The sequence below is a fragment of the Macaca mulatta genome, chromosome 14 (genome assembly GCF_049350105.2).
Source record: "Macaca mulatta isolate MMU2019108-1 chromosome 14, T2T-MMU8v2.0, whole genome shotgun sequence".
Taxonomy (NCBI): domain Eukaryota; kingdom Metazoa; phylum Chordata; class Mammalia; order Primates; family Cercopithecidae; genus Macaca; species Macaca mulatta.
This window is the reverse complement of record NC_133419.1, coordinates 77,473,792-77,737,700: the sequence shown is the minus strand read 5'-3', so window position 1 is coordinate 77,737,700 and position 263,909 is coordinate 77,473,792. Positions and strand designations below refer to the sequence as shown.

General features: G+C 48.7%; 3 protein-coding genes and 1 pseudogene across 21 annotated transcripts; 1 reads left to right on the top strand and 3 right to left on the bottom strand.

The window, feature by feature from the left end:
- Positions 1-3,841: 3,841 nt before the first annotated feature.
- LOC106993397 (mitochondrial import receptor subunit TOM20 homolog pseudogene) lies at positions 3,842-4,361 on the bottom strand (annotated as a pseudogene).
- A 17,801-nt stretch (positions 4,362-22,162) lies between these two features.
- Positions 22,163-107,596, top strand: GDPD4 (glycerophosphodiester phosphodiesterase domain containing 4). 2 transcript variants are annotated; one of them, XM_015115250.3, is made up of 17 exons: positions 22,163-22,248; positions 36,632-36,834; positions 39,194-39,297; positions 45,863-45,956; positions 48,820-48,879; positions 53,897-53,995; positions 54,067-54,160; positions 55,342-55,419; positions 56,235-56,380; positions 56,768-56,850; positions 67,366-67,522; positions 79,471-79,692; positions 80,740-80,894; positions 91,078-91,225; positions 95,083-95,165; positions 96,382-96,434; positions 106,852-107,596. In XM_015115250.3, exons 2-17 carry the CDS (start codon positions 36,646-36,648, stop codon positions 107,208-107,210), a joined length of 2,124 nt encoding a protein of 707 aa, XP_014970736.1. In that variant the 5' UTR covers positions 22,163-22,248; positions 36,632-36,645; the 3' UTR covers positions 107,211-107,596. The 2 variants fall into 2 exon arrangements, with proteins under 2 accessions (XP_014970736.1, XP_028689680.1); XM_028833847.2 differs by lacking the exon at positions 55,342-55,419 and having other exon boundaries at positions 22,164-22,248.
- A 1,285-nt stretch (positions 107,597-108,881) lies between these two features.
- Positions 108,882-194,804, bottom strand: MYO7A (myosin VIIA). Of its 13 annotated transcripts, none has more exons than XR_003722704.2 (49): positions 184,642-185,742; positions 180,231-180,344; positions 174,683-174,835; positions 168,307-168,324; positions 166,770-166,954; positions 166,083-166,204; positions 165,860-166,002; positions 165,493-165,606; positions 164,446-164,599; positions 163,358-163,434; positions 162,598-162,717; positions 161,765-161,907; positions 160,549-160,759; positions 159,891-160,026; positions 156,732-156,838; positions 151,603-151,740; positions 149,573-149,731; positions 149,025-149,117; positions 146,857-146,951; positions 144,951-145,035; positions 144,123-144,341; positions 143,572-143,679; positions 142,505-142,714; positions 141,976-142,179; positions 141,530-141,706; positions 140,976-141,065; positions 139,404-139,531; positions 134,276-134,402; positions 133,598-133,717; positions 132,846-133,019; positions 131,468-131,695; positions 129,340-129,510; positions 126,285-126,402; positions 125,467-125,593; positions 124,292-124,461; positions 122,462-122,652; positions 121,676-121,800; positions 120,884-121,041; positions 119,834-119,987; positions 118,454-118,609; positions 117,871-117,976; positions 116,679-116,792; positions 115,571-115,658; positions 115,274-115,380; positions 112,748-112,933; positions 112,068-112,296; positions 111,089-111,172; positions 110,138-110,257; positions 108,882-109,515 (listed from the first exon to the last, which is right to left on the bottom strand). XR_003722704.2 is itself a non-coding variant. In XM_077963951.1 (49 exons), exons 2-49 carry the CDS (start codon positions 192,387-192,389, stop codon positions 109,426-109,428), a joined length of 6,648 nt encoding a protein of 2,215 aa, XP_077820077.1. In that variant the 5' UTR covers positions 192,390-192,435; positions 194,526-194,804; the 3' UTR covers positions 108,882-109,425. The 13 variants fall into 13 exon arrangements, 11 of the variants coding, with proteins under 11 accessions (XP_077820077.1, XP_077820078.1, XP_028689675.2 ...); XR_013404196.1 differs by having other exon boundaries at positions 119,834-119,994; positions 120,894-121,041; XM_077963951.1 differs by lacking the exons at positions 168,307-168,324; positions 184,642-185,742 and adding exons at positions 192,372-192,435; positions 194,526-194,804 and having other exon boundaries at positions 112,180-112,296; positions 124,292-124,575.
- A 2,062-nt stretch (positions 194,805-196,866) lies between these two features.
- CAPN5 (calpain 5) lies at positions 196,867-253,806 on the bottom strand. Of its 6 annotated transcripts, XM_077963946.1 has the most exons (14): positions 253,683-253,806; positions 249,134-249,206; positions 236,019-236,218; positions 226,890-227,021; positions 210,387-210,595; positions 208,725-208,917; positions 207,455-207,648; positions 206,749-206,826; positions 204,787-204,982; positions 203,980-204,102; positions 202,239-202,435; positions 201,141-201,256; positions 200,479-200,615; positions 196,867-199,324 (listed from the first exon to the last, which is right to left on the bottom strand). In XM_077963946.1, exons 2-14 carry the CDS (start codon positions 249,204-249,206, stop codon positions 199,142-199,144), a joined length of 2,031 nt encoding a protein of 676 aa, XP_077820072.1. In that variant the 5' UTR covers positions 253,683-253,806; the 3' UTR covers positions 196,867-199,141. The 6 variants fall into 6 exon arrangements, with proteins under 6 accessions (XP_077820072.1, XP_077820073.1, XP_077820076.1 ...); XM_077963947.1 differs by lacking the exon at positions 249,134-249,206 and having other exon boundaries at positions 253,662-253,806; XM_077963950.1 differs by lacking the exon at positions 249,134-249,206 and having other exon boundaries at positions 196,867-199,358; positions 200,405-200,615.
- Positions 253,807-263,909: the final 10,103 nt, after the last annotated feature.

The following is a 263,909-nucleotide window of genomic DNA, read 5'->3' as shown; positions in this document are numbered from 1 at the left end:
AGCTGGACTACAGGCGCCTGTCACCACACCCAGCTAATTCTTTTGTATTTTTGGTAGAGACAGGGTTTCACCGTGTTAGCCAGGATGGTCTCAATCTCCTGACTTTGTGATCTGCCCGCCTCGGCCTCCCAAAGTGCTGGGATTACAGGCATGAGCCACTGCACTGGGCCCTAAAACTGCATTTTTTGCATTACAAGAAGATTGTGTATGCTATGTGCATGATATACCAATTTTCTAATCTCTTCTGCAATGACATTTCATTAACACTCTGGTCCACAGGTTGATTTCATAAAGTCAGAATGGCAGGCAGGAAGTTGGTAAAATAAACTTACTGAGAGGCAAAAGGAACCAAACATTTACTGACTGCCTACTATGCACGCTCCACTAGGTTTTACACATGTTACATAAATGTGAACCTAAATTCTAGTTATCAGTTAACAGGCCAGCATTGCTATGGCCAGTAAGTCTATGTTTTAAATGTTCTTTCACCTTAAGTACGAATTGTGGAACAAAACAATGGCTCTTTGCCCAAAGAAGCATGTCAACTGTTGCACTAATACATTATTCCCATTTCCAAAGTTTTTGTTTTTAGTAAGTGTGCAACATTAACACATGGAAACATTCAAGCTGTTTATTACTCCACTGAAATTTGGGATTTTTTCGTTCTCACCTGCTGAGCACCATTTGGCCAGCATCACTACAACGACCTGATTCTATCACCTTGTAAAACTTAAGATGGGAACGGATAGTGTTTGGTGATTCCATTTTTGGGAAAAAAAAGTGCTGATTTTTTCTTTAACTTGACACAGCTAGCTTTAAAAAGTAGTACCTCATTTTAAAGCACCAAAGTTGTCATTTAAATAAGAAAATGTACTTGGCTTAATGAGCTATAAAATGAAGATATCACTGCCTTTTCAAGCATTACAGGAAAGCCAGTATGTTCAGAGCCAAGTGATACTCAGCTCATACTGCACTCCAGTTCACAAGGAAATGGTGTTTCTACCCTCCCCAAATCTAAGCTGCTTCTCACTCCTCCAGCCAGCCCTCCTTTTTCTGAGCCTGTTTTTCCCATGCTGAGCTGTCTGCCCCTTGCTCCCTTTCCCACCCCTGTTCTCTCTCTAACTGCCCCTCTATATACATCTGGGTTGGTGCCTAAGATTTCTTAGCTGCCTGGTTAATCACTGACCAATCACCACTACGCTGCTTTGGATTTGGGATCCCACTAGTAAAACTAACTGGCATGTTTGTACTTGTCAATCCCCCACCCCGCCCCCGCCAAAAACATCCTGTGTCACCAAAACAGCACTGTTTAAGGGTTCAGGATCACAAACCCTCAAGATACCTGAGAAAGGTCCTGAAATGTGAGTCACCTAGTCTAATAGTAGAGGTTAAGTTCAGAGATGAAATGTGACTTGCTCAAGGCTCTGCAGCTAATCAGAGGCAGAAACTAGAACTGTTTCCCTTTCCACTACACCACAAAAACCCGAGGTTAATAAAGATTAAGAAGAGTTTGTAAGTAAACCAAAATAAAATGCCTAGAACATAGGAAAAGTCTTTGGGATCTTTCCACAGAAGTTTAGACAGAATAAAGGCAATCTTTACAATGAGAAATGCTACTCAGTTCAACAGATGCCGCCAAGTACCAAGGATCCTTACTCAATTCTGAAATGGAATCTGTGACTACGGAAAATATGTCACTATTTGAGAATAAGAGGTCCCACCTGCTCCATTCTTTTCAAGTTTTCAGTCACAAGGTTGTAACTTACTCTCATCGTTTAACAAGATAAATTAAGTTGAAGTAGGATTTGGTACATTGACGATAAAAGCAAAAGGCAACAAACATTTTTACAAGCAGATCATCCCAGTTACCTTAAAAGTTTCAGATTAATTTACAGAGAAGTGACAGAACCATATAATTTCAGTGAAAATCAACAAGATAGTTATACCATTAAAAAAAGATCAGGCCGGGCGCGGTGGCTCAAGCCTGTAATCCCAGCACTTTGGGAGGCCGAGACGGGCGGATCACGAGGTCAGGAGTTCGAGACCATCCTGGCTAATACGGTGAAACCCCGTCTCTACTAAAAAATACAAAAAACTAGCCGGGCGAGGTGGCGGGCGCCTGTAGTCCCGGCTACTCGGGAGGCTGAGGCAGGAGAATGGCGTAAAAACCCGGGAGGCAGAGCTTGCAGTGAGCTGAGATCCGGCCACTGCACTCCAGCCTGGGCGACACAGCGAGACTCCGTCTCAAAAAAAAAAAAAAAAAAAAAAAAAAAAAAGATCAATTTGGCCAGGCGCGGTGGCTCACGTCTATAATCCCAGCACTTTGGGAGGCCAAGGCTGGCAGATCACCTGAGGTCAGAAGTTCGAGACCAGCCTGACCAACATGGAGAAACCCTGTCTCTACTAAAAATACAAAAAAATTAGCCGGGCATGGTGGTGCATGCCTGTCATTCCAGCTATTCGGGAGGCTGAGGCAGGAGAATCGCTTGAACCTGGGAGGTGGAGGTTGCGGTGAGCCAAGACCATGCCATTGCACCCCAGCCTGGGCAACAAGAGCGAAACTCTGTCTCAAAAAAAAAAAAAAAGAAAAAAAAAATCAATTCGGAAATACTAAGACAAGCATGCAAAATTCAGAATATAAAAAAATGCAAGGCCTGGTTGCCCACATACATTCCTTAGGTTAAGGTGGATTTAAAGATGCTTATCAGAACCCAGTGAATCAGAAGCTGAAAGGAACACTTTGGTGATCAGCAGACACATTCTCTCACGTAAAAAATGGAGGGAAAGTGAGCACACAGGAACTGGTGAATCTCACAAGGCTAGATTAGGGGTGTACATAGCTCTAATTCCTGGTGCTATTTGCAACTACATATATTTAAAAATACAAGGAGGTAAATACCCAGAACACATTAAGCCCACTGATTTAAACAAAGCATTTCAAGACCGATATACAGAAAGGGAATGAAGTTGTTAACACAGGACAGCAGCACACCTCACATATTTATGTCTAAGCGATTAAATGGAAATAAATGATTGCTCAAAAACTTTAACGCTCAGTTTTCACAAACACAATCAAGTCTATCAAATTTCCGGATTTACAGCAAAATGTACAAGCTAAAAAAGTGTACATTCTTCAGTTTCTCCTATACTTTTTCTTTTTCCCCCTATTTTCAAAACTGAGCACTGGGTATTTTTAACATAAGCCATGTCATATGTACAGTTTAACTATGTTTCTAGAATAAACAAAATCCATAATATTTCAGTAATTCATAGTGTATTTATAAAATGAAAAGTTCTCTATCAAAATACACTTTTCACTGGGAAAAAAGATAGACAAATGGATCTACACAAAGTAAACATTAACTTTGGTAGATTTCAGTGTAGTTCATAACAAGCATATTTGCCCTTATTTCCCCAGAGCTGCTCAACTACCAAGAATTTTAAATATATATATATATATATATATATATATATATATATATACACACACACACACACACTTTTTTTTTTTTTTTGAGATGGAGCGCTCACCCTGTCGCCCAGGCTGAAGTGCAATGGCATGGTTTCAGCTCACTGCAACCTCCGCCTCCTGGGTTCTACCGATTATCCTGCCTCAGCCTCCCGAGTAGCTGGGCTTACACGTGCCTGCCAACACACCCGGCTAATTTTTTGTATGTTCAGTAGAGATGGGGTTTCACCATGTTGGCCAGGCTTGTCTCGAACTCCTGACCTCATGAGCCACCTGCCTCGGCCCCCCAAAGTGCTGGGATTACAGGCGTGAGCCACAGCGCCTGGCCTTAAATATTTTTAACTAAGATTTTATTATGTTGACATTTGTTTCTCATTCCACATCATCTTTAGCCAAGCTCTGAGCACTTATAATTCTCTAATTTTGGGGAGCTTAGTCAGAAGCATCTGGAACACTGGTGGTGGAAGAGTTTGCTGTAAGACCTGCAGTAACTGCTGTGGCTGTCCACACACAGCAATTGCATTTGTCAGATGGTCTACACCCTTCTCATATTCACCTTGAGCTAGTAACTCTTCACCAAGCTGTGTTTCTTCAAGGAAGAATTTCTGAACAGTTTCAGCATCTTTAAGGTTAGGTAAGTTGGAAAACCCAGCTCTCTGCTTGGGAAGCTTCTGTTTCTTCGTTCTCAAAGCCTGTTCTTGAAGCTGGGGTCACTTCGTCTTTTGTGGTCGAAGTAGATGCAGTACCCGATAAAAAGGGCCCAGCATACACTGACGGCGATGGCGCTCTTCCAACCCACAGTCTTCTCTACAATGCAGACCATGGACGGTGGCGGCAGGGACTGCGAAGGAGTGGTGGGCCACGAACCCTCAGGGCAGAGGTTGCCACTCATACCCAACGCCCGCGGGTCAGGGACTCGGAAAGCCTGAGAAAACTTTTAAAGGGCTCATGTGATTAGATCAGGCTTGCCTAGATAATCCCTATTTCTAGGTCAATTGATTGGGGAACTTAATTACATGTGCAAACCCCTTCACCACAGTACCTAGCCTGAATAACTGGGAGAAGGTATGTGGACAACAATGGCTGGGAATGTTGGTGGGTCATCTTAGAATTCCTCCCAGCTACCGGGCACGGTGGCTCATGCCTGTAATCCCAGCACTTTGGGAGGCTGAGGCAGGTGGATCACCTGAGGTCGGGAGTTCGAGACCAGCTTGACCAACATGGAGAAACCCTGTCTCTACTAAAAATACAAAATCAGCCAGGCATGGCTGTGCCTGTCGTCCCAGCTACTCGGGAGACTGAGGCAGGAGAATCGTTTGAACTTGGGAGGCAGAGGTTGCAGTGAGCTGAGATCACGCCACTACACTCCAGCCTGGGCAACAAGAGTGAAACTCCATCTCACACACACACACACACAAAAAAAGAATTATTTCCAGCACATCCTGTGAGGGTCCATCTGGACTCAGGAGTTAGGGATGAGAAAATAACTGGAGTAGTACAACTGCACTGCAGGGACCTGAACCTAGATACTCCTTTCCACACCTTTGCACTTTTTGTTTTCCTTACCTGATTCTCTTGGGTAGTTGGGAATTCTGCACAATGCCCTACACCAAGAGTGGGCAGACACCAACCTGAAGGCACTGCTGTCTCATGGCTATCTAGTGTAGCCCATCTATCTGAGGTCACACTTAACACCTTTATCCTGCATCTGATGGTATTATATACCTTGCCACATGGGCACTGGGCTAGCTTGTCCTCACCCTTGGGTGCAAGTAAATGCAGTTCAACCACTGTGGGGTCATATAAGAAGACTGGGGGTGATGGGGCTACTCCTGTTTTCCTGTTAAGGTGACTGTACTGGGCCAGATGTTATAGATTTTTTCAGAAGAAGCCCCTCACCAGAAATAAGGGAATACCTGAAATTGTAGGAGACAAGTGGAGGGAAGACATACCACCTTGTTCTCGGATCCCTCTGGGAGGACTGTCACTCAGCCATCCCAAATTCTTCCAGCCATCTCTGATTGGCTGCCAGTGGCTCCTTTGCTAATCTGTCACAATACTGGATCAGCCATCAGTTACTACATGCAGCAGAGGAGAGCTGGAAACAGTCTAGTGTTTCGTAACATTTTACTACTTCCAGCTTCCTCTCCTACTCTGTTGAATTACGCTAGACTAGCCACCTGCCTGTGAAACTGTCAACAATTGACTCAGGTCTCAGTGTCTAGCCTGTCCTCATACTCTTGGGATGACACAGAATTCCTGGTCATCGGGAAAGGCCTGAAAGCAATGCAACAGGCCTTGGTTAGCCTCTATCCAAGCCCTGTAACTGTGACTGTTGTCTTTACTCCACACAGTGCATGCATGCATGTGCACACACATAACTTTGGACTGGACCATGGGTCTCTCCTAGCTTCTTCCTGTGTGGTCAAATGGCCTTGTTTGCCTCCAGAGACCAAGACCTACAACCCTAGGTAAACACTCAGCTGTTTCATATTTTCTGGGATCTTCAGGCCCCCACAGCCACAATCTGGCCTAGATATGAAGGAGAAAACTTCCCAGTTGCCAGTCAGGGATCAGGACTAGGAGTCACAATGTAGTCATATTCCTGGCCAGGAGTAATTGAAACTAAAGACAGTAAGAGAAAATCTGCAGCTATTCTAGGCTAAATAGCTAATGGAACCCGTCTAGTCATCCAGTGGATTAGCCTGGACTTCTTAACCAGGGTGGTTTTATTTTTATTTATTATTGCTGTTGCTACTAATGTTATTATTTTAACCAAAGTGGATTTAGATCACAGAATTGATGTTTATAATCCAACAGCCAAAGGATGGTCTGTTTATGGATTGTGATTAGCAGTAAGTAAAATCATCAGTACTCCGCATATAAGAAAAGGCATATGGTTGTCTAATGGTTATCTAACTCCCATCAGAACTCTGGTACCTCTTCTCTTGGCTGAGCCTGGGCCCTCTTAGCCCTTGATTTAGGGTAGGACTATTCATGGCTTTCTCTATTCCAGTGATTTTCAAAGTGTGGTTTCTGGATCAGTAACATTAGCATCACCTGGGAACTCTTTAAAAATGCTAATTCTCAGGGCCCTCCGTGGATCTGCAATCTGTGTTTTAAGAGACCCTCCAGGTATTTCTGATATAGCTCAATTTTGAGAACCACTGCCATAGTTGCTGTATTAACCATTCTTCATAGTTGCCTATAGGTTGAAGTGGCATATATTCCTGATGGAACAGGGAATGATGCATAGAAGCCACATACAGATTGGAGGTGGAGAACTGCAGTGGTGGAGAAATACAGCTAACTTGGGCCTTCCCTACAGGCTGGCCTCCCAGAAAAGGAGTTGGCCTTCAAGCTCCATGGGAACTGGCTACAGCCAATGCTTAAGGCAATCAGTCCTACTAGATTGCTGACCAGGCCACTTGTCTGCCATAACAAGACATAGAGTTTTGCCCCTGTTATTGTCAGGAGAGAGCATGTGCACTCCTCACTGATAAATGAAGTGGTGAAACGGACCAGAAGCCACGGTTCTACCAGCCATGTCATGTATCTATTGGATTGCTGCCCTTGTCAGGCCAGCCATTCTTTGATGTTTCAGGCCTTTTACTCAAAAAGGTGAAGAAATCGCCTTCCTCACTGGCATTTAGGGGCTTAGTGGATTAGGAGACACTACACCATCATCATGCAAGGACTCAGCTCTCTTTTATTCCTATGTGCTGACTCCAAATGGAATGGGCTACAGCAGATCTCCACACCTACTACTGATCCAATAAACGCTGAAGGGAAGATATAATTCTTTTTTTGACCCATATAAATTCTTAATTGAGACACTCTTCTTTTTTTTTTTTTTTTTTTTTTTGAGACGGAGTCTCACGCTGTTGCCCAGGCTGGAGTGCAGTGGCGCGATCTCGGCTCACTGCAAGCTCCGCCTCCCAGGTTCCCGCCATTCTCCTGCCTCAGCCTCCTGAGTAGCTGGGACTACAGGCGCCCGCCACCGCGCCCGGCTAATTTTTTGTATTTTTAGTAGAGACGGGGTTTCACTGTGGTCTCGATCTCCTGACCTTGTGATCCGCCCGCCTCGGCCTCCCAAAGTGCTGGGATTACAGGCTTGAGCCACCGCGCCCGGCCCGAGACACTCTTCTTAAAACCAAAGTCAGGGCCAGGCATGGTGGCTCACGCCTGTAATCCCAACACTTTGGGAGGCCTAGGAGGGCAGATCACCTGAGGTTGGGAGTTTGAGACCAGCCTGACCAACATGGAGAAACCCCATCTCTATGAAAAATACAAAATTAGCCGGGTGTGGTGGCGCATGCCAGCTACTCGGTAAGTTGAGGCAGGAGAATCACTTCAACCCAGGAGGCGGAGGTTGTGGTGAGCCCAGATAGCGCCATTGCACTCCAGCCTGGGCAACAAGAGCAAAACTCCGTCTCAAAAAAACAAAAAATAAAAAATAAAAAACAAAACCAAAGTCAGATTTACAAAAGAAAAATCAGCAGAAGTTTGACATACGTTGACATCATATGGGAGAGGGCTCAGTTCAAAAGTATCTTTCTCAAAGTTGAGGCTTAGGAGCCTTGTTTAAATAGCATTTTAACAAAGAGTAATAAATCCCATAATGGCAAGACAGAGGAGAGCACAGATGTCTTTTAAGAGGTGTGAAAATGTGGGAAGGTAGTAAAATCTGTTCCCAGATTTCTCTGGTGCCTGCTAGCACCCTCTCTGGGTGGATAAGCAAGTGCTGTTTGTAGTAAGGAAGGATTCATGTTCTGCCATCAGGCGAGTAGAAGCTGAGACAGTGTTCCTCTGTGTTTTCAATGTCTTTGACTTAACAATTCTCAATATTTGGGGGAGAAATATGTTGGTTTCCCTCAATGCTATTCTAGAAAGCCTAGTATGTGTGCTGTCTCATCTTTTGGCTTTGTTTGCTCCATGTTATTCCATTATATGAATATGCTGATATTTTCCATTCTTCTGTTGATAAACATTTGGGTTGAGGCTATGACAAACAATGCTGCTATGAATGTTGTTGTATATTTATCCTGATGTATCATAAACACAAATTTATATCTAGGAGATTGCTATGGTTTGGATATTGTTTGTTTGGCCCCAACAAGTCTCATGTTGAAATGTGATCCCAGTGTTGGAGGTGGAGCCTGGTGGGAGGCGTTTCAATCGTGGGGGTGGATCCCTCATGAATGGCTTGGTCTCATTCTGGTGGGAGTAAATGAATTCTCACTTTTAGTTCCCGTGGGAACTGGTTGTTTAAAAAAGCCTGGCACTTTCCTTCTCTCTCTCTTGCTTTCTGACTGTCATCGCTTGATCTGTGTGTGCATTCTCTCCCTTTCCCCTTCCACTGTGAGTGGAGGCAGCCCGAAGCCCTCCACAGAAGCAGATGCTGGTGCCATGCTTCTGGTACAGCCTGCAGAACCAAGGGCCAAATACACTTTTTTTTTTCTTTAGAAATTACCCAGCCTCAGATATTCCTTGATAGCAACACAAAATCTGACTAAGACAGGTACCTTAGGTGTGGATTACTGCATCATCGCAGGGATATAGCTCTCCAACTTTTAAGATAATGCGTAAGGGTTTCCCAAAGGGGTTGTACCGATTTACAGGTGTCACTAGTATGGGAGGATACTTTGCTCAACATCCTTGCTAACGCTTGATACTGTTAAACTGTTTCATTATAACCAATCTAGTGTGTGTGTAATATTAATAATATTTCATTGTACTTTTACTCATTTGTGAAGTGTCATTTCAAGTCTTTTCCTCATTGTTTCCATTGTTACCTTTTTTGTGTATTTTTTTGTTAAAATTCCTTATATATTTTGGATAATTATCCTTTTTCACTTATGTGTCATAAAGTCTACTCTGTTGTTTGCCAAATTAAACTTTTTATTTTTCAGTAACTTGTAGATTCATATGCAGTTGTAAGAAATAACAGAGAGAGCTCCACCAGTGGTAGTTTCTCCAACGGTACCACTTTATCAGTTTCCTCCAATGGTAGGACCTTGCAAAACCATAGTAGAATATCTTAAGACATAGTCAAGATGCAGAACCTCTCCATCACCACGAGGATCCCTCATTTTCCCCTTTTATGGCCATACGCACTGCCCTTACTTGCCCCACTCCCTCCTTATTTCTTTCCTTCTACTTGCTTTAGCTTTATTCTGCTTTTCTTTTTCTAGGTTCTCAAGGTAGAAACATATTATTGATTTGAGATTTTCTTCTTTTCTAGTTTATGCATTTAATCCTATAAAATTCACTCTCAACATAGCCTTAGATGTGTCCCACAAATTTTATATGTTGTATTCACTTTCATTCAGTTCCATATATTTTTAAAGTTTACACTGAGACTTGTTCTTTGACCTCTGTATTATTGGAACTGTGTTTAGTTTCCTAATGTTTGTAGATTTTTCTATTATCTTTCTGTTATGATTTCTAGTTTGATTCTATGGTCAGAAAATACACTGTATGATTTAAATCCTTTAAATTTGTTGAAGTTCATTTGAAGGCCCAGATTATGATATACCTCATATATGTTCCATTAGCACTTAAAAAGAACCCACACTGATGTTGTTGCGAAGAATGTTCTATGGTTATTAATTAGATCTTGTTGGTTGATGTTCCGTTTTTCTATGTATTTCCTGATTTTCTGTTTCCTTGTTCTATCAATTGTTGAGAGATGAGTGTTGAAGACTTGAACTATTACTGTGGATTTGTCTATTTCTTCTTTCAGTCCCATAAGTTTTTTGTTCATATATTTTGCAATTTTGTTGTCCACTGCACACACATTTAGGGTTGCTGCGTCTTCTTGGTGGACTAACCTTTTTATCATTATATGATGTCCTTCTATGTTTCTTATAATTTTCTTTGCTCTGAAGCCCAATTTATCTGAGATTAATGTCACCTCTTCTGCTTTCCTTTGATTCATGTTTGCATGTATAACTTTCTTCATCCATTTAATTTCAACCTGCCTATATTGTTATCCATGAAGCAAATTTCTTATGGACAGCATATAGGTGGCTCATGAGTCCTAGTCTGTATCTTATACTAAGGAAGTCAAACAAAAATCAGACCATGTGTCCTGATTTTTATTTATTTATATAGATATTCTGCCTTTTCCCACAAAGGATCAGAGAAAATCTGTAACAAGAATATCTATAATGAAACAATAATAAGTAAATACAGGTAGAAAGTCAAGACCAAGAAAAAGATGGGCATGAATATTTTGATCACAAGGGTTAAGGTATTGCTATACTTAAGCTTAAATTTGAAATTGAACTTTCTGACAAAGTACCAAGGTAATTTGTGTTATTTGCATTATCAGGACAGAGAAAGAGAGAATATCCCAGTTATACTCTAGATACACTTTCTGCAATAATGGATTCTATATCTGCATTGTCCAGTATGGAAGCCACTAGCCACATGTGGCTATTAAGCACTTGAATTGTGGCTAGTCATTAAGGAACTGAATATTAAATTTCATTTACTTTGTATTAATTTACATTTAAATAGCTAGTAGCTACATTACTGGGCTAGCAGCTATATTACTGGTCCATTACGTGGCTGGTAGCTACATTACTGGACAGCAAAGGTCTAAAGGAAACAACGCTGTATAGTGTAATTGGAATCAAGTGTGCTGTGTTTAAATTTTGGCTCTGTCACAGTGTCTGTGACCTTGGAGAAGCTACTTAACCCTTCTGAGCTTCAGTTTCCAGATCTGTAAACTGAGTATAATAGTAGAACCAGGGTGAGACATGGTGACAAGCACCTGAATCCCAGCTACTGGGAGGCTGAGACAGGAGGATTGCTTGTGCTCAGGAGTTCAAGACCAGCCTAGGCCACATAGCAGGACCCTGTCTCAAAACAAAACAGTACCCACTTTTGTGCTTCTGAGGAAACAGTAATGTATGTAAAGCATTTAATACAATCCCTGGCACATGGCAAACACAGTTCTATTTTATAAATGCTTGAAATGACCTGGTTTGTTAGGAGACTACGACAACTCTCTTTCACTGGCACTAAAAGGGAGGTTTTACAGAAGAATTGATAACTGGGAGTCTGAGCTGTGCTTAAGCATCTTAGCCAATAACTAGTTTCTGGCCATAGAATCAAATGTCAATCAAACACCGATTTTTAAAAACTTGTATCCATTTGAAGTTGCTTGAGAGTACTTGTTAGAAAACCTGGGCCTCTTTTTGTTTTCCTGTCAAGCTGCTGAGGGATTAAGCACTTAATATTACTATGTAATATTCAACTTGTAGTTCAACTTTTCTTCATCATGAGTGTGTTAAAAGCAAATGTATTAATTTCAATGACCTTTCACTTAATAGGAGATTCATGAGGGAGGATGGCCTTCCAACAACAACTACAACATACATAACCAGCCAGTGGCTCGCGCCTGGAACCCCAGCACTTTGGGAGGCCAAGGCAGGTGGGTCATTTGAGGTCAGGAGTTCGAGACCAGCCTGGCCAACATGGTGAAACCCCATCTCCACAAAAAAAAAAAAAAATACAATTAGCCGGGCGTGGTGGTACACACCTGTAATCCCAACTACTAGGGAGGCTGAGGCAGGAGAACTGCTTGAACTCAGGAGGTGGAGGTTGCAATGAGCCGATATTACGCCGCTACACTCCAGCCTGGGAGACGGAGCGAGACTCCATCTCAAAAAATAAAAAGAAAAGGAAAAAGGAGATTCATTACTTTTACTAAAAGTGACACTCCTTGAAACAAGAATACATGCATTTAGCAAAGACAATGTCCAAACTTTGGGTTTGATACACTGCTGCTGCCCTGTTGACTAGGGTCTGGAAAGCTTCAACATGCTGCCAAGAAAGAGAAATCAGAAGCTGGCACTCAAGAGTGAGGTACCATATGCTTCCACAGGTCCTGAGTTTCTCTCTTTCTTTATGTCACTTTTACCATTGTGTAGATTTAGATAACTGCCTCTTAAAACAACTCTTGACTAGGCCGGGCATGTAATCCCAGCACTTTGGGAGGCTGAGGCGGGCAGATCACCTGAGTTCAGGAGTTCGAGACCAGCTGGCCAATATGATGAAACCACATCTCTACTAAACATACAAAAATTATCTGGGTGTGATGGTGGGTACCTGTAATTCCAACTATTTGGGAGGCTGAGGCAGGAGAATTGCTTGAACCCAGGAGGCAGAGGTTGCAGTGAGCTGAGATCATGCCATTGCATTCCAACATGGGTGACAGAGTGAGACTCTGTCTCAAAAACAAAAACAAAAACAAAACAACAACAACAACAACAACAGAAACCCTTGACTATCCATTCTTAATCCAAGGAGTGAGTGATAAAATTGCTCTTGTAATAATGAGAAAGCTACAAAGGGTTGGATAACTATTGCCTAGGCTTCAGGCAGCAGAGAAAGTTGGAAATTGGCTGTGTTTTTATAACATTACTAGCTGAGAAACCTTTGCTATACACAAAGGCCTAGATGAACATGCGCCATTTTAGATGTTTAAAGAAGGAATGGTAGCCTAACTGGGAGACATCCTCCACTAGGGGCAGACCCACACCCCACACCTCACACGGTGGAGTACACCCCTGAGAGGAAGCTTCCAAAGCAAGAATCAGACAGGTACACTTGCTGTTCAGCAGTATTCTATCTTCTGCAGCCTCTGCTGCTGACACCCAGGCAAACAGGGTCTGGAGTGGACCTCAAACAATCTCCAACAGACTTACAGCTGAGGGTCCTGACTGTTAGAAGGAAAACTAACAAACAGGAAGGACACCTACACCAAAACCCCATCAGTATGTCACCATCATCAAAGACCAGAGGCAGATAAAACCACAAAGATGGGGAAAAAGCAGGGTAGAAAAGTTGGAAATTCAAAAAATAAGAGCGCATCTCCCCCTCCAAAGGAACGCAGCTCATCACCAGCAACGGATCAAAGCTGGACGGAGAATGACTTTGACGAGATGAGAGAAGAAGGCTTCAGTCCATCAAACTTCTCAGAGCTAAAGGAGGAATTACGTATCCAGCGCAAAGAAACTAAAAATCTTGAAAAAAGAGTGGAAGAATTGATAGCTAGAGTAATTAATGCAGAGAAGGCCATAAACGAACGGTCAGAGATGAAAATCATGACACGAGAAATACATGACAAATGCACAAGCTTCAGTAACCGACTCGATCAACTGGAAGAAAGAGTATCAGCAATTGAGGATCAAATGAATGAAATGAAGCGAGAAGAGAAATCTAAAGAAAAAAGAAGAAAAAGAAATGAACAAAGCCTGCAAGAAGTATGGGATTATGTAAAAAAGACCAAATCTACATCTGATTGGGGTGCCTGAAAGTGAGGCGGAAAATGGAACCAAGTTGGAAAACACTCTTCAGGATATCATCCAGGAGAACTTCCCTAACCTAGTAGGGCAGGCCAACATTCAAATTCAGGAAATACAGAGAACGCCACAAAGATACTCCTTAAGAAGAGCAACTCCAAGACACATAATTGCCAGATTCACCAAAGTTGAAATGAAGGAAAAAATCTTAAGGGCAGCCAGAGAGAAGGGTCGGGTTACCCACAAAGGGAAGCCCATCAGACTAACAGCAGATCTCTCGGCAGAAGCTCTACAAGCCAGAAGAGAGTGGGGGCCAATATTCAGCATTCTTAAAGAAAAGAATTTTAAACCCAGAATTTCATATCCAGCCAAACTAAGTTTCATAAGTGAAGGAGAAATAAAATCCTTTACAGACAAGCAAATGCTTAGAGATTTTGTCACCACCAGGTCTGCCTTACAAGAGGCCATGAAGGAAGCACTAAACATGGAAAGGAGCAACTGGTACCAGCCATTGCAAAAACATGCCAAAATGTAAAGACCATCGAGGCTAGGAAGAACCTGCATCAACTAACGAGCAAAATAACCAGTTAATATCATAATGGCAGGATCAAGTTCACACATAACAATATTAACCTTAACTGTAAATGGACTAAATGCTCCAATTAAAAGACACAGACTGGCAAACTGGATAAAGAGTCAGGACCCATCAGTCTGCTATATTCAGGAGACTCATCTCACATGTAGAGACACACATAGGCTCAAAATAAAGGGATGGAGGAAGATCTACCAAGCAAATGGAGAACAAAAAAAAGCAGGGGCTGCAATACTAGTCTCTGATAAAACAGACTTTAAACCATCAAAGATCCAAAGAGACAAAGAAGGCCATTACATAATGGTAAAGGGATCAATTCAACAAGAAGAGCTAACTATCCTAAATATATATGCACCCAATACAGGAGCACCCAGATTCATAAAGCAAGTCCTTAGAGACTTACAAAGAGACTTAGACTCCCATACAATAATAATGGGAGACTTCAACACCCCACTGTCAACATTAGACAGATCTACGAGACAGAAGGTTAACAAGGATATCTAGGAATTGAACTCATCTCTGCAGCAAGCAGACCTAATAGACATCTACAGAACTCTCCACCCCAAATCAACAGAATATACATTCTTCTCAGCACCACATCGCACTTATTCCAAAATTGACCACATGATTGGAAGTAAAGCACTCCTCAGCAAATGTACAAGAACAGAAATTATAACAAACTGTCTCTCAGACCACAGTGCAATCAAACTAGAACTCATGACTAAGAAACTCAATCAAAACCGCTCAACTACATGGAAACTGAATAACCTGCTCCTGAATGACTACTGGGTACACAACGAAATGAAGGCAGAAATAAAGATGTTCTTTGAAACCAATGAGAACAAAGATACAACATACCAGAATCTCTGGGACACATTTAAAGCAGTGTGTAGAGGGAAATTTATAGCACTAAATGCCCACAAGAGAAAGCTGGAAAGATCTAAAACTGACACTCTAACATCACAATTAAAAGAACTAGAGAAGCAAGAGCAAACACATTCAAAAGCTAGCAGAAGGCAAGAAATAACTAAGATCAGAGCAGAACTGAAGGAGATAGAGACACAAAAAAAAACCCTTCAAAAAATCAGTGAATCCAGAGCTGGTTTTTTGAAAAGATCAACAAAATTGATAGACCGCTAGCAAGACTAATAAAGAAGAAAAGAGAGAAGAATCAAATAGACGCAATAAAAAATGATAAAGGGGATATCAACACCGACCCCACAGAAATACAAACTACCATCAGAGAATACTATAAACACCTCTATGCAAATAAACTAGAAAATCTAGAAGAAATGGATAATTTCCTGGACACTTACACTCTTCCAAGACTAAACCAGGAAGAAGTTGAATCCCTGAATAGACCAATAGCAGGCTCTGAAATTGAGGCAATAATTAATAGCCTACCAACCAAAAAAAATCCAGGACCAGACGGATTCACAGCTGAATTCTACCAGAGGTACAAGGAGGAGCTGGTACCATTCCTTCTGAAACTATTCCCATCAATAGAAAAAGAGGGAATCCTCCCTAACTCATTTTATGAGGCCAACATCATCCTGATACCAAAGCCTGGCAGAGACACAACAAAAAAAGAGAATTTTAGACCAATATCCCTGATGAACATCGATGCAAAAATCCTCAATAAAATACTGGCAAACCGGATCCAGCAGCACATCAAAAAGCTTTTCCACCATGATCAAGTTGGCTTCATTCCTGGGATGCAAGGCTGGTTCAACATATGCAAATCAATAAACATAATCCAGCATATAAACATAACCAAAGACAAAAACCACATGATTATCTCAATAGATGCAGAAAAGGCCTTTGACAAAATTCAACAGCCCTTCATGTTAAAAACTCTCAATAAATTCGGTATTGATGGAATATATCTCAAAATCATAAGAGCTATTTATGACAAACCCACAGCCAATATCATACTGAATGGGCAAAAACTGGAAAAATTCTCTTTGAAAACTGGCACAAGACAGGGATGCCCTCTCTCACCACTCCTATTCAACATAGTGTTGGAAGTTCTGGCTAGGGCAATCAGGCAAGAGAAAGAAATCAAGGGTATTCAGTTAGGAAAAGAAGAAGTCAAATTGTCCCTGTTTGCAGATGACATGATTGTATATTTAGAAAACCCCATTGTCTCAGCCCAAAATCTCCTTAAGCTGATAAGAAACTTCAGCAAAATCTCAGGATACAAAATTAATGTGCAAAAATCACAAGCATTCTTATACACCAGTAACAGACAAACAGAGAGCCAAATCATGAATGAACTTCCATTCACAATCGCTTCGAAGAGAATAAAATACCTAGGAATCCAACTTACAAGGGATGTAAAGGACCTCTTCAAGGAGAACTACAAACCACTGCTCAGTGAAATAAAAGAGGACATAAACAAATGGAAGAACATACCATGCTCATGGATAGGAAGAATCAATATCGTGAAAATGGCCATACTGCCCAAGGTTATTTATAGATTCAATGCCATCCTCATCAAGCTACCAATGAGTTTCTTCACAGAATTGGAAAAAACTGCTTTAAAGTTCACATGGAACCAAAAAAGAGCCCGCATTGCCAAGACAATCCTAAGTCAAAAGAACAAAGCTGGAGGCATCACGCTACCTGACTTCAAACTATACTACAAAGCTACAGTAACCAAAACAACATGGTACTGGTACCAAAACAGAGATATAGACCAATGGAACAGAACAGATCAGAGTCCTCAGAAATCATACCACACATCTACAGCCATCTGATCTTTGATAAACCTGAGAAAAACAAGAAATGGGGAAAGGATTCCCTATTTAATAAATGGTGCTGGGAAAATTGGCTAGCCATAAGTAGAAAGCTGAAACTGGATCCTTTCCTTACTCCTTATACGAAAATTAATTCAAGATGGATTAGAGACTTAAATGTTAGACCTAATACCATAAAAACCATAGAAGAAAACGTAGGTAATACCATTCAGGACATAGGCATGGGCAAGGACTTCATGTCTAAAACATCAAAAGCAACAGCAACAAAAGCCAAAATTGACAAATGGGATCTAATTAAACTAAAGAGCTTCTGCACAGCAAAAGAAACTACCATCAGAGTGAACAGGCAACCTACAGAATGGGAGAACACTTTAGCAATCTACTCATCTGACAAAGGGCTAATATCCAGAACCTACAAAGAACTCAGACAAATTTACAAGAAAAAAACAAACAACCCCATCAAAAAGTGGGCAAAGGATATGAACAGACATTTCTCAAAAGAGGACATTCATACAGCCAACAGACACATGAAAAACTGCTCATCATCACTGGCCATCAGAGAAATGCAAATCAAAACCACAATGAGATACCATCTCACACCAGTTAGAATGGCAATCATTAAAAAGTCAGGAAACAACAGGTGCTGGAGAGGATGTGGAGAAATAGGAACACTTTTACATTGTTGGTGGGATTGTAAACTAGTTCAACCATTATGGAAAACAGTATGGCGATTCCTCAAGGATCTAGAACTAGAAGTACCATATGACCCAGCCATCCCATTACTGGGTATATACCCAAAGGATTATAAATCATGCTGCTATAAAGACACATGCACACATATGTTTATTGCAGCACTATTCACAATAGCAAAGACTTGGAATCATCCCAAATGTCCATCAGTGACAGACTGGATTAAGAAAATGTGGCACATATACACCATGGAATACTATGCAGCCATAAAAAAGGATGAGTTTGTGTCCTTTGTAGGGACATGGATGCAGCTGGAAACCATCATTCTCAGCAAACTATCGCAAGAACAGAAAACCAAACACCGCATGTTCTCACTCATAGGTGGGAACGGAACAATGAGATCACTTGGACTCGGGAAGGGGAACATCACACACTGGGGCCTATCACGGGGAGGGGGGAGGGGGGAGGGATTGCACTGGGAGTTATACCTGATGTAAATGACAAGTTGATGGGTGCTGACGAGGTGATGGGTGCAGCACACCAACATGGCACAAGTATACATATGTAACAAACCTGCACATTATGCACATGTACCCTAGAACTTAAAGTATATATATAAAAAAAAAGAACAAATGGTGTGTGTGTGTGTGTGTGTGTGTGTGTGTGTATGAATACATGTTTGCAAAATATTTGAAATAGGCCTTATGAACTACAGCAAATTGTTATTTTTAGCAGAATTCTCCAACAGATGATAATGTAACAATGATTCCAAAAAAAAAAAAAACTTTATCTGAAGTTGGTTTGCTCCTCATGGAAACTATTAGACTAAGAGACTCTACTCTCCAGAATGAAGCCGTAGTTTTGTTTTTGTTTTTTTTTTTTTTTTTTGAGACGGAGTCTCGCGCTGTCACCCAGGCTGGAGTGCAGTGGCCGGATCTCAGCTCACTGCAAGCTCCGCCTCCCGGGTTCACGCCATTCTCCTGCCTCCGCCTCCCGAGTAGCTGGGACTACAGGCGTCCGCCACCTCGGCCGGCTAGTTTTTTGTATTTTTTAGTAGAGACGGGGTTTCACCGTGTTAACCAGGATGGTCTCGATCTCCTGACCTCGTGATCTGCCCGTCTCGGCCTCCCAAAGTGCTGGGATTACAGGCTTGAGCCACCGCGCCCGGCCGAAGCCGGAGTTTTGAAGAAATGACTAGCATACAGTTTGCAGTTTTGAAAGAGTTTTTTTTTTTTTTTTTTTAAACTGAGTCCTAACACAATCTTATTTGAGTTCATTATACGTTTTGCCTAGGATTAGACAAAACCCACCAGACTTTAAACAATATTTACTGGAAAAGGATCACTTAATTAGCTGAATAATGAGCCTACAAAATTGAGTCAGTTCTGTTGGCTGTTGAGACAATAAAGCTGAGGAGAAAATCTTTCCCAGATATTAGTGGGAACCTGTGGTTTTTAAGAAACCACATCAGGTCATCAAGTCTACCTTCATTACTGATTTTTAACAGCCAGGGTTGAAGCCTCCTGCAGAGATTAATTGAATATTTATATACTTTGAAATAAGAATGTTACAATTTGACTTATTTGATAAAGTCTTTAGTACCGTTTTTTATATTCTGTTTTACCTGCTTTAGTTTTGTTTGTCTTGCTTTTTGATATACCTTTAAAACCAGGAGTAACAGGATCAGGCCTGTATTTGCTCAAACTTGGGCCCAACCACCAGAGCTTATTTCATCGTCTGCTGATAAGAGATGAGGGAAACTCTCTCCAGAAGCAGTCAAAATGGAGTTTCAAAAAAATCTTCATATCACAAAGTGTTTCATCCCTCGATTGTCACCCACTGGGTGCCAACAGTTTAGTACTGTTATGTCAAGGGTTAAGCTAGGGTCCAGAATGGAAGTTAGGAGGGAGAGGGTCAATATCTCAAGTTTCAATCGACTTCTCTCCCTCTGTACTATCACCCACCCAACATCCAAGCTAACAATCTCTCTTCAGCATCCTGCCAGATCCTCCTAACTGGTTACTGGGAGGCATGCTCCAGAGAATTCAGCTGGGTCAGAAAAGATGCAGCCTAACTGCCTAATTCCCTTTAAGGGTTGATGGGTCTGTAGCTTCTGGCTATTTATGTAACGAACTAATTGACTGACATGTGCCAAGCACTGTAGTAGGCTTTGGGAATAAAGAGATTAGTTAGATATTGTCTGTCCCGCAGGTAGATTACAATTAGAAGGGGGAAGCAGAAACTAAAACATTAGCAAAACAAAATAGGTGATTATATTCAATGTGGCTAGGATAGTAATAAGAGGTTTATTTGGAGGGATATATAGAACACACAGGAGAAGGTAGTTAATCAAGTCTGGTGGCGAGAAATAGGGGTGAGGATGAACAAAGAAGGCTTCCTGAGTTGAGCCTCACACTAAGAGAAGGAGTGCTAGCCAGGTCAAAGTTGGGAGTGTATAAGCCTGGCAGTAGGGACAGCACGAATAAACAGGCAGAATGGTGTAGGGGAGTAGAACAAGAGGTTTGCTTTGCTGAAGCTTCAATGTAAGTGGGGGTGGTGGAGAGTTGGGGGCAAGTTGAGGCTGGAGAGAAAAGTGAGATCCAATTTAAGGAGCTTTAACTTTTGGAATGTGTTTTAGGCATAGTCAGATTTGCATTTTTAAAAGATCAACAGTTGGTCTTAGATTATGGGAGAGGTAAACTGGAAAGAGTGAGGCTCTTTGGGAATCTGCTGCAGTCTACTTTAACATAGCAGTATTAAGCTGGTTGGCATATACTGAGATGATTAGGGCCTAGTGGGCATTGAAATACAATAAGATAATGACTAGGAGAAATAGATAGGAATAAGCAGAATTTGGCCACTCTGTGTAAGGTGAAGGGCTGGGGGGTTGCAAAGGAATAGGAGGAGTTGAGGATGAGACATTTGTTTCAGATCTTGTCATTTAGTGATTTAGAGCCATAGAAGATGGAGTAGACATGAAGGGAAAGATAATAAATTTAAGTTAGGGTTTACTAAGTTTGAGGTGTCTGCAGCAGGACAGCCAGATTGAAGGCCAGTGGCTGCAGTTGGAGATAAAGGTCTAGAGCTCAGGAACAGGTCAGAGTTACAGAAATGGCCAGAGGAATCAAAGATTAAACAAACAAAGGTGAAAACAGGCCCATTTGTGGCCCTTTGAATGTTTGAAACTGGTTTAAAAAAGGTAAGGCAAAGTGGGGATGATTAATGTGTACAACAAATAAATAGAATAAATAGGATCTAGTATTTGACAGCACAACAGGGTGACTACAGTCAGCAATAATTTATTGTACATTTGAAAATAACAAAGAGTGTAATTGGAACGTTCATAACCCAAAGAAATGATAAATGCTTGAGGTGACAGATACTCAATTTACCCTGATGTGATTCTTTTTTTTTTTTTTGAGATGGAGTTTCACTCTTGTTGCCCAGGGTGGAGTACAGTGGTGCTATCTCGGCTCACTACAACCTCTGCCTTCCGGGTTCAAGTGATTCTCCTGCCTCAGACTCCTGATTAGCTGGGATTGCAGGCACCCACCACTGTGCCTGGCTAATTTTTTTTGTATTTTAGTAGAGACAGGATTTCATCATGTTGGCCTGGCTGGTCTCAAACTCCTGACTTCAGGCGATCCACCTGCCTCAGCCTCCCAAAGTGCTGGGATTACAGGCGTGAGCCACCGTGCCTGGCTTCCTGATGTAATACTTACACATCGTATACCTGTATCAGAATACCTCATGTATCCCTACTATCAGGTGTATAAATAATACACCTATTATGTACCCATAAAAATTAAAAATTTGTTTTAAAAAGGCAGAAACAATAGTTAAAATTAAAATAAAATAAAGAGGTAGCCTGAGCGTGGAGGGTGGGGGGCACAGGACTGTAGTCCCAGCTGCTCTTCAGGCTGAGGCAGGGGCTGCTTGAGCCCAAGTTTGAGGCCCAGACGGGGCGACAAGACCCTGTCTCTTAAAAAACATATAAATAAATATATACATAATATATATATAAATGTAGAGATATATATACACCATATATAGAGACGTATATATATGTGGCAATTTTATGAATAACTAGGATACAAAAAATAGGTAATGCCTGAACTAAGTTATTAACAAGGACTAAACTTACAGTTCTTTTTGTAAGAACCAACCAAACCAAAAACAAAGAGAGCATACCTTACCGTACATTTAAAATGTGGGGCTCAGAGCCAAGGTTGGGGATCTATCTGGCCTTAGCTTCAGCCTAGCTCTGGCACGGGGCGTCCTTGACCACGCCCACAGCCCCGCCAGGCCACGCCCCCCCGCCCCGCCTGCCCGGAGCTGCCCCTCCAGCCAGGCATCCATCTTAAGAGACGCTGGTCTCCTTAGGCGTGAAGCTTGGATTTGGGTTGGGACTTTGAAGTCTCGGTAAGTAAATGTGCCCAGTTCCGTGCTTCCTCCTTAAGCAGCACCAGAAACAGGAAGTTCTATTAGTATTATTAGTCGGCAGCCAAACCTGAGGCCCTTTGACGTCGCTCGCTCACTGTGTCGGGTCGTTTGTGTCCCCTCTCGAGGATTACGGGCTTGGACCTCCTGTTCAGTATCTGACAGTAGCGGCTTCGTGTATTGTCTAGTTTTCTAGTTGTTAATGGCGAACGGGATAAAAGTCTGCTTCAGCTGTCCCAATCCTGGCCGGCAACCCCAGGGTTTTGACCTCATGAGCTGGGGAATGGCGGTGTCCTCTACTGAGATGAGACAGATTGCAGGAGGAATCTATTTTAGAGGGAAAAACATCAAAGGTTCAGTTTTACTTTTGAGGTGCCTGTGAGAAATCCAAATGGAGATTTCAGTAGACTGTCGGATATATACGTGTAGAATTCAGAGAACGGGTCTGGAAAGGAAACAGTGTTTATTTATCTCCCCTTAAATATTAGGAATTTTCATGTAAACTTGGCTACCCTGGCTGGTGCTTAGACACAAAGTATCTGCAGGTGTGTGGACAATGGTGGTGGTAATTATTCTGGTTAAAAAGCTGCCTTTTATTCAATATCCGAGCAGCTTACCATCCTCCCATAGAGTTTTTTGTTCATAACGTCTGCCCTTGGACACCCCAGTATTTGCAATTAGTCACACCAAGTTCTATATATATGCAGTAGTTTCATCATTAACCAGTTGAAAGTTTTTTTTTTCTCATTTCCATTGTGATTTTTCTTTGACTCATGCATAGGTTTTTATAAATGTGTTTAATTCCCAAATGTGGAATTTGTTTTACTGATTTCTAGTTAAATTGCACTGTAGTCAGAAGATATATTCTTAAGATGTCAATTAGTTTATTAAAACCAATTGTGATCATTTTTGATAAATGTTCCATGTCCATTTGGAAAAAAGGTACACTCTGCATTTGTTGAGTACAGTGTTCCATAAATGTTAAGACTAGTTTGTTAATCAAGCTTTACAGTCGTCTATATCCTTACAGACTTTTTTTTCCTGCTTATTCTGCTCTTTAAGAGGTGTGCTAAATCTCCTACCATGATTATGCATTTGTCCATTTCTCCCTTAGAGACTAGGTGATTGGGTACTGTTACAGTTTTGGTGCTGCAAAAGAAATAGAACTCGAATATAAAATTTTATTTTTAATTCTCAGCAAGGCAATATACTTCTATAGAAGGGTGCACCCTTACAGATGAAGCAATGGTGAGTGCACACTTGGACAAGGGAGGGGAAGGGGTTCTTATTTCTGATGCAGGTGGCCCCTGCTGGAGTGGTGTTCCCCTATTGGCTACTGTTAGACCACACAGGCTAAACTAATTCTGATTGACTAATTTAGAGAGAGTGACGGGTTGAGTGGTTTGGAGAGAGTCAGGGTGGAGCAGGTAAAGGTGGAGCAGGTGATCAGGATGAGTCAGGGCAGAGCTGGTAATCAGAATGAGGGTGGAGCAGGTGATGGAAAAAAGTTGCTTTACGAGGAAGTTAAGAAGTAGAAGGCAAAGAATTGAACATACCGACATATTGCTTCTTTGAAGAGAAATTTAGAACTCCTATCTAATAGTACCTACAAATTGCAAATTAAAATTTTTTTTTTTCACATTATGAAATGTCCCTCTTTTTCTCTGGTATTGCTTTTATGCCTCAAAGTTTACTTTGCTGGTCATATAGAGAGGCAGATTGTATTATTTGACTCCAACTCTCCACCTTTCCCTTAGTTATGTTCTTTGTGTTCACACCTTTTTCCGTGTGACTACTGTGACCGACCACCATGAGGTGACCTGCCCTGATTGTTGACTTTGGGATCGGCTGTGTGAACAGACATCCCATGAGGCAGAGGTTTGAAATGGGCTTGTATTTGGGACTTACTCTCTTGGACAACTTCTAGCACCATGAGAACATACCCAGGTCAATCTGGTTGAGTGACACATGAAGCAAAGCCAAGTCATCCCAGTCATTCTAGCTGAGGTAGAACAGATCAGCAGAACAGATAGACCATTAACTCGGATGTGTGAGCAATAAACTCTTACTGTTAAATGTGGAACATACGCTCTAGGAGGTAAAGACAGACAATAAACAGTAAACATTCTAAATAAATACATTATATAGTATTTTATTTTCTATAGAAAAAAAGAGTGCAATAGAGGAGTTAGAAGGAGGGAGCAGGTTGCAGCATTAAATAGTGATTAGGGTTGACCTTGTTGAGAAGGGGCCATTTGAGCAAGGAATTGAAGAAGGTGAGGTAACTACTACTTTTGAGGGTGAGATAGTAATTTAGGATTTCTTCCTTCTTTGGGAAAATTAATTGGGACAGAATACCTAATTCTTATATTGGGGATGCTGATGGTATTCCATGGGGCTGGTGAGAAGCTGTGGAGTGGTTGGTGTTGCCTAGCAACTTCCATCTCCGGCCTCTGTCTCATAAAGAGGGTCCAGGATGGGAATGTGTGATATTCTGGGTGAGAGGGATTACCTGGTTTTCATATGAGGCCAGTGTAGGGACTAAATGCTGTTTTTTTTTTTTTTTTTTTTTTTTAATCTTGCCCAAATTCCTATCTAAGGGGTTTGGGGAGTCATGCCCTGCAAACCATAAATTCTCATCAGATGGGTTTTATTTAACCCTAGAGTCATGCCCTACAAACCATAAATTATCATCAGATGTGTTTTATTTAACCCTATATATCATGGTTTACTTTGCAACCTGACTCTGGCATAACAATACAAGACAAAAAAGAAAAAAATATTTACCCCAAAATATGTTTCTTTGCCATATTTTGAAATGGCCCTGCAAAGCTGTTTTGTGTATGGGGAGGGAGGGGGGGAGACGGGGGCAGGGGGAACATTTGCATCTGTAAAGAATCTCTGTTAACAAAGCTAGGTCTTTTTCTTCCAGACCCTTCCAATCCTAAAGAGATTAACTCTAAGATCTGAATAGGAAACATTTGTCACCTATGGTCTCTAAGGGCAGCCACTATAAGACTTCAAAATAAGTTTGATCTCCACAATCTTTATCTTAACCTGACCATTCCCTTTCTATCTAGCCCACGTCTTTTAGACAAACTCAACAAATGTCAACCAGAAAATGTTTAAATTTTTTTTTTTTTTTTTTTTTTTTTTTTGAGACTCTAGGCTGGAGTGCAGTGGCGCCATCTCTGGTCACTGCAACCTCCGCCTCCCAGGTTCAAGCAATTTTCATGCCTCAGCCTCGCAAGTAGCTGGTATTACAGGCGTATGCCACCACGCCTGGCTAATTTTTGTATTTTTAGTAGAAACTGGATTTCACCATGTTGGCCAGGCTGGTCTCAGACTCCTGACCTCAGGTGATCTGCCCGCCTTGGCCGCCCAACGTGCTGGGATTATAAGCGTGAGCCACCGCGCCTGGCCTGATTATACTTTTCTACTGTCACTTCAAGATGATTTGCAAGGAAATGGAAGGCAAATGTATGTGCCCAGTTCCTTTTCTTAAACTGAATCTCCAAGATCTTTTTATTTCAATCTGTTTTTTTAAAACAACAACAACAACAAAAAAAAAAAACAAAAAACTGTAGGTAGTCTTTATTTTCCCTTTTTCAGCTCCCTCCTGAATTTCCAAAATGTCTTCATTTATGCTCTGAGGCTGGGTTAATCACTCTATTCTCCATGCTGCCTAGTGTATTGTATAGATGTTTATTCTAGAAGTTATTACATTATGTTATACTCAATTGCTAATATACATCCCTTCCACTATATTTAAATCTTGTCAATGATAGGAGTTTTGACTTACTCATCCTTTTGCTCTTGACGCATAACCTAATGCTTGGTCATTTTAGTGCTCAAAGTGTGCTGAATGGATAACAATTATTGTATTGAAAGCCAACATTCAGTTTACAGTATTTCCAGAACTAAATTCTTCACATCTATTGATTCACTCAATAATCCCCACAAACTATATTGATAAGTACCATTATTATTCACATTTAAAGATGAGAAAACTGAGGTACAGAATACTTGCATAACTTGCCTAAAGTTGCACAGCTAAATATGGCAAAGGTGGGATATGAAACATAGGCAAGGAGCTCCAGAGCATCTACTTTTTAAATTATGAACTATTTAAAATATACAGAAAAATATAGCCCATATATTTATAATTGTTAACATCTTCCAATATTTGCTTTATCTTCTTTTAGATGAAGTACTTGAAAGTGAGTTGCAGACACCATACATTTTACCTGTAAATACTTTGTGTGAAACTCTAAAAAAGGAATTTTTTTTTTTTTTTTTTTTTGAGACAGTCTCTCTCTGTTGCCCAGGCTGGAGTGCAGTGGCGTGATGTTAGCTCACTGCAACCTCTGCCTCCTGGCTTCAAGCGATTCTTCTGCCTCAGCCTCCAGAATAGCTGGGACTACAGGAGCACACCACTATGCCTGGCTAATTTTTGTATTTTTAGTAGAGATAGGGTTTCACCATATTGGCCAGGCTGGCCTCGAACTCCTGACCTTGTGATCTGCCCGCCTCGGCCTCCCAAAGTGCTAGGACTACAGGCATGAGCCACCACACCTGGCCAAAAAAGGAATTTTTTTTTACACAATGATATCGTCATTTTCACACCTAAAATTAACAATAATTTACTAAACCAACTGAATGTAAATTAGTTAATATCCAAATTTCTACCAATTTCCTCCAAAAAGTCTTTTCACAGGTTCCAATCAAGATCTATACATCTGGCCGAGTGCAGTGGCTCAGGCCTGTAATACCAGCACTTTGGGAGGCCAAGGCGGGCAGATCAGTTGACGTTAGGAGTTCAAGACTGGCCTGGCTAACTTGGTGAAACCCCGTTTCTACTAAAAATACAAAAAATTATCCGGGCATGGTGATGTGTGCTTGTAATCCCAGCTACTCGGGAGGCTGAGCTAGGAGAATAGCTTGAACCTGGGAGGTGGAGGTTGCAGTGAGCCGAGATCGTGTCATTCCACTCCAGCTTGAGCAACAAGAGTAAAACTCTAAAAAAAAAAAATAATAATAATAATAATCCATACATCAATTCATATACTTATAAAAATTTTCTTTTTTTAAAAATTTTTATTTATTTATTTATTTATTTATTTATTTATTTATTTATTTTGAGACAGAGTCTCACTCTGTCCCCTAGGTTGGAGTGCAGTGGCGTGATCTCAGCTCACTGCAAGCTCCACCTCCCGAGTTCAAGCCATTCTCCTGCCTCAGCCTGCTGAGTAGCTGGGACTACAGGCACCCGCCACAATGCCCGGCTAAGTTTTTGTATTTTTAGTAGAGATGGGGTTTCACCATGTTAGCCGGGATGGTCTCGATCTCCTGGCCTTGTGATCTGCCCGCCTCAGCCTCCCAAAGTGCTGGATTACAGGCGTGAGCCACCGCACCCGGCCAAGAAATTTCTAATTAAGATAGAATTTGCATACACTAAAATTCACCATTATTTAGTGTATAATTCTGCAAGTTTTGACAAATGCATATAATTGTGTAAGCACTATCAAAATATAGGACAGTTTTTCTCCAAATCTGTGGCCTGCCTTTTTATGTCTTAAGAATGTCTTTTGAAGACTAGAAGTTATTAATATTGATGAAATACAACTTATCAGTTTTTTCTTTTATGGATCATGCTTTTGGTGTTATACCTAACAAATCTTTGCCTAAAGCAGGGACACAGATTTCATCTATGTTTTTTTCTATAAGTTTTATAGCTTTAGGTTTTATTTATTTATTCATTTAGAGACAAAGTCTCATTCTGTCACCCAGAATGGAGTATAGTGGCCCCATCATGGCTTGCTGCAGCCTCAACTTCCCCAGTTCAAGTGATCCTCTTGCCTCAGCCTCCTGAGTAGCTGGGACTACAGGTGTGTGCCATCACATCTGGCTAATTTTTGTATTTTATGTAGAGATGGGGTCCCACTGTGTTGCCCAGGCTAGTCTCAAACTCCTGGGCTCAAGTGATCCTCTAGCCTCAGCCTCCCAGAGTGCTGGGATTATAGGTATGACCTGCCGCACCTGGCCAGCTTTAGATTTATATTTCAGTCTGTGATCCATTTAATTTTTACAAAGAATGCAAAGTTGTGGGCCGGGCACAGTGGCTCATGCCTGTAATCCCAGCACTTTGGGAGGCTGAGGTGGGCAGATCTTTTGAGGTCAGGAGATCGAGACCAGCTTGGCTAACACAGTGAAACCCATCTCTACTAAACATACAAAAAAAAAAAAAAAAAATTAGCCGGACATGGTGACATGTGCCTGTAGTCCCAGCTACTCAGGAGGCTGAGGCAGGAGAATTGCTCCCAGGAGGCGGAGGTTGCAGTCAGCCAAGATCGCCTGCCACTGCACTCCAGCCTGGGCGACAGAGGCAGACTCTGTCTTAAAAAAAAAAAAAAAATGCAAAGTTGTAGATTGAGGTTCATTTGTTTTTGGATGAATATCCAGTTGTTCCAGAACCATTTGTCAAAGAAACTGTCCTTTCTCCATCCTTCATACTTCTGTCAAACATGAATTGACCATATATATATATGGGCCTTTTTCTGGAACCGGTATTCTGTTTCATTGATCTCTATGTCTGTCTGTCTGCTGATTCCAAACTGTCTTGGTAACTGTAGCTTTATATTAAGTCTTGAACTCAGGTAGTTTGAGTCAAAATACATTATTTTTCAAAATTGTTTTGGCTAGTCTATTTCCTTTGCTTTTCCATATAAATCTTAGATTTAGCTTATTGATTTCTACAAAAAAAGTCCTCAGAGATTTTGATTGGAATCATGTTGAAACTGTAGATCTGTTTGGGGAGAATTGAGATTATAACAATATTGAGTCTTCTAATCCGAGAAAGTGGTACTTAGATTAGAAGACTCAGTATTGTTATGAGTCTTTACTTGAGTCTTTGATTTCTTTCGTGTCTTGTAGTTTTCAGCATGCAGATCCTGCACATATTTTGTCAGATTTATACCTAAGTGTGTGTTTGTTACTATTGTAAATCATCATTTAAATTTAATTTTTAAATACATGTTTCATCTTGGAATAATTTTAGATTTACAGAAAAGTTACAAAGATAGTACAGACAGTTCTTGTATACTCTTACCCAGTTTCAGTTTCCCCCAGCATTATCCTTTTACTGTGGTTCATTTGTTAAAACTAAGATAACAGTACATTACTGGTAACTAAACTTCAGATATTATTCAGATTTCACCAGTTTTCCTATTCATGTTTTGCTGTTTCATGATGTAAATTGTGATTTAAAATTTTTACCTTCTATTTGTTCATTCCTAGTCTATAAAAATTTTTGATTTTTGCATCTGATTCTACCTTGCCAAACTCATTAATTCTAAGTTTTTTTTTTTTGTAGAATTTTGGAGATTTTCTACGTAGATAATTTTGTTGTCTGCAAATAGAGTTTTATTTATTTATTTCTATTCTTTATGCCTTTTATTTCTTTTTCTAGCCTATTGCACTGGCTAGGACTGCCAGTACAGTGTTGAACAGGATTGGTGTTAACAGACATCCTTGCTTTGTTTCCGATCTTAGAAAAAAACATTTAGTCTTTAGAAAGCAATCAGCCTTTCACCATTAAGTGTGAAGTTAGCTATTAGCTTTTAATATATTCTCCATATAAAGGCATAATATTTGCTATTCCTAGTGTGCTGAGGGTTTTTGTCAGGAATGGAGTTAGAATTTGCTCAGAAGTATTTTATGTATCTATTTAGATGGTCATATAGTTTGTCTTTAGTTTGATAATATGGTTAATTAAGTTTATTTATTTTTTCTGTTTTGTTTTTGAGACAAGGTCTCACTCTGTTGCCCAGGCTGGAGTGCAGTGGTGTGATCTTGGCTCACTGTAACCTCCATCTCCAGGCTCAAGCAATCCTCCTGCCTCAGCCTCCCGAGAAGCTGAGACTACAGCCATGTACCACTATACCCAGCTAATTTCTGTATTTTTTTGTGGATACAGGATTTGGCCATGTTGCCCATGCTGGTCTTGAACTTTTGGGCTTAAGCAGTCTGCCTGCCTCAGCCTCCCAAAGTTGTAGGATTACAGAATTGAGTCACCATGCCTGGCCCCAAGTTGATTGATTTTTGAATGTTAAATAATCTTTGCAGTCCTTAGGAAAACTACACTTGGTCAGTATGTACTGATGTATGTTAAGAATTTTTGCATTTGGATTCGTAAGGGATATTGGTTTGTACTTTTATTAGGATATCTTTGTCTGGTTTTGGTGTCAGGATATTGGTCACATAAAATGATTTGGAAAGTCTTCCCTTCTCTTCTGATGTAAGAGTTTCTATAGAATTGGTATTATTTCTTCTGTAGATGTTTGGTAGAATTCACCAGTGAATCCTTTTTTTTTTTTTTCTTTTTCTTGATGGGAAGGCTTTTTAACAACAAATTCAATTTACTTGATAGATAAAGGGCTATTCAAGTTTTCTATTTCTTCTGGAGTGAGCTTTAGTAGTTTTTGTCTTTCAGGGAATTCGCCCATTTCATGTATCTATAGAATTTATAGGAATGAAGTTGTACCAAATTCTTTGTTACTCTTTTGATGTCTCTAGGGTCTGTGGTGATGGTTCTCTTTTATTACTGATATTGATAATTTGTGATTTCTTTCTTTCTTTCTTTTTTTTTTTTTTGAGAGGGAGTCTGGCTTTGTCGCCCAGGCTGGAGTGCAGTGGCCGGATCTCAGCTCACTGCAAGCTCCGCCCCCCAGGTTCACGCCATTCTCCTGCCTCAGCCTCCTGAGTAGCTGGGACTACAGGCACCCGCCACCACGCCCGGCTAATTTTTTGCATTTTTTAGTAGAGACGAGGTTTCACCGTGTTAGCCAGGATGGTCTCGATCTCCTGACCTCGTGATCTGCCCGTCTCGGTCTCCCAAAGTGCAGGGATTACAGGCTTCAGCCACCGCGCCTGGCCTATTTCTTCCTTTTTAATCTCCTTAATGATCCTAGTCAGAAATTTATTAGTTTTGTTGGTCTTCTCAAAGAACCAGCTTTTGATTTCATTGATTTTTTTTCCCAATTTTTTCTATTTATCAATTGTTATTACTCCTAATCTTCTGTTAACTTTGTATTTAATTTGCTCCACTTTTACTGATTGTCTGAAGATGGAAACTGAGGTTATTGATTTTGAGATCTTGTTTTTTCTTTCTTTCTTTCTTTTTCTTTTTCTTTTTCTTTTTTTTTTTGATACGTAGTCTCCCTCTGTTGCCCAGGCTGGAGTGCAGTGACCTGATCTCGGTTCACTGCAAGCTCCGCCTCTTGGGTTCCCGCCATTCTTCTTCCTCCGCCTCCCCAGCAACTGGGACTACAGGCGCACGACGCCACGCCTGGCTAATTTTTGTATTTTTAGTAGAGACGGGGTTTCACCGTGTTAGCCAGGACAGTCTCGATCTCCTGACCTTGTAATCCACCCACCTCGGCCTCCCAAAGTGCTGGGATTACGGGCATGAGCCACCGCTCCCGGCCTTGTTCTTTTCTAGTATGGGCATTTAGCATTATAAATGTAAATCTAAGTATTGCTTTAACTATACCTTAGAAATGTTTCTATGTTGTATTTTCATTTCTATTCAGTTCAAAAGGTTTTAATTTCCCTTTTGATTTTTTTTTTAACTCAAGAGTTACTTAGAAGTTGCTATTTAATTTTAAAATATTTAGGAGTTTTCCAACTATCTTATTGATTGCTAATTTAATTCTAGTATTTTCAATTCTGTTTTCCAATTCTAGTGTTTTTCAAGTCTACTCTATCCTGCTTACTATTATTGAGAAAGGGGTATTGAAATCTCTAACTATAATTTTGGATTTGTCTGTTTCTCCTTGGAAGGTCAATGAATTTTGATTTATGTTACTTTAGGTTTTTTTTGTCATTTTGCAGATTTATTAATAAAAATGAAAATGTGTATAATCAGATACCAAAAACACATCAAGTATGAATAATAATAATTTTTTTTTGAGACTTTCACTCTTGTTGCCCAGTCTGGAGTGCAATGGTGCCATCTTGGCTCAATGCAACCTCCACCTCTTGGGTTCAAGCAATTCTCCTGCCTCAGCCTCCCGAGTAGCTGGGATTACAGGCATGCGCCACCATGCTCCGCTAATTTTGTTTTTAGTAGAGATCAGGTTTCTCCATGTTGGTCAGGCTGGTCTCAAACTCCCGACCTCAGTTGATCTGCCCGCCTTGGCCCCCCAAAGTGCTGGGATTACAGGCGTGAGCCACTGCACCTGGCAAGTATGAATAATTATATATTAACTCTCAAATATGTAAATGTCTATGCTGATGGAAGAAACAAAAGGAAACAGAGTTTCTAAGAATTGATTTTTATTAATACATAATGTTTGTACTTATTTATTATATACATGTGATATTTTGATACATGCATAGAATGTGTAATGGTAAAATCAGGGTATTTAGGATATCTATCGCTTTGAACATTTGTCATTTCTTTGTACTAGGGACATTTCAAATCCTCTAGCTATTTTTAAATATACTGTATATTGTTACCTGTAGTCACCCTACTATGCTATCAAACACTAGAACTTATTCCTTCTCTCTAACTGTATGTTTGTACTTATTAACCTACCTTTCTTCATCCTCCCACAACTCCACGTCCTTCCCAGCCTCTGGTAATGATCATTGTATTCACTACCTCCATGAGATCAACTTTTTAAGTTCCCAAAAGAGTGAGAACATACAGTATTTGTCTTTTTGTGCCTGACTTATTTCACTGAACATGATGACCACCAGTACCATACATACTGCCTGTAGTCCCAGCTACTCAGGAGGCTGAGGCGGGAGAATGGCGTGAACCTGGGGGGCGGAGCTTGCAGTGAGCTGAGATCCGGCCACTGCACTCTTTTTATGGCTGAAGAGTATTGTATTGTATATATAAGCTCATTTTCTTTATCCGTTTGTCCATTGATGGACACTTAGAGTGGTTCTGTATCTTTGCAATTGTGCATAGTCCTGCAATAAACATAGAGGTGCAGGTATCCCTTTGATATACTGATTTCCTTTCTTTGGATAACTACCAGGTGGTGGAATTGCTGGATCATATGGTTACCACAATATTTTAATTTTTTGAGAAATCTCCATATTGTTTTTTATGGCCTGTACTAATTTATGTTCCCACCAACAGTGTGTAAGAGTGCCCTTTGTCTTTGCCACCTTCTTTATTTTTTTTCTTTTTGATAATAGCCCTTCTAACAGGGGTAAGATAACATCTCACTGTGCTGTTGATTTACATTTCCCTGATTATTAGTGATATTGAACATTTTTTCATATACCTGTTGGCTATTTGTATGTCTTCTATTGAGAAATAGAAGGGGTTTGGTTTGTTCTTCGTTTTCTAGTTCCTTGAGGTGTTTAGTTATTTATTTGAAATCTTTTCTGCTTTTGATATAGATGTTTATTGGTATAAGCTTCCCTCTCAGCATTCCTCTTGTTGTATCACATAGGTTTTAGTATGTGTTTTTTCATTTCATTTGTTTCAAAAAATTTTTTTCTTAATTTCTTCATTGACCAGTGGTCAATCAGGACCATGTTGTTAAAATAATTTCCATGTATTTTTACAGTTTCAAACATTTCTCTTATTACTGATTTCTATTTTTTTTTCCATTTTGGTCAGAAAAGATACTTAATGTGATTTAGATTTTTACAAATCTGTTTAGACTTGTTTTGTGGCCTAACATCTAGTCTATCCTGGAGAATGTTTTATGTGCCGATGGGAAGAGTGTGTATTCTGTAATTGTTGGATGTAAATGTTCTGTATATGTCTGTTAGGTCCATTTGGTCTTTGTTTTCTTTTAGCACTTTGAAAGAAAAGTTTTTCTTTCACGCCATCCTCTCCTATCGTGTAAGATTTCTACTGAGAAATCCACTGTTAGTCTGACTGGTTTCTCTTATACATGACTTGATGCTTTTCTCTTGTTTTTGGAATCCTCTGTCTTTGACTTTTGGCAGTTTGACTATAAAGTGCCTTGGAAAAGACCTTTTTGGGTTGAATCTATTTGGGGATCTTTGAGCTTCCACTCTCTGGATGTCTGAATCCCTTGTAAGACTTGGGAAGTTTTCGGCGATAATTTTATTAAATAGGTTTTCTATGCTTTTCCCCACCTCTTCTTCTGGAATATCCAAAATTCGAGTACTTGGTCACTTAATGGTTTCCAAAATGTCATGTAGGGTTTCTTTATTCCCTCCCTCCTCCCTCCCTCCTTTCCTTCCCCTCCCTCCCTCCCTTCCTTCCCTCCCTCCTTCTCTCTCTCTTTCCCTCCCCTCCCTTGCTCCCTCCTTCCTTCCCTGCCTGCCTGCCTTCTTTCTTTTTTGAGATGGAATCTTGCTCTGTCACCCAGGCTGGAGTGCAGTGGTGCAATCTCAGCTCACGCAACCTCCACCTTCCAGGTTCAAGCAATTCTCCTGCCTCAGCCTCCCAAGTAGCTGTGGTTATAGACATGTACTACCACGCATGGCTAATTTTTGTATTTTTAGTAGAGACGGGGTTTCATCATGTTGGCCAAGGTGGTCTCGAACTCCTGACCTCAAATGATCCATCCACCTTGGCCTCCCAAGGTGCTGGGTGTGAGCCACCATGCCCTCCCTCCCTCTGCCTGCCTGCCTGCCTGCCTGCCTGCCTGCCTGCCTGCCTGCCTGCCTTCCTTCCTTCCTTCCTTCCTTCCTTCCTTCCTCTTCCTTTCTCTTCCTTTCTCTTTCTTTCTCTTCCTTTCTCTTCCTTTCTCTTCCTTTCTCTTTGTTTCTCCCCTCCCCTCCTTCTGTTTCTTTCACCTTACTGGGTTACTTCAAATGACTTGTCTTCAGGTTCTGAAATAATATCTCCATATTGAATTATCTCATTCAGATTCTGAACTGTTTTTCTGATTTCTTTGTATTATTTATCTGTGCTCTCTTGTATCTCACTGGGTGTATTTAATATTGTTATTTTAATTTATTTGTAGGCATTTCACACATTTCTTTTGCATTGGAATCTCTTGCTGGAGAATTGTTATATTACTTTGAAGTTGTCATGTTTCCTTGCTTTTTCATGTTTTTTGTGTCCTTATGTTGATATCTGCACATCTGCTATAACAGTTGCTTTTATTTTTTGGGTTGGCTTTCATAGGGGAAGATTTTTTTTTTTCTTGTATCTATAGAGTTGGTTGGGTGGGGCACTTTAGTTTTTATTTTGGGTTCATGCAGTAGTATAGTCTCCCTGGGATTTCTTTGACTGTAATCAGTGTCAGTGGTGTCTATGATTTTGTCAGTGGTTTAGGCTGTGGTTGTTAGCACAGGCTGCAGTGAGGCTTTGCTGGGAATGGGGATATCAGGCAGGCCAATCCTCAGGCCCCAGTGGTGGTGATGGCAGGCCGATTGTTCCTGTCCTTGGACCCCTGGCCAGTGTACACAGGCACTGGTGTTAGCAGGTCTAGGAAGGCCAGTTTTTAGGTCTCTAGGTGGCTTGCTTGGGTATTGGCAGTGTTAGCAGTGTGCTGGGCAGGCGGGTGGAACCCTGGAGCCCTGGGCAGCATGTGTGGTGTCAGTGATGGCAGTAGTGTTAGGGGGCCAATCTTTGGTCTCCCAGGTGACATGCACTGGTGCTAGCAGTGACAGCAGTAGGATGGGTAGGTCAGTCTATAGGTCCCCAAGTGGCACATGTGGGTAGGCATTGGTGCTGGTAGTGGTGCCAGGTGATGTTGGCCTGTCCCCAGGCTCCTTGATGATGTACACAGGTGCAGGTTGTGGTGGGTGCCTGTGTTCTTAATGCCGTTGTAAAGCCACATACTCCATATTTTGTTCTCTCTCTGAAATATTTTTTGTTGGCAAAGGAAAAATAAACTTGTCACATTTCAGCCATTGTTGTTTTGAAGATTCCATCTTTCATAATTGAAGCTAACCCTAACTGATTCCATATGGGAGAGGAGAGAAAGGGAAGAAGCAGCCAGCTGTGTATCTGAGTCACTTATTAGTCAAGGATGGTATTTTCATGTACCTCACCCATGCCTTTAACATCTCAAGTTATTTCAACAGCATATTGCAATTTGAGAAGCACATTTGTATATATTATCTCATTGGATTCTTTCAGCATCTATTAGGTGGTGAGAACAGGGAATATTGTCCCATTTTAGAGGTGAGAAAACTAAACCTAGAGTGATGCAGTGATCACAGTAAACACTCAACAAGTTAGTGAGAAAGGTAGGAAGAAGCTCTATTTTTCTGCCCCAAATCCACTGTATTATCTTTGATTATAAACAGTTTTTTAAAAATCCATTTCTCTTTGGTAAAATTTTCTGTAGAATGATGGGATAAGATACATTAAGGGGAGTTACACTAGATCCTGATTATTTTATTTGTCTTTCAGCCAAAGGGTGAATCATGTTTAAGAAGGTCAACAGGATTGAGCGCAAGAGGAATAAGACAGGAAAACGAAAAAAACTTAATCCATGGATTCCACGCATCTTCAACCACCAATGCTATGTCACCTTCCTTACTGGCTGCTATAGTTGCCTTTGGAAATTCAGACAATGGAAAAAAACTAAAGTTGGATTTTGTTGCTGCACTTGGGTACAAACTGATGAGGAACTGGACCATGTTTTCTCAGATATGGGGAACATAGGCTGACCGCTGGCCCCATAAGGGCTCTTTACGGTCTCCAGGACTGGGGATGCTAGGGCTCCATTTCTTCCATAAAAGTATTGCACCAATATTAAACTTACTGAAACACGTACTTTCTTCATTTCTTTCCTTCACTTCATTTTTCACTTTTTTTCTTTATTTTTCCTTACTACCTCTTTTATGTTTATTCATTAATTCACTTTTGCATTTATTCATTCAGTGAATCTTGAAGAAAAAGTGATGTTTGGGTGCAATTAGATATTTTTGGTTAGGGATTACGGGGATGCCTGAATTGTAATTTGCTCTCCTCTGTGAATTTCTCTTCTCGGGAGAAAAAAACAGCAAGTGAGAAACAAGGTGCTCCTTTATAATTGGTCAAGCTAGTGGTGATTTTCCCTAAGGAAGAGCTATAGTAAGACTGAGTGGTGGCATATGGACTAGCCTCTTTTAGGGCCTCTATTTGTAAGCCATATGTTGGAACCCTTTGGTGAGCTACATGGTATAAGTGATTAAATTATCAGCACACTGAAATGAGAACAGAAGAGCAAAATCATGTACCTTTGCTTATTTGTGAACATGGCCCAACTGGGGTCCCAGAATCAGACATATTGGATAATTAATTTCTTTTTTTTTTTTTTTTTTTTTGAGACCAAGTCTCGCTGTGTCTCCCAGGCTGGAGTGCAGTGGCGTGATCTCGGCTCACTGCAAGCTCCGCCTCCCGGGTTCATGCCATTCTCCCGCCTCAGCCTCCCGAGTAGCTGAGACTACAGGCGCCCGCCACCACGCCCGGCTAGTTTTTTTGTATTTTTAGTAGAGACGGGGTTTCACCGTGTTAGCCAGGATAGTCTCGATCTCCTGACCTCGTGATCCACCCGCCTTGGCCTCCCAAAGTGCTGGGATTACAGGCTTGAGCCACCGCGCCCGGCCTGGATAATTAATTTCTTATACTTGAGGTGGGGAACACAAGGAAAAGGGTAGGAAATGGGAGGTTTCCCTGGAGTAGGCAGGAATGTTCTTCTGTCCCCACTGTATCTTTCCTGCCCAGATATTTGGCTTCTATGCGAGTCACTGGGGATAATACAAGTGCTTCAGGCATGCTTCCTGCTCTCAAGGAATTCAGTCTACTGTGGGGAAAGATAAGTACACACACACAATCTCAATATAGTGAGAGAAGTGCTGTAACTGCATGTGCATGTGCACAGGCACATACCAAGGGGAGGGCCATCTTTTAGAAGGTGAAGGGTGATTAAGAATTGGATAGGTAGAGAATTGGGGATGGTGGAAGAATTGGTATTGGAGGAGGAGTCAAAGGGCATAGTGAGTTTGGAGATTGATATAAGGTTTATTTTAGATGAAGGAGAGGATATGAAAGAAGAAGTGAGGGGAAAAGAAGCTAGAGGGGGAGATGGGTCCAATGTTGTGTGGTTTTAAGAATTTGACCTCTGCCATTGGGAATAAAGAATCCCCAAAGACTTTAAGCTGATGAAGTAGTCTGAGCTGTGGTTTGGAATGATTATTTGATTGTGTGGAGGACGTATTGAAAGGGACAAAACTAACACAGGGAGACTTCTTTGCCTTCAGAGAAAGCAGTACCTCCTCCATAATGATAACCTCCATTTTGGCTTTGAGCTTATACAGATCTGGGTTCTAGTCCTGCCCCTGCTACTTCTTAGCTGTGGATCTTGAATCAATTATTTTACCTCTCTGAGCTTTCTTCTGCAAAAATGAGATTGATGCCTAACTCCTATGGCTCTAATGAGAAATAAATCAAATGAAAGTAGCTTGTGAAATCCTTAGCATTTTACTAGAACAAAATAGCTACTTAAAAAAAATTATTCTTTAACTCTGATTCCCCCTTTCTTCTCCAATGGGGTAGATTGATGACTCAATGAACTAATTAATGATGCATGAATCAATAAATTAATTACTGAACAAAACATCTGGTAGCTGGAGAGGCAGATGAATTCAAGAGATGATTGTTAAAAGCCAGCTATGTTCAAGAAACTATACTATGTATTGGTAATACAGAGATGTTCCTTTTCCTCAAAGAAGAAACAGTGTAGCATCAGATAAAACATAAATGCATAATTCCAGTTCAGTGTAAGAAAGGTTGTAAATAGGCATATACAGGATTTGGTAGGGGTAAAAAGAGAGTGGTCACTCCAGCCTCAGGAGAGTAATGCATGGCAGTGCAACTTATACCTGAGGTGGGGAACGCAAGGAAAGGTAGTTTGGCAAGTGTGTACAGAAACTGCTGAGGTAATAAGGATAAATGGAGCTAAGTTCGATTTCTTTTTTCTCTTCCCAGAAAGAGCAATTATTTTGCCCGTGCCTGGTAATTTCATTTGTCTTGTCTGTGATGTTGCTGTTCCTGTGGATAGAAACATCCAATGAATACTTTAACTTTGACTGGTGAGTTTCACTTTTTGTAGTTTCATTTGTGTAAGGGCATTTTGGTCTGATAACCACCTGGATTCTACCTCAGGCTGAAAAGATCTGGTGATATAGTAGGGAAGGAAGACAAAACTGGGCTTTCCACAGCTTGTGGGTGAGAGGCCTGCCTCTGGGGCAGGGGTAGGATGCTTAGCACCCTAACTTGTTATACTTTCTTCCACTGTGCTCAGTCTCAGACTAAATCTGGCTCAGTGGGAAGCTTTCATGCTTCCGATATCCACAGTCCTTCTACTCAGATAATGATTCCCTGGTATCTTTTCTTTAGTCTCTTTGAGTTACTGATGCCGACACTAGTTGGTTTTCATGATCTCTATCCCTGAACCCTGCCTTCTCTGCTGCTCCTATACCCTCTTCCTCTCCCTACTGTTCTTAGGAGGCTTCCTAGGATTCTGCACACAGTGACACGTATCCCTTCCCAGCACTCTTTCATGGCTAAACTCCTACTCTGGAATGTCCCCAGCCCTTCTAGTTTTTCTGGTTTGATGTCTGCTAACCTTACTGCAAATCTTGTTATTTGGTATATGGGGAAGAAGGATCTGTTTGGATATGGGGCTTTTAAAAATGGAATACAGTTTTTTTTTTTTATATAGAAGTAAAACATGGTTTGTTATTTTATGTGTAAAATGTAAAAAGTTAGAAATATAGTATCTGCCTAGTCCCATTCTTGAGAGATAATCACTTGATATATTTTTCTATGCTGATTTTTCTATTATGTTCATGTTGTATACATCATTTTGCTTTTTCTTTTCACTTAAAATAACAAACATTTAAACAAAATTTTTAAACTCCTAATGAACATCACTTAAAATGGTTTAAAAATATTTCATGATAGATGCTATAATACACTTAGCCATTTTTAATTGTTAGGCATTATATGTGTGTCCAATTTTCTCGTTTTTATAAACTAGTAATGCAGAGAAATCTTTGTATTCTGACTAATGTTCCTAGAATAGATTCCCATAAATGGCATTATTGAGTCAAGAAGAATAAACGTTGTTAAAATTCATTATGCCCCCAAATTAGCCAGGCATAGTGGTGTGTGCCTGTAGTCCCAGCTACTTAGAAGGCTGAGGTGGGAGGATCCCTTGGGCCTGGGAGGCAGAGGTTGCAGTGAGCCAAGACTGTGCTACTGCATTCCAGCTTGGGTGACAGAGCCAGACCCTGACTCCAAAAAAAACAACAACAAAAAAAACAATTCATTATATCTATTGCCAAAGTACTTTCTCAAAAGGTTATAGCAATTTCTATTTAAAACAGAGGTATATGACAGGATTAAATATTCTAACATTGCATATTTTTTCTTGATGAAATTTTTTTGTTTTATTTTTGGTTTTTTTTTTGTTTTTTTTGAGACGGAGTCTCGCTCTGTCGCCCAGGCTGGAGTGCAGTGGCCGGATCTCAGCTCACTGCAAGCTCCACCTCCCGAGTTTACGCCATTCTCCTGCCTCAGCCTCCCTAGTAGCTGGGACTACAGGCGCCGGCCACCTCGCCCGGGTAGTTTTTTGTATTTTTTTAGTAGAGACGGGGTTTCACCGTGTTCGCCAGGATGGTCTCGATCTCCTGACCTCGTGATCCGCCCGTCTCAGCCTCCCAAAGTGCTGGGATTACAGGCTTGAGCCACCGCGCCCGGCAATTTTTTTGTTTTAATTTGAATCATTTAGTTTCAGAACAAGTTTATTTAACTAATTTATTTTAAAATTTATTTTCCTTTGCTTACTTATTCATTGGGGGTTTTCAGTTAGCCTTCTCACTGGTTCATCTGCAGTTTTATTTGTGGGCCAGTTCTGAATTATTTCACAGAAATTGTATTTCAATTTAAAATATAAATGCTATGGTATAATTTATTCATATTTATAAATTTTAAAATACCAGCTCTGAGATCCATAGTTGACAAGGTTTATGCAAAGTCTAATATCCAAATCTTTCTGCCTCTCTCCCCATCCCTTGAGTGGTATCAAAGTTCTGGGGCTTACCACAAGATAGCAAAAATAGCGTGGTGGTGGTAAGAAGAAACTCTGGTCATCACAATGACACTGGTCACTCTGGTCATTATTACTTTCATTAGACAGTGCCTCAGTCAAGCATTGGTCCCTAGCCACTTTTTGGAATTGCTCTTCCAGGCATTTTATAGAAATATTCCTCACAACAGGCTTTTGCATTGACCACAAGCATAGCTTGGAACCCTCACCATTGTTCCCAAGACTGAGATGCTTACTGGCTAGCTTCCGTGATCTTCCTTGCAACCATCCCCGATTTGTGAATTTCGTCTGCCAGGATGCAGTGTTGTAAATCAGGCACAAGTCTGAGTACCAGTGAAGTCTTCAATCCTAGTGCAAAGTTGCAGCATAGTCTTTCATTTTCTTCATATGTTTTTAACTTGAAGACTATTTCGTATAATAACTAATATAGCTGTACTAGCTTTGCATGGTTTATCTTTTCCATCCTTTATTTTTTTAACCTTTCTATAGCTCATGTTTTGGAAGTTTCTCTTAAAAATAGCATGTGGTTGGGTTTCTCAAATCCAGTTTGGCAGTATTTGTCTTTATGTTCCAAATAAAAAATAGCTCTGTACTAATATATCACTAATATATTTTATTTGAGCTTACATCCATATTCTTCCTAATGCTGTTGTCCTATCAGTTCTGTGGGTTTTGTTTTGTTTTTGAGGCAAGGTCTCACTCTGTTGCCCAGGCTGGAGTGCAGTGGTGTGATCTTGGCTTATTGCAGCCTCTGCCTCCCAAGCTTGACTGATCCTCCCACTTCAGCCTCCCAAGTAGCTAGGACTACAGGTGCAAACCACCACACCTAGCTAATTTTTTTTTTTTTTCATGGAGACAGGGTTTTGCCATGTTGCCCAGGCTGGTCTCAAACTCCTGAACTCAAGTGATCTGCCCGCCTCGACCTCCCAAATTGCTGGGATTGCAGGTGTGAACTACTGTACTGTGTTCTTTTTTCCTCTTTTCTTGCCTTTATATTAAGTTTTTTTTTTTTTTTTTTGAGACGGAGTCTCGCTCTGTCGCCCGGGCTGGAGTGCAGTGGCTGGATCTCAGCTCACTGCAAGCTCCGCCTCCTGGGTTTACGCCATTCTCCTGCCTCAGCCTCCCAAGTAGCTGGGACTACAGGCGCCCGCCACCTCGCCCAGCTAGTTTTTTGTATTTTTTAGTAGAGACGGGGTTTCACGGTGTTAGCCAGGATGGTCTCGATCTCCTGACCTCGTGATCCGCTTGTCTTGGCCTCCCAAAGTGCTGGGATTACAGGCTTGAGCCACCGCGCCCGGCCTATATTAAGTATTTTTTATTACTTTATTTTTCCCTCTATTAACTTGGAAGGAATACCCATATTTTCTCTCCTACTGACTCTTGCTGTCTTTTTTGTACCTGCCCTGGAAATTGCAACATGTAATCTTGACTCACCAAAGTCTTATATTAGTATTTTAACCTTTTCCTGGATAATACGAGGATCTTGAAACACCTTGACTTCATTTACCTCCTTCTGAGTTATAAGCCATTCTCATCATATATTTTAATCCTACATACTTTTCCAACCACAGATGACATTATTGTTTTGTGTAGTTAATATTCTTTTACATTTACCTATGTATTTACTTTTTTATTACTCTTCATTTTATCATGCACCTCTGATCTTTCATCTAGAATCTTTTTTTCCCTGTATAAAAAATAACCCCTAGGTGTCCCATAGAAGGTGACTGTTAGGAAGAGAAGAGGCCTGAGCTGTGTACGTCATCAAGCCAGTACCTAGGGAGAGCAGACTAATAATGTCTGTTCACACATTTAGATGTTTCAAAGCTAGGATTCATTCCCCCACAAATCACAAACTGGAAAAGTTTGTGCTTTCTCCTAGGATATAACCCTGGAAGGTTCCAAATCAAAGTGTATGGTGTTTACAAGGTTACCTTCTCCCCTGTAGCCCTGTGAAGTTTATAAGAGCTTCCTGTACCTCAGCCAATTCTAGAGAAAAATTACCCCAAATGCTACACTATCTCTGGATTTCCTTCCTTGTTTGGATCTTGGCTCCATAGTTCTTCAGTGTCTGGTAGATGTCTGATGCTTTCATTTAGATTTTTCAGAACATTTTGTCTAGCTTTTCTAGTTGTTCCCCTTAGTTAGAAAGAGCAGAATTTTTTGGTAGGGTAACTGTAACTTCTCTCTTTTCCCCTCTGTGCGTGTTGTTTCTCCATTTCTCACTATGCAAGGGTTCCTAGGGCCTCCACCATCAATGTGTCTTTTTTTCTCATCTAGAGTTACTGTCAGCTGACAGTTGGTGATGCTGATATAAAACATTGCAATATGTATTGGGGAAAAGTGCAAGAAAACTGCATCTTACAGCTGTGAGAAAGCAGGGAAAGGGTCCTTGAAAGTTTCTTTAAACATTCTGTTATAATGATAACAGAAAATATGGATTTTACATGAGTAGGTTGCATTGACTAGGCTGCCCCAATAAGCTGTCTTGGTTGAGTGAGTAGGCCTACATCCAAAATGGAGGTGTGATTATGCTGCTAGTGGGATGTAACACAATAGTCCAGAGCACAGAGAAAACTGCTTAAAAATGCTAAGTCAGAAGAAGCCTAACTTGGACACATTCATGTAGAGTAGGCCTACTGCATAGTCATCAGCATTGTATATTCCCAGCTTAAAGAAGTGATGGCCAAGAAAAGAGACTTCCTTTTTCAATTCCCACTGATGTTCAGGCAGTCACATAAGCAAACTCCTTCTTACTCTTTTCACTCCCTTTTTTCACACCACTACCACCACCAACAGTAAGTACAGTTACTTACTGGGATGGGAAGAAGTAGAAGGAGAGAGAGGAAAAGCCAAATCACGGTTCTTCTTTTGCCTATAATCCATAGCTGGGGGATGGGAACTTCACCTGAGTTTGGTGAGAGGGCTTTGAAGTAAACCAAACTAATAGTAATATTTACGTGTGATCGGACATCCAAAAGAAAACCTTTTAGGTTGAAAGAGATTAAAATAAAATATCAATGTGACCAGTAAAATGATTAGAAGAAAGAGGAGTACCATGAAATGACAAACATTGTTTTCTTTGTTACTTGGAGAGCAAAGTCAGTATCTCGATTTGGTTAAACTCATTAATTCTTTGACTATATCTAGAGTGCTATTAAGGCCCGATTTCATGTTCTTTTCATTTCAAAAATTTTTTTTCAAGATCTCTGTTTGATTGTTTTGATAACATCAAAAAATTGTGCTTGGATTAAAATACCCTATTCTTGTTTCATGGATGTGAATCATTTCTTTACATTATGGAAGATCTTAAATATATTTATTTTGTGGCTCTTTTCTGATTGTTCTATTAATTATGTTTTCTTGGGTCCAAGTTTTTCTATTTGTTGGCTTCATAGGGTTCATTTGTTGACATCCCTTACATGTTTTCTGATTCCTGATTGCGATCTCATCTTCTACAGAGCACTCTTCCCAGTGTCTTGATCTGGGATACCTTTTGTTAGTAAGGCTGTTTGCCTGTTTGTTTCTTCCTAGTTTATCTCACAGCCCTTGTCCAAGAGAATTTCCTTTGTAATTCTTATTAATGTAGTTTTTTGTTCACTAGCCTGTAGTTTACATCTTTTTTTTTTTTTTTTTTTTTTTTTTTTTTGAGGTGGAGTCTCGCTCAGGGTCCCAGGCTGGAGGGCAGTGACGCAATCTCAGCTCACTGCAAGCTCCGCCTCCAGGGTTCCCGCCATTCTCCTGCCTCAACCTCCCGAGTAGCTGGGACTACAGGCGCCGCCACCACGCCCGGCTAATTTTTTTGTATTTTTAGTAGAGACGGGGTTTCAGCATGGTCTTGATCTCCTGACCTTGTGATCCGCCCGCCTCGGCCTCCCAAAGTGCTGGGATTACAGGCGTGAGCCACCACGCCCGGCCGAGTTTACATCTTAAAAAATATAATTTCTACAGGTTTTGTACAGAGAGGAAGAAATTTCTGTTTTCTTGACACGAAGATTCAAATTTATTTGATGTGTAATACCTAGACCAAGTATAACATTGTTTCTCCTAACAAATCATTAGCAATTTTCTCTCATATGCTACATTAGGAACAGAAAAATTGTTTTTTTTTTTTTAATATGGTGGCTGTGATTGCAATGATGTCCACAAATGTATATGCATGTGGACAAGGAGCCTGCCAAAGTGTAAAGTATTAGTTTTGTTCAGGCAGTAAACTTATGGGATATATTGTTTCTCTTCTGGTATTCCCAAATTTCTGTATTATATTATTTTTTAAAAGAGGACATAATTTTTAAATATGTATTCTAAATAACTTAAATTCCTGCTATGTTTACAAACCCCATGAGCATCCCCAATTGCCTACAGAACACAACTTTAAAACTCCTCATATAAGTATCCGCAAAAACTGCTGTTCACACACTGCTTCTCTTTTTATCTCCCTACATTTTCTTATGCCTTATCTAGTCTGGTTTTGTCCCCATCCTTGACACAGAATCTACTGATTTCTGCAGTATTTTAAGAACTGAAACACATTTTTTTTTCAGGGTCATTTTTCTAGGAACAGGATACTGGTTTTACTGGTCTATTTTTATTCTGAGTTTAGCTGGGATCCTGACTGCCTACTCTTCATTGCTGTTGGTGAGTAATGCTTCTCATTTCTTCCACTCCCTTCCTGAGTAGCCTGATGAGGTGTTCCTGCCTGTGGTATAGTATCCAGTTGGTACTGGGGGCTCTCAGAACCCAAGTTCATTCTTGTCTTAGTAGAGTTGGGGTTTACATTAGCTAGTTGAATTTTAGGCACAAGGAATAGGATGTGGAAGGAAAGCCTATTCTGTTAGAGGATGTGTCTTGCCAGTGTGGCCCTTTGAAAGTATAACAGAACATCCTTTTTCTATTTCCTTGTTTTATACCCTATCCTATGGTTCCCTCAATATTGTCATTTTAGATACCCATAGCTTCACATCAGCAGTATCTTTACTCATCTCATGTCCCATCTTCTGAAAATCAGTCTTTCTGGGCCTTATAAAAATTTACTAGTTTGTTAAACTTGTTCTAATGTACAAATGCTAGTCACCTAGCCCAGATGCAAAGTACATTTTAGCAAAAGCCTTTTGGCAATAGTGTGGCCTTGTTTCTGTTGCCTAACATACTAGTGTCTCTTAGTGTGAGAAATTTATGCCAGGTAAGAGAAAAGTCTATGGAAATGGGAGGATAACTTTAGATAGAGTTTTGCAGTGCCCATTTATACATAGGGCAGATAACTTTCTCTGATTTCACCATTCCTTTCTCTATTGAATTCTTGTCTGATACAGAAGAACCTAGCCCCCAAATTTGTTGCTATTTGCATGAACTTTTTCTTTCAAAAAAGCTTATTAATCATTATATGAGCAGAACATTGTGAGAAGTGCTGAGTATACGGAGATCAATAAAAACTAAGCAATTTCTGTTTTCATGCAGTGCATTTCATGGAGGTAGGTGTGAGATATAAGTTACAACTATTCCTTGTCACTGGAGTGGGATCTTAAAGGAGTGTTAGATTTGGACATATAGATATGGTAATGAGGAAGAACGTTGTGGGCTGAGGGAGCTTCATGACTAAGCAAGACAGAAAAATATAGGATATCTTGTTGAGAAGGAAAGGTCAGTTCTGTTAGTATGTAGGGCATAATGAAGAATAATGGGGGGCCGGGTGCGGTGGCTCCTGCCTGTAATCCCAGCACTTTGGGAGGCCAAGGGGGGGTGGATCACGAGGTCAGGAGATCGAGACCAACCTGACTAAACCTGGTGAAACCCCGTCTCTACTAAAAATATATTTTAAAAAATTAGCTGAGCGTGGTGGCGGGTGCTTGTAGTCCCAGCTACTCAGGAGGCTGAGGTGGGAAAATGTCGTGAACCTGGGAGGCGGAGTTGCAGTCAGCCGAGATCGAGCCACACTGCACTCCAGCCTGGGCGACACAGCAAGACTCCGTCTCAAAAAAAAAACAACAAAAAAAACAAAAAAACAGAATAATGGGGAAACATGGCTGAAAAGATAGGTTTGTGAGATTTTGGAAGGCCTGGAAAGAAAGGCTAAGACATTTGATATAAATCAGTTTTCTATTTTAGAAAAATTATTCTCGATGTTTTGGTTTGGAGGGTGGCTATAGGCAGACCAATTAGAAACTTTTTTTTTTTTTTTTTTTTTTTTTTTTTGAGATGGAGTCTTGCTCTGTCGCCTAGGCTGGAGTGCAGTGGCCGGATCTCGGCTCACTGCAAGCTCTGCCTCCCGGGTTCTCGTCATTCTCCTGCCTCAGCCTCCCGAGTAGCTGGGACTACAGGCACCCGCCACCTCGCCCGGCTAGTTTTTTGTATTTTTTAGTAGAGACGGGGTTTCACCGTGTTAGCCAGGATGGTCTCGATCTTCTGACCTCGTGATCCGCCCGTCTCGGCCTCCCAAAGTGCTGGGATTACAGGCTTGAGACACCGCGCCCGGCCTAGAAACTTTTTTTTTTTTTACAGGAGGAAAATGTAGATGAAGGATGTGCTCTGGGCCAAACTCTGACCACTGAATTGTGCCACTTTTATGCACAATAAACATGAAATGGTATAGTTAGGTTCTAAGAGGGGAATGAATTCTAGTGTCCAATAAAGCAATATATTTTAACAAACTTTCTACTCTACCCTACCTCTTTTTGAATACATACAATGACAACAATAGTGAAAAAGAAGGGGTACCTGGATTCTATTTCTAGTTCTATCTTTAGGTTACTATGTAACCTTGGTCAAGGCATGTAACTCTTCTGACCTCAGTTTCATTTTTTTTTCAAATGAGAATGATAACAATATTTAATGGTATAATATAGGGCTAAGTAAAGAACAAATGAAATATCCATGAAATAATTTTGATAAAGAGGTAAGTGCCTTACATATCAGATTATCATTAATATCCCAGGCATCTGAGGACTCCAGTTTTCAATTTCTATCTTTACACTGACTTGGTGACTGGCTAGATTTAGATTAAAATCCGAGATTTATTGAATCTATACCAGTGTTAACAACAGTGGTTTGACAGTAGTAACAACAGCCCTGTTGTCCTTGGACAACAAGAGTCCTTGGAAGGGCTGCCTCCTGAACTTAATCTTCTCTTACAAGTGAGTCTGAGTAACACCAGGAATAAGGTTCCTCACAGGGAAAAGAAATGGGCAGGAGCTCAGGAAGAGTATCAGTGTGGTAATTGTTATGAAATCTTCGAGGAGATAACACAGAATTCTTCCTGAGGTTGCAGATGGAAGTTATAAACAGGAGGCAAGATTTGAACTGGCTTTGAAGAGTCAGTGGCATCGGGAGAGGGAGTTTTTTCAGGCAAACAGCATGGAAAACTCCCAGAGGCTAAATAAAGTACAGGTATAGCAAGAAGTGAGTGTACTACTGGACTGTGAACAGAGTTTGGAGCTATAGGAACAGTGCTTTGGATGGCAACTTGGTGATTTCAAAATAACTCTCTTTTTCTTTGCTTTTGCAGTTACTTGGATTGTTGTTGCTTTGGGAAGGGATTGAACTATACCTGCACTTGTGTCATAAGGTAGGACATCTGAGTCCACATTGGAAACCTTAGACCTGGACTGAACCTTAGGCCAGGCCTAAACATGCTCCTTGGTGTACTCAGTTTTGCATATGGGTTACCCTCTCTGTTACTGTTCTCCTTGGAGAGAAGAGATTTACTTACATCATTTTAACTGAAATAATTAAATATCTAACGTTGCATCTGATTTATGGAAGGAGCTGAACTGGAGCTGAACCCAAACTCTTATTCTCACTGCTTCCTATTAAACTCAATCTGTGACCCTGTTCTTCCCATTCCGGTAAAATCTTAGGCACTCATTCCATTAATTTCCCAGTACTTTTTAGTCACAGAAATACTCTCATTTCAGTGATTAAAATTTTCAGTTCATTGTAATAACCTAAGTTCCAACTTTATTAACCTTGAAATGTTTCCCCTCCTCTATTTGGGCCTGATCCAAGCCTGAAGCCCATAGCAGCAGAGAGGGCATGGTGGTCCTTTTACCTCTTTTCCGCCTGAGTGGGGTCCAGGGGAAGAGGAGATGGAGAAAAGAGCACAGTCTCACAAGGAGAGGGGAGAAGGGAATCAGGGGTTGATTTCTAGGTAAATGTACAGTTGCCTCTTTTCCCGTGAACTTTTTCTATGTGTGTTTTCAGAAGCCCTACTGAGAACCTTGACTGTAACTCTCTTGGTGGAGTCAATGCCTGTCTTCCTGCAGTGCCCTGAAATTTCTTTTCTGAAGTCCTTTTGACCCTCTCTTGAGTTTGGATATCTTTAAAATAACACCAGCATGATTTCTTTCACAGGGTCTATATCTGGTCCCCAGAGGACTGTCAGCTTGGCCCCACCATCTACAGGCATGCAGCATAGTTCCGATACAGCATCCTTGTTTTGTTCTCCCATGGGCTTGAACAGCTCCAGTGACAGCCTCTTGCTTTTTTATAGACTTTTTTGGGCATGTTTTAAAAAAATTGATACCAGTAATTGGACATATTTGTGGGATCCATGTGATAATTTTGATATATGCCTACAATGTATAATGCTCAAATCAGGGTACTTAGGATATCCATCATCTCAAGCATTTATCATTTCTTCATGTTAGGAACATTTCAACTCTTCTAGCTGTTTTGAAACTATTTTTTGAACTATTTTGAAGCTATTTATATTATAAATTATTGCTAACGGTAGTCACCTTACTGTACTATCAAACGTTAGAACTTATTCTTTCTATCTAATGGTATGTTCTCATTAACCAACCCCTCTTCATTTCTCCCACTCTGACCCACCTTTCCCAGCCCTTGGTAACTATCATTCTACTTCTCTACTTTTTAACTCCCAAATATGAGTGGGAACATCAGGCATAGTGTTGATACAATTCCTTGTATTTCCCCAAATCCAGAAACATTTCAGACTCTTGAGTGGTCCCTTTAAGTCTTGAATTAGTCCATTTGCATTGCTAATAAAGGAATACCTGAGACTGGGTAATTTATAAAGAAAAGAGGTGTATTTTGGCTCATGGTTCTGCAGGCTGTAAAGGAAGCATAGCACTGGCATCTGGTCCTGGTGAGGGCCTCAGGAAGCATACAGTCGTGGTGGAAGGCAAGCAGGGAGCCAGCATATCACATTGCAAGAGAGGGAGCAAGAGAGAGGAGGAGGAGGTGCCAGGTCCTTTTAAACAACCAGATCTCATGTAAACTCACAGAATGAGAACCCACTCATTACTGCAAGGATAGCACCAAGCCATTCATGAGGGAGCTGTCCCCATGATCCAAACACCTCCCTCTATGCCCACCTCCAGTATTGGTGGTCACATTTCAACATGAGATTTGGAGGGAACACAGGTCCAAGCCATATCAATACCCTCTTACTCAAATGAGAAGTATGAACTGGAAATATAAATTTAGAGTTATTAGAATAGATGGAGCTTGAAGTCATGAGATTTTCTAGGGAACGAATATAGATTTGAAAACTGAACAAATAGGACTTATTGACATCAACATTTATTTTGGATTTGGGACACCATGATAAATTAACCAATACCAAGAATCCCTAGGACTGAAAACATTCTGATTACCATTCCAGGTTTGTGTCTCTTGTAAAAACTATGCTTATGTTGCCTGTGCCAGTTAAGTACTGCTACTTGGCCTCTGCCACGGCAGAAGCGCATCATCCCCTTTGAAATCAGGAAGACTGTTTGGCAGCATCTCTCACCTTTTTTCAGGCATACAGGATGGCCACCACAGTGCTTTTCAAGGATGCTGATGCTTTCCTCACCAGTGTCTTCTGGGACCTCCCAAAGAACTCAATATAGGGAGTAGGTTAGCTCATAGGTGATAACCGTTCTAGCACTTTTTCTTAATCTTTTATTATTTCTTCTATATTATACCAAGAAATTACTGGCATCCCAATTTCATTGAGCATAGGCTACCAGTGAGCCTGGGCTTCAGATAACCAAACAATTAGAACCTCTTGGAACTGCTTAATACCTGGATTCTAGGATATGAAATCCAGAATCTCTGGTAAGTGCACCCATATCAATAAATTTAGTCCGATCTAAAATTCTGTTCTCTTTTCCTTGTTCTCTTTCCCTTAGAATTCATTCCCACACATATTCTACAGGATTTTTGCCAATATTAGTCAGGAAAATCTTCTTTTCTAAGCCTTCATCTTCTGAGGCATTCTGGGATCTAGTTCACAGATTCTGAAGGCAATGAAAAGTTCAGGAGGATTATTAAGAGTTGGCATTCCTTTGGAACTTAACTACCTTGGTTGAATCTGCAGGTCTTCAAACCAGGAATGACCAGGCTTATCAGACTTGTAAGGAGAGACTGATTTTATTGGTAAGGGAGATTTTGTGGGGCTCGGAGTTTCAGTTTTATTGTACTCAGAATAAATTTAGGAAGAAAAGCGTTAGCACCAGGGGGTTCTAGAACCCCCCTCCCCTTCCCGTTCTACCTACAGCTGCCCAGAGAGAAGCGAATGGCATCAACCCAAACTCCTTGTAAACATGCTAATTACCTGACTTCCTGGTAGACACACTAAAGGTATTTGTCAACTCCTTATCTGCAAAAATTTCTACCAGGATATACCTAGATCTATCTAGGTTGGTTTTATTGTAAACAAACCTGGAATATATAGGTTCGTGTGGTAGAAGACATGACTGGCTAGAGTTATATAATTAATGGAGTATAAAATAATGATGCTCCATAACCAAAATGACTCCTGTGAAGCAACATTTCTTCATATTTTGCTCAAAACACACCTTACATTTTAAGTCCAAAAACAATGTATACTAATACAGGAGAGGAAAGACCCTATATGAGTAGCTACATTTGACATAATCATATCTGCTCAAATTTTTTTTTTTCGAGACGAAAGTCTAGCTCTTTCGCCCAGGCCAGACTGCAGTGGCACTATCTCAGCTCACTGCAAGCTCCGCCTCCTGGGTTCACGCCATTCTCCTGCCTCAGCCTCCCGAGTAGATGGGACTACAGGCGCCCACCACCACGCCTGGCTAATTTTTTTGTATTTTTTTTAGTAGAGACGGGGTTTCACCGTGTTAGCCAGGATGGTCTCGATCTCCTGACCTCGTGATCTGCCTGCCTCGGTCTCCCAAAGTGCTGGGATTACAGGCATAAGCCACCGCGCCCTGGCTTTTTCTTTTCTTTTTTGTTTTTTTTGGCAGAGTCTCACTCTGTTGCCCAGGCTGGAGTGCAGAGTGGCGCGATCTCAGCTCACTGCAACCTCTGCCTTCCGGGTTCAAGTGATTCTCCCACCTCAGCCTCCCAAGTAGCTGGAACTACAGTTGTGCGCAACCACACCTGGCTAATTTTTGTATTTTTTGGTAGAGATGGGGTTTTACCGTATTGGCCACGCTTATCTCGAACTCCTGGCCTCAGGTGATCCACCCGCCTCAGCCTCCCAAAGGGCTGGGATCATAGGTGTGAGCCGCCGCTCCCAGCCAACCACTGGTAAGTCTTTTATCTGTTCCCTGTGATTGCCTGTATCCTTTAAATCCATAGTGAAGTTTGGTGTTGGGTAAGATCTGCGATTCTTATGAGTCTGGCAATTCAACTTTTGTGTTGTGATGCATTTAGTTTTTCCTAATAGGTTGTTTAAAATTTTTTCATCTATGTATGTGTTTTCTGTTCTTTTAATAATGTCCTTGTTAAATTTAGGTCTAATGTTTTGTTGCACTCATAAAGTATTCTCTCTTTTTCTATTATCTGAAAGAGTTTGTTAAAGATTGGAAATATTTCTTCCTTAAATGTTTGGTAGAATTTATCATTGACGTCAGCAAAGGGTTGTTTTGTGAGAGACTTAATTATGGATTTAATTATTTTAGATGTAGAGATTATGGAAAGGAGAGAGCTAAGTACTGTCTAGAGGGCAGCACAGATGTAGGAAAACTATACATTTGAAAGGGAGGAAGTTAGGAAAGTTAGGTCTTCTTGGTCTCAACGTTTTTTCTCTATGAAGTATACAGTGTTCTGGCAGGCAGATTTTTTCATCTGTTTAACAAATACTTATTGGACGCTTACTATGTGCCAGACATTCTGCAGGACACTGAGGATGTAATCATAAGCAATGCCAATATTATCCTTGACTTCATGAAGCTTATAGTCTGTTGGGGAAAACAGACATCGAAAAGGCAATTACAGAGTATTATTTACTTATAATTGTATTGAGTATACAATTGAAGTCTAATGAAATAGCGAAGACTTTAATGGCAACTGTTGAATCTGAGTAAGAGATACCAAGCAATGTTAGGACCCAGCTGAGGCTAGAGATAGTAAATTAGTAATGGTAAATTAGCTGTGTAATTTTTTCTAGTCATGCTGTACAGCAAAGATTAGAAGCAAAGAAGGTGAATGATTGGTTCCATCTAATACTGGGGATTTGCAGGATGGTGAGATTAAAAGAATGAGAAAGCAGATAAGGTCCCTGACATTGTGAAGACACACATACAATTCCTAAGGACAGTTCTGATCCAAGCCTAGTGCTTCAGGTCAGGAGATTTTTTTTCCTGTTTCCCTAGATCCTGATTCTGCTAGTGATTCTTCCGTGTGTCATTTTAATGTTCATTATATGCAAATTCTGGAAAGAAAGATGGCTGGTAGCTGGGCTGTCTCTGCAGGTAAGAATCATCCTATAGCTCCAGCACTAGCTGTCTAGATGTATCCTGCCTGACTTTTGGCTTTCTCACAGATCTTTGCTCCCTATGTGCACCTGGTCAGCATAACTGTGATGGTTATCCTTTTCTGGCCTGTGGCCATCTACGTGGCACGTTTGGAAAGAGAAGGTATGTTACATAGGGCAGAACCCTGCCTATTTCTTCAGCTCTGGCTTTAGCTTGCATACTCCACTTAGGAAAACAGAAGCTTGGGAACTAGCCGCCCCTATGCCTTGTTGCAATTCATTTAGCTTGCTACTCAGGCACACTCCTATGCTCTCACTCACTACCCTGTCACGGTGGCCAATGGCCTGTCATAGTATTTCTGTGGCCAAACAGAACTTCTAAAGAGGGATTCTTTTTTTTTTGAAAAATAAGATCTTTACATTGTTATACATTGACTGTCTGAAGATGGATGGCAGGTGATGCAGTAGAGGCTGTTTTAATTTTACTTGAGCAAAGTGCTGGTACAAGTCACAGTTCTTTCCATTTATTTTCAAATATTAGTAGTTTTTCCTTTTTTCCTTTTTTTTTTTTTTTTTTGAGACAGAGTCTTGCTCTGTCGCCATGCTGGAGTGCAGTGGCACAATCTTGGCTCACTACAACCTCCACCTCCCGGGTTCAAGAGATTCTCCTGCCTCAGCCTCCCAAGTAGTTGGGATTACAGGTGTGCACCACCACTCCTGGTTGTATTTTTAGTAGAGACGGGGTTTCACCATGTTGGCCAGGATGGTCTCAATCTCTTGACCTCATGATCCGCCCGCCTCGGCCTCCCAAAGTGCTGGGATTACGGGCGTGAGCCACTGCGCCTGGCAAATATTAGTAGTTTCAACTCATACTAGGTCCAGAGATTTCTGCTTACATTCAAGTAACTCAGAGCAGTCCCCTGTGAGATCATGTCATACCTGAGGACTTACAGCAGAAGTCTGTAAGTCGTCTTACAGCAAATGTCTGTCTCTGTCACTGGTTTCCTCTTCATTCTTTGCCCCAATGTAATGGAATCAAAAGAACTGGATCTGTATACTAAACTGTTTGGAGAATGGAATTGTCTTTCACCACTCTACGGATAAACCAATAGGACATTCTTCTCTCTGGGTTTCATTTTTACTCTTTTTTAAATAAGGGTAAAATTACCCTTTCTGACCTGTGGGGGTATGCAGGCAAGAGAAAGAATGCATAGATAGTGCTGCCATTGTGTGTTTATATATATATGCTTGTGTGTGGAGGGTAAATTTTAGGAAGTATTTCTGGGGAAAGGGCTTAAAGGGGACAATAATCAACTCTTTTCTTTTTCACTTTCTAAATTTTAGTTAGAATGAGAAGATACAGGATGACACATTCTGAGAAAAAAAGGCTCAAGAAATGTAATGTAATCGCAAGGTTAAGAGGTTAGAGCTGGAGACTGAGATTTGAAAGTCACTGAAGCATAGGTGGTAACTTGAAAATGTACAAATGGGTAAAATTCTCAGAGGTCTAAAATAGTAAGTCTTGGGGAATGGCTGGTTATCGCAGGCATTGTGTACAGGCTCTGTATGTGAATGTGTGTGTATGCACGAGAGAGAGAGAGGGAAGGAGGGAGGGAGGGAAAGAGGGAAGCAAATATTTATAGAGTGTTATGAGTCAACACTGTCATAACAACTCTGTAAGGTTGATATAAGCAGCAGGACAGCCCCATTTTACAGAAGAAAATGAAGATTCAGAGAGATTAAGTAAGTTGTCCTTAGTCACACAATCAGGAAGTGGCAGAACTTGGCTTTAAACCCAGATTTCTGCCAATTAGTGCCCTTTCCACTGTGCTGTACTGCCTTAAATATACAGATGTTTTGGGATGATCTTTACAGTCTCTGGGGCTTTCTTAGAATCAGCCAAGCTCCTCATCCTCCTGAGAAGCTGCTCCTTAACATCGCTTCTCCTTCCTTCCCTTCCCCATCTGAACCCTGTACAATTGAGTCCTCTGTAAATTTCCAGTTCCAGTAGTAGCATTAATAATAATGCCCTATAATTGTACAGTTCTATACTTTTATATCCAAATCCCTGGAAGTAAGTGGAAATGTCACAGAAATAGGAAGTAAATTAGCCAGTACACAGTCAATGAAACCCATGGACTGTGGGTTTACTCAGACTTTGCTTGCTTTGCTTGGGATGATTTTCCAGCCCTCTTTATCTTTTTTCCCCTACTTCCCCTTCCTTCCAAATTTTTCAGGTCTACAAGTGGCTGTTGGATTACCCTTTCTTCTTATCTTTTTAAGTCTCTGTTTGATGCCACTAGGGATTTATTCTCCCTGCATTCAGGAGAAGGAGAATTTGGGGCCCAAGCCAACCCTCTTTGGACATAGAGGTGCACCCATGGTAGGTCTGAGCATGAAGAACATGGATGAAAATAAGTATGTATGGGATATGTGGTCAAGAGAAGAAAACTGAGAACCATAGGAGCCCCTGGAGAGAAAAAGTGATTGCATTAAGATGGCAAGAATAAAGAGTTCATTGTGGAGGTTGGACTTGAATCCAGGCCACCTAACTCCCAGTCCATTTCTCTTTACTGTGCCCAGTGACATTGCCTCAGATGAGCAGAGTCCCAGAATCAGCTTGGATAGAGGGTATACAGGTTTTGAAAGGAGATCTGAGGGAACCAGACTCTTCTACCCAAAATCCTACTGGGTTCTACCCCTACCATTAAAAGGAATGCTGGGAGAAGAGACTCTAAGGCTTAGGGCCTGATGTCCTTTTCTTCTACAGTTGGGGCCTGAGAATACCATGATGTCCTTTGAGAAAGCTGTTGAACATGGAGCCCATGGATTGGAGACTGATGTACACTTAAGGTAAGAAAGCAGGGAGCTGGGGTGGGGGGAGGAGGGGATAAGTTCATTGCCATGCAAGAGAACCAGCCTGGCCTGAGGTGTAGAGACAGCAAGCCCTAGGGAGTTGTTCCTGTGTTCATATGGCATATATGCAGGTACTACACAGATGAACCACATCTCACAAACCACACCTCTGCACCTCCATGTTTTCAGTGACAGGGTTACAAATCAGACACACTCAATAATAGTCTTCACACATGATTCAAATATGGTACCATTGCAACTGTGCTTACCACTTCACTCTATGTACTACCTTAGCAATTTATTTAACATTCCCTGAGCATTTGCTATATTCCAGGCCTTCTTATGAGTGCTTGGGAGATGCAAATGAGTAAGATATAGTCATACCTAAAAGATGTTCCAGCTAGTGAAGGAGACATGGAATGTTTCAGATAACTACAGAATAAGGCCATTTGTGACAAGAGCCATCCAGAGAAAAGTAAGTGTAATGGAACTTCAGTGGAGGAAAAGGTCACTTCCTATTGTGTGGAAAAAAAAAAAAAATCTTTATGCTCAAAGTTGTGTTTGGGTTGAGCCTCGAACCAAGCGGAGATGGGGGAAGGAGAAAATTCCAGGGAATTCATTCTGAGAAGCTTTTGCTGTGTCCAAGACCATATGAGAAGAATGAAAAGACCAGTGTCAGACTGGGAGACAATATTTGTAAAACATATATCTGGCAAAAGACTTGTGTCTAGGATATGTAAATTCCCAAAACTCAACAGTAAAATGAAAACAAAAACAAACCAAACAATCCAATTAGAAAATGGGTGAAATACATGTGTGGATATGTCACTGAAGAGAATATACAGATAGCAAATAAGTATTGAGAAGATGTTCAACTGCATTAGCCTTTAGGAAAATGCATATTAAAACTAACACTATTCACCTATCGGAATGGCTAAATTAAAAAATAGCCAGAACAGTAAATGCTAGCAGACAAATTGAATCACTCATATGTTCCTGGTGGAAACATAAAATTGTATAGCCACTCCAAGTAAGTTTGGCAGTTATTTATAAAACTAAATGCAGTCCTATCTCACTTAATTATGAGGATATGTTCTAAGAAATGCGTTGTTAGGCAATTTTGTCATTGTGTGAACATCATAGAGTGAACTTATACAAACCTAGATGGCATAGCCTACTGCACACCTGGGCTGTATGGTATGACCTGTTACTCTTCGGCTGCAAACCTGTACAGCATGTTACTGTACTGAATATTGTAGGCAATTGTAGAACAATGGCAGGTATTTGTGTATCTAAACATATCCAAACATAGAAAAAGTATGGTAAAAATAACAATATAAAAGATAAAACATTGTACACCTGTATTGGGCAATTACCATGAATGGAGCCTGCAGGACTGGAAGTTGCTCTGGGTGAGTCAGTGAGTGAGTGATGAGTGAATGTGAAGGCCTAGGACATTATGTGTACCACTGAAGACTATAAACACTGTACACTTAGACTGCACTAAATTCATAAAAAAAATTTCAATAAATTAACCCCAGTTTATTGTAACTTTTTGACTCTTTTGTGATAACACTTAGTGTAAGCACAAACGCATTGTACAGCTGTACAAAAAACGTTTTTTCTTTATAACCTTATTCTCTAAGCTGTTTTTTAATTTTTTTTTAACTTTTTTGTTAGAAATGAAGACACAAGCACACACATTAGCCTAGGCTTACACAGGGTCGGGATCATTAATATCACTGTCTTCCACCTTCACATCTTCTCCCACTGCAGTGTCTGCAGGGATGATAATATGCATGGAGCAGTCATCTCCTATGGAAACAATGCTTTCTCAAATACCTCCTGAAGGACTGCCTGAGGCTGTTTTACATTTAATTTTTTTGTATATAATAGAATGTATATACTCTAAATTTAAAAAAAGTGTAGTGTAGTAAATATATAAACCAGTAACAGTTGTTTATTGTCATCATCAGGTATTATGTACTGTCTGTAGTTGTATGTGCTATACTTTTATGTGATTGGCTATACAGGTTGGTTTACATAAGTATCACCATAAACATACAAGTAAGGTATTGTGCTACAATATTATGGCTACAGAGTCACTAGGTGATAGGAAATTTTCAGCTCCATTATAATCTTATGGGGCCACTGTCATATATGGGGTCCGTTGTTGACTGAAATGTCCTTATGTGGCACATTACTATATATACTTACCATACACCCCAGAAATTGCACTCCTGGGCATTTATTCCAGAGAAAAGAAGACTTAATGTTCATATAGAAAAAATCTTTACATTAATTTTCATAGCTGTTTTATTTGTAATAGCCCAAATCTAGAAACAACCCAAATGTCCTTTAAGAGGTTTAATGATTAAACTGTGTTCATCCATACTGTGGAATATTACCCAGCAGTAAAAATGAATGAACTATTGAAACATGCTGCTGTTTGGATGGACCTCATGGGAATTACGTTAAGTGAATAAAGCCATTCTCAAAAGGTTATATACTGTATGATTCCATTTGAATATCACATTCAGATGACGACCTTAGAGTGATGGAGAAAAATCAGTGGTTTCCAGGGGTGAAGGAGGGAGAGAGGTGGCTCCCACTTTAAAAGGTAACACAAAACTCTTCTTGTATATTTACCATTCTGTATCTTTACTGTGGTGGTGGTGATATGTCTTCATGTGTGATAAAAGTAACATAGAACTAAATATACAAATAAGTTCATGTAAAATGAATGAAATCTGAATGAGGTCATAGATTTTATCAATGTCAGTTTCCTTGTTGTGATAGTATAGTATAGTTATGCAAGATGTTACTATTGGGGGAAATGGGCTAAGGGTGTATAGGATCTCTCTGTATTATTTCTTACAAACACATGTGAATCTACAATCCTCTCAAAATAGAATGTAAAGAAAAGAATCTCGTCAGCTTTCTTAAAAAAAAGACATAGACAAAATGATTCTAAAATCCGAAGATGATCCATTCTGACATCTTAAACTTTACTAGGCCCTATATCCTGCTCCAGTTTATGCCCCATGTCTTCACTTTCTTTTAAGCAACATTCCTCCAAAAAGTGATCTGTACTGTTGTAGAGGATCAAACATTTTTGTTAGTCTCACCCTTCGGGGTTCTTTGGCTGGTCTACAAATTAAATTGATGTAAGACAGATTAACAGGAGAAAAATAATTTTAATTACGTTTGTACACATGGGAGTCCCACAGAAATTTGAGATTTAAGGAAAAGGCCAGATGATTGAGGCTTGTATAGTTTCCTGAGCTATAGAAAGGAAGAAGGGCTTGTATGGGGGCAGTGACAAATTGTGGGAAGAAGAGGGAAGAAAATGTGTGGTGAATAAAGGTTGTTTTATTATACAGATGTAAGTCCCTTGATTATAAAATGATTTCAGAGCAGCTCTCTTACTGGTACAGATCCTTTTACTAATGAATATTTCCTTTATAAATACAAATTTCCTTTACAAAAGGGCAACTTTTCAGAGCTTCTCCTGTGTCTGCAGTTTCTCGAAATAACCAGCTCAAAATAATCAATATGCCAAAGAGGTATATATTGGGGTGTCATATTCTGGTCTCCTGCAGTCATTTTAGGGTGAGTGTCTTGAACCCCAACATTGCCTTTCTTTGCCTTCTCTCAATCCTCCCCTTTGTTTTGGATAACTTTTAATCCTTTTTGAGCCTATCCCAATCAGGCTTCTTCTACACCACTTCTCAGAGCTCTTACTAAGTTATCAGGGACCTCAGACTTCCTAAACATCATAGTAAATTTTCAGTTTTCATCTTAACCTCTCAGCATTTGAGTAGTCCTTCATTTTTGAAACTTTCTTCATTTGGCTATTAGAATACCATACTCTCCTGATTTTCTTCCTACCTGGCTGTTTCCTATGTGACTTCTTTTGCTGGCTCCTCCTTCCCTTCTTGCCTTTAATGTTGCAATTTTTGAGATATGTGATAAAATAGTTGTAAAGGATATCTGATCCCTACCCCAAGTTCACCCCAAAGTGAATTTGATAGTGCTCATCCCACTTTATAAAATTGCAGCTATGTTGCCCTTAAATGTGAAACAGGTTTATATGAAACCTTCATTTGAACATAATTTTGAGAAACATTTGAAAAGGCAGAGATATTTTTTAAACCTAAAGAGCAAGTAATGTAAACAAGTTATTTGCAGCTGAGAGAAAGCTTTGGGAGATTCTGAGAAGATCTATGCAAAATTTTTGGCTGCTATTATTCCCAGTCCTCTAATAAAATTTTTAGCATAAAAGCCCAGCCAGCCATACACCTCTCTGGAGAACACTGAATTGAGTTTTCTGGGGATTGCAGAAACACAGATCCTGAAGAAATGCTGACCTCCTCATGTGGACCAGTAGGAGAAATCTTGCCAACAGTCACTGGAAGTCCATGGAAGCTGAGTTAGAGAGATTGAAAGATCCCAATAAACTTGTTTGTGCCTACTGCTCTTACTCCCTCTCTGCTAACGCGGTCTCCACCTAACTTTTTAAGGGAAATAAATGTAAATGTCACATGTAACAAGTATGTGTGTGATAACTAGTTTCCGTTGGTATTGCCTACCCTTTAGCATTCATGATGAACAAAATGTCAAAAATTTTAATGAAGATGTGTCATGCCAAGCCATATGAGAACCTGAGGCAAAAGGAAAAATCAGTAATACTATCTTATCTTCATTTAAAATTTAATATTTTGTTTATAGTGGATTTTTGCATTGGTTTTGTTTTTTAAAATATTGTATTAAGATAGTATTTATCTTATTAGTTTTTGGCACCCCTTTAAATTTTAGACCCATGGCAAGTGCACTATCATTTTGTTATTTGTTTTCTCCTTTCTCCCTCCTTTTGGACTAATGGAGCATTTTTTAGAACTTTATCTCTACTATTGGATTATTAGCTATATCTTTTTTTTTTTCCCCAGTGGTTGTGCTAGAGTTTACAATTTGATCTTTAAGTTATTTCTCCCTTTGAGTATTATACATTTATATGTAAAGCTATTTTGTCAGTACACTAACAGTGTCTTTTATCAGTACATTAACATTTCATGTCTCTCATAGTATGACCTGGTGCTATCATGAACCTCATTATACACTGCTATTACTTTTTGCTTTAAACAGTTAATTCTGTTTTTAAAAAATGAGAAAAAGTTTCTATATTTACTCATGTATTTATCATTTCTGGCACTATTTATTCTTTTGTGTAGATCCAAGTTTCAAATTGTATCAATTTCCTTTTTGTCTAGTAATTATTTTAATCTTTTTTACAGTAAAGATATGCTGGGAATGAATTAGTGTCTTTGTTTGTATGAAATATTTTAATTTTCCCTTCATTTTTGAAGAATATTTTTGCTGTATATATAATTCCAAGTTGACAGTAGTTTTCTTCAAGCATGTAAAAATATGTTATTTCATAGTTTTCTGTCTTATGTTTTGATGAGAAATCTTCTGGATGCTTATCTGTATTCCCCTCCACATATGCCCACCCCAGGCCCCAGCTACTTTTTTTTTTTTTTTTTTTTTTTTGCAGCAGAAAGAGGTTTAGTGACAGAGTCACCAAATGAGGAAATAGGAGGAAACCTCAAATCCATCTCCCTAAGGAGTTCGGGGCTAGAGTTTTTAATGGTTTTAGGGTGGGCTGGAGTGTGGAGATTGTTGATTGGTCAAAGAGTACAGGGTGAAGTCAAGGGACAGGGAGATGAAGAAACTATATTCTCATGCTGATTCTGTTCCTCTGTGAGGGTCTTCAAACTGGTTCACATCAACTGTTTTACCAGAGTATGGGATCTGAAAAACATCTTAAGCAATTCTTAAACAAAAGCCTTGTGATTCTAATGTCAGAAATCCTATCTATAGAAACACTGGGGATGTGAATGGTCAATGTCAAATGACTTTCCATTACAAGGAAGTGGTTCAAAGTGAAGCCTGATTAATACTTAATTATAGCTATGTTTCTGTCCAGAATTCTTGTTAACCCTGTGACGATGGCTTCAGTACCCCCTTATCTTCTTTATCTCTCAATCCTGAAGTGTGATCATTAAGGAGGAATTGGGCCATGACTGCTTTGGCTGATTCCTGCTGACAGGGGTCAGGGGGACCATAATTAGGATTTGAGTAATGAAACTGCTTTGTAGTAGCCTGTAAATGTTCTTGAATGCCAGGTATAGGGTTCTGATTCTGCATGACAGAAGTGTCAGTTCTTTTGTTACTAGTCCCTGTTGTCTGTTGTGAATAGAAAGAAGAACAAGATGACAATAATAAGAGTTTGTAAGGCGAAATAAAACCGGTTTCCTATTCCCTTAGGAAGCCAGCTAAAGAGATCATTTAAGGGGATCTGTGGTACACACTTCTCATAACCATTTAGCTTATTTGGAAATTTTTTCTATTCACAATAAGTGGTATTAGCTATTGCACAGATACCCACTTGTTTTGCCAAAAGGAAATCTAATACAATTTAATTATTCAGAACTACCTGGGCCAAAGAGCTTAAATCATTATGCCTAACAGCCTTCTTTATTTCAGCATGTCAGCATACCACATTTTTGGTGTAGGTTTCTGAGCTCCAACATCCCCATCTGAAGCTTCCCTAGAGGTTTCACATACTAAAAGCTGAGTTGGTGGGAAAACTGAGTTAATAGCTGAGTGGCAAAGGATCCTCGTAAACTAGTCTTCTATTTCTGGGAATAGCCCAGTCCCATTAAACAGCTGTATCTCATTTCAGGAGTTAGTATTGCAAATGAGCTTTCAAATAGAAGAAAAATAAATGTAATGTTTGGAGAAATCTATAAACCAGTTTCCTTAGTCTGGAGGGCAGTCAGTTGAGGTGTCAGATGTTAGATTTGGCCCGGCGTGGTGGCTCAAGCCTGTAATCCCAGCACTTTGGGAGGCCGAGGCAGGGAGATCACCTGAGGTCAGGAGTTTGAGACCAGCCTGGCCAACATAGTGAAACCCGTCTCTACTAAAAATACAAAAATTAGCCTTGTGTGGTGGTGGGCACCTGTAATCCCAGCTACTCGGGAGGCTGAGGCAGGAGAATCACTTGAACCCAGGAGGTGGAGGTTGCAGTGAACTGAGATGACACCACTACACTCCAGCCTGGGTGACAGAGTAAGATTCTGTTAAAAAAAAAAAAAAAAAAAAAAGGATGTTAGGCTTAAAGCATGTTCAGTTAATGTGGAAGCAGGCAGTGGCAATCTGACAGATTTTTCTTGCCTGTAGTTTATGTATCACAAGGTCAAGAGATCAAGACCATCCTGGATATGCTTTCAGGAAAAAGATAGTAGCAATTTCATTGAGTCTAAGTGAGAAAAATGGGAAGAGAATTTGAAGACATTAGTTTGGAGACTTTTAGCCAGGAAAGAATTCAGCATTCAGTTCAAATCTTCATCAAATTTTGAAAAAATTTTTAGTTTTACTTTTTGAAATGTCTTTTTCTGCACCTCCCTTCTTTTTTAGGACTCCATTTACACCTTACAGGTCACTGATGCCCCATTCTTTTTTGTTTCAGTCTTCTTTCTATGCTTCCATTTGGATAGATTCTAATGCTACATCTTTATTTTATTTTTTTATTTTTTTGAGACGGCGTCTCGCTCTGTCGCCCAGGCTGGAGTGCAGTGGCGCGATCTCGGCTCACTGCAAGCTCCACCTCCCGGGTTTATGCCATTCTCCCGCCTCAGCCTCCCGAGTAGCTGGGACTGCAGGCGCCCACCACCTCGCCCAGCTAGTTTTTTGTATTTTTTTAGTAGAGACGGGGTTTCACTGTGTTAGTGAGGATGGTCTTGATCCCCTGACCTCGTGATCCGCCCATCTCGGCCTCCCAAAGTGCAGGGATTACAGGCTTGAGCCACCGCGCCCAGCCTATTTTTATTTATTTATTTATTTATTTATTTATTTATTTATTTATTTTTTGAGACAGAGTTTCGCCCTTTTTTTTTTGCCCAGGCTGGAGTGCAATGGTGCAATCTCGGCTCACCGCAGCCTCCACCTCCCGGGTTCAAGCGATTCTCCTGCCTCAGCCTCCCGAGTAGCTGGGATTACAGGCATGCACCACCACCCCGGCTAAGTTTGTATTTTTAGTAGAGACAGGGTTTCTCCATGTTGCTCAGGCTGGTCTTGAACTCGCGACCTCAGGTGATCCACCTGCCTTGGCCTCCCAAAGTGCTGGGATTACAGGCATGAGCCACCGCACCCAGCTAATGCTACATCTTTAAATTCATTGTTCTTTGCATGATCTGCAATATCTGATCTGTTTTAAATTTCATGCAGTGAAATTTTCATTTCAGTTATTATATTTTATCTCTAAATTTCCATTTTTTATACCTTGTATGTATATCTTCATTATGTTCATGTTTTCCTTTACATACCTTGTTTACATCTTTATAATTTTGTTCTACACTGTTTAACACCCTTGTCTGTGAATTCCGTCATCTCTTTCACTTTTGAGTTTGTCCCTGTTGAGTAATTCCTCTTCCATATGGTCACATTTTCCTGCTTGTTTATGTCTCTAGTAAGTTTTGATTACATGCTGGACTTGTAGTTTTACATTGTTGGGTGCTATATCTTGTATCCTTTAAGGTTGGTCGTTTTCTAGCAGATAGTTGTTACTTCCAGACTAGTTTGGTCTTTTCTTTGGAGGCTTGTTTTTAAGCTCTTTTTTAGAGGATCTAAAGTGGCTCTAAAGCCATTTTAGTTCTAAATTACCGCCCTCCCTGCCCTTTTTTTTTTTCCTGAGACAGAATTTCACTCTTGTTGCCCAGGCTGGAGTCCAATGGCGCGATCTTGTCTAACCACAACCTCCGCCTCCCAGGTTCAAGTGATTCTCCTGCCTCAGCCTCTCAAGTAGCTGGGACTACAGGCGTGTACCACCACGCCTGGCTAATTTTTGTGTTTTTAGTAGAGATGGGGTTTCACCATGTTGGCCAGGATGGTCTTGATCTCTTGACCTTGTGATCTGCCCGCCACAGTGTTGGGATTACAGGCATGAGCCACTGCGCCCAGCCAATTGTCCCCTTTTCTAAGGTGTGATCTTGTGGAGTCTCTAAAGAATGCCTTTGTAATTACTGAGGACTCTCCTCTCTTGCTGGATGGAACTTGAATGATTCATACCCCGTGCAAGCTCCGATTGTCTTAGAACTGTCTGGTAATATTTTCTTTTCTTAGAAGTTGTTCTTGCCAAGCTTCATAGTTTTACTCTGTACACATACAGATTGATATTTAGCCATATACTTATGGACTTTTGCATATTTTCTTGGAACTGTGTCTTTGTTTTTGCATGACTCTATCCTTTGTGGGACTCTAGCCCACAAATTCTAGCTGTCTTGGCTCCCCACTTACTCTAATCTCTTTCTTCTCATTTCAGCAAGACAGGTCACTTTTAGGTTCCCCTACCCTGTACTGGAATTCACTATTCACCTGCAGGAAAGAAGCCTGGGTGATGGAATTGCTTATGTCATTTTTTGTTTTTGCCTTTTCTCAGAGATCGTAGTAATATTGTGCGTCCTTTTGTCCGTTAACTGAAAATAGTTATTTCCTTTATTTTGTCCAGTTTTCTAGTTGTTTATGGCAGGAGAGTAAGTTCCAAGCCTTATCTTCCTCATTATAGATGTTCTCTTCATAGATATTTTAATGAGAAAGGGAGAGATAGTTTCATAAAATCAGAGATTCTCCAAAGCAAATTGCAGATAAAAGAATAAGGAACTTACCTTATGATACCATCTGATGTGAAGAGTCTAGGACCAGAAATACTCAGTGTGGGCTGTGCACGGAGGCTCACGCCTGTAATCCCAGCACTTTGGGAGGCTGAGGTGGGCAGATCACTTGAGGCCAGGAGTTTGAGACCAGCCTGGCCAACATGACAAAAATCCTGTCTCTACTAAAAAATACAAAAATAAGCCAGGCGTGGTGGTGCACACCTGTAGTCTCAGCTACTTGGGAAGCTGAGGCAGGAGAATCACTTGAACCCAGGAGGCGGAGGTTGTGGTGAGCCGAGATCATGCCACTGCACTCCAGTCTGGGTGACAGAGCAAGACTGTCTCAAAAAACAAAAACAAAAACCAAACAAACAAAAAGAAATACTCAGTGCAGTGTCCAGCTGGGAAAGGATCAGAATAATACAGGAAAACTGTGTGGACGCCTGCTTAGTATGGTCCTGGAACCTGAGGACCTTGCATCATCCCTACCTCCATTCACTTTATTTTCAGGCCACTATTGTGCCTGCTGTTTTCCTAATGCCAGAAAACCCCTGAATAGAGAAGCTATTCTTTCACCCACTAATGTGATTATATATCATGAAAGATTGATCCCTAAAGCAGAAAAAATATTGACATCAAAGTGTAAGTGACTGATATGTAGCCCTTTTCTAAGATTTGAGAGGGAGTAAGGAGCCCTAGTGACACCTGTGACCTTGAAGGACTTTCTGGGGAGCCTGTCTACCAAGGTAGCTAAATTCAGCCTGTCTACCCCTGCCCTTCTTTTCTACCTCTGCCTCAGTTACGATCGTGTGCCTTTCCTCATGCATGACTTTGACCTGAGAAGAACAACCAATATCCGGGAAGTTCAGCCAGAATCTGCCTTCAAGAACCCTGCCACCTTCAGTTGGGATTTCCTGTCGACTCTGAATGCAGGCAAATGGTTTGTAAAACCGGAGGTAAGACACGTTCCCAAGTTTCACAAACCTGCATTGAATTTTTGTAAGAGATCATGTGCTGCTCCTGAAAATAAAGGCCATAGATGAAGATAGACAAGTATCCACATGATTTCATCCCAGTATGGTAGCAGGACTATAGTATTGGTAGGAGGGCTTTTTTAGTAATGTAGTGAGTCTAATTGCTGCTTTCTGCATTCACTAGAAAGTCTGAAGACAAACTTGTAAACTTATCCTTGTAATTTCTTTTTACCCAGATATTTCATAAGCTTTTACAGTGTGCCTAACATGGACATAACGTTTTCCTGGGTGAGGCAGACTAGGACATATATTTTTGATTTTTTCTTCTTGCCATTCAACAAATATATATTGAGCACCTAATGGTACAAGGCACATGGAATATAATGGTGAATAAGCACACATCCAGCTTTAATGGAATTCACAGGCTAGTATAAGAAACAGACAGTTACTATACATTGTGATAAGTACAAAACTAGAGTTAATTTCAAGTTGCTTCAGGAGCACACAAGAACAACTTCTAACTCAGACTGGGGAACGTGGATGGGAGATTCTGGAAGGAGATGTATAGACTAATGGATGTCGTATAGTATAAAGCATGTGCTGTGCTGTGTACAATGTAATTTTGAGGCAAGTGTGAATGGTTCCTCTGGAAGATGTTGGGGAATACTTTATGCACAGCTATGATTTGAGCTGAGGGAAGATCATTACCAAGGGGAACCAAGGGCAGTAATGATGATGTGTTTCGGAGCAACAGGGTGTGGGGGGGTGTGTGTGTGAAGGAGAGAGGGAGGGAAGGATAGAGGAAGGGAGATAGGAAGGAAGAGAGGGGTAGGAAGTAGATGGGAGATAGATTAGGAGAATAATCTGGAAAACATGTTGATGGGAAATTATGGCAATGCTTACATAACAAGTTAAAGAGTTTAGAATTATCCTTGAGTGTTTTTAAATGGGTAAAAAGTCAGAATTGCATCTGATAAAGGTCAAGCCTACTTTCTCAAGATAGATTAAAGAAAACAACCTATGTTTTCTGGCTTTTTTTATGACTAGGAATTCATGTGACCTAGGTTCTGCCCAATCAGATATACTCATTTGAGACTTTGATTTTGAAGATAAACATCTCAACAAGATAGATAGCAGGCATCCATATTGCTAGCATATGTGACAGCAGAGATAGCAAGGTGTGAGGCTCAGCTGTGGTAATAGCTCCCTTATACAGTAGTAGTGTAATTAGGAAAAGAAATATTAAGGGATTTTTGATCGTGTACTGGTGGAATGGAATTTTATTTATGTTTGATGTTAATCCTGAGGGCTGTTTGATCATGTTTCATGTAAAAATAGGGAAAAGTGAAGAATTATATACAGATGGACTTATCTACTGTGTTTGTCCATTTTGTGTTGCTATAAAGGAATACCTATGACTGGGTAATTTTTAAATAAAAGAGGCTTATTTGGCTCATGGTTGTACAAGCTCTACAAGAATGATACCAGCATCTGCTCAGCTTCTGGTGAGGAAGCTTTTACTCATGGCAGAAGGTGAAGGGGAAGCAAGGCATGTCACATGGCAAGAGAGGGAGCAAGAAAGAGAGAAGGAGGTACCAGGTTCCTTTAAACAACCAGCTCTTGCATGAACTACTAGAATGAGAATTCACTCATTACTGAGGGGAGGGCACCAAATCATTCATAAGGGATCTGCCCCCATGTCCCAAATACCTCTCACTAGGCCTCACTTCCAATATCGGAGGTCACGTTTCAACATAAGATTAGGAGGGGACACACATCCAAGCTGTATCTTCTACTGAGACTCCACTTCAGATTCATTATATTAATTAGTATTAATATAAGAAATAGCTGAAAGTGGATTTGTTATTACTGTAGTTGCTCAGAATATTTGTCCTCTTAGGAGTACATAGTCTATACATGCTATTTCTATATATGAAAATAATATGATTACTCTGATATTCTAGGTTTCTGAGTATATGTAGCTTCTGCAATATGACTTATACATAGACACATAAAAACTAGAGGTGCTCCATTAGGATGTATATATTAGTTAGCTATAGTTAATATTTTGGCAAAGGTATGTTCTAGATGAAAAGGCTATTATTGTATCTGATGTATAATATATGGCTGATAAAAGTCTTATTAGGATTTACAGAATTAAACTTATTCCTAAAATTGAGCCGAAGTTTCATCAGGCTGAGATGTTTGATGGAACAGTAAAGTTGATGAATTTTAATTAATGGATGATTTTTCTTGGTGGTCTTTATTGGACCTTAGTGGTCCTTATTGCTGAAAGACACCAACAGTTGTTTCTCATGTCAGTGGTCATGGTTAGCTACCATGTGGGAACCATGAATTTAACTTTTTTTCATAATCCTAAGTACATTCAGAAACATTTAATACTTAACTTATTAAATAGCATCCTTATTTTTAGTTTTCTTTTTTTATATTTATTTATTGATTTATTTTTGAGACAGAGTCTCTCTCTGTAGCCCAGGGTGGAATGCAGTGGCGTGATCTTGGTTCACTGCAACCTCTGCCTCCTGAGTTCCAGTTCAAGCAATTCTCCTGCCTCAGCCTCTTGAGTAGTTGTGATTGTAGGCGCCCACTACCACACCCAGCTTATATTTTTGTATTTTTGGTAGAGATGGGGTTTCACCATATTGGCCAGGCTGGTCTTGAACTCCTGACCTTGTGATCCGCCCGCCTTGGCCTCCCAAAGTGCTGGGATTATAGATGTGAGCCACCGCACCCAGCCTTATTTTTGTTTTTGTTTTTTTTTGAAATGGAGTTTCACTCTGTCACCCAGGCTGGAGTGCAGTGGTGCGATCTCGGCACACTGCAGCCTTAGCCTCCTGAGTTCAAGCGATTCTCCTCCCTCAGCCTCCTGAGTAGCTGGAAATACAGGCGCCCACCACCATGCGCAGCTAATTTTTTGTGTTTTTAATAGAGGGTTTCACCGTGTTGACCAGGCTGGCCTCGAACTCCTGACCTCAGGTGATCCGCCTGCCTCGGCCTCCCAGAGTGCTGGGATTACAGATGGGAGCCACTACGCCTGGCCTTATTTTTGGTTTTCAAACATTTCTTCACAGCTGTCTCCCGTTTTGAATGTCTTGGGTTAGTTGTAAGTGATAGAGTTGGATCTGTTACTGTAATAACTTTTCGTGGACATTTTTTAGGATTAATAGCTCTGTTTTAGCATGTTTAGGGTGTTCAGGTGCTTTACTTGTAGCATTTAATTATCCTATTTCAATGGCTACTGAAGAGCATCCTGAAACCTGGGGTTCGAATATGGTTATCTGGGAGACTTTAGGTTTGATCGTGGAGCTTTTTTTGCTTTCATGCTGTATGGTTAGAAGGTAGTTGAAATGGTGTTATGTGATTTAAAAGATTTGGAGATTTGGGTAGTTTTTTCCATAGTGAAGAAATTAGTTGTAAACATTATTCTGATGATTCTTTATTGGTTGGGTATGATTATTGATTGACCATCGTGGTGAATTGGTCATTATTTATTAATATATTTATTAGTCTTGAGATTATTGTGAAAATCAAGTAGTTAATCTTATAACAAAATAAGAATAGATACAGACATTCTGGAAGTTGATACTGGAAGCTAAACTGAATTCCTGTTTCTTCAACCCAACCGATACTTCCGTGGAACTTTGTTATATCCTTTTGTGAAAGTATAATTATAGAAATGATAAAAATATAATTCTCATGCAGATATATAATCGGCATGAGTACAAGTTTTATTTAGCACATTAATGAAGGAAAAAGCAGGATGACAAAACTCACTCAAAGGAGAAATGACAGCAAGATATTCAACTAGAAAATACTAGCACTCATCCCTTCCATAAAGACAGCCAAAACAATAAATAAAAAACCATATTTTAATGAAAATAAAGGACAGCACCAGAGTACATCAAAGCAGTAACAGAAACCCTGGTGAGCACAGAAACTCAGGAGACCCACATAGAGAATGGAAGGAAACACCAGGACCCTGCCACCTCATCCCCCAGCTGAGATCAGCCAGGAACCAGGAGGAACTTCTTTCTATGGTGAAAAGAGTAGGCAGCCCACAGCAACACTTTGGACCCCTATTGGGGTCACCTGCAGTCCTCACAGGCCCTAAGCCCAGCTGGGGTAGCTACCTAGAGGCCATACAACTGTGTTCCCCTCAGAGAAGGAGCCAGCTGTGCCTGCCCCGTGGCCTACATGGCGACTGTGCAATGCTATCTTGGAACTACTCACATCTTGCTCCAGAGGTGAGTAGCCACAGCACCCTTCATCCCTTATGCTAAACTACTGGGGAACCACCCCACCCCAACAGAGTAGCCTAACATCCCCAGGCCAAGCAGCTGTTACACCTTTCCCTGTAAAGCCAAGCAGCAGATAGAACTGTTTCACCTACCCCTCACCCTGCACCCTTGGGCTAGAGATGGAGCTGTGTACCCTTTCCTGGGGATATGGTGCTTTGGCAGAACAGCTCCATCTACTTCTTTCAGACTTGGCTATGCCCTGCCACTAGGGTCCTGAGTTGAAACTGTGTACTGCCCTCTCAAGGAAAAAGTACTTTGTCAGAGCCCTGCGTGGCAGGGAAATGGTGCCTGGGCTGCTCGGAACAGTCAGGCCCCCACGGCCTGAGTAGATTGGCACATCAACCCTTGGAGAATCAGTGTTTTGGCTGAGCTGAGCAACTGCACATTCCATGGCTGAGCTAACATAGTACCCTTCATCCCAGGGAAACAAACCAGTGTCTGAGCAGAAATACCCAACCCTACAGGCCAAACAATTGTAGTACCCTGCTTCCCTGGAGCTGGACTAGCTCCCTAGAGTCTAAGCTGCTGAGATAGTGCCATCCCTAAGAAACTGAATCATGTCGTCCTGCTTCTTGCCCCCCCAGGACCCAAACAACAGCCATACTGGGGCATTTGCTGCTGCACCTGGCCTCACAGAGTCTGGGATACTGCTGAATCCTACTATCTAGAGTCTAGTATCACCACTACATGGTGCCTTATCCCCACACACCCAAGCTGCCACCGAGCCCTGCTGGCTCAAGCTCCCAAATTATAGCCATACCCTGTGCCCTAGGCTCAAACCTCCAGAACATACCTTTTTCCTTAGAGTCAGGCCAGGGCTTTTCCCTGCCTAGCAAGAATAGAGTCACAGCTACAGCCTAACTCTCTGGACCTAAGCTGCTAAGGGGTTAGAGTCTGATGGTGTGGGCAACCTATGTCCAACCCTGCCACAGAGAGTGAAAGATTCACTCTGATCCTAGGACTCTGCCAATCTAAACATTTGCACCTGGAATCCAGCACCATAGCAGTTGACTTTATGCCATGTCAGACCTGACACCAAGAGGGATCCCCTTAGTGAAGTCTCATTGTAGGGAAAACAAGAATTGGAGAACCCCAAAAGCCTTTGTGGACCAAAGACATTAACAACATACACCTCTGGCCTGGCGCAGTGGCTCATGCCACCCAGCACTTTGGGAGGTCGAGGTGGGCAGATCACGAGGTCAGGAGATCAAGACCATCCTGGCTAACACAGTGAAACCCCGTCTCTACTAAAAATACAAAAAAATTAGCTGGCCGTGGTGGCGGGCGCCTGTAGTCCCAGCTGCTGGGGAGGCTGAGGCAGGAGAATGGCATGAACCCAGGAGGCGGAGCTTGCAGTGAGCTGAGATTGTGCCACAGCACTCCAGCCTGGGTGACAGAGCAAGACTCTGTCTCAAAAAAACAAAAAACACATACACCTCTGCTGTTGCGACAACAAATTTCCACACCCCTAAGCCACTGAGATGCCCGCAGTTATTGCTGATGTTGAATGCAGCCAAAGAAGCTGCACAGAGACTATACCACTGCACCTACCCAGAAACAAAGTCACCACACCCTTCTCAACTAGTGCACTAAGACCTAACTGCAGGTGAAAATGTTTCTTTAGAAAAGCCATTCCAGAAAGTTTGGAAGAGGTGATTATTCCACAAGATGCACAGACATTAGCACAGGTACACAAGAAATGAAAAAGCAAGGAAATATGATGCCACCAAAGGATCATAACTCTAGTAACAGACCTGAATGAAAAGGAAATAAATGAATTGCTGGAAAAGGAATTCAAAATAATTACCTTAAGGAAACTCAGTGAGATTAAAAAAAAAAAAAATAGACAATTCAACAAAATTAGGAAAACAATTCATGATGTCAATGATAAATTCAACAAAAACATAGATACAGTAAAAAAAGAACCAGTCAGATGTTCATGCTTGTAATCCTAGCACTTTGGGAGGCCGAGGCAGGTGGATCACCTGAGGTCAGGAGTTGGAGACCAGCCTGACAAATATAGTGTCTCTACCAAAAAACACAGAAATTAGCCAGGTGTGGTGGCATGCGCCTGTAGTCCCAGCTACTTGGGAGGCTGAGACAGGAGAATTGCTTGAACCCAGGAGGTGGAGGTTGCAGTAAGTGAAGATCACACCACTGCACTCCAGCCTGGGCTACAAAGCAAGAATCTGTCTCAAAAGAAAAAACAAAAACAAACCAAACGGACACCCTTGCTGCTGAATAATTCAAGTGCCAAAATAAAACAATATAGTACAGAGCTTCAACAAGAGACTTGTTTCAACAGAAGAATCTCTGAGCTTGAAAGTGAGTAATTTGAAAATTATCCAGAGTGAGGAGAAAAAAAGAAATGAGAATGAAAGAGAGTAAAGAAAGCCTACAAGAAAGGACACTATTAAGCAAACAAATTTTCGTATTGTAGATGTTCCCAAGGGAAAGAGTTGGAAAAATAGAAACACTATTTAATGAAACAGTAACTTAAAACTTCCCAAGAGAGGGGTGACCATCCAGATCTAAGAAGCTCAAAGATTCCCAAATAGATTCAGTCCCAAAAGGTCCTCATCAAGGCATATTTTATCAAATTGTCAAAAGTCAAAGACAAATAATTCTAAAAAGAGCAAGAGAAAAGCATCAAGTCACATATAAGGGAATTCTCATTAGACTGACAGCTGAAACTGTCCAGACCAGGAGAGAATAGAATGAGGTATTCAAAGTACTGAAAGAAAAAATATTGCCAGCCAAGAATATTTGACTCAGCAAATCTATCCTTCAGAAATGAGGGAGAAAGTCTTTCCCAGACAAGCAAAAGCTGGGGAATGCAAAACCACTAGACTAGCCCTACAAGAAATATTCAAGGGATCCCTGCATCTGGAAGCAAAAAGGTGATAATCACCATTATGAAAACACGCAAAAGCATAAAACTCACCAGTAGAGCAGATATGCAAAGGAGAGAGAGAAAAAAAATCAAACCTTTTACACTACAGAAGACCGTCAAACTGAAATGAAAAACAAGAAGAAAGAAACAAAGAATATACAAAACAGAATACAGTTAACAAAATGGCTACAGTAAGTCATCACCTATTATAATAACCTTGAATGTAAACCAATTAGTCACTTGAATGATACAGACTGCCTGAATGAATAAAGGAAATAACTCAACTATATGCTGCCTACAAAAACTCACTTTGCCTGTAAGGACAGCCAGAAAGTGAAGGGATAGATATTCCATGCAAACAGAAACCAAAAGCAAGCAGGAATAGCTATATTTACATCAGATAAAACAGACTTTAGTTCCAAAACTATAGAAAGACAAAGAAGGTCATTATGAAATAATAAAGGGATCAATTCACCAAGAAGATGTAACAATTATACATGCACTCAACACCAAAGCACCCAGATACATAAAGCAAATATTACTAGATTTAAAGGGGGAGAAAGACTCCAATACAGTATATGTTGGTGACTTTAACATCCTACTATGAGCATTGAACAGATCATCTAGACAGAAGATCAACAAACATTGGATTGAAACTGTACTTGGACCAAATGGACAGTTACAGAACAGACAATTACAGAATATTTCATAAAATAGCTATAGAATACACATTCTTTTCATCAGCACATGGAACATTCTCCAGGACAGACCATGTGTAAGGCCACAAAACAAATCTCAACAAATTTAAAATAATTGAAATCATATTAAGTATCCTTTCTGACCACAATGGAATAAAACTCGGTATCAATGAAAGGAACTTTCAAAACTGTACAAATATATACACCACAAAATACTATTTACTTATAAAAAAGAATGAAATCATGTCTTTTGCAGCAACATGGATGCAGCTGGAGGCCATTATCCTAAGTGAATTAATGCAGGCTCAGAAAACCAAATATTGCATGTTCTCACTTATAAGTGGGAGCTAACTATTAGATATACATGAACATAAAGATGGCAACAATAGAAAACTGGGACTACTAGAAGAGGAAGGGGGCCAGGGTTAAAATAACGATTAGGTACTAAGCTTAGTACCTAACCGATGGGTTCATTCATACCTCAAACCTCAGCATCATGCAATATACCCATGTAACAAACCTGCACATGTACCCACTGAATCTAAAATAAAAGTTAAAAAAGTAAATTTTTTTACTTTCTTTTGACCTTGTGATCTGCCCGCCTTGGCCTCCCAAAGTGCTGGGATTACAGGCGTTAGCCACTGCGCCTAGCCTCTGATATTTAAATTTATAGGGGAGAGGTCACAAGTTCGAGACCAGCCTAGCTAACATGGTGAAACCCTGTCTGTACTAAAAATACAAAAAAAATTAGCTGGGCTTGGTGGTGGGCGCCTGTAGTCCCAGCTACTCGGGAGGCTGAGGCAGGAGAATTGCATGAACCTAGGAGGCGGAGGTTGTAGTGAGCTGAGACACTGCCGTTGCACTCCAGCCTGAGCAACAAGAGCAATACCCAAGAAAAATAAAAATTAAAAACAAATAAATAAATGTATAGGGAAAGGGCCATAGAGAAGAAAGAGATGTTCTTCTGACAATGGTCTCAAAGTAATAGTTTTATGTTGGGACATGGAAGAAGACAGGATTGTTAGATATTCCCACTACTTGAGTGGTTGTAGTACTCTGGTGATCTGATTTTTTATAGTAATGCAATTAATGGTAGATGTGGTGGTACCCATATCAACAAAAAAATTGTATTATTGGCCAGGCATGGTGGCTCACACCTGTAATCCCAGCACTTGGGAGGCTGAGACGGGTGGATCACGAGGTCAGGAATTCGAGACCAGCCTGGCCAACATGGTAAAACCCTGTCTCTACTAAAAATACAACGAGCTGGGCATTGTGGTGCATGCCTGTAATCCTAGCTACTTGGGAGGCTGAGGCAGGAGAATCACTTGAACCTGGGAGGTGGAGGTTGCAGTGAGCTGAAATTGCACCACTGCACTCCAGCCTGGGCGACAGAACAAGACTTTGTCTCAAAAAAAAAAAAGAAAAAAAAAGAAAATTGTATTGTTATTCATAAGTAGTTACAGTTAGTTCTCATCAGAATCATCTATTCAGTGGAATGTTTCCTTGATGTGGCATCATTGGACAGGTTTAATTGTCCTTCTATTTCTTTCTTTCTTTCTTTTTTTTTTTTTTTTGAGATGGAGTTTCACTCTTGTTGTCCAGGCTGGAGTACAATGGCATGATCTCAGCTCACTGCAACCTCTGCCTCCCAGTTCAAGTAATTCTCCTGCCTCAGCCTCCTGAGTAGCTGGGATTATAGGCATGTGCACCACACCTGGCTAATTTTTGTATTTTTAGTAGAGACAGGGTTTCTCCATGTTGGTCAGGCTGGTCTCGAACTCCCGACCTCAGGTGATTCACCCTTCTCAGCCTTCCAAAGTGCTGGGATTACAGGTGTGAGCCACTGTGCCCAGCCTTGTCTTTCTATTTCTTAACCAATATTATACGTTGAGTCTTCCAATAACCTTTCTACTTGTAATATGTCTACGCAGAGGCACAGAGAACAGAGGACCTTTTAATCTTATTTTTATTTGAGGAACCAGATGTTTCATCTGGAGGACCAGAAATTTATTTTCATTTCTAGCTTGTTACTTCCTGTGGCATTTTGAAAACATTCAATCACATGTTGGATATAGTCTAAACAGGCATTTATCCATTCCAGTTTATTTTTCTGATTAAGTCTCTCCTATTTTATATACAGAAAAAGAGGCACAACGTACCTCGGCTGTTAGGCCTACCCCCATAATACTATTTAAAGTTTATTGGAGTCTAGTTTTAAATTCTTATATTGATTAAATATTTACTGTCTTGGCTATTTTGAATTTTTGGCCGTGTGTTGGTCTTTCCCGTAAATTCTTTTAACAGTTTTTCTCACAAGAAGGTTTAACAGTTAAGTGAACCAGTTGGTTTAGGTCTGGTAGTAGCTAACAAAATTTTGAATTCTGAAGCATCTTTCTATTGTCCTGAGAATTAAGAAAACCATTAGTTGTAGCTTTCAATCAGATCTTAATTTAACCATGGTTTAGATCTGCCTTCTGGTCTAGCAATTTTCTGGAGATACTGTGCAATGTGATTGTTTCTTTCCTGAGAAAAATGTTAAAAAAAAAAAAAAAAAAAAAAAAAGGCAGCTTATTTAGGTCAAAGGAAGAAGAATAGAAATAGGAGACGTATGAATGAGAATGAAGATAAAGTTGTGTAGAAAAAAAGAGAGATTACTTGAGTCTTAAGAAAATGTGACTTCTTCCTTCTGCTTCCTTCTCCTGGGAGGTAGCCTTTTATCACTGCCTTCACTCAGATCTAAAAAATGGCAAGTGATGATAAAAGTTGCCATCTATTAAATTTAATGTAGCAAACATGTGTGTGTTCTCCCCTGTGTTAGGTGAAATGCTGTGCATTTCAAAGAATATATGACAGTTCCCGCCAAGAGGGAGTTACACTCCAGTAGAGTCAGTAGAGAGTGAAGGAACTAATGTGAATTGTACACTTTTCTATCTATGTACCAGACATACTCCCAGACCCTGTAAATATTTTTATCATATTTAACTTTCAAAATAATCCTAAGAAATATATAAGTTATTCTTCTTCTCTATTTTATAATTTGGGTAACGATGACTTGGAGAATTTAAATGGTTTTATTACCAATGTTGCATAGCAAGAAGCATAGTGAGCCAGGATTGAACTTTAACGTACTAAGACATGTCCAAATAACTATAGAAGGCAGAATGAGACATACAGTTACAGAGGCATAAAAATGGGCCATTGGGCTTTAAAGCCATTGAAGTGTTTTTATTTTTTTTAGAAATAGGGCCTCATTATTGCCCAGCGTATAGTGCAGTGGCATGATCATAGCTCACTTGCAGCCTCAAACTCCTAGGCTCAAGTAACCCTTCTGCCTCAGCCTCCCTAGTAGCTAGGACTGCAGGCATGTATCACCACACCCAGCTAATTTTTAAATTTTTTTGTAGAGACAAGGGTCTCACTATGTTGCCCAGGCTGGCCTTGAACTCCTGGCCTCAAGTGATCATCTTGCCTCAGCCTGCTGAGATTAAAGGCATGACTACAGCACCAGCCTTGAAGTCTCTTTAGTTCAGGAAGATTAAAGGAAAGCTTCATAAGGGAGATAGCATTTGAAAGGTAGAATTTTAACAAGTTGATATGGCAAGGAAGTCAAGGGAGGGGTAGAGCCGGCACTAAATTCAGTTGAAGCCAAAGCATGTGTTCTTCCTATTACATAAAACTAGAATAGCAAGAGCCCATGTGGGAAGCCAGCATGGCTGAAAGGGATGTATTATCTTGAGTTATGGGAGAAAAGGCTGGAAAGGAAGGTCAGGATAAGAACATGACCTTCAGTGCAAATACAACAGGTTGTAGGATATAGAAGAGACCATTCCAAACACTAATTATTGATAAGATTACATTTCATTTCTCTCCTTGTCGCCTGTTATCTAGGACTAGTATTTCAGAGGACCTGGTGTATTGAATGATAATGGAGCAACTGAGGTAGAGCTGGATGTGTGGCTACATAGTAGGAGAATTGGAAAATGCTTTTGATGTATTTTTTGATGTATTTATTTCTAGCTCAAGCCATTTTACAATATGAAACCTCTATCAAAGGCAGATAAAGAAAGAGCAAGAAATCAATCAATTCCAACACTAGCTGATTTATTGACACTTGCAAAGAAGGAAAGAAAATTTGTGATATTTGATCTTCGTGGCCCTCCACCAAGACATCCTCTCAGACACACATTTGTCCGTCAAGTAGTAAGCGTGATCCTTGCCTCTAAAATCGAGCAACATCTGGTATGTCTATCTCAGTATTTATGACACAGGTTGGGAGGTGGGTAGCATGTCCTAGGAGCAATTTTACTTCCTATGGAAATGAAGATTGTTACTTATACAGCTACATGTGGTAACCTAGGAATGACCCAGTTAAATTTATCTCAGTGGGGAAAACCGTTGAGGCTGTTTGCTATTCCAAACCAAATGAAATATCAGCACCCTATTAAAGAGGAATATGTGTAATAACTATCTAATGTGACCTGCACCACACCAACATAGATCCATTAGAAAGAGCCTGGGTAACATTAAGGCTTTGAAGACTTGGCATGATGAATGATATAGAAAGGAGAGCTTGTTCTTATTTGAGCAGAGATTTGCTCATGATGTTTTTCAGAAGCAACTCTCTGCATTTGGGCAGTCAGTTGTTCCAAATCCCATAAATTCTCAGAATATGGGAGTGCTGTGAGTGAAGCAATGTAAGTCTTTTTACAAATGGAAGTATTTCATAGATGAGTCATAACAGCATCCGTGTTGGCAGGAAAGGACTCCTCTCAAAGACCATTTTTTAAAAAATAAAATAGAAGCAGAGCCTCCCTATGTTGCCCAGGGCTGTCTCGAACTCTCGGGCTCAAGAGATCCTCTTGCCTTGGCCTCCCAAAGTGCTAGGATTATAGGCATGAGCCACCACACCCAGCCTCAAAGATGATTGTTAACATCATTAACCAGAAAGATGTTTTTGATTCTCACTGTTCACCTACATCTATCAGCTACTTTGCTTATATGAGTCTTTGTGTACACAGTAGGTCCTTGACACTTGATGTTAACTGGTAAATGGAGAGGTCGTGAGAAAACTCAGCTCCAGAGTAGCCCTAGTGAAAGCTCCGTTATAAGAGTTCATTAGAAAATACTAGCTCACGTTGACTCTTTCACCAAGGACTAGAATCTCTCTCTCTCTACTCTCTGTAGAATACGACCTGTGCTGGAATGGAGCTCCCTCCATTCCCTGTGGAGCTCTTCGTACCTGGACAGCTGATTATCTACTGAAGGACTTCTTGTTTCTCCTTACAGATTTTTTGGTTGCCAGCTCATGATAGGCGATATGTCAGGTCCATGGCTCCTGGTTTTCAGCATGTGGGCCATTTAGTATCCGTTAAAACCCTTGCTAAAAACAATATCAGTATAATAAATGTTGACTACAAGAAGTTGTTCCCTAATGGGTTAAGGTAAGTGTTTGATCACACCTCTCTTGGCACATATTGCCTTACTTACACAAAATATACATTCTAACTAAACTACTTAACTTCCCCTTTCCATCTCAGAATTTCTGTGTGTGGTTAGCATCTTTGAATCTCCTTTCTTTTTCCTACCCCTTCTTTCTTCCCTCCCTATGCCAACAAACATTTATCAAGTGTTGACTATGTCCCTGGAACATAGACTTTAGCCTCTTCTGTGTGCTCTAATCTTTCACCATTCAGTACACTTTTTTGTATGCTTGGTATTTCTGTTTTTATATAAAAGGCGGACATTGAAAAGTCAGAACTCAAAATGTTGTTTATTTCCTCCTACCGTTACAAGATGGATGGCAGTACCTTGTAAATGGCTTTGTGATCCAGATAGCCATATTTCTGGAAGGGATAATTAAGAATATAATAAAACCATTATTTGAAAAATGTAAAAACAGCTAAGCATGAGAAGAAACTAAAAATATTAACCACTGTATTTATAAATATACAATTAGAGACAAATTTTCAGAATTAAAAGCACCTGGGAATAAAATGACAACTTTTCCAAACTTAATTGTTACTAAACATGCTTAATTTAATCCATATCCCCTTTGTCTTAGATTGAAGGTTAATTTTTTATATGATTCTAAATGATTTAGAGACAAAGTCTTCCTTGGGGAGGGAGGGAGATAGATAACAGATTAGAGATAGATAGATAATATGCAGATATCTATTATCTGCCTATCTATAGATAGATAATATCTAGATCTAGATATTAGATAATCTAGTACTTGCTGGAGTGGTTAAAAGGTTTAATGAGATTATTCTTGCCATTTTAACTGAGAATGCTTTAATGCATTATTTTAATCAAAAGTATATGAGTATAGAGTTGCCCTCTGTTTTATTTGTGATGCTACAAAGTTTTTTAATGTTTTAAAGACATTAAATGTTTTAAATGTTTTGAAGATTTTTTTAAAAAGTTTTTTTAAAGTTTTTAAATGTTTTAAAGACATTTTTTAAATTTATATTATTTTTAATCAACGTAATTTGTATATATAGGGTACAATGTGATGTTTTAATTAATCTATTTATACAATATGGAATGATTAAATCAAGCTAATTAACATATATAATGTCTTTTTCATGTTAAGATATTTGAATTTACTCTCCGCTATTTTGAAATATACATTATTATTAACTGTAGTTACCCTGCTGTACAATAGATCTCAAAACATTCCCTCTATCTAACTGAAATTTTATACCTTTTGACTAACATTTCCCCTCCCCCTCAACCCTTTGGTAACCAACATTCTACTCTTTGGTAACCAACATTAGCCTTTGGTAACCAACACTATTCTCTCTTTTTCTATAAGTTAGACTTTTTTTTTTTTTTTTTTTTTTTTTGAGACGGAGTCTTGTTCTGTCACCTGGCTGGAGTACCGTGGCCCAATCTTGGCTCACTGCAACCTCCGCCTCTCGGGTTCAAACAGTTCTGCCTCAGGCTGGAACTACAGGTGCGTGCCACGATGCCCAGCTAATTTTTTGTATTTTTAGTAGAGATGGGGTTTCACCATGTTGGCCAGGTTGGTCTCGATCTCTTGACCTCGTGATCCACCCACCTCGGCCTCCCAGTGTTGGGATTACAGGCATGAGCCACTGCGCCAGGCCTTTTTTTTTTTTTTTTTTTTTTTTTGAAGACAGGGTCTTGCTTGGTCACCCAGGCTGAAAGGCAGTGGTGTGATCTTGGCTCACTGCAGTCTCCACCTCCTGGGCTCAAGCTATCCTCTTATCTCAGCTTCTCAAGTAGATGGGACTACAGGCACATGCCAGCACACTTGGCTAATTTTTAAATTCTGTGTAGAGATGCAGTCTTGCTCAAGCAGTTCCCCCACCTCCACCTCCCAAAGTTCTGGAATTACAGGTGTGAGCCACCGTACCCCACTGTAAGTCTGACTTTTTTAGAGTCTACACATAAGGGAGATCATGTGGTATTTGTCTTTCTTTGTGTGGCTTATGTCACTTACCATAATGTCGCCCACACTCAACCATGTTTTCACAAGTGACAGAATTTCCTTCTTTTTAAAGGCTGAATAGTATTCCTTTGTATGTATATACTACATTTTCTTTACCCATTCATCTGTTTCATGGACACTTAGGTTGATTGCATATCTTGGCTACTGTGAATAGTGTTTCTATGAACATGGGAGTACAGATATCTCTTTGACATATTGATTTCACTTCCTTTGGATATATACTCAGTAGTGGGATTTCTGGATCATAAATATGTTAGTTCTATTTTTAGTTTTTTGAGGAACCTCCACCTTGTTTTCCATAGTGGTTGTACTAATTTACATTCCCACCAACAGTGTGTAAGAGTTCCCTTTTCTGCACATCCTTGCCAATACTTTTTATCTTTCATCTTTTTTGTAATAGCCAAAATCCTAAGAGGTGTTTGATGATATCTCCTTGTGGTTTTAATCTGTATTTCCCTGATGATTAGTAATATTGAGTGTTTTTTCATACGCTTGTTGGCTATTTGTGTCTTCTTTTGAGAAATATCTCCTCAGGTCTTTAGCCCATTTTTTCATTGGGTTTTTTTTTTTTTTGCTATTAAATATTTTCTCTTCACTCTGTTGATTGTTTCCTTTGCTGTGCAGACACTTTTTAGTTTGATGTGGTTCCACTGGTCTATTTTTGCTTTTGTTACCTGTGCTTTTGGGGTCATATCCAAAAAATCATTCCCCAGAGACCAATGTTGTGGAGCTTTTCCCATTTTCTTCTAGTAGTTTTAGTTTCAGGTCTTACATTTAAGTCTTTAATCCATTTTGATTTGATTTTTGTATGTGGTATGAGATAAGGGTCTAATTTCATTCTTCTGCATGTGGCTATCCAATTTCTCAACACCATTTATTGAAGAGACTATTCCCATTGTATGAGGAAGACATTGTATTGGCACCTTTGTTGAAATTCAATTAACTATAACGATGTGAATTTACTTCTGGGCGCTCTATTCTGTTCCACCAGTATGTGTCTGTTTTTATGCCAGTACCATGCTGTTTTGATTATCACACCTTTATAATATATTTTGAAATTAGGGAATGTGATGTGTCCAGCCCTGTTCTTTTTGCACAGGATTGCCTTGGCTTTTGGGAATCATTAGTGGTCATACAAATTTAAGGATTCTTTTTTATTTCTGTGGAAAATTACATTGGAAGTTTGAGAGGGATTATGTTGAATCTGTAAATTGCTTTGGGTAATTTTGACATTGTAACAATATTAAGTCTTTCAATCCATAAACACATAATTTTTTCATTTATTTATTTATTTTTTCTTTTTGAGACAGAGTCTTGCTCCATCGTCCAGGCTGGAGTGCAGTGGCATGATCTGCACTCATTGCAACCTCTGCCTCCTGGGTTCAAGTGATTCTCCTGCTTCAACCTCCCAAGTAGCTGGGATTACAGGCACATACCATTGCACCCTGCTAATTTTTATGTTTTTAGTAGAGACCAGGTTTCCCCACGTTAGCCAGGCTGGTCTTGAACTCCTGACCTCAGGTGATCCACCCGCCTCAGCCTCCCAAAATGCTGGGATTATAAGGTGTGAGCCACCGCACCCAGCCCCTTTCATCAGTGTTTTATAGTTTTTACTGTACAGGTCTTTCACCTCCTTGGTAAAGTTTTATTCCTAAGAATTCTATCTTTGTTGCTATTATAAATGGGATTATTTTCTTATTTTCATCAGTTAGGTAGTTGTTAGTACATAGAAAGAAATGCCACTGATTTTTGTATGTTAATTTTGTATCCTGCAACTTTGCAACCCATAAACTGAATGTATTAGTTTTAGTAGTTTTTTGTGGATTCTTTAGGGTTTTCTATATGAAAGGTCATGTCATCTGCAGAGACAATCTGACTTCTTTCTTATTTGGATGGCTTTTATTTCTTTCTCTTGCCTAATTGCTCTGGCTAAGACTTATAGTACTATGTCAAAAAGAAGTGAGGTTTGGCATCCTTGTCTTGTTCCTAATCTTAGAGGAAAAGCTTTCAACTTTTCATCATTGAGTATGATTTTAGTAGTGGCCATGTCCTGAATGGCCTTTATTGTATTTTGGTATCTTCCTTCTAAACATAATCTGTTGAGAGTTTTTATCATGAAAGGGTGTTGAATTTTGTTAAATGCTTTTTCTACTTCTGTTGAGATGATCATATGGTTTTCGTGGTTCATTCTGTTAATGCAGTGTGTCACATTTATTGATTTGCATATGATGAACCCTCCTTGTATCCCAGGGATAAATCCCACTCAATTATGGTGAACGATTCTTTTATGGTGCTGTTGAATTCAGTGTGTTAGTATTTTGTTGAGGATTTTTATGTCTCAGGATTTCACTGGTGATATTGGCCTGTAATTTTCTTTCTTGTAGTGTCCTTATCTTGCTTTGGTATCAGGGTAATGCTGGCCTAGTAAAATGAGTTTGGAAGTAGTCCTTCTACTTTAATTTTTTGAAAGAGTTTGAGAAGGATTGATATTGGTTCTTCTTTAAGTGTTTGGTGGAATTCAGCAGTGAAGCCATTATGTCCTGGGCTTTTCTTTGTTGGTAGACTTTGTATTACTTTTTATTACTCCTTGTTATTGGTCTGTTTTTAATGTTTTTAAAATTTTTTTTAAATAAAAATTGTATTGAGGTGAAATTCACATAACATAATTTTTATTTATTTATTTTTTTTTTGAGACGGAGTTTCACTGTGATTGCCCAGGCTGAAGTGCAATGGCGCGATCTCAGTTCACTGCAACCTCCGCCTCCCAGGTTCGAGCGATTCTCCTGCCTTAGCCTCCCAAGTAGCTGGGATTACAGGTGCACACTACCATGCCCAGCTAATTTTTGTATTTTTAGTGGAGACGGGGTTTCACCACGTTGGCCACGCTGGTATCGAACTCCTGACCTCAGGTGATCCACCCGCCTCAGCCTCCCAAAGTGCTGGGATTACAGGCATAAGCCACCGTGCCCAGCTTAACATAAAATTTTAAAGTGAACAATTCAGTGGCACTTAGTACATTTACATTGTTGTGCAACTGCCACCTTTAGTTCTAATGTATTTTGATACTGGAAGTTTTATTTTTTCTCTTTTGATCAGTCTTGCTAGGGGTTTATGAATTTTAATCATTTCAAAACACTGAATTTTGGCTTTGTTGTGTTTTTCCTATTGTGGCTTTACTTTCCTATTTCATTGATTTCTGCTCTTTATAATTTTCGTACAGACTTTGGTTTTAATTTGCTGTTCTTGCTAATAGATGGCTTTTTTAGGGTAGGCAATTAGGTGACCTGTTTTAGATCTTCTTTCTAATGTAAACATTTAAAGTTATAAACTTATTTATTTTTTATTTTTATTTTTTGAGACAGGGTCTCACTCTGTCGCCCAGTTTGTAGTACAGTGGCATGTACTACTGCAACCTCTGGCATGAGCCACTGCGCCCAGCCTTAAAGCTATCAATTTACTGTAAGCATTGCTTTAATTTTCTCCCACAAATGATGTTGATATATTGTTTCTTTGTTATCCAACTTAAAATATTTAAAATTTTCTCATTTCTCATTCGACTTGTAGATTATTTAGAAATGTATCGCTAACTTTTTAAACACTTGAGGATTTTCTAGTTACTTCAGTTATTGATTTCTAATCTAAGCTTATTGTGACCAGAGAACAAACCTGTATAATTTCAACCCTTTTAAATTCTATGGTTTAAATTCTAAACTTGTTTTATGGCTCACTGTATGGTTTATCTTGGTGAGCTTCCCATGTTCCTCTGAAGATTATGTGCCCTCTTCAGTTGTTGGGTGTAGTATTCTATAAATGTCAATTAGTTCAAGTTGGTTGACAGGCTTTTTGAAAATTTCATATTCATTTTTTCTTCCTTTTTCTGTTGAGCTAATACAAAGGATTAGATTGCAGATCAAACATTCATATATCAGATAACCTACCTACTGCCGAGATTTATCATTAAGTTCAAGGATACAGCAGGCAATCAGGAGGCTCAAACAAAGCAAGGAGAGACACTGACTGTGGCTGTGCAGGTATCTTCATTTATTGGACACATACTCTGTGACCCAGATAATAGATGAGGCCTCCAAGTGAGTTTGTGCAGGGTTAACTCACACATAAGGGGAGCAGTTGAGTCATGAAACATCTCTATTTGATAGTCCCAGAGAGTAATCTAGTTTATGTGTCATTCTCCAGGGACCCATGCTTCATAAATCTGTTCCATGTTTATTTACAAAATACATAATAAAGAAATACTTAACCAGGAACATCCTTTTAAGAACATTACATATAAGGCTACTCTTCCTAGTAAATAATATTATTCTATTTACAAAAGATCAAGTTATCCTGCTGAGAAGGAAACTTCTCAGACTTCTCAAGATCAAGACTTACTCCTTCTTTCTTCTGGGAGCAACTTCCCCAATCAAAGAAAAATGAATGGTTCCTTATACTGCCATCTGTCAGTTACCAATATATACCAAACTGTATATATCTGTCAGTTACCTATATATATCCAACTGTTAACATATCCAGCTGTAATTGTGATTGTTGATTTGTGTGTGTGTGTGTGTGTTTTTCCTTCTTGTATTTTGAAACTCTTTTATTGGGTGCATTTGCACTTAGGATTATTAGACCTTGGTGAATTGGCCCCTTCAATATGAAATATCCCTTGTTTAAGGTAATTAATCTTATCTAAAGTTTACTTTTTGTTGTATTAATATTGCCACACTGCCTTCTTATAATTTGTGTTTGCTTAGTATGTCTTTTTCTGTCCTTTGGCTTTCAACCATTTTGCATCGTTAAAGTACATCTCTTATAAACAAAATTGTGTGAGTTCTTTTATATCTAGTAGGACAATCTCGGACTTTTAATTGCAATGTTTGATCCATTAATATTTAGTTCACCAATGAGAACACTTGGACACAGGATGGGGAACATCACACACCGGGGCCTGTCATGCGGTGGGGAGAGGGGGGAGGGATAGCATTAGGAGAAATACCTAATGTAAATGAGGAGTTGATGGGTGCAGCAAACCAACACAGCACATGTATACATATGTAACAAACCTGCACGTTGTGCACGTGTACCCTAGAACTTAAAAGTATAATAACAAGAAAAAGAGGGAGGGAACAAGGTTAACAATAGTGAACCTGAAAAAAAAACTTAGTTCACATCCTTTAGTTGGGTTTACATTACCATCATGCTATTTTTTTTCTATTTGTTCTTTCTATTCCTTGTGGGGTTTTTTGGTCACTCCTGTCCTCTCTTTTTATTTTTTAGTTAATCATTTTTTAGTATCTCATTCTATCTCTTCTATTTTTTTAAGTTGTTTTTTGTTTTTTTGTTTTTTTCAAATAGAGACAAAGTCTTGCTCTGTCACCCAAGCTGGAGTACAGTGATGTGATCATTGTTCACTGTAGTCTCGAACTACTAGGCTCAAGCCATCTTCCTGCCTCAGCCTCCACAGTAGTTAGGACTATAGGCATGTGCCACCACACCTGGCTATTTAAAAAATTTTTTTTGTACAGACAGGGTCTCACTGTGTTGCCAGGCTGGTCTCAAACTCCTGGCCCCAAGCCATCCTCCTGCCTTGGCCTCCCAAAGCATTGGGATTATTGGCATGAGCTACCATGTCTGGCTCTGGCTGACTTTTTACATCTTTCGGTTCTTTTTTACTGATTTCTCTAGGAACCATAGCTGTCTAGTTACTCCAGCACTATTTTTTGAAAAGACTTTCTTCCATTGATTTGCTTTTGCACCTTTGTCAGAAATCATTTGTCCCATTTGTATGGATCTATTGTATGGTTTTCAGTTTTGTTCCACTGATTTATGTGTCCATAAATCACATTCTCTAATACTACACTAGCTTGATTACTGTAGCTATATAGTAAGTCTTAGCATCAGGTAGAGTGATTCCCTCTCGCACTATTTTTTTTTTCAGATTGTTTTAATTATTGTAGGGCTGTGCTTTTCCATATAAATTTTATAATCCACTTGCCTGATTGTACAGAAAAAACCTTGCTGAGAATTTTATAGGATCTGCATCAAACTTACAGATCAATTTGAGGGAGAACTGACATCTTTACTACATTGAATTTTCAATCCATGAACACGTATGTCACTCCGTTTGTTTAAGAAAGTGGGCAAAGGATATGAGCAGACACTTCTCAAAAGAAGACATACAAGCAACTATCAAACATATGAAAACATGCTAAGCATCACTAATCATCAGAGAAATGCAAATCAAAACCCTGATGAGATACCATCTCACACTAGTCAGAATGGCTATTACTAAAAAGTAAAAAAATAAATAAAAATAACAGATATTGACAAGGTTGTAGAGAGAAGGAAATGCTTAGACACTGTTGGTGGGAATATAAATTAGTTCAGCCCCTGGGGAAAGCAGTTTAGAGATTTCTCAAAGAACTAAAAATGTAACTACCATTTGACCCAGCAATCCCATTACTGGGCATCTACCCAAAGGAAAATAAATTGTTCTACTAAAAAGATACCTGCACTTGTATGTTTATTGCAGCACTATTCACAATAGCAGAGACATGGAATCAGCATAACTGCCCATCAGTGGTGGACTGGATAAAGAAAATGTGGCACATATACACCATGGAATACTATGCAGCCATAAGAAAGAACAAAATCATGTCCTTTGCAGCAACATGGATGTAGCTGGAGGCCATTATTCTAAGTGAATTAGTGCAAAGACAGAAGATCAAATACCACATGTTGTCACTTATAAATGGGAGCTAAACATTGGGTACACATGGACATAAAGATGGAAATGACAATGAGGAGTCCAAAATGGGGGAGGGAGAGACAAGGGAAAGAGTTGGAAAACTGCCTATGGGGTACTATGTTCACTATTTGGGTAGTGGGTCCAAACCTCAGTATCATGCAATATATCCATGTATTAAACCTGCACATGTATCTCCTGAATTTAAAATTTAAACAAGGAATGTGATTGGTTTTTGAGTTTTGGTTTCAAAAGGTAAAAAGTAACTTTTTACTATTTTTTTCCTAATTTATTTTTAAAATTTATGTTATCTGCAGGGATTGGCTCAGAGACAATTCTAACATTGGATAACTAATTGCTGGCACCTCTGTTAAGGAGACATTATTATTATTTTACAGTTACTATACTGAGGCCAAGAATGTACTAAGATGACCTAGCTGGGATTCAAACCCAGGCTTGTACAGAGCAGTTCCAATATGCCATACCATTTCAGAGATGAAAAAAATTTTTGAAGGCACTTACAAGATATGTTTTCTGAGAAATTGAATCCCTGGAAATGACAACTTAGCTAGAATTACTAGGTGTTCCTCCACTTATTTTCTTCCTGTTTCTATAAGCGGTCCACAAGTACCCACTGACATATAGTGCCATGGGAAAAATTAGTTTTTATTCCCCCTACTTTCGATACTTTCAAAAATTCTTTATATTTGAAATTTAATAAGTTCACCAGATTGGTACTCATTTATTTATTTTTTCAATTAATATTTGTGGATCCTGGTGTTATTCTAGGTATTGAGTATCTGGAGACAAATAAGACATAGTCTCTGCTTTTAGTTTACTTAGAGTCAAGTAAAGAAGACTGGTAAGTGAGCAGATCATTCGAGTAGGGGGTGATAAGTGCTCTGATAGAAGCAAGTATATAGGTGCTGCTATACAGTAGCATGCCAGAGCCAGCTCATACCAGCTTGTTTTTAAATATTCAGAAACTCTGCAAATTGGTTCTATCAATGGTAGCTTACAGTTGGCTATGGTAGGAGGGTTTATATCATGGAAATTTGCAAATGCTACAATAAGGCATTCCTTTTCCTTTTTCCTTTTCCCCATTCTTTCTTTTCTTCTTCTTCTTTTTAAAAATATGTTTTCTTTCTTCCTTTTTATTATTCTCCTTAGGACATCTGGTTTGCCAGCACACCACTGTTGCTACAGGAGCAGAGGTGCTAAATCCAATCCTTTATCTTATTGTACCATGAGCCCATTCTGTCACATCGTATCATGAATTGTCCCTGGACCAGCTTCTTCTGGTGTTTTGGGCAACAGCCTTCCACAAACATGCTGGCTGTTCCCCATTTAGATGATAAGAATGAAACTTGATCTAAATCCCCTGTGGATTCTGTTTTTGTTCCAGAGATTATAAAGCAGCTAACATCCGTATCAACGTATACACCATCAATGAGCCTTGGCTTTTCTCACTGGCCTGGTGCTCCAGGATTAACTCAGTGACCACAGACAACATTGGGCTCCTGAGTCAGCTTAATCACCCTCACTTCTTCATGGTGAGCTGGTTGTCTAGATTGTTCTTCCAGGCTTGTTGCGATAGCAGTGCAGGCCCCCCCAGCCCTGTGTTGCCCACTGTGCCGTCCCCTGGGGAGCCACTTAAGAGCACAGACTTCTATAAATATTGGAGACGTGGTATTTTCCATTCTCTCACACAGATCCTTCTGGGATTTTCAGGCAAAAATTAGTGTTGTTATAATAATTGACATTTATTGAATCCTTACAATGTCGTTTACATGCATTATGTCATTTAACCCTTTGATTTAGCCATTGTTACCTTCATGAGGAAACTGAAGCTCAAAGATATCTTTGCATATGGTCTCGTGAGGTAGGATTCAGAATGAGATCTGACTTCAGAGTTTTGTTATTGTAGCCCCACCTTTGTAGATGCATGGCAACAGTTGACAACGGCATGGAGAGTGGGGAGAAAACCAAGCATACTTGACTCCAAAGTGGAAACTGTGTGCCCTAACAAATTGCTTTTGAAGAGGGTAGCCAGTGTCCAGTTGCCTGTTCTAGGCCTCTGTTGCTTACTGCCAGAGGCTTGAGAACCTGAAGACTCGGTTTACAATCCCAGCCATATCCTATCGCTATCTGTGGAAGGAGCCCCAGCTAACCAGTTCTGCTACAGAACTTGTTCTTATCTGTATAGAGAGTAGGTTGACTGAGTGGGACACAATAGCATACAACAGAAAACAGTTTAATTTCGTTGCACTGATTCTTTAAACCTGGTCTGTGATGTAGGTCTTTCTCTGCCCCTGAATGAAATCTCACTCAGGTCCTGTAGCTTTTCCAGTCACTCTTAGATAACTTTTAGAAGTTCACTTTTAGTCATCAAAAAGCCTCACTTCAGAATTTAAGAGTCCAATCCCAAGTAATAGCCCAAACTCCAAATGGCCTTGAAAGTTAAAACCTTTGTCAGAGAAGCCTAAGAGGGAAGGGGCCTCAAGTCACCTCCTCCAGATCTCCACCCTCACTGGCCTGAGCTTCTGACCTGTTCAGGGTCAGGACCAGGGGAAAAGGGATCAGGGTCAAGGGCACAGTCTTACAGGGCCAGTAACTGCATCCAGGCCCTCTGGTAGAAAGGAGAAATCGCTTACTTCTTACTATGGTGGCTTGGTCAGATTTCTGGAGATGGCCCTGAAGGGAGCTTTGCAGCACAGGTGGAGCCTTTCCACCCACCTGTCCCCACGCAACTCCCCTTCATGTATATACTGTGTATTTTTCTAACATTTTAAAATCCAGTCATTACAAAAATGCATAATTTAGAAAGCAGCACACTCCTCCATAATCCTATCCCCTGAATCAGTAATGTCTCAAAGTTGTCCCTTTGGGAGGTACACATTTACTTAAATGATGCTACTATTTCTGAATGTATTTTTTTCATTTTAATATTTAAATTGATAAATCCATGTGATTCAAAATTCAGAAAGTTTAAAAGGATATATGTAAAAAAACCAATCTTCCTTCCACACCTGGTCTAGGCATTTTCTTTTTTTTTTTTTTTTTTTGAGACGGAGTCTCGCTCTGCCGCCCAGGCTGGAGTGCAGTGGCCGGATCTCAGCTCACTGCAAGCTCCGCCTCCCGGGTTCACGCCATTCTCCTGCCTCAGCCTCCCGAGTAGTTGGGACTACAGGCGCCCGCCACCGCGCCCGGCTAGTTTTTTTGTATTTTTTTAGTAGAGACGGGGTTTCACCGTGTTAGCCAGGATGGTCTCGATCTCCTGACCTCGTGATCCGCCCGTCTCGGCCTCCCAAAGTGCTGGGATTACAGGCTTGAGCCACCGCGCCCGGCTGGTCTAGGCATTTTTAAAGGACCCAATACATGGCTCCCAGCCTATGCCATGCGTCATTTTATTCAGGGAGGGTGGGGCTGGTGTCCCAGGGGCCTTAACAGGCAGCCTATACTCCAGAGTTAGACTGATTGAGATTTAGATTCAGATCTGGGCTCCACTGTTTACTGTGTGAATGCGGAAATATTAGTTAACCTGTTTGTGGTTTTTGGCTTTTTTGTTCTTTTTGAAAATTGGGGATAATAATAGTGCAGTAGAAACACACATTTGTGTCCAGCATAATCTGGTCTGGTCATTGGTCTCGTAATTGAGAAAGTTAAAGTGAGGAATCATTTAAAAATGATATACACTTTATCAGTTAGCTTTTAATGCTGAATAAAAACTACCTAAAACTTAGTGTCTTAATCAGATATTTGTCATGTCTCAATTCTGGCTGATGGCTAGGTGGTGTCTCTGGTTTGAGCCAGGTCAGCTGGGCTAGATAGTCTAGGATGCCTTGTTCACATGTCTAGAGGCTCACCTGGCATGACTGAGTTTCTCTTCATGTCGTCGCTCATCCTCAGGGCGGCTAGCTGGAGTGTGTTCACCTGGCGGAGACGGGTTCCCAATAGCAAGAGAGAGCAAGCCCCAAAGCACGTGGACTTTTCAAAGTTCTCCCAGTGTTACGTTTGCTGATGTTCCATTGGCCAAGGAAAATCACATGGCCAAGTTCAGATTCAGGGTGGGAGCAAAACAGACTTCACCTCTTGATAGGGAGGCACAGGTAAGTCACGTTGTGTAGGAGCCTACATACAGGTTTGGAAGGAATTTTGTGGTCATTTTTATAAACAGTGTACCACATACATACTTCACAAATTTTATTTTAAAATATTCATTCACCTTTTGACAGTCATTTCTTTGAGGATATTTTTGCTGATTGAGTTTTATGTTCTCTCATTTAAACATCCAGATGAACTAGCTAGGATTTCTAATTGTTTCTTTTAAACAGAACAAGAACTTAAAGTCATTAGGAGAATCAGTCTGAATGAGTAATCTACCTAGATTTTTATAATCCCTCAAACCCTTGTAGTGTTTCACCTACACCTAATCTAATTGCAGTTTATTCTTTAATGATCTATTTTGTCCTCATTGAGCTTTTCAAAGTATTTGACTTAGTTTCTTTGAAAAGAGAAACTAAATTTCTTTGAAAAGAGAAACTAAGTTTCTTTGCCTGGCTCCTGTTAATTGCTCATTGTTAGTTGTTATTATTATGATCATTAGTGTTGTTATTAATTTTGTTATTCAGCTCAAGGAAAGACCTTGGGATAGGGTGGAGAGTGGCCTGAGAAAGGATAAAATGTGCCAGCCCTATTAGCATCAAGTGGAATTGGAGAGGGCACAATGGAGGTAGAAAGGGAGCATCAAACTCAGTGACAGGACCCAGAAGACAGAGCTCTGGGAAATACGTGACTTGGGCAAGGAGCATAGAGCAGGGGCATGTAGGTAAGGGGTAATTGTACTTCAGCATTCTTAATTGAAGTGTGATACTTTAGAACAATGGTTCCCAAATGCTGGCTTACAGACACATGGTTTCAGCATCACCTGGGAATGTGTTAAAAATGCAAAGATCCTCATTCCTTAGGTGTCTAGGGAGACCCAGAAACCTGTATTACTAAAAGCTGCCCAGGGAGACTTGGCTGCACAGCCAGGTTTGAGAAGCCATGCCTTGAAAACAGCAGTAGAAGTCAAGAACCTGGACTGTGGTCTTGGGTCCAGAATAGACTTGTTGTGTGTCTTCTCTGGGACCCCCTCTGCCCTCTGTTTTGGGAGATGAAAGGTGAGATGAAAGGTGTGAAGTGTTCTGTTCCCTCTAGAGCCCCCTTGCATGTATAAGGGTGACTGTTAGGATACTTGCAGGGACTCTCTGTGTTTGAGAATGCCACATCACTCTAGGTTCCTTGGCCTGTCTATCCCCTCTTCCTCTCCTCCTCCAGCCCTGGCAGCAGAGCAAGGGACTTAGATCATATGATCCCAAATCCCTTCTAACTAAAGTTCTTTCACTGTGGTTTGTTTTATGTTTTTCAGACACCAAAGTTCTATATGTTCATATGGCTCCTTGTAGATATCATTTCTGTGCTTTTTATTGTTGCCATATTTTGTTTTCACTGGTAAGTATATATGTAATTTTAAATGAAGTTTTTCCAAAATAAATGGATTATTATAGGAAATTGAGAAAAATAACAGTTATGGTCTTCCCGTAATCCCACATGGCAAGATGGCATTTATAATCTGAACCTCTCTTATGCTGTCTGCAGTTCCTCACACCCCTTTGACCTCCCCAAAACAAGATAATATTTTCAGGATAGGGACTGTCACTAAAGCTTAGTCAAGCCTATTACTATGGATTCAATGTGGAGCAGCTGAAAGAGGACAGGGCTTGAATATTGTCCAGAACAAGTGCCTCTACCTTCCCATCTTCCATGAAACTGGGCATAGCAGTGTGCAAAGAGCAAGTTCATAAGCCAGGAAGATTGGGTTTTAGCTCTGGCTTTGTCCCTTAGTTGCTAGGTGACCCTGGGAAAACAACTGATGCTTTCTGGGCCATAATCTTTTTTTTTTTTTTTTTTTTTTTTGATACGGAGTCTCAGTCTGTTGCCCAGGCTGGAGTGCAGTGGCATGATCTTGGCTCACTGCAACCTCCACCTCCTGGGTTCAAGTGATTCTCCTGCCTCAGCCTCCCGAGTAGCTGGAATTACAGGCACCTGCCACTGCGCCTGGCTAATTTTTTTTTTTCTTTTTTTTTTGAGATGGAGTCTTGCTCTGTTGCCCAGGCTGGAGTATAGTGGCGTGATCTCGGCTCACTGCAACCTCTGTCTCCTGGGTTCAAGCGATTCTCCTGCCCCAGCCTCCCAAGTAGCTGGAACTACAGGCATCACCACACCCAGCTAATTTTTTTTACTATTTTTAGTAGAGATGGGGTTTCATCATATTGGTCAGGCTGGTCTTGAACTCCTGACTTCATGATCTGCCCGCTTTGGCCTCCCAAAGTGCCGGGATTACAGGCGTGAGCCACCCTGCCTGGCCCATGCCTGGCTAATTTTTATATTTTTAGTAGAGATGGGGTTTCACCATGTTGGCCCCACCTCAGGTGATCTGCCTGCCTCAGCCTCCCAAAGTGCTGGCATTACAGGTGTGAGCCACCATGCCCGGCCCATAATCTTTTTATCTGTACAAGAATATTACATTTGGGAATCCTTGCAGGCAAATGCTATAGGATTGTAAGTTTCAAGATGGAAGGGGGAAGAAGATCCTGGAGGAGGAATGTTAGAGGAGACCATGGTTCTTTAGACCCCTTCATTTCATGGATGGTCTGCTTCCTTCTAGGCGGAGAGAGACTATAAAAGAAAAATTGTTTGAAACCTCCAGCACTCTCACAGGTAAAGTCAAAGGCCTAGCCCACTCCTGTCTCTTCATCCCTACCCATTGCTTCCAGGAGACGGAGGCTGCTTTTCATGTCCCTGACAAGAGCTGAGGGTGTCTGGAAAGTTGGGGGTGGGACCAGGGGAAGTATGGACTGGGCACAGATTCTGGAGGACTCTCTACGTCAGGCTTCAGATTTTGGATTTCATCCTCTAAGCAATGAGGCCCCTTGGAAGATTTCAAGCATGGGTGTTTACTTCTTCATATATTCATGTATCATACAGCCACTGAGTCCACACTTTGTGCCAGGCACTTAGATAGGGGCTGAAGATAACCGAAAGATGTCTGTGGAGGGTGCCCTGAGAGAGAGGAGGGGCTAGCCCTCAAAGAGCAGTGAGGAAGAAGGTAAAAGTATAGCAGTTGACATCATTGGGCAAGGCATCTAGGTCCCGGACAGAGTAGCTGCTGTGCCTATTAGGGGAAAGGTGCTTTATGGGTATCATTTATGGGTGATATATGTTGGAGGCTAGAGGAAGAAAACTTCAGCGGTCCTGGAATTGCTTAAACTAGAGTCAAGTCACTTCTTATTGGCAATTAGGAGATGGCATATCACTTTCATTCACACAAGGAAGCGATATGGTTAGATTTCTGTGTAAAGGACTGAGGAAGTGAACTAGGCTTAGTATAGGGAAGGGATGCTATAGTTTATTTCTCTGAGGGTTGTGAGGATGATCACACAGTGAGTTACTAGTTTTGGAAGCCAATGCAGTGTCAAAGGGAAACCATCTGGGAGGCAGAAGACTGTGCGGTGTGGGATATAATTTCCTTCTGCAACTCCTGGAGACAAAGTTGGAACAGTCACAAAATCATGAGTTAATTTAATTTCTTATGGACAATGGTGAAGCTCCTGATATTCCATGTACCAGCTGGCAGATGAGTGGAACTGATACAATACTTAGGGTTGCAGGAATGGATCCTCAGGGATCATGAAAAACTAAGTTTAGAAATTTGAATAAATTAAATAGAAGGCAGTGGTCTTTCATATGCTGTGCAACTGAAGGTTTAAGCCAAATTTACCTAGATCTGAGGCAGGGAGATCTCAAGTTACATGGTTACTTGAGTTACAAGTTACATGGAATTTAAGATGACTCTACTGGCTATGTTAGAAGTCTGAAGCTAACTGATGATTCCAGCTAGCTTATATCAGTAGCTGTTCCTTAGTAAGCTAGGGCTGCCATAACAAAATACCATAGACTGGGTGGCTTGAACAACAGAAATTTATTTTCTCACAGTTCTGGAGGCTAGAAGTCCCAGATCAAGGTGCTGGCAAATTTGGTGAGGAGCCCTAGTGAGCACTGTCTTCTTAGCTTGAATACAGCTGCCTTCTCATTGTGCGTTCACATGGCCTTTCCTCTGTGTGTGCTTGGGAGAGCAGGATCTCTGGTCTCTCTTCCTCTTCTTATAAGGACACCAGTCCTGTTGGATTAGGTTCCCACCCTTATGGCTTAATTTAACCTTAATTACTCCTGAAGTGCCCTATCTCCACATACAGTCACACTGAGGGTTAGGACTCTGACATATGAAATTGGAGTTGGGGGGACATAATTCAGCCCATAACAATAGTCCAGTCAAGAAGTGATAAAACATGGAGATGAGGAGGAAACATGACTGGGAAAGAAGTTTTGAAAGTAAAATTGAAGAACTATATAAACCTAGATAAAAGAGGTGGCTTAGAAAAAGTATTCAGTTAACTTGACCCTACCCACTACTGTGTTGAAATGGTGATAAGAAAAGGTGAGTAGAAAATGAATGAAGGATTTTCTGTTTTTAAGAGCTCTTAGGTTGCCTGTTACAGAAACCAGTTTTTCTTGATCTAAGCAGAAATAAAAGGCATTGGAAAGCTATTTGAGTACCTCAGAGAGATACCTAGAAGGTGCAGGACCAAGTTTAGAATCAGGGAAGGAACAAGGAAGACTAGACAGAAGTCAAGACCTCAGCCATAATCACAGCCCAGATCCATTCAAGTTGAGGAGAATGGAGCTTCATTTGCTAAAGACAGAGTGCCATGTGTTGCCGCATACCACCTCCAGGATTGGCACATACTGCTGCACCTACTGCTGCACCCATGTCCACCACCAGAAGGCCTCTCTAGTGTGAGGGTGTATTTTTCAGCAATTTAAGTCAATTTTGTTGTCTTCTGTCTTATGTAGTTTCTTATGTAAAGTTTTCAGTTGTCTTACCCCTGTTCCTCTGTTTGTAACATGTCTTTTTTCCTCTGGCTACATCTTAAGATTATTCCTTTTATTATTGGTTTTTAGTAGTTTGATTATGGCTTAACTTGGTGCGTGTGTGTGTGTGTGCATGTGAGAGGGAGAGACTATGTTGATTAGGGTTTGCTGAAATTCTTAGATCTGTCGGAGTATAATTTTCATCAAATTGGACATAATTTTAGTCTTTATTTCTTCAAATATTTTTCTGCCTCTGCTCCCCTACTGCTTTCTGGGATTCCAGTTACACAGATGTTAGTTTATTATCCCATAGGTTACTGAGACTTTTTTTTTTTTTTTTTTTTTTTTTTTTTTTTTTTTTTTTTTTTGAGACAGAGTCTTGCTCTGTCGCCCAGGCTGGAGTGCAGTGGCGTGATCTCAGCTCACTGCAGCCTCCACCTCCCAGGTTCAAGTGATTCTCCTGCCTCAGTCTTCTGAGTAGTCATTTAAAATATTTAATTAATTTCCTTTATTTTTAGATAGATTCAATTGCTGTGTGTACTAGTTTTTTGTTTTGCTTGTTTGTTTAGAGGCAAGGTCTCATTTTCACCAAGTCTGGAATATAGTGGAATGATCATGGTTCATTGCAACCTTGAACTCCTGGGCTCAAACAATCCTCCTGCCTTAGCCTCCCTAGTATCTGGGACCATAGGCACAAACCACTATGACTGGCTAATTTTTTTAAAAAAATGGTAGAGATGGCATCTCACTATGTTGCCCAGGCTGATCTCAAACTCCTGACTTCAAGCAGTCCGCTTGCCTTGGCCTCCTAAAGCACTGGAATTACAGATGCGAGCTACCCTGCCCAGCCTATATTAGTTTTTTATTGCTATATTTTTAAAAATTACTTCAAACCTAGCAGCTTAACACTATACAAATATATTATCTCACAGACATGGGTTAGATAGTTCCTTAGTCTTTACAGGGTATCAATTGGGGCTACAATCTTATTTGAGGTTTATGGGCCTCTTCCAGGCTCACTGCTTGTTAGCAGTGTTAAGTTCCTCATAGTTGTAGAAGTGAAGTCATCTCTGTTTTCTCAATGGCCGTTAGCAGGGTTTTAGTCTGAGGTCCTAGAGGTGACCCTCAAGTCCTACCCACATGGTCCTCACAACATGGCAGCTTACTTCTTCAAAGCCAACAAGAGAATCTCTCTCCAGTCTGCTATGATGAAGTCTATGTAATATAATGTAAATAATCGGAGTAATTATCCCAGAACCTTTGTCATATAGCATAACCTAATCAAGAGAGATAACTATCCTGAGGTCTGTTCCAAGATGGCCGAATAGAAACAGCTGTGGTCTGCAGCTCCCAGCATGACCGATGCAGAAGACGGGTGATTGCATTTCCAACTGAGGTACCTGGTTCATCTCATTGGGACCAGTTGGACAGTGGGTGCAGCCCATGGAGGGCAAGCAGAAGCAGGGCAGGGTATCGCCTCACCTGGGAAGTGCAAGGGCTCAGGGGATTTTCCTTTCCTAGCCAGGGGAAGCCGTGACAGACTGTACCGGGAAAATCAGGACACTCCAGACTTAATACTACGCTTTTCCAATGGTCTTAGCAAACAGCACACCAGGAGATTATACCCTGTGTCTGGTTCGGCAGGTCCCATGCCCACAGAGCCTTGCTCACTGCTAGCGCAGCAATCCAGATGGAACTGTGAGGCCGCAGCCTGGCTGGGGAAGGGGCATCTGCCATTGCTGAGGCTTGCAAGTGGCAAGGAAGCTCACATTAGGTGGAGCCCACCACAGCTCAACAAGGCCTGCCTGCCTCCCTCTGTAGACTCTACCTCTGGGGGCAGCGCATAGCTGAACAAAAGGCAGAAGAAACTTCTGCAGACTTAAACGTCCCTGTCTGACAGCTCTGAAGAGAGCAGTGGTTCTCCCAGCGTGGTGTTTGAGCTCTGAGAACGCACAGACTGCCTCCTCAAGTGGGTCCCTGACCCCCATGTAGACTAACTGGGAGACACCTCCCAGTAGAGGCCAACTGATACATCATACAGCCAGGTGCCCCTCTGAGAAAAAGCTTCCAGAGTAAGAATCAGGCAGTAATATTTGCTGTTCTGCAGCCTCTGCTGGTGATACCCAGGCAAACGGTCTGGAGTGGACCTCTGGCAAACTCCCCCAACAGACCTGCAGCTGAGGGACCTGACTGTTGGAAGGAAAACTAACAAACAGAAAGGAATAGCATCAGCATCAACAGAAGGGACATCCGTAACCAAAACCCCATCTGTAGGTCACCGTCATCAAAGACCAAGGGTAGATAAAACCACAAAGATGGGGAGAAACCAGAGTGCCTCTTCTCCTCCAAAGGATCACAGCTCCTCGCCAGCAACAGAACAAAGCTGGATGGAGAATGACTTTGACAAGTTGACAGAAGTAGGCTTCAGAAGGTCGGTAATAACAAACTTCTCCGAGCTAAAGAAGGATGTTCGAACCCGTTGCAAGGAAGCTAAAAACCTTGAAAAAAGATTAGACAAATGGGTAACTAGAATAAACAGTGTAGGGAAGACCTTAAAGACCTTAAATGACCTGATGGAGCTGAAAACCATGGCAGGAGAACTATGTGACACACGCACAAGCTTCAGTAGCTGATTCAATCAAGTGGAAGAAAGGGTATCAGTGATTGAAGATCAAATTAATAAATGAAGTGAGAAGTTTAGAGAAGAATGAGTAAAAAGAAACGAACAAAGCCTCCAAGAAATGTGGGACTATGTGAAAAGACCAAATCTACATTTGATTGGTGTACCTGAAAGTGATGGGGAGAATGGAACCAAGTTGGAAAACACTCTTCAGGATATTATCCAGGAGAACTTCTCCAACCTAGCAAGGCAGGCCAACGTTCAAATTCAGGAAATACAGAGAACACCACAAAGGTACTCCTCAAGAAGAGCAACCCCAAGACACATAATCATTGGATTCACCAAGGTTGAAATGAAGGAAAAAATGTTAAGGGCAGCCAGAGAGAAAGGTCGGGATACCTACAAGGGAAGCCCATCCAACTAACAGCGGATCTCTCGGCAGAAACTCTACAAGTCAGAAGAGAGTGGGGGCCAATATTCAACATTCTTAAAGAAAAGAATTTTCAACCCAGAATTTCATATCCAGCCAAACTAAGCTTCATAAGTGAAGGATAAATAAAATCCTTTACAGACAAGCAAATGCTGAGAAATTTTGTCACCACCAGGCCTGCCTTACAAGAGCTCCTGAAGGAAGCACTAAACATGGAAAGGAACAACTGGTACCAGCCACTGCAAAAACATGCCAAAATGTAAAAACCATCAAAGCTAGGAAGAAACTGCATCAACTAACAGGCAAAATAACCAGCTAACGTCATAATGACAGGATCAAATTCACACATAGCAATACTAACCTTAAATGTAAATAGGCTAAATATTCCAATTAAAAGACACAGACTGGCAAATTGGATAAAGAGTCAAGATCCATCAGTGTGCTGTATTCAGGAGACCCATCTCATGTGCAGAGACGCACATAGGCTCAAAATGGATGGAGGAAGATCTACCAAGGGAAAGTAAAAAAAAAAAAAAAATCAAAACAAAACAGGGGTTGCAATCCTAGTCTCTGATAAAACAGACCTTAAACCAACAAAGATCAAAAGAGACAAAGAAGGCCATTACATAATGGTAAAGGGATCAATTCAACAAGAAGAGCTAACTATCGTAAATATATATGCACCCAATACAGGAGCACCCAGATTCATAAAGCAAGTCCTTAGAGACTTACAAAGAGACTTAGACTCCCACACAATAATAGTGGGAGACTTTAAAATCCCACTGTCAATATTAGATGGACGAGACAGAAGGCTAACAAGTCCTGGATATCAACAGGACTTAAACTCAGCTCTGCACCCAGTGGACCTAACAGACATCTACAGAACTGTCTACCCAACATCAACAGAATATACATTCTTCTCAGCACCACATCACACTCATTCCAAATTGACCACATAGTTGGAAGTAAACCAGTCCTCAGCAAATGTAAAACAGAAATCACAACAAACTATCTCTCAGACCATGTGCAATCAAATTAGATCTCAGAATTAAGAAACTGAAAACCGCACAACTCCATGGAAACCGAACAACCTGCTCCTGAATGACTACTGGGTACATAACGAAATGAAGGCTGAAATAAAGATGGTCTTTGAAACCAGTGAGAACAAAGACACAACATACCAGAATCTCTGGGACACTTTTAAAGCAGTGTGTAGAGGGAAATGCCCACAAGAGAAAGCAGGAAAGATCTAAAATTGACACCCTAACATCACAGTTAGAAGAACTAGAGAAGCAAGAGCAAACAAATTTAATAGCTAGCAGAAGGCAAGAAGTAACTAAGATCAGAGCAGAACTGAAGGAGATAGAGACACACAAAAAAAAAAACCCTTCAAAAAATCAGTGAATTCAGGAGCTGGTTTTTTGAAAAGATCAACAAAATTGATAGACTGCTAGCAAGAAGAAAAGAGAGAAGAATCGAGAGAAGAATCAAATAGATGCAATAAAAAAGGATAAAGGGGATATCATCACTGATCCCACAGAAATACAGACTACCATCAGAGAATACTATAAATACCTCTACGCAAATAAACTAGAAAATTTAGAAGAAATGGATAAATTCTTGGACACATACACCCTCTCAAGACTAAACTAGCAAAGATCACCCTCCCAAAACTAAAGAGAGAAAGGTCGGGTTACCCACCCAAATTCAGAAGTTGAATCTCTGAATAGACCAATAACAGGCTCTGAAATTGAGGTATTAATTAAGAGCCTACAAACCAAAAAAAGTCCAGGACCAGACGGATTCACAGCCGAATTCTACCAGAGGTACAAGGAGGAGCTGGTACTATTTCTTCTGAAACTATTCCAATCAATAGAAAAAGAGGGAATCCTCCCTACCTCTTTTTATGAGGCCAGCATCATCGTGTTACCAAAGCCTGGCAGAGACACAACAGCAAAAGAGAATTTTAGACCAATATCCCTGATGAATATTGATGTGAAAATCCTCAATAAAATACTGGCAAACCGAATCCAGCAGCCCATCAAAAAGCTTACCCACCAAGATCAAGTTGGCTTCATCCCTGGGATGCAAGGCTGGTTCAACATATGCAAATCAATAAACATAATCCATCACATAAACAGAATCAATGACAAAAAAACACATGATTATCTCAATAGATGCAGAAAAGACCTTTGACAAAATTCAACAGTCCTTCCTGCTAAAAACTCTCAATAAACTAGCTCCTGATGGAACATTTCTCAAAATAAGAGCTATTTATGACAAACCCACAGCCAATATACTGAATGGGCAAAAACTGGAAGCATTTCAGGCCAGGGCCATCAGGCAAGAGAAAGACATAAAGGGTATTCAATTAGGAAAAGAGGAAGTCAAATTGTCCCTGTTTACAGATGACATGATTGTATATTTAGAAAACCCCATCGTCTCAGCCCAGAATCTCCTTAAGCTGATAAGCAACTTCAGCAAAGTCTCAGAATACAAAATCAGTGTGCAGAAATCACAAGCATTCCTGTACACCAGTAACAGACAAACAGCCAAATCATGAGTGAACTCCCATTCACAACTGCTACGAAGAGAATAAAATACCTAGGAATCCAACTTACAAGGCATTGCCAAGACAATCCTAAGCAAAAAGAACAAAGCTGGAGGCACCACACTACCTGACTTCAAACTATACCACAAGGCTACAGTAACCAAAACAGCATGGTACTGGTACCAAAACAGAGATATACACCAATGGAACAGAACAGAGCCCTCAGAAATAATACCACACATTTACAACCATCTGATCTTTGACAAATCTGACAAAAACAAGAAATGGGGAAAGGATTCCCTATTTAATAAATGGTGCTGGGAAAACTGGCTAGCCATATGTAGAAAGCTGAAACCAGATCCCTTCCTCACACCTTGTACAAAAATTAATTCAAGATGGATTAAAGACTTAAATGTTAGACCTAAAACCATAAAAATCCTAGAAGAAAACCTAGGCAATACTGTTCAGGACATAGGCATGGACAAGGACTTCATGACTAAAACACCAAAAGCAATGGCAACAAAAGCCAAAATTGACAAATGGGATCTAATTAAAGAGCTTCTGCACAGCAAAAGAAACTGCCATCAGAGTGAACAGGCAACCTACAGAATTGGAGAAGATTTTTGCAATCTGCCATCTGACAAAGGGCTAATATCCAGAATCTACAAAGAACTTAAATTTACAAGAAAAAAATCAACCCCATCAAAAAGTAGGCAAAGGATATGAACGGACACTTTTCAAAAGAAGACATTTATGCAGCCAACAGACACATGAAAAAATGCTCATCATCACTGGTCATCAGAGAAATTCAAATCAAAACCACAATGAGATACCATCTCACACCAGTTAGAATGGCAATCATTAAAAAGTCAGGAAACAATAGGTGCTGGAGAGGATGTGGAGAAACAGGAAAGCTTTTACACTGTTGGTAGGAGTGTTAACTAGTTCAATCATTGTGGAAGACAGTGTGGCGATTCCTCAGGGATCTAGAACAACAAATACCATTTGACCCAGCAATCCCATTACTGGGTATATACCCAAAGGATTATAAATCATGCTGCTATAAAGACACATGCACACGTATGTTTATTGTGGCAGTATTCACAATAGCAAAGACTTGGAACCAACCCAGATGTCCATCAGTGATAGACTGGATTAAGAAAATGTGGCACATATACACCATGGAATATTATGCAGCCATAAAAAAGGATGAGTTCATGTCCTTTGTAGGGACATGGATGAAGCTGGAAACCATCATTCTGAGCAAACTGTCACAAGGACAGAAAACCAAACACCGCATGTTCTCATAAGAGGGAATTGAACAATGAGAACAGTTGGACACAGGAAGAGGAACATCACACACCAGGGCCTGTCATGGGGTGGGGGGATGGGGGAGGGATAGCATCAGGAGAAATACCTAATGTAAATGACGAGTTAATGGGTGCAGCAAACCAACATGGCACATGTATACATATGTAACAAAACTGCACATTGTGCACATGTACCCTAGAACTTAAAGTATAATATAATAAAGAGCAGTAGCTATCCTATGATAACCCCAAAGATTCACAGCCTTTGTAAGGTATATATCCCTTAGATCAGAAAAATATATCAGAAAAAATAGACTTTAATCAAAAAAGCCTTCACAAGGGAAGGCATATGATTGATCACTGAAAACTACAAAACTTCAGTGAGAGAAAGAATACCCAAATAAATGGAGCAATCATGTTCATGAATTAGAAAATTTAGTATTATAAACATGTCACGGAATTGATCTAAAAATTCCCTTTCTCCTATAAAGCTAACAAAAAAAGGAAGCTCGTGAAGCTCCTGTTTGTAGCTGTTTCTTCCAGATTGAATTACACTCAAGTTAAAAAAAAAAAAAACAACTTTGAATATTTATAACTAAAAGTTTTAAAAATGAAAGTAATAAAAATGTAAATCTAAGCAGAAAACAAAACCAAACCTGAGTTCTGGGTTTCTTTGGATTCTCACACTCTTCTAGATTTTGGCCACGCAGTTTTTCTGTATATTGTGAACGCCTAGATAATTTTAAGATATTTTCTTGTTTTTGTATATCATCCAGTTTTTAATTTGTCTTTGGTAGAAGGATTGGTCTTGATCTCCTAGCTCCATTATTAGAAGTATCTACCATCTATTTTTTTTTTCTGTAGGACAAAGTATTTATTGAGCATTTACTGTGTGACAAACACTTCTGAGCACTGTATATGTAGTGGCAAGCAAGACAAAGTCTCTGCCCTTTAAAAAGCCCTAATTTTAATTGAGGGAAGCCCTCATTTTTCTAAACTAATGGCTATGGAATACTTGAACTTTAAGCAAATGTCAATCTCTGCTTTCTGAGAATTTCCATGGTGAGCTAGAGCCTCATGCAGTAGATTCTTAAGCCCCAGCCCCAGGCTCAATTGGAGGGCCATAATAAAGTTTGCACAAAGCCTGAAGTAGGGGGGAGAGCTTGGAGGAAAGAACCTGAATGGGTAAGGGAGGGGCTAACATTTAAGAGAGAACTTGAATTTCACACATGACTGGCAGAGAGTGGAGAAGTGACATTTGAGGAATCTGTGTTTGTGTCTTTTCTATCCCACAGATACTCAGAGTAGAAGTGAGAATGAGGAAGATTTGCACATAGCCATGAAACCTGCCCGAGTTGTGGAAAGTCCTTGGACTCTAGCAGCCCTCTACCCAGCTTTATCCAAGAGTGGAAAGGAACACCAAGGCCGTTTCAATTTTGCAGCACCATCCAAGAAACTAGTACCTATCAAGAATGCTGTCACACCTTTGAAACCTGGCAAGCATGACATTCAACCACCGATGCCCACCACAGTCTTTGAAGTCACCCAAGCACCCTCCAGGCAGGCTAAAAGTAAGGCTACCTTTCAAACTACATTGCCCACCCTGAAGGTGGATAAGCCAACCATGCCCTCCGTAGAGGTCCCCTATCCTTAAATAAGAGACCTCTAAGAGATCCCCATGGCCGAATACTCCAAAGAATCCTATGTCACAATATATTCCACTGCATCTGACATATCCTTCTATGTTTCCAAAGAATTATCCACATCTCCCCTGCTTCTTCCTCTTCCTCTCTCTGCCTAAGGGTGGTGATGGTGGGGAGTGGTTGGTAAAGGCACACAGAAGGGCCATTGAGGCTCTCAGGGGAACCATTCTGATCTAGCTTTCTATCAAGAATGCATCTCAAGGGGCTAGGCAAGGGGAAAACTGTTGTGTGTGGTCTTGGAACTGGTTGCTGTCAAGTTTATCTCATTCTAACACCTCCATAATATTCTCTGCTAAAGAAGTGACTGTGCATATAAGTAAAGGCAACCTCTCAGGAAGCCAGAGGTAGTGGTCTATTCTTTAGACCCCTCGTGATCAACCAGGGTGATGAAGGCTGGGGCGTGGGGGCAATAGTGATGCCATCTGAGTGATCTTATTCTCTGGGCCAGAGAATGAGGGGCATGGGTCAGGGACAAAGATCTCATCCCCACCCCACATTATCTGCCCTATTGTGCAGTGGGCTACTTCCTGATAGCCTGTGGTTTGCTGATTCCCTAATAAGAGGGTGGGTACAATCCATGCATACTCAAGAGCTTTTGGCTTTGAGGGGAAACCAGAGCTTAGAACAAGTATCTGGAGGCCCTTCTATCTGGGAGCCCAAAGTTAGAAGCCGCGAGTTGAGCTCTTCCCACTTACACTTCCTTTCTGGACCTGAGCCTCTTCTTTATGATGGTGATGTAAGGCAGACTACCACAGCATCTTCCTTCGGGCTCAGATCTCTCCTGGGCTACCTGTGGAGCTGTGTCCTCTAACAGCCACATTACTGTCCCAGAAAGCAGGGCTCTCTGGTTTGGGGCCTCCATTTACACACACCAGCCAGTCCTACACTAACAGCTAGGGAAATCAGGAATAGCACTCCCTGGGTAGACAGGCACATAGATGCTGATGACCCAGACACTGGAGTGTATGAAAAGCAGCAGGACCTGGCTCTGCTGAAGTATGTGACCTTGAGGGCAGATCACAAACCCTCCCAGCAAGGGGATTCTCCACTGTCACTTCTCTAGGTGCTCATCCCAGCCATAGCCCAAGGATGCCCCACCCCTTAGTCACACCTTCCCAGTCTGAAGCCCTCACCCACAGACCTACTCCAGTCATGGCCATACCTGGTTGTCCCATGCTGGTCACAAAGTAAAATTTTACTGGCACCCACTGGACATGAAGATTTAACCCAAGGCAGCATTGTTCTTGGGGTTCTTGGATGTGTCTTGATGAGCCAAGATGTTTCTGGCGGGTGCAAGGGCCGCTGTGGCTCCACTGGCCCTAGTTACAGCCCAGAAGCTGATGCCGCCTCTAGACGCCCAGCTCATGCACACTTAGGTCCTCACCTCCCAGCCTGATGTCCAGCACTTCCTCCCAACCCACCCCAATCTCAGTGGGTCCCTTTAAGCCACTTAAAGCACATCTTGAGCTCAAGCTCCCCAAACCCCAGACCCAGACCAGGTTGGCCCCAGCAGGTAAAGACCAAAGAAGTCGTTATGTAGGCTGCTCCCCTGCAAGGCCCTGTCCTGACCCCATATGCCCTTCCCTTCCACTTCCCCTCCCTGAGCAAAGACACTGTCAGGCCAGAGGATGAAACATGCTTTATGCCCTGAGGTGATCAGGAGAGACTTGAGCAGGGGCCCAACATTCACACTGCAATATAGAAAAGTGGTCTGTCCCCCTCATCCCACCTGTAGATCCAGTCCCTTCAGTTTCAGAGTATTCAATGCACATTTGGTTTGGTGGTTCCAAGTATAGAGAGCTAGATTGTCCTCTTAATTCCTCTATCCCTGTGGTACACAGAAAGTCAAAGGAAGTTGCATGGTGGGGCTGGTCTGAAACAGGAGACACATCTAAGGATCATAGGCTCTCATAACCAGGAAGGCCACAGCAAGCTCAGACTAGACCAACCCAGGTGCCAGAGGGGTGGATGGAGGGAAGTTCTGCATCCCAGAGAGATGCCTCACTGGAAGAACATCAGAGGCCCAGTCGGTATGGTCCGTGGTGGCTGGCCAGCCCAGCCTCACTGCCAGGATGGCAGAAGTCTTCCCCAGCTGCAGGGGTAGCTGATGGGCCTGAGCCCACTGCCTCGAGAGCAGGCTTGGAACCAGCACCTCCCGCTGACTGTTCACTTGCCACTCCTGGAGCCCCGCTGTTTGCTCATGGCTGTGAGCATCTGGCTAATGTAGGAAGTCAGGAGGTCATCCATCTTGTAGCCCTGGAAGCAGGGGTGAGAAGATAAGCAGAGCACATGGTGGGACGGGGCCAGCCACTCGGACCATAGCACAGCTCCCAGGAATCTGCAATGGACAGAACCCAGGACAAAGGCAAATCCCTCCCACTCAGGACTCATCTCCCATCTGCACAGTTGAAGGGTTGAATTCAGCCAGCCAGATGGTTAAGGTTCTACACTGTTAGGACCCCACGTTAGGCCCCTAGCTTGTGGGTCCCTCAAGTCACAGATCCCTCCCTCCAGGAGTGACTCTACTGGCTCTCAGTTGAGCTATGTCTTGGAAGTTTGAGCTTGGTCCAGGAGGTCTCGTTAATGGTTCCACTATTGAACTCGGGGACTAAAGGGCTGTCACTGCGCACTCAATCTCCAGATACTGAAGGCACTCAAACAACAGTTGTTGAATGAGGGGTCTGTTCCTCAGCCCCAGATTAAGTCCCTTCCCCAGACCTAAGCTGAGCCTCAAACTGACCTGACCTTGGCCCCAGCATGACCCTTGCCCATGACCCCAGGCCCAACCGCACACTACTGTTTGTTCCAGGCCCTGGGAGGCTGGCTAAGCTGCAGGCAAGGCAGGGAGCCCACCAGGCCAAGCAGGATGCGCCCTCACCAGTGATGTCTCGCAGAGCAATTTGCTCCCGCGCACCAAGTTTCCAATGGTGATGTGGAAGTAGGTGTTGCCGCTGCTCCAGTTGGAGATCTTGGTGAAGGGGTGAGTGGTGAGGATGTCCTGGGGGAGCAGAAAGGGCATGGAGAGGCACAGCCTGGGCCCTGTGGCCTCACTCACCCACACATGCCCTCACAGAAGGCCTCAGGCCCTCAGAGGAGCCCATGGCCCGAGGGAAAAGCCAGTTCTGCCATCCAGCTGTGGTGGGAAGCAGGTGCCTCCCCCTCCACACCTTGGTTTGGACACCCAGGGAAGTCTAGGAGGCTGTTGGGTAGGGGTAGTTGGGGCCAGAACTGGGAAATTGGGAGGCCTAAGGCAACTGACACTGTGGCCTGAATGAGATGGCCCAGGGAGAGTTTGAGGAGGGAGTCAAGAAGAAGACAGGGCAGAGCCTTGGGGAACACAGCGTACAGGAGCAGGCACAAAAGGGTCCAGGAAGGAATGACCAAAACACAGAGGAGAGCCAGGAATGTGTGACGCATGAAGCCAATGGACAGATGGTGGTCACGAGCCCTCTTCACTACCTGTCCAGTCAGACCCTCTGGGTGTGCAGTCGGGCTGCTCTGGCCCAGAAACACAGATGCACAGTCACCCCTGCACAGCCGGCCCCACAATCCACATGGGCAGAGCATCCAGTGATACTGAAAGGCCAAGTACTAAAAGGAGCTCAGATTCCATAGGAAGGAGTTTGTTAGTAACTTCAGGAGAGCAATTTTTGTGGAGCAAATGTTGGGTAAAGTCCCAGCAAACGCTGACAGCTTTTGAAGTCGCATGATGGGTGGATGAGTCTGGAGATAGATGATGGCTAGGAGGGCTTGCGGGGTTTGTTCCGGGACTGTGTCTGAGGTTCAGGCAGAGAAGGCCACCCCCACTTGCCTTCTTATCCCTGCTCACCTTTGTTCTGGGATCGATGAGGCTGACCCCATACTTGTTGATGGCAATTAGAAGGATCTCAGGGAAGTTTGGCTCTGTAGTTTGCTAGAAAAAAAGATGAGAAGGCATCAGATGGGGGCCCAGAGCAAGAAAAGCGTTTGGGGAAAGGAATGAAACCTGGCCCCGGCTGGGATAAAGTCAGCCTCTCCTGTTGCCTATGTGGTGCTGACGGCCCTGCCATGACCTCATGGCCTCCACCTTCGCTGGGCCTCAGTGCTGCCCCACATCCCTTCATGGGTCCCCCAGGCCATCCTTTGCTTTGTCCTCCCTCTCAGCCCAAGGGCATCTCATCTTTAAAAAGCCTCCTGAACCCTGCATCTGCCTCCAGCTACTTACCTGTTCTCGCACAGCCGAGCTTCTCAAAAGGCCTCCGATCCTAGCTGTGTGACAAGACCACATCTGTCCTCTCACACCAGCCTCCTCACCATACTCCTGCCTCTGTTGTGCCCCTCAGACCCCTCCTCCACCCACAGCCTGAGAGGCTTTCTGGCCATGTCACCTGGGTTGAAAACCCTCCAAGGCAGGCACCGCTGCAGGAAACCCAGCCTCTCACCTGCTTGGCAAGCTGCTGCTCTCTACAGCCTGCTCTTGCCTCCTGCCCTCACTACTTGCATTTCCTTCCCAGACCTGAGTTCTCACGCCTCCAGGCCTTTGTCTATGCGGGACCCCTGCCAGGAGCACTCTTTCCAGGGTCTCCCTGGAAAGCTCAGATATCACCTCCTCTAGGAGGCCTCCTCAGACCCGGCAGAACCTCCCGAGCTCCGCCACCTGGGCGAGGGCTCCCCACTGTCAGAGCATAGGCCGTCCTCCATTACCCCGGCCTGTTTACACGCCTGCCTCCACTGCCAGGCTGAGCTTTTGGTCCCTCTGTCCCCAGGACTTAGCCCAGCTAAGACGCTGAGCTGGGACAAGGCTGAGGGTACTGCCCTCCTTCCCTCACCAGGGCAGGTGTCCAAGGCCATGGCTGTTTCCCACAGTCCTGGGGAGGAGTCTCTGTGCCTTCTCAATGCCCTGTTCCCCTCCTCCTCTGTTCTGAGAAGCCCATGGTGTACCTTCACCTCGAAGAAGGCTGAGCCAAATGTGGGCCACTTGAAGATGAGCTTCAGGAAGGCCAGCTTGGCCTCCTCCTTGGACTTCCCTGCGTGCTTGTTGAAGTAGGCGACGATGGACTATGGGGACAGGGGGGTCAGGGCTGGGCTCAGTCCTGGGGACAAGCCTGCTCAGGGCAGGCCTGCTCAGAGCTCAGAGTCCTCCCCACACCACCCCTGCCCACTCCAGCCCCATCCTGGAGTGCTGTGAAGGGCTCTCCCCATATTGCAGCTAATGGACTCCCGACCTCCCTTCTCACCCCCAGGCAGGCAGACCAAAGGGTATCAAGGACAAGCAGGTCACCATGGTAACCAGGACAGGGCAAATGACTGCCAATTGGCCACTGAGTGCTTGGCATGGAAGACTGAAGGATAAGGCAGGCAGAGGAACAAGGGTGGGCGGCCTCATCGAGTACAGGAACCACAAGACACACCTCCCTGGGCTGCTGGCCAGCGTCTGCCCCCTTGGCCCCTGGGGTGCCCAGAGGCCCATTCAGGGCCCCACCATTCCTGCTGCCCACCCCATGCTCACCCGCTTCCAGTCATCAGGCGAGACCTGTCGGATAAGGTCCTGGGGCACCAGCTCCCGCAGCAGCTTGGGGATGCTGGGGAAGTAGGACTTGTCCTCCTCGAACTTGACCCTGTAGATCAGCGCCCCCAGCTGCAGCACCTCCTCCCGCGTGCACTTGTGGTAGCCTCGGAGATACTTGGGCAACTCCTGCCAGAGACAGAGCAGGTCACAGGCGTGCAGGGACCTGGCAGAAGTGGGCTCTTTTCCTACCACACCAAGATCCCCAAGGCCAGGGTCTACCACCTTACCCTGCACATGGGCCCACCCACCTTTCCAGCCTCAGCTGACACTGCTCCCCCAGAGGAGATGGCACAGGACAGGGACAGAGCAAGTCTGCCTGCACAGACTCAGCACTCGGCAGTTGGAGCGCATGGCCTTGTCTGTTACCTCATATCCCCCTGTAACAGTCCAGTGAGATGAGCAGCCCCATTTCAAGATGAAGAAACTCAGAGTGACCAGCTGGCAACCCTGAGACTGTTCTATACCTGTCACCTCCTGGGCCCATTCTCCTTTGGAAGAGCCTCTCAGTCTGGCCTCCTTGCATTGGGTTCTCTTGAGACCAGCTGCTTTTAGCAGCAGCAGCAACAGAGGCCCTCACACCCCCTTGAACTTCCAGACCCCAAACCTGAGGAACTTATGCTGGGGAATCAGCTCAGGGCAGAGACGAAGCCTCTGAAGGGCTGGGGCTGCCCACAGACTCCTGGAGCCTTATGATCATCTCATGCACGATTTGAAAGGTAGAGAAACTGAGGCTGACCTGAGGACATACTGTCAATCAGAGACCTGAGTCAATCATTAGCTATCCTATCCACCCATCCATGTGGTTATGGGTCTATCTACCTACACATCTACCTCCATCCATCTCCCTACCTGTCCATCCATCTACCCACCCATCCACCCACTCACCTACCTACTCACCCATTCACTCACCAATATCCACCCATCAATTCACTCAGCATTCATCCTCCCACCTATATGTTCCCTGAGTCACCGGTTTACCTATTCCCCATTCATCAATCCAACAAGTATGCATTGAACATCTATGAGCCAGGCCCTTTAAGCAACAATGCCTACCCTCCCTACTCCCATGGAACTTGGAGTCTCAGGGCAAGGACAGACATTAAAAATCATACCAAACAGATACATAATGACAACCTTCGAAGGAATTGTTCACAGTGCCATAAGAGAATATAACAAGGTGACCTAATCTAGGCTTGAGGGCAGGGCAGACTTCCTTTAAGATAAGATGGCTGATTGACATCTAAAAGCTCAGTAGGTGAGGGAAGAGCATCCCAACATTACGACGGCCCCGTGGCACACTTGAGAAGTGGAAACAATCCAGCTGAGCCAAAGGAGAGCCAGGTACAAGGCAAGGCAGCAGGAGCAGGTAGTGGTACCACCCGGCAGGGCCACGGTCAGGACGGGGGTTACGCCCTAAGAGCAAGGGGAAGCCACTGGGGGAATCTGGAAAGCAGGACGACCACCCTGTGGAGAAAGGGTTGAAAGGGCCAAAATAGATGAGGAGAACAGGGAGACGGTCACTGCCTCCATTCTGGATCAGAGATGATGGTGGACTGACCCAGGTTGGGAAGGTGGTGATGGAGACACATGGGGGATTTTAGAGATATCCAGGAGGTACAGTCATCAGGTAAGTGATTTGGGACGTGGGAGAGGAGGAGCAAATGTCAAGGCTGACTCTGGGGGAACTGGCAGTCCAGGGGCCATGCACTCAGTGGGCAGCAGGGGGTGGGTGTGGAGGGGCTTGAGGGAAAGGCAGATCCCAGGTTTGGATGAGGGCAGTCCTTCTCACTCCCAGGCCAGTGTCCTCTCTGCCACAGCAGCCACCATCCCTGCCTCCTCTGCCCTTCCTAGCATCCTGGTTTTTCTCCCACAGAATGGCAAGCAGGTTGGGCCCAGAAAAGAGCACCAGCCTGCAGTCATGAAGACCTGGAATCAAACCCCAGTTCCATTGGCTGTGTGATCCTACTTACAGCACGTGGCCTCTCTGAGTCTGTTTATCCCTCTGTCAAATGGGGACGACATGCCTGCTTCTTGGGGTTATTGGGAGGACAGAATGAGAGAAGAATGCCAGATACATAATAGAGGCTCAACATGCAAGCCTCCCTCCCGGCTTCCTTCAGGTGCCTGTGCTAGAAAATGTTTGCACAGAGGCCTTGGAGTTACCCAGTTACAGCAGCAGAATCTCAAAGTCAGAGAACAGCCCTGCACTGAAGGAGGGGCCTGAACAGGTAGGGATCAGAAGCTCAGAGGAGGAACTGTCAAGCCCCTAAGGGCTGAAGAGTCAGGAGATACAAGGATCAAGGGTTGGGCCCTCTCTTGGGGCTCCAGTGGTCTTGGCAGGAATCCTTTCAAGGCCAGGCTGGTACAGGCCCCACACCTGGCAAGGGCAGTGGGTCTCTGCTTTCAGGGCCAAAGTACAGCAACACTAGCCATGCATGAAGGCAACTAGAGTGCAGAGGTGCCTACCTGGTAATAGTGGAAGATGGAATCGGCCATGGGGTCCTTCCCTGGCACCGTGGTGGTCCACAGCTTCTTCATGAAGAACACCTGGTAGGTGAGTGAGGGCACAATTCCTGCAGCACAGGGCAGTCGGTCACCCAGAGGGTCCCTGCACAGAGGAGTGCTCACATCCCGAGCCCAGCCCAGCCCCAGCCCCAGAGGAGACCCTCGCTCAGGCCCGCCTAGGTGGGCCTCACAGCATGGCCCTGAACCTGTGCCTCCCTACTCTGGGCCTCAGATGATCCCAGGACCCGGCCTCATTACCGTCCTTGATGGGCCGAGCTTTCTTTATCCAGTCTGTCAAGTGTCGAACAAAGTCAAAGAAGAAGTCATTCTCAGGCACGCTGATGACCTGGGGACAGGGCCATTGAAGCACACTTAGTTTAAGAAACACTGCATTTTCTGACCTTCCCACCTAAGGCCTGTCTGGCAGCTCCTTCTCAGGGAAGACTCCACTTCCAGCCAGAAGGGGTTTCTGTGGGTCAGCCCCACCCTGCCCCATGTGCCTGTTGAGTGTCCCCAGAACAGTCCACTTCTTGCCGGGAGTGATGGTCATTCCATTCAGTGCCTGGGACACTGAAGGCTGCCTTAGACTCAAGGGAAACTGGACAAGAATGCAGCCCAGCCCCTGGCTTGGACATTCTCTGGCATCCATGTCCAGATCCTCCCACAGCTCTGGGCACCCCTGGGTCTAGGACCTCATCAGGGTCACCTCTGGGTCCCAGTGTCTGGCACAGAGACAGTCATGAAGTGAGCAGACAGACACAGATGCACACAGAGCCATCAGCAGGCAACAGGATGAGGCACCTAACTCGGTCAGGGAGGCCTTCCCGTGGAGGGGGCTTTAGCTAGGCCTGGAAGACTTCCAGGGACAGAGGTATTTGGAGAAATGGGATGTGAGATGGTAGCAGGGGCATGAGCTTTAGAGTCAGACCCACCTGGAGCTCAGTCCCTGCTGTGTGACCTTGGACAAGTTACCTAACCTCTCTGAGTCCTAGTTCTGTGATCTATCAAGTGGGGATAATCACACCTTATTTCAAGGGTTAATTTGCCCTAGCATGGCAATTAAGGGCCAGTCAAAGCAAATCTGGAAAGAACGTGTGTTGGGGCAGGGTGAGGGTCTGGTGTGTCTAGAACACAGAGCACCTGGGCACATGCCCCTAAGAGGGTCTGAGCCATGTCCAGTGCCTCAGAAGAGAGAGAGCTGGGGGCAGCCACTCCATGTAAGGGATGGAAGAAGATGGCCAGATACCAGTGCCCTCTTCCCCTCTCTCCCCTAGTCCCTCTGTCTTCCTTCTGCTGTCCATAAGTTCTTATTGCCCCAGCAAATCTCCCACCTTGGCAAAGGTGGCGAAGGTGGCGAAGGACCCACCTTGTCTGCAATTTTGACAAAGAGGCTGAATCCCTCTGAGGACTTGAGGAGCAGCCTGGTGGCGATGTTCTGGCAGAAGTCCTTGGCCTTGGTGCTGGACTCCACTTCGAAGGCCTGGGAGGGGCGGTGAGCACTGGGCTCCTGCAGGGCCTTTCCCAGGACCTGGTCCTCCCGGGCCCCTCTGGCTGTGCCTCCTATACTGAGCCCCCTCACGTGCCAGACACCCTCCTGTGGGCCCAGAGCTGGGCATGGCGTTTAACAAAAGGAAAGGGCTACACCTGTCTGGGTCTTCCCAGGTCTCCTCCTCCCGACCCTCCAAGCAGAACGTGGCCTTGGCGTCCAGAGTCCTGGGCCGGGGTGTACAAGCCTGAGTGACAGTGAGGGGTCCAGGGAGCACAGCAGGATGATTGGAAGGGTGATTGGGAGGAGGAGACTTGAGGTAGAGGAGAAGCAAACCCAAAAGTGGAGGGGAAAGCAGCCCAGACAGATGGGAGGGTTTGAGCATCTGGGGAAGTTTAGATGCAGGAGGAGAGACGTCTGGAGGGACAGGAACGGATGTGAGGAAGTCCTTGGTCCTTGCAACTAAAATCCTGTCGTGGCATTTCTGAGTCTCCAGCCTCAGACAAATTTCATCAACGACTCTTCAAATGAAAAATTTATCTGAATGAGACACTGTGTTGAGACAGGCAGGGGCTGGGGACCATGAAGGGCAGCGTGACTACAGGCATGACAGACAGGACCTTTGGCAGACAGGACCTGGATGGAGGGAACCTCAACCACCTCAGGTGGGGAGGGAGGAAGGGCTGTCGAGGTTCTGGCTGCAGGAAAGTGGGCTCAGGTGACAGGGGAGGCCTGGACCTGGGGACCAGCGGGGCCCTGCACCAGGGAGGTGCAAAGCCAGCTCAGAGGGAGAAGTGCTTTTCTCCAAGGCAGGTCCTCCTCAGAGACAGGGAGGGAGGGGTGCCCTTCTGAAGGAAGCTGCTCCAGGAAGCAGGGGCTGGATCAGGAACTAAGAGCCCCTGACCTGGGGAGTCGATGGCCTTTGTCCTGAGCTCTGACTCCACTATGGGGAAGGAGGACGAGGCAGCAAATGTTGGGTGCTGGGGGAGAGGCTTAAGGCTGCCTTTGGTGTCCACCCAGGAAGCCCGGCCCTGTCCTGGGCACTGCAGACCTAGAAGCTGGTGACCCTCACCTCGTCAGTGTCGTCAGGGAAGTAGACCTTGTGGAAAATCTGGGTGGTCTTGTGCTGGATGGCCTCCACCTCCACCAGGTGTGGAGGGTACTTCCGGGACCCATTTCTGAAAAGGTGACAGAGGCAGCAGGGAGCAGGTGCGTGGGACTGTGGAGACCAGGGGACCGGGACATTTGGAGGCAGACAACCCCAGTTCTGATCCTAGCCTGCCACTTCCTATGATGTGACTGGCCACTGAGTCTCCCAGAGCCTTGAGCTCCTCATCTGTAAAATGGGATGATGGGTATGGAGAGGCCCAGCAAAGTGAAGAACGCAGTGCCCTTGGAGAGTATGAAGTGGGCCCTGGTGTCTGTGCCCACCGATAGCCTGGGAGCTCTGGGCTGAGCACTCCAGAGCAGCCGGACTCTCCAGCTGCATCCCGAGCAGCTGCGGGGCCTGCACCTCCTTCTACCTGGCAGTTGAGGTACCCCAGGGGTTGGCCCAACTGCTATGTGGTCCTCATCCCCAAGGGGCTCGTTCCACAAGCCCAGTGTGGCCAGGAGCCTGCCCCAGTGTCTGCCCCTGCCCCTGGCGGCCGCTGTACCTCAGGGCTTTCTGGAGCCGCTGCAGGCAGTCGATGGCTAGTGGGCAGTGCTTTCGGGACTGCAGGAAGCGCTGCACGTGGGGCAGGAGGATGTTGCTGGGTGGGAAGAGGCCCGTGCACAGCCAGAGCAGCTCCCAACCTCGCTCCTCGCTGTACCTGCAGGAGGAAGCGCGGGCTCCAGCAGGGGCAGTTGCCATCAGGAGTCACAAGACCTGTACACCCCCCGGTGAGGGGGCCACACACCCCTCAGCTGCTCATCACAGCAGCACCGTCCCTCCCGACCCTTAACCTGTCTCAGGACCCCTCAGCCTACCTACAGACCCCTCTCCCTGACAGCCAGATGCAACCAGTGCTACCCAAAGTTTGCTTGGCCCACTGCACCAGGCCACATACTGCTACCACATGGAGATAAGAGGCTTATGTCACAGTGAAAAGCCACCAGTTTACCATGCCCTCTGCTTCAGCTGAGGCTTTTTGTTTGTTTCCATAGCGAGACTTTCTCCATGAAGGAGGCAGCGTGATTTATATTTTGGCAGAAGCTCTTTAATTCACCTGTACTTTGAGTGGCAACAAGTTAGACCAGTCCCACCCCAGGCTCCTTCAGCGACCACTCTGAGCTTCTTGGGTCTGACAGTGGGAAGTTTGGAGGGCTTCTAGGAGGAGGTGGCATTTGAACTAGGCTTTGAAGGATGAAGCAAATTACAGCATGCAGAGACGGGGCTGAAAAGTTTTCCTGGCTGTGGGCACAGCATGTACAAAGGTTTGGCACTGTCGAAAGAGCTGATGTGTCGTTTGAGGATGGATTTGTGGAAGAGATGTAGAGGGTGACACAGCTGGGGAGGAAGGCGGGGGGCTGGGTGTAAGGAGAGAGGGTGGAGCTTCTCTCAGACTCTGAGAGGAGCCGGTACCTGACTTCCTACTCCTGCCTCGGGCTGTCCCAAGGAGAGGAGAAGGTGGCACCCTTTGGGCATTGGGCCCAACACCCAAACCCATGAGAGTTTTCAGCCAGTGCTTTCAGCTGACAGCCGGCCCAGCCTGCACCAGGGAGGGGACACTTGACTGAGCTGGACCTGCAGGCAGACAGCAGCATCTAGGCAGGGGAGGGGCATCCAGAGGGGGCTCCAGCCAAACAGGAGGAGCTGGGGCTGTTACCCTTAGAGGACAGACTCAAAGGAAGACAGCCACCACCTCCCAGTTCCTGCTAGGCCTTCCTTGGGCCTTGGAGCCAAGCTAGGATGTGAGGGGGCCCATGAGCAGCTCCTGGCTCTGTGTGAGGAAGGACTGCATCCAGGCAGAGCCAGCGGCTGTCTCAGGAGGGAAAGAGCTGCCCGTCACAGCAGGTGGGGTCTGCCCCTCGTCCACCCACCGTGCCTGGCTCACCTGATGTGGTTGTCGGTCAGCTGCTTCAGGATCTGCACGTACGCCTCATCCTTCAGGGGCTCGGCTTTCAGGGGACCCTCAAAAATCTGGTCGGTGAGCTCGTTGACAGAGCGTGTCCTCTTGGACGGGTAGTCGCCCATGTACTTGAGCACAGGTGGGGACTGTCAAGGAAGGGCTTGTGCCGAATAGAGGGGCACTGGCCTGGGGTCTGGAGGCCCCACTCCCCACAGGGCCTGCATCACCTGAAGCTGTGACACTGGGCCCTCAGGCTGGATACTCACAAAATGGGCGTGATCTGCCCCACCCTCTATCCTCGCCTCCTCACAGCCACCAGCCCCGCATCCCAAGCCCTCACAGCAGCTGAGACGGACTGCCCAGATCGCCAATCTGACCATGCCACCCCTGCCCAGTAGTTCACCCTGGCCTTGGGACACGGCCCAAGCTTCCTCACAGGGCTTGGGAACCCTGCCTAGGCCCACTCTTCCCATCCTCTCTGTGCTGAAGCCCGGGAGCCCTGGAATAGCCCTGCTCTGTGTGTGTGTGTGTGTGTGTGTGTGTGTGTGTGTGCGCGCGCGCCTCGGGGCCTTACTGCTACTCCCTCTCTCTGGAACACTCCCCACCCCTCTCCCCTTTGCCTGGCTAAGTCCTACTTAGCCTTCAGGGCTCAGTCTAGATACCACTTCCTCCAGGAAGTCCTCCCTGCCCCCTCCAGGTCACATGGGTCAGGTCACAGCTGCCCGGTCCCATCTCAGCACTGATCTGGATGTGCGTATGGCCCCATGAGGCCAGGGGCTGGGCTGATTCCTGCTCTACCTCCATGCCTGGCCCAGCACAAGGCACCAAATCCACCTGGCACCCAAATGACAGGGTCAGAGGAGAAAATGAGCGAGGCAGCCCCTTGCATATCAAAAGGTGCAAGGGAGGGGGTCCTCCATCAACCCTCCCCACGTGTGCCCAGGCCGCAGCAGGCCCTCAGGAGGAAGGTGGTGTGCAGATGAAGGCCCTGCCCAGTCCCTGGCTCCGCTGGGTACAGCCCAGTAGCATGGATATCAATGAAGGCCAGGCAGGCCTCCTGCGAGAGCTCCTCACTGCCCAGGAGCTTCTTGAGCAGCGCCTGCTTGAGCGGCTCCCGCGTGTGGCTCCATAGCCGGTCCTTGCCTCGGGCCTTGGACACCATGACGCGGCTCAGCGTGTGCTTAGGTGGGGGCCTGCCATAGCACAGGGACCGTCAGCAACGGCCCCATTGCTGGCAGCCCCAGGGAGAAACCCCCAGGTTGTGAGACCCCCCCACCCCCACCTACCCCCTGTGCCCAGAGGCTGAGGGTGGGCACCAGGCCCTGCTTTTCCCTGCCCTGCATGTGACCCGAGGCGAGTCACTGGCAGTCACTGGGCCTTCCTTTCTCAGCTATGAAACAGCGGTGAGAACACCCCGGGCTGTGCCCCAGCCTCCCCCACCACCCTGCGCCCCCTGCAGAGCTCAGTGCACACCACCTCCATCAGGAAGCTTCTCACTGCACCCCCCACCCCCCACCCCGAAAGCATCCTCATCACAGTGCTGGGCACGCAGAATCCCAGCTGCCTGCTTCCGGCCTGCATCCCCACCAGGACTGAGGCTCGAATGCCCAGCCTGGGGCAGGTGCAGTGACATCTCTTAAATGAAGGAAGGATAAGATGAGACACACAGGACGGGTCATCAGACAGAAACAGCCCTCCAGCTCCCTCTGACCCAGGTCCTGCTCACAGGTGGGGGCTTCACAAAGTATCCCCAGCACACAACCAGACGGTAGCGGAAGCCTGCAGCTCCTAGCCCTGTGACTCCCATCCTTCCCCAGGAGCCATCACCTGAAGTAGTCGTAGGAGAACTCCTCCAGCGTGTAGGGCTTGGCACGCACCTCAGGCTCTGCCGTTCGCAGCTGCAAGAGCCGGACGACGTCCTGCCGCTGGTCGGGAGTCATGGTGACCAGGGCCTAGGGGCCAAAAGACAGGGGGCTCAGGTCAGCTCTCCACCTGCAGCCACCAGGATCAACATGGTATACCCTGGAGCCTTCTGGACTCTGGGAGACTCTTCAGGGGGATGGACCCCATGCCCCATTCTGACCCTGGGAGCCCTGTTCCTCCTTGGGGTCTCTGAGGTCCCTGCTGCCTCTTTTGTGCTGAGCTGAGGGCCCTTCCCTGGGTGTCCGATGAGGTCGGGTCAGTCAGAAAGCCTGGACGAGGCGGGGGACATGGTGTGAGAGCTGCCTCGTCCACTGAGCCTGGCTCAGGAGCCACTGGGGAAGCTGGGCTGTAAGTCCTCAGAGCTGCTCTTAAGGGGGCTCCAGAAGAAGCAGGGCCCCCTTGCCAGCTGTGCCCCCACTGCCTGTTCAGACAGTGCAGGTGATACACCTCTCTCCAGTCCCCATCTCCAGCCCCACCCCTTGGCAGTTCCTCATCTGATGCCATTTCTAGGCCCCTCCCCACCTGGCACAGGTTTGAGCGCTGCCCCAACTTTAAATGTGTGGTCCCATAAGATCCCAAGATCATCTTCACAGATGCACTAGACCATTAACCTATCGTACAGCTGTGGGAAGTGGACGAAGAGGGGTCTAATGGCACCTCCCACCCATCTGCTGCCCCCAGGCCACATACCACAATCTCCCGCGGTGGCATGGTGACAGTGGGCATGACGTACACACAGTCAGTGGGGAAGTCCCCACGCTGCTTGGTCCTCTCATTGATGCCGTTGGCCCAGCCCGAGTTCATGACCTGCTCACCCGTGTCGTGGTCCAAGATGATGAGGTCTCCCTTGGCAAAGCTGAGGAAGCCTGACTCCTCGCCCGCTGCAGGGCAGAGGTGAGCGGGACCACGGGGGCAGAGACAAGCTGAGTTGGAACATCTTTATTTGGGTTGATGATCTACAAGCCACTACTTCCCACAGAAGAACTGAGGTGCTGTCACTCGTGTCTGCCCACTTGCCACTCTGCCTCCACCTTGTCACAACTCTCCATACAAAGACCATCACCAGAGTGGGCTACTCTCCTGCTCAAAAGCCTTCTACGGCTCCTCATTGCCCTTGGGAGGAAGCCCCACACTCCTAAGCCTGTTGTGAGCAGGCCTCCCAGACTCCCTCCACCTTGCCCCTCCTCCCTCACCGTGCCTGTTTCCAGCCAAACCAGACTGTCTGCAGTTGCCTGGATAGGCCAGCTTTCTCCCGCCTCTGTGCTGGCATCACATTCAGCTTTCTGGTCCCTGCGCTCTGCTCACACGGGCTTCCTCCCAGGAGCTTCTTGAGCAGCGCCTACCAGTCTGCATGGGGCCTCTCCTCTGGGCTCCTGTGGCTCTGGGTTTCCCTGCTTACTGCACCGTCACAGGCCTGTCACTGTCTGCTTCCCACCCACTCCCCACTGAGGACAGGGTGGGGTCCATTTCATCTTTGTCTTTCCCACACTCTGCCAGGGCCTCGGTGGCCTCCGGCAGAGTAGTTGTTACTTGCTGTTATCACTTGAAGATGGTGCGTATTTTGAGAACACTGAGGAGGACCCTGATCTAACTTGGAGAGCTGACAGGAGATGAATATTGAAGAGCCAGAAGACGGGAGGGAGAGGAGATTCCCCACAGACCACAGATTGAAGGCTATTTGGTCTAGTTTCAGGGGAAAGATGGGAACAAGACCCTAGCAGCCTTGAGTGCCAAGGCCACGGGGCATGGTCTGTGATATGGTTCAGATATTTGTTCCCTCCAAATCTCTCTGTTGAAATCTGGTCTCCCAGTGTTGGCAGTGGCCTAGCGTGAGGTGTTTGCATCATGGGGGTGGGGCCCTCATGAACAGCGTGGTGCCGCGCTCGCAGTGATGAGTGAGTCTCTGCGAGAACTGATGGTTTAAAAGAGCCTGGCAACTCCTCCTCTCTTCCTTCCTTCTGATGCAAGCTACCCCTTCTGCTTCTGCCGTGAGTGGAAGCTTCCTGGGGCCTTCATCAGAAGCAGATGCTGGTGCCATGCTTCTTTTTTCTCTTTCTTTTTTTTTTTTAAGAGATGAGGTCTCACTCTTGCCCAGGCTGGACTGCAGTGGCACAATCATGGCTCACTGCAGCCTCCACCTCCTGGGCTCAAGCAATCCTCCTACCTCAGCCTCCTGAAGAGCTATGACTACAGGCACATGCCATCACACCCAGCTAATTTATTTAATCTTTTGTTGAAACAGGGGTCTCACTATGTTGCCCAGGCTGGTCTTGAACTCCTGGCCTCAAGTGATCCTCCCATCTCGGCCTCCCAAAGCTCTGGGATTGCAGGCATGAGCCACCATGCCCAGCCAGCACCATGCTTCTTGTAGTGCCTGCAGAACTGTGAGCCAAATAAACCTCTTTTCTTTATAAATCTCCCAGCCTCCAGTATGCCATTATAGCAACGCAAATGGACTAAGACAGTCTGCGTAACGCCCTGACCCCCAGTGCCAGGCAGCCCATACCAGCAGTCACTCACCGGGGTTGGGGTTATCCTGCAGGGCCACAACATACTTAGATCTCTTCCGGAGCCCCTCTAGGAAGGTGACCACCAGGTCACGAATGTCCTCAGCATTGCTAGAGGTGAAGGTGTATTCGTCCCCCTTGATGGTGGCCAGTGTGAAGCTGGGGGCTGTCGTTTTCGCTCCCCTGCAGGACCAACACGGAGAACAGGGCCCCGCCGGGGTCAGTCCTGCCCAGCCTGAGTGAGGCGCAGCACAGCCAAGATCAGAGCAGCCCAGTGAGAGCCAGACACGGCACTCCCTGAAGGAGACCAAGGCCAGTCGAGTCAGACATGCCCCAGCCAGTGGGAGATGTGGCCCAGCTCAGACACATCTCAGGTTAAGTCAGAGCTGGCCTGGCCAGAGTCAGGCATGGCCCAGAGGGAGACCCACACTGGCCCGACCCACTTCTCCTCTGCCTGTCTAATTCCTACTCACCCTTTAAATCTCAACCTACATGCCACTTCCTCCAGGTAGTCCTCCCTGCCCTCCCACAGCCCTGATCATAGCATGCTTTAAAATGGCCTATTCAATGTCTGTCTCCTCTCTTGACTGAAGATCCAAGAGGACAAGGACTATCTTGTCACTACTGCATCCTGTGTGCCTGGCATGTGTCTGGTCTCCAGCCCATATCAGACATAACCCAAAGACACTGCTACAAGCCCCAGATGGTGGGGGAGGGAGCCACTGCACTGCTGGGAAAGCCAGTCAGTCCCAGCAACCCACCCCACCATTCCACCTGTGTGGCCGTGCTCTGCAGTTTACAAAGAGCTCTCCCATCTATTATTGCATTCATTCCTCACCACTGTTGTGCAAGAAAAGTATTAAGACTCCTGCTTTAGGAATGAAGACAGAGAGTGAGTGCTAACCAGGCCCCTGAACCTCAGGTCAAGCTCTTTTGTACACACTCGCCTGCCCCTACCTGTCCTGACAGCCCAGTCCTGTCTCAGAACAGCCTTAATGTGCTGTAAAGCCCATGCCCATCCCTCCGCTAGGAGGTGCCAGAGGGGTCTTCACAGTGCGGTACAAACTGCCCAATCACGAGCAACCAGGCAGGCCACTTCATGTCTCTTCACTTCCAGTGACCCGCAGGGAAGCTCCGGCCCCTCTCCTTCCCCTCTGTCTGTCTGCGTCTCCATGCGGCCCTCCTCACCTGCTGCTGGACACGGCCATGATCTCTGGGAAGGACAGCTCCAGAAGTACCTGCTCCTGCTCATCCACAAAGTACACGCCTGTCCAGTTGACAGCCACGATCACATCGTTCTTGGGGAGGCTGGGGCCTGGGGTCGAGACCAAGGCACTGAGAGGCAGGCCTCCCACCCCTAGGCCCAGCTCTTCTCAGTCCTCATAATGGCCAAGGAGGTGGCAATACACTGATTTCTGTTTTACAGATAGGGAAACTGAGGCCCAGAGAGCACAAACTCGCTATGTGACAAAACCCAAAGTGCAATAGGAAGAGAGTGTTGAATTGGGAAACTGGTTTGGGTCCCACTCCTGCCACTGGTCTTTGTGCAGCTTTGAACAAGTCCCTGCCCTGCACTGAGGTGGGATCTGGGGCGGGGTTGGACTGAGACCCAGGGTTCCCTCCGGCCCTGGTACTTGGTGGTTCTGTGAACAGCAGCATCAGCACAGGGCCTGGCACAGAGCAGGTGCCCAGTAACGATGGCCCAAGGACGGCTGAGCCAGTGGCCTGTGTGGGCCACCCTGTTCTATACACAGTACGTGCCTTAATGAATCAATCCTCACTCAGTTTTTCAATCTTATGCACCACCGAGCACATAAGATGTGCCATGGAGTCGCTACTGGGTGTTGGGGAGGCAGGACCCACTCAGCAGCATTGACCAGAACAGACCAAGCAGCCAGCAGGCAAGAGTTCCATTGACGGGGGCCCCTGGCTCAAGCCGCTTCCCTCCCCTGTTGTGGGCTGGAGCTACAGAGCAAGGGAGTGGGAGCGTCGCAGGCTGGGGGTACCTGAGAATTTGTAGGCTTCATAAAACCTGGAGAAGAGTAAGGGCCACTTAAAGCGGGCGTAATTGACCACATCCTCTTTGACCTTCTGGGCATCAGTTCTCCTCTGGGCATAAATCCCCTGGAGGGAAAAAAGGGACAGAGGGACACAAGACAATGTACAGGTGAGTTTGCTCTAAAAATCAGCTGCTGCTGCCTTCTAGCTAGGAGCAGCCTGGGGCTCCTGCACCTCCTGTGCATCATGGCCTTGCCCTGCTCCCATCTGTCTGCAGCCACCCTGTCCCCACCCTTCTCATTCATCAACATCAGCGAGCACTTTCGAGTGCCACCTCTATGCAGGTGCTGCGGCCCAAAGTCAGAGAAAGCATAGCTGCCCCTCCAGGGAGTTCCCAGTTGAGCAGAGACAGGGAAGCAAGGATTCCAGCCAGAGCATGTGGGAGGCCCAAGGTCCCGGGTCAGTGCAGACTGCAGACTGCAGACTGGGAAGAGAGGGAATGGGGACACAGCGTGGGAAGCCAGGTCCTGGCGGACTGTGAGTGCAGCCACAACTGCAAGAAACTGATCTGGTGAATCTGGGAGTTAGAAAGATCAGTGTGTCCAGGGAGAACTGGACCCTGGAGGTGAGGTGATCTGTGGGGGGTGCTGCCGTGCTCTTGGTAAGATACAAAAGCACCAGCATTGTGTTTCTCTAAAAATACTTCCCCAAGCGCTAGTGAGAACTCTGGGGTTCTGGGGTAGCATTGGAGGGGTCAGAGTGAAATCCTGGTTTTTATAGTATGTAGACACAGGAATAGGTAAGAGTGGATGTGTATGCCAGCTCACAGACGGCCCCATCTCCACCCATAAGAGAGCCCATGAGGGGTGCCATCCTGAGAGCAGTGAGAATTCAGAGGCAAATGGCTCAATGTCATCAACCCAAGCTCAAATGACTCAGAGAAAATACATATGTAGGCAGAGAGACAAATCACTGAGCAAGTGTGGCTAGCATCCAGTGAATCTGGGAAGTGAAGTGCACACAGCAGTCCTACTTTCTTGAATGTGCAATTTCTCCATAAGTTTGAAATTATTTCAAAATAAGATGTTTTCAAAACACCTCTGTTATGGACTGAATTGTGTGCTTCCTTCCCCCACCCACCATATTTGCATATTAAAGTCTTCACCCCCAGAATGTAACCTTATTTGGAGATAAGATTTTTTTTTATTTTTTATTTTTGAGAAGGAGTCTTGCTCTTGTCCTCCAGGCTGGAGCACAATGGCACAATCTCAGCTCACTGAAACCTCTGCCTCCAAGGTTTAAGTGATTCTCCTGCCTCAGCCTCCCGAGTAGCTAGGATTACGGGCACCCACTACACACCTGGTGAATTTTTGCATTTTTAGTAGAGACGGGGTTTTGCCATGTTGGCCAGGCTGGTCTCGAACTCCTGACCTCATGATTCACCCGCCTTGGCGTCCCAAAGTGCTGGGATTACAGGCGTGAGCCACTGCGCCTGACCCAGAGATAAGGTCTTTAAAGAGGTCACTAATGAGATCTTTTGGGCGGGCTGTAATCCAATATGTCTGGTGCCTTTTTAAGAGGAGGATATTTGGACTCAGATGTGCATGTGCACACGTCACCGTGTGGTGACAGATGGAGAGGATGGCCATCTGCAGGCTGAGAGGAGAAGCCTCAGGAGAAAGCCCCTGCTGACACCTTGATCTCGGAGCTCCAGGCTCCAGAACTGGAAGGAAATACATTTATTTCTGTTGTTGAAACCACCTAGTCTGTGGCACTTGGTTATGGCAGACCTAGAAAATGAACAATGCACCCTCCCACCCTACAAAAACTGTGATTCACAACTGTCCATTCTAGGAGGGCCTGGCCCAGGGCTCCGGGTCAGATACTCTGAGGAGCTTCAGTCCAGGAGAGACCCAGCTTAGCTGTGGGCTCCAAAGGGCAGAAACCGTGTCTGTCCAACAAAGGGCTGTGTCTCCAGGTCCTGGTGCCCAGCACATGACAAGCACCCAAAATAAAATGAATGCATAATAATAGCACCCCACCCAGGACGTACCACATGCCACAGTGGCAGTGAGCCCCGAGGAGGCCCTCACGGAGGTGGGGGTGGAGGCTGCAGCTGTTTGGAAGGCAGCTGGACAGGCTGCAGTGACTGCCGGCACGTGAGGGCCAAGGGAGAGGAGGTGCCTGAGGATGAAGGGCAGGGGTCTCACATGAGGGACAGAGGGGTGGCAGGGAGGAGACGCTCCTCCTCTGAAGTGGGGTTCAGGGGGGTGAGGGCCTCAGGGGAAGCAGGCTGGCGCAGGGGGCACTTGGGACTCAGGGAGAGGCAGAGGCTGGTGGGGAGCTGACTAGAGAAGGCACACGGTCAGGTGGAGGCGGCACAGGGCTCCCGGGTGAGGACGGAGGCCGCGAGGTGGAGGGGTGAGACCGCGGGCCTGTGGTGCCCTCAGACTATGGAGCCCTCGACTTATGTGCAGGGACAATTCTCTTGCACAGCTAGACCATGGAGATGAGGAGGCCCTGGGTCCCCTACCAGCAGCCAGTGCTCCCACCTTCTCTTCATCTGGATACCCCTGCTCTACTTGGGCAGGCTCTTAGCTTGGGAGGGAACCACTCATGGCTGGTTATGGGCCTGGGCTCCAAGCAAGCGGGTCAAGGGGGCCTGTCCCTAAAGCTCCCCAGGCAGGAAGTTGGGCTGGAGTTCTTTTAGGAAAAAGGAGGTACAATTCCTAAAGCTCTGTCTAGCGTCCACCACCTCTCCTAAGCTGCAGCTCTGGAAGCTGTAGCACCAACAAGTGGCTGGCACAAGACCAGGAAAGGGGCCCCAATACCCATGGCCCCACAGAGGCTGCAGGGTTAAGTCTGATCCCCTCTGTGTGCCTGGCACACAGATGGCAGGAGAATGAGTGAGCTGATGTCCAGTGAGGAAGGGCCACTGGGAGGTGGGAGGTCAGGTGCCATGCCATCTCCCGCAGCCCCAACAGACAGGTTCAGATGAGGACTGGGACCTCCTTGGTTGTTCAGGTCCACATCCCTTCTCTAAGACTCCTCCCAGCCCTTCACCTTCTTGTGGGCGGCAATGGCCAACTGGGCCCACTTCTCCAGCGTCTTCAGGGGTGTGATCTCGCGGTCGGGGATGTAGGTGGGTACGAGGTTCAGGAGGCGCTCCAGGATCATCTCAGAGCCATAGTCCACAAAGTACTGCTGGGAGGCCAGCTCAGCCAGGTCGTCCTCCTAGGTGGGGGGAGGCCTAGGTCATGCATTGGCCCAGGCCCCTCCAGGAAGCCCTTCCACACCACCAAAGGCTCCAGGCCCCTCTCCTGGCCCTGACTCCTGTAGCTCTCAGAGCCTGGCTTTTGGGACCCAGGCTTCTCATTGATTCACCAGGGAATTCTTGTCTGCTCAGAGGAACCATGAGCTCCCCAAGGGCAGGGCCACACCCTCACCTTGTCCTGGGTCCCTTTCGCACTGGCATGGAGCTGGACTCTGCCCAGGGGCACAAAAAGTGACTCAAAGAAAAAAGCCAGCCCATCGAGCAGCCACTGCACACTCAGCCCTGTGAGACAGTGACCGGAGCTGACAAACAGCAGAAGAGGAAGCATCTGCCCTAGAGAATGGGAGACACCTGGGGTCTGCTGGAGGGGTCAAAGTGAGGGGAGTGCATCACTGTGACTGCCTCCATCACCATCGTTAAGCACTTGGGGGATGGTTAAAGTGGTTAATAGATGGCAGGATCTACTGTAGAGGGTTCAGAGAACCAAGTGGCCATTGGACATTTGCCCCTTCTCTGCCTGGCCTGGTGCACAGCAGCCCCAGTGATGCCTACCTAGGACTCCCCAGAGCTCCAGCAGCAAGGGCATAGAGAAAGGCTTTTGGGGGTCTTGAAGGCAATAGATATTTTCCAACCAGTTTGAAATATTTCAGAACTTTAGCAACTGATGTGGCTATACTAATGCGCTCTGCCTGAATATTTGCTTACCACCACCAATACCACCATTATCATCACCACTGTCACCAACAAAACTACCACCACTACCTCCACCATCACCACCATCACTACCAACAACACTATCACCAACATCATTACTGCCTCCACCATCACCACCACCACCAACAACAACACTATCACCAACACTATCACCAACATCATTACTGCCTCCACCATCACCAACACCATCACTACCAACAACACTGTCATCACCAACACCATCACTACCAACAACACTGTCATTGTCAACACCACTATCACTACCTTTACCATCACCATCATCACTACCAACAACACTGTCATCAACACCAGCACTATCACTACCTCCACCACCACCACCATCACCGACATCATCCCTACCTCCAATATCACCACTGTCATCAGCACCAACAATACCATCATCACTAACATCACTACCTCCACCATCACCAACACCATCACTGCCTCCACCCACCATCACTACCATCATCAGTACCAACACCATCACTACATCCACCATCACCACCAACCATTATCACTGTCTCCACCACCACCAACACCATCACTACATCCACCATCACCACCAACCATCATCACTGTCTCCACCACCACCATCAACACCATCACTACATCCACCATCACCACCAACCATCATCACTGTCTCCACCATCACCATCAACACCATCATTACCTCTACCAATGTTACCACCACCAACCATCCTCTTCATTTCCATCACCTCCTTTCTTATCCCTCCCTCACAATCACCAACAGAACCATAGCTACCATTACCATTATCAAAAACAAAACAACCATATAACTCCTGTCCTCAGAAGGAGAAAAAAGAATACACATTTGCAAATTCTGATCCCAAGGAATGGCTGTCTTTCTCATTTAGAGCAGCGCTTACTAGACACACTTAGAACAGTGCAGCAGGTCCTGAGGCACGTCCTCTGTAGCATGCACAGTCACTACAGCAGTGTGGGGGTCTCCTCCACTGGCGAATTCAGGACATGCTCAGAAGCCCTTGCTCCTGACATCTCACCTCACCTCCTGAGCCCCCTGAAGTAGGTGGTGTTCATCCAGGAGCCTGGAGAGTGCCCAACTGCAGTCAGGCTCACCTCAGCCTAAGCTAATGATGGCTCACAGAGGAGCACTCAGCCCAAACGTGGAAAACAGCAGGCTGTGAGCCAAGCCAGCCTGGCAAGAGATTCCCTTCCACTCACCTTCTCACACCTGTACTCCCCAAACTTGACTCCTCGCACCACCTGCTGGTAGATAAGGTTGGTGGCCACGTTGTCCTCAGAGGGGCTGTGCCAGGGTGTGAAGACCTCTTTGCGGAAGAAGAGCCTCCAGGGGGCGTTGCGCTCCTGGGCACCCTGCTCCTTGGCATACTGCTCGCACTGGGAGATGGCGTCCATGACATGGTCGCTGCCGCTGCCCAGGGAGGATACCTGTGGGCACAGCGGGGAGGGGAGCAGGCACAGAGTCAGGGAAGGACTATGAGGAGCCTCGACGGTGCCAACGGTCAGTTCAGACAGAAAACCGAGGCCCAGCGAGGGGCAGGGACATGTCCAAGGCCCCCAGGAGGCAGACCAGATCCCAGCCTTGGGCTCTGAGCAGCACCCCCACGATTGCCTTCCTAGCCTCAGTTCTGGGCACGGTGATGTGAGAAGTCCCATTTTCTAGTAGAAGTGGGAAACTGAACAGAGTACCTGGAAACACAGGAGCATCGGTGAGAAAAATCCAGGCAAACTGTGTCCAGCAACATGGTACCTCCCCTGGGCTTGTGGGCGGGGGCCCCTCTGCTGAGCATGATGTTGCTGGGGGTGGAGGCAAAATCACCCAAGCCCCAGGTCCCGCTCAGCTGAGGAGGCTCTAGCCTTCAAGGCGAGTCTGTGGGCTGTTCACGCCCCAGCTGCTTGAGGGCAAGTGTGAAGGAACTCCTGTTTGCTAAGGAGTTTCTCCATCAGACGCCATAGCAACCTGAGAGGGAATTCCATTCCCATCTGCATGCAAGGGCTGCGAAGCCCTCCCCTCGGCCTGTGCCATGCTCTTCCTTCAGCACCAGGAGAGGATTCACTGGGCCTGGGGACACAGGACTGAGGACATCCTACTGCTGGGTTTTCCCTTGGGTGCCGAAGAGCTCTGTTTTTGTTTTTTTTTCTTTTGAGACAGAGTCTCACTCTGTTGCCTAGGCTGGAGTGCAGTGGCGTGATCTCAGCTCACCACAACCTCCGCCTCCTGAGTTCAAGCGATTCTCCTGCCTCAGCCTCTTGAGTAGCTGGGATTACAGGTGTGTGCCACCAAGTCTCGCTAATTTTTGTTTTTTTTAGTAAAGACAAGGCTTCACTACGTTGGCCAGGCTGGTCTTGAACTCCTGACTTTGTGATCCGACCGCCTCAGCCTCCCAAAGTACTGGGATTACAGGCATGAACAACCGCACCTGGCCGAATTCTCGGCAGTCCTAAGGAGTCAGGCAGAGCCGATTAGCGCCGGCTCAGGGGAAACCGAGGTGCTCAAGGGTGAGTAGCCCCAGCCAGTAGGTGGCAGCACTGGCGGCCTCGACTGGGGCCGGGAGGAGGTGCTTCTGGGCGGCCATACCTTGTCAAACAGGGCAATGTAGAGGGAGAACCCGAAGCGGTCCTTGAGAGAGATCTTGTCGGCCAGCGCGTTGCAGAGCTCCTTGGCCGTGGTTGCCGAGTCTGTCAGCAGGGTCTTGGTGGTCCCGTCCATGAATGTCACGGGCAGCATGATTGGCTTCTTGGACTTGGTGGCCTGGAAGTGCCCCAGGAGGGTTTGTGGAGTCCCTTCCCTTCAGACCTGCTCGCCCCTCTGGACTTTGGCTCTCTGATTTCTGTGGGGTTGGAGCTGCCCCGGCGCCCCAGGCCTCAGCACCTCACTGGGACACTGCTTGTCCCCGTCACAGGTGTCTAGGGAGCCCTGCTGTGCACCCCACCCCAGTGGACCTTTAGGACCCCTGAGTCAGGGCCTGGGGCTGGGAGTTCAGGCGCTGCCACAGGCCCGGGGTCTCTGCTATCACTTCATATAACCTTCACCATGTGGCAGGTAAAGGCATTGAGACACAGAGGGAATCTCCTTTGCCCAAGTTGTCTTGACCATAAGGCCAGCAAATGGAGTCCCTCATCCTTTGGGGGCTTTTCTGTTCTGATGGGCCTGGGGTTCCAGAACTTGAGGGTAGGTGCTTGAGGAACCACAGAGTCTCAAAGTGGGGAATGTTTCTGGGGCACTCGAGTGCACTGGACACACACACACGCACTCACACACGCATACACACATGCACACACACACTCTTGTGCACATGCACACAAGCACGTGCACACACACGCACGAACCTGCAGCTCCAGCCAGCTAGGCGGCTGTGTCCGTGTCCCATTGACAAAGGTCCTCCTCAGACGCTCCTCACAGTACGGGGCGTAGCCGGGCGGGCCCCCGTGGATGAAGTTCCGCAGGTACTGCAGCCAGAGCACCCGCTGAGGCGGCCCCACTGCAGCCCTGGGCCTCCCCATGTGAGTAGTGAGGGCAGCCACCAGGCCCTCCCCAGCACTTGGAGGCCACTCCTCCAGGCCAGGCTGCTTTCCGTGGCTTCCCTACTCTCTCAGATCCACCGCCTATTTCCAGTCACATCTGTGGCCTCCCCCACCTCCCCCAGCTCAGCCTAGCGGCTCCTCCCCACACCCCTTCACAGCACCAGCCAGTCGGGTTGGTCCTGCCGTGACCTGCTCCACTCTGACCCCAGCACCCAGGGCCTGCCCCAAGGCGAGGGTGCAGAGGGCCTGGGACACGCTCCTGTCAGACTCAGCCCCTCCTAAGTAGAATGGGGCTGAGGGGAGTGTGGGGCAAAGCGGTGGCTGCCTGAGGGGAGGAGATGCCAGGAAGATGGGGCTCAGTGGGGGGTGGCCAGGTAGGCCTTGTGACCAGGCCCTTTGGAGTCCCTGACTATTGCTCTCCCCGCAGTGCTGGGACAGGGCCCAGCTCCCCTTCCCGCTCCAGGAGGCCAGGCACCTTCCTACCTTGACAAACTTCTCGGAGGGGGCAAAACAGCCCACGCAGAGAGACACGAGAATCCAGCCCCGGGCATAGCTGCTCTTGGAGGGGTTGTGGGTCAGCTGCTTGCTGATCTGGCAGTAGATCTCATCCCTGGGCAGGCAGCAGGGCAAGGGAGGGGGAATCACCCAGAGGAACAGCCCCAGTCCCCACCTCCTCCCAGCAGCCGGTGGTACACGACACAGCTGTCCTCTCTAACTTGCCAAGACCACCCAGGAGGAGGCAGAGTGAGGCTGGGTGGCAGGGCTGAGCCAACGGCTGGGGTCTGGCTTTGGAGACAGGATCATCAGGCATAAAGCACCTCCCCAACCCCAATCCAGTTCCCACAGCCAGGGCCCCACCCTCCAGGGTGGTGCGTATCCTGCTCTGGGCTCAGCAGCCACAGCCACAGGTGACCATGCTAATGAGAAGCACAGTCCCCACCTCTGCCTCCTTCCTAACCAGCTGGTGACTGAGGCAGATGAGTTCACCTCTCTGATCCCAGCCCATAGTCACGGCAGCAGGTGCAACTTCTACCCATGGCAACGGACAAAGCAGAAACAGGAAAAGCGTCCTGGGGTGTCACTGGGGGATGGAATGAGTAGGGACTTTGTCTCTGGTATGTTTCTGTAATGTTAGAATATTTAAGGGGCCATGTATGACTTTTGCAATGGGATGAAAACAATTAAGGTAATTTTTTGGTGTTCATTTTAAAGGAATCCTTACAAGATTGCTGTGAAAACGAATGAGCCAAGGCTTATGATGCACCTAGCACAGTGCCAGACACAGTGAACCCCTCACAAATGCCAGCTGCAATTATTGCTGTCCTTGTTCTTGGGAATGGTTCTTCTCCTCTGCAACCTGGGTGCTCTAAGACTGCAGCCTGCCTGTTCAAGGGCAGAACCCCTGACGATGCAGTGACCGCCAGGGGGCACCCACTGCTGCTCTTCTCTCCCAAAGGACAGGGCTGGGATTACCTAATTCAGTGTCTCAACAGTTTTGAGAGTTTATAATTTCAAAGTAAATTCTGAAGTTACTCATTTTTTTATGATAAATGAGAACATTTATAACACACACAACCTGCTCACTGTCTAGATCCCAACTATCTCATAAAACAAAGGTAATTTTAAATTTCCAAATAGTAGGAAGGGCAAAGTCTCAGAGCAGTCCTTTAAAGAAAACAAGTTTTGCTTTAGAAACATCCCTCCTGTTCCCACCTTGCCACAGACTAGTGAAACATTATCACCTGCAGCTAGGAGTCTCCCTTCACTTTACAGATGGGGAGACAGAGCCTGAGAATAGGGAGGGATTCACCGTGTGAGGCCCCTCAAGGAGTTGACACCCCAGCCTTTGGACTCTTGGTTCAGAGCTCCTGGCACTGTGTTTTCTAGAAGTGTCAGCTTTAGGTATGATGGTGAGATAATTTGGAGGCAAATTCTTGCCCCTGAGACATACCTGCAGCAGCTGCTTTTCCTCCTGTTGGCGGGTGGCCCTGGGCAGTGTGGCCACCCTGGTGAGGTAGTGACTAGGCTTGGGGAGATAAAAACGGGGGTCTGATAGGAGGCAGGAGGCCTAGTGACCCCTGGGCAAGTCTCTTCCCTACTCTGGACCTCAGTTTCCCATCAGGAAAGTGGGGCTTGGTCCCTGCCTCGTCCTGCTGTCCTCCCAACCAGTACACACACATTCATGGCATCAGCTCTCCCGACAGACCTGTCCTGTGCAGAGACTGTTCTCAGAAAAGTCCTAGCCCTCCTCTCATCAGCTGACTTGATTTTTTTGGTGGCTCCTGGTAACTCCTGGGTCTTCCTTTCAACTCCCCAAAACCCCAGGGACCTGGGTAAAGGCCTCTCCTGGCCCTGTGGGGAAGGAGGTACTTGCAGGATGCCCAGGCATGTGGCCCACAGTAACCCTGACCATGGGCCTGGGGTGGGTGACTCGAGGTGAGCTGGCGGCAGGGGAGTTAAAGCAGGAAATGCATGTTGGATGATGATGATCAAAGCTACCATCTACAGGGCGCTTACTATGCTCCAGGTCTGGTGCTACACACTTTCCATAGCTTTATCTTCCCACAAGCCTGTGTATGAGGTAGCTGCTGCAGGCACACCTCATTTTACTGTACTTCACTCTATTACACTTTGGAGACATTGCATTTTTTACAAATTGGTTTACAAGGACCCTGCATGGAACAAGTCTACCAGCATCATTTCTCCAACAGCACGTGCTCACTTCACGTTTCTGTCACATTTTGGCAATTCTAGAAATATCTCAAATTTATTATTATATTTGCTGTGGTGATCTGTGATCAGTAATCTTTAATGTTACTAATGTGGTTGTTTTGTGCACCGTGAATCGTGCCCATAGAAGATGGCAAACCTAATTGATAAATGTTAGATGTGTTCTGACTGCTCTACCCACCAGCCATTCCCCCATCTCTCTCCCTCTCCTCAGGCCTCCTGATTCCCTGAGACACATTCATATTGAAATTAGGCCAATTAACAACCCCACGATGACCTGTAAGTGTTCAAGTGAAAGGAAGCTCACACATTTTTCACTTTTAATCAAAAGCTAGAAATGATTAGAGAGTAAAGCATGTTGAAAGCCGAGATAGACCAAAAGCTGGGCCTCTTGTGCCACGTAGTTAACCAACTTGTGAATGCAAAGGAATAGTTCCTAAAGGACATCAGAAATGCTACTCCAGTGAATACACAAATGATAGGAAAGTGAAACAGCCTTATTTGCTGATATGGAGAAAATTTTAGGGGTCTGAATAAATCAAACCAGCCACAACATTCCCTTAAGCCAAAGCCTAGTCTAGAGGAAGGCTCTCTCTTCAATTCTCTGAAGGCTGAGAGAGGTGAGGAAGTTGCAGAAGCTAAGTTGGAAGCTCACAGAGATCGCCTCATGAGGTTTAAAGCAAGAAACTGTCTCCAAAATGTAGAAGTGCAGGGTGAAGCAACAAGTGCTGATGGAGAAGCTGCAACAAGTTTTCCAGAAGGTCTAGCTAAAATCACTAATGAAGGTGATTACACTCAACAACAGATCTTCCATGGAGATGAACCAGCCTTCTATCGGAAAAAGATGTCATTTAGGACTTTCATAGCTAGAGAGAAATCAATGGCTGGCTTCAAGTCTTCAAAAGACAAGCTGAATCTCCTGTCAGGAGCTAATGCACTGCTGACTTTCCATTGAAGCCAATGCTCAGTGACCATTCCAAAAATCCTAGGGCCCTTAAAAATGATGTACAAGGAGGCCGGGCGCGGTGGCTCAAGCCTGTAATCCCAGCACTTTGGGAGGCCGAGACGGGCGGATCACGAGGTCAGGAGATCGAGACCATCCTGGCTGACACGGTGAAACCCCATCTCTACTAAAAAATACAAAAACTTAGCCGGGCGAGGTGGCGGGCGCCTGTAGTCCCAGCTACTCGGGAGGCTGAGGCAGGAGAATGGCGTAAACCCGGGAGGCGGAGCTTGCAGTGAGCTGAGATCCGGCCACTGCACTCCAGCCTGGGCAACAGAGCGAGACTCCGTCTCAAAAAAAAAAAAAAAAAAAAAAAAAAGATGTACAAGGGGCTGGGCACAGGGGCTCACGCCTGAAATCCCAGCACTTTGGGAGGCTGAGGCGGGTGGATCACAGGGTCAGGAGTTCCAGACCAGCCTGGCCAACATGGTGAAACCTCGTCTCTACTAAAAATACAAAAATTATCCAGATGTGGTGGCAAGTGCCTGTAGTCCCAGCTACTTGGGAGGCTGAGGCAGGAGAATTGCTTGAACCCAGGACGTGGAGGCTGCAGTGAGCCTAGATCATGCCACTGCACTCCAGCCTGGGCAACAGAGTGAGACTGTCTCAAAACAAAACAAAACAAAACAAAAACAAACAAACAAACAAACAAAAAGAATGATGTACAAGGAGATGAATGTTATTTTCATGCCTGCTAATGCAACATCCATTCTGCAACCTATGGATCAAGGAGTAATTTTGGCTTTCAAGTCTTATTTAAGAAATACATTTGATAAGACTATTGCTGCCATAGATAGTGATTCCTCTGGTGGATCTGGGCAAAATCAGTGAAAAAGCTTCTGGAAAGTATTCACAATTCTCGATGCCATTCAGAACATTCATGATGCATGGAAGGAGGTCAAATTATTAACATTAATAGGAGTTTAGAAGAAGTGGATTCCAACCTTCATGAATGACTGAGGAGCTCAAGACTTCAAGAGGAAGTAACTGCAGATGTGGTGGAAATAAATAGCAAGAAAACTAGAATGAGAAGTGGGGCCTGAGGATGGGACTGAGTTGCTGCCATGTCATGATCAAATTTCAGTGGATGAGGAGTTGCCTCTTATGGATGAGCAAAGCAAGTGGTTTCTTGAGATGGAATCTACTGGTGAAGATGCTGTGAACATTGTTGAAATGATAACAAGGGATTTAGAATATTGCATCAACTTGATAAAGCAGCAACAGGGTTTGAGAGGACTGACTCCAATTTTGAAAGAAGTTCTACTGTGGGTAAAATGCTGTCAAACAACATTGCATGCTACAGAGAAATTTTGTGAGAAAGAACAGTCCATTCATGCAGCAAATCTCACTGTTGTCTTATCTTAATAAATTGCCACAGCCACCCTAACCTTCAGCAACCACCACTCTGATCAGTCAGCAGCCATCAACATCAACGCAAGACCCTCCAGCAAATAGATGCAACTTTCAGATGACTGTTAGCATTTTCAGCATTATTTTCTAATCAAGGTGTCTACATTTTTTAGACATAATGCTATTTCATACTTCATAGACTATAGTACAGTATAAATATGACCTTTAAATGCACTGGGAAGCCAAAATATTTGTGCTGCTCTCTTTATTGTGATACTTATTTCTGTGGCCTTCAACTGAACCTGCAGTATCTCCAAGGGATGCCTGTTTTATGATTCCCCCTTTACAGACAAGGAATCAGAGGCTTAGAGAGATGAAATAACTCCACCAAGGTCCTAACTCCACCAATTAGCTCCCAGCAAAGCCAAACTCAGGCCTGCTTGCTTTATCTCTTGCTAAGTTGACAGAGGCACCACTCAGCCATCAAAAGACTTTCAGGCCCCGGTGCCCCCGCCTCCCGGCACTGACCGGAGAGCTGGCCGCAGGATGCCATTGCCGATGATGAAGTGCAGCTTCTCCAGGTTGGAGGTGGGCCGGTCCTCCAGCATGCTGTTGCCCTGGACCGTGGACTCCCCGTCATGCAGCCTCTTGGTCACCTGGGCCAGAGGGAGAGGACAGGGAAGGTGAAGTCAGGGGCATTCCCCTGCCAGCCAGGGCACCAGCACCCGCAGCTGCCTGCTCCCCAGAAAGCAGAATCTAGGGAGTGAGCAGAAGAACTGGGCTCCCCAGCACCGCCATTACCCCTGCCACGTGCACAGCAGATGCTGGGCCAATAACTGGCCCACATAGCTGGGGCACACTGGCCCGGCGCCACCCACTTCTGGGGACAGAGCTCCTCTGCCGTCTCCTCGATACCCTGCACCCCACCCCCCACCCCAGGGAGGTCCTCTCAGCCAGGACAGGGACCTGCTTCTGACTCCAAGCGGGACCCCTATCTCCCTGGGGTGGCCCCCCCATAACTGTGGGTTCTGGAGTATACCCCAGGTTCTAACCACCAGTCACCATCACCCTGTCACCAACACCCTTAGCCCCAAAGTGACCAGGCTCACACTGGCTCTTATGAGATGTTTCTCCTCTCTCATCCCACATAGCCCACAGCACAAGCCCCAAGCTCTGCCCAGAGGAGGTAGGGTGAGTGAGAGGTGAGCGGCAGGAGTGGGTGGTACAGACAGGGAGCACCATGGAAGGCCCTCGTGTCCACCGAACACCCTCGGCTGCCATTTTCACCTTCTTCCCAGGACCCCACGGAGTGGGCGTTTCCTTCCTTGGGTCCCTTGAATATTAAGTGGCAGAGAAAGTATTCAAATCTGAGGCCACACACGTGCAAGGTTGGATTTGTGCCTCAGGTGGGGACAGGACAAGGGCAGAGGTAAAGTGGGAGCCCCTGACCCTGCAGGGGAGGAGCTGGGGAGGCTTCCTGGAGGAGGTGATCCCAGGCAGAGAAAGGAGGAGTTTCAGGCAGAGGGACTGGCATGTGCAAATGTGGGGATGGGGGCCTGGCCCCCAAGGCTGTGAATGCCTTGGTTTGTGTCTGCCTCTCCAATGCATCCTCCCCTGCCACACACACACCAGCCTGGACAACCCCAGAGCACAAGGGCTGGGAGAGTGCCCAGAAAAGGCAAGGTGACTGAAGAATTAATTCAAATAAATTAATCCCGTTCATGCTCCATGAGCACTCTTGTTCCACAGAAAGCTCCCACACCTCAAAGGTCCTTGGACCAAGTGCCTTGGGTCTGCACCCTGGCTGGAAGTGTGTTCCCTCTCACCTGTGCTGCTACCAGCCTCCCCTGCTCAGTGCCCTCTGCCAGGAAGCCCTTCCCCACCCCAGCCTAAGATCTCACCCTCTTCAGACAGTCCTGTCTGCCTGATTGCCCACCAACCCACCCATGCTGTCCCGTCCCTGGCCAGCCAAGACCCCTGAGGACAGACAGTGTCCACTCCTGCTCCTGCTCCCATGGGCCCCCAGCTTAGCTGTGCTCCAGCCTACCCCACTTAAGGCAGCCACCTGTGGGCTGCCAGACCCCCAGTGTCTGCCCTCACCTCCTCTGTGAGCTTGGACTTCTTTTTCAGAGTCAAATGCACCAGCTTGTGTCTCACACTGCTCCTCTTCTGGCCCTCAGGGAGCTGGGCCTGCAGGACCAGCAGGGATCAGGGTCAAGTGGCTGAGCAGAAAGCAATGACGAGACCCCCAACAGCAAGACTTTGTGGGGAACCATCTCGCTTCCATGTGAGGCTTACAGGGTGCCCCCCACACTGGCACCCTCTACCTGCTCACCCTACCCTTGCACCCCCACCAGCCAACTGGCAGTCAGGAAAACAGACTCAGAAAAACACAGTATGGGAGCTGGCTCCAACTGCAAAGCCCCCGTCTGCTCTGCTGTGAGGCCCCTCAGTTACGGTCAGCACTTCACAGTTTATAAAAGTTTCACATATTTCTTCCCACAAGTAGACAAAGGAGGGTGGCAGGCAGGGGTTGGTGAGGCAGAGATGAATTATAGGATCCTTTTTCTGTGGAGGAGCCCAAGGCTGGCGATGCCAGTAACCCTCCCTGTAGGCCTGGGAGGGACATCAGCCAGAGGGCACCTTGGCCTCACCTCACCCTCGCCCTGCAGGGCCTGCAGCTCCCTCTTGTACGTCTTCTTGCCCAGGGTCTCATAAATCTTGGTCATCACAGGGATCTTCTCGCTGCCATCACTCATGGCTGTGTGGTACTTGGGCTCCGGGAGGTCCCCCATGAAGCGGAGGATGGTGATCCAGACCGCCAGGGCTGCCTGGGGCAGAGCGTGCATGTCAGAGGCCAGAGCAGAGGACATTGCTAAAGCTGTCAGAATGACCTGGTGGTTTGGGGAGAGGGCTGGAGACACCCCCTCCTGCATGGTGAACCCTTAGGCTGGGTGCCACAGTGAAGACTATAGTCAGACCTGGTCCCTGGCCCCCAGGGACCCACCACCCTCATCACCTATGGCCACCAGCAGCAGCAGAGTCCACAGCACCAGCCCTGGCCCCACCCAGCAGTGACCTAGTGGCAGGCAGGCCTCACCAGCTGGTCACCCTCGTCGTCATGGTAGAGCAGTGGCTGTTTGAGTGGCCGCCGGGTGTAGGAGTGCGTGGTTGTCCCCTGGAAGTAGGTGGCAGCAAACTTGGCAAATTTATACTCAGAGAGGTCCTCCTCATCCTCGTCAGGCAGGGGCAGGGCTGCATCCAGGTCCTCCTCCACCATCTCCCTCCGCCCTCGCTCCAGGTCCTGAAGGAGACAAGAGGTATGTCCTGGAGTCCCAGCTACTCGGGAAGCTCAGGCAGGAGGATCACCTGAGCCCAGAAGTTCAAGTCTGCAGTGAGCTATGATCACACCACTGCACTCCAGCCTGAGCAACAGGGTGAGACCCCATCTCAAAAAAAAAAAAAAAAAAAAACCTGAGAATGGCCTTGGAGAGGGACAGGACCCAGTTCATCCCGGCTACCCACTGCTCAGAGGGGCTGGGCGGGCTTTAAGGCCAAGGGCACAGGAGGAGGGAGGATCAGCCCAAGTCGTGTGGGGGCCTCTGGAGCCCCTGTCCCCAGCCTGGTACCTCAAAGCCACTAGGTGCCTGGCCCTCCTGGCCTGGCAGGCCACCTGAAGTCCCCAGGAAGCCAAACATCTTGTCCACCATGTCTGAGTGATTGACGGGCTCGTGGCGGGCCCTTTCCATCTGCTCTAGGAGCTCCTTCTTCCGCCGAGCAGCCTCCTTCTCCTTCAGTTCCCGCTCGGCGTCCTCACGAGCCAGCTGGGCCAGGCGCTCCTGGGCAATTGGGGTGACACAGAAGACACAGGGTCAGCCCCGGTGCCACAGCCTCAGGGAACAAGCTCTCCCTGGGAAGCCCCTGCAGCAGCCAGGGCCTCGGTCCCCACCTCCTGACCGCCGGGGAGAATGGAGCCTCCGACTTCCCCACCTCTGGGCCACTCAGAGGCCTCTCAACAGGCCAAACAGCAATCTGCTCATCCTTCAGGGCTCTCAGGGAGCCACCTCCTCCAGCAGCCTGCTCCATGGGGACCACACCCCACGGCCATTGGCTTGAGGCTCTAGACCAGGGCCGCCCAATAGAAATACAATGTGAGCCACCCATGCGGTAGCCATGTTTTAAAAAGCAAAAAGGAATAGGTGGGATTAGTCGTAGTAATATATTTTATTTAACTCAATATTTCCCAAATATTATCTTAGCATATAATCCATATTACAAAAATAATACTGAGATATTTTATATTCATTTTTTCCCCACCAAGTCTTCAAAATCTAGTGTGTACTTCACAATTACAGCACTGTGTCATTCGGATGGACCACACTGCAAGTGTTCGGTTGCCACTGTGGCTGATGGCTCTCTACCGGGCAGCAGGGCACCCTCGTGCCGTCAGCTGGCTTGGGCTTTTATCAGGGTGTTCTCTCCCAGCTAGAAAGGGGCTGCTGAGGGCCTGGGTCTCTTCCTCTGGAGCCACCACAGCCCTCGGTCCTTTTGCATGGCACAGGACCAGGTGCCCAGTGAGAGCTCAGGCAACGCTGGCCGAGTGGGTCTAGTGCAGCCACTCTGAAGGGTGGAAGGAAGGCTGCGGTGCCGGGTGACATGAGCAGCCAGACGAGGCGCCTGGAGGCTCTCGGCTCACCTGATGCTTGCGCTCTGCCTCCTCCTTGGCCTTCTTGGCACTCATCTCCTTCCGGAGCTTCTCTTCCTCTGCCAGCCGCATTTTCTCAGCCTCGAGGCGCCGCAGGTACTGAGGGAAGGGGGCATCCAGGGGGCATGGAAATGTGTGTAGCTGTTGTTGCAGGGATTCCTGCCAGCTCCACCCACCCGACTCTGAGTTCTAGAACTGGGCATGACTTTGCCAAATAATTTGGCAGATAGGACAAGTGAGGTAACCAAGAAATTCTCTAGGTTACCCAGCGGGTTGGAGGCACCACTGATCCTAAAGCCCGGCCAGATCTGCCCCGGTCTCTCAGAGATTCCCAAGAGTGACTGAGGTCCCAGCCCTGCCCTTGGCCAGGAGGATGGAAATGAGGGTATGGTCCCAGGTTTGTGCACTCCTCAGAGCAGGCATAACCACAGGTCCACCCCATAGGTCCCGCTTCCTGGCCAACACCTGAGGGTGATACGTGGACACTCCCCACCCAGGGGTCAGAGGTCTGCTGATTGGCTGCTACGGACTTGCTCCCTCACCTCAGCCCTGAGGCGTTGGTGCAGCCTGCGGGCGATCATGCCCCGGGCATAGGCCTGCACGGTAAGCACAGCCCAGAGGCGGTGGCGGAAGGCCTTGCGCACCAGATAAGCGCGGCAGCGGGCCTGGAACTGGATGATGCGCTGGCGGGCCAGGCGGTACTGCTGGTGCAGCTTCCGGGAGCGGTGTAGAGCCTGCAGCCGCAGGAAGCCCAGACGCATCTGCAAGGACAGCCACCCCGTGCTCAGAGCCTGCTGCCCCATTCTAGACTGACCCTGCCTGCAGAAGCTTCCACGGCACCGGCCTCCACTCTCAGACAGGCACCCCCAGAAGGCATGGCCCCGTCTCCTCTCAGATTAGGCCCCCCCCCCATCGTTAGAAAGTTCTGTTTCCTCTCAGACAACATATTTTTAGGTGACCTTGACTCTCCCTGAGTTGGGCCCCCCTGAGAGAATACTAGATCAGGAGCTGCAACCAACCAGTCTGCTTCCCATCCAGCCCCGACAAGCCCTAAGCCCAGCTGCTGCACAGAGGTCCATGTGACCCAGCCACTCCCAGCCCCATCTGAGATCTCTCATAATCCCAGAGTGCTCCCAACACCCAAAAACACTCCAGAAGGAGAACAATACACATTGCTGGCCAGCTGGAAGAAGCCACAAGAGCCAGATTCAGACTTTGGGCTGGAGGAATGGTAGTGGCTGGCCAGGGCAGTGGCAGGAGGCCAACGAGGTCAGGTTGTGCTGCCTGGGTGCAGGCCAGTCCCGCTGCCATGGCAGCAAGGCTGGGTTCAAAGGCCTGTTGGGGCAAGAGAAGCCCATGGGGAGGCTCACCAGCCCGTAGTTCTTCCTGCAGTTGTGACCCCGCCAGTGCCTCTGGATCAGCGTGGCAGCGTTCTTCAGCTTCAGGAAGTTAGACCTGAAACAGTGGGAGTGGCGCGGGTAAGCAGTGTCCAGAGGCAGCCAGGGCACAGGTGGGTTTGGGATCACAAGGGCATGCTGAGTCCTGGCTCTACGACTTCCTAGCTATGTGACCTTGGGCAAGGCACATAACCTCTGTGCCTCAGCTTCCTCATCCATACAATGCGTAGAATAATGCTTGCCCTGCCTGCCCCACAGGCCTGTCACATAAGCCTATGAAGGTAGACATTCAAAAGGTATTTGTTGAATGAATAAATGTATGAAAAAATAAGTAACTAAAATAATATAAAGATTAAAAGCTTTGAACAGTCTAACTTCCTCATTTTATACATGAGGCAACTGAAACTTGATAGGTTGGGACCAGAGCCTGTGTCTTCTGACTGACCCTAAGTGAGCCCATTGCTGTTCCCCCTGCACACAGCAGGCTGCTTCTGCAGGAAAACAGTCACCTTTGGCCTGATAGAGGACAGAGACCACGCACAGACAGCAGGGGTCTGCTGAATGTAGAAATAAATAAAGGAAGAGTGAAGGATGGGTATGTCAGTGTGCATGTGGGCCAAAAAGTCAATGCTTGGAGACACACATAAGCAAATGAGCAACTGTGGGAATGGGTGGGTGGGTGGATGGATGAATGGATGAGTGAATGGGTGGGTGGGTGGGGGGATGGATGGATGGATGGGGGAATAGGCGGGCGGATGGATGGATGGATGGATGGATGGATGGATGGATGGATGGATGAATAGGTGGGCAGATGGATGGATGGATGGATGGATGGATGGATGGATGGATGGATGGATGAATAGGTGGGCAGATGGATGGATGGATGGGTGAATAGGTGGGCAGATGGATGGATAGATGGATGGATAGATGGGTGAATAGGCAGGCGGATGGACGGATGGATGGATGGATGAATAGGTGGGCGGATGGATGGATGAACGGATGGATGGATGGATAGGTAGGTAGGTGGGTGGGTGAATGGATGGATGGATGGGTAGGTGAAGGGAGAGAGTGACCATATGAACTGCAAAGGGGTGTGTTGCAGGATTTTCGCAGAGCTTTTTTTTTTTTTTTTTTTTTTTTTTGAGACGGAGTCTCGCTCTGCCGCCCAGGCTGGAGTGCAGTGGCCGGATCTCAGCTCACTGCAAGCTCCGCCTCCCGGGTTCACGCCATTCTCCTGCCTCAGCCTCCCGAGTAGCTGGGACTACAGGCGCCGCCACCTCGCCCGGCTAGTTTTTTTTTGTATTTTTAAAGTAGAGACGGGGTTTCACCATGTCAGCCAGGATGGTCTCGATCTCCTGACCTTGTGATCCGCCCGTCTCGGCCTCCCAAAGTGCTGGGATTACAGGCTTGAGCCACCGCGCCCGGCCGATTTTCGCAGAGCTTTAATCACATTTTGGAGTCAGTCCTGCACATTTGTGAATTGTCACAGGTGTACAGATATCCTTTACATAGAATATGAGACACATTTTGTATTCATAATTTATAAAATCTCAAATTTCCTCTGTGCAAAATTTCATCAGCATCTGAAATGAACAGTGGGTCCACATGTGAGTCTCATGTATCTACATGTGAATGTGCGTACGTAGGTGAATGTATTGGATTATTTGGCTTACATGGCACAATGGGTCCATGTAAATCATGTATCTATATTCCTCTGTGTTTACATGATCATGTGTGCATGCTGTGCATGTGTGCACTTGTTTCATAGGTGAACATGTTTTTTTCCTAGTGTTCATGCGGGCAGAGCAGAGGAGAGCCAAACACCACACGTACACCTGTATGTGGGCTGAGGAGGGGAGGAGCTGGTGGGAACACGCACCTGTCTTTGAACCCCCGGATGACCTTCTGGAGGAGGATGACTCTGTCAGTGATGGCTTTGTCCCGCTCCACTTCCAGCAGCATGTCATGGTGGTCCTAGGAGGCAGAGCTCCTGAGCAGCACCCCACAAGGTCTCTAGAGCCACCTGCTCAGTCCCAGCTGGGGCCTCTCTTCCTTCACTGGGAGCCCAGGTCTAGAACTCAGTTGGGTCCCATGAGCTCCCAGCTGGCTCTGGCTCCTGGGGCAGCCTCCCACAGCCACCAGGACAGAGAGGGGTTGTGGCTGTTTCCCAGAGGCCCAGGCAGGACAAATGGAGCAGAAGGTGCCTAGTCTCTCTGGATGGGGTCGGAAGGCCCAGTACGCACACACACCGGCTTCTTCCCTATCATCAATCTGCCCAAGCCCCCTGCTTCTAGACGCCCCTGTCACATCAGTCCCTCACCTGGGCTGGGCTGTCGCCATTCCTCTCCTGAATCTTGGCAGCAGCCTCCTAACCAAAGGTCTCACGGCCTCCCTGGCTCCCTCTCCGGCCCTCCACAAGCAGCCAGAGAGACCCTCCTAAACACAACCTGGATGGTGACCCTACAGTGACACCTCATGGTTCCCCAGGTCGAGCCTGGGTTCCTCACCCTGGCACTCAAGGCCACCCATGATCCAGGGTGTCTGCCAACTTTTCCAGCCCTCTCTCCTCCTCACCCAAGACCCCAACCCTCACTCTAGTTGGACAAAACTTCATTGGTTCACTTAATACATAAGAATTGAACGCCTCCATGTGCCGGCACTGTGCTAGGTGCTGGGGAGGGGAGGGGCTGCCACAATGAACCAGGGAGACATGGCCCCTGCCCTTGGGGAGGGTAGAGTTTCATGAGGGAGCCACATCCATCAGATAATCACAGACACACAGGGCCCTGACAGAGGAGATGCTCAGCTAAGGCATTCTGAATGAATGAATGAATGGATGAATGAGCATATCTAGCCTCTCAAAACCATGGCCATATTGGAAGAACCTAGCAGTGTAAGTCAGGGGCTGATGGCGCTCCTCCGAGTTCCCTGGCATTAGATGCCATCGTGATTCCTGCCTTCCCCACTTTGTCCACACAGGGGCTTGGCATCAGACCCCCCCAGACTGGAAGCCCTGCTGCCTGCTTCCTAGCTGCCTGGCTTCGGGCAACTGACTTCTCTCTGAGCCTGTGAAACGGGTATATTTTCTTCTCCACAGGACTGTTTCAAGGATTAAATTAGCTCATGGATGAAAAGCCCCCACCCAGCGCCTGGCACATGGAATATGCTTTCTGGCTGACCACTGTGGGAGGCACAGGCAGGGAACATTCATCACATCTTGCTAATGAGGAAATGCAGGTGCAAGGAGAGAAAGGGCCTAGCCTGAAGCCCCTTGGCTGGAGAGGATTTAAAAGAGGCCACAGGCTCCCTCCAGTTCAGAGCTGGTTCCTGTCCCTCCTGCAGCTGTCCTGGAGTGTGCAGGCCCCACCCCCCACACCAGAGGAAGGAGCCCTGTCATCCGGGACAGCCAGAAATCTAGCACAGCGGAAATGCAAATGGGGAAGCCCAGCGCTGGGAGCTCGCACTGTCCCTGCTGTGGCTGCCCTGCCACTGCCAGCTCCCAGCCATTTCTCCAAGGCTGTGACTCCGTGACTCCCACAGGCCCTGCTTCCTGCTTCCCTCCCCAGCTGCCCAGGCAGCAATGGGAGCTGAGCTCCCTACAGAGTGATGGACAGGTGGAATGCTGCGGACCCCAGCATGGGATGGACCCTGCCAGGCAGGAAACCACAGGAAGGAACCTAAAGATACACTCAAGAGACCCCACACAGGGACACCCCAATTTACAGATGGGAAAATGAGGCTCAGAAAAGGCCCCAAGGCAAGCAGCACCCCCGCCTCCCTGCTGTGGGCCTGACAGCCAGCCCGCCCCTGGCATGTGCTTTGTAACCTGTGGTCAGTGCGCTGACCCTGCTCCCAGGTGGTAGATGATCTCAAACACCACTTACCCTTCCCCACCGGAGAGACCAGATCCCACCTGCTCCTCCAGCCACACCATAGCCCGGCAGGAAGGATCTCAAAGCCCCAGCACTGCCTCCCTCTCCCGAGCACCCCAGCCCACATGATGGGAATTCACAGTGCCCCAGGGCAGCCCAGGGAAGCTGTGCTCACCTTCAGAAAGATCTTGGTTTTGCCTATCTGCCAGTCATCGTGGGTGCCCAGCACAGTCTCAGCCATGCGCTGGCACGTCCCGCGAAGGTCACCCTGGAGTGGGGATGGGGGACACAACGGAATGGGCAGTGTCTCCAGTGGGAAGGCCCCCGGAGTGTCCCTGAGGCTGGGAGGCAAGGCTCTTCTCCAGCTCTGCCCCTGACTCAAAGTGTGACCTCAGCTGGGTCCTGCCTTCTCTGAGCCCGTTTTCTCCTTAGCTCAGCTGGATGGTATGATTGCAAAACCCTTTCTCACAACTGACATCCAGGGCCCGCGTGGCAGCCCTGGTCTTGTTCCTTACACCACCATGTGTGAAGTCCTCACTAGGTGAACATGGCAACTGAAGCCTACTGATGCATTCCAAGACCGGACCCCCAATTTTCCATGCTGTACCTGAGAGGATGAGCAGATGTCAAGTCCCGCTCACAGTCCTGATAAGAAAATTGGGATCCTTGCCCAGCCAAAGCTGGGACCCTCCTCTCCTGCCCTCTGTGCACTCAGCCCTGTACCTGCTTGTAGGCTGGCTTCACACCCGGCAGCAGCACGCGGTACCGCTCCACGAACTCCACGAAGCTGTAGCGGATGGGGTAGCCAGCTCGGCGGATTCGGATGGTCTCCATCATCCCTGAGTACCGCAGCTGGCGCACACACAGGTGCCGGTCAAACAGCTGCCGGGCAGACAGACAAGGGCATCAGGGCCAAGGCTCCTGCTGGGAGGCAGCCCTGCTATGCACTTGACCAACCCAGACAAAGGCTCAGAAAGGCCAAGTCCACATGGCACGGGAGGAGCAAAGCTGGGACAGGCACCTGGATCTGCAGCTCAAATCCACAAAATAGCATAAAGTGAGGCCTGTTGTGGCGGAGTTGTGTGCTTTGGAAGCACACAGAAGACATAGATTAATTCCTCTTGGGACACCCAACAGGCAAGCTTCATGGAGGAGGCGTCTTTATCCCCCTAACGCTGACAGGAGAGAGAGTATTCCAAGGCTGGAGGGGGTAAGCCTGTGCAAAGGTGTGGAAGCCTGAAAGCGCAGGACTTTGTTGGGAATCTTGGGGGAGCTAGAGAGGCTGGTCCAGGCCAAGTTATGGCTGTGCAGGTGAGGGGTGCTCTGCACAGCCCCAGGGAGGACCTTTCACACTGCAGCTATCGTACATCTGTGGTTATTCAGACAACGTTCTAGCTGCCTTGAGGAAGCAGCACATTTTTCAAAGGGCCCTGGGGTTTGGTTGGTGGAGGGGCTGGGGAGAAAGAGTACAAGGCAGGTGCTGGGCTGTGAGGCTGTGGGGCTCTGTGAGGGCCTCATCTATGGATGCTGGAAGCCAGGGAAGGTTTAGAGCAGGGAGAGACTGGGCCAGGTCTGCATTTGAGAACAATGTCACTGGGGTCCAGGGGAGGCAGGACAGGAGGCGAGGGAGGCAGGAGACCCTTGAGGAGGCCGTTGCCAAGGCCCAGTACACAAATGCTAAGGACTGGCCTGAGGGAAGGGTCCCACTTCAGAGCCAGGGAGACTGTGCCTGACTGCCCTGGTCTCAGTCCCCTACACCCCCTGCATTACAGGGAGAGCTCACTGGAGCCCTCTGCGAACCTCAGGCCCCTGCAGACCTGAGTCCTAAAGGGGTCAGGCCTCATCCACTTCGGCGAATGTTTTCCAGGCAGGAGGCGGCGGGAGGGGACAGTCTTGCAGCCTGTCAGCTTCCGGAGCCTGTTTCCTCTCTCTCCGGGCCACTTTCCCCGGCCTTCCTTCCCTGCGCAGATCCCGAGGCCCCAGCTTCCCCTGCGCCTCCCTGCAGGCCTCTGGGTAAACAACCCTCCCAGAGCCTGTGCTGGGGAAGGAGAGGGCTCGCAGCGAGGTGGCCCCAGCCTGAGCCCCTTAACCTCCCTGAGCCCCCAGTCCCACATCTCTAACCTGGGACCGCCACAGTCTCTTTCTCACGGGCTGTTTGAGAAGGCTGAAGGAAGCTGTGGCCTGTCCATCCAGCCTATGCTGGGCACACGGAAAGGGCCCAACAAATGTTATTCAGAAAAGTCAAGAATGAGAATATCCCAACCAGATGGAGGCATGGGGGAGGCTTCCAGGAGAAGGTGGTGGTTGAGCTGGGCCAAAGGAGAAGGGGACTTTCAAAGAAGCATCCCTAGCAAGAACCACAGCTGCCAATCACTGGGCACTTGCTGGGGCCGGGCATCTGCAAGCATTATTGCATGGAATAGTCTCAGGAGGTAGGGATGGTCAGTCCCATTTCCATGTATGAGGAAACTGAGGCGTAAGAGAAGAAACTGCCTTGTCTGCAGTCGCCCACTTGTAAGTGGTAGAAGCAGGATCTGAACCTGCCGCAAGCCCCCTGCAGAGTCTAGGCTCTTTCCAAGGCACCTGCTGCCTCCAGTAAATAGGGGGCCTTGTTTTGTAAGCTCCCAGGGTGCCCCCAATTCCCTAAAGGGACAAAGTCTCACATCCTTCACTCCCACCCTACCTTATTCTTGACAGAGCTCCTCCACATCACCCTAGCTGCCACCCGCCAACCCCAGGCCAGGGCTGCTCACCATGGGCTTCTTGAACTCATTGGGCTTGATGCATCGCACAAAGAAGGGCTGGCAGGCACCCAGCGTGCGCATCAGCAGCTCCAGCGACCGCTTGAACTGGCTGCTGAGTGTGGGCGAGCGCTTCCTGGTCTCGGCGCCCTGGGGGGACGGACGGCAGAGATGGGAGGGGCTGTGCCTGCCCCTATCCAGTGTCCCAGGAGCCGCCCAGTAGGAAGCGTGAGGGGAGGTCAGTGGGTCAGGGTTTGAGGGACAGGGCGGTATTCGAAGTTTTCCTGCAAACTGCCTCTCCTCACCGTCTGAGCTGGAGCCTGGACCCCAGATACCCCTCCAGGAAGCTTCCCAGGACTTCCAAAGGTACCAGCTCTGGGCCAGGGGGAAGTGAACCCTACAGGAAGATCTCCGCACTGGGAGTCGGGAGCCTGCCCCTGCCCCTGCCCCTGCCCCTGGTGCGCTGGATGACTCTGAGCAAGGGGCAGCCCCTCTCTGAGTCTCATCCTCCCTTCCCTGCATAAAAGAGTAATCGGACTTGGTCACCTCAGGACCCTGAGGTCGTCTCTAGAGACAGGGGTTAGACAAACCTAGATTCAAGCCCTGGCCCACCACTTCCTAGCTGTGTGGCCTTAGGCAGGTCACTAAATGTTGCAGAACCTCAGTCTCCTAAGTGGAGGTGATGCCATCTATCCATCTGACCAGGCTGTGATGAAGGTCAGAGGTCAGGGCATATTTCAGTAAACAGCAACCTGGAAAGGTGGTGCCGCCTTCTGGGAACCTGTGGGCAAGTGCGAGGAGGAGGGGCGGGAGCTGCTGGTGACCTCTCCCCTCCCAGGCTTAGCTGGCAGCAGCAGGCTAGGGGCGGGGCAGGCCTGGCTAATCCTCCTAAGAAGGCACACAAGCAACTTCCCCCTCATCCCCGCACTGTGGCACCGACGCGGCCAGGGGTTCTGTGCTCCACCAGCCACTACCTGGGTGATCCTGGCAGCCAGCGAGCACCATGCACCTCCCTGCCCTACTGGGGTCCCCTCTGAGAATACTGTGGAATGAGGTAAAGCCCTGAGCCACAAACAAACAGGAAGCCAAACGGCAGGACTGATGGGAACTGGACACAGAGCTCAGGTTCTCTTCCAAAGCATCTTGATGAGTGTCTTCCTGGCAATTTTCATTTGGTTGAGAATTTCATATTTTATTTTATTAAACGTCATTTGGTTAATATTATAAGATTTAATATCTTTAGAGTCACTATTTCATCTGATATCCTGTATCATCAAAAATCAGGGGTGCAGATGTAGATATGTAAGGTATTTGGGGGGACAAAGGTGTTATGCTCATACTCAATTTAGGAAATATGCCACCAGACTGTGATGAGGCCTTCTGAGAAAGAGCCAGTGCCTGCAATTCTGAAATCTGCAATGCTTTCCAATTGCGTTGTATTTGGAATATATTCTAGGATTTTGCCCAGGGAAGCTGCGGAGTATTTGCAATGTGGTAGGGTGGTGGTCAGATCTGTGGCTCCCGGGATTGTCCTCAACTTGATCCAGCAGCAGCACTGGGTGACCCCAGTCACTGGAGGGGAGCTATTCAAGTTGGGCTGTACCCAGCCTGCGTTAGGGCCCCTGACATGAGTACACACATACGCATGCACACACACAACACACACACCCCTCAGCATGCACACACACACACACACACACAAGGAGCTCACGCGTACCACCACGTGCACACACACGCACATGCATGCCCTTCTTTGGTCTTGGTCATCACAATAAAACTACTGCTTTCTGCCCGTCCTCCCAGCTGGGCTCAGAGCCCCATGAGGACAGGACGGGTCTGCCTCTATATTGCTGCGTGGCCAGGACCTACCTGACACAAGTAACAGTCAACACTTTGATCTACTGAAGTGCTGTTGAACTGGTTCCTAGTGACATCCATGGGTTCACAGAAACTGTCCACCTTCCCGTTGCTCCAGCCAAACATCTAACAACTGTCCACAGTGCCTCTTCTGTCACATTCAATATATTAGCAAATCTTACAGGCTCTACTTTCAAAATATCTCCAGAACCTGACACCTTACCACTTCCTTCACCGTCAGCCTGGTCCCAGCCACCAGCGTCGCTCTCAAATTCCTGCAGCAACCCCCCAACTAGTCTCTTTGCTTCCATCCCCCACACTCCAGGCCACCCTCCCCTGGAACTGGGGAGTTAGAGAAGAGGAAAGAGTGGCAGAGCCAAGAGCCACACCTGCCTCACCAGCACGGCCACCCTACAGCACAGGCCCTTCAGACAGAGACTCTTCTGGGTGCTGGGGCTTCGAGTGCCTGGGACTCTTCCACTCTCAACACAGCAGCCCAAGTGAGGCTGCTAAAACAAAACCATGTCCTTTCCCCACCCAGAACCCTCCACTGGCAACTTGATTCACTCGCATGAAGGCACAGGTCCTTGTAGGGACCCACAGTGCCCCCAAAGGAGCTAGTTCCAGGGGCCTCTGGTCTTTACAACACCTGTTCCTACCCCTCCAGCCTCCTCGCCCTGCCTGGGATGCACCTGGGCTGCAGGCATAGGCTTGCAAAGCACCTCAGGGCATCTGTGCCTGCTGTCCCCTCTCCCTGCAAAGCTCTTCCTCCGGAATGTGGCTGGGCACATTCTTCCTCACCTCCTGCTCAGCTTCTCAGGCAGGCCTTTCCTAACTCCCCATTGAAAATCACAGAGCCCCACCGCCTTATTCCTCCCTTCTTAATGTTTCCCTATGCCGCATCTCACCATCTGATACACTGTAGCTTTTACTTATTTATTGGCTTTCTATTTACTATTATTTTTGAGACAAGGTCTCACTCTGACGCCCAGGCTGGAGTACAGTGGCACGATCTTGGCTCACTGCAGCCTCGACCTCCCAGGCTCAAGCCTCTTGCCTCAGCCTCCTGAGTAGCTGGGACTACAAGTGTGTGCCACTGTGCCTAGCTAATTTTATGTTTTTTGTAGAGACAGGATTTTGCCATTTCGCCGAGGCTGGTCTCGAACTCCTGAGCTCAAGCAATCTGCCCACCTCGGCCTACCAAAGTGCTGGAATTACAGTTGTGAGCCACTGCACCTGGCCTTGGCTTTCCAACTATCCCCTCTTCTGCTGGAACTTAAGTTCCATAAGGACAGAGACCTTTTCTGTTTTGTTCACTGCTACGTCCCCAAGACCCATGACAATGCCTGGCATATAGTAGGCACTCAATAGGTAGTCAACTGGGTTTCTGATTTGGTTTTATTTCATTGAGGGGAAAGGCTGTCCTTCCTGGTATTTGCTGTTTTCTGTGACAATCTGCAGATAGGGATGGGGTAAAGGTGGAAGTGAAAAGTCCAAAGCCTCCCCAGAAAGGACCTGAGAGGAAGACCCCAGAGCGTGATGTGAAAGGGGCTGGGAATTCTCAGGCAGGAGGCCACCTGCATAGAGTGAACAGGCGTCTCTTGGGCTTGGGGCCCCAGGATATATGACTGGGCTTTGGCATTAATCAGGGGGTAATCAATGTCCTGGAAGAACTGTCTTCATCACAGCTGGACTTGGCCCTTGACCAGCAAGTGCTGTGGTGTTTCAGAACTCTGCCAGGCAGGCAGGAAGGAAGAGGGACTCAGCACCAGGCCAAAGTGGAAGGATGTCAGTATTTGGCAGAGAGGAAATGAAGGTCTAAGGAGAGAAAAAGAGGCAAAGGGGTTGACAGCACTATGCTGTTGCTAAGGGGTACCCAGCACCTTTGGGATCTAGAGCACCATGGGAGCCACAGCCTGAACCAGAGCTCAGGACACAGCAGGGCTGCTGTTTCAGGCCTAAGGAGGTCCGGGGAATGGTGTCTCCTAGTCCCAGCTCCCCATCAGAATGCTGTGACCTGGAATGAGTCATATCCCCTCTCTCAGCCTCAGTCTCTCATCTGCAAAATGCAGAAAATGCCACCTGTCCCTCCTGCCTTGCAAGGTTATCTGAGCATCCGACCAAGGCATGGCTGTAGGCGCCCACTAGGGCCTGGTGGAAGGACCAGGGATTGATGCCTCCAAGGGGCCTTAGGAGACCTGTGTTCGAGTCCCTGCTCTGTCCCTGGTTCCCAGAGGACCCTAGGCAAGACTTGCCCCTTTTCTAGGACTCAGTTTCCTCCTTGAAGAAAGAAATGCCTACAGCACACACAACTCAAAAACCAAACACAAAAATCACTCCACAAACCACTCCACACAAAAACACACTCCAAAAAAAGGAGAAAAAGCCCAACCCTTTCCCCGAGCCTCAGCACCGTGGGGGCTCGGGACCAAGCCCCACCAGGCCGCTGGGGTCTTTTACCTTCACAGCAGCTGCTGAGTGGCGCAGAGTGCCCGATGAATAACCACAGAGAAACTACAACAGGAACCACGGTGCAGAGTGAGATGGGGAGAGGAGGGGCAAGGAGAACGTGGTGGGTCACAAAACCACTCAAAATCCACCACGGAGAGAGGGGGACCCTCAGGGAGAGGGCTGGGGTCCTGGAAGCTCTGTGATGTCTTGATGGTCCTGAGGGCAGGGGACCACCAGGCACCTGGACAGGCATGGAGGGGGCGGGGGCTGTCTTCCCCGTGAGGCCTTCCATGCACCCTCCAGGTAACCATAGGACAGGAGGAAAATATGAAATAAAAACGCATGCAACCCTGCAGGAGAAAATCTATTAGACCCTCACCCTAGGGCCTAAGGAAAGGCGGAGGGGGCAGTTCTCCCACTGTCTGATGGGATCTGCAGACATGACTTCTTTGCCAGCTTCTCTGAGTATCCACACCCACCCCACATCCTTCAGGCTGGACGTGCTCTTTCTGCCTGTGCTCCCTTTAGCAGCTGGGTTCCAGGGGGTGGACCCCCACAGTAAACCGAGCCCTGACCAGTTCTGCTCTGTGACCTCTCAGGTGACTCTTCTCTGGGCCTTGCACCCCAGCCACATCTCCCAATTAGTACAATAAGAGGACCAGATGGGAACAGCTTTGAGGCTCCTCCAGGCCCCTCCTGGAGCCACAGCAAAGCTCCATACCCATTATGTGGCCAGGGGGGCTCAGATGAAGCTATTGGACAAGGGCAGGCCTCAGACCCAGGCCTGGCCTGTGGGGGCCCTTCCCGAACAACGGAAACCACGCCCAGCTTACCATGGCAACGTCGGCCTGGAATATCTGCTTGATGAACTTGTTCCTGGAGGAGTGGACCAGTTGGATAATGTCCCCATGCAGGGTGTCTCGGTTCTTCTCCAGGAAGCCTGCGAGCAGCAAACAACAGTCACATCTCACCAGCTCTGGGAGGACCTCCCCAAACCCACAACATCTGAGCCAGAAGGAACGTCAAAATCCACTAGTTCCACCATATCCGTTTCATGGTGGGGGACCCTGAGGCCTGGAGGGGACAGAGACTTGCCCAAGATCACAGAGAAAGTGAGGGGCCATCTCCCCAACAACACAGCTCCCCTCTTCCAGACCTGTTCAAGAAGGGCAGGGGGTCTCAGTCTCCAGGAGAAAGCAGGCCTCCTTCCTGACCAATCACCCCAAAGCCACCATGAGTCTTTTGAACTAAGACATCAAAAGGCCTTGTTAAGTAAGTGTGTGACCTGGGAGAGAATGTGTGCTGATCTGGTACAAGCTAATATTAAAGGAATTCATTAAAACCACCTTGTGATTGGACAGTGTGTTATGTTTTACGAGGACCCCTCACAGATCCTTCTATGTGGGACAGGTAGGGATTACGTCCTCTGCCCCCAAAGGGAGAAAACCAATGTTCAGAGAAGCTAAGTGAGTTGTCTAACATCACCCAGTAAGCCATGGGCAGAGTTAAGACTTGAACCCAGGATGCCGGTGCAAAGGAGATTCTCTGCACCCAGGACCCAGGACCCAGGACCCCCAGGAGCCTAGGGAGATTCTCCCGCACCACACAGACCCCAGAGAAGGCTGCCACTCACAGGGACCAAGGAGTCGGCAACTGGTTAATGGGGAGGGGGTTGGTAGAGTGGGGCAAGAGACAGGGTGTCCAGGGACTGCAGATGACTGAGGGGGAGTGCCACTGCACAGAGTAGGACAAAGGCTGCCCATGAATGGCAGACTGCACAGAGAACCAGTGCTAGGCTGCCCGCCTGGCACCTGGGGAGGGGGGAGTTGCAGGGTGCATACAGGAATGGAGGGTGGGCCTTGCAGTGGGATGTAATTGGGTTCTCATTAAAGCTCTGACAGACTCACTATGTGATCCTAGAAAGACCCCCATTCTGGGACTCCAGGTTCCTTAACTGTTGGGTGGGAAGGACACTGCCCACAAGCTTGCTTCTCTTCAGAACACCTAATACCGCCCACTTCATAAATCCACAGCATAAATAAGATGCTGTACTGAATAGGTTCTTTGTGAACTAGAAAATGCTGGTAGAATTCTTTCCAGTCATTTAGTCTCGTTTAACAACCTTAGGCAAGCCATTTCCCTTTCTGGGCTTCAGTTTCCAATTCTATTAAGGTAGATGACCCTTATGTTCCCTCCAGACATAGCATTCTATGGTTTTATAACTCAGCATAGAGATTACTCAATTATCACTTTTGTATCCTCAGCAACATCATGAAGCCTGGTACATAATAGATGCTAAGAGCATACTGGTTGAACTGAATGGAAAAATACAATCCTCTATTACTCCAAATGAAAGACCAATTTGTTTGCACGACAGTCCTTCAAACTTAATGTCTGCTTCCTTCTTCCAACAATAAGATTGAATCTCACAGTCCAGTATTTTAAGGGAGCCTGAGCCGCCATCAGATTCTACCACTGCACCCTGGCTCACTGATACACTGCTGACTTCTGGACCAGTTCAGCAAGGGAGTAAGAAACGGATGGGTTACAGCATGTTTGAATGTCTTTGGCCTTTTTAAAAAAAAAAATTAATTTTTAATTTTTTGTGGTACATAGTAGGTATAGATATTTATGGGTTAATTGGCCTTTGACTATGAGTAAGATCCCTTGAGGCTGTATGGCAGGGCTCAGGGTAGATACAGCCCATAACTGATGCCAATTTGAGGTTGGCCCTTTATACCAGGGTGGGTGGGAAGGGAAGTCTGCAGTCTTTTGATAAACCCTGTAAGAATTCCAAGTGAGATAAACCCATGTTCTGACCACTCTTCTTAACTTCCAGCTTTAACATGAACCCAGTTGCATGTCCTCAGGGGAAAAGAAGATGCATGGTCTTCAAAGCTCATGCTTGGTCTTGTTGCTGAGAGTCTTAGCGGGTAACTGGGCCGGTTCTAGGCCTGACTTTGAGCCTAATGGGCCATGTTGTATCAGGTAAGGACAGTCAAGCCCCCACCTTGTTCTGAGCCTCAGTTTCCCTAAATGTACAAACAAGCATTGAGCCCATTCAAAAGAATTGAAAGCAGGGACTTGAATACATATTTGCACACTAGTGTTCAGAGCAGCACTGTTCACAAAAGTCAAAAGGTAGAAACAACCCCAAATGTCCATTTGTAGATAAATGGATAAGCAAAATGTTTATCCACACAATGAAATACTATTCAGCCATGAAAATGAGGGCAATTGATACATGCTACAACATGGTTGAAAATTAACGACATTATGCTAAATGAAACAAGCCAGACACAAAAGGACAGTCATGCCTTCACCGCATAATGACATTTCAGCCAACTACGGATACAATAGTGGTGCCTAAGATGGTAATGATGTATTTTTACTGTACCTTTTCTATGTTTAAATGCACAAATACTTACCATTCTGTCAAAACTGCCTACAGTATTTAGTACAAGAACATGCTGTACAGGTCTGTAGCCTGAGGGCAATAGGCCATACCAGATAATCTGGCTGTGTAGTAGGCTGGACCATTTAGGTGTGTAACTATACTCTACGATGATTGACAATGACCAAATTGCCTAACGACACATTCTCATAAATGACATTAAATGATGTACAGCCATATCATATGATTCCACTTATATGCGGTACCTAGAATAGTCAAACTCACAGACAGAAGTAGAACACAGGTTACAGGGGACTAGGGGTTGGGAAAGGAGATATCGCTCCATGCATGCAGAGGCTCTGTTTGGGGCGGCAAGAAAGCCCTGGAATTAGCAGTACTGGATGTGCAGCACTGTGAAGTACTTAATGCCACTGAATCCAACACTTGGCCATTTTAGTCAAGTGTGTGTGTGTATATATATATATATAATCACAAATTTTAAAAATCTTTAAAATTCCGGATATCTTATTCCTGGGCTGGAGAAGGGGAAGGCAGGGCTACAGGCAGGGAGCGACAGACAGCTGGCAGCCCTCTGTACCTTGGGTTTCATAGTAGACGACACCTGCAAAATGGTTGATGCCAAACTGGGTCTCGTGGTTGTTCTTGGGGGGAATGTAGTTCGCATTGAGCTTGTGCTGGGAGTTCAGCTTGTGTAACATGGTGGTGTCCGTGCCCTGGGGAGTGGAGGGGCAACTGTGAGTCCACCCTCTCCTCCATGGGCCCCACTCCCCTCCCTGCCCATGTCTTTGTACCCTGTCTCTTCTTCAGGAGCTTCCCCTCCCTTTATTTCTACCTCACATAGGAGCTCTCTGGGCCCCCATTTCCCCAACTCTTAAGTGGATGAATTGGAACTACGCAACTTTGAAAGTGCATTCCAGTTTAGACAATTGATTTCCCAAGACTAAAATCATGGGTGCAATCCCATCTCCCCCTCCCCAGCTCTGAGATATATGCTGTGTCCTGAGCACCCATTCTGTGCCAACTGCGTGCTTGGATCTTCATGGCCTGGCCCAGGACCCCGTGGACTGTAGGTGATTCCCAAATGGCAGATGACTGTACTTGAATTGGCCCCAGAGCCACCTTGAGGGGTGGGTATCATTAGTCCTATTTTGCAGATGAGGAAAGCTGTGGCTCAGAGCAGGGAAGGAAGCTGTGCATGCCCAAGACCCCGGGAGGTGGCGGCAGGACCGGCCCACCTTGGGGAACTTGCTCTCCTCATCGATGAGGGAGATGATATTCATGGGCTTGTTGGCGATCATGTCCAGGGCGTCCTGGTTGTCGGTGAACTCGATGTGCAGCCAGTCGATGCTCTCCAGGTCATACTCCTCCTGCTCCAGCTTGAACACGTGTCTCACAAAGAACTGCTGCAGGTGCTCATTGGCAAAGTTGATGCAGAGCTGCTCGAAGCTACAGGGGCACAGGGATGGGGTAAGGGTGTTGTTCAGGCCCCACCCTGCAGTTCAGGGCCTGGCTCTGCCTCCACCTACAGCGTGGCCTTTAGCAAGCTGCTCCCATTGTGGACTCCAAACTCTGAGGCAAGGGGGTTTATCAAGTCCACCTCCCTCCAGGTGCAGAGGAGGACATGGAGGCCCAGCAAGGGCAAAGGACTTGTCCAGGGTCACTCCGTGAGCCAGAAGGAGAGTTAAGGCTTTTCAGGACCCTTTCTCTTGCATGATCAAGCCCTGGGGAGGGCTGGGGATTGGCATGTGGGCACCCAAACCCCAGGCAGATTGCCTGGGAGAGAAAAAGCCCAGACGCTGGCTGGTGGGCCGTACAGGGATATTGAAAGTGGCCTTGGGAGGTGGGAAGGGGGCTGACAAGGCTTGGGAAACAGCCCCGGCTGCAGACAGGGCCGAGCCACGGACACAGCCCTGTGTGTTGAGTGTGGTGTTTTGGTGCTGGAGGAGGGCTTTGAGACATCCAAACAGCACAGGAACTGACATGACTTGCCAGGTCCTGACTTCCCAGCAGGAAGTGGGGCTCCAGGACCCACCTGTACATGACACACCCATCAGCCCCTCACATAGCCCCTAAAAGGCAGAGAATCCCAAGGGTGGCTGAGACCCCAACACAAGTGTGGCTCAGGCCCAGCCTCCCTGCTTTGAGACACCTTGCAGCATGGATCTGGGCAGATCAGCAGTGGCCAGCGGGGCCTGGAGACCAGAGGTTGCCTCCCCAAGTGTTCAGGATGTGTACAGCCTCCTCGCAACCCCAGCCAGGCTCAGCTGACCTTGGGGAGGTGAGGGACACAAGGGGATGAGAAAGAAGGGGAGAGGGTCCACCGTGATGGTGGAACAGCCTGGCAGAGTGTATCAGGAGGCAACTAAATGTGCTTCACAAGAGAGGGACATGATTATTTCTTATGTCCATATTGGGGAAGGAAATTCCCATGAGCAGAGCCCCATGCGGTACCTGTTCACAGCAAAGTTCTCGAACCCAAAGATGTCCAGGAGGCCGATGGACCTGCGAGAGTTCTTCACATCCTGGGAGGGAGGCTTGTAAATTGCAGCGTTGATCTTGTCCACAATCCACACGAACAGCCGCCCGTAGATCCCCTGAAAGGCAGCGATCAGCCACTGGCACCAGCCACACCCTTCCCTGGGGGACAGGCCAGGCTCGTGGACCCTTCGTGGCCTCGCTCCAGCCCTTGCGTGGAACAAAGTGATATGTGGAACCCCCAACCCTTTACTTAAGCTGTTCCCTCTGCCTGGAGCCCCCTTCTCCTGCTTGAACAGTTCCTACACATTCTTCAAGACTCTGCTGAGATAACAGCTCCTCTCTGAGAAGCCTTCCCTGACCCTGCAGCCGGGGAAGGAGCCCTCCTTGGGGCTCTCATCTCTCTATCCAACCCTGTTTATCTCTGAGGTCCCCGAACACAGCCCAGGGCCTGGTGTGGTGGGTGAAGGCTCCATGAATGGCAAACGTGTGGCTGTAGAAACAGGACCCGATCCAGCCCCGCTCTTCTGTGTCTTCTACAGAAAGACCAAAGAGAGTAACCCGGGGCTGGGAACAGCATGGCTGATCAAAGCAGGCCAAAAGCCAAGGGCCTGGGGTGGCCAGAGCTAGGAAGGTACCAGAGGAGCACAGGCACCTGGGACTCGAGGAAGGTCGACTGTGGCCCCGGGGCAGGCAGGGGTGGCGACCCAGACGTCTATCCGCCTCCCAGGACTCCTTGGCACCTGCCCATCAACAGCCCAACTTCCCGAGAGTTAGGGCGAGCAAGCGGCCCCTTTCTTCCGGCCCACCTTGACAAAGGCGTCGCGTACGTCCAGTGCCTGCTCCCTGCTCAGTGGGGTGGACACCGTCTCCCCACGGGTGATGAGGGTGCGGCTGGTCAGGCAGCTCATCAGGTCTGGGGGATTCACCTGGTGCAGGCAACACCCCTGGTGCTCACCATCCAGCCTGCCCCTTCCCTCCACCCACAACCAGACCCCTCCACTTTCCAGCACTGGCCTGGCCCAAACCACTGCCTCCACTAAGCACGCCAGCCCCAGGGCCCACGGCCAAATTCTCCCCAGCCATGGAAACCTGCCCTGGTGTTGCCTGGAAGGAACTTCTGTCTCCTTGACAGCCCCGCTTAACTCCCTCCAGCATGTCACCTGTCCTTTCTAGGACCATTCCTAACTCTGGCTTTATTCATCCCCGTTTTCCAACCCTAGTAAGTGTTTGCTAAAAGACAGACAGACTCAATGCATTTGATCCATGGACACCAGTGCCCTTTGCCCAGATGTGGAGATTGAGGCCCAGAAGGCAGGGATGACTCACCCAGGATCACATAGCCCAGGGCATCACAGGGCCCCCACCTGCCCCATCATCCCCAGGGCAGCTCCTCCAGGACCTGTGCCTAGCACAGGACCTGCATACAGTTGCTTCTCCATATTGAACAGAACTCTCCAAACCAGAGGGTCCCAGCAATGTGGTTCCCACATCCCAGCCCCCAATGAGCTTGAACTCAACCCTTCAGACAGACAGAAGTCGTGGAGGGGAGAAAGGCTGGGCACTGACCTCAAGCAGGGATGCAGCTGTGGCCAGCGACGGCGAGAAGAGGACCTCACAGGCATCCAGATTTTCAAATGTGCGGGCTGTTAGCAGTAAGGGGCACAGCATCAGGGGAGGGAGTGTGGGCAACAGGGGCAAGGGGACTGTCCTAAGAGGACTAGGCTGTCACTCCTGCTGCCGGGGTCCTGCCCTGTCTAGGGAGGGCATCAGCACTGTGACTAAATGCTTCCCCGGGTCAAGGTGTATTTGATTAATGTTCTCACCATGAGACTGCAGGCACCATGAGGGTAGGGACCATGTATGCCCCGTACATGGCACCATGCCTGGCATTCAAGGAACAGACACTGGTTGTTGCAGCTCTCTCCCTACTCCCAGGGCTCTTGGCAGTAACCCTGGCTCCTGTTAGACAAACTTTGGATTGCCCGTCCCAACATGTGCTCTGTTCTCAGGGCCTTTGCACAAGCTCTTCCTTCTGTCAGCTTACATTTCCCTGTGTCTCTTAGTCTTTCAAGATGACTAGACTGTGATCTCCTTAGTGCTGGGATTATTCATTCCCTGGACACATTTCCTGGGGCTCCTACTCTGCCTGGGGACCATGCTGGGAACCAGAGGCAAGAGCAGAGTGGGACCTCTCTGCCTCAGGGGACCACCTCCCAGCCTGGCACGCAGTGGGTGTCCAAGAATGTTAGATGAGTGAACATGTTCCCTTCCCTAGCCTTCTCCCTTTCCAAAGATGGCTATCCAGTCACTCACACCTTACACTGATTAGTTCAAAGATAAACCCTCTCTCTAAGACATCTGACTTTAAAGAAGAAACCAACTTTGAAGTGAGTCTTAAAGGGTCCATAGACAACTCCCAATATACTTTAACTGTACCTCTCCATGGTGGACTGTCAGCACAGCGACACTACACCCAACGCTGATTTCAAGCTAGCAGACCTGTTCAAATCTACCCACAGGCGAATTCTTCCCAGCTTCCATCCCAAAGAGGGCATGTGTTGGGACAGAAACAGCCACCAATACCGTGTGAGCAGCAAGGCACTGCACTGCCCTTGGCGCAGGGGTGGGGCAGGGCAAGGGCAGCGCAGCCTCACCCTCATACTGCAGGTTGCCCAGGTGCAGGATGGCGGCCAGGAGCTTCGAGATCTCCCAGTTCTCGGTGTCAGTGAACATGAGCACCTTCATGGCGGAACGGATGTTGGCGTACTCCTGGCTGTCCACCCGGCCCTCACAGGTTATGCAGTTACCCTGGTGGGCAGGGTGGGAGAGTGGGGTGCAGGAGGATGTCAGTGTACCCCCAGAGGGGCAGTGCCTGGCTGCCTGCCCAAAAGGCCCTTTCTGCCTGACAGGCCAGGCCAGCCTGGGGCCCTGGGCGCTGACCTCACCCGGTGAGCACCACAACTCCTCCAGAAAGTCCGGAGGCTCTGGAAAGCCCAGGCTCCCCAGGAACTCATTCTCCACACCTGGGGGTGCTGGTGCCCCTTCTTCCCATGAAGAAGAGCAGGCAGGTCACTGATGCCAGGCCAGCCCCTGTTGCCCACCTGGCAGTCACAGCACTTAGGCCCTACTAGGCTCCTGTAGCCCCCCCCAGGGATACCCACTATCAGGGATTTGACCCCCTAGGCAGGTACTGCCTGGTGGAGACAGAGGAGAGAGGTAACTGCATACAAGCAGGGCATCGATGGGGGCACACCGCATTTTCTATGTGTCTACAAGATGTGTGTGTGTGCGTGCACGTGTGCACCAGCCAGCTACAGGAAGTGTCCAGGGTCACCTATCACACCTACAACACACACATGCACATACACGCATATGCTTCAGGTGCCGTAGCCCACATGTACGTCCATGTGGCCTGGCCCACCCCAGCCCAGCCCAGGCAACCAGACATGGGCTCTCCCCAAGGCTAAAGGAGTGGTGCTCCCCAAGTCAGCCTGCCATGTGCATGCCCCAAGGTCCCCCACCCTTTGCTTGGTGGCAGCAATGGCCAGGGGCCCACTTCTCCTTGGTGTCCAGACAAGCCAGCAAGAAGCTGGCACCTGAGCCCTGTGACCAGTGAGACCTCAAGGCTGAGTCTGCAGCAGCCAGCTCCCTGCAATCCTAGGGTGGATGCCCCCCTAGCCAGGTGCCCGCCTGCGCCTCACCATGGCCAAGTAGTTGTAGTCAGAGGCCTGGCCCAAGCCCAGCTTCTTCTTCTGATCTTCACTCATGCCCTCCAGCATGCAGTAGAACACGTGGTAGTTCCTTTCATCTGGGGCCTGAAAATGTGGGCACAGTGTTGGGGGCCAGGGGAGGCGGGCTGGAGGAGGCCATCAGGATCTAGCCTGGGATGATGGTCTACTATTTTAACAAACGGCTTGTGGAGAAGCCCATCGGTGGGTTTCATGGTGGGGTTTCCAGCACAGAGGCAAGCAGGCAGCAATACGGGCAGGTAGGGGAGCATCAGGGCCACACAGACCCCTGAGGCCAGGGACCTGGGTCTATTCCTGCATCCCTGGGGCTCAGGCCCACCTGGCGACAGACGCGCGACTTCTCCAGCAGGTACTGCTCAATCTTGGCGCCCTCGATGGCGCCCCGCTTGTTGAAGTGGATGTCGATGTACTTTCCGAAACGGCTTGAGTTATCGTTGCGGATGGTCTTGGCATTCCCGAATGCTGTGGAGTGAGTAGGGTGTCACTGGCAAAGCCCTCTCTCGCTCCACTGCCTGGTCCCACCCTCGGAACCCTGGCCCTACCTTCCAGAATGGGGGTGGCCTCCAAGACCTGCTGCTCAATCCATGAGTGTTGTCCACTGATGGCTGCCAGGAACTGCAGGATCAGCTTTGTGCTCTCCGTCTTCCCAGCCCCAGATTCCCCACTGCAGAGGAAGGGAGTGGCAGGACCTGTCACAACCTACAGGGACTCCCCACCCAACTGGAACTCAGCCCAGGCTGCACCATCCACCAGCTCCCCCATCTGTAATACCGGCTGACAATATGGACCCTCCAGGGCTGGGGCAGGGCTCAAGGGCCCAGTGCTCTACCGCATTCTCCTTCACCTTCATTCAGACACAAACACCCCTGCATCTGTACTTGCCATAGAGAACAACGCATATTAGATGTGCAGTCAATGCTCTTTTACCCTCTGTCCAAAAGAAAATAGGAGCCTGAGATGTCAACTGACCACAACTTAACAGGAGCCAGCAGTAAACAAGGCTGGCCTCAAAAGCTAACATGAGCTTTGGTAGCTTAGAGATATAATACCTGAGAAAGGGGAGGTGATTTTCTACATTGTTACACAGCACAGAGTACATAGGTCTGGTTCCTGAGGAGCTTGATGGCACTTCCGATAGCACGGGCAATCCCTAGAGGTATCAGCAGGAACCCACAGCTGGAGCTCTAGGTCCTAAGCCTGGAGCTCCACACAGGTGCTGGGCCGCCCACCTGATGATGCAGCACTGGTCACGGCTATTGCGTTTCATGTTGAAGTAGCAGTTGTCAGCAATGGCAAAGATGTGGGGGGGCATCTCCCCAATCTTCTTGTTGGTATACTGGCGGATGTGCTCTGGTGAGTAGATGGAGAGCAGCTGGTAGGGGTTCACGGCCACCAGGATGGAGCCCGTATACGTCTGTGGGCAGCAAGAGATGGGGAGCTCACTGACTCTGTGTGGGAGACTCTGACTCTAGAAAGCTTTTGGGCTCTGCTCTGGAGGGAAGAGTCCTGGCTTTGGAGTCGTGTGGGTGGACCTGGAGCCAGAATTGGGCCTCCTTAGGAGCTGGGGCAGGGCCATCCATCCAGCACTGGGTCTGGCTCAGAGTTAGTGTTCAGTGACATTTGATGAAGAGGTAGGTGGTGTCTCTACGCCTAGATTTCCTTCTCTTTATCTGTAAAAATGAGTATAACTGCTTGTGAAGATTAGAGGAGGTGGTATCTTTTAAAATTCATGGCACACAGTAGGTACTCTGCAAATGCTGACTCCTACCATGGCCTTCAGGCCCTGTATCCCAAGCTTTTGGAGTGAAATTAATCAACGGGACCATGTCCGGGGGGAGGCCAGGTTGGTGAGGGAGAGGGGTGTGAGAAATGAGCTATAAAGAGCTGAAGGAGCTGGGATAAGTGGCTTGGGGGCTGGGTGGGCCCCACTCTCTGTAGCACTGCCCCAGGACAAAGGGAGATGCTGTGCTCTGGGGGAGAGAGCACCTCCAGTCATCCTGCGCAGTGTAGGCACAGGCGCCAGGTGCACCTCAGATAGCCTTAAGGGGGTTCTCTATTTGGGCTCCTCTGTTAGTGCAAAGATCAGCTGTCTGTAGGCAAGGCTTCCTGTTGTGGGCTTGGGGTCCTGCCACAGGGGACAACAGCCTGGCCCTCCTGCCACCAGACCAGGGTGAGGCACTCAGGGTTACTTCTCCCTCCTCCCACCCCATGTCTCAAATTTGAAAAGGTCAGGCAGGCCTAGACCATAATTGGCAGTGGATGTATTGATATCTGGGGCCTGGAGAGGCTGAAGAAAGATGTCCAGGGGAGGTGACAGTCCACCCTCCCCCTCCCATTCAGGGCTCAGTGTATCACAGCAGAGCCGCAGCTATGCCCCAGCAGCCTCAGCCTACCGTGGCCATGCAGAGAGCTGACTTCCCTGGCTGCAGGCACTGCATGCTGGGGGAAACGCCCACCCTGGGGCCAGGTGGGGCCAAGACCCAGCCTCCAGTCCTGGCCTTGGCTGTCCTGGACCAGAACAGCTGGCCAGAAACTGCCCTTCTCTGGGCCCAGGAAGACCTTCCTTTCCCACCTAAGCCTCTTCCTCCAATCAGCCCATGGAGGGAAGCACTTGAGCCTCACTGTGCTGACCTACTAACCGTGCCACGAGAGCCAAGCAGGAAGAGCTAGGGTGGGGTGGGGGTGGGAGGCTGGAGGGGAGCAGCCAGGCCAAGCAGGCAACCAAATAAGACACCAGCTGGATCCGGCTTTCTGTGCCACACTCACCCGCCCTCCGCAGTTGGTCTGAGGTTGCAAAGTGCAGAGCAGAAGAAAAGGAAGCTGGTCAGTGGGGAACAGGGGCTATAAGAGCATTTTCCACGAATGGCACCCACATGGCCCAGGGCTGCTGAATTCTCAGATCAGGCCCTGCCCTTGGACCCCTCAGGCACGGTCCCCTACAGCTCGGCCCTGCCCAGCCATGGGAGCTGGCTAGATTCTGGTGGAAACCTGCATCAGACTAGGAACCAGCCCCAAAGAACGTCCCTTTGGCAAACCTCAGTTTGCTCATTTGTAAAAGGGGAGGTTAACACCCACTTCCCTTGGCTGTTGTAAAGACTAAAGGGAAAAGACATAATTTTGCCAGTTGCCTGGTACATAAACGCCACCTTCCTTTCTCTCTTTTGAGGCAGAGTCTCGCTCTGTCGCCCAAGCTGGGTGCAGTGGCTCAATCTCAGCTCACTGCAACCTCCATCTTCTGGGTTCAAGAGATTCTCCTGCCTCAGCCTCTCGAGTAGCTGGGATTCCAGGCATGTGTCACAATGCCCAACTAAACTTTCTTCCTGATTTCTTCTTAATAATGTGATGCTCAGCCATCTGGCCCATGATCCCCACACAGCACAGGCTGATGCCATGCAGCCATTCAACAACCCTCTGCTGAGACACACAGGGAGGCTGGGGTGTGAGGGCCCTGATGGAGGCACCTAGATCTCATGAGGTAGGGGTGTAGGGGAGGGAGAGCCAGGGGGCCCGCCCGCGGGTAGCAAGCACAGAGGCGTGAAAGGGCGTGACATTTGGGAGGTCTGCTGCTAAAAGGTCACCCCGGCAGTTGTGGGGATGAATGGTAGTCACCCAGGCTGGAGGCAGAGGCCGTTTCAGGCCTAATGGACCAGCCTCCGGGAAGTGGTCAGAGCTCAGTGGAGGGAGGCCCTGGGAGCAGGCTCCGTGGCCACGCGCAGGGCACGGGCAGTCCAGAGAGGGAAATGGGGGATGCTGAGACGCTCTGAGTAGCTGGCCCAGGGCTGGGGCTAGGCCTTCTCCCACCCATGGCACCCACGGCCTTCTCCACCCTGCCCACAGCCCAGAGGGTCCTCCTGCGCATGAACCCTTCAGCCCTGAGCCTCCTGACATCCCTACTTGATGCCACTGGCACGTCCAGACCAGAGCTCCCCGTTCCCTCCAACCCTGCTCTCTCCAGCCTTCCCAACTTGACCAACAGCGTCACCACATCCCTCGCCCAGGGCAGGAACCTGGGGAGCCCCTGGACACCCCTCCCTCACACCACTCCCACTCTCCATCTGCATGCCGCCTCCCTGGCCAGGCCACGCTCATTTCTCAGCAGCCCACTGCAGGTGCCTCCCCACTGGGCTCCCGGCTTCCACACTCGCCCCCACAACAATCTATCCTCCACTCAGAGCTGCGCCAGCTTTTAAAACATCTAACCACATCATCCCTGCTGAAAACCCTCCAGCGGTTTCCCACAGCCTCCGGACAAAGTCCAAATGCTCTTCCTGCCCACAAAGCCCCAAGCCCTGGCCCCTGCCACCCTCGTCAACCTCAACCCACAACCAAGAGGCTCCATTCATATGAAACTTTCAGTTAAAAGCACCACACTCCAACCCCTGCCATCTCAGACCAGGGACACACTTCCCCTACCCCTTCACCCAGATAATTCCTTCTCATCCTTCAGTTCCAAGCCAAGATGACGCCTCCTCCAGGAAGCCAGGCACCTTCCTGTACAATCATCATAGCCACAGGTCTCCTTCAGCATGCCCAGCTGATTCCTCTACAGTCCACATTCAAGGCCTCCATCCCTCAGGGCCTGTCACCATGCATGGCACATAGGAGATGCTCAGCAACATTTGCTGAGTGGCTGAAAGAGCAACTAGATCAATGGGCGGGGAAGCACTGGGTGAACAGCGTCCACCGCCAGCCACAGCAACCTGCAGGGAAGGTAGCGAGGGGACAGGCCTGTCAGCAGCACTGAGGCAGCCCCAGCCACGTTGACGGGAAGGGCAATCGGGATGTGGCCAGTGGAAAACCACAGAACAGCGTGGAAGGGATGCTACCATCTGTGCAGAAAAAATGAATAATTTTTTGTATATGTATGTATGCATGTATGTATCTACCTAACTACTACAAAACAAATAAAAGAAATGAGTCCTCTTTCCTCGGTGAGGAGGATTCTTTCCAGCAACAGGGCAAGAGCAAGCCCTCTTGGGCTCAGGACTTTGCAGCTCCTGCTCCATCACCCCTTTTACTCCTCAGAAGGCCTCGGGAGGTGTGGTCATATTCCCCTTTCGCAGATGAGAGAAGCGAGCCTCCAGGAAGTGGGGAGACTTGTCAAGGTCACACAGCAGATGTGTGTGGGGTGGGGTGAATGAGAAACCCTGGCACCAGAGCCCCAGCTCTGGCATCTCCACCTGGGCTTCCCCAGACCCCAGAAACACACCCACAGGACCTGCAGAGCCAGCAGCCGGGGTCTCCTGAAGAGGAGGCTGGCCACCACAGGCAATGAGACCCTGGCCCTATCTGGGCTTCTGTGCCCATTGGTCCTCCAAGGTCTTAGCACTGCTCCCTGAGCCCTCTGGCCTGTCTCTCTGACTCCAAGGATTCAGACTGGCAGAGAATGAATGCCCAGCACAGACCTCTTGCTCAAATCTCTAGTAGTAAAATCTGCCCTGCGGAGCCACAGGTTGGGTGGGGAGAGAGAAGGACTGTTCCCAAACCAGGGATACAGCACATGTGGCCCCTAGGGGTCCCCAGACAGAGCTCAGGGGGCCTCTCTGAGGCCACAGAGATGTAGCAGGAATCAATTTCACCGCCTCCAGGAAGCACCCTGGCCTGTCGGCTCTGGGGGACTTCATTAGTATTTAGCAGGCCATGGAGACCAAGAACACATCCTGGGACTCAAGTCTTCCCAGAGCCACAGAGGTGCCCACTCCATGCAGTCTCCCTGTTGTGCCTACGAAAGGTTGAGACCAGACAAGGATAGGGACGTCCCCAAGGGCACACGCCAAGACTGGACACCAGCCTCCTGCCTCCCAGATAAGGGCTCCAGCCTCTGCTCAGCGTTAGAGAGCCCCTTCCACCCAATGCGGGGACAGTCCTTGCTCTCTGGGCATGCAGTGAGGGGTTGCTAAATGTTCTCTAAGTGCCTTTCCTCATCCTGGAGTGGCTAGGGCTGATGTGTGGCCCTGGGATGCTCTCTTGGGCTCCTGGGGACAGGGAAGCTGGAGGCAGGAGAGCCCAGGACAGGCAGTCGAGAACAGAGCATCCACCAGCCCAAGGCTGTGAGCTGGCCATGGTAATCGGAGGAAATTCTGAGTGCATGTGTTGTGCCCAGGGTAATCCAATCCATGAAGGGACAGGGGGTTGCCATGGTTAGGGACAGGTACAGTTTCCGGGTGGAACAATGGCCCGGTTGCTTCTAAAAAGCCCTGCTCTAATCCTACCTCATCCACCAAGTCACAGAATCACGAACTCAGTGAGTCAAGGAAACCTCTTTGAATCCTGCAGTTCTTGAGCATGTCCAAGAGACACTGAGAATCTAAGGTTGGCGGACTATTGGAGCTGAAGCCCTTCCAGGTGCCACAGCGCGGTTTCCTGGCCAGGCATCCTGGACAAGAAGGCAGCTTAGACACCTACCTGGACCCCTACCCCATCCCTCCACAGGGGATGGCCCCGCCTCCTCCCTCTCACCCAGAAAATAAGTCAGAAAGGTTATGTGAGAACTTCAAAGGAGGCAAATGGTTCAGATTTGGGGCCTTTCTGGAGAACCCATAAATCCCTGAAGTTATTTTCTTTGAAACTCTCCTGGAGGATGTAATGTCCAAGCAATCCTCTGCTGGCCGCCCGGGCATCAGCTCACCACCCTCCTAACTTTACAGACAAGATTCACCGAGCCCACAGGGTCTGAAGTTTTTTCCTCCCTCTCCCTTATGAATCCTGTTTTTGCCTTTGTTCCTAGATGCAGCTGACCTACCGACTCCCTTGCATGAGGACCGGCTTGCCTGCACTGTGGCTGACCCACAGGCTTCAAGCCCCTGAGCTGTGCTAAGACACTGGTCTGCAGGATGCCTGGTGGGACAACTTCCATCTTACCCAGCTCCTCCCCTGAGATGGGGCCCTCTGCGTCTCCTGACAGGAGAGTGGGCCTTGGGTTCCAGCCTTGGCATAGGACTAAGACAAAGCATTGGCCCTGGAAGTGCCCTGCAGGCAGGTAGACAGGCTCCCTGCTCACCTAAGACTGCCCAGGCCTGGGTGAGTGGCCACAGAGGACCCCAGCACCCACCAGTTACCACTTGCCCTCCAGGGAGAGGAACAAAGAGGGGGCTGCCAAGAAGCGGGGTGTAGACACCAGCAGGTCCTTGTGAGATACAGCGGGTGGGTGTCCCTGCCCTGGGCTTAAGTTCTAGCTCCTCCCCGCTGCCTGGGTGATGCTGATGACATCTGGAGGTACCCTCCATGTCCTGCCCCTCTAAGTGCAGGTGAGGCCTGACTGAGGAACACAGTGAGAGGGGCTTTGTCAGGGCTAGAGGGCTCTCTGCCAAAGTCACTTCCTGTGCCCAAACAATGGACGGCAAGGAGCCACATGCAGCCTCTCCTCTGGAGCCTAAAGCTGCAGAGGGACCTAGAGTCAGAGAGTGGCTGAGGACTGAGGACCTCTCTGGCAGCTGAGGGGCCATAATTCAGGGCTTCTGAGAGGGACTGAACCCCTGGCCCTGAGAGCTCCTTGTCGTGATTCTTCAGTGACAATACCTGGGGCTCTCTGAGACTTTTCCAGCCCTGGGCCCTGGCACCCCTTCATGGTCCTGACAACCTGAGGGATGCTGTGCCTGCCGATCACTCACGAGCATGGCCCTGCCTCCAGCATTTATTCAGGCCATGCCCCTCCTGAATGCCATCTCTACCAGCCAACCTCACCCACCTCCAGAAGCCCAAATACCGCTCCTCTGAGCTGGGAGCCAAATCACTCCTGCAGACCTGACACCTCCCCCAGTAATGCCCCTAGTACCAGCCTTCCCTGGGCCTGGGTCTCGAGATAATCAGACCGGCACTGTGTTGGCGGGAGGGGGATCCTTCCTGCTCCCTGCTGGGGGTTGCACCTCCTTGGTTTCCTTTGCCCTTGCACTGCTGGAGGATGGGGCTGGGTCAGAAGCAGGCAGTGACCCGGGCACGGCACCTCTCTGGGCCTGATTAAACCTGCGGCGTCTCAGTTTCCCTGTCTGCAACTGGGCTATGGGGTAGAGCAGCAGTTCTCAGAGTGTAGACCAAAGACCCCTGGGGGTCCAAGACCCTTGCAGGAAGTCTGCAAAGCCTTCTCTTTTCCAACTACACATCTGTGAGGCCAAATTTTCTTCATACACTTCAGCCAAAATATCCCATCAGACTGGACATTAAGCAGAGATGAGAATCCAGTTGGCTTTATTAAGCCAGACATTAAAGAGATTTGAAAAAACCTGTAAAACAATGCTACTCTTCTCACCATTATTTTATTTTGGGAAATGTCATTTTTAGTAAAAATGTTATTTATGTTATAATAGATTTATCATGGTTACTTTTTCAAAAATTAATATGTTTCTAAATGTCTCAGTTTTAACTTCTAATATGGCAAATATCTACAGATATAACTCAGTATACAAAAGTCCTTTGGGATCCTCAATAATCCTCAATAATTTTTAAGAACATAAAGGGTTCCTGTGACCAAAAAGTGTGAGAAGCTCTAGAGTAAATGATCTGCACGGACCCTTATTGTTCTGCTCTTCTCTGAGCTCAGCCTCTTGGAATCTGCTGTGTCCTGGCTGGGGAAGGCATCTTTCTTTGTCGTCTTGAGTTTGAAGGTGGAGAGTGGTGTGTGTGTGTGTGTGTTTCTAATATCAAGGTTTGAGGGGAGGAGGAGCAGAGCATGTTCCCTCCTTTAGCATCCTCCTGAGGACATCCATCTATCCTCTCTTGCCCCCGAGGCCTGATGGCAGGTCCTAGCCCCTTAGCAAACACACAGCAGAGCAGCCCTTCTGTGCCTGGGCAAAGCACCAAGCAGCTCACTGACTCCGCTCTGGCCTTCCATTGGTTTCAAGGCCTAGAGAGGCACATGAAAACTGTGTAGTACAAACCGCTCCCCACCCCAACCACACCACAAAAGCCACGGCCCATGAGGATGAGCCCCCGCCGAGCGAGCGAGCGGCTGCTGGCAGATGGGCCCCAACAGGGGCCCCGGGGTCCAGCTGTACAGCGGACAAAGTCTCAGGAGGTGGCCCCCGGCAGGGCGGGCGTGCTGGAGGTGGGGCGGGCGGGGCGGGGCGGGGCGGGGCGGGGCGAGGTGGGTGGGGTGGGGCGGGGCGTGGAGGGGCCTGGACTGGCACGCTGGCGGGGCGGCACTCACGTAGATGAGGTGGTCTCGGTAGCGGATAAGCAGGTTGCGCAAGATGCCCGCCTCGTTGAGGTCCCCTAGGCGGATCATATCCTCCACGCCGTGGACCGACGTGGGGTGCATAGGCTTGATGTGCGTTGCGTTCTGCGGGGAGATCCAGTGTTCCTGCGGGGAGCCGGTGGCCAACGTCAGCGCGCTTCAGGGGAAGGGGCCGGGATGGGCGGGAGCGCGGGGTGAGTGCTAACCCCGGTAAGGGCCTTGACCTCTCTGGCGGTCAAACACGGTCAGTTCTAACAAGGTTGAGCCTTTCAGGATGGTACTAGCCACCTCTGCCCCTCAAGGACGGCTCCTTCTCTTAAGGGATTCTCTCGCAGACCTAAGAGGTGGGCAGGGCAGGGATTTTGGCCCCAGCTGACTGCTGTCAGTAAGGGGATTAGAGTTCCCTCAGGCCCTCTGCAGGATGGAGTGGAAAGGGTACTAATTAGAGGTAGACAGGCTTGGTCTCAAATTCAGGCTCCGGTAGAAAAAAAAAAAAAAAAAACATTAAAAAGTGATTTCAGGCCGGGCGCGGTGGCTCAAGCCTGTAATCCCAGCACTTTGGGAGGCCGAGACGGGCGGATCACGAGGTCAGGAGATCGAGACCATCCTGGCTAACACGGTGAAACCCCGTCTCTACTGAAAAATACAAAAAACTAGCCGGGCGAGGTGGCGGGCGCCTATAGTCCCAGCTACTCGGGAGGCTGCGGCAGGAGAATGGCGTAAATCCGGGAGGCAGAGCTTGCAGTGAGCTGAGATGCGGCCACTGCACTCCAGCCCGGGTGACAGAGCAAGACTCCGTCTCAAAAAAAAAAAAAAAAAAAAAAAAAAAAATTGATTTCAGATAGTGCCAAGAATACCTCAACAGGTGTATGTGGTGGAGAGTCATGGGGGGAGCTGCTTGAGATGGGTTGGTCAGGGTCTGCCCCTCTGAGGGGGTGGCATATGAACTGAGGCATGAAGGAAGAGAAAGAGACCACTGTAAAAAGATTGGGGGGTGGGGGCGGGGGGCCAGAGGGCTCCAGGTCCAGGGAACAGCAAAACAACGGCTCAGGCCGGCAAAGCCTTGGCACATTCAAGGGAAAGACGGAAGGTGGGGCGGTAGCAGTGGTGCTGGGGAGAAGTGGACCCACCAGGCGGTATTTCCTGGGGCTTGCTGATGAGCTGTGGGAGCAAGGGGTGTGAACTCTCAGGACCTGTGAGCTGAAGTGGAGGACACAGGTTGCTTGCCCAGCTCTCCTTACTCTGCAGTATTCCCCGGCTGCCCTGTGGTGGCAGATGGGTGAACATTTGGGAAGTGCACCGGCTCTTTCAACAAGCTGGCAAAGCCCTGGTTTCCTCAGGGCCCTGGGGCCCTCCCCGACCCCAGAGGGGGGTCTCCAGCACCTTCATAAAATCCCAGACTTTCAGGGAAGTGTGGCCACCGCCTGAGTGTACCTCAGCCCTCCCATCCCCAAATGCCATGACCAAGTAGCCCCAGGACCTGCCTTTTGGGGGAAAAGGGGACCTCTCTGCCATCCCCCAGCTCAGGCCCTGAGACTCGCTGAGCAGATGTGATGCACATGCCATGTCCTCCCCCACCTGCTCCTCCTCCGGGTCCCTTCTGGCAGAGCCAACCCCAACAGCTGGACACTAGCATGAATCTGGACATCAGCTCCCCACCATCACCACCCCAGTCCAACGGGTCACCCAGTCCTGCCCATTCAACCCTCTAAAAGGCTGCTGAGTGGGCAGTGCCCTCCTCACCACCCTCAAGCCCACACCCTGATTGAGACCACCGTTTCTCACTGGCCCTTCCATCAAATCCTTCATCCCCTGGTCCTTTCCTGAGGCACGCTCCTGACCCTGTCACTCTGGGGCTCTCAGCCCTTCCTTAACTCCCCTGGGCTCCTCAGCCTGGCATCAAGGGCCCACATGTGCTGGACACAGGGATCCCTAACCTCCATCCCAGCTACCCCTGGCACTTCCTAGCCAGGGAACATGGGTTTCGTGTCCCCAAAGGCCTCTGTGACTTTGCTCCACCATTCCCTCTACCTTCTTTCTCCTTAGCCTTCGAGGCTTGGCTCAGAGGTTTCCCAGTTTCTGAAGCCTCCCCTGACAGTGCTGGCCACCCTCACCTGTGCTGTCCCCCTGCCTCCAGGGCCACATCTGAGGCCACAGGGGCTAGGCACAAATGATGTGGCAGGGAGCCTCTGATGGGACAGATGGCTGGCTGGTGACTGTAGGGGACCAGGTCTGAATGCGAGGCAGAAGTCAGTCATGGAGAGACCCCAGAAGTCCCCCATTTCAGCCCCCTCACTTCACATGAGAAAACAGGCTTGGAGGACGGTGGCAGCCTGCCCAGGCCCTCAGGGGGATCAGGGGCTGCGCTGGGCAGAGCCCCCCCAGCCCAGTTTCCCTGACACTCCATGGCACTTCCAGGCCAGCAGCACTTCAACACAGGGTAGGCTCTCATGCAGCCTCCCCAAGGCGAGGGGTTGGGTGCTGACGTTAGGGAACCTGCCTGGACTTTCCAGTCCCGTGTGGAACATTCCTCTCTCCCAGGCACCCTATGTCTTATACAAGCTGATCCCGTTGGAAAATCTCCCCACACCGTCCCTGCTCTGTGCCTCTATCCTAGGCCCCAGTGTGGACAGGAGGGGAGAGGGCTCCTGGGCAGGCTGTCTGCCATCCCCATTTGACCCCAACCTCGGGTCCCCACATCCCTCCCCAAAACAGTTCCGCACACAGGTTGACAGTGCTCAGTCACGGCATGACCCCGGACCCCAAAGTACATCAGTTTACCCTCCTGAGCCTCCACGTCCTCAGCTGCGAAATGGGAATGAGAGTAAGCGTCCCTTTTTCCCAGGGTTTTGGGAGGACTGATGGATGTGATCACGACATCCATCTTTGTTGACAGCTTTCTCCTGCCAGGTCTGTAGAGTGCTGCTGCTTGGTAAATGCTCAGCCAGAGCTGAGCGTTGTCACTCTACTGCCTTTTGATTTACATTTGCTCTTCTAACATCCCTAACAGAGAATCACTGACCCCATTTAACAGTGACAAGTCTGACTCAAGAGGTAAAATGACTTGCCCAGTAGCTGCGCCGCTCACACTGTTTCCTGCGTGGGAGGACTCCCAACAGAGGCCAGCACCCTTCAGGTCAAGGTCCATAGGTACCTACCAGGGGCCAAAGTGTAACCAGGGCAGTAACTGAGGCCTGGCCTGAAGGAATGCCAGCAACTGGGGGAGGGGAACATGGTCAATTCCAGGGACCAAGTACGCCTTTGGGAAAGAGCTGGCCTGGACTGAGCGGGGACAACTTGCTCCCTAGAGGAAGGGAAGGAGGGGTGTATCTGGCAACAGAAATGGCTTGGACAAAGGCAAGACACTGGGATTCCAGTGGGGACTGGAACCATAACCTTTCATTCATCACTCGGCGAGTCTTTACCAAGAGGTTTCTCTGGGCAGACCCCTTGATGAACTCTGGGGAACCAGATGGGACTGGCCTGTTCCCTGCTCTCAAGTTGCTAGGAGTCTGTGGGCAGACAGAGGGGTAAGAGATGACAGCCTGGAGTGGGGAAAGAGGGGATGGAATGGGGGTGGGAAAGGCTTGTAAAGAAGGGGTCTGGAAGCCCTGGGGGTCCAATGCCACGGATGCAAACCCCAGCCTCCTGAAATGCCCCTGCCAGCCAGTCATGCCCACCCCTCCTGCAGCCCCCACTCTCAGGGCCTGGGTGGAGGAGAAGCGGAAGGGGACCTTTGGGATTCAGTGACTCAGAGTTACGGGACACCATCTGACATGCAACATGACCCAGGTGAAACTCAAGCCTGCAGACAGAGTCCCTGGTCCCCACCCTGGGGGCTCTGGGCAGGTTAGCAGGCCTGTCTGTGCTGCCAGCCAGCCTGTGCCTCCCCTTCTGGGGCTGCACCCTCACAGTAGCTTCCTAGAGGGTCCTAGAACTGGAGCCTCTGGAGCGATATTGGAAGCACTTCAGTTCTACAGCCCAGGGGCCAAAAATGTGATTAGCAGAACCTGATCCCTAAAGTCGCCGCTGAGATAACGCTGACAGGGGAGACTCACGCACAGAAGACAGAAGTCCTGGGTTCTACTGAGATAACGCTGACAGGGGAGACTCACGCATAGAAGACAGAAGTCCTGGGTTCTACTGAGATAACGCTGACAGGGGAGACTCACGCATAGAAGACAGAAGTCCTGGGTTCTACTGAGATAATGCTGACAGGGGAGACTCACGCACAGAAGACAGAAGTCCTGGGTTCTAATGCCAGCACCACCACTTACTAGCTGTGTGACTGGCTGCGTGGTCCCTCTATGTGCCTCAGTTTCCTCATGGGGTAACAGTTCTTTCCCTCCCTGCCTTCCACAGATGCAATGAGAGTCCAAAGACAGAACTTGGGTTAAAGGGCCTTGTAAACACTGAGGGGATGCACCTGAGGGCTGCAGGAATATGTGGGATGCTCCTGCCCACTCCATGTCAATCCTGGCCTCGAGGATCCTGAGCCCTCCTCTCATCCCCAGCAGAGCCTTGGTTTCAAGTCCCTGCACCCTCTTTCTCCTGACTCTCCTCCCTCAGACCAGGAGGCTAAGACAGGTACTCAGTCCAGTTCTATGTCCCCAGCCCCTGGCACACCATGGGGCACAGCCCACATTATGGCAGAGCTGAATCTCCCTGGGTTCTTCATATCCCTGCTAAGCTGCACTTGTGTGCTCTGTACCCCATCTGCATACCCCCAGTGACACACACATGTGCACACATGCTCAGAGGCCCCAGAGCTTCCCCTGCGGGCCCACATGTGAACCAGCCTCCTTCTCCAGGGCAGGCCCCTGACTTCAGACCTCTCCGAGGCCCCACTATCACTACCTAGAAAACTTACACTTCTGGGGTCCCTTTCCTTTTGGGCCACAGATAAAGGGTTAATCTGTGAGACCAATTTCCGGGACAGTGTCAAGGTGGACAGTGGATTCATGTGATGTCGGTAACCCAATACAGTAAGGCTGTGGGCGTTCATTTAACTTTCAGACTAGCACTAACTTCACTGAGGTGTTCTACACATGTGATCTCACATATGGGTCAACAGCCCTCTGAGATACTTATTATTATCCTCATTTTACAAAGAGGAAACTGAGGCTCAGGAGGGAAGGAGACTTGGCCAAGTCTGCACAGCTAACAAGTGGATGAGATGGGATTTGAATGCAGTCAGTCTGCCCCCAAAGCACCTCCGTGTCTGAGGAGCTTCTAGCCTGCTCCCCCAGCACTCAAACCCCACCATACACACACACATCTCTAACACTAGGCAGAGTGAACTGAAGTGCTTGTGGAAACAGAACAAGTAGCCTGAGGCAGGCAGGGGGTTCCCTCTTGCTGGGGTGCTGGGGAAGGCTCATGGAAGGAGGCATCTGACAGGCAGAAGTGGGGGCACGGGCACAGCCTCCATCTCCTTTAGATCATCTCCCTGCCTTGAGGCAGCTGTCAGCCCAGATCTTCCCCCAAGGCATGGGGCAGGAGGAGGGAGAGGACTACTCACATTGCCTTCATCGTCCACCACCTGGATCTGCCCAGAGTCGCAGAGCTTCACCACTGCCCCGATGGGCACATCAAACTCCTGCCCCGATCTCAGGTCCATCCACACATAGTCCCCCTATGGGCGAGAGAGAGTCCCAGGCCAGGTGAGCAGGGAGCCCCCTTCCAGGCAGCCCTGCATCCCTCTGCTACCACCAGAGGCTCTGGGCCAACCACAGAAGGGGGAAGAGAAGGGGACTCACACTTACTAGAAACCTTCTGGAGCAGGGCAGGCCCTGGGCTGGCCATTTATGCAATGTCATCAGTCCCTCCTCTAGAGCAGCCATGTTCCCATTTTACAGAAGAGTTAGCAGAGGCTCAGAGGGAGCCAAAGCCTCTTGAAGCCCAGCTCTCCCCATGGATCTACACTCTACATGTGTATGACAGATTCACTGGAGTCTAGACAGAAACACAAGACCACTCAAACCACTTCCTCTCTAACATGAGGTGACACCAGAGGACACCCAGACCGTGGGTGAGCTGCATCCTTCTTTACCTCCAGGGCCGATTTTCATCATCATCATGACAGGTTCCTCACAGGGACACCACTCCTTGCTGGGCCCTAGATAAGGGTTCAGCCACATTGTCTTCTGGCATGTGGGGAGCGCCCTGACCTCGCAGGAGGATGTCGTTTTGTGTTTCTGTGGCATCTGGCCCAGGGCCTGGGTCTCGCTACTCACTCAGTAAGGGATCGTGAGAGTCAAACGTAAAATCCCAAGTCAGAGAAATGGACTGAGAACAACCACATTCAGCACTGATGGATTCAACAGACATGTATTGATTACCTACTGAGTACAAAACACTGATTAATCTAAATGCTGGGGGTTGAGCAGTGATTATGGAGTCTACATTCAAGTTAGAGGTGGTGACAAACAACTGAGCAAATAGATCAGCATGATCACTTTGGATACTGGGGTGAGTGCTGTCAAGGGAATAAACAAGCCAGTGGTAGAGAATGACAGGGCCAACCAACCTAGACCCAGTAGCCAATGGAGCTGCTCCGTGGAGGGAATCACTGAACTGACACCTGAAGGGTGACAAGCAGTCAGCCAAGGGAAAAGCAGGGGACAGTAATCCCAGCATAGGAAAGAACATGTGCAAAGGCCCTGTGGCAGGAAGGAACAGCCAGGAGGCAGGACCTAATGAGCAAAAGGGAGCTCAGAGAAGTAGACAGGGTCCAGGATACATAGGCCCTTTGTTGGCCTTGGGATACAAGCTTAGATTTTATTCTAATCCTAATAAAAGTATTCTTTTTTGGATGGTACTCAAACTCCCTAGGAGTGTGGAAGAACTCAGACATTCTAATAAGAATATAACTTAATATCAAATTGCAAATAAAAATGTAACAGCTGATAAAACTGATTCACAATGAAGTAAACCCATGGGAATGGTCTGACAGAATCTGTTCTGGGCTAGGAGTCAGAAGACTGGGTTTCAGGCCCTGCCTGGCCTTGGTGAGTCGCTGACCTCTTTCAGCCTCAATTTCCACATTTCTCAGTGAAGGCTGAACTCAGTGAGTCCAAGATCAACTCATTACTGTTTCAGCCTCCTCTTATTCCCATCAGAACCAGCTACAGTCATGCATTGTTTAACACCAGAGATAAGTTCTGTGCAAACATCTTGGAGTCATTGAGTGTACCTCACAAACCTAGATGTGTACTTCACTACACACCTAGGCTGGATGGGGTAGCCTCTTGTTCCTAGGCTACAAACCTGTACAACCTGCTACTGTACTGAATACTATAGGCAGTCGTACTCCATGGTGTATATTTGTGTATGTAAACATATCTAAACATACACATGAAAGGAATAGTAAAATATGGCATTATAGTCTTACGGGACCACTGCCATCTATATGCTTTCTTCCAGCCACAGCTGCCCCTGTGGACCCTCCCTTCATATGAATGGGAGGTTGGCACATGATAGAGTCAGGCTAGTCCCAAACCCAAACTTCCTCTCAGAAAAAGTAAGAAAACTTGGAGAGGCTTGGGAGTGGAAGAGAACTCCTGTTTACGGAGCATTCACTGTGGGCCTGGGCTCCACAGGCTGCATCCCATAAACTGCCCCATTTAATCCTCACAGCTGCTTGTGCCCAAGCCCTGCTGCACTCCCCGACCCTGGGCTTACCCCTGACAGCCACCCCACACTGGGTCTGCTCCCCTTCCCCACTGGCCTGGAGCTCCCTAGGGTGGGGCTGAGTCTGAGTCCCTCACCTGTGGCTCCCCAGAGCCCAGCCCAGAGCGGGCCTCAGTGAGAGAGAAGGGGTGGGGAGCGCGTTCGCTTGTGGGCGACAGTATGTGGCCAGGGGACTGTCTCCAATTTCTCTCCTCAAAGAGGTCAAGAAACATGCCCAAGGTCACACAGCTGTTTTGTGGCAGAGCCAGGACTGAAGCCCAGGTCTGAGAAACCCCAAATCCAAGGCTCTTTCCTGACATTCCCTGGGCCCAGCCCCACATGTAGCTCAGTGAGCAAAACAGGAAGCACTGATAGAGTCCTCCGTGCCCAGATGGCTCATGTGCCCTGAAGGCAAGCTGGAGACAGGCTGGGGGCAACTGGAAGGCAGGGGTCTAAGTCACCTGTATCCCCCAGCCCAGCACGGGGCCTGGCACACAGAAAATGTTTGTTTCCCCTGGGAGAAGATAAAATAACCAAAATCACAAAAACTTCATGTGATCAGGAAATGGAGATTCCTAGAGGCTGAGTGAAGCACTTGGGGCCACACAGCAAACAGACATGACTAGAACTCTTCTTACTTAGGGCTGTCACCAAAGGGCAGTGACCAAACTATCTCTGCTCTAGGTCAGACTTAAAGAAACAGGTTCAGATGGAAGGGGAGAGGCTTCAGGGAGAATTCTGGGGTCTTAGGACTTCTGAAGGGGAACATTCCTGTGGCCCTAGGGAAAGTTGTTGAAGCATTGCAATGCAGGAAGGTTGTAAGGATCCTCATTTTACAGCTGAAGAAACTGAGGGCCAAAGAAAGAAAGGAACCTGGCCACAGTCACTCATCAAACCAGTGACTGACAGGACTGTTAGCATCTGGAGGACAGAGCCAGGACCAAAACCAGGGTGGGTCAAGAGTCACTGGCTCAGAGGGAGAAGGGAGGGAGGAAGCCACGAAAGAAGATGAAGCTTCATTGAGGGGCAGGAGGCGGGTGAGAAAGGGGAACCAGGCTCCAGGTAGGACCCCACCACTCCCTTCCATTCCCATGGCTAGCCCCAGGCACCCCACCACTGCATCTGGCCCCATTCCTACACCATGTTCCGTGACAACTTTACACACTGTATGGGGCACCTTGCTTGGTCTCATTTTGAATGGAAGATCTTGTTTGTGACATGACACATGCCTCAGCGGGGCTGTGTAATGTGGGGCAAGTCCCAGCTTCTCTCCTATCAAATATGTGACCAGGGCAGAGGGTCTCCCAGGCCCCAGTAGCTATGCAGGCTCCCAGTCCCACAGTCATGACTTCCTAGAACGCGTCTGTTCGAATGTTCTCAGGGGTACCCCAAAACCCCTGTGGGGCCTCCCCTCCAGGAAAGCCAGCACACATCCACAGTGAACACATAGTCAGGATGTCTAGCTTGTAGTCCCAGCTCCACCACTAACGCTGTGTCTCTTTGGGTGAGGCACTCAATCTTTCTGGGCCTCGGTTTCCACCAGCCTTGAAATGGAAGGAGTCAGTGCATGTAAAGATGAGAGACCCACGCAAATGCACATTGTTCTTTCTGTCTACCCTCCTTCGTCCCAGGCATCAAGCTGGTCTTGGGCCAATATTAATAATTCCCCATGGGGCCTTAGCCCTTTCTGTCTCTTCCTTACTCTAGGACCAGGCCTGGGGTCAGTCCCTGTTTATGGAGTCTGTTTCAGGACATTTTGCCCCTCGTTATCTTCGTGATCACTCTGGGACACTGGTTTTATCACCCCATTTTCACAGATGGGAAACGTGAGCCAAGCGTCTTGCCAGTGTCTAGTTGCTAAACATAGTTTGGAGAGGAGACCAGTGGGCCGAGCTTTCCCTTCCACCAGCGGTCAGCCAGTCCACAAACTATGGCTCGGGTCCCTCTGTGCACCTGGAGGTGCTCCCTGCTTTGGACCTGAGCAATGCAGGACACCCCTGCCCAGACATGGCCTGCCTGGCTTGGGTTTCCCAGATGCAAAACCTCCCCTCCCAGGAAAGGGCAGCCGCGGCCAAGTTCACGCTGGGGGAGGTCAGAGACCGCAGGTGGTATCCTAGGGCTGCAGTCCACGCACACCCTGAAGCTTAGCGACCCTGTTTGTGGCCCGCCCAGCTTCTAACGGGGAGGGGGGCGGGGTGGGGACTGAGGCCCGAGGCGAGGCGCCCTCCCCCTCCCATCTCCCCTCCGGGTCCGGGCCTCACCGGCAGGACAGCGTAGGTCTTGAACGCCTGGTTCAGGCTGCGCACCAGCGCCCACTTGCCGAGCTGCGGGACGCGCGCGGGGTCGGCAGAGTCGGCGGGGTCGGCAGAGTCGGCGGGGTCGGCGGGGGGCTCCATGGTGCGGCGATGGCGGCACTGCTCCGGCTCCCTAATTCACCTAATCCCGTGCGCGCCGCCCGCCCCGGAACCCTAAACCGGGCCATCTGCCGCGGGTCCATGGCAACGGCGGCTTAGGTGACGCCCGCGGGCAGGACGGCGAGGGGGCGCCCGCACCACCCCGGCCCGCTCCGTCTCGGCGGAACCCCCCGCACCCCCACTTCGCCGGGAATTCCAGGCGGCCTCACTGGCACCGTGGCGGTAGGCCTGGGATAAACGTGGCACCTGGCACCGCACCTGACCGCAGTTTTGGAAAAAATCGGTGTGTTTTCTCTGGAAGGAAACACGAGGATGTTATGGAATAGAACGCAGTCAACTCCCGGGGTTTTTAAGACTAAACGGGAGACGCATTGAAGATATTTCTGGCTCCCTGGCTGCTTCTGGGGAGTGAGGTCAGATACACAGTTTCCTTCTGGGGTAAGTTTGGGGGAAAGCCCCTGAAGAGTCTGTGTCCTCCTCCCGCAGCCCCCAAGGTCAAATAGCAGCCCACATCCATCCTGCATGAGAGGCCTTGGAGGCCTGGTGTGGGGTCCCCTGAACTCCACAGGACTGCTGCATCATCTCGATGGCTCAGAGCTCTCCCTGCAATGGGGCGAGCTGGCCTCTTGTGTCCTAGCAGCCACATAGTGCTGGGCACCAGGCCTCGGTCCACACTGAGCTGTGAGCCAGAGGCCACCATCCCATCCCGAGGGCCAGGAAGGCCCAGGCCCTGTGACTCCCCTCCCATTCCTTCCTTCTCGCCTTGCCCTGCCTATCTTTGTCCTCCTCCCCTCTTTCCTCCTTTTTTTTTCTCTTCTCTTTTCAAGGCCTCCAGTCTGCATTTGTGGCCCTCCGCATTGCCTAGTATCCTGGAAGCCAACTGCTCCCCAACAAATAAAAAACGGCAGAGAGTGAGGGCCAGGGACTGGGTGGGGGGAATGGCAAGGAAAAAGACAGTGATGCCTCACACAAGGCTCAGAGCCACCCAGGATGGACCCAGTTCTACCCCACTCCCTGTCCCAGCCTTGCGGACCCAGGGCTCTGCTGCCCAGCACAAAGCTGACTGATCAGTGATTCCCACCCACTTCCTGTGACCTCTCAGGGACACTGCTCTCAGGAGAGGTCCTTCTCCGAGTCAAGCCGAAAACAAGCACATCTATCTCTCCCCGCCCACCTACAGCAGCACAATGGAACAGGAACCAGACCTCAGACACAAGGAAGCACTGGTGGTGAGCTTCCGGGCATTCTGCCATTAAGTCCATATAACCCACCTTCACTGAGTACAGGCTCAGACTAAAACACAAAGGACACTGTTAACAAGACATGTCCTCAGACTGGTGTAGTGGACAGACCCAGGCACAGATAAGGATGGTACCAGCAGATAAGAGGCAGATTAGCCCTGGAGACATAGGATAGCACGGCTGCTAAGAGTTTGGACCCTGGAGTCAGGGCTTAGTTTCAATCCCAGCTCAGCCACTCACAAGCTGTGTTACCTTGGGCAAGTTCCTCGACCTCTATGTTCCTTTCTTTCCTCATCCGTCAGGTGACAAAATGACAGTGCTTCCACGTGCTCGTGAGGATTTAACAGGTGAAGATGCGTAATGCACCTAGATTGGTGCCTGTTAGAGCAAATGTATATGAGTGCCAGTCATGGTTAACTAAGGGAGTTGTGTTAGGGGTGACAGCTGGGTTTTATGATTTTTTTTAGGCAGCCATTAGGGGAAAGGGCATCCCAGGAAGAGGGAACAGCAAACTCAGAGAATCAGAGGAGAGAGCAAAGAGATCGTAAAGTAGGTCTGGCGACTGGTGGCTAAAGAGAGGTCCCCTGGGGGAGACCCTGCAAGGCGCTAAGAACCTGACCTTGCATGGTTCCAGACTGACTACTGAGACCACCCCTGAGCTGGAGGAATAAGCCTCTTCTCCACAAGTGGCAAAGACAGAGACTCTTGAAAGCTGCAACAGAGAGGTGACTCATTCTATACAACGAATCCTTAATATGAGTCTCGGCTGATTTCTCATCAGAAACCATGGCGGCCAGAAGGCAGTAGGATGGCATATTTAAAATGATGAAAGAATTAAAAAACTGTCAAGAAAGAATTCTGTATCTGGCATAACTATCCCTCACAAAGGAAGGAGAAATGAAGACATTCCCATGTAAATAAAAGCTGAGGGAGTTTGTCACTGGTTGACTTGCCCTATAAGAAATGCTAAAAATTAAAAGACATTGAACAACAACAAAACAACCAATCCAATTCAAAAATGGGCATAGGCAAGAGTTTGATTGCACCACTGCACACCAGCCTAGGTGACAGAGTGAGACTGTGTCTCCAAAACAAACACAGGCATAGGACTGAAATAGACATTTCTCCAAAAAAGATATACAAAGAGACAAGAAGCACATGAAAAGATGCTCAGCATCACTCATCATTAGGAAAATGCAAATCATAACCACAATGAGATATCACTGTACACCCATTAGGATGGCTATTACAAAAAAACAAAACAGAAAATAAGTTTTGGCAAAGATGTGGAGAAAATGGAACCCTTATGCCCTGCTGCTGGGAATGTAAAATAATACAAATGTTGTGAAAAACACTATGGCAGTTCCTAAAAAAATTAAAATGAGAATTACCATATGACCCAGCAATTCTACTTCTGGATATATACTCAAAAGAATTAAAAGCAGAATCTCAAAGAGATCTTTGCACACCTATGTTCAAAGCAGTATTAATTATAATAGCTAAAACACAGACACAATCCAAGTGTTTCTCAATAGATGAATGAATAAACAATATGTGGTATGAACATGCAATAAAACATTACTCAGCCTTAAAAAGGAAGGAAATTCTGACACATGCTATTAATACAACATGGATGAACCTTGAGGATATTATGCTAAGTGAAGTAAGTCATCACAAAAAGACAAATAGTGTATGATTCCACTTATGTGAGATACCTAGAGCAGTCAAATCAAAACCATAAAGCAGAATGGTGGTTGCCAGGGGCGGCGGGGAGAGGGGATTGGGGAGTTATTGTTCAATGGATAGAATTTTTATTTTACAAGATGAAAAGAATTGTAGAAATTGATAGTGGTGATGGTCACGCAACATTGTGAATGTATTTAATGCCACTGAACTATGCACTTAAAGTGGTTAAATGGGGCCAGGCACAGGGCTCATTCCTGTAACCCTAGCACTTTGGGAGGCTGAGGCGGGTGGATCACCTGAGGTCAGAGGTTCAAGACCAGCCCGGCCAACATGATAAAACCCCATCTCTACTGAAAATACAGAAATTAGCTGGGGATGGTGGCAGGGACCTGTAATCCCAGGTACTCAGGAGGCTGAGGCAGGAGAATCACTTGAACCTGGGAGGCATAAGTTGCAGTGAGCCGAGATCCACACCACTGCACTCCAACCTGGGTGACAGAGTGAGACTGTCTCAAAAAAAAAAAAAAAATTGGCAAAAAAATTAGAGTACAGTACACAGTAATGCAAAGCCATACGAAAAAAAATAAAGAACACTGGTAAACACACTTGCATAGATAAATAGAAAAGTCATATTTGACCAGGCACAGAGATAGGGTGTCTGTACTCCCAGCCACTTGGGAGGCTGACACAGCAGGGCTGCCTGAGCCCGGGAGTTCAAAGCTGTAGTACACCACTATTGCACTTGTGAATAGCATCTGCACTCCAGGTTGGGCAATATAGTAAGACTCCATCTCTTAAACAAACAAAAAACAGTATTGTTGTATTTTTGGTCTGTAACTACTTTCTTTTCTGTGTGATTTAAAAGACAAATGTATAACATAATGATACATCTATGTTAACTGGCACACAATGTACAAAGATGCAATTTGGACAATAAACAACATAAAGGGGGAGAGAGAAAACTATAAAGGAACATAATTTTTAGATATTATTCAAGCTAATTTGGCCTTAACTCAAACTACATTGCTGTAGATTTAAGATGTTATTTGTAGGCCAGGTGCAGTGGCTCATACCTGTAATCCCAGCACTTTGAGAGGCTGAGGCAGGCAGATCACTTGAGGTCAGGAGTTTGAGACCAACATGGTGAAACCCCGTCTCTCCTAAAAATAAAACAATTAGCCAGGCATGGTGGTGCATGCTTGTAATCCCAGCTACTTGGGAGGCTGAGGCAGGAGAATTGCTTGAACCTGGGAGGCAGAGGTTGCAGTGAGCCGAGATCACACCACTGCACTCCAGCCTCGGCAACAAGAGTGAAACTCCATCTCAAAAAAAAAAAGATGTTGTTTGTAAACCTAAGAATAACCATTGAGGAAAAAAACTTTTAAAATACACAGAAGAGTAAATGAGAATCAAAACAGTACTTTAGAAAAAAAAAGTCAATTAAACACAAAAGAAAGCAGTAATGAGGAATTGAGGAGGAAAAGATATAAGACATACAGAAAACATAGCAAAATGGCAGAAGTCCTTCCTTAACAGTAATTACTTTACATGTAAATGGATTAAACTCTCCAACCAAAAGGTAAAGATTGGCAGAATGGATCAAAACAAAACAAAACAAAGAAAACAAAAACCAACCACATGATCTAACTATATGCTGCTTACAAGAGATCCACTTTAGATCCAAAGACACAAATAGGTTAAAAGTAGAAGGATTTCACACAAATAGTATTCCATGCAAATAGTAACCAAAAGACAGCTGGGATGACTATACTATTGGACATAGATGTTAAGTCAAAATCATTACAAGAAACAAAGAAGGACATTATATTTTACTAAAAGCATCAATCCAACTGTTACCAACAGCCCACCAATTTACCTCCAAACCTCCCTCTGCCCACAAATCTGGGCCAAGTACACAGAGTCCCTGCCCTGGCCCCACCATGAAGCCGGGAATCATGACATACTGAAGCACAGAAGCCCTCCTTGTGGTCCTTAAAGACATGAGTCAGGTGCACTACAGAGCTCTGAGTTCTTATTCCAGCCCTGGCACCAGCTGGCCTTGCAGCCCTGGGCAAGTCCTTCTCCCTGAGACCTCAGTCCCTGTATGTTCATGAAGGACTGCAGCAGCTGTCTCATGGCTTTCCATGTCCACCCTCTCCCAGGGAGGACAGAAGCCTCTCCCATTCCCAGGCACCCTCCCATCCCTGTGCCCCCTGGGGACTCACTGTCACAGTTTTAGTCACAGGTGCCTTTCCTAGGTTTCTAAGCTGTCTCCCCACGTTGGTCTGGGAACTCCTCCAAGGCAGGGAATAGTAGGTGAATGCCTGCTCTACCTGCCCTCAAGCAGGAAGTACGCTTCAGCTGCTTCTTTGGTCCTGAAAAAAAACCCAGCCCCGGGGAGCTGACCCGCTCTGTAGTTCCACAGGCCAAGCCCAATGGGATCCATCTTGTGCTTTGCTGTTGATGAGTGAGGGCCTTGGGCACGTTACTCAGCCTTCCTGAGCCTGTTTCCTCATATGCAAAATGCAGATTAAAAACCTCTTTTCCGGCTGGGTGTGGTGGCTCACACCTGTAATCCCAGTACTTTGGGAGGTCGAGGTGAGTGCATCACGAGGTCAGGAGATCCAGACCATCCTGGCCAACATGGTGAAACCCCATCCCTACTAAAAATACAAAAATTAGTTGGATGTGGTAGCATGTGTCTGTAATCCCAGCTACTCAGGAGGCTGAGGCAGGAGAATTGCTTGAATCAGGGAGTCGAAGTTCACACTGAGCCAAAATCATACCATAGCACTTCAGCCTGGTGACACAGCAAGACTCTGTCTCAAAACAAACAAGCAAGCAAGCAAACAAAAAACCCTCTTTTCCCACAGCTGCCATTGTGAGGCTAAAATGCCATTTGGGACTCCATGAAAATGCTTCTTCCTTCATCTGTTTCCCCGGTCTGCCTCTCTCCTCCTCTCTTCCTGCCAGTTCCTTCCCTATCCTGAAAGATCCATGGGAAACAGGATGAAGGCTGTCCCTCCTGTCCAGGACTCATCAGGAAGCCCCAGGTAGGCAGAGAAAGAAGGAGGACTGTGGACAAGGCTCGGGGTTTGCAGAGCAGGGAAGCCTCCCAAAGGAAGCAGAGACCACACTGAAGCCTGAGTAGAAGTCAGTCAGGCAAGAGAGGAAGCCAAGTGCTCCGTGGATCTTTCAGGACAGGGAAGGATGTGGCAGGAAGAGAAGAGAGGGCTGACCAGGGAAGCAGATGAAGGAGGAAGCATTTTCATGGAGCTCCACGTGGCATTTTAGCCTCGCATCAGCAGCTGTGGGAAAAGAGGCTTTTAATCTTCATTTTACATATGAGGAAACTGAGGCTCAGGAAGGCTGTGTAACGTACCCAAGGCCCTCCCACTCATCAATAGCAAAGCCTGGGCTGGAGCCCACTGGGTCTGGTCTGTGCAACTGCAGAGCTGGCTGGTTCACCAGGGCTGGGCTTTCTTCAGGACCAAGGAAGCAGCTGAGTGTACTTCCTACTTGAGGGCAGGCAGAGCAGGCATTCACCTACAAGACACTTGCTCCCAACAGAGGCCACCCACAGCTGGAAGCGGGTCAACGTTCAGAGGGGCAGGAAGGGAGGGGGTGGTGAGGAGGTCCCTTCAGCCAGAGGCCTGCCTCAGAGGCCCCCTGAGGGAGGATGCCCCTGGAGGGCTATGGGGGCCCAGGCCCTGGCACACAGCAAACACTCAGCAAATGGACTTTTCCTCTCCTAGATCCTGCCCATGTCTAATGGGCATTTGAACAGGCTCTCAGGCCAAGGGGCTCTAGAGGGGGTCTCCTCCAGCCCCTAGGATGGAAGAATGTCTGTCCTGATGCTGCCCTGAAGCCTGCCTCTCACTCACACACACAGACACACACGCACACACTCATCTGCAAACATGCCGGACCATGCAGCCTCAGGGTGGCCAGGCAAGGCTGAGTCATTGGCCTCTGGTGACCCTGGAGACCGAGAAGCTGCTGGCCAAGCCCCCACAGCACACAGCCCCACAAGCCCTACAGCCTGCTGCCAGGCCCACCTGGCTCAGGGCCCACATTCCTGGCTTCCGCTCTGGATACCGGGAGCTCATTAGAGCCTCAGACTGATCACGGGGAAGGACTGAGGGTCAGAGGCCACTGTGGCCCTCAGTAGGAAGGGGGGCTGGAGGACTCAGCTCAGGGCAGTACCTCTGCTACTTCCCATAAAATCCCAGGGGTCTCCAGCTCAAGCCATGTCACCCCCGCCCTCCAGTCACTGCTCCCCAAGGCCCTAAGGATAAGTTGGGCTCAGGGCCCTTTGTGGCCTGGCTTTGGGAGCCTTGCCAACCTTCTCTCCTCTTCCCCAGGGACCTTCCCACATCTAGGCCTTTGCACATGCTGTTCCACTGCCTGGGATCCAGAGATGTCTGTAAATAAAATCATTTCTGCCCAATGGGGTGAGCCAGTGAGAGAAGGAAACCCCAGCCAGCACATCAGAGGGAACAGGTTTCAGACTGGGCCTGGAGGGCTGGGTTTGGAGGTCTAGCAATTTTCCAAGAGAACACCCCAGGGAGGGTGTCCCACGGGTAAGCATATGGAAGAGGGGATATGGGATGGGGAGGACAGGCCACCCAAAGAGGGGGGAGCACTGACCTGCTGAAGAATCACCATGGTCCCAAGTCAGGAGCTCCTGCTGCCCACTGGGCCAGGCACAGTTCTGCAGGGAGACAGACCGTGTCATGCTTCTGGGCAGGCCAGCCCTGGAAGCCTGCAGCCTGGCTGGGGTCACCTGGGCTCCACCCAAAGCCCCAGTTCCCCCTCCCTCGAGGGAACCCTCCCTGGCTTCTCTCCCTCTGGCCACTGCCCAACCTGCGTGACCTGAGCCTCAGCCACCGTCACCAGCACCACTGCCCAGAGCAGCTGAATTCTTCTTTCAGTCACTGTCATTCAGAGATTCCCAAAGGGCTCCTAGAAAGTAGCAAGTCTGGCCCCACCAGGGACCTATGGCAAAGGGGCCCAGAGAGGGACCAAGACTTGCCCAGGGTCACACAGCTAGCCAGAGCAAATATAGGACTAGGACTTAATCTCCGGCACTCAGCTTAGGGATTGTCCCAGGAATGTGGGTGACAAGGACAAGCCTGAGAGAGGGGAAGGTCATGGGCTGGGCATGACCTGCTCACGGCACACCCTGCCTGAAACCTCTCAAGAGCACCCACCGCCCTCAGGATGGCTCTGTGCAGAGCACTGGCTGCTGACAGGGAGGCAGGGTCATTGGGGTCTGTCTCTGGCTGTGCTGCTGAATGCACCGCACCTGGGCCCCCCACGCCCAGCACAGTCTGGCCCCTGCTGATGCCTCAGTCTTTTCTCTCACTGCTCACTCCCTTTCACACCCTTATACTTGGACATCCTCAGTGACTCACTGTTCCTGAAAAACGCCAGCTCTTGCCATCTCCTGGCCTTTACACACTGGCCCTTCTACCTGAAATTTTGACTAGTGAATTTCCACCTATGGTTCATGGCTCAGTTCAGATGATACCTCCTCCAAGAAGCCTTCCCTGACCACCCCAAAGCTGCCAAGAGCCTCTATATTCCCCTTTATCCCATTTTGACTATATGCATTATGTTGTCAGGGTAAGGATCTGTCCCACCTCTGCCCCCAAAGGTGGGGAGTTGATCCAGGGTGGGATGCGGCCGGTGGGAGAGGGTCTGAGACATTGCCTTGTCTCCAGCCTTGCCCAGCACAGGGCCAGGCCCAGAGATGGGCTCTGGAAGGAGCTTAAAAGGCAGCCCCAGCCTACAGGCCCTGGTGTGAGGCCCCTCTGGCTCCCAACCTGTCCCCTAGAATGCGCATCAATTTTTCACAAGGGACCATTCAGAGCTGCCGGGGCATTCGATCCTCTGCCCATGCCACCGCCTGACACCCGAGCCCTGACCCCTGCCCTGGAGCTCTGGGACACAGCAAACCCACGGTCCTTCCAGAGACCTGAACTAGTCTGGGTACCTGGTGGGGGTGTGGATTCCACAGGGCCAGCAGGCAAATGCCACTGGGCGCTTGTCTGAAGATGGTGCCCAGGCTGTGGAGCCGGCGCCCTATGCCAGCATGAGCCACGAGGGCTGGGGGCAGAGCCAGTGCTCTCACTAGAGATGTGGGGCTCCAAGGGATGTGGATCAGAGGAGAGTGGTGAGGGCATGGAATTTAAGGGCCACATGTTAAAATGACAAGACATACATTTTATTTCTAAAAATGAGAACTAGACCACATTCAAGTTAATTTCTTCTCCAACTGACCACAGGGGCCATAGGCTGTATTTGTATTTTTATGTCTATGCCTGGTTTTACCTCTTCCCCACTACAACCCTGGCTGGTGGGGCTTCATACTCCCATTTCACAGATGGGACATTTGGTGCATAGAGGAAGGAAGTGACTTATCCAGAAATGGAGATCAAGAGTGTCAGAGAGAAAGCAAAGGAGACAGAGAGAGAACGGACTCTTCTCTCTCTCTGCCACCACAGCACGTCTAGTCCCCTGGCCCCAGGATGCCCCTAACCCCAGCCCCAGCTCAGAGAAGATGTGATGGACAACATGCCCCTTGGCTCTTCCCTCCTCCAGGGGACACGTGTCCATCTTCCCAGGCTCAGGACAATTTCGTTCAGTGGCTGTGGTGACTGAGCCCTCAAGGGTGGCAGGAAGCCTCGTCCCAGGAGAAAGTGGCTGCAGGGCAGAGGATCTAGAGGTAGCTCAAGTCCATGACTCCTCCACATCCAAACCCCTCCCAACGCCCCAGGACAGTGGGCAGCCCATCCTTACCTGGGGCCCAGCTGCTCACTCTCAGTGGCCTGCCAGCCTGGTACAGCTGCCACCTGCACGGAGGACTCGGGAAGCTGGGGTCATGGGCCCAGCCAGTCTGCAAACACACGTCCCCTCTTCCTCCGTCTGGCTCCGAGTCTCGCTCTGGGCGTCCCTCTGGATATTTTCCTTCCTCGCCGTCTCTCTGTGTGTGTCTTGTCTCTCCCTCTCTCTCCTGCCCAGAGCGGCTGTCCGGCCAGCACTGCTGCCCTCCCCTCCTCACTCCAGAGCCTTCTCCCAGGAGGCGGAGCCGGAGGGGGCCTCCAAGGTCTGGGTGCGGTGACATCAGCTTGGGGGACGGGCTGTGCTGGGGCTGGGACTAATGTCCAGAGGCTGCTCAGGGCTCTGTTCGGAGCACTGGCTGCCGACAGGGAGGCAGGGTCATTGGGGTCTGTCTCTGGCTGTGCTGCTGAATGCACCACACCTGGGCCTGGGCATCCCAGGCTGGCTTCAGGTGCCTCCTGTTGTTTGCAGGACACGGCCTGCTGTCTCAGCACCTGAGCAGGAAACCCCATGTGATCCTGACTTAGTCTCTGATATGCTGGGGTCTCAGCCCGCAGCCCTCCTCCAGCCCCATTTCCTCCTCCTCGACCTGGCTGTTTGGGAGAGAGAACGGTCAGGCAGAGCATGGCAGGAGAGAGAGTGCTGAGCTATAGCCCTGCCTTCTGCGCCTTCTCCCTCCTGCACACCCACCCTTGCCTCTGATGTGTGTCCCCTGACGCTGGTCAATGCAACATCGCCCCCACAACCTGCTCTGCGGGTTGGGGACACATGTTATTCTGTAATCATCCAGAAACTTTGCCAAACCAGCTGACTAGGAGCCACCCCACATGTGACAGCGACACATACAAACTGAAGTGAAATCTGTGATTTAAAGGGGTGGGCGGAACCAAACAAAGAGGAGCACAGGTCTTAGTTATTAGCGTTGTCGAGGGTGGAGACCTCCCGGGACCCTATCAGGACCTGGCAATTTCTCCTTTCCGCCCTCGGTGGCCACGCACCTGTCGGCAGCCCCATCGTGCACCTCTCCAGGGCAGCTCTGAGTGGCAGAAGGATGTCTCTTTTGGGTCCCTAGCCCCCATAACTGGAGTGTCTGCAGGGAAGCCAGCCAGAAAGTGGGTTGGGGGCTCAAAGGGGCGCTATAGCTCGCCAGCGCCGCCTGCTGGTCACAGGCCCCACTGCCCCACTGCTTCCCTCAGGCGGGCTGAGCACTGCTGGGAAGTGACAGGAGGCAGCTTCTGCTAGGGCCTGGGTCCCCTCAGACCCGACGACCCTGACCCAGGAAGACCCCAGGATGCCGTCTGCCCCTTAGTCTGGTGGGCCTAACAGGAGTCCAGGAGTCCCTGGAACACAGTCCCCACCTAGGATTTACACCTGCTGCCGAAACCTAGTACTGGCCACTCCTCGAGTCCCCCCTCTCCATACTCCCAGGCTAGGCAGGGCCAGTGGTGTCAGCCCTACACGGTGGGAAAATGAGACCCCAGGGGAGCACAGGGGAGCCCATGGCACACGGCTGGCAGCAAGGACAAAATGCAGTGAGCTGTGGGGATGGGACAGAGGTGAGCAGGTTGTGGGGGACAGGGTGGCCTCCAAACACCAGGATGACAGCTACATTGTGCTCAGCCACGCTATGAACCAGACACTATGCCAAGCAGATCACACGATTTGCAACGTCCATTTCTCAGTCCCATGAAGAAAGCGAGGCATCTCAGTTCACTTTGCCCTCACACTGCACTCACCCCCTGTCTCCCAAGTCCAGTTTTCCATTGAGTCATCCATTCTGCTTTCAGAATCATCCCAACCCTGCTGCTTCCCACCACCACACCAGCTTCCTGGCCCAAGATGCCTGCGTCTGCCCTCAGTAGCCTCTGCTCTGGTCCCCCGACACCTTCCTGTGCCCCGAAAGCCCATCTTCTCTTCCCAGCCCTTCACGCACACATCAGGGAGTAGGCGGTCTCTAACCCAGCAGGCCCACACTGTCCCATCAGTAATGTGCGGTGTAGTTTGTCATGACCAGAGTATGTCTTTGTGCTCCCTGCTCGTTTGTAGACTGTTCCAGAGCAGTGATTGCTATGCCTGGTTCCCCACATCCCAGGTGTCCAGGACTGGCCTTGGCACAAAGCCAGCCCCGTACAGATCTACTGAATTAAGGAATGACTGAATGATCCCCACAATCTCAGCTCACAGGCACACCAGGCAGGCAGCGGGGTCCTCCCTCTGACCAGAGGACCGTCGCCCAGGCCTGGGGAATATTCCTCCATTGTCCCTTCCCCCCAGAGGGACAGAGAGACACAGGAAAGTCTTTTTGGAATTGTGATAAGATTTATTGAGACTAGAACAGACTTCTTGTCCCCCAACCCCGTGGTGGATCCTGAGAAGAGGGAAGCCCAGGTCTGGGTAGTGTGGGCTGGAGACCCCACCCACCTGCAAATGGGGACTCCCAGGCCCCCATGGGTGCATATAGTGAACAAAGTAATTGCTCTCCCCTACCTCCCCTGATCCTTACCTGCCTGGCCCCCAAGGTCTCCTGGGGACCAGAGATCCCTGCAATAGCCAGGAGCCAGCCTGGCCCACCTCAAGGGGCAGGAAGCAAAGGCAGCACTGTGGAACCTGTTCTGTCAGGGGGTGGCAGGCATGGCCTGGCCCCGAGGCTGAAGCCCACAGGTCTGCCACTTGGTCCTGGTGTACCCCTGTATCCCAGGGGACATGGCTGAGCAAAGTCCCATGTGTTAGCCCGAGGTGCAAGCTGGCTCACTTCTCCTACTCAAGAGCCTTGATTTGAAATATACATAGAGAAGTGGTGATTACATGAACATATATATATCTAGTGTGTGTGCATACAGAGATACATAGAGAAAGGGGTATTATTTTGCCCTTACTCAGCACTTGGTAGTAAGAGTGCTGACACACAAGAATCATTGGCCCCACTTTGTAGAAGGGGGAAATTGAGGCACAGGAGGTTTAAGTGACTTGCTCCCAGTCATGCGGAGTCCTGGCCCCAGGCCCAGGTTCTTGAGGGGAAGTCCCGACTTTCAAGAAAGAATGCTCTTGTCCTCCTTGTTGTTCATTTCCTGGCCCCTCATATGGCCCAGGGCCAAGACCCAGGAGCAGAGCCAGACACAGAGTGAGGAGGCAAAGTCAGAGAATCCAGCACCTCCAGCCAGAACACTGATCCAGACAGCAGGATCTGGAGTCGAAAAGTCAAGTTCCCAAAAGGAATTCCCAGCAAGGACACAGGAATTCCTGTTCTTGAATTAACTGCACTTTTTCATTTGCTACACCTGGTCTGGAAGCCCGAGAAGGGCACAGAAGAGATCCCAAGTGGGTCACGGCGCCAACGCTTACGAAGAGTTCTCCAGAGGACCAGCAAAACTGGAGCCAAGAAGAAAAATGGAGGTTCAGACTTTGAATTTTCTTTTAAAACCCCTGATTAAAATTGAGGTTTTCAACACAAAAATAATATAAAACATTGAGGACTAAAAGGAACATTTTGGTCCGGGCAGGAAGAAGAGCACTGTGGCCTCCTAGGCTGCATTTTGGGGGAATGTTGGTGGGGGGCTGTGGTCAGGTGATGGGGCTCCCTATCTCCTGCCAAGCCCAGTGGGTGGCCTGACTCTGGTGGGCCTGGCACCACACACCCCAGAGTCCTGTCTTTCAGGAAAAGCTGGGGTCTTACAGCAGAGAGGCTCTGGGAGCACCTCTCCCCTTCTGGTCCCCAAAGCCCCTCCACCTGCCTGGCCTCTGGCCCACTAACCCAGGCATGCTCCTTCCAGCATGGGGCAGAGGAGTCAGGAAGACGCCCTTCCTCACCCCCACTGATACCACCTCTCCAGGGACCTTAACCCAGGGGCTGGGAATGGAATCGGAAGCTAGAATGAGCAGGCAGCTGCAGCTCCCCTGGGTATCTGCCTCTGAGAGGACCTGAGGACAGAGGCGAGGCCCAAGGTAGAGGCCGGAGGAGGGCCCCGCTTCACCTGGGGCCTCAAAGGTGTCATTTATTCATTCGGCAAATCTCCATTGAGTGAGGAAATGGATGGGTGAGTGGACAGGATTAGAGAATGAACAAATGTCACCTGCATATTTTCCCAATTCCAGCCTGAGCAGGAACCCGGCAGGAGCCAAGAGTCCTTTCAAGGTGGGACAACACCAGGTATTGCTGATGGGGAAAGTGAGGTCTGGGAGGCTGGGTTGGGCCTAAGACACAAGGAGCAAGAATGGGGCTTGGGGATGTGGCAGTTTGTGTGTAAACAAGTGACATCTTCTTGGCACTCCTCGGCAGACAGCAGGGCCTTAGGAAAACGTTTTCAACGGATAGAGTCCCTTAGCAGTGGTGACAGTTGAGGTGGGGAGGACTATTTGAAATCTCAGCAAGGAAACTCCTCCACGAGAAGGGAATGCTTTGGGGCCCTCAGGACACTGAGGCTGAGGGAGGGGCAGAGACTTCCTAAGGTCACATAGCAAGTCAGTGGAAGAGTGGGAAAAGGACCCCAGTGTCCTGGCTCCCAGGCTAGACCCAGGCCCAGTGGGGACATGCAGATGGTGGTGGGAACTGCTGGAGCCAGGTAGGTGGGCAGGTGTCAGACAGCCATGAGGGAGGTGCTGCTGAGAATGTGCACAGCCACAGTGCCTGGCAGGTCGCTGGGCTGCCGGCTGTTTCGGTCCCGGAGGTGGAGGGTATGTAGGGCCTGGAGGTCGTCTGGGTCAGCCTTTAGGTGCACCTGGCCCAGAAATTCATCCTTTAGCACTCGGTGGTTCCAGACCTGGGAAGAGACAGAGGATCATGGGAGGGGCGGGCTACCTCCAAGTCCACAAGGTAGGAAGCAAGGGCAGCACTGTGGAACCTGTTCTGTCAGGGGGTGGCAGGCATGGCCTGGCCCCAAGGCTGAAGCCCGCAGGTCTGCCACTTGGTACTGGTGTGCCCCTGTATCCCAGGGACATGGCTGAGCACAGTCCCACGTGTTAGCCCAAGGTGCAAGCTGGCTCACTTCTCCACCCCCTAACTCAGGTCTATGGGGAGTGCTGGTGGTGGTGGCAGGGCCTTGAAGTGCAAGCCTGGCTGAGGATCGGGGGCCCTGGGCTGTCGGCCTCTCCATGAACCATGGGCAAGGTGGTGCCCCTTCCAGCCTCAGGCTCCTCAGCTAACTAAGCTCCCTCCCATGCATAAAGTGAAATCTGTTATCAGCTCCGCTAGTGATCTTGGGTGAACTTGGACAAGTGATACACCCACTGCCCTAGTTTCCCCATCTTTAATATGAGGGTTAAGTCAGCTGCCCTTAGGGGTCTTTCCAGCCCTGAGACATACAGGTCTGTGATTTGATCCAGTGGGACCCAGTGTTAAGAAAACTTGGATAAGCCACAGTGGCTCCCCCAGGGGGCCCCAAATGCTTGTTTACAGATGCTGTCTCATTGACAGAGATGCTGACCAAGGCCTGCGGGCCAGAGAGCTCCCTACTATTGAGTTCAGAATCATCATCCCCAGGCTACATCAGCCTGAGAGGAGAAGGAAGCCGTGGGAGGACACTGGCTTTCTATGCCCTGCCCAAGGTTCTTGGGAAATAGCCACACCCACCACACAGCGGCTCAGTGCCACTTTCCAGGTGGGGCCCTCATGGGGGAATGGGGGGACAGTTCCCAAAGCTGAGGGTGAGGTCAGCAGAGATGACTGCTGTCCCCAGTCAGGAGACTGACCCTGCTGGATCTCAGGACCACACCAACGAATCAAATTAACCCACCTACAGAGGGACCTTGGAGTGGCAAGAGAGCTCCCAAAGCCACACCAGGGGTCAGGGACAGACAGCTAGAGCCCAGCATGCCTGGGTCCCCGTCAGAAGGTCTTCCACCTGGGCTTGTCTCTGTGAGTGGGGAAGCCTCAGGCTGGGAGCCCAGGGGGTGGCCTCCGGAACCAGGGGCTCACCTGTACAGTGATGGGCTGGCTCAGCTTCTTGCGGTAGAAGATGCCTTTCACATTGTACTCTGGTGTGGAGGTGCCCTTCTGCACAGCCGAGCGGACTTTGTCCCCCTCACACTTGATGATGACATAAGAGTTAGCCCCTAGGGAGAGGGAGTGGGAGATGGGGTGAGGGTGGGGGCGGGGCTGCGGCAGGGCCTGGATGGGACAGATATCTGCAGGTGAGATACCCACCTGGCTCAGTTATTCAGATGGACAGACTGGAGCCTGACCCACCTCAAGGCCCCTTCGTTTCCAGAGACAGGCTGGCCAGCAGCGGTGCACTGGCCATCTCCAGCCTCCAGAGCTTTACCCACACTGCTCCCTCTGCCCGGAGCACCTTTCTCCCTTACCCCCTTTCATCAGGCTTTGTATCTTCTCAGCCTGGAAAAAGGCTACTCCCTCCAGGAAGCCTTCCCTGAGGTCTCCCCCCGAGCTGGAAGCCTCCTGAGAGCAGAAGGTAAACCTTTTCCTCTCTATGTGCCCCGCATCAGGCATCACCCCAGGAATGGCTGGGCCTGCAGTGCCTCTGCGAGCAGGAGAGCTCTGAGGCTGGTGTCTGTGCTGGCAGAGAGAGGCCATGGGGCAATTGGCAAGAGGGCCGGGGGACTTTCCCTGGAAGAGCTCACCTGTGGGGGAGTCCTTGAGGCCAGCAGCCCCCAGGACGTGTACCTGGGTCACCAGCTGGGGGTAGCCACAGAGGGAGCTCCAGCAGGTGTGTGGGGGCTCATCCAGGCGCAGTTCCCTGATATGGGGTGGCAGGGGAGAGGGGGGTGATAGAGAAGGGCCAGGAAGACAGGGGTGAAGAGGGGGTTCAGAAAGTGGGGAGGGAAGAAAAGCAGTATTAAGCCCAAATTTGATTTCATTTAGTCCTGGGCAAATTCCCATGAGCAGTCCCCACTTGTCCAAGCCCTAGGGGCTTCCTGCCCGATCCTTCCCCAGGGAAAAGGCAACTTGCTGAGCACCTTCTGTGTGCCAAGTCCTCCGCTGGCATTATGGGTGATTCCTAATCTCCACAAAGGCTATTATGATGCCCATTTCACAGCTGAGGAAGCAGCAGGCTCAGCCAGGTGAGGGCTTGCCCAACAGCTGGAAAGCTGGGGAGCCTGGGCTGGCAGAACCCTGAGCCGTCTGACTCCACAGGCTGCCTCCTGGGTCCGGCACGTGCGCAGAGCTCACCTGTCCTTCGGGGGACACCGAGCCTGGGCTATATCTCACAGTGGAGAGCAGTGCGAGACACACAGGGTCAATGCCCCAGCAGGGACACAGAGGGCTTCAGCACTGGAGCCCAGAGCCACCCCCATGGGACAGGAAATTGTGGTGAGAAGACCCAACCCTGGAACCAGGCAGGCTGGGTGACCCAGCCCAACTCCACCACCGGCTGCATGACCTCGGACAACCCTTCTAACCTCAGCCCCTGAATCTCATTGGTAAAGTGAGGGAATCAGGCCTCCCGCTCAGGGATGCAAGAAGATCAAATGAGATGAGTGAAAGCTTCTCTGTCAACTGTAGAGTGCAGTGTACATACAAGAAGCTGTTCCTAGTCATGGCCAGGGATGCTGGGACAGGGGAACAAGGGAAGAGAAGGGAAGGAGATGGGCACTGGTATCAGCCCAGAGTGGCTGGAGGCCCAGAGACACTGAGCATCTCCGAGGCTGCAGGTTCCTGGTTGGCCCAGTGTGGACCTCACTTCCACCCACACTGGCCTCAAGCCAGCCCCCAAGTACCGGCAGTTGGAGGGCACATCAGTGAAGACTCGGAGCAGGAACTCGCCAGTGTAGCCTGGCTCGAAGGTGGTGGGGATGATGACATAGCGGCCCTCGGGCTGATCAGTGCGCAGGAAGACGCTGCGTGAGTTGATGTAAATGGAGCTGGCGGCCTTGTGCTGCAGGCTGTGCATGCGGTACTGGCGGTTCTCCTCCACCTGTGGGAGGTGGGAGGGGCTGGGCCACGCGGAGACACACCCTACAACACCCCGTCTCCCCCTCACCACCATGGAAGGGACGATGGAATCCCTTTATATGAAATGTTCAGAACAGGCAAATCTATAGAGACAGAAGTGGATTCGTGTTTGCAGGGCTGAAGGGAAGAGGTCAGTGGGAGTGGGTGGTGATTGTTAAAGGGAGTGGGTTTCTTTTGGGGAGATGAAAATGTTCTATAATTGATTGTGGTGATGGTTGTACAAACTCTGATCACACAAAAGTCATAAGATTGTATACTTTACATGGCCAAATTGCATGCTCTGTGAATTATATCTCAATAAAAACTATTAAAGGAGGCTGGGCGCAGTGGCTCATGCCTGTAATCCCAGCGCTTTGGGAGGCCAAGGTGGGAGGATCACTTGAAGCCAGATGTTCAAGGCCAGCATGGGCAACAAAGTGAGACCTCATCTCTACAAAAAACTTAAAAATTAGCCAGGCATGGTGGTGTTCACCTATAGTCCCAACTACTAGGGAGACTAAGGTGGGAGGATCGTTTGAGTTCAGGAATTTAAGACTGTAATGAGCTATGATGGCACCACTGCACTCTGGCCTGGGTGACAGAGCAAGACCCTGTCTCTTAAAACAAAAAAAAAATAGAGGGCAATAGGAATCCCCCTGGTAACAATGTCAGTGGGGTTTCTGACTCTAACAGCACAACCAAGTATCAGGATCTGCAGAGGTTACAGCACATGTCCTTGAAGTGCCATCACCAGCTGCCAGGACCTGCCTGACAATCCCAAAACAAGTGTTCTGGTCACACTAGTGAAGATCACCACATGCCAAAGTCACAACAGTATGTCACAAGACAGTAGCACACCACAAATGTACCAGCACAAGGGTATAAACAAAGTGCCACAGCATGGCCAGGCGCATCAGACAACAAGGACTCAGCATGGACCCAGCCCCTGCAGGTCCTGTTGGCTTCACTCCATTCTCAGGGTCTGACGGGCACATGGGGTCCCACCATGCTGACTGTTACCACACACTGGGCATTACAACATGTGGAAAGCCTCAGGTTCCAGGCCACGGGGTGCGGCCAGGGGTGACCCCACGTGGCTGTGCTCAAGGATGTCTCCTCCTGGTGCCCAGCAAGGCCTCCAATGCAGGAAGGCTGAGGGGCTGCAAGGGGTCCTGAACCCTGAGGGAGGAGCAGCGGGGGCCCAGCAGATACCCAGGGCCTCCCAGGGCCTGGCCCCAACCACCAGCAATCTTCCCCTTCCTCATCCACCAAACATCCCAGGCCTGTGGGTTTTAGGCAGAAAGAAATCAGGCTGAGAGCTCCCACAGAAGCCAACCGTGGGCAGGCTGGGCCCTCTGTGAATATTCTAAATGGGGCCCATGCCACGGCATCCTCACAACGTTTGCCACGGTGGCCAGGGCGGCTGGGGCGATGGCAGTGACCAAGGTGTTCTAGAGTGTTCCTCCCCAGGTATGGGCAGTCCAAACTCCCTCCCTCTTCCACAGCAGGAAACCTGGCTGGCCTCACCTTGTAGATGTCAAAGCCAATGGCCAGGTTCTCGCCCTTGCCCTCCCGGCGCGTGGACCGCTTTGGCCGCTGCTGGATGCAGATCAGGACTTCATCTTCTGGCTTCTTGACATCGAAGATGTACTGCAGGTGTGGCCAAGGAGAGAGAGAGACACGGCAGTGAGACCACGCCAGGGATGGGCTGGCTGGCTCCCGGAAGCTCAGATTCCAGAGCCTGAACCAGTCACAACACCTCGCTGTGCCTTGGTCCCTCTGCTGTGAGGTGGGCCCACCAATGCCTGCAACGGCTACCCTGCATAAAGGCCGGGGAAACCAATGCCATGGTGGGTGCTCTGCACAGAGCCTGGCACACAGGTGGTGCTCAACAGAGGCACATCTAGGACCAGGGCTAAGCGGTGCCATGGGTCAGACTGAGGAGGCCGTGGGGAGAGGCCCCGTGGGGAAGCCCAGCCCGGCCAAGTTCCCAGGAAGGGACAGAATTGTGCTGTTGTGGAAACAAGGGGCTGAGTCCCCGGCTCAGCCTCTAAGTGTCCCTGTAGCTCAGGACAAGACACCCAAATGTCCCTCAGAGCCATCCCTGGTTTCCTCATTTTTACCACCTGTAGGTCAGATTGTGAGGCTGGGGGCTTCATGACCCCCAGATGGGACCAATGTAACCCCATCTAACCCCCACTGTACAGACAGATTTGCTGAGGCCCAAGGAGGGACAGGGATTACCCAAGGTCGAACAGGAGTCCCTGGCAGGACAGTGGCAAAGCACCCCGCAGCTGCTGCAGGGGCAGGGTGGGGGTCCCTGAGAACGCCCACCTGCGGGTTCTGGAAGAAGGTGTCCTTGTGGTTGATGCAGCCGCCACTGCGGTTCTGTCGCGGGTCCTCGTGCAGTGTCCAGGCGCCATGCAGCCGGGCCTCCTCCCACGTCTTGTGGATGCTCAGGTAGGATGTGTTGATCAGGCGGCACTTGATGATGTCCGTGAAGTACCGGCACACGTCCTCGAAGGTCATCCTGGATGTGGGGAGGGGCTGAGCAGGGTACCGCCCCCACACCTCTCCAGGCTCCTGGCCCCCCAGCCCAGCCACCTAATATGTCCATGTGGCCCAGACGTGAGAGAACACAGCTGGCTTTGAGAGGAGAGCTAAGCCCACACAAGGGCATGGGCATGGCATCGCACGGACCCTTAACCTCTTTTCTGACTTGTTTCCTCGCCTGTAAAATGGGGCTGAATCTAACAGCGGGTGCCCATCTCAGAGCTGGCGAAGGAATTAGGTAATGTAATCAAAGCAGGCAGTGCAACTCTCAGCAGACAGAGCACACGGGCAAACGCAGGCTGTTACTGTCGTGAATGGTGTTAATAACTACTGTCTGCTGCCCTCTACAGTTTATAAAGCACATCTGCATCCACGATCTTCCATGGCTGTTGTGAGGCTTAAGTGGATGGTGGGAACCCCATGGTGAGCGTGCTGCAGTAGCCAGGGTGTTGCTATGGTCACTGCACACTGTGAATGCCTCCAGCGGGCTGGTGGGGGCAGGGGGTAGTGAATTAACTGTGAACATGTAAGAGAAAGGCCTTCGGAAGAAACTCTTTCTAAAGACAAGTAGTTCTGCTGTGTTTTTATCTGCTGACCCCTGAGCAAGACTGGCAAAGTGGCCTGGGTGGCCTTCTGCGGCAGCTGACCTGACACCTGCAGAAGGGCTCCTCATTGGGTGCCAGGACCGCTGCCATCTGCCCCTGGTCTGCCTGGGGGCCCTGAAAGAATTCAGCACACACAGGATGCCTGTACCCCTCCAGGAAGGGGCTGAGTTTACGTATCAGGTTCTGCTGAGGGGTGACACTGAGCCTGGCCCACATTCAGGACTCATGCTCAGGATGGAGTGCAGTGGTACGATCATGGCTCACTATAACCTCAACCTCCTGGGCTCAAGCAATCCTCCCACCTCAGCCTCCCGAGTAGCTGGGTCTACACAGGTACCTCATCACACCCAGCTAATTTTTCATTTTTGTAGAGATGGGGTCCCACTATGCTGCCCAGGCTGGTCTCAAACTCCTGGCCTCAAGCAATCCTTCTACCTCGACCTCCCAAAGTGCTGGGATTATAGATATGAGCCACTGTACCCAGCCAATTACTGGGCTCTTTAAGCTGAGCTGCTGTCATCTTCCCAGCTCACCCATGTACCTACTTAGCTCCCCTCTCAAACCCAGCTGTGTTCTCTCACCTCTGTGCCACGTCTCCTTCCTTGCCCACCAAGGGCTACTTTATACCTCAAGTCTCAGCTTAGGAGCTAGCTCCTCTGGGAGCCTCTGCTACCTAATCTCAGAAATCAGGCTGCCAGAGGGCCCCTGGAGGCAGGCTGCAGGCAGGGCTTCCTGGAGAGGGACTGGGCATAGACCTAGTGCCCCTCGCTACACCACACCGCTGGTGCTGGACTGCGCTTCATACCTCCTTACCCTTGCTGGGGAGATCCTGGTGGGCCCACCTCTTAGACGACTCCCTGACCTGCATGCCAAGGGCTCAGTCTGGGTGCCACAGCGGATCCAGGACCCCTCAGTTTGGCAGAGGGGACTGTGGGGATCAAAGGGCCTGTTATTGCCTGAGTAATTTTACAGAGGAGGAAACAGGCTCTGAGACGGTGTGACCTGTCCATGGCCACACAGCAAGTTGATGATGAGGCATGCAGGAGAGGCCTGGCTCCTGACTCCCCACCTGGTGCTCCCCGCCAGGCCCGTGGGAAGCTCCCCCTCAGCCCCGGATGTCCAGGGCACACACACTCACCAGAACTCACCGTCGTCCTGCACCGTCACACCCATCTTCTCCCGCTCACTCTTGCTCACTTTCTGCCACTCCTCCGAGCTGGGGTGTGAGGGCCGGGGAGGAGAAAGGGAGCTGTCTAAGAGGCAGGCCCACCAGGATCTCTCTGGCAAAGGTGAGGAGGCCCGAGGGGCAGTCTTGCACCAGGCCTCCAGCGGCATGGTGTGGCCAGGGGCACTGGGGCCATGCCCAGCCCCTCTCCGGGAAGCCCTGCCTGCCTCCTCCCTCAAGGGACTGTGAGCTGCCACCATGCTGGGAGGTCTGGAAGCAAAGCTGCAGGCTGGGAGGAGGGGGACGTGACCCCCAGTGAAGAAGGCTCCTTCACTTAGCACTTGGGCTCCACTCCCATCCTGGCTTCACCAGGGCCATGAGCCAAGCACAGAGGGGTCCCCCATTTGCTCAGGGCTGTGGCCTCCCTCCCTGCTCCCGTCCCTCACCCATTCACCAAGCTGGTCTCTACACCCGCTACGGGTCAGCTCACCTCCAGCCCCAGGTCTTTCTTGTGCTCAATCCATCACCCCATACACCCACTCCAAAGTAATTCATTCCTAGTGTCATCCTCCCCCAGATCCTTCAAGGCCCAGCCCTGGTGCCACCTCCTCCAAGAAGCCCATCCGTCCTTGTCCAAGCCCTCATGCCCTGTGCCTGCACCCCCATCCCCAGGCCTCACGTGTCACTCCAGGGCCCGTTCCACTCCCGCTCGCCCCAGGGGTTGCGTAGGCGGATCATGTCCAACTTCTCTGACTTGAAGAAGGCCAGTAGGCCGTGGCCCAGGCGCACCTTGCGCACATCAGTGACGGCATACGCATGGCCCTTTACCAGGCCGCACGCCAGGCGGGCCTCCATGTCAGCTGCTGTCACTGCCTGTGGAAGGACACAGTTGCTGAGAGAGGCAGGGCCACACTGGAACCCAGACCAGGGACTCAGGTGCTGGGGGGCCAGGAAGCCGCACGGGACCTACAGGATGGGACGGGAATTGCAGTCATGGGGCAGTGCTGTGTTCACAGACCTTTAACACCCCCAAGGGCAGCAGTCTCAGTAAAGGAAGGTACCCACAGTGGGTCAGCCCAGGGGAATGCTGGCACAAATGTGCACTGGCTCGGCTGTTGTTAAATATTCCAGGAACTGTTAAGCATTCAGGAACATTGCTTTGTTTTTTGTTTTTGAGACGGAGTTTCGCTCTTGTTGCCCAGGCTGGAGTGCAATGGCACGATCTCAGCTCACCACTACCTCTTTCTCCCGGGTTCAAGCGATTCTCCAGCCTCAGCCTCCCGAGTAGCTGGGATTACAGGCATGCACCACCACGCCCGGCTAATTTTGTATTTTTAGTAGAGATGGGGTTTCTCCATGTTGGTCAGGCTGGTCTCAAACTCAAACTCAAACTCTCAAATCTCAGGTAATCCGCCCACCTTGGCCTCCCAAAGTGCTGGGATTATAGGCACGAGCCACCGCACCCGCCAGGAATATTGTTAATAGTTGTTGCTAAACGTGGGCAGCTGGAAATCAGCCATGGTGGGAGTATTTACACCACAGTAATCAGCAAATGCTACAAATCAGGGCTTTTTACTTAGCTACAGAGGCAGTTTACCAGCACACCACAGGGTCTGCTAAACTTGGGTTCGAGCTTTGTTTTCCCTGGGCCTCAGCTTTCTCATCCAAAACATGAGCAATTAATCAAATCAGGACCACCCTCAGGTGCACAGACGTTCATAACTCAAGAGGATCAGAAAGAAGTTTTAGTTGAACAGTGCGGGAAAGGCTTTTCATAGCCTAGAGGGTCTGGGCAGGGGGTTGCACCTTCCAACTTCTCCCCTCCCCCACGAGGCTGAGGGTCTGGATACATAGGAACTGACCTGAGTGTGGGATGTCACAGTTGTCTCCCATCTCAGTCAGTGAGGGTGAAGGGGAGGGGCCGCCTCTGGGGCCTGCTGGGTTCTCACCTTGATGGAGGCACTGATGAGGCCGCCCCGGCTGTGCACTTTTAACATGCGCTCAAAGAGCTGGTTCCTCTTAGTCTCGTCGCTGGCAAAGTCACCCTCGGTCAGGTCAATGGGCTCAGAAACACCACCCGTGAAGTCCACCAGTGCGTCTGCTGTGTTGCCTCCATCCAGCGCCTGGTAGCAGCCTGCCAGCCTGGGAAGCAATGTGGAAACACTTCCCAGCTCATGCTCCCCAGCCAGGCTGCATCCTTCCCCTCTATGAGGGAGGCTTTTGAAACTCAGAGGGGTCAGACAACCTGTTACAGTCACACAGCAGGCCACGGTGGAGCTAACACTAAAACCCAGTTCTTAACACTCAGGCCAACATACAAGGCTTAAATTCCCCTAAGCCTTAGTGGCTCAATTTTGAAAAATCAGCTATCCCAAAAAAAAAAAAAAAAAAAGCAACTCTTTTCAAAAGTGCCAACAATGGTCGGGGTAAGGAAGGAGTCAGTGTTTAATGGGTATAGAGCTCCTGCTGGAATGATGAGAAGGTTCTGGGGATAGATAGTGGTGATGGCGCATGGCACTGTGATCATAATGAATGCCACTGAATTGTATGTTTCCACATGGTTAAAATGAGAAGCATTATGTTTTGTATATTTTACCACAATGAAACTGTGTTCTTCAAAAAAACAAAAGACAACCAAGGCCCCTGGGTCGGCTCCTCTGGAGCGGGGAATACAGGCCTGTATCCAGGCGGTGGAAACTCAGTGGCCACCAGGGGGCTGGCTTTCCTTTCTTAGGATTCAAAGTGGAAGCTGCCAATGTGTTTTCTTGGGTTTTTGATGTTGGGAGTTGTCTTTCTTTTTCCTGTCTCCCCCGTTCTCTTGTTCTCTGTCTGTCTCCCTCCTTGCCCCTGCCCCTACACACGCAGGTTTCCAGCAAGATTGACAAATGGGCCTAGTAGGAGGAACCAGGGAGTGGCTCCCCTAGAGCTGGCAAGGCTGGCCTCTGACCCCACTGCCCCTCCTCCCTCCTCCCTCCTGGCCTAGGCCTATCCCTGCCCCAAACGGCCTGGGCAGGCCACTCTTCCCCAGGGCTCCCCCCTGCTCAGCAAAACTTCGCTTGTGCCCCTTCTATGCTGGGCTCTGTGCTGGGCACCAGGGACACAGAAGCAGAAGGCACGGAGCAGAAGGAGGGGTCAGCAAAGACAGAATGGACAGTCAGCCAGGCAGAGGTGGACAGTGGACAAGAGGGAGGCCCAGCAAGCGGGGAAGGCAGGCAAGCAGCCCACCCTGCACAACCAGGCCCAGCTCAGTTACCACTTCCCCAACCAAGGCCCCAGGCAGGGCGTGGCAGCATGAACCTTCGAGAATGGTCCTAAATGTGAGTGTTGCCTCTGCCCCCAGCTACCTACAGGATGTTGCCTGGGCCTCAGTCTTCTCCCTCTAAAATGGGAGTAACCAACATTCCTCTCCTTACAGGGCCCAGGCCTTCACCCCACCCAGTGCAGGCTCGGCTGACTATGCCCGCAGGCCTGGCGGTTGGGCCTGCTGCGTGCCTGCACCAGCCCCTCGCCTCTCTGTGCTTAAAGCCCTGGCTAAGGAAACACCATGAAGAGCCTATCCAGTGCCACCCCCGCCTGGACCTCCCCCCTGCCTGCTTGCTGCTGGCACCTACTTGGCATAGGCCTTCTCCACCAGGGCACACCAGAACTCATTGCGGGAGTTGGAGTGGCAGTAGATGAGCTGGTTGTTGACTGTGGGCAGCCGGTCATCGATGACCACGTCCACCCATTCCCCGAAGCGCCAGAAGTGGAAGTGGAAGATGCCCGCGTAGGCGTTGGGCTTTTCAGGGTCCCATTCCTGCTCTTTCCAGTCTGGGATGACCTGGGTGGGGGGAGTGGGGGAAAGGATGGGGGGACACAGTGAGGGGATGGCTGGCTTCCTGAGGAAACAGGGGTGCGAGCTTTCCGTGAATCAGAACGGAAAGGAATACTGGGTTCAGGTTCCGACTCTGCCACAAGCCTGCGTGAGACCCAAGTGAATCTTCCCCATCTCCGGGCTCAGGTTCCCATCTCCGCGGGGCGTGGAGGCTCCCTGGGCCTCCTTCCAGCTGTGTTGTTCTCAGAGTGTGTGAGCTTCCCTTTCTCATGCCTCCCTGCAACCTTCCCCGAGACTTCTGTCTACATCTACCACCAGCTCCTGCCTAGTGACCAGCGCCACCATCCACCCATCCAGCCCACCCCAATGCTGGCAGTCCCCCTTGCTGCAGCCCCACTGGCTACTTCGCTTTCCCTCCCTCCATCAAATCAGGCCAATCTGAGCACCTCCATCCTCCTGACATCCATCTCCTCCTCTCCATCCTACTGGCACTACCCTGGCCCAATTCCCCATCTCCCCGCCCAGGGACACTGTAACAGTGTCTGCAGTTACATCTACTCTCGCCCCACACAGACCAACCCAGTCCTGTCACTTCCCTAGAAAATAAGACCCAAACTCTCAATGCACTCCCCCAGCCTCATTTCTCTGCCTCCCCCATGGCAGCCCCCATCCCTGCTCACTGCTCCAGGTTCTTCTTCCTCCTCTTTACCCAGTAGACTTCCATTTTGTTCTTTAGTGTCCATCCTCCTCCTCCAAGAAGCCCTTCCTGACTTTTGAGATTAGGCCAGGACCCCTATCTCAGTCTCATGGCCCTTGGCAGCTCTCATCTGAGATACTTACCTTTACCAAGTTATAATTAAGTAACTCTGTGACTTTGAGCTCAGTGTCTGATGTTATCACTGGAATGTCAGTTCTCTGGGGGCAGGGCCATATAGGTCTCGGTCACTGCTATGCACCCAGTACCTAGCCCAGGGCCTGGCCCAGAGAGTATGTTTAGTGAACATGCATTGACTGAATGAATGAATTCAGAGACATTGATGGGGGACACTGAGACACTGATTTTATTACTTATGAATCATCTGGGAAATGCCTGTGACTACGACGAATTATCTCCATCTAATTATCACGATAACCTCTGAGTAGATGACTATTATCCAGTCCTACTTCACAGATGACAATACTCTGGCCCAGACAGGGCATGTAACTCGTCCAGGGTCACACAGCTAGAAAATACACACATGCTTTGGAGGCAGACCAACCTTGGTTTGAAGCCAGGATTCAAACCCAGATCTGTCTGCCTCTGAAAAATGAGCTCCTTGGCACTGTGGACCACTCTGCACCCAGCCCCAGGCTGGACACTGACAACCAGGTGAGTCACATGGCCCCTCCCCTCAAGAGGGTCCCAGTCTGGTGAGAGAGGGAGGCACTCAGGCAAAGTGCTGAGGCTACACAGGGTGCAGGCGGGGCTATGTGGGAAAGGAGTGCCCCTGTCAAGTCAGGGTGCATGACCCCTGGCCCCGCTGGGCATGGGACCAAGTGGAGCTGAGCCCCATCGGGATCATAAGCAGCTCCTTCTAGAAGAAAACCACTCCAAGTATGGGGGGCACCCAGGCGGAGGAACCAGAGGTACACCAGGAGGCTGGCACTCACCTGAGTGTACAGACCTCAGCCAAAAGCTGCTCCCCACTGCACGCTCATTAAGGACACTTTTGTTTGCACATCTTTTACCATCAACAGGGATGTTGGCAAAGGGAAATGCTCCCTAATGGGACATGTGAGACCAAGAAAATGAAAATGCTAACTGCAGTGAGAGGTACTACTGCCCTAATGGAGCCCTGCTGGGTCCCAGGCACAAGGCCAGGCTGCTCACACTAGCACCCCTGAGCTTCACGACAGGCTTTTGAGGCGATACTACTGGAAGGTGCTGGCAGAAGGTTGGCCTCAGGCACGAGTGAAGGAGGCAAGGTTCAAACCCAGGACTTCCCAACCTGGCCACTGTCTGGAACCCAGCAAGGGCTCAACACTGGCTGTTCCTTTCCTCCACCTCCTCACCCTGACTTTTCTGTCAACTCTGTGCCCTTTCTAAGTGAAAACACCCTGACTCCTGGCACCCTCCCCACTTTGCTTTCTGGACAGAGAGCTGTATCAAAAATAGGTCTCATGGGAGGCCAAGGCAGGTGGATCACTTGAGGCCAGTTCAATACCAGCCTGGCCAACATGGTAAAACTCTGTCTCTACTAAAAAAGAATACAAAAATTAGCTGGGCATGGTGGTGTGCGCCTGTAATCCCAGCCACTCAGGAGGCTGAGTCATGAGAATCACTTGAACCCGGGAGGCGGAGGTTGCAGTGAGCTGGGCAACAGAGCAAGACTCTGTCTCAAAAGAAAAAGGGCGGTTCCATACAGGGTGAGGGTTACCATTCCCACCGCACAAATGGGAAGGCTGAGGTCCAGAAAGACGCAAGATCTGCCCAAGCACACAGAGCGACAGGGAGTCCTAAGCTGAGAACGTGGGCCTGGCCCTCTGCCTTCACCCCCTCCTTCTGCTCCTGCCCTGTTCTGAATGCTCTGGACTGCATGGCTGGGAGGAAGAGCAGCCCTCGCAAGCTGCTGGGACCTCGGGAGGATCATTAGTCAAACTCGAAGCTTGGCTCTGAGCCCTCTGTGGCTCAAGAAGCTGCTAATGAGGCTCCAGGGCCTGGAGATCCAGAGTCTAGGATCCCCGAGGGCCTCCATTTCCCCTCCTGCTTCACCGCCCCTGCACTTGGCACGGGATGGGCCCCAAGCCAGCCTTCTCACCCCTCAACTGCTCTGCTGTCAGCCAGGATGCTGAGCAGGAGGGAGACTGTCCAGACAGGTGTGCTCCAAACCAAAAACCAAAAACCCTCCCACGCCATGCCAGAAATCAAGGAAGCCAGCAAAGACTCCTGGGGCCACGTCAAAGGATTCAGGAACCATCCTGAAGAGGTTCCTGCTGGCCAAAGATGAGCTAATTTGAGCGTCAACAAGGGCAAAAACAGCAATGGATTAAAACACATCAAGTATGTTCAAATTCATGAGATCAGAATGATACTTAAAAAAACAATTAGTCACTATCAGAGGAGGGTAGGGAATCAAGTCTTTTTTTATTGAAACTGGAAAATTACAGGAAATTTATCCTGTCTCTGTAGACAAACTGTACCACATGGTAACCAAATAGTAGATGGAGGGAAGTCTTGAACTGGAAAAGATTTCCAGCTCATAAATGAGAAAGGAATGATGATATTAGACCACCAGCATTTTACGACCACTGAAGAATGAATGAATTTAGGCGGTGGTCACTGATGGTTTCTAACATCACAAAAAAGAAAGATAACCAGCCATGATGTGCCCCCTGAATGAAGTATACAACATCTTTCATGATGCAGCTGTGACAAAAAAAGAAAAAAATTGTTCCTAGACCATATCAAGCTTCTAGAGCTAAGTCCCAGGTTACAGGAAATGCAGGGGACAGAGAACATGTTAAACACCACCATAAAGACACAGTCAACAAAACCCACACCATGGGAAACCCCACAGGACAAATGGCCCCGTTTCTTTGATAGATAAATTACTAGGAAAAAATAAAAGATGAAAGAACAATCAACCAATTGCAGTTACGGACTTCTATTTGGATCTCACTCAAACAAATTATAAAACCTATGCATATTTATAGCACAAATTAGAAATTAGAACAATTACTGGATATTTAATGATATTAAGGGATTATTTTAAAAGTTAGTATTATGTTTTTTTTATTTTTTATTTTTTGATTCCTTATCTTTCAGAGATGCATCCGGAAATATTTACGGATGAAATGAAATGCTGCCTGGGCAAAGTGCAGGTGTAGAGGAAATAAGTGTAGAGGAAATAAGACTAGCCATGGGCTGGCAAGTGTCAAAGTGAAGGGATGGATGCAAGGAGTCCATCAGGCTCTGCTCCCTACCCTCTCGCTGTCTACAGTAGAAATTCCCCATCACCACGGATACCAGCTACCTGGCCCAGCAGTCCTCGCTCTCATCCTCATCCCTCAAACACTCCCTCCTTCGGGTCCCATCTACCACAACCATCAAACACCCATGCCTCCCTTCTCCTGGCACCCCAGCATGGTTCTCTCTTCCCTGCCCAATGGGAGGAGCTCCTGGGGGACAGGGGCCAAGTCTGACTCATTCTCAGATCTCCAGCACCCAGCACAGGGCCTGGCCCAGCTCCAAAGCTGGCTGGAGTCTTCCTGGGAGGAAAATCCCCCGCACTGGTCACAGTGCAGCCCTGACCGGCTGGTGACCTGTACACACGACTTAATACCACATTACTCACTGCGGTGCACGGCAGTGACTTCACTTTCAACTGGGCCACCTCTGAGTCTCAGTCTCCTCATCTACCTACACAACCTCCAGGGCTGTTATGAGAACCAAAGGAGACAGCCTTGGAGCTCTTTCATAAACTGTAGAGAGCTGTGCACACATGAGGGGTCATCTGTGTTGGTATACACATGTGTGCCTTCACAGAACAGTCTGAAAACCTCGGGGCTGGGAGGGAGCTGAGATGACCTGGTCAACCTCCTTCCCAAGAGGAGAAAGGAGAAGCTCCCCACCACCTGCTGCGTGCCTATGAGGCTTTACTGACGTGGGCTGACCTGGCAGCAAGGCAAAGGACTGGTGGGATCTGCCGCCTCCCTCATAACCCCCTGGGGTGTGATCCACCAATGGCCACCCACTGCAGAATGGGCCCAGAAACCTCAGGGTCCCACCCATGGGTGCACCACAGCATCCCTGGCTCCTGGATTGTCCCTAGAGACTCCCACCTAGACCAAAGTGGCTGCTCTCAAAGCCTCCCAGGGTAGTGGCACACAGGGCTCTGCCCAGCTGTGTGACAGAGAGAAGACGGGAGTCAGGAGCCCAGGGAGGGAAGCTGCTCAGGACCTGCCTGCAAGTGTGTGCGTGTGTGGAGGTGTGTGTGCGTGTGTGGAGGTGTGTGCGCGTGTGTGGAGGTGTGCGTGCGTGTGTGGAGGTGTGTGCGCATGTGTGGAAGTCTCTGTGCATGTGTGTGCGTGTGTGTGGAGGTGTATGTGCACGTGTGGAGGCGTGTGCGCGTGCGTGTGGAGGTGTGTGTGCATGTGTGGAAGTCTCTGTGCGTGTGTGTGTGCCCGTGTGGAGATGTGTGGAAGTCTCCGTGCGTGTGTGTGCGCCCGTGTGGAGGTGTGCACGCATGTGGAGGTGTGTGTGCACGTGTGTGTGGTGTGTGTGCGTGCGTGCGGAGGTGTGTGCGCGCGTGTGGTGTGTGCGTGTGCGGAGGTGTGTGCGCGCGTGCGGAGGTGTGTGCGTGTGTGCAGGTGTGCGGACGTGTGTGCAGGTGTGCGCACGTGTTGAAATGGGTGCATGTGTGTGGTGGGCACCCCCTGCCTTCTCGGGAGAGCAGAGCCCTGCTGCTCTCCACCAGAGACCAGGGTATCGATGCACCAGAGTGGCCACGGCGGGTCCTGTTCATGGGGCGGCTGAGACAGGGCCGGGATCCCCAGCTTTGGAGCAGCCCCCCCTCCCCTGGGCCTCCGGCTCCCCAGCAATCATGTGAAGGCTAATGGTCTCTGCTGGGCCGCTCCGAGGTGGTGATGGCGACGGAGGGGGACACACTCCCCCATGGCCGCTCTCTCAGACCACAGAGCCAGGCCAGGTTCCTGCCCACGCCTCCGCTCCGCACCTGCTGCCATCGGCACTGGCCTGTGATGCCTCAGGCAACTCACTTCAGCTCTCCACAGGTTCTCCTGTACCCCCACCCCCGGGATAACTGAGAGGGGAGACCCTGTGTCTATGGTGATGGGGCAGTAACCATGGGCAAACTCAGGGAGGGAAGGTGACCGTGTGCGGGCTCCAGGAAGCTCAAGCACTTTGTGGACATTTGCCCATTTCACCCTCACAACAGCCTCAAGGGAGGTGCCATTGCTGGCCCCAACTCACAGATGAGGAACAAGCTCAGAGGTTGCCCAGGGCCATCCAGTTGGCAGGGTGGGGCGGGCTAGGTCGCTCACCGCACTCGCTGCCTCTCTGGGCACAGAGCTCAGGGAAAGGCAGGTCTCTTTCCCTGTGGTTTCTCGTGGTTTCCAGGGAAAATGGGTTATTTGCCATTCCTGCACTCTGGGGATAGAGCCAGGCCTCTACTGCTGTCCTGAGGCTGGATTCCTCTGTCTCGGGCACCTCCAGGAGTGGCTGGAAGGCAAGTTTGGGGAGGGGATGTCAGGGAAGCAGAGACCCCTGAGAGACGGGCGGGGGTTTGGGTGCGGGGCTGGGGAAGGGTTCTGCGCATGCTGTGAGGGGTGTGTGAAAGGGAAACCAGGGGGCAGCAGCTACTCCGAGGTGGGCATGAAAGGGGCTGTGAGACCCAGGAGAGTGGTGGGGTTGGATTTTGAAGCAGGGCTCATTCCGAAACAAAACCACCGGTGAGGCCCCCAAGGCAGGGCTTGACTTGGTCTCCAGAAAAGAAGGCAGCCCAGTCTGAGCCTGGGTTCTCAGGTGGGTGGGGCCCATCTCCCCAGTTCATCCCAGGGGCCAGTGTCATGGGGCCAAAAGTCCACAGGCCCAGAGCCTGGCCCGCCCACACCTGCTTCCAGCCCCTCCATGCCCTCTGTGACCTGGGCAGGCCTCCTCCTCTGGGCCTCAGTTGTCTCTGTCCAAAAATGAGTTTGAGAGTGGTGATGAGGGAACAGAGCTGTGAGGAAGGATCAAGTGGGGCACTAAAGTCACGTGGCCTTGGGGTTACATCTTTCCCATGTCAGTCTAGCCCGGCAGTTTGACAATTCCCGGAGGGTGGGGCTGGAAGGGCCATCACAGAACCAAGCTGTTCACTCTGGAAGGTCTGAGGCTGGGAGGGGGTTGGGAGCTGCCTGAGAACACACAGCTCATCCATGACAGAGGCCAGACTAAACCCAGGCATGGGTCTGACCTCACCCCACCCCTCACAACTCTGCCCTTCCGTCCACACCCTGCCCAGTGGCCCTGCAAGGCAGGGAGACTCGAGATTGCACCTGGTTTGGTACCTTCCTACCCCAAACCCTCGGCAGCGCCCAGATGGCACCTCCCTCAGCACAGCTCTCTGCACACCCCACATGGAGGCAGCTCTGGGGCTACCAGAGAAACAGTCAGGGCTGGAGGCTCCTGGCCAGCCTCAGGAGATTCAGTGAAGCCCTGATTATTCCAGGCTTTCTCCTTGGAAGCTGGCAGGGGCTGGGGGAGTGTGGGAAATGGCCAGGGAGCAGGTGCTCGAGGCTGTGAGGGCTTGTGAAGGGGATGGGGGCTGATGGCGAGAGAATGCACACCACCAAGGCCAGGGCACAGGCTTTATTGGGGACCTGCAGTGGGCACAGCAGAGGCACTTAGGCCCCGGGACAGATTGGCTGGGGAGATAGGCAGTCGGGACTAAGAGGGTCCCCAGAGCTGCAGGGAGAGCTCAAGCAAAGAGGCAGAAGGGCAGGGCCACTGTGCATGGGCCTGGCCTCCCGGCGTGCTCAGCAGGGCAGGCGACGGCCGGGACTTCTTCAAGCCTGTCCCAGAACGGGCCCCAGAGCTGAGTCAGAATGGACCAGCGCTCAGCCCGCAGCCACTGTCTCACTGTCCCACCCACAGAATCTCAGCTGCAGCATGCTGCCCCAGCCTGCACACCTCCGAGGTGGGGCTCATCCTCCCGGCAGCCCCAGCCTTGGGGGACGGCCCTGACTCTCTGGCCCTCAGTGCATCTGTTCTAGAGCCGCAAGTTCCTTGACAGCTCTGCTTCATGAGGGGAAATGTCTTGGATGCATCTCTGACTGGCTGAGGACAAAACACAGGACTGGCCTTAAGTCAGGGTGCTGGGGACAGTGGCTTAGCTGTACTTGGCTGATGTTAGGTGCAGGTCAGGCACTCCCCCAAAAGGGGGGCTCTTTGGGACTGTGCAATGTGAAGGGGAATGAGGCTCGGAGCCAGAACTGAATCTGATGAAAATTGTGCCTCAGTTTCCCCATCTGTTTGGTGAGTGAGTTGCACCCAATGACCTCAGAGGTTAGCATTCTGCCGTCACACCACTGCCGCCTGCAGCCCACTTGGGACCATCAGCCATCGTAACTGCCCACCACGCCTTCACCCTGCGCCCCTCAGCTGCACTGAAGAAGCCCAATAAATGCCAACAGATGCTACCTCAGGACGAAGCACTTGCCTTCCCTGACCTGCAAGCCCTAAATGAGCCTGACTTCCCAGCAGGGGATACTTGAGGCCCTGGAGAATCCACTCTCTCCAGCTCCAACTTCCCCTAAGGCAAAGGGAACCCCCTTTACTAATCTGCTCCCTGTTTCACTGTCTGAACTGCAGTCTCCTAGCTCAGGAAGCCCCCAGGCCAAGGTCATCAGGACCAGGCCCCTGTTAAGAGCCATCCTTGAACCAGCAACAATGACGAACAGATAATCTAAAATTGCACTTGTTCCTAGGGCAAGAATAGACCTCTAGAATACATCCATATGAATACAGCACGTTCTCTCTCATGGATATGTGTATGTAGAGACAGATCTCTGTGTAACCTCCCTCTTCACTTCTCCACCCTGAAGTCAGGTCCAGAAGAGCCACAGCTGGGCCTCCACAGCCTCCAGGGCACCAGCCACTCTCCACTGCCCAAATCCGCCCCTGCAGCAACCCTGCCCCACATCCTGAGGGCTGCCAAGGTGTTGTGGGACCAGCAGCCCAGACACAGACTCCGGCAAAGGGCACCGAGGCCAGGGAACAGTGAGTGCCGGCTTGCTGGACTCCCCGTGGAGACTGCCCCATCACCTCCGTCTCCCCAACTCTGGAGGAAGTGGATGCTGGGTTTTTCAGTCTTCGTCTCTGTGTCTCTCTTGGTCTTTCTCAGTCTCTCTCTCCCACAATGAAGCAGAGAGAAGGCAGATGGCCCCAGCCTCCCTGTCCATGCACACTGGCCCCGAGTAGGCCTCTATTGTCTAGAGCAATGCGGCGGCCAGTCCAGCTTATAGGCTATGGAGCCTTGGAATCTTCCTCCTGTGAGCCGGAGTGCTGGCACCAGGGAGAAGCAGAGGAGGAAGGGCGTGGGACTCAGGGGGCTTCTGGGCAAGCCCAAGACAGGCTGAACAGTGAGAAGAATGGCCCCAAAAGTATAGGGGGGAAGATGGCAGGGGCGGGGGAGAGCACAGGTGGGCAAGAGGAGGGCAGCAGGCGTAGATGCCATCAGAGCTGGTTAAAAACCACGGAGGCCTTGAGGTTAGTGGGTTCCACACCCTCGCCAAAGGTGATGAGGAAGTACATAACCTTGCGGATCTTGGCCAGGTCCGACAGGCGCTCCCCAAACTCCAGGGCGTCGGCCTCGTTCCAATCCATGGCATCCGAGTCCTCCTTGCGCCAGAAGATGGCAGTGGGGTCCAGCAGCTGGCGCGTCATGAGGTTGGTGAGGTCAGGCGTCCAATTCTGTGAGGTGCCTGTGATGGTGACCTTGCCTGGCTTGTCCAGCACGACATGCCAGCGCTCGAACTGTAGTCGCTGCTGCTGGGTGAAGTCGAGGCGGTACACGGACTCCACTGGCCGCAGCAGCTTCTCCCCATCCTGGCGCTTCTCCCCGCGCTGCTTCAGGCTCTCCACGCGTAGCCGCATCTGCCTGGTCAGGTCATGGTCCAGGACCAGTGGCATGTCCAGTTGTGGCTGCTGCGGCCTGTCCTCCGCCATGGCCCAAGTGCTGCTGCCACCAATACCAAGGACCCAAGTGGGCTGGAGCCTGGAGCCGTGGAGAGAAGAGGCCACCAAAGGGGTGCCCCGCCTACCTTCTGCCCTTCCCTCTTCCCCTCCCTTTGTCACTGGCCCTTCCCAGCCCCACCCAGTTCTCAAAATGGGGTGTGTGTGAGGGGTGGGAGTCCCCATCTGCCTCCACTCCAGTCCCCACAGAAGCGATAATGCAGGCCCTGCAGGCAGGCGGAGGGTGGCAGGCTCCTTGGGGACCAGGTCGCTGATGTCAATTGCTGTGGCAACAGCCCTGACTACTAGGGCCGGGCTGGGCGCTGGCTTGTTTGTGAAGATGCGAGCACTTCGTAAGTCAGTGATGGGGAGGGCCGTGGGGAGCAATCCTCACTGGAGGTACACAGGAGAGGACGAAAGACCCGCAGGACCAGGTGGAGAGGCCAGGACCAGAGAGGGCTCAGTGACTGGAGATCTGTAGTCACCTAAGCCAAACCTTGGAGTCACCCCGACACGCGCCTCCCCCTCACTCTTCTACACCAATCACCAAAGTCTGTCGATTCTGCTTCCCAAACACCCTGGGACCCTTCCCCTCCAGTCCCACTGCCAGGATCTCAGCCCAGCTACCACATCTCACCCAGACCCGTAGTTCTCGAGACTTGAGTGAGCATCAGACTCACCCTCAGGACTTAACACACAGATTGCTGCACCCCCTCCCAGAACTCCTGGTTTATCAGGGCTCTGTGGGCCTGAGAATCTGCATTCCTAACCACCTCCCAGGCGACATGCTGCTGGGCCAGGGACTGCGCCTTGAGCATTACTGACCCGGGTGACACTGGCGGCTGGCTGTGCCACAGCCCTGCACCATGGCCACCACAGGACCAGGCTTCACTTCTACCCAAATCCCACCACTTACTCCACCTGAATTAATCCTCAGTTTCCTGCAGGAGACTTGCGGCAGAGGAAGAATCTGGCAAATGTTTATATCCCCAGGGCCCAGGGCAGAACCAGGAGCTCAGCCTTTATACTGGGGAAAAGAAAGAACTGGAATGTGTGAGTGGAGCTGCAGTTGCGGAGAGGGTGGGGATGGGAGTTGGAGAGTGGCCGTCGCCACAACATGCCACACACAGAAAAGAGGACAGAGTCAAGGCCAAGGTGTAACAACGGAAAACAACCTGAAGGGTCTAGACCACAAGCACGCTCAATTGTGAGACGGTGGCTAATCAATCAGTGGGATCCTGGGCTACCTGAACAGCAGAGGGGCACCAAGGCAGAAAGAACACCTGGTCCTGTTAAAACCACACTGCAAGCCCTGGGTCAGCTCTGCAGGTCATTGGCAGCAATTCCCCCAAGGGTATTTGAGAGAGCCATACAGCTAGAAGTACAACTGCCTGATCCTCACAGAACCTTTTGCTTTGTAGCTGGAGGGGCAGGGGAGAGGGGAACAACTTGGCTAAGGAACTACCATGGGAGGCGTGCCTTTCCTCCATATCGGGGAGCTGTTTCCATCCTTTCCAGCACCACATTCTGCTTTTTATTTGTTGAATTGCTCAGTTTTTGCCTGTGACACACCTGTCCCGAGAGGGTAGGAAGTGTGTCTTGTCATCACTCTAGGCCAGCACCCAGAACAGGGCCTGCCACACAGAAGGCCTCAGAAATGCTTCTTGAACGAACGGATGAACGAACAAATGAATCAATGAATGAACGAAAGAAAGAATGAATGAATGGATAAACAAAAGAACGAATGAAAGAATGAATGGATGAATGAATGAAAGAACGAATGAATGAACAGATGAACGGATGGATGAATGAATGAACGGATGAATGAACGAATGAATAAATGAATGGATGAATGACTACATGAATGATGAATGAACGAATGAATGAATGAATGAATGGATTAACGGATGAATGAACAGATGAATGAACGAATGAATGAACACATGAATGAATGCATGAATGAATGAATGAACAGATGAACGAAATGAATGAATGAACGGATGAATGGATGACACTGACAAGGGACAGGTGATGTGATGGACCATGGGGCCCAAGCCCAAGGCCAAGAGGAAGGTGGACAGGTGGGGAGACAGTACACAGGTACTGGCCAGGGCCAAAATGAAGAGTAGCGGCAGGTGAGTGTCAGGGTTGGAAGTGAGCAAGATGGCTGGAAGGTGAGGTCAGAGAGACCGGGCCTTTGGCTGAAGACCTCCAGGGAGAGCAGTCCTGGGCCCAGGCTGTGGCATGGCAGCAAGTGACCGAGGTGGCTGAAGGTGAAGGCTGATGGAGAGGAGATGAAGAACTAAGACAAGGGTAAAAGGGCAAAGTGAGAGGGCGGACACAGTAAAGCCTGGGACACAACAGTTCTCGGGGTAGAATGGGCTGGGAAATGGGAGGAGCCAAGCCCTTTGTGCCCAGGTGACTGGCCAGGGCAGCTGGCTGATGGGGACAGCAACACAGTGGGCTGAGGTTGGGAGCCCAGTGAAGAAGCCAAGTGCTTGTATGGAGACGCCATGGTCCGGAAGCAGCACTGGGGAAGGAGGATCCCCTATTTCTGGATCCTGAGGGATGGGGTAAGGGGGGTGTGATCAGCTTCTACTGATGAGGATTTAGGGGCACAAGACCCCTGGGGAGGGCCTGAGTAGAGTGGCACCGAGCTTCAGGAGGCTGAAGGTGGAGGACGGTTGTGACGGGAGCTTGAGTCTTACAGATTGGGCAGGAGGGAGGAGCGGTGGGAGTCAAGGGAAGGCCTGGGGAGAAAGGGATGGAAAAGGGAGGGGAGCAGGCAGATGGGGTGGACTGAGGCTTGTGGGCAAAGGAGCAGGCAGGATGCAGGAGGCTGCATCTGGGGGCTGGGGCCACTGATGTCCACAGACCTCTGGGCAGCCATCAGACACCTTGGGAGGACCCACCCAAGGCCGGATGTAGCAATGAATACAGAGGAGAAAAGCAAGCTCTAAACTTGCAGATGTAATTGCAAAAATGCATACGAGAAAACAAAACAAGGCTGGGCACAGTAGCTCACACCTGTAATCCTAGCACTTTGGGAGGCCGAGGCGGGTGGATCACCTGAGGTCAAGAGTTTGAGACCAGCCTGGCAAACATGGTGAAACCCCATCTCTACTAAAAATACAAAAATTAGCCGGGTATGGTGGTGGGCACCTGTAATCCCAGCTACTCGGGAGGCTGAGGCAGGAGAATTGCTTGAACCAGGGAGGCGGAGGTTGCGGTGAGCCGTGATCGCACCACTGCACTCCAGCCCGGGCGACAAGAGCGAAACTCCAACTCAAAAAAAAAACAAAACAAGCAAAATCCTCTTTAACACCAAGTGGAAAAAACACTAGAAGGAAACATAGAAAACCCTTAACACTGATTGTGTCTGACAAATTAAAACCTTAAGTGACTTTGTACATCCTTGTACTTTTTCAAGCCTTCCGTCCCCAGGACCTACTACGGTTCTCAGGGCACAGCTGGTGCTCCATCCATGTGTGCTAAGGGAACTGCTTGGTAACTAAAGAGCAGGAACTGCTAATATAACCAGGTCAGGGACAGAGTGGGAGGCATTTTTAAATGCTCTCACTGGCCTCTCTCAGGCCCCACCCAGGGTTGCTCACCCCAGCACTCTCTCCTAGAGACAATCAGGCATTCGACTGGGACTCTGGTCACTTCCGTGCTTTTTTTTTTTTTTTGGCCAGGAGCTGCCTGACTCCCCCTGGGCCCAGGCCTGGCCCTGTGGCTCAGAGCAGGCATCAGGTCTGCCCCTGTGCCCGGGGCTGCCCCAGGCTCCAGAGAGGTGAGCTCACAGCTGACCTTGGCTTAGGCCAGGCCAGGACCAATGGCAAATGTTCAACCAAACTGTTGCATCCTGATTTCAAGTTCCTAAAACCTGGTCACCTGAAGTCCACTGCCCTGCCCTCAGGGAATGTACCATCAAGTCGGGCAAGCTAAAATGCCCCCATCAGGGACCCCGTAGGATCAGGGCACGAGGCTAAGAGATGTCTGGCAGAACAGAGAAGCAGGTGGGGCATCTGGAAGGGGGCAGGGGAGGGAATTTAACATGTGCAGAGAGTGTGAAAGGCAAGGGTTTGCCTTCCTCTGGCCCCTTTAATCCTCCACAACCCTGGGCGCTGGAAAGGTCAATTTACACTGAGGACAAAAACAGCTAGCAGCGGACCCAGCCGGCATCAGATCCAGGTCAGGCTGGCTTCCAATCCTGTGAGGGGTAAGGGTGGCTTCCTGTGTGGGGGTGTGTTGGGGGCATATGTGTCGAGGGTGTGATGCTCAGTGTGTCTGAGGCTCAGAATCCCCAAGTGTGAGGTGGGGAGGGCAAGGGTGCAGCTCAGGCTGGGCAGCACCCCCACTGCCCTTCCATGGAGAAAACAAGGAGGCCCTGCAGGGCAACAGGCCCAGAAAGTGAGGGGTGACAACAAACAGAGCCCAGTCAGCAGGGACGAGGGAGGGAAGGTACAGTAATGAGCTCCGCAGGGCGCTGAGCCTCCTTCTGGGATCCATGGGCTAGCACCACAGCAGCACAGGAGGCAAAGCGCAATTAGCCAGGAGCGCTCAGACCCACCCTGGCCTCCCTGGGACCCAAGCTGCTGTAGATCAGCCTCTTGGCCCTGGCAGCCTCCCAGACCAGCCAGGCCAGGTGCCCCAACCCCCTGCAATAGGAACCTTTGGCCCACAGATAAACACGGGCCTCCTGCCTGCAGTCCTGGGCCCGCTCTTCACTGGTAAGAGGCAGAGCTGCACCAGGAACCGCTTGGGGCCAAGCCCAGGGCAGAACACACAGGCTTCCACCTACAAATGGCCAGACGGATGGCCTCCCCAGGAGAGGACCCAGTGGAGTGAGGCCCAGAGCCACAAGGCCCTGGGAGGTCTGGGACAGCAAGGCCGACCATGGGGCTGCTGGGTGGTAGCTGAGTCCAACAATTTGGAAAGGAGCTCTGCTCCCAAAACTCTCCTGAGCCTTCTCTACTCCACGTCCCTGGTGGCCTAGGCAGGGACATATACGTTGGGCCAATTCTGCCCGTGGGGAGCTCACCTCATGGGGGAGGTGAAAGATAAAACAGGCAATTACAGGGCAAGGTGGGAGGTGGGGACAGCCCTACAGGATGCCCATGTGCCCCTTCAGCCCCTGACTGAGCCCTCATCTAGCACGGGCTGGGCTCTAAGGCAGGGGGACATTGTTCTGGGCTCAGAGAAGGGGGTGGGAGCCTGGAAGCTGGAGAGTGAGGACCAGCCCGACACCCAGAGCACAGAACCAGGCTCCAGCCCTCTGTGGGCCTTCAGGTATAGAATTAAAATGAGCCAACAGGTGGCTCTCGGAAGCCCTCCTGGCTCAGGTGCCCCATGAATACCCACATCCACACGCTGCAACCGTGGCCTCTGCCAAGGCCCCAGGGGCCCTACAGCAGGCAGGGCTCCTACCCTGCAGGACCATTGGGGCTAGGCCTCAGGGATGCCCACCCTGGAGTGGCTTTGAAAGGTTACACCCCTGTTCTGCAGACTCAAGAGCAAGACACCTATCAGAGTCTCAGCCTCGCCCAAGGGCACTGCTCCCTCTGACGGCCAAGGGATACCTCAGAGAATGAGGAAAATCTCAGTCTTGCACAGGAGTACCTTACCTGTATGTTCTATGATATTAATTATCATAATGCTGGTAGGCACGGCCACCTTTGGCCAAGCACCACGCCACACAAGGCTTGTTGAGTGCAGCATCTGGTCCCACCCTCACCACTCCCCAAGAGACAGCCACTCCGATTGTCCTGATTTTGCTGATGAGTCACCTGAGGCCAGCTCCAAAGCTACCAAGCGCTGAGGCTCACTGCCAAGCCTGGGAGATGCAGGTGTCCAGTGCTCCTCAGCCCCACTGCCAGCCCCTCCCAAGGGATGGCAGAAGGGCAGGGATGAGCAAGGGGCCATGACCAGAGTCTCCCTGCAGTCCCTGACAATAATTCTTCAGGAAGCCAGGGTCTGCCTCCACTCTGGTCTCCCTGCCTCCTGTGAACTGAATCTAAGGCCCCTCTGCCAAGTGCTGGGATAGGAGGTCGGGTTGCAGGACCAGAGCCCATTCTTTCCAACCCAAACCCTTTGGCCCTAGTCCAGAACACCAGAGCTTAGAACCAGGAGTCGTGAAGCTGGGGATCGCCAACCCACCCTTGCTCAACAACTGGGAAAAGTCAGGCCCAGAGGAGGACAGCGACCAGCCGAGTCACGCAGCAGGTCTGTGTCTGTCAGGGGTCTCCTGAGCCCCACCAGAGGTGTACACTGCACACTAAATGTGATGCACACAGCTTCCACATTTCACAGGTGTGTGTTAATCCACCAAGTGTCCCCAACAACGGGGACGGGGAGAACATATCAGAATGACCTTGGGAGCCCCACAGATTCCCAGTGCCTGCCCAGCTGGAGGGTGAGGGATGGCAATTCTGACGCTCGGCCAGAACTGGGGTCCCCCACCCCATCCCTGGCACAGGCTTTTGAAAGTCTCATCTGCCACGTTCAGGTTCCGCCTGTCTGGCAGTGAGAGCCTCAGGCTGCGTTCACACTCCCCAGCACCCTGCCCCACCCTGCCCCAGGCCTCACCTTTTGCCACAGCGACTCCCGGGAGGCAAGTGACGAGCAGGCTGCCACAAACCAGCAGTTGCCCACCTGGCCCTGGTGCAGGTCGTGGGAGCTGATGCCATCCACAAAGAGGCGGGGGTCCTCGCAAATGTCCTGCAGAGACGGTGAGGAGAGAGCGTGAGGGGCTGAGGAGCATGCGGATGCCCCCCATGGCAGAGGACATGGCAGACACAGACATGACAGACAGACTTGCTGTGTGACTGTGAGCATGGAGAGTCACCTGCCTCCCACCACAGACTCGGGGCCCCATGTGGCCCATCTGCTCCCTGCTTGCCCCTTACCCTGTGGTCCTGCCTGGGATCCCTCTCCCCTTCCTGGCTGGAGAGGGCTCCTCTGCTAAAGGTTTGCTGATGAAGAGCCTGTGGGAAGACGTCAGAGCGCCAGACCCAGGGCACTGCCTTCCTTCTGCCCGCTGCGCCCCTCCCTAACCAGCAAAAGCTCTGTTCCCTTCTGTCTCCAGCACCAGCAGCCCGAGTGCCCACCCCCGCCAGCCCACAGGGGCCCAGCAGGATTAAGTGGGGTGGGAGTGCAGGCATGGGGCAAACACCCAAATCCCATGTGGGGAGCACAAAGTGAGGGGCCAGTGGGGAGCAGTGGGCCAGGCCCCGCAAGGCACTTGACTCGTACAGTCTCATATCTGATCCTCATGCCGCCCAAGGAGCGAGGAGTTGTCATTCCATTGTATGGGTGAGGAATGGAGGTTCAGAGAGGGACTGTGACTTGTCAAAGGCACACAGCAAGCAAATGCTCAAGTGGAACAAAAACTCAAGTGAGGTAAAAACTTCGTCCCCTCCCCTCCCCTCCCCTCCGCTCTCCTCCCCTCCCCTCCGCTCTCCTCCCCTCCCCTCTTCTTTTCTTTTCTGACACAGTCTCGCACTTTTGCCCAGGCTGGGGTCTGGAGTGCATTGAGTACAGTGGCGCAATCTCGGCTCTCTGCAACCTCCACCTCCTGGGTTCAAGCGATTCTCCTGCCTCAGCCTCCCAAGTAGCTGGGATTACAGGGGCCCACCACCATCCCCAGCTAATTTTTATATTTTTAGTAGAGACACGGTTCCTCCATGTTGGCCAGGCTGGTCTCAAACTCCTGACCTAAGGTGATCTGCCCACCTCGGCCTCCCAAAGTGCTGGGATTACAAGCATAAGCCACCGCACCCAGCCTCCATTTTTATTTTCTACAGAGACCGGCGGGCATGGCCCAAGAGGCTGCTCCATGAGACGTAGCCAGGGAATCTGGCCAGGGCAGCCACTGACCAGGGAATGATCCATGAGCAATTGGCTGCTCTCAGGCCCAGCACTTCCTAATTTCTGGAAGCCCCTTGCCCTGCCTGCCAAGAGAGAGGCAGCCCAGGGGGGCTCCAGTACCAGTTGCCCTCTGCACCTGACCCTGCCCCAGGGGGGCTCCAGTACCAGCTGCCCTCTGCACCTGACGCTGCCCAAGGAGCTCTGGCTTGGGTTTTCCACCTCTTCCTGCGGTGGGGGTATTTTCCTTAAAAGCTCCCTGAGGCAGTGCTGTGAAAGGCAAAAGCATGGGCTTTGGTTTCAGACTGGAGACTGAATTCCAGCTCCTCACTCGGCAGTCTGGCGAGCTCTCTGCGCCTCGGCTTTCTGATTTATAAAGTAGGAACAACGATTTCTTTATGTTGTTGGATTTGGGGTTTTTTTTTTTCTTTTTTTGAGACATGGTCTCATCTGTCACCCAAACTGGAGCGCAGTCACAATCACAGCTCACTGCAGCCTCAACCTCCTAGGCTCAAGCGATCCTCTGGCCTAAGCCTCATGAATAACTGGGACTGTAGGTCCACACCACCACACTCAGCTAACTCTTAAATTTTTTGTAGAGATGAGGTCTTACTATGTTGCCCAGGCTGGTCTCAAACTCCTGAGCTCAAGCAATCTTCCCACCTTAGCCTCCCAAAGTGCTGGGATGACAGGCTTGAGCCAACATGCATGGCCAATAATTTCTACTTTGCGAGGAGAAATCAGTGTATGTAAAGTACTAAGCCCAGGGCCTGACCCAAAGCGAATGAAAGTCTCCTTCAATGTTCACGTGCTAGGAAGCTATGCCCAGACCACCATGGGTGGCTCCAGCACCAAGAGATGCAACCAGGAAGGGTCAGCTCACCCTGTGTTCCCGCAGCTGTAATCATCCCCGCCCAAGGCCTGAGCTAGGGGTGGGGCCTGGCCTGATCCCTAGCCCTGGCCCAGGGAACAGAGCAGGCCTCTCCTCCTCTCCCATTGCCTCACTGAGCTGAGGAAGCCACTACTCCCCAGGGGTTGTGGGTACAGTGGAGGGTGGGGACCGGCAAACACTGAGACATGCCTTTCATGCACCAGGCATCCTGCTAGCACCACAATCCATCCTCACCATGGCACTGAGAGGTGGGCAATAGTTCCCTTTTACAGATAAGGAAACTGAGGCCTAGGGAGGTTGAATACCATGCCCTGGCCACACAGCACGGGCAGATGGCAGCAGCCCTCTGCCTGCCTCCACTCCAACAGGCACTCCTGAACTAGTTCCATCCCAAGAGCTTCTGCGATCCTACCACAGGCGGCCAGCAGAGGGCGGAAGAGGCAGGAAGACAGAATTTGAATGTCTGCTCCCTGTCTACTGGCTGTGCAACTTTGGGCCTCACCCATGCAGACGAGATAAATGACCATCCCTGCAGGGCTGTGTAGGGACTCTACAGAGCAGTGGCAAGGGAAAATGGGGCAGAGGGCCCCTAGTTCCCACCAAGATGGGGACCCTGCCTGTCACCTCTGCCCAGAATAACCAGAGTTTTAGAGGGTCAGAGAAAAGGCTAGAATGCCCCCAAGGGCATGAGCAGCTCCTGAGACCTGGCCCCTCCTTCCAGTTGGCACCACAGGGTGCCCCAGGGCCAACCTGCACAGCGGCTTCTGCAGAGCACAGGTCTAGGAAACCCAGTGAGGCCACCTGCTCTCATCCATTCCCAAGGGCACCCCCTCAGGAAGCACAGGCAGGAAGAAGGGACTCGCCTCCCCTCCCCGCTGCCCTCTTATCTTCCCTCCCAGCCCTGGCCCACACCCCACAACCAGCCCATCCTCTGAGCCAGAGGGAGCTATGACTTAGCTTCTGTTCCCTGAGGCCAGGAGGGCAGGCAAGACGGGGAAGGGAGAGGGGCTTCCATATACGGAGGACCCCAGCCACATCCCTGGGAAGAGAAACAGCTACCACCTGCCATCAGCAGGGTCTATGGCAGGAAGTGACTCAGGTGACCCTCCACTTCAGATCCTCCCAGCCAGTGTCCTAAGACAGACACACGACTGCCCCATCCCACAGAGGAGGAGGGTGAGCCCAGGACAGGGCAGTGATGTCCAAGATAACAAGGCAAGTAAGTGGGCCAATCCGATGGGACGCCCTAGGTCTGCTGGGCTCCCAACCACGGTCTCCCCACACTGAGCACCACAGCTGGGGCAGACCTGAGGTGCAGATCCAACCAGATCTGGGCCCCAGAACAGGGCTCTGGCCCCAGACACTTCTCCAGTCCTTGAGAGACAGACGGAGCTCGGGAGTCGCGATTCCCAGATTCCATCACCCTGACTTGCTGTGGAAGAGCAGGGACCTGGGGGCAATTGTGCAGCCAGACAGAGCAGAAGGCAGCCAGGCATGTTCCCACTGCCAGGAGAGGCTCAGGGTCACCAGCTCTCACCAAGAGAAGCCACCTGAGGTTGGTGGCACCTGGAGTCTGCTCTGGAATCCAGGGGCCACCTTGGGGCACCTGTAAAGGAACAATAGTAGAAATATCTCATGACGACTGGGCACCTGCTATGTGGCAGGCACTGTGCAAAACAACCCTGTGAGTGGGCACAGTTGGCATCCCCTTTTTATGGATGAGGAAACCAAGGCACAGAAAGATTAAGTCACTTGCTCAGGGCCACACAAGAAAAGGTGAACTGAGATTCAAATTCAGGTGGTCTGGCTGCAGTCTCCAGGTGGACTAGGTTTGTTTGTTTGTTTGTTTTTTAGATGGAGTCTCGCCCTGTCGCCCAGGCTGGAGTGCAGTGGCGCGATCTTGGCTCACTGCAACCTCCGCCTCCTGGGTTCAAACAATTCTCCTGCCTCAGCCTCTAGAGTAGCTGGGGCTATAGGCGCCTGCCACCACACCCAGCTAATTTTTCTATTTTTAGTAGAGACAGGGTTTCACCATGTTGTCCAGGCTGGTCTCAGGGGGGCTAGGTTTTATGGGTGACAAAGCCATCCTTCCTTCACCTGTCTCCCTGCACCTGTCCTAACCCAGATTAGGGGGTATCTCACTAGATAGCAATGAGACCAAGGGGTTGGGGATGCCCAGGCCCTCACCCCTGCCACCATGGGGCCAGGCTTCTCAAGTCCAGTGTTTGTCCTTCCGCTTTTCCTGGGCCACTGGCTGGACATAGGTCATAGAGTAAGTGAGGGAAGGTCTCTGCCCACAGGCAGGGACCTTGAGAAGGAGCCAGGCCCTGAACCTCCATGTGAGCAGGGCTGTGACAACAGGAGCCAGAGATAAATCAGAGGAAGCTGCCTGGAGGCAGTGATGCTGGCAGAGCAGGCATGGAGAGTGCTGGTAAGCAGGAAGGTTCAGGAGGGAAATGGAGACCCGAAGTGTCCTGAGGCAGATGCTGCCTCCAAAGCGGTCCTCAGGTGCCCAACCACCTGTGCTCCCTTCCGTCCCTGTGCATACTTGCTGGGTTTCCTTAGGGTCCCCACCACCAGCCTGTGAGCTCCTAAGCAGGGCCCAGGCCTGATTTTGCCAACTTCCAGGTTTAGCAAAGCTTGGCAGGTTCCACTGGGGCTGCAGACAGGTCCCTGGGAGGGAGGGGGGACAAAGCGGTGCACAGGATTGGGCTGTACGGGGCTGCCCCTGAGGGCTGGAGGTTGACCATTTCTCCAGTCAACACAGCTCTAGGACAGCCTTCTGCACCTGCAGTCACCGCTCCCCTGCTCAGCCCCTCCCAGCCAGTTAGACCAGCTTCACCTGACAGGCCACAGCCCAGCCCACCTCCCTTCTCCCTTCGTGGCACAACAAGAAATTCCGGTTTCTAGTCCTGGTGTACAAGGCAAGGCAAGGCAGCAGACTGGATCCATGGCACCTGAGCTGTACCTGCAGAGGCTCCCTCCACGTCTGTCCTCCTCCCCCACTCTTTGTCCATCCAGCTTCACCCCAGTCACCTCCCTCCTGGAATCTAGGATCACAGAAGGAATGAACTAGACAGTGGGAAACAGGTCCGGGACTTCCATCTGGAACTGGAAAAGGAGCTGTAGCCTACGGCCCATCCCCTCTGCAGAAGACTTGCCCTCCCCCAGCCCTATCTCCTTCTCCTCCATGGCGGTCCCCACCCTTCAAGGCCTCTGAAAGCTCTCTCTGACCCCACTGAACCCCATCTCTGAGCACATGCCCAGAAGGGGGTCATTCCTGGGCCGTTGCCCCCGCCTCCCCGCGCTGCCAGGCCTTGCTGCAAACTGCCTGTTCTGTGGCATGAAAAGGCCTTATGTTCAGGGAGCCCAGGAGTAGGGCCATCTCCAGGAAATGGCTTGATGGATAAGATCCCAGGGACTGGGCTGGGGCTGGGGCCCCCGAGACTGCCCCGGGGGAATTCTGGAAGTTCCAAACTGGTGTCTGTTCATTGGACCCCCACCCCTTGTCCCCTCTGCATTCCACCAAAGGCCCTCCAGGCTCATACCCAGATGTGGGAGAGACAGCGCACTGGATGAGGGGATGCTGCCCCCACAGTGGTGACAGGAGGCCGCCTACCAGGGCCCTAGCCCTGAGCGAGGAGAAAGGACACCCTGAGCTCCCAGGCCTGGGGACAGTCCCCATTCTCCACGCATCTCCTCAGCCAGGCCTGTGAGGGGCCAGTGAATGACCACTGTACTGGAAAGAACAAAAACATAGCGAGCCTGTGGACAAAGGGTGTGGGTTCAAGGCAAGTGCCCAGGTCAGCACCCAAGAGGACAAGGCCTGGTCCCACCTGCAGAGTCAATAGGAGATGGGATGTCCCAGCCAGGGTGGTTCTAGGTCTCCAACACAGGGTTGCCAAGGATAAGACGAGCAAGAGAGGGGAACCAGTTTGTCACCTGTCTTCCATGTGTATGACACCACAAATACCTCAAGTCATTTCAGTTTCCAGAAACTGTGACCAGCAAGAATTATCCTTCCCCAATTACAGATGAGGAAACTGAGGCCCAAGTAGGAGTGACTTGTTCAAGGTCACACTTCTAGTGAGGTAGGGCCAAGGCTGGAGTCAAGTTCATTCTGGCTCAAAAACTAGCCTCGGCATTCCATTTGAGAGGCAGGGAGGCTGGGAGCCTGGTTGAGGACATCCTCCAAGAACAGAGCAGCCACTATAAGGACCAACTTAGCCGGGTGCAGTGGCTCATGCCTGTAATCCCAGCACTTTGGGAGGCCAAGGCGGATGGATCAAAAGGTCAGGAGATCGAGACCATCCTGGCTAACATGGTGAAACCCCGTCTCTAATAAAAATACAAAAAATTAGCCGGGCATAGTGGCGGGCACCTGTAGTCCCAGCTACTCGGGAGGCTGAGCCAGGAGAATGGCGTGAACCCGGGAGGCGGAGCTTGCAGTGAGCCGAGACCGCGCCACTGCACTCCAGCCTGGACGACAGAGCGAGGCTCCGTCTGGAAAAAAAAGGACCAACTCAGAGAAGAAGCTGGAGGGGATGGATGGGCATGCATGCAGCACCGCTTCCCATTTGTAAACAGGCGGTCACAGGTAAGACTTCATCAAAACAAGGCTGCCTGAGGCCAAAGTTCCCTCTCACTGGTGAGCAGCTGGGTGTTACTAATAACCCACTGGGCTGGGCCTGCCTCACTGCTGAGCCAAGACTGCTTGACTTCCTGCTCCACAAACCTCCCATCCTATTAGTGGGACAGGGGCTGCCTGTCCCGCAGGCCTGTTGCCAGCCAGTAGGCAGTGCCTGCACACACGGTTTAGGAAATCCAGGCAGTGCCATGGACCATCCACCCCAGCCTGGTCTGAGTCCCTATCGATGCTGCCCCATGGGCTCCACTCACACAGCTCTCTGAACACCAGCCACCATATGTTCTCTGCCACCTGCCCCCACATCCAGGACAGGGCAGCTCTGCGTGTTTGGAAAGGGCAGCTCTGCGTGTCTGGAAAGGGCAGGACACCGAGTGAGCCAGCAAGGAAGGCAATGAGAGGAGGAGGTGTGGCAGGGCTCCTGAACCCGCAAGGAAAGGGGCTCAGAAAGGGCAGCTGACTCCCCTGGTTCACGCAGCGGGAGAGTACCAAGTGGGCCAACCTGGCGTCTCCTCCTTTCACCGAGGCAGGCCCAGCCTGCTCCCGCCAGGCCTCACCAGCCTCTTTCCAGTCCATCTGGGCAATGGCCAGAGGGCAGGAGGGAGTCAGGATGGGGGCAGCCAGGCGATGGAGTGGGAGGAGGGTGAAGACCTCCAGTGCCCAGCCCTCCCCGCCGCAGCCAAGGCCTCACAAAGGCCCTTTGAGGCCAGCTCCCTCTCCACCTACTTGACAAAGGAAGAGAGGAAGGCGTGTGTGGGAGAGGGGGCCCGAGAGGCAGAACTCTTGTGGCCAGGCCAGGAGGCTCCTGGGCCTTCCAGAGAGTCAGTACAGGGCCAGGGGGTCTGTTACAGCTCTTGGGACTGAGGTCAAGGGCACCAGGGGCCCTTTATCTGGTGTCAGGAAGGTGGGACGCAGGGAGGCAAGGCTCCTGGGTCCTCACCTACCCCTGCTAGCAGCTCATGGGCGATCTAGGACATGCACCTTCCTCTCTTGGCCTCAGTTTCTCTGCCTCTCAAGAGTCCCAGTCCAAGGACATCTACAGGGTATTTTCAGTCAGAAGGGACTCGAGATCATAGCCTGGGAGGGAAACTAGAAAACTACATTTCATTTTCCCAAAAAGCCCAGGGGATCACAGGGAACTTTGGAAAATGCAAATCTGACCCTATCACAGGCTGCTGAAAGCCTTTGCCTCAGAGGGACCTCCCTACCCACAGAGCAAGGTTGAGCATCTTGGCCCCAGATCTGCCATCCCGGGCACGGCCCTCCGCCGGCCCACAGGAGCCTGAGGGGCTCCGACCTGTGAGTTTCTATTCCCTCTGCCTTTTCCCACCCGGCCCTTCGGGCAAAAGCCTCATCACCCTTCACCTCCAAGACGCCTCCTCTGATTACTGGGCTGCGGGAGTCACAGCCTCCTCCGGCCCTGAGCATCCTTGAGACAGCACAGTCTCCTGCACTGTGAGGGGATGGCCCTCACAGTGTCACCAGCACAGCCCTGGAGGCCAAGGAGGGGCCTGCGCAGTAACCTCCAGTCGCTTCCCCTCCATCCAGGCCACCAGGGACCCCACTCTGCAGGACCCACAGACAAGCAGCGAACCCCTCCCCAGCCCACCCTCACATCCAGGAATCGGGGTTCATGGGGATGAAATCACACCACAAGGCCAAACATTTCTGTGTAACACACTCTAGCCTCAGGGACCAAGAGAAGCGGTCGGAGGGATGCCACCTGTTCATCATTATCAATAGCCATGGTCCCGTACTGGCTGCCAGGCTGTGTGTGGAATCTGGCATGCATTACCTCTTTTAATTCTCACAACCACCCTATGAGGTAGGTACTACTATTTTTTTTACTATTATTATTATTATTGATTAATCATCATAATAAATACTTTTCATTTCTACCACAAATGACTATTTCAAAATCATGATGATAACAATCAGGAAAGCAAATTCCTTACATTTGGATGTCAGTCTACATTTTACTAAAAACGGTCATATCCACATCACCCCATTTTTATTCCAAAAATGACCCTCAGTGGGGCTGAGGTTACTGCCCCGTTTTTCCTGTGAGGAAGCGGAGGCCCTGAGAGGGATGAAGGCCTGGCTGGGCCTCAACCAGTCCAGTGGTGGGCACAGGATTACAGCCCATTCTCCGAGCTCCCCATCCAGATCAAATTTCACCGTTTCAGCACCCTCACTTTCTCAGCAGCCTGGGGCTAAGGATGCCTCCTCCCGCCACTCCAATGTCCCTGCAGACCCAGCTGTGTGGGTGGGCCTAGGCCTGCTCACCCAGCTCCAGCTGGGACCAGACACTGACCTTGGGCCGCTTCCACCTGACAGTGGGCCCTGGCGTGCCCTTATAGTAGAGCGAGTCATCAGTGGCAGGGAAGAGGGGGTCCTCGAAGAGCACCTTCCTGCGCAGGCAGTCCCGCCTCAGGGCCGAGTAGTTCTGGTCCTCATAGGGCTTCACGCACGAGAACATGGTGGTTGCTGCCTCAGGGAGGGAAGGGGGAACACCTGGACAGGAGGGCAAGAAGACCGTCACTCGTGGAGTCCCTGGGTCCCTGCTGTGCTCTGTGAAGTGGACATCATCAGCCCCATGGTACAGGCAAGGAAGGCTCAGAGAGGCGTGGAGCCTATCAAAGGTCACACAGCTGGTATACGGCAGAGCGGGACCTTCACAGACTGGATTTTCTCGTTTCTGAAGCTCAGAGGCGGTACCAGGCCCGCAGGCCACTCAGAGCTCAGGCCTGGCCCAGACCGCACCCACCTCGCTGCATTCCTTTGACCAACCTTCCGTATACCTCCTCAGACAGAATCAGACCAGTGGCCAGCCCTGGCAGCTCCTGTGCCTCCCACAGGAAAGCAGCGTGTGCCTCCGGGTTTCCCTCCCCTCCTCTAGAGAGTGGCACATTTCTGTCTGGTGTGGGAAAACCTTGCCCCAGGTACCCCTCTTGGCATCATTCATTCATTCTCTCGGTCCTCCCCGCACCATGCTGCCTTCCTCACAGCACCTCGGAATAGATGCCTCCAATTCCGTAGAGAGCAGGCCCATGGCTCCTTAACCCTCCCTCCATTCCCCAGGGGCCCTGGTGTGGGTAGAGGGCAGGGCAGGGCAGGGCAAGGAACAGTGGCTGACAGGGCCTGCATATCAGGTGCGCCGAGAGATGCTCAGACAGCCAAGCGCCTGAGTGACCACCCCATTTATGACCCCCCCACCCCATCCCTCAAACTCCATCTGGGCTGCGGTGCAGCCCCACAGCGCCCAGTCTCCTCTTCCTGGGGCCTGCCCAGGGTAACAGTGCAACCCTTTGGGGGTAAAGGCCACAATTTCCAGCCCAGCCCTGACGGAAACCAGGGCAAGGTAGGCTGGCTGTGGGAGCGACATCTGAGAGCAAGACCGAGTGAGTGCCAGCCCCAGTGGCACCGCCCTCCTGCTGGGTGACGCCGGACAGGTCATGTGAACTCTCTGGGCCGTTTTCTCGGCTCAGTGATGGGAACTACGCAGCGCTGCTGCACCTCCTGGAAGGAGCGAACCCATTAACTGAAGGCTGAGGAGCCTGCCGAGCACGCCAGTAGGAAGAGGAGTGAGGCGGCAGGGGCCGAGACACCCGGTGGTCCCAAGAGACGCCCCTTTTCCCTGGCCAGATGTGCGTGTGTACTGCCTGCCAACAGTGCCAGTGGGCACACGGCTGCCAGCTTTCACAAAATACAACTGAGGCTCAGTGAGGTGAGGCGACCTGCCCAAGCTCCCCCGGAAACCTGGACAGGGACCCAGATCCTCCGACTTCAGTACCACCGCCTTGGCTGTGTGACCCTACCGCTCTCACTCAGGGTCTCCCCACACACCGTGGCTGAGCTGGGGCCTCACTGGGGCCTCACGTGGAGGGAAATAGGGAAGGGAGAGACAGGAAGGGAAAGAGGCGAGTTCGGGTAGTGAGCACGGGCACGGATGGACAGCAGGGAGGAAGGAGGGCCATTGTCCCCCCCACCTGCCAAGGGAGCTGACAGCAGTTGTCCCCTGCTCTGCACCTGAAGCCATTTCACCTTCTGCCCCCACATCCGTACTGGGGCAGCTTGTGACCTCAGGCCAACCACTTAACTTCTCTGGCTGCCCCTCTGCCCAGGGAGGCCAGCAGCCCTGCCCCCTCCCACCCATTCTCCCTGCCTTGGAGGCCTAAGGGAGAGAGAGGAGCCCACAGAGCCAGCTCCCGGGCTTCAGGCTTCTGGCACAGTCACCAAGGAGCATCATTAGCACCACGGGTTTCCGGCAGGGTCAGCTCGGGAAGCAATTTAAGCTAAAAGAATTAGATCAGAGAAGCTGAAAGCAGGAGCCCAGAAATCAGCTCTTGCAATTCCAGTGTTTCTGAGCCTAGAGGGCCCAGAGATGGGGAGCAAGCTCACCCAGGTCACACAGCCAGGCCGGTAGAGAAAGAGGGTCTGGGTGTTCTCCAGGCCAGGAAGGGGCCAACACTGTTGGGAGGGTCCACTCCTGGGGATGACGGAAGGGAGGGAGAGGCCACAAAGGGAGAGCTCAGCTAGGCCGAGGGCTGCACGGGGCCAGGCCTGGCTGGCTGAGGGTCTGATACCATTGCCCCATTCCTCCAGGCTCACCCGCCTGCCAGGCTGACCTTGGCCTACTTATGTGAGGTTCTTCTGGCCCCAGCCCTTACACAGACTGCCCTCTATACTCTCCATCTGCCCCAAGGTCACCTCCCAGTGTATCTATGGGGCCAACACCCCAACAGGGTCAGCTGTCCTCTGCTAGCTCCAGGTAGAGCACTGAAGGCCACAGACAGACCACGAGGCAGGCAAGCTGCTCCACCCAGGCCTTTTCTTTCTGAGCCTGAGCTTAGGCCCGCAGCACTTCCTGTCTCCCTGGTGTTTTCAGCTGTTTGGGCCAAGCAGGACCACCTGAGCTTCCCAGCTGCCCTGTGCGCCTGCCCTCTTCCCTCCTCCTGCCAGTCTCATCCCCACCATTCTCCACCCTGGGCTGAAGCTCCAGGGCTCGGAGCTCCTCGCAGCTCCCACAAAACTGTTTCCTCAGGGCCTCTGCACACAGTGTTCCTCTGCCATCCTGTGCCCCTGGGACAGCACCCATTAACACTGTACCCCATCTGCACATGACTTCTCTGCCTCCCCAGCCTACCCCATATCCCTCCAGGGCAGGGGCCATGTCCAGCTCCTCTCTCTATCCCAGGGTCCAATGCCGGGCTTCAGGGACTGAGTAGCTGTGTTGCATGAACCAATAAACATGAGTACAGGTGGAATTCCTTCAAGAAGAGAAAAAGGCTCAGAGAGTGGCAGAGGCTCCCAAGGGGAATCAGCTTTCCACATCACAGCCGCCAGCACTCAGGTCTGCTGCAGCAGGGCCCACCCCTTCACCCTGGCGCAGGCCTGGCTCTCCTCTCCTCCCCTCCCTGATAGCTGGGTGCCAGCCAGTGCCCACACCCCCACTATCTAGGCTGTAGCCCTAGCACATTCTGCTGCAGCCCGGCCCTTCTCCAGCACCTGAGACTCGGCCCGGGCCCCCGCTGCCCTGAGCAGGCCGCATCACCTCACTGGTCTGCATGCTCCTTGTCTGGAAGAGACAATGTGCCAGGGCCTCTGGGCCACTGTGAGGAGCAAATAATACCCCACCATGCAGAGCGGCACTCTGTATCCTTTCATGCTCTGTGCCCTGAGGACTGACAATCTCAGGCAGTCGACATCTGGGCTTCACCCACGATGTGTCCAGACCCCTGCCAGGCATGGGGGGGCTACCACAACTTGGGGTTCCTGTCTGAGTTGGTCTAGTGTGGCCAACAGACACAAGGCCAAATGAAGTATGTCTCATTCAGCAAGAGGAAAGCAGGGAAGCCTCCACACAAGCCCGGCCACAGAGGCAGGAGAGAAAGGCCATTCCCGGCAAAGGAAACAGCTCACGCGAAGGCTCAGAGGTACGAAAGACATCTTTCTTACCACATCAGGGCACCCCCTAAAAGGAGCACAGTGCTAACCTGGGCCCTGCTTTGGGAAGCCTAGGAAATGAAGTCTGGAGGCTTGAGACCTGCATAAGAGGCTGCAGACTCTGGACAAGTTCCTTGATGTTCCCATCTACAAAATGGCTTAGCTGGTCATCATCTCCAGGGAAGGCTCACTGGTATCAGCCCTCCTCCTCCTGTGGCCAGGGCAGCGGTGAGTCAGACCCAGCCTGTGACCTCTGTGGCGGTGAGTCAGACCCAGCGTGGCCTCTGTGGACCAAGAGTGGAAGTTTGGAGTTGGATCAGAATGAGGGGGCTGGGGGTGCTCACTAGGGAGCTTCAGGAACCCAGACTTCTGGCAGGTCAGTCAGATCTGAGTTTGCATCCCAGCTGCATCATTTAGCTGCCGTGTGTCCTTGGGCAAGGTGGGAACCCCTCTGAGCTGTCAATCAGCAAGGCTCCTCTGAGCCCCACTGGGTTCCAGCCTCTAAGGTGACAGACGACAGAAAGAAAGTGGCATCTGTTCCTAGGCCTGCCTTAGGGAAGCTCAGTCTGTCCTCACCTGGGACATGGTTGGTACTCCTCTTCCAGGAGGCTGTGTGGCCTAGTCTGCTGTTCCCTGGACCTGCTGGAGGTGGCAGGGACAGCCTGGCTGTGTACAGGATAGAATAAGGCCTCATCTTCCAGTGGCCTGATACCCGTGAGCCTTCCCTGGACCACTTAAGCCATTTTGTAGATGGGAACACCAAGGAATTTGTCCTTGAGGCAGAAGCCAAGGCCAGGCTCCAGAGCTGTGTGGAGGGGCAAGTCACTTACCCCTCTGAGCCTCTGAGAGACGGGGTCATGGAGCCAGCATCAGCCCCAGGGGTATGATAAGAACCAAGGATACAGCTGAACCCAAGCCCAGAAGCAAGAGGGACTCAAAGCCACCATGGGCCTCAAAGCCACAAAGGGCCCAGAATAAGCAGAGCCATTTGAAGAGAACAAGCCGGAGGACTTACACTAAGTAACAAGGCTGATCACAAAGCTCACGGGGTACTGTCTCACAGACCAATGGAACAGAATATAGAGTTCAAAAATAAGCCACAAGTATAAGGACACCTGATATATGACAAAAGAGCTGCCACAATGCACTGGGGAAAGGATTTATCTTTTCAATAAATGGTGGGTCAATTGGCTATCCATAAGGAAAAATAGTCGTCTTACCCCTACCTCAAACCGTATACAAAACTTATTCCAGATAGATTTCAAATCTAACTGAAAGGTAAAACAATAATGCTTTTAGGAAAGAACATGAGAAAAACAGTATACCCAAATGGCCTAAAAAGGGAAGAAAAAGTGCTCAACGTCACTAATCATTAAGGAAATGCAAATTAAAACCACAATAAGATACCACTATGCCCCCAGTAGAATGACTAAAGTGAAACACATGCAGACACACACACACACAGTCCCAAGTAGAGCTCTTATGCATTGATGGTAGGAGGATAAATTGGTATAATCACTTTGCAAAACCATTTGACTATATCTAGAAAACCTGAAGAAATAATATAATCATGTGTTCATATAATCTAGTAATCTAGTAATTCTAAGAATATGCCCAATAGAAATGCATGCACACATTCAGCAAAAACCATGTACAAGAATGTCTATTGCAGTAGTATTTGTTAGAGCTGAAAATAAGAAACAAGCTAAATGTTCATTAACAATGGAATGGATCAATAAGTTCTTGTATATTCATAATAGAATAGTAAACAATAATGAAAATGAAAAATGTTGTCGCACACAACCCTATGGATGGATCTTACAAGCATATTAAGCAAAAGAAGCAATATTACATGATTCTACTTAAGTAAAATAGAAAAGCAGGGACAGCATTACCCCATTACCAAAGCCAGATAAAGACACTACAAGAAAAGAAAATTACAGGCCAATATGCCTTATGAACATAGATGCAAAACCTTCAACAAAATACTAACAAACAAGCTGGGTGTGATGGTGCATGCCTGTAGTCCCAGCTACTCAAGAGCCTCAGGAGGATAGCAAGACCCAATCTCTAGGAAAAATAATAATAATAATAATAATAATAATAATAATAAGGCAAATAATTCAAAAGCACATTAAAAGGATCATTCACCATGATCAAGTAAGATTTATATCAAGGATGCACGGATGGTTCAATATATGCAAATCAATAAACATGATACACAATACTAACAGAACGAAGGGCAAAAAACATAAGATCATCTCATTTAATTAAAAAAACACATTTGACAAGATTCAGCATCCTTTCATGACAAACAAAATAGGTATAGAAGGAATACACAGAAATCAGTAGCATTTTTATATACTAACAACACACTATCCAAAAGAGTCAAGAAAACAATCCAATTTACAATAGTTGCCATGGAAAAAAGAAATGCTTAGGAATAAATATAACCAAGAAGGTAAAAGACTTGTACACTGAAAATTATCGAACACTGATGAAAGAAATTGAAGACACAAATAAATGGAAAGATTCTGTATATGTAGATAAGAATTCGTATTGGTAAAATGTCCATTCTACCCAAAACAATCTACAGATTCAATGCAATCCCCTATCAAAATTCCAATGACAGTTTTTGCAGAAATAAAAAACAATCCTTAAAATTCATACAGAATCACAAAAGACCCTGAATAGCCAAAGCAATCTTAAACAAAAAGAACAAAGCTGGAGGCATCACGCCACTGACTTCAAAATACACTACAAAGCTATAGTAACCAAACCATATGGTACTGGCACAAAAACAGACAAAAGACCAATGGAACAGAATAGAAAGCCCAGAAATGAGTCCACACATTTAATTTGTCAATTAATTTTCAACAAAAGTACCAAGGACACACAAAGTGGAAAGGACAGTCTCTCCAATAATTGGTGTTGGGAAAACTGGATATCCACATGCAGAAGAATAAAAGTTTCCCTATCTCTCATCGTATGCAAACATGGACTCAAATGGACTAAAGACTTAAATATAAGACCTGAAATTATGAAACTACTAGAAGAAAACATGGGAAAAGCTGTTATGACATTGGTCTGGGCAATGATATTTTAGATATGACCCCAAAAGCACAGACAACAAAAGCAAAAATAGACAAAGGGGATTACATAAAGCTAAAAAAGTTTCTGCACAACAAAGAAAACAACAGAATGAAGAGACAACCTGCAGAATGGGAAAAAAGTTTGCAAACTAGGCACCTGACAAGAGTCAATATCCAGAATAGATAAGAAATTCAAGCAACTCAATAGCAAAAAACCCTAATGATCTGATTTTAAAGTGGGCAAATGATCTGAATAGACATTTCTCTAAAGAAGACATACAAATGGTCAATAGGCATATGAAAAAAATGCTCAACATTGGCTGGGCGCAGTGGCTCATGCCTGTAATCCCAGCACTTTGGGAGGCCGAGGCAGGTGGATCACCTAAGGTCAGGAGTTCAAGACCAGCCTGCTCAACATGGTGAAACCCCATCTCTACTAAAAATACAAAAAATTAGCCAGGCAGGCACCCAGCTACTCAGGAGGTTGAGGCAGGAGAATCGCTTGAACCCAGGAGGTGGAGGTTGCAGTGAGCTGAGATCACACCACTGCACTCCAGCCTGGGAAACAAGAGTGAAACTCCGTCTCAAAAAAAAAAAAAAATTAAAAAGCTCAACATCACTAATCATTAGGGAAATGAAAATCAAAACCACAGTGAAATACCACCTCCCATCTTTTGGCTTTTATAAAAAAGACAAAAGTGTGATATCTTACCAAAAAAAACGACAAAAGATATGTCTTTTATAAAGAAGACTTTTTTTAAATCTTTTTTTTTTTTTTGATAGAGTCTCGCTCTGTCGCCCAGGCTGGAGTGCAGTGGCGCAATCTCGGCTCACTGCAACCTCTCCTTCCCAGGTTCAAGCCATTCTCCTGGCTCAGCGTCCCAAGTAGCTGGGATTACAGGCATGCGCCACCATGCCTGGCTAATTTTTGTATTTTTAGTAGAGACAGCGTTTCACCATGTTGGCCAGGCTGGTCTCGAACTCCTGACCTCAGGTGATTCACCTGCCTTGGCCTCCCAAAGTGCTGGGGTTACAGGCACGAGCCACTCACGGTGCCTGACTTAAATCTTTTTACAAAAGATATATCTTTTATAAAAAAGACAAAAGATAAGTGTGGGCGAGGATATGGAGAAAAGGAAACCCTTGTACACTGTTGGTGGGAATGTAAATTAGTACAGCCATTATGGAAAACAGTATAGAGGTTTCTCAAAAAATTAAAAATAAAACTACCATATGATCCAGCAATCCCACTACTGGGTATAAATCCAAAGGAAATGAAGTCAGTATGTTGAAGACATATCTGCACTCCCATGTTCACTACAGCACTATTCACAGTAGCCAAGATATGGAATTAACCTAAGAGTCCATCAATGGATGAATGGGTAAAGAAAATGTGGTATATACATACAATGTAATCTAATTCAGCCATAAAAAGAAAGAAATCTCATCACTTGTTACATAGATAAACCTGGAAGATAATATGCTAAGTGAAATAAGCCAGACACAGAAAGACAAATCCCACATGATCTTACTCATATGTGGAAGTTTTTAAAAGTTGAACTCATAGAAGCAGAAAGTAGAAGGGTGGTCAACAGGGACTGAGGGGTGAGGGTGGGGAGGGAGGTTGCAGAGATGTCAAAGGACACAAAATTTCAGTTAGATAAGAGGAGTAAGTTCAAGAGATCTATAAGTTCAAGAGATTGATTGCAACACGGTGACAATAGTTAATAGCAATAGATTATACTCTTGAAGATTGCTAGAAGTAGACTTTTCATTTTTTGGAGTCTCATTCTGTTGCCCAGGCTGGAGTGCAGTAGCGCAATCTTGGCTCACTGCAACCTCCCTCTAACGGATTCAAGCGATTCACCTGCCTCAGCCTCCCAAGCAGCTGGGATAACAGGTGCCTACCACCAGACTCGGACAATTTTTGTAGTTTTAGTAGAGATGGGGTTTCACCATGTTGGCCAGGCTGGTCTCAAGCTCCTGATCTGCCTGCCTCGGCCTCCCAAAGTGCTGGGATTCTAGGCGTGAGCCACCACTCCTGGCCGAGAGTAGATTTTGAGTGTTCTCAGGACAAAAAAGTATGTGAGATAATGCGTGTGATAATTAACTCGATTTAGCCATTCCACAATGTATACGCATTTCAAAATATTACATTGTACATGATAAACATAAACAATTTTTATCTGTTAAAAAGATCCATTTTTTTTTTAGACAAGCAAAGCCAGCATAATTCATCTACAGTGAACAGAAAGCAGGACTTGGCTATCTTGGGGGTAGAGACTAGAAGGGGTGTGAGAGAGCTTCTGGGGTTCTGGTAAAACTACTTCTTAATCTGGGTGGTGTTTACATGGGTGTGGTCCCTGTGCAAATACACTGAACTCTATACTTATGACCTACGCACCTGTCTGTAGATCAGTTACATATGCTTCAGTAAAAAGGTAAACAAAAGGACTGGCTGAATGTGGTGACCCAGGTCCCAGCAGATCAGGGCCCTTCACAGCTGTAGCCCTGTCCAGCTGGACACCACATACCCAGGGGGGCTGACCTAGGGGGAAGGGAGGCAGAGTGGGAAAGTGCCCCAGGCTGGGTCCGAGCACTAGACTTTGTCACGCAGGCTGTGTGACCTTCTGCGAGCCTCCACGTCTCTGATCTCAGCCTCCTCCTCTAGCTCTCAGGATACTTGCAGGCTTGATACTCAGAGTGTCTCAACACTTGGGGCAGTCCACAAGAAGGTCCTACAGGTGTGTGGCACCCCCACACCCCAACCAAGCACACACCTGCAAGGTTTCCTCTGCACCTGAGAAGGGGAGACGCCAGCCAGAGACCATTCCTAGGGGGATGTTTTCAGCCCTGAGGAAGGTGGCATCGTGCTCAGAAAAAAAGGGGAGGGAAGAGGTGTGGGGCAGGGATCATGGATGAGGCTGCAGAGCATCCCACCAGAGGCCCCAGGATGCCAGGTGCAGGAGTCTGGCTTCATCCTAAGGTGATGGGGAGTGTGGAAGGGTGCTGAGAAGGGGAAGGACTTGGTCATGGCTGTCTCGGGGAGCTCCATCTGGCTGCCACATGGGAAACGGACTAGAAAAGGACAAGACTAGACCAGATACACCATAAGAACGTCCACAGGACTTGGACTGGCAGGCTCACATGTGGACGTGGAGGGGCTGGGTTCCAGGGCCAAGTGGGAGAGAGCCTCAACTCTTCCTGGTGGCCAGCCAGTGGTGGGGGTGAAGGAAAAACACAGGAATGCCTACTGGGGGTCCTTCTCCTATGCCCCACTGCCCCATACCCCACACTGGTGCCCAGTGCAAAGCACAGGCCTGGCAGAGTGGGTATCACCCAGTGCTGGCCGAAGGAGCCAGTGATGCCCTCACCCATTCCCTGCCAATCAAAGCTCCCTTTCCCCTACCTCCCTTCCTCAACCTCTTCTCCCCTCTCAAGGGAAGACACCCCCCACCACTGCCCTTTGCCATATGAACAGGGGAGGGCTGAACAGCTGGGGCTTCATCATTCAGGGGACACAGTCAATTCCAACCTGCACATCTTTCCTGATGCCCGATCTGGGCTGGCGCTGAGCTGGCTGATGAGGAAGGGGCTGGGGGAAATGGTGGTGGCCTTCTGAGATGGAGCCTGAGCAGGGCCCGAAGGATAGGCCAGAATCAGCAAGGGCATAGCAGGGCAGGATGCGGCACAGGGAGAGGGAAAAGGTGGAAAGGCACTGGGTGGGTGGAGCCTGGGGGGGAGTTGGCAGGACCAGCTCTGCAGGGCTGGGGATGCCAGGCAGAGGGGCATTGGCACTTACTGAGGCACAGGGGAGCCAGGGGCAAGACTAAAGGTCAGATGCTGATACAGTGACCCAGGACTGGAAGTGCCCTGGCTCGAGCCATAGCAGGGAAGGCCAGAAGCCAGAGGGGACTGGAAAGGGCAGAAACTCCATTTGGTGGCTGCCTGGTTATTTGTGGTTTTGATTCTGTTAATGTATTTATCCCCTTCTATCCCATACCCCATCCTCCATCTGCTCCCTAAGTCACCACCTAATAAGATGCTTAAAGCGTGTCTCTTTGTCCTTTCGTGGGTGTACTGTGACCTCCCAGGCCCCTGTCTCTCTGACGTGCCGTGTGCTGAGGAATGGATGGCAGGGTGGGGAGGGAGAATGTGCTGTGGAGGGACAGCCAGGCTCAGCGCCACCTCAGGCTCTCAGCCCCTGGGCCACCCAAAGCTCCAGGCTCCTGGGTTCTGGTGCCAGAGCCAAGGCAACCAGGCCCAGTGAGTCACTCCAGCCACCACCAGGCGAGCTGGCACCAGGGCTGGGAAATCCTGTCTTTCTTCTCCCCTCCTCTTCCCTTATCGTTTCTGTGTCCAATCCATTCTCCACCCGGCTGCTGAGTGATCTTTCTAACATAAATCCTACCAGGCCGCTCCCCTGCTAGGAGACACAGAGGGCCTTGTGGGCAGGGTCAAGCGTGTACGGGGCATGGGGTCTCCAGCTGGTCCTGGGGGAATGGTTGGTCCTGCAGCCATGATGTCCCCCGGCAGTGCATGTGAGGGCTGTGCTGGCTGCAGGCCTGGCTCTGTGTGATCCTGACTGAGTCACAGGCCTGACCCTGCAGCTGTTCTTCATCTGGGAATGGGCTCCCGCCCAGGGTGCTGTGAGCAGGAGAGAGTGTAGGAACAGCAGGAGCCACTGTTGTAAACAGCATCTGTAAGCAAGTGGCCACGGGAGAGGAGCTTCTGCAAGGGTGTTCCAGGTCAGGCGTTCCTGCAGGCCTTGGGCAGGACAGGAAGAAGCCAAGGACCTGGCCACACTTGTGGAGGTGGAAACTGCTGGGCAGGGGGCAGCCCCAGGCCCAGTCTCGGATGAGCAGCTCACCACAGTTTGAACACTGAAAGAACTGCATCCGGGAAACCCATAGTCCCAGGCAACCCAGTGCGGTGGCCACCCTACCTCGGGGCTCCCAGTCCAGCACCAGGTCCTGCAGAGAAAGTACTGAGAGCGGCAGATGCAGCTGGGTGTCCCTGTGCAGGACATTCTGTCTCACCCGGGGTGGGGTGGGGGCTGTGTGCTCGCTCAGTCCCCACAGGGGAGACAACCTAACAAAATGGGACTTGATCAGGTCACTGAAGCCACCTCTGCCTCACTGTGCTGTGTGAGCCCAGGCAAGCCCCTGCCCTCTCCAGCCACAGGCTCTCGCCATTGAGGGGAACACTACACACTATTTTCCAGTCTGGCGGGTTTCTCACCAGGACAGCCCTTTTCTCCACTTCCTGCACAGGCAGTCCTAGACTCGAGTCCCGAGACCTGTCTCCAAGACTCAAGGTGTGAAGACTGGGGAGACAGTGCCCATTTCCCACTTTGGGAAACTGAAGTGTGCCATTCCTCAGCGCAAGCTCCTGCACAACCTCAGAAAGGAGCTGTGCTGTTCTCATTACACAAATGGGAGACAGAGGCTCTGAGGGGAAAGAGGACATTCAGGGCAGAAGCACGAACCTGTCCCATGTCAAAGTCCTGCTCAGCCTGCCCACCACCCCTCCCTCGGGCAGTGACCCACTCTCCAGCCCTGGGTGTCCTGTTCAGGTGTGTCCCCCGTTCCAACTTTACTCGCACACCTTCCCTGTGCCTGACCAAACGGCAGTGAGGAGTCAGATGGGAATCTGCCCTAGAGGTCGGCCCAGTGAAGGCGAGAAGCAGAGACCTCAGTACAAGGCAGCGAGACCTGCTCTCAAAGGGAGCGATTCGTTCACACCAGGCAGGGACGGCCGCACAGAGGAAGTAGCATCAAAGCGGGATCTTAAAGGGTAGATTGTGATTTCAAGAGATGGAGGAGGTGGAAGGTTTAGGGGAGGAAATATTATTCTGGAGGAAGAAATCATTTAGGCAGGTCTGGAGGACAGAATGCAGGGGAGAGGGAAGAGGAAGTAGAGAAATATTGCCACAGCTGGGTTGCGGCTGGCCCTGAAAGCCAGGCTAAGAACTCAGACATGAGATGGGGTGCGATGATGTATGAGAAGGTCAACGGGAAAGGAGGCCCAGGATGTAGGCAGGGAGGCCAGGCTCTAGACAGGCCCCTGAGAGAGAAGCAGGGCCTAGCATGGTGTGGCCTTGGCCATGGGGATGGAAAGGAGACCCACACAGGGGCAGGTCCGCAGCAGGCAGGCCGGAGCTCTGGGGTTTAGCTAGGGTTCTTCCTGAGGCGCCAGGGGGCTTATCCCCTCCTGCAACGGCGGACCATGTCTCTGGGTGAGCAGCACTTCCAGGCCCCCTGCACTGCTCTAAGTCACTTCCTATTCCTAACCATGGCAGCCTAGAATGCCAACGCCTGCTCCCCATACCCAGGCAGAGGGCGAACCAGGGCCTCAAGATGTCAGGCTGGGCAACATCCTGTCCACATACCCATCCTCAGATGGGGAGACTGAGGCCAGCGAGGAGCAAAGCAATTAACCTCTCTGTGCTTCAGAATTCTCATCTGTAAAACAAAGGTATTTTCTGCTCTACTGGCCCAGCCTGTTCACCTGACCCCATATACCAGACAGGACTTGGCCGTAATAGGCCTTGGTATTCTCATCTGTAAAGCGGGACCACCCCCTTGTAGGGTGATGGTGAGCATCAAATGACCCTGCAAAGCACTGGGCTTCTTGTGTGAATGTCTGAAATGAGCTGCACTCCACCCTGAAAGGCCCAGCACACTGTCAAATGCAGGCAGGGTCCAGACACCAGGGCCACCCATGCAGCCATGCCAGGGATGCCCTTCTTCCAAACATCCCTGAACTCTGGCTACCAGGGGCTCAGGCTGGACACTGGGGCCAGGGCTACAGCAGCGCCCAGCTTCCAAGGCTCCCAGGCTGGAGGGGAGACAGACATTGTGAGTGACCTCCTGGGTAACAGGACTGTGACTGGGGAAGCCAGCCTCGGTGAGCACTGGGGTGGCGGCAGGAGCTGGGAATGGCACCTACAGTGGTGCTGCAGTCAGCTCCTGGGGTGGGCTGAATGATGGCCCCAAAGATACTCCCACCCAGATGCCTAGAACCTGTGAATGACACCTTGTATGGCACAGGAGACTCTGCAGATGTGATTAAGGACTTTGAGACAAGGAGACGATCTTGGCTTATCTGGGTGGGCCCTGAATGTAATCACAAGTGTCCCTACAAGAGGGAGGTGGAGGGGATCTGCCCAGAGGAGGAAAGAGCAATGAGACAGAAGCAGAGACTGAAGCAATGTTGCCACAAGGAACGCCAGCAGCCACCCGAGGCTGGAAGAGACGGGGAACGGACTCTCCCCAGGATCCCACAGAAGAAGCCAGCCTGGATTTTAGCCCCATTAGACTCATGGGGGACTTCTCACCTCCGAAACTATAAGAGCATAAATCTGTGTTGCTTTCAGTCACCAAGTGTGGCAATTTGTCACAATAGCGATAGGAAAGGAATATGCTCTTGAACGATGCTGTTCCTGAAGAATAGCTAATGGGAGCCGGGGAACAGGTCATGGGGCCCCAGCCGCCTCTCCTGCCTGGAGAAGCCCATGAGGGGAATGAAGTTCCTACACCTTGAGTTGCTCCGCTGTACAACAAAGCGACCCCACGCCAGTTCCTTAGTTCCTCTTGTGAGTAACACGTCACTTGGGTCTCACCTCACTCCGACTGGCAGAAGTTACACAGCAGCAGGGGGCACTGGCTGAGCAGGGGCTGGCCAGGCAAGGCAGGTGGGTCAAGCCAATGGGCTCCCAGCCTTCTGTCCACCATCCCCCGGGGCACATCCTGACAGTGAAGGGCAGCTGGGGACCAGTGGATGGGCTTTGGTGTGCTCCGGTCACCAGCCCCTTCTCCCGCATGGCCACTGTGGGAGAAAACCACAGCAAAAAACCCACAGACCACTGCAGCCTCAGCTGTCGCCAACCCAGACCCCTATCCCTGGGAAAGCTCGGGTCCCTGGAAGCACACGTGCAAACAACCAGAATGGGGAGCAGTAACCCAGGCCCTTGCGGGTAAGCACACATTGTCCACAGCTTCCCCTTCCAAGCCTGAGGCTGGCCTCCTAAGACATCCAGATTCCAACCGCAAAGGGACCTGGCCCCTTTGCCTGGGGTGAGCAGGGAAAGGCAAGGCCCGAGGCCACAGGCAAGTGAGCAGCTCTGCCTGCACTAAAGCAAGGTAATCCCAGGGCATCTCCACCAGCCCGGAGGAGGGCTCAGAGATGTGCAGCAGGAAGCCCAAATCTCAGGACCATGGCGAGCCCAGGAAAGTTTTGAGCAGGGATCAGGGATGGAGACGCAGAAGAGCTCTCTGAGGCACTCAAGGGGTGCCTGGGAGGGGCTCTGAAGGCACTCAAAACACTTGAATAGATGGGGACAGAGACAGGGCGGGTGAAAAGCCCAGCTGCAGAGAGACTGCTGCCAGCTGCCCAGAAGGCTGCTGGGGAGGGGTGGGGGGTGTTGCAGATCCTGCTCTTTGCAGCTGGGGGAGCTGAGGGCCCGCTGCTGGGCTTTCTGTTCAACCTTCACATGCTGCACTCTAGGGTGCTCCCAGCTGCTCAGCCATTGCCTCTCCTCAGGGGCTAGAAGCTTTTGGGAGAAGCCAGGGGACTTGGTCAGGCAGATAGAGACCACTCCCATAAGCAGTCTCCCTCACCCACTAAATCCAAGAGAGTCTTCCACTTCAATAAGAGAGGCCTATTTCCTTCCACCCTTCTTCTCCCAAAGTCAGCCCCTCATCCCCAGGGAGGGAACTAAGTGATGCTGATTGCCAGCTGCTATTAGTAATAATGGCTACCAGACACCACGTACTTAGAAAGATGCGTTCAGTGACATGATCTAAGTTCATCTTCATCATCCCCCAGTCCCTGTGAATAGGCAGCATTTATCCCCATTCCGCACATGAGAAAACTGAGACAGAAAAGGGAAGTTCTCCGCCTCAAGGTCATAGGCAAGTAGGAAGGTACAGAGATGGTCTCAGCCAAGAGAAAGATCAGACACATGATTTAGGCCCTGCAGGTAGGAGAGGGTACCTACTGAGGGTGCAAGAGGCCTCCTGTTTGGGGACCAGGACTCCAGGGCTGATCTGAGAGCCTGCCAGGAAAGCAGGCAGAGACAGTGCTGGCCTGGGAGCAGTGTTCCAGATGTCTCCCACAAAAACCCACAGGCATCTCACAACCACCCTATCCAATAGTCCACTTGTCAACTTACTCCCAATCTGCCCCACCCGCAATGGTGGTCCCCATCTCACAGGGGCAGCCCCACCTACCTTCCCCCAGCACTGGGGCCCTGTGTAGCCCCTGGGCACCTCCTGCCCCCAGCACCCCTGCTCTGGGAACCTTTATCAGGGCCCCTCCTCCCCTGCCAAGGCTAACCCTGGGTGGGGAGCAGAGGAGAGCAGAAGGGAGGGCCCTCTCCCTGCTTTGGCCTCCTCCTTACAGGCCTCAACAGAAGCCCACCCACTACGCAGCCAAAGGTGACCCTTCTTGGACACACATCTGACCTATCTCATCCGCAATCCACCCCACCAGCATTCATTTTCACACTGCCAGGTCTTTACTCATGCTATTCCTTGGGGCTGCGATCCCCTGCCTTTTCTTTTCTGCTTGGTGGACTTCTTTGAGACCCAGCCCCAACGAATCTGCAAGTGAACTCATCCCCAGCACTGGGTACAACTCTGGGCAGGGCCTTATCTGTGGACCCACTGCCTGTCTCGTCAGAAGGGACGCTCCTCAGGGCAAAGACCATGCCTCTGTGTGCTGGCAACTAGCCTGGCCTGGCCTGCAGCGGCAGCGGGGCCCACCACACTCTGCCCAGGAGGCAAAGGCAGCCAGACCATCCCACTCCCTGACCCTCGGGACAGGAGCAAGGACCAGCCCCAGGACCGTGGGAGGTGTCAATCCTTGCGGAACACAGTGGTTCCTCCAGCAGGCCTCAGACTCATTGAGTTGGCTGAGCCTCATCCTTAAGCCCCTCTTCCAAGAAGTCTGCCCAGATCTCTCTTTCCCCTGAGTTCTGGGATAGTCGCCCTCAGTACTTTTCTCTCCAAACCACGGGTGTAGGGAGGAGACTCTGGGATGAGAGCCAGGCGGACCCAGGTTCAAATTCTGGCTCAGCAGCCCTGAGAGGGCAGCTGACTTTGCCTCTCTGTGCCCCACTCTACTCATCTGTATGGAACTTGGGGGTGAATCCCACCACACGAAATGACTGGGAGAGAGAACGTCGCACCTGTTAATGATCTTTGGTCCTACTTCACCTCTGGTCCCCTAGGCCAGTCTTCTGAGACCCCCCCAACCCAGAGGAACAGAGGTGGGAACTCAGGTCTGAGAAATCAAAGATCCATTCCCTCCCAGACCACTCTCCCACACTCCGGCAATACACACTCCTGCAACACACATACACACACACACACACACACACACACACACACACGTGTGCACCCGCCCTGCAGTCAAGGAGAAAAGCCCCCATTGAACCTGGGGAGGAGTGCCAAGAAGTGGATAGGCTGGGGCAGCAGGAGCCTCGGCCCTGCCCCTTTCCCAAGCCTGGGTGGGGTAGTACCCAGAAGGGGTTGGTGGATAGCAGGAATGAAAGGGGGGGTTAAGGAGGGAACAGAAGAGGGGGAACTGTAAGGAAGATGAGAGGAAGGGACAGTCTAGCCCCGGGTGTTAGGCGCTTCCAGCGCGTCCGCACTAGGAAAACGACTCAGAGACACCCAGAGGGAGATGAAAAAAAGACTCCTCGCCGGGGGTGGGGGTGGGGGTGGGGACGAGCCCAGGGAGCCCAGGCGGATCGTCCAGGACCCCGCCCCCCAGCCAGCGCTCACTTCCTTTCCCCCCAGGCCCGCGGGAGATGCAGCCCCCTCCACCGATTCGTGGTACCAAAGAACGCACTGGCTCACGCTGCATCCTCACACGCCCCCCCGAAACACACACACACACATAGAAGCACATGCCTCCCTCCGCGCGCCTCCTACCGGCCGCGCCACCGCGGGTCCAGCCGGGTTCCTGGGATGCAGGGCACGGCGTGGGCGCTGGAGCGGAGGCTGCAGCCGCCCCGCGTAGCGGCCTGGAGTTCTGGCAGGAGATGCAGCTGGGACTGGCCTGGGGCGGGGGCTGGCGCTCGCATTCCCCGGGTTCGGCCGGCCGGGCCCGGCTCCGCCCCGCCCCGCCCCGCCCACGGCCTCTGCCCATTCGCCCGTGGTGAGCCGGAGGCGTGGTCTCCCGTGGGGCGGAGCGGGCGGCCGTGAGCTCGATGCGCGCATGCGCCCTGGCGCCGCGGGCGGCCGCTCAGAGGAGCGGTCTGGTTCCAGCCCGGATGTTGAAGGGGGGTTTGGGGCCCCTAGCGGCACCCACAACCTCTACCGACTCAGTCGGGCCCTCTCTCTCCCTCCTTCCCAGACTATCTGTCTGCGGTTGGGTGCATCCCCGTGGGCAGCCTCCCAAGGGCTGGCTGCACCGCGAGGGATCGGGCCGAGGCGTGGGTTCAGCTCCCCAAGGGCGGGCCTGAGCCGCGGCTGACTTGGAGCTGGCGTCTAGTACCGAGGGCCCGCAAGGGCCGGGGTGCCTGCCAGAACCAGGACTTGGTGGGCGGCACCCCTCCCTTTCCGAACTCCACCTTCACATCCATCCCAGGTGTTCGGATGGAGAAGAGGGAGCCCAGGCCCCTGTGAGCCGCAGACGGCCTCTGTCAGATGGGAAAACTGACCCCGGCCTGAGCACTTAACCCGGTGCTGCGATGGGCTCACCGGCTCACGTTTGACTCTCTGTCCGTGACTGGCTCCCGGAATGCCCTGGGATGGCACCGAGCCTCGATTTCCTGATCTGTAAAATGGGGACTATAATCTCTACCCATCCCAGGCCGTTTGGGGAATCCGATAGAGAAGGTTTAGGGGTGACTAGTTCTTGCCTACAGTAGGGACTCAGGGGTGCCACCGTCCCCCACCCTGAGTCAGCAGGACAGATGCCCATCTGATCTGATGAGCCTATCAGCCCACTCATTCTCCCCCTCCAGTTTGTTTCCCAGTCTCAGTTAATGATTTCATCAACTTCTTGTGTTACCGAAACAAACTTGGGTCCACCCACCCGGTGCAGCAAAGTCAAACACTGACATCAGGATTTGCAGCGGCAGAAAGGGAGGCATTTATTGCAGGGTGCCAAGCAAGGAGAATAGGTCAGCTAATGCTTAAGACCCGGACTCCTCGATGGTTTACATGTAAGGGTTTTTAAAGGTGGGGAGACAGAGGTTATAGGCAAAGTCATAAATAAATACTCTGGAGCTACACATTGGCTTGGCCCAAAAAGGTGAGATATTTTGAGGCAGGGGAGTTACAGGTCATAGGTGGATTCAGAGATTCTGTGATTTGCAATTGGTTTAGGAAGCAAGACTGTCTAAAAACCTGGGCTCCACAGATAGGAATGTTAAGCATTGGCTTATGGGTGTGACTCTTTGCAGAACCCTTGGGAAGAAATTTAAAGAACAGCCCTCAGTTTCCCCTTGTCTGAGGCCTAAGTGACAGCTGTGAAAAACAATTCAGGGACATAGGTCAAGATGTTATCTTTAGTTTCTATAGGGAACCAGACATCTTGTGGCTCTAACTTATTTGGGTGGCCCTTGTTTTAAGCTACAATTACCTTGTTGCTTGTCAAGGTGCTCGTTTACTTCTCAAAGCTAGCTAGCTGCCTGAAATGCCCCTAGAAAGGACTCACGATTTTCCTTTCTTTACACTAAGCAGAGTCCCTGCCTCACCTCACTCTCAGTCACCCGGACTTCTCTAGCCTCTCCCCAACCTCCCTGCCTCTGTCCCAGGCCACCCAGATGCTTCTCCCTTAAGAGTAGCCCCAGCCCCCTCGGGAGCTTTCTATCCAACCAAAGAAGACTTTCACATATGCAGCTGAGACCCGCCACCCACAGAAGAGTGTTCTAAGACTGCACCCCATCTGACTCCCCCATCTCCCCTAACCTCATTCCATGCCCTGTACTGGGAGCAACAGCTTCACCAGCCCTTCAAGGGTCATTTCAGGGGCTCTACTCTCCCCACCTGAACCCTTGCCCATACTGATCTGTGACCGTCTGAAGGACTCTTCCATCCTCCCTGAGCCGCAGCATCCCAAAGCTCCCTTGCTCACCTATGGCCCTTCTCAGGCTGCGTCTCTCAGAGTTGCTGGTGGGACCAAAATTTCCCCTGCGAGGCCAAAGTTCCTGGAGGGCAGAGGCCAAGGGTCATTCTCAGGAAGACAGCAGCAACTGGTAGAGCCAAGCAGATCTGGGCTCCAGTCCTCACTCTGCCAGTTACTGGCTGTGTGATCTGGGCAGGTCCTCTATCCTTTCACAGTCTCATTTTCCCTGTCTGTAAAATGGGCTTCTAGCTGAAGTGTGTGATGACCAGGTACAGGCAAGTCATGGGGCTCGCTAAAGGCCCGGTTGTGTAGGATACTGGGCAGCATTGTCTCTGGGCTGGGCAACTCCCATGTGTTCCAAGGTGGAGCTGGGGTTGTGTCTGAGAAGGCGTGTTTGCCTCAGCCCACAAAACAGTGGGGTTCAGAGGATGCTCAGACCCTCTTCTGTATCTCAAAGCATTGGAGCCACAAGAGGGTATTCTGCAATAGTTGTAAGCAGGGACTCTGCCTGGGCTCATATTAGCTGAGTGACCTCAGACAAGTGACCCAACCTCACTGTGCCAGTATCCTCTCCTGTAAAGCCAACATAGCAACAACTGCACCATGGAGTTGTTGTGGGGTTAAATGGGCCGGGCCATGTGGAGCCCTCATGGTAGTCCTTTGCTTGGAGTAAGAGCTCTCAGCATTTGCTAGCTGGTGTTATTGACATCTGACCCCAGTCCCTCATTTTGTGAAGACACTGAGTCCCAGAAGCAGAGACACGCACTCATGGCTAGTGAGAAGCCCAGCCACCCTAGCAGGTTAGCGCTGGAAGGGCCCAGTCCTTTAACCATCTCCAGCAGCTCCACCTTTTCTGACAGGTGAGGAAAGAGGCCTAGTGAGAGAGTGACCTGCCCAAGACACCCACCCTGGTGGCCGGGTGGACAGAGCATTGGCCCTGCTATTGGGGAAGAGAGAGGTCCCCAAGATAAGCCAGGAAGAGCCAGATCTGCCCGATAAGGTTGGGGAAAGGTGGGACTTTGATGATGCTCTGGCCCTAGAATCCTGCTGGTCAGTTTTTATAAACTGAGTCATCTAATGGTGCCATCACAGGGCCTGATGTGGAAGTGCACTTCCCATTTCTCACAACCGCCCTCTGCAGCAGCTCTGATTAGTCCATTTTCCAGATGACAGAACCAAGCCTCAGGGAGATGCCCCAGGTCACACAATTAGTAACTGGAATCCAAACCTAGTCTGACTCCACTCTTGTGGGCTTTCCCTTCCCTCTTCCTATCTCCTCCAGGAAAAGGTCACCTCCGCAGGCTCCTTGACTGGCTGTCCCACCTCTGCTTGGATGCCACTGTAACTGGGAACTCACTTCCTCACAGCACAGCCCTTTCCCCTCTACCTGGGAGAGCCTTTTGTCCCCCAGAGCTGATCCACCCCTCTCTTCCTGGTTCTGCCAGACTTTATACCCTCTATCTTACCAGAGCCTAGAGACAGAACCTTCTCTGCCCAAGTCAGAAAACCCCTTTCTTCACTGCTCCTGTGTGTAATAGGATTTCCCAGGTGAAGCTTATCATAATAATGTATTTTTTAATCCCAACAGACTTAATTGCCAAGCTATTGTGTGAGAATCCTAAAGGAAGCTGTGGCATGAGGAGTGGCTCAAAGTGGAGGCTTCTAAGGCTTGGTGTCTCTGGGAAGAATATTAAAAATCACCCTATTAACCAGTTCATTTCGTTCTCATCTGGCCAGCTCCGGCAAGGGGGTGTCAAGATTGCAGAGTGAGCAGGCCCGTCAGACACAGAACTTTCAGTGGGGAATAGTTGCTAATGGTGCATCCCTGTGTGGTCAAAAATGGGAGCTCACAAGGGACTCCAGGGCAGAACAGGTGTGATGGAAATTGGGATATTGAGACAAGATGACTTCTGAGTTGCTTTCAAGTCTATCCTTCTCTGAAACACTGCTTATATTTTGTTACTATCCTAGATATTATTAAAAACCAGTCAGACCAAGAATGCAAGGTTGTTTTTTTTTTTTTTTTTTGACGGAGTTTTGCTCTTGTCACCCAGGCTGGAGTGCAGTGGCGTGATCTCAGCTCACTGCAACCTTCACCTCCCAGGTTCAAGCGATTCTCCTGCCTCAGCCTCCAGAGTAGCTTTAATATTAGAAAACTTCATCCATTAATAGCATTGCATTAGTTTCCTAGGGCTGCCATAACGACAAACTGGGCTGCTCAAATGACAAAAATGTATTGTCTCACAGTCCTGGAGGCTAGAAGTTCAAGATAAAGGTACCCCTAATTCTGATAAAGGTATCATCAGGATTGATTCATTCTATGAGATCTAATTCAATATACAACAAGCATGTACCATATGAATGAACCTAAGGGGAGAATAATATGCTCATTTATTTCTCTATAAATACTAAGAAAGCTTTAACAAAATTCAATACCCATTCATGATCAAAACAGTCAGTGAAACAGGAATTGAGGGATACTTTCTCAGTATGATAAGATATAGTCATATAAACCAGCATCTTATTTAATCAAGAGACACTGGAAGCATTTCCACTAAGATCAAGAGCATAACAAGGGCCAGGCACAGTGGTTCATGCCTGCAATCCCAACACTGTGGGAGACTGGGACAAGAGGGTTGCATGGGCCAGGAGTTTGAGGTCAGCCTGGGAGACAAAATGAGACCTCATCTCTGCAAAACAAAAAACAAAAAAAAAAGCCAAGTGTGCTGGCATTTGCCTGTAGTTCCAGCTACTCAAAAGGCTGAAGTAGGAGGATCCCTTGGGGCCAGGAGTTTGAGGCTGCAGTGAGCCCTGATTATGCCATGTACTCCAGCCTGGGTGACAGAGTGAGACCTTGACTCTAAAAAATAAAAAGAGAATGAAAGAAGAGAAACATGGCAAGGATGCCATTATATCCACCACTATTCCACGTTGTACTAGATGTATTAGCCAATGCAATTAGACAGGAGAAATCAATTGGAGGCCTAAGAATGGTAAAGAAGAAGGAGAACTATTTCTATTTACATATGGCGTAATATACCTGAAGAACCCCAGAGAATCAATGATAAAACTAATTCAAATAGTAAAGGAGTTTAGTGAAGTAGAAGGATACAAAATTAACATGTAAAATATAATGGCCTTTATGTATATACCTATATGAGGATTTTTTTTTTTTTTAACAGAGTCTCACTCTGTCGCCCAGGCTGGAGTGCAGGGGCACAATCTCAGCTCACTGCAATCTCCGCCTCCTGGGTTCAAGTGATTGTTGTGTCTCAGTCCCCCGAGTAGCTGGAATTACAGGTGTACATTACCATACCTGACTAATTTTTTTCTTTTTAGGAAAGGTAGGGTTTCACCATGTTGGCCAGGCTGGTCTCGAACCCCTGACCTCAGGTGATCTGCCCACCTTGGACTCCCAAAGTGCTGAGATTACAGGCGTGAGCCATCGCGCCTGGCCATGATGAAATTTTTGAAACAGTTTTGAAAGACACGAAAGGAAAACAAATGGAAAAATATCGCTTTGTTTGCATAGGAAAAGTCAACATTGTAATGGCGTTAGTCCTCCCTAAGTTAATTTTAAACTCCATGTAATCCCAATTAAAAAAACAGCAAGGTATTTTATGAAGATAGACCTGTTGATACAAAAGTTCACATAGAAAAATAAACTTGCAAGAACAGATAGGAAGACATTGGAAAAGAAAAACCATGAGAGAAAGCTAGACTTGCCAGACATTAAAAAAAAAAAAAAAAAAAAAAAGTCTTCTGTAATTAAGACTGGGATGGTTCTGGTACGTGAACAGACAAATTGGAATAGACTAGAAAATTTAGGATTAGTCCCAAAACATCTTTACTCCACTAATTTGAGATGTTGCCTTTGCTACACACTAAACATAGACTTTGCAATAGATAGAGCTGGGACAACTGGGAGCCATTTGGAAAAAATAAAATTAAATCCATATGTTACACTGTCATATTTTGTGTTGTGCTGCTATAAAGGAATACCTGAGACTGAGTAATTTATAAAGAAAAAAGTTGATTTGGCTCCCAATTCTGATGGTTGGAAAGTTCAAGACTGGGTGTCCAGTGAGGGACTCAGGCTGCTTCCACTCATGGTGGAAGGTGAAGGGGAGCTGATGTGAGCAGATACCACATGTCAAGAGGGGAAGCAATAGATAGGGGAGAGGATGTCAGAATCTTTCAACAAGCAGCTCTCCCAGGAACTAAGAAAGTGAGAGGTCACTCGCCACCAAGGAAAGCATCAATCTATTCATGAGAGACCACCTCCATGAGCCAAACACCTCCCATCAGGCCCCACTTCAACCCTAGGGATCACATTTGAACATGAGCCTTGGAGGGAACAAACATCTAAACCATAGCACACATCCAACAAAAGAATAAACTGAATGGATCAGGAATCTAAGTGTGAAAAACAAAGCCACCTGTCTTGGTCAGCTCAGGCTGCTGTAACAAAATACCACAAACCCCCAAATTCAATGGTAAAGTGAGGGGAAAGGCACCAACAGGTAACTAACCAAAAAACATATTAAAATGGCCCTCAAACTTATGAAAAAAGATTCAAGGACATGGATAATTAGAGCGAGGCAAATCACAGCCACAGTGAGATGCTGTTTTTCACTTTTCAGACTGACAATAAAAATGATCACAACACATTCTGTTCACCAAGTTGTAGGGAAACAGTCGCTCACAGTTATTGCTGGTGGGAATACAATTTGGTACAATTTGGTACAATTCTAGGGGAATTGGTAATACCTAAGAAAACTACATACACATGTACTTTTTAACCTGAGGCAACTCCACTTCTCGGAATCTCCTCAGAACCTTTACCTGTGGCAGTATGGAAATACACATGCAAAGCCTTTTTTCACTGACGCGTTCTTTTTAATTGCAAATATTGCAAACAATCTACATACCCACAAGTGGGAGAGTGGTTGAATAACTTGTAGTATATCCAGGTAACAGAGCACTAAGCAGCTGTAAAAGAAAATGAGGAGGAGCACATTGAATTGATACAGTGTAAATCCCAGAACACACATGAAGAGAGAAGACAATATAAGAACGTGCACAGGTGTCTGCTCATCTATGCAGAGAAGTACAAGAAGGAAAGATCAGAAACTGATGAGATTGGTTACCTACAGGGACAGGTGGAAAGGAGTAGAAAGAATTGGTGAATGGGATAGGATAGCAGGGAAGAGGAGGGAGTGATACTTCTCTGACTATACCTTTTTTGCTCTTCTTATTGAGATATCATTTACATGCCATAAAATTCAACCTTTAAAGTACAAAATGCAGTAGTTTTTAGTATATTTACAAAATTGTGCAACCATCACCACTATCTAATTTCAGATGATTTTCACCATCCCAGTAGAAACCCCATACCCAAGCATTCTCCATTTCCCCCTCCCTTTATCCCCTGGTAACCTCAAATCTCTATCTCAATGGATTTGGCTATTGTGGGTATTTCATATATTGAAATCATACAATATGTGGCCTTTTGAGTTGGCCTGGCTTGCTTTCTTCTTCCTTCCTTCCTTCCTTCCTTCCTTCCTTCCTTCCTTCCTTCCTTCCTCCCTCCCTCCCTCTCTCTCTCTTTCTTTCTCTCTTTCTTTCTCTCTTTCTTCTTTCTTTCTCTTTCTTTTTCTTTCTTTCTCTCTTTCTTCTTTCTCTCTTTCTTCTTTCTCTCTTTCTTCTTTCTCTCTTCTTTCTTTCTTTCTTTCTTTCTTTCTTTCTTTCTTTCTTTCTTTCTTTCTTTCTTTTTTGAGACAGGGTCTCACTCTGTTGCTCAGGTTGGAGTGCAGCCGCTTAATGACAGCTCACTGCAGCCTCAAGCTCCTGGGCTCAAGTGATCCTCCTGTCTCAGCCTCCTGAATAGCTGGGACTACAGGTGTGTGCCACTGTGCCCAGCTAACTTTTTAATTTTGGTAGAGACAGAGTCGTACTATGTTGCCTAGGCTGGTCTCTAGCTCCTGACCTCAAGTGATCCTTCTGCCTTGGCCTCCCAAAGTCTAGCTTCTTTCACTTAGCATGATGTTTGCAAGGTCCATCTATGTTGTAGCATGTACCTGTACTTCATTCCTTTTTAGGGCTGGATAATATTCCATTGTATGAACATACCACATTTTGTTTATTCACTCCTTTGTTAACAGACATTGGGATTTTTTCTCTCTTTGGCTACTGTGAATAATGCTTTGAATATCCATGTGCAAGGTTCTTTTTTTGAGACAAGTTTTCACCCTGTGGCCCAGGCTGGAGTGCAGTGGCACGATCACGGCTCATTGCAGCCTTGACTTCCCAAGCTCAAGTGATTCTCACACCTCAGCCTCCCTAATAGCTGGGACTACAGGCATGCATCCCCATGCCCGGCTAATTTTTATTTATTTATTTATTTTCTGGAGATGGAGTCTCACTGTGTTACCCAGGCTGCATGTGCAAGATTTTGTGTGGACATCTGTCTTCAACTCTCTCGGGTATATGCCTGGGAGTGGACTTGCTGGGTCATAGGGTAACTCCATGTTTGACTTTTTGAGGAACTGCCAGACTGTTTTCCCAAGCGCTAGGAGTGTCCACCTAAATCCTCCTGCCAGGCCCTGCAAGCTCCTGATGCAGCCCCTGCGACCCTGGGGTAAGAAAATCCCGCCCAAGGCCCCAGCCAGTGGAGAGAACTGGAACCAAGCCAGCACCTGGGGCTGCTGCCTGCATATTGTCAAAGAGGGGCCTCTGGGTCCCCAGGGTCTGGCAGGGTTAGGAAGTAAGGGTGGGCAGGAGCGGTGCCTGCATCCTCCCTGTGCAATCTGGGACCCAGAGGCAGCGGCACCTGCCCTCACCCTGCCCTTAGGCTGATATGTGTACATATGCCCCCACTTCCCAGTTGATGGGGCTCTGACTGATTCTGCTCTGGGTTCCCAGTTCTAAAACTGCCTTTGCAAAAATTATAACAGTGAAAAAATTATACCAGTAAAAGAGATCTGACCTAACTGACTCCATCTTGCTTCTAACCTCCAAGCTACCCTTGTTCATTTTGGGTGTAAGAACTAATTTTGGGAGACAAGTTTATAGTTTAACTTTGGAACAAAGATAACAACAGCCCTTTCCTAAAACAAACTTCCTTTTGCCTGGGGACCAGCCTGCCTTTGTAGGACTAATAAGTTAGCCACAAGATTAGAAATTATGCTTTAGAAGTCAGCTGGGAGCAGTGGCTCATGCCAGTAATCCTAGCACTTTGGGAGGCTGAGGTAGGTGAGGCCAGGAGTTCGAAACCAGCCTGGCCAACATGGTGTAACTCTGACTCTGCTAAAAATACAAAAAGCACCCAAGTGTGGTGCCACATGCCTATAGTCCCAGCTACTCAGGAGGCTGAGGCAGGAGAATCACTTGAACCCAGGAGGCGGAGGTTGCAGTGAGCTGAGATTATGCCACTGCACTCCAGGCTGGGCAACAGAGCAAGACTCTGTCTCACAAAAAAGAAAGAAAGAAAGAAAGAAAGAAAGAAAGAAAGAAAGAAAGAAAGAAAGAAAGAAAGAAAGAAAGAAAGAAAGAAAGAAAGAAAGAAATTTGTGGTTTAGAAGACATGTAGCCAGAGGCCACAAGATTCTACACCTCCTCAATTACTCCTAGGGGTAACACCATTATTGTAAAACCTAAGACTAGTGCTGAAGGTATTTTTCACTTGATGGATCAGGTGTCACCGGAATGGATAAACTGGCTCATCATGTCTTGTGGCTCCCACCTAGAGACTGACTCAGTGCAAAAGGACAGCTTTGACTCACTGTGATTTCATCTCTAACCCAACCAATAACCACTCTCTACTCCCTTGCCCCCTACCCACCAAATTATTCTTAAAAAACCCCATTCTCCAAGTTTTCAGAGAGACTGACTTGAGTAATAATAAGACTCTGGTCTCCTGTTCAGCTGGCTCTGTGTGAATTAACCTCTTTCTCTATTGCAATGCCCCTGTCACCATAAATTGACTCTATCTGGGCAGTGGTTACAAATTAGCACCAAGGAGGCAGGGTGGGGGAGGGAGCATATGGCTGGATTGGGGGTGCAAGGGGTCCTGGCTGAGCCTT

Excerpts from the sequence above, each read along its gene's own strand:
- GDPD4 (XM_015115250.3), top strand. The coding sequence starts at position 36,646 with ATGTTTAAGAAGGTCAACAGGATTGAGCGCAAGAGGAATAAGACAGGA. Across the intron at positions 53,996-54,066 it reads TAGCTGGGCTGTCTCTGCAG|ATCTTTGCTCCCTATGTGCA; the intron begins GTAAGAATCATC and ends GCTTTCTCACAG. Across the intron at positions 91,226-95,082 it reads ATCACCCTCACTTCTTCATG|ACACCAAAGTTCTATATGTT; the intron begins GTGAGCTGGTTG and ends TATGTTTTTCAG.
- MYO7A (XM_015115244.3), bottom strand. The coding sequence starts at position 184,776 with ATGGAGCCCCCCGCCGACCCCGCCGACTCTGCCGACCCCGCCGACTCT. Across the intron at positions 146,952-149,024 it reads AAACCAAGATCTTTCTGAAG|GACCACCATGACATGCTGCT; the intron begins GTGAGCACAGCT and ends TCTGCCTCCTAG. Across the intron at positions 144,342-144,950 it reads GCAGGAAGAACTACGGGCTG|ATGCGTCTGGGCTTCCTGCG; the intron begins GTGAGCCTCCCC and ends CTGTCCTTGCAG.
- CAPN5 (XM_077963946.1), bottom strand. The coding sequence starts at position 249,206 with ATGAGAATTCTGAAGCACAGAGAGGTTAATTGCTTTGCTCCTCGCTGG. Across the intron at positions 227,022-236,018 it reads TCAGGTGGAAGCGGCCCAAG|GACATTTGCGAGGACCCCCG; the intron begins GTCAGTGTCTGG and ends CCGTCTCTGCAG. Across the intron at positions 207,649-208,724 it reads TCATCAGTGCCTCCATCAAG|GCAGTGACAGCAGCTGACAT; the intron begins GTGAGAACCCAG and ends GTCCTTCCACAG.